Here is a 253,835-nt window from a genome sequence, read left to right as displayed (position 1 = left end):
TTTAAATCCAAACTGGTTTCTAGTAAATTGGTACAAATGTCTCATCCTATGTTCAAGAAGGGCCTTTTTTCCCTTTATTCAGATTACACCTGCCCACTTTCGGTTGTTTGAAAAGGAAATAATCTCCAAAATATCTTTATTTTTTTAAACAAGCCTTAGAAAGTTGGTTGCAATTTCAGTTTAATCCACCTGAAAAGGCAGAACAAATAATACAACAAATATTGTGGTTAAATTCAAATATAGTAATTGATTAAAAAAAATGTATTTTTCGAAGAAATGTTTAAAAAAGTTATAATTTTAGTGAATTATATCATAAATAGGACTGGTGGAGTTATGTCACACATGCAGCTAACACAGACATATGGAAATGTCTGCTCTACCCAAAATTACAACCATTAATTGCAGCATTACCACAAAAAATGGAAGAGGCAAGTAGAAGGGGAAAAAAAGTAAGGAACTTGTATGTCGGTCCTGTATTAAGAACATAAACGGTTAAAGAAAAGTGTGATAAATAAACATATACCAATTTCATTCAAGGACCAAAAAACTGATAGCTGTGCCATATAAATTGCAAAATAGTTGGGAAGAGATTTTCGATGTGCCCATTCCATGGCACATGGTTTATGACTTGATACGCAAAACAACGGCGGATTCAAAACTTAGAATTTTTCTATTTAAATTACTATACAAAATTCTTGCAACTAATAGAATGTTAGTCTTCCCTGTGGCTCAGTTGGTAGAGCATGGTGTTTGCAACGCCAGCATGGTGTGTGCAACGCCAGGGTTGTGGGTTCGATTCCCACGGGGGCCGGTACAAAAAAATATAAAAAATGCATGAAATGTATGCATTCACTACTGTAAGTCGCTCTGGATAAGAGCGTCTGCTAAATGACTTAAATGTAATATATATGGGGGATAAAATCTTCCCAGCTCTGCAGATTCTGCTGTGAGGAGGCAGAGTCATTAGATCATTTATTTTGGTATTGTCCATATGTAGCTCGTTTTTGGTCACAGGTCCAGGAATGGCTGAAGAATTGCAACATTTGCCTAGAACTAACGCTGCAGATAGCAATACTGGGTGATTTGAAAAGCCATAGTCAATCAATCAATAATATAATAATTATTTTAGCAAAAATGTTTATTTTTAATTTACAATCTGTAGAAGCTATAAGAATAGAAAGGTTCAATTGTTTTGTGAAGCATCACAGCACAGTTGAAAAATATGTGGCAAATAGAAATCTGAAATGGATGATGTTGATGGATAGATGGGAGGGGTTGAATGGAGCTGAAGGGTGGGACTAATAACAAGATAAACAATGTAAAACATACGGGGTCTGTAAAATGTATATAGGTTCAGAACTTTTGTGATATAGCACAGTTACAAATAGAAATCAAACTGGATGGACATCAGAAATAGAGGAAGGACTAAAAACAAACAAAAAATAACTATTGTAAAATAGACTGTAAAATGTGTATAAGATGAGACAATTGAAGGTAAAAGCCAAAGTGTTTATTAGTTTACTCCAATTGGGCGATCGGTGGTAGGGTTTGCGATAGGTATATTCTTTAAAAGAAATACATTCTATTATTGTTCTCTTGGTAGCCTATTGGTTCTCGTGGTTGTAAACGGAATTGTACGTATTGGAAACGTTTTCGAATTTGTCACGTCTGCTCCCGCTCTGCACCCCCCCCCCCCCCGCCAGGCTGCCCTGCATCACGCACTTCTTCCATATATTACGCACACCTGCCTTCCCTCGTCACGCACTTCAGCGATATTGGACTCACCTGGACTCACTCATCACCTGTTATTACCTCCCCTATATTTGTCAGTTGCCCAGCTCTGTTCCCTGCTTCTGCATTGATTGTCTTTTGTTTGTGTTACCTGTTTGCTGACACCTGTTCCTGTCTCGATCTATGTCGTTATTTATCAAATGTTTTACTCCCCGTAACCTGCTTCGTCTCGCCAGCGTCATCACATGTGACAGAATTTGATTCAAAACGTGCATTGTGCCATATCACACATGTTGCTGTACTCATGAGCTGCATGGTTTCCCATGTCTGAAGTGGGCCTATTGGCATATTTGTTGGCAAGACAGCAGTGCATGTCTGCATCTCACAGTAATAGCTGTAGGCTGTTTTGGGTTATCTGGCTCTCCATTCACTTTTTCTTACTGTGTTTGTTTACTGTTAATGTAACTAGCCTAATTATAGATTGTGTCATGCCTTTATCCATCTGATATTTTGTTTACTTGGCCTACTTGGTACCCGCTGAGTTGTTCTGTTCCCATTCATTCACATTCGCAGTTTTGTCTGTAATTTGTTTGCATGCATGAATATCTAGCATTTAGTTTGCATTGTTTTGGTAAGACTAGGCTTGGTGTCTATAGGCTGTTTGTAATAGGTGAATTGCCCTATTATCTTGTAGCTTATATTCATCACTAGAACGGCCCTTGCATTAGTGTGTAATGTGCTGTCCAGCAGAGATTGGCACAAAATCTGTAGCCTACCTGTCATGGCATTTGAACTTTATGTTATTGTGGTATAGCATGATATAAGCAGAATTCGATATAATTGCAATGCAAGAACCCCCCAAAATTGTGCCCCCCTCGCTGATTTCAACTGCCCCCTTAGTCACTTTATCCTGGCGCCGGGTCCTGAGTGGATTTGGAGAGGGTGGGGAGGGGGAAGTAAGGGCTGTAGGGGGACTTTAGATCTACGTATATTATATCACTGTGAGACGTGTATTTTGAAAGGTATAAATTCCTTTGTAGATCAACAGTGGCGGGTTCCGATGGTTTACAGTATGTCACGTTCAATGCAACAGCAACCAATGATCTGGAGCCATTAGCTTCCTGGTCTATGGAGTGTCCTTGGGGTTTTGCTGTCAATGATTGACAGTGCATGACATTTCGCCAATTGTCATGTTCACGGTGCCTCTCCTTCTCTTTATAATGTGGAGCCTAACAATGTGCCAAGAGTAAAATAGAGACTAAAATACATCAGCGCAATCCCTTTGTTTCAGCCCATAAGAAGCCGTCTCACGGCGCTTCGCATGAGCTCCTTGTGTCTCCACCGTCTTGAATGACCTCACACTGACCTTGGAGATTATTGCTATACTAGACAGAAAAATGCTATATGTTTGTCAAGAGCTGTCTGTCATCAATGAGCTTTTGTGTTGAGTATCGATCGCCTCCTCGGCAGGACCAGAGGTTGATGGATGCACAGCAAACAGACTCTGCATCGCCAGCAAGCAGCAGCAAGCCTCCCCTCCCTCCCTCCCCTCCCCGGCCGGCCCAGCCAAGGGGTCTCATGATGGGATGTCAAGACAGGGCAACATCCCCCCTCCTCCCCATCCCATACCCCAGACCCCCGTCCCTCCACTCTCTCCCCTGTTCCTGTTTATTCTGGAGCTCTCTCCATCTTCAGTCTCTCCGTGGCATAGCTATAGCCAGGGCACCAAGCCGCGCAGCCGTTCATTAGCAAACATGGAGTGGATTACTGTAGGTTAGCGCCGCTCCTCCCGTGTCGATAAACCCAGCCTGATTGCTTTGTAAACGGCAGAGTCGCTAACAAGAGTTCCACCACTGTATCTGCGGCGCACATATAAAGATAACAATACAATTCCCCTATCAGTTGACCTGGTTTCTCTTCAGTTAGTAAGCTTCTGCCTCTGGAGTGCAGTTGAGCGGGCCATGGTCTTTATAAAGCTGATACTAGACAACATGAATGTGGAACACGATGTGAGAGCCATCATCCCTGGTGATTCTTTTTTATTTTTCAGGAAGGACCGACTGCTGCGGCACTGTAGCATTCACACTTTGTCTTCGGTACAAGTGAAAATGGCAATAATGCTAATTTGGATGAATTTACCCACAAAATAGGTCAAAATATGATTTATTAAGAAAATAATCTATGCCAGAAATCAGAAAAATATCATTGGGCGTGCTTTGTTTTGTCCCTTGACCTGATTTGACCTGTATGGCTCCCTCCCTAGCTGCACAACATGGATATGGTATGAGGTCTGGCTAATCGATCTGCTTTGATATTTTATAGACCCCCCCACCTCCTCCTCCTCCACCTCCCCCACTGTGTGAGCTGCTGCTCGAGTATTTCCTCAGTGCAGGATTACTGATGCTATCCACCTTTTGCCACGAGGGCTCTTAAACAGACACTTGTCATCAGCCCCTGACCAAGGACATAAATAGATCAAATAGGCTGTGTTTACACAGGTAACCCAATTCTGATCTTCTTTTCACTAATTGGTCTTTTGACTAATCAGATCAGCTCTGAAAAATATCTGATGTGAAAGATCTGATGTGATAGGGCAAATGAAAATACATGCATTCATCAATTAATACAGAGCATCTGGGTGAGGAATACATCTGGCATAATATTCACCACAGTTCAAGTCATTCAAACAGCCCTACTGGGCACTTCACCCAGATACTGGATCCAAATTGATAAAACAATGTCAGAGTTTGCAGACTCAATAACACTTAGAGGGATATAGGAAAACAAGCGTTGCCATACATGGCAGAAAAGTCTGGCAGATTACAGGAGATTTTCTGGCCCTCGGGACTTCTCACTCAACTGATGTTGACAAAGCAGAGCCGATGTAGGTTGAGTGGTAGAAAATCTATTGGAAAGAGAAAGCATTCAACTATGCAGGCCTGTATATGATAGCATTTGATATGTGCTCTTTGTGGGGGTTTTCTCGCTCCCCGTGCCAAGGGTTGTGTAGCCATAAATTATTCAAAAGTCAAATCCAAAAATCTACTAAATAAAATCTTTGGTTCCCCAAACTGTACTTCACAAAAAGGTTGTTTATAACGATGGTAAACCACGTCTCTCAGTGCTGCTAGCAATCAATAGTCTGATGCAATCCTAAAGGCCCTTCATCATAACTCCATTCTACTGAGTGGACCAGTCCACCTTAACACAGGCTACAGTGGAGACATAGAGACATGTGCTGCATTTCCATCCACTGTTGTCTCTCCCAGTTCTCTCCAATTGCCAGGACCTCAAGAATTCTCCTGCAGTTTTAAATAAAACATTTTTAAACAGCTCCCAAAAATGTGAATGCTTGTCAAATATTTCATGCTGTATAGTTTCAATTTAATAGCTAATTTATTTATTGATTAATTTATTGTTGGCTGCCAAGTAAATTCTTATCCTCAGATGATGAAGGGTGATGAAGATGATGATGATGACGTCAGTAATAGTTTTGAAGGCTACTAAATCAATAACAGTTCCAGTGCTGATGACACTGATGTCATCCATCGTCACAGGCTCTCTTCCTCCTCCTCGTCCTCCTTCCCAGATCCAGTGCTCTTCATCAGCTGGGTCTGGGTCTGGGTCTGGGTCTGTGTCTGGGTCTGGGTCTGGGTCTGGGGACCAGGCTTGTTATTAGTGCTGTGAGTCCCTTCCTTCCTTCCTGCCTGCAGCCAGATATGGCTGGTGCTGGTGCTATAGCCTTATTCATCTCCATACTGGAAGTCAACAGGCCTCTGCTCTAATGGGGAATGATTAAAGAGTAGAGGAGCCAGTAGAACTCACTCAGCGAAAGTTCAGAAAGTGCAGCCAGTCCATGACTGAACATGGCTCCATTCATAATGCACAAGGACAGGAGAGTAGAAAATTGGAGAGGATGTGAGTGGAAAGGCGAGAAGAGGAGAGGAGAGGAGGGGTGAAAGGAGAGGAGAGGAGAGGAGAGGAGAGGAGGGGAGGGGAGAAGGGGTGAGCAGAGAGGAGAGGACAGGAGAGGAGAGGACGGGAGAGGAGAGGACTGTAGAGAACGGGAGAGGAGGGGATTGTAAAGGACGGGAGAGGAGAGTAGAGGACGGGAGAGGAGAGTAGAGGACGGGAGAAGAGAGGAGAGTAGAGGACGGGAGAGTAGAGGATGGGAGAGGAGAGTAGAGGACTGGAGAGTAGAGGAGGGAAGAGGAGAGTAGAGGAGGGGAGAGGAGAGGAGAGTAGAGGAGGGGAGAGGAGGGGAGGGGAGAGTAGAGTAGAGTAGAGGACGGGAGAGGAGAGGAGAGAACGGGAGAAGAGAGAGAGGAGATTAGAGGAGGGGAGAGCAAAGGGGAAGGAAAAGAAAAGGAGAGGAGATGGCATTTACTGTAGCTGGAGCTATCTAAGGAAAACACGCTACTACTGGAGCCTCCCTCCCTCCGCTGGCCCTACCGCCTCACTATGACACAATAACTACATTAGCTCTGATCAAAGTTCATAAGCGCTATGCAAGCTACAGTATATGCAGCCTATATATCTGCCTTTATTCGTTTTTCTTTTTTATATGTTATGGTATTAAAATAATTGTTCACTTTGAATGTAATGACTCATCTATTAACAGGGCTGGTGTTATGAGAGGAGGGATACCTCAGGGACCTCGTTCTTTCTTCCTACTGCTGGGTTCCTGGAGGAGGGAGGGTGGCGGGAGGGCTGTGGTAGTTCAGTACGTTGGTGGGTTTCACTGTTAGGATCAGACCAGATCAGCCCTACAGCCTCAACATCAGGAGCCAACGTGGCTAATTTACATATCTTTGAAGAAAATGGAACCTCTATGTTGAGCAGCTAAAATGGCAGGCAGAAAGAGATAGAAAGAATCAAACTGGCTGACTGACTGGCTGACTGGCTGGCTATTCCAGCTGCACTGATTTACAAGGGCTATCATCAAACTCTATGTCTATCATAACGCCTCTGTCTTCCATGGGCAGGTTTTTCTTTTCTCCCTGGTTTGCTGCATTTTACATATGTGGCGGCGTATGTTGCACTCTCAGAAAACATTTGTTATGATTTAAGAGGACCCTGCAGCAGTGTATACTGCACCTGTCACTATCTGATTATTTTATAGCCTGTGCATTGTTCTCTGGCATTTAATTAGTAATTACATGGTAGCAATTTGCATTTTGTAATACTTATTTTATGTGATTGACAAGGAAAAAGGAAAACATATTTTGTTTAAAATTCTCCAAAGCATTGCTTTTGATCTGAATCCAACTGTATTATTTTGGAGCAATTGTGTAGTGTACAGAGTAGACAAGCCTATTTATCTCAGCGTCAACCTATTTTAATGTAGAATAGGGAAAGCACATTGGAGCAGGAATCTTCTTTCTTATTAAGTACTATTATCATTCTTTGAACATGTCCAGAGTAATACCATCATACGTCATCAACACAGGAGGACTATTTTATTACTCCAACAGATTCGATGCAGGTTCATTCCCTACATGTTTATGCATCCATGGGCATAGCTCAGGAAGAACATAATCCGGAATGAGAAGGCTCTGTGGACTACAGTTCAAAGAGGATAAAGCAATGACAAATTCTGGACCTGAGGACTCACGGAGAGCACGGAAAAAAGAGATTAAGAGGAACACCATTGTTTACCTCCTCCAAGGTGCAGGGTACTTTGTTGTTTATAAATGTTGCTAGCTTTTATTGGTTACCTTGCAGGCTTTTGGAATGAGGAAGGGGGAAAAGACTTGAGGAAGGACTCAGGAGGGGGTTCGATACAACTTTAATAATGCGTGGCAGGGGCTAAATGAGCCATTCTGCGGTACTCTAAGGCATCTCTCCCCCACCCATCCCCCCTCACGGTATCATGCCCTGAATTATTAAAAGTGTTGTTTGCCCTTATTGCATTGCAGCAATGTGCCTTGTCGCTAGAAACAAGGAGCTCTGAGCTGCATCGCTCTGGAGCTCTGTGCTCCAGCTCCCCACCTTCATCTGCATTGTCAGGGGAGCACATGTGAGAGCAGTGGCCAGGGAAGGACGCACACACACACACACACACTCACTCAAAAGCAAATAAACCCTGCACATTTGGTTCATAAAAAAAAATCTCATCCAACACCTAAGTTATTGCAAGCACTTTTGACAATAATTGACCGATACATTTTTTTTTTTTACTTCATTCAATGCTTTGTATTGTGCTACAAATGACTACCACTATACTGCATGCACTGCTTATGGTTTGCAGTGAGAGGTACACATTTTTAGGGGATTTTGTTTAATGTCCTCATTTGGTGAATGATGTCTTTCTGGTGTGTGTGACTCTGAGATGAAAGGGGGAGTCACATACCGATCCAGAGGAGGGTCACGCCAGGCACACTCAGTCGAAGAGACGGCATCACTCACTTAATAAAACAACACCCACCACCCCATCACCATCACATCACCATCACATGTGCCTTGTGATTTGGCCATTACTCTCTGTTAGAAGCTTCCTGTCAAATGCCCCGTTCTGATATGTAACAAAAACATAAATAAAGATAGTGCTGAAAAATGTAATATGAAGGTCTGGATAATAACATTGTGGAGACCGGCACCAATGATGTAGAAAGGATACAGGCTGCTGCCCAACCCCCCCCCCCCCCCCCCCTCCCTGCCTCTCTCCTACCCCCCCTCTCTGCCTCTCTCCTACCCCCCCTCCCTGCCTCTCTCCTACCCCCCCTCTCTGCCTCTCTCCTACCCCCCCGCCTGCCTCTCTCCTACCCCCCCCCCCCCCCGCCTGCCTCTCTCCTACCCCCCCCCGCCTGCCTCTCTCCTACCCCCCCCCCCCTTCTCTACATTTTAATCACACAATGAATAATTAATCAGAGGTTGGCCTCGATAATGTTGAGTCTGCAGATAAGATAGAAGCACACAACTGCTGAGAGGAACTAACAGAAAAAAGACATGGGCACCAAAAACAGAATATCAACTCTTTAACACAGACGGACCAATAACCACATGTCACCAGATTAAAGAATGAACACATGTTATTTAATGGAAGAAATGCTCCACATGCTCTTTTTAAATAGTGGAACTATGAGCTGAAATCAAATGGTTTTTTTAGCACCTTTACATTCTGGCTGCATCTCAGAGGCAGTTACAGAGAAGAATGTGACAAACAGCCTCGAGCCGTCCTGTTTATGAATATGTAGCTAGAGGGATACTGTATTGATTGCTTGATTGCTTGATTTTCCCTACACTTTAAATTCCTCTGTAGTGAAGTGGTGTCAGAACTGAGGAGAGAGCTAACACTCAGTCACAGGACCACAATGTCGTCTTCTTTCTTCTCAGAGAAGTATTACATCATCTTTCCGTACTCCAAAGGTATTACTGTAACGTGTTGGAGACTGAGGCAGTTTAAGGTTGACTGTAGTAATAAGGGTTACTGTCAGTAACAGTAACCCTTTATCTCATGCTGCACAGTGAAGTGCTATTGCACAGTGAAGTGCTATGTACTTATTTCCAATATGTCCACCCCATCCCCAGCACACTGTATTTAGGAAGAACATGACACTGTATCAGAGGATGATAGAAGCACTTATGCTGCTACTCGCTGGGGAAGGCCCCTCTCTTAATTAGCAGTAGGAGCTCATTGACGCTGCTCCCGGCCTGCAGTGTATCTCTCTCTCTCTCTCTCAATCTCTCTCTCAATCTCTCTCTCTCTCTCTCTCTCTCTCTCTCTCTCTCTCTCTCTCTCTCTCTCTCCCTCTCTTTCTCACTCACTCACTCACAGACACACACTTGCACACACGCTCTTGAAAAAGAATGGGTGAAAAAAATGGTGTGATCCCTGGATGGCAACAGCAAAGCAATCACAGCGTAGCAATGCCCCCCACGCCTGGCCCATTAATAACAGTAATACACACACCGCGCCCTAGCCACCTCCACCGCCAGCCGCCGAGAGCACCACTGACACTTTAATGGCCATTTTTTACTTTTTTTTTTAAATAATGCATGTGTTGCTTGTCAGCACTACTTCCAGTTTCCCCCACCTCCCCTTTGCAGCATTCCTTTGTGCAGAAATTACAATGGGGACCTGCGTTCATCATACTTGGGGATGTGTAGTAGTGTGTGTGTAAATCATATGTTGTGGGGACCTTAGTGTTAGTGTGTGGGCTGGCTCCTCAGCTGCTGCAGGGGCCTAACTAAGAGCGGTTCTCTCCTCTCCAGGCAGAAGCCATTCATACACAGCTGCCGTGTCACTGTGGCCAGGGCTGGAGGAGGAGGGCTGAGGGCTGGGCTTACGTCTCATACAGGGTTGCCAATGTTGTGGTCTGACTGTCCTCACATGGAGAGTGTGCTAATGGGGGTGGTAATGCGACTAAGGGGGGTGGAGGATGGAGGGAACGGGAGTTCGAGGGTCAAGGAGTTTGACTTCCTGTGTTGATGGAACAAGGACTAACCAGAGCTGTATGTAACATACCGTATGAGGCACAGTCATGGGTGGCTTTGTACAGACTTTCTCTGACAGATCTTTCCTTCAGCACACCTCTGATCACTACACACTGATGTTATCACTGTAAGCATCTCATTAGGCTAGCTGGAGGTTCCATCATATGCAGTTGGAACACATGTACTTGTGCTATCGATTTCACAGCAGCTACGTTTCCCTGTTCATCATAAACCTCTGAAATCAATATTCATAACAATCAATGTGGTGCTCTCTATTATATTTCTTATTTCTTTCTTTTATTTCAATTCCTGTGGCTGTGCAATGATTTCCTATGATTTAATTTTCCAATCTTGCTAATAAAGCCTAGTACATTGCTGGAGTATAGTGTAGTCCATTTGAATGACTCTGTGTTTTCTCTCCTCTCTGTTTGTGTCCCTGTAGGAAACACGTTGTGTAAATCAGGAAGCATTGCTGTCTTCGGGAACGTGGTGTACAGCGGGCTGCTCAACGAGCACCTCTGGCATTTAGGAGTTCCCCTCTTCACGAGACTGGTGAGAGCAGCTCTGGCCCCTCATGTCACACTTACTTCTCACACTTACCTCCATTTTGTAGTGAGCGCCTCACGTGGCTCCGTGGTGCAGCGGAGAATTCAGGTGGATGAATCTCTGCCTGCAGTCTCTTGTGGCTGGGTTTGATGCCCCTACTGTTGACATCTTGTTATCTGAAGTTGTTATATGTTCCACGATATGAAAGTCCTGCACAGTAAGTTTTAAGTTTAGGAATCCCCACCACATCTAAGCCATTTGTTGTATTTCATTCTTTTGAAAGGCTTTGGTTCCTCTAAAGGTTTGAGCTGAAGCTAAGAAAGCCCCATGTGGGTACAAGTGAAGACGTCAACAAAGTCTTCTACATTCTTCTCTGGCCCTAGATACAGAGGTGAAGGCATATGTGGTTGTTTTTTCCTCTGCCTTTGAGGTTCTTATAGAGAGACAGTCTAGTTCCCTTTGGGAAAAGAGCATAACCAGCTAAATAATTCATGAAATGTAGTTTCATGCAGACAGCCTAAACGAAAATTACAAGATTATAATTAAGGGCTTGAGAGTACAAGTTGATACTTGGGTTAAGAATGAATGATAAGTATTTACCCTTTCTGTCAAAAGGAAGTTTCATGTTGGTTTAGACTTGGATATAAATCGGCTGATGTCAGTTGGCATACAGGCTTTCAGTAATGTCACACAGGGATAAGAAATGTTGACAAACTCAGGATGGGTAACTTGTTATATGTTATAAGTTAATTGATTTTCTGTTCAGTTTCAACGTTATTATGTATCTTTACATTTGGATAGATCTATCATGCAGTTAAGAACCATGACTGTATATGAATCGGCTTGTTTTTGTTACCAAAATGTCAGGAATCCAAAACTGTGGAAGTGAGGGATTCTAGAGCCATCCTCATGAGAGAACTATGAACCAAATATTGTGTCTCCAGGGCAAACACAATGCTGGAGATCATTTTCTCTCCAAGTGTGTGTTTCCATCAGTTTGCTACACCACGTGTCCAATTGGCATCCTATTGTCTGTATGGGTGTGGTCCTATGTGGTCACCACAACAAGTCAGCATGGTATGTAAAAGTTACAACAAGAAATTAGGGTACATAAAAAGGGATGATGTAGAAAGAAAAGTTTACAGTATAGAAATATGTTTCCTGCAACTTTGCTGATAGGAATATCAAAATATGTCAAAAAAGTGAACTCAACGCACTCACAGACACAAAACACACACAACAATATAAACCAACACACACACACTCACAGACACAAAACACATACACAACAATATAAACCAACACACACACACACTCACAGACACAAAACACATATACAACAATATAAACCAACACACAGACACAAAACATATACACAACAATATAAACCAACACACACACACACACAAACACACACACGCACACAGAGAGAGAGAGAGAGCACAGTAAATGATTCAGAGCATGGTGGCGTGTGCTGAGCTGAAGCCTTTGAAGGAAGAGGAAGTCACAAAGACATCAAACAGCCTACCTGTCAGAGAGGTGGCTTTCACATCCCTTTTAAAAGGGGTTTAATTCACTGAAAAGGTGTCTCTATTGTTCTTGGCTGATGGGGAGAAGAGGACAACACAACAGTTTCTCAGGGTCCACCAGTCACTGACAATATTACTGAGGCTTCAGACTTTCAAATATTACTAACCGGTCAGTATTTATCCTACAAAATCTACACAGTTTCAGAATTTCACTAAGTATACTTATTTTACATGTTTTACAATTGTAGTATTGTTGCATTTACAATATTAGAAACGATTTGGAATGCTTGCTCTCCTCTCTCTCTCTCTCTCTCTCTCTCTCTCTCTCTCTCTTTCTCTCTCTCTCTCTCTCTCTCTCTCTCTCTCTCTCTCTCTCTCTCTCACACTCACTCACTCACTCACTCACTGACTCACTCACACTCACACACACACACACACACACACACACACACACACACACACACACACACACACACACACACACACACACACACACACACACACACACACACACACACACTCATACACTCAAATCAAAGTGTATTTGTCACGTTGGCCGAATACAACAGGTGTAGACCTTACATTGAAATGCTTACTTACATGCACTAACCAACAGTGCAATTTTTAAGTAAAACAAGGTATTAGGTGAACAATAGATAAGTAAAGAAATAAAAACAACAGTAAAAAAGAGAGTGAAAAATAACAGTAGCGAGGCTATATACAGTAGCGAGGCTATAACAGTAGCGAGGCTATATACAGGCACCGGTTAGTCGGGCTAATTGAGGTAGTATGTACATGAATGTATAGTTAAAGTGACTATGCATATATGATAGAGAGTAACAGCAGCGTAAAAGAGGGGTTGGGGGGGGCACACAATGCAAATAGTCCGGGGACCCATTTGATTACCTGTTCGGGAGTCTTATGGCTTGGGGGTAAAAACTGTTGAGAAGCCTTTTTGTCCTAGACTTGGCCCTCCGGTACCGCTTGCCATGCGGTAGTAGAGAGAACAGTCTTTGACTGGGGTGACTGGGGTCTTTGACAAGTTTTAGTGCCTTCCTCTGACACCTGGTGTAGAGGTCCTGGATGGGAAGCAGCTTAGTTCCAGTGATGTACTGGGCCGTATGCACTACCCTCTGTAGTGCCTTGCGGTTGGAGGCCGAGCAGTTGCCATACCAGGCAGTGATGCAACCAGTCCGGATGCTCTCAATGTTGCAGCTGTAGAACCTTTTGGGGATCTGAGGACCCATGCCAAATCTTTTTAGTTTCCTGAGGGGGAATAGGCTTTGTCGTGCCCTCTTCATGACTGTCTTGGTGTGTTTGGAACATTCTAGTTTGTTGGTGATGTGGACACCAAGGAACTTGAAGCTCTCAACCTGTTCCACTACAGCCCCGTCGATGAGAATGGGGGCATGCTCGCACCTCCTTTTCCTGTAGTCCACAATCATCACCTTTGTCTTGGTTACGTTGAGGGATAGGTTGTTATTCTGGCACCACCCGGCCAGGTCTCTGACCTTCTCCCTATAGGCTGTCTCGTCATTGTCGGTGATCAGGCACTGTTGTGTAGTCTGCAAACTTAATGATGGTGTTGGCGTCGTGCCTGGCCACGCAGTCATGGGTGAACAGGGAGTACAGGAGGGGACTGATCACGCACCCCTGAGGGACTCCAGTGTTGAGGATCAGCGTGCCAGATGTGTTGCTGCCCACCCTCACCACCTGGGGGCGGCCCGTCAGGAAGTCCAGGATCCAGTTGCAGAGGGAGGTGTTTAGTCCCAGGATCCTTAGCTTAATGATGCGCTTTGAGGGTACTATGGTGTTGAACGCTGAGCTGTAGTCAATGAATAGCATTCTCATGTAGGTGTTCCTTTTGTCCAGGTGGGAAAGGGCAGTGGGGAGTGCAATAGAGATTGCATCATCTGTGGATCTGTTTGGGTGGAATGCAAATTGGAGTGGGTCTAGGGTTTCTGGCATAATGGTGTTGATGTGAGCAGCCTTTCAAAGCACTTCATCGCTACGGATGTGAGTGCTACAGGTCTGTAGTCCTTTAGGCAGGTTGCCTTAGTTTTCTTGGGCACAGGGACTATGGTGGTCTGCTTGAAACATGTTGGTATTACGGACTTGGTCAGCACATGCCCGGAGCACACGTCCTGGTAATCCGTCAGGCTGTCTGTTTAAAGGTCTTACTCACGTCGGCTACGGAGAGCGTGATCACACAGTCGTCCGGAACAGCTGATGCTCTCATGCATGCCTTAGTGTTGCTTGCCTCGAAGCGAGCATAGAAGTGATTTAGCTCTTCTGTTATGCTCGTGGCTGTGCTTCCCTTTGTAGTCTGTAATAGTTTGCAAGCCCTGCCACATAAGATGAGCGTCAAAGCACAATTCAATCTTAGCCCTGTATTGACACTTTGCCTGGTTCGTCAGAGGGCATAGCAGGTTTTTTTATAAGCTTCCGGGTTAGAGTCCCAGCACCTTGAAAGCGGCAGTTCTACCCTTTTTCTTAGTGCGAATGTTGCCTGTAATCATTTTACATTTTAGTCATTTAGCAGACGCTCTTATCCAGAGCAACTTACAGTAGTGAATACATACATTTCATTTCATGCATTTTTTTTTTGTACTGGCCCCCCATGGGAATCGAATCCACAACCCTGGCGTTGCACACACCATGCTGATGTTGCAAACACCATGCTCTACCAACTGAGCCACAGGCTTCTGGTTGGGGTATGTACATACAGTTACTGTGGGGATGACGTCCTCGATGCACTTATTGATAAAGCCAGTGACTGATGTGGTGTACTCCTCAATGCCATCTGAAGAATCCCGGAAGATGTTCCAGTCTTTGATAGCAAAACAGTCTTGTAGTTTAGCATCTGCTTCATCTGACCACTTTTTTATAGACCGAGTCACTGGTGCTTCCTGCTATAATTTTTGCTTGTAAGCAGGAATCAGGAGGATAGAATTGTGGTCAGATATACCAAAGGGAGGGCGAGGGAGAGCTTTGTACCGTACTGTACACTGCCTGCCACACCTTGCTGTCACAGTGTGAAAGGCAACACAATACAACACAACACACCTTGTAATGGACAAGTCGTCCACACTGTTCCTCTGTCCTTAGAGCAAAGCACTGCAGTCAAGTCAATGCCACAACAAGCAGCACCGGAACAGACAGCAGGAACGACATGGAGAAAAGCTACACGACAGGGTGGCTATTATCTTCATTACCTGTGTGTGGAGTACAGGTGATCTATAATTCTTTTCCCTCTGGTTGCACATTTAATATGTTGATAGAAATGAGGTAGAACTGATTTAAGTTTCCCTGCATTAAAGTCTCCGGCCACTAGGAGCGCCACCTCTGGGTGAACGGTTTCCTGTTTGCTTATACAGCTGACTGAGTGCGGTCTTAGTGCCAGCATCCGTCTGTGGTGGTAAATAAACAGCCACTAAAAGTATAGATGAAAACTCTCTTGGCAAATAGTATGGTTTACAGCTTATCATAAGATTCTCTACTTCAGGCGAGCAAAATCTAGAGACTTCCTTAGATTTCGTGCACCAGCTGTTGTTTACAAATATGCACAGACCGCCCGCCGACCCCCCCCCCCCCCCCCCCCCCCCCCCCTCGTCTTACCGAAGTGTGCTGTTCTATCTAGCCGGTGCAGCATATATCCCGCTAGCTGAATATCCATGTCGTCTTTCAACCACGATTCCGTGAATATTCCTGATATCCAGAAGCTCTTTTTTTCCATAAGATACAGTGGCAGAAACATTATGTACAAAATAAGTTACAAATAATGTGAAAAAACCCACATAATAACACAATTAGTTGGGCGCCCGTAAAACTGCTGCCATTTCTTCTGGTGCCATTTTACACACACACACACACACACACACACACACACACACACACACACACACACACACACACACACACACACAGGTAGGTAGGTAATGAAGATAATAGCCACCCTGTCGTGTAGCTTTTCTCCATGTCGTTCCTGCTGTCTGTTCCGGTGCTGCTTGTTGTGGCATTGACTTGACTGCAGTGCTTTGCTCTAAGGACAGAGGAACAGTGTGGACCACTTGTTCATTACAAGGTGTGTTGTGTTGTATTGTGTTGCCGTTCACACTGTGACAGGCAGGCAGTGTACAGTACGGTACTCACTGTGCCTGCCTCTCACACAGACAGACACACTGGTCTGGCCCCCGAGTGATATCAGCATCACATACAGGGGCCCAGGCCCCTCCTCGGTCTCACACAACCCCTATTACTGTTGGTGAACACTGCCAAGACGCGACGTGAACACCACATTATTAACATCAGACTATACAGTACAGTCTGTGTGTGTTGCTGTGTTTGGTGTACTCAATGTATGTGTACTGTATGTGTTTGTTTGATGTTGGGTATTTTCTTTCTTTCATTTTGAAAGACTAGTTCATATATTGGGATTGACAATATGTTTTGCTGCAATTGGAAAGTAGAGCACCCACTGACGTTTTTCAGATAATTTCAGGTGATGCCACTTTTAAAGTATATTTCCTTCAAATCCTTCTTTCTGCAGTGGCCTATTTCCCCAGCGCTAAAACCTTTGAGGACGTTTCCACCTGTTCAGAAGTCTTAGTTATGAGTCTGATCCTCCTCATATAGAAATATCAATATCTACCTGTGAATAAAGTACATCTGTGGATCCTTACCAGCTGTTCTTGTAACACTTTAAAGTGAAGTGTCATTAGAGACAGTCCTTCTACGAGACACAGGATGGAGAATCCTTTCTTCCTGTCTTTGGGTCAACCAGCACAAAGCCCATTAGCTGAAGCGGCTGAGACCAGCCACCATAGACTAATAGAGAAATGGAGATGGGGCTGGGGTGAGAGAACCATGTCTAGTATATACCAAGACCCTTAAGACCCCGTGCTCAAGGCAGGGGCCTGGGCTGAGTGCTCAGGGGACCATAGCTCAATGCACTCAGTGTAAAGATGATAAGAACAGGGCATGGTCCAACAGCAGATATGGGGATATTCCTGCTAACAAGCACTAGGATTACCATGAAATATTAAAGGAAAACTCCACTCAAAAACTATCTTTTGGTATTTTTTCATTCGTCCGCTGTTGATACAGTCCCACATTATTTTGCATGTCAGCAGTCAAGTGTTCAAGATATTGGACTTTCAAGAAGCAATGTGTCACCTGCCACATCATCATGATGATGCGTTTTTGCATCATCTGTAGCAACAGTGGACTAATGAAAAAAATACCAAAAGTCAATTGGGTGGATTTTTCCTTTAAAAGGGGGGAGATCCTGAGCTGAGCTGAGCTGAGGGTGGCCATTTTAGGGCTGAATAAAGTGCATTTAAGTCCTTTACTTCCTCCTTTCTCTCTGAAAGCTTTAGGCTCTTGGCTCCATAATGGACATCTGAGTCCCCTGGGGGAGTCTAGACGTTGGTGGGAAATCTAAATGGGCGGGAAAGCCACTAGCATCCTGGTAAACACTATATAGGATGGAAAAATGGAGCTGGTGAGAGAATAGAAGTAGGAGAGTAGGAGGAGAAAAACAACATGTCTCGGGCCCAGACGCTCCATCTTCTTCCCAATTCCCTTTCTGTTTCCATTTTCATGAGTAATTGAGGGCTGGAGATCCCTGGAAAGGAGACATGGGGATTATTTGATGCTAAAATGCCTTCAAATTCTCATCTTATTTTCTCCATTCTACCTTTTTTCTAATCCCTAAAACCCCAAGTGCCCCGCGTATTAGCTTCAGTCCGTGATGCGCTCTCTCTCCCCCTCTGCCTGTCTCTTTCCCCCTCCTTCCCTCCATCTTTCTCTCTGTCTCTCCTTTTGCTCCCTCCCTTTCGCTCTTTGCTCCTTCTCTCTCTCTCCTTCCCCTCAGTTATTTATGAGGAGGACTTGAAATAGACTTCAGTATTTGATAAAAGCGTGATCCTTAATCCGAGTTGCCTGAGAAGTGCATTTCATTTTTATTTCCCATCAGAGATTGATGGAGGAGTGGGGGCGCTTACCCACCGTGATTGCTAATGTAAATCCATTGAGTCTGGTGGACATGTAAAAAAGATATGGATGACTTGTATGTTAATGCCCACAATAATAGATTGTGTGTACACAGTGGTGGAGAGGCTCTCTTGTGATCTAGCAATAACAAAAGAACAAAGTAGTGAGAAATGCATTACTTATGCATGAGCTATATTTGACAGAATATTTGGAGTTCCTAAAATAACCGTCTGGTGTTTTACATTTCAACGATCAATTCCTCATTTTAAAAGAAAACAAAAGGGGTAAGAAAAAAAAACTGCTGATAAATTTAAGATGACAGTAACGCCATATGAACGAGGCCCCTTGTGTACGCAATTCGCTCAGAGCCAGCTGCAAACTGCAAATTTAACTCAGCCTCCTTATGTGGCAATTACTGATGGGTAACATAACCTGAATATATCTCTTCTGTTCATTACCACAATGTTCTCTATGGCTGGCAAATGTTCTTTAGGATCCTACAACAAATTAGCTCATCCCCCAGGACGTATTTTATTGGATGATCCAGCAGTGGAGGAAGCCGCAGAAACACTCCAGCTCTCCGCAGTCTGCCCTGGTTGCCACAGGGTTAATATTAAAAGCGTTAGCGTCCAGTCGTGTATTGATGATATGTTTAGAAATTTGCTGAGGCAGGCTCATTGTTACAATGCTGTCTAAAAGATAGGCGAGCCTCCTCCCTCCCTTCCCTCCCCTTAACAGCCGCCAGATGGAGAACACACAAAAGCGTGTCTCTCGGCACCCACACCCACACCCACCGCACAGCAGAGCTTCGTTCTCACCCCTAACCAAACTCTTCTTTCATATGCCATACCTGCTGCATATGACTACCAACTACAATTTGATCCATCTGAACCCCCTTCGGTTTTCTTGACCACTCTATTTCTGGTTGATCCTATAGCTGAAACAAGATACACACACACACACACACACACACACACACACACACACACACACACACACACACACACACACACACACACACACACACACACACACACACACACACACACACACACACACACACACACAACCTTTGCAGAAAAGTAGAAAAGAGTGAGAATAAGCTGGTGCTCCTAGTTCCCCTTGGCATACTTTCAGTACATTCAGTCTTTATTGGTGCTCCCTGCAGTGTTTTCTCTCTGCTCCTCGTACAGCTGAAGCTGCCATAACTTAAGTGCATCATCTCAGTCAGTCAGAAAGTGAAAAGAGGAGAGTGATCTTCTCACTCCCGCCTCAGATAGCCCGCCACCATCAATAGCATCATCATCAACAGAAAACCCTCTTCCCTCCCCACCCTGCCGCTCTCTCAATCACCAGCCCCCCACCAACCCCCACCACCTCCATCCCCCACCCTGGGATGCTGAATTTTACAGTACCGTCTGTGAGATCCCGATTTGTTCGGCGCGCAGCACAGCACTCCTCTATGCAGAGGAACACGGCTCCAGTGGAGGAATGCTGGAGGCAGCTGTCAGGCGCAGGCTGCTCCCGCTGTAGTTGAGCCTCCGCGCTGTACTGACTGATTCCACATTCACCAATAAGAGACAGCACCAGCCAAAGAGTGAGAGAAAATCGAGTGGGAGAGGGAGTAGAGAGAGAGCAAGGGAGAGAGGGAGTGAGAGGGAGCGAGAGAGAGAGAGCAGGATAGAGAGAGAGAGAGAGAGAGAGAGAGAGAGAGAGAGAGAGAAAGTGAGTGGCGTGGAGAGGCAAGAGTATCAAAAGAAAAAGGTTAGAACACCTCCCAAGCTTTCCTCTCTCTCTGTCTGCTTCTTCTCTGTGAGGCTGAAAGAAGAGGAAAAAGGCGGCTTTTGAAAATTGAAGGGCAGAGGAAGAAGAGAAGAGGGGAAAGCTAGTCGAGCCCCATTGAACAGTTGAGAGGGAGGGCTGCCCCAGTGGAAGAGGGACCAGTAAAGCACTTGTTCCAAACGGTCGGACTCGCCTCTCTCCCTGACGCTCAAACTGGCTGGACTTGTCCCACTGCTCAACCCCACACTCTCCGCCGTGCCTGCACCCTCACCTGTCCCACATCCGAAATGATGATGTATTTTTGGGTGAGTACTGTACCACAGAGAGTTGCTCTCGTTTTGTTGACCATTGTGTTGCCTCGAACTGCAGAGGGAGGTAGAGTGTGTGTGTGTGAATGCTTAGAGATGCGTTGGTGTGTGTGTGTGTGTGTGTGTGTGTGTGTGTGTGTGTGTGTGTGTGTGTGTGTGTGTGTGTGTGTGTGTGTGTGTGTGTGTGTGTAGATGTGTTAGGAACATTGCAAAACTACCCGGTCGGTGGTGATTTCATTAGTGCAGTTTTGTCGCAGTTGGTCGCATTGTGTTTGCACACATCTACAATTGTTCCGTTGCACACCTCCCAAACGCATGAACAGAGCTGATGGTTATTCAACTTTCATGTGTTGTTTTATTGATGGGAGAGCACTGGGTTGTTCAACCATATTCTATACAAGCCTGCCACTTCCCTCCCTTTTCAACCTCCTCACCAAAGATTTATTTAACTGGATGTTATTTTCACCTTACCACATTTCTCCCTCCGTTCATATTCTGCAGACATAGTTAACAATTAAACCAACCAGCATGTATGGACCATTTGAAGCTATCTGTTTGTTTTGACCAGTTCCTCAATCTGGTGCGGCTGGCACTTTCAGGGGCCACATTTTGGATTCTTTGAACGTATTTTAAATGGTTTTTATTTCCCATTTTATCACACATAGCTTAGTCCTTTTTATTCCACTCCAAAATATTTGGTCCATAAATAAGTCGTGTAAAACATACAGTAGGAGTGTGTACACTGCTTTATCCAGAGGTGCTAATTCATTGTGTATGAGATCATTGGTAAGTAGTCAGATCAGTTGTGTCTGCTGTGTGGTTCTCCATTCCCTCCCCACCACAACAATCCCCAGTCATTACCCTCTGCTATTCTTCCCTTCTACATTGAGATGTCTACAGTAATGCAGATTGCAGCTCCTTGCAGTCCATATTCATTTACAGACATATATTTTTTTCACTACCATCCGCACCAAGACACAGTAAACTTAAGGATTTGAAAAAAATACTTTCCCTCCAATTTTTGGCATTCTGATCATAAAGCTATTGAACTGTGGTGGAATTTGGGTTGCGTCTGTTGCATAGCAGGAACGCAGGGTGTGCTTGTGGCTATCGATGGTCAGTTTTGGATTTCAGTGAGGGGAGAATCGGCTTTGGAGGAAGCTACTCAACTCTACCAGCCTCCAGTTCAGTCCATTCTGAGCCTCAGAATTATTTGTTATTTTCCATTAAAGCAACAGCCAAGTGTATGAATAATACAGAATGTTATATATCAAAAACATGACATAAAGTGGAGGCCTAGCTGCTCCCCTACTCCCTCTATAGTACTGCAGTTTAGGCAGAGTAAAACTGTCCGACACAGGCCTACCCAGCAGTCAAAGCAATTAAGTGTTCCTGTGAGGTGCTACGTGCTAACAGGGGTTTGATGCTAATTGGGAAAGGCATCTCCATGTCTTTGAGCGAGCAGGCCTCTTTGAAGGTGTGTGTGCCACGGGGCTCCCTCGCTCAATCTCACCTGACTACCCCTCCTCTTTCAACACCACATCTCAGCCATTCCCTTCCTGTGCCACACAGCTGCATGCTGGGAGAAGTTGCGGCTGGGGCATGGACAGTGTGGCACAGAGGGGGCCTGGCGGCACTCCTGGAATCTTTATCTAACCCAGTTAATCTGGGAGAAGATTTACACGATGCTGTGGTGTGTGTTGTTGTCACCCAGCATTTAGTTACTGTGGCAGGGGAGGGAGGGAGCGTCTCTCTCCCATTTGAGGTGCAGGTGTTGAGCATTACCTGTCGTCCCTCTGGAGGACTGTCAGCACTGGATCAGTCTGGGGAACCTGTGAGCTCCCCTCATTAGAATATTTATTCACCAAGCAGATGTTCTTATCCGGGGCAATTACCTTTGGCTTACATTTCCCTGCTGCCCCCTGATATAGATGAATGTGTATCCAAAGACAGGCCCTGGTTATGCAGCATACTCCTGGGTACCACCCACCACCATCTCCTCCTCCTCCCAGAAGTAAATCTCCAAACAGCAACAGACCGTCTGGTCAGTGTTAGTTACTGCCCTCCTCTCCCCAACCAACACCTTTGTCACTAGAGGTGGAGCAAACCGGAATAATCCTGGACATGGACGATTGAGAAATGGAGAGATGGAGGAATGGATGGGTGGCCTGTGTCATTCTCTTCACTCGTTCCTTTGCATTAGAAGAGGAGGCGAGAAAGGGGAGAAAACATGAATGTTTCTGTCTTCCCCTGAATGCCATGAATAATTGAGCAGGGCAGGGTCCTGGCTGCTGAGCAGAGAGCCTGGTAATGGGGGGAGAGCAGAGTGGATATATGGCTGCCTTGGCTGGTGTGGAGCGTTGGTTTACTGTTGACTTCCCAACACACTACCAACACACTCACTCACTCATGCTACGGATGTAGGATCTTAATTTGAGCCAGTTTACTACAGCAGGAAAATAATGGGAATTATTATGTGGCATTTTTGAATAGGTTGATACATTTTTTGTTAGGGAAAATCAAGTCTAAAATGTCAAAGTGACCTCAAATACAATACAAGTTTTACATTTCCTGCATTGCAGGAAAGTTCTACAACAGGATGATCAAATTACTGTAATGGCTGTGCCAGTCCCCGCCACTGAATCCACTGAATCTTTCAGTATGTTTGACCTACTGTATTTGAATGGTTTGTTTGTGTGTTTGAAACAACATGGTGTTCCATGGCTAGACAATGCCTAATGTGTTGGGGTGAGGCATCACGTTACTGAGCCAAGAGGTGATTAGTTGTATTAGATATAAATAAAATAAAAAACTCTGGGAATACTCTGTCCCAATGTTCGTGATTCAGTATTGTAATGGCATCATTATGAAAAGTTAGTGTTACTATGTTTTGTAAGAACGCAAAGAAAAGTCTATCGGGAATCTGAAAAAGAAATCTGAACAAACTACTGTACCTTTTGAATGACTCATATTATCTAGAGAGTCATGAAATTGGATAAAACAGTTACAATACTTAAGTGTAGTGAAACATGTGCATCTACAACATCTTTATCTGTCTGACTAGTGGAGGCTGTTGAGATGCATGGAGGACTGCAGTGTATGGAAGCCGAGCTGATCAGCCATTCAGGACGAGAGGCCGGGCAGCAAGTCCAGGCTGCTGGTTTCATATTGCAAGATGAAGTGTCTCTGATCGTTTGTTAATGTATTAATTGATCTGTGTCCTCAGACAGACGAATTAGGAGTAGTGTCACGTAGACTCTTTAGTACTCCCTGAGACGCTTTCATTAGCTGGTGCTAGCCGCCTCTCCCTCCACCCCCATCCCAGGCCGCTGTCGCTGTCGCCACACACTTACCTGACGGCCCTAATAACTCTGGACTCTTCTATCTCCCTGCCCCGGATAGTCCTCCAACACAGCTGCCAGGGAGAACTTGGGGCTTACATCATCAAACGAGAGGTATTTCCTGTTTAACTTCCTTTCACTTTAGTGAATTTTAGTAGTGCTTCACTTGAAGGGAACTTGTGAAGATGTGAGGTACATAAATCAATATGAAGTTACTCGTAACATGGGATAATGGCGGTTAATAACCATTCATTAACTTTCATAGGCACGTTTTACTACTCACATGACACACAGACACGGGCTAGTGTCATGGCATGCCATAAACGGCATGAACTTTGGTGTGCTATAAAGCTTTGCGGAGAAACTATTATAGTCTACATTCTCATGGTTTTTAGCAGGTTATGTTTTGTCTTATTTAATATCAAGACAATAATGGCTGCGTTAACCCAACAGTTGAACAACTTTCAGCCTCCAAAACTTTGTGAAAACATCGTAAGTGCACCTTCCCTCAGAGCATTTGAAAGGCCTGGAGATCAGCCTTTAGACTTAGAAACAGGAAGAAGAGACGGGGTATATTTCAGAGATCCCCAAATCTGAACCCATTCCTTTAGTCTGTGGGATCATTAGTGATCAGTAGCTTTAATTTTCTGCGCTTTGCACTCTTCCCCCCAGGCCTAATGGGTCTGGAGCCCAGCTAATTGTAATTAGACTCCGACAGCGGGTTTTACTCGCAGGATTTTCACACCGCAGTTCTCTTTGATATTAGCTGTACAGCTGATAAGGAGATTAGATACTGGAGAAGGAAGAGGATGGAGGGAGAGGAGGGGAGGAGGAGGGGGGGCTCTTCTTAAACTACAGAAAGACACCTACATGGGGGAATTCACTGGCAAGTTTAGCTGAGGAAAATATATCTGGACGCAGTAAAAGCCTTGCGCTCGCTTATTGTACCTGCTATCATTAGCACTTTCATACACATGGTCAGCCTCCCAGGGAAAAGTCATTATCCAGCTGTGCTGTTATTTTTCTGCTGTTTTCTCCTAGTGGAGTGTGACTTCAGGGCTAGAGCCAGCGCACTGTTTAATGCCTTCCAACACAATAAAGGACTCTAGCCTTAATGATGTGGGATTGGATGGCCATGCCTCAGGTTGTCCAGGGGCTTGTGAGCCGTTACTGGGACGGCCATTTTGCCTCGGCGCTGTGGAGGCTACACGTCAATTCAGCTCCAGCCATTCCAGAGAGAGGAAAAATAAAATCTGTTTTAGTGATTAAAGGCCAGATCGTTCAAGGGGCTTTTTGTCACGAGGCTGAGATAGAGAAAGACAGAGAGGAACTGCAGCTTTAACAACTGCCTGGAAACAATGAACAGCAGAGGAGCCAGTTCGGTAGTAAAATGGAAACTGGCTAATGCACATACAGGTGAAGTCGTAAGTTTACATACACCTGAACCAAATACATTTCAACTCAGTTTTTCACAATTCCTGACATTTAATTCCAGTACAAATTCCCTGTCTTAGGTCAGTTAGGATCACCACTTTATTTTAAGAATGTGAAATGTCAGAATAATAGTTAAGAGAATGATTTATTTCAGCTTTTATTTCTTTCATCACATTCTCAGTGGGTCAGAAGTTTACATACACTCAATTAGTATTTGGTAGCATTGCCTTTAAATTGTTTAACTTGAGTCAAACTTTTCGAGTAGCCTTACACAAACTTCAACTGTATGTTAGACGCTAGCAAAGACATTAGCATGGTAATATTACATCAGATAAGATGATATACTGTACATTAGTTTCCCGGCCGTGTGTCAGTGAATGAACATGAATGTGTTAGATTGTACCTCGCACCTATTCAGGTGTCACGACTTCCGCCGAAGTCGGCTCCTCTCCTTGTTCGGGCGGCGTTTGGCGATCGACGTCACCGGCTTTCTAACCGTCGCCGCTCCATTTTTCATATTTCCATTTGTTTTGTCTTGTTCCATACACACCTGGTTTTCATTCACTAATCACATTGCATGTATTTAGTCCTCTGTTCCCCTCCATGTCTTTGTGTGAAATTGTTTTATTTTATGTGGGTATTTGTCACGTGCCAGACTGTTGTTCATGTTCCGTGTTTTGGGCAAGTTTATGTACTTATGTGCTTTCGTTTTGGACCGGAATAAAAAGTGTGCCTGTTACTACACTCTGCTCTCCTGCACCTGACTTCGCCTCCCGTACACACCCGTAACATCAGGAGAAGAATACACGGCGCCAAAACCCAGCCCCTATTTCACCTGCAGCCTGGCTCACCCCCCACTGTGCTCAAGGACTAGGAAAATGAAATATTGAGGGAGGCTTATGGCACCAACTTAACAAAAAAAGATGATCTACAGAGAAACTGGAACAAAGGTTCAACCATTTTGCCCTCTTTTATGATGTCTTACACAATATACTTAAGGCTGATCAATAAGATAAGACATCATGGATGATTGAACACTGATTGGAAAGATAACTCATGGGCTTTGGGCTCATAGTGTGTGTCAGCTAGACTTAAGAGTGAGACAGGATTTATTTCCAGGCAATTTAGAGAATTCAGTCATTTAAAACAAGACACAGTCAGAGTCTAAACCCTTTACCTCAGTCTGTCTGATCAGTCTAAACCCTTTACCTCAGTCTGACTGATCAGAGTCTGAACCCTTTACCACAGTCTGTCTGATCAGTCTAACCCTTTTACCTCAGTCTGTCTGATCAGTCTAACCCTTTACCTCAGTCTATCTGATCAGTCTTAACCCTTTATCGCAGTCTGTCTGATCAGAGTCTAAACCCTTTACCGCGGTCTGTCTGATCAGTCTAACCCCTTTACCTCAGTCTGTCTGATCAGAGTCTAAACCCTTTACCGCAGTCTGTCTGGTCAGTCTAACCCCTTTACCTCAGTCTGTCTGATCAGTCTAAACCCTTTACCGCAGTCTGTCTGATCAGAGTCTAAACCCTTTACCGCGGTCTGTCTGATCAGAGTCTGAACCCTTTACCGTGGTCTGTCTGATCAGTCTAACCCCTTTACCTCAGTCTGTCTGATCAGAGTCTAAACCCTTTACCGCGGTTTGTCTGATCAGAGTCTGAACCCTTTACCGCAGTCTGTCTGATCAGTCTAACCCCTTCACCGCAGTCTGTCTCATCAGTCTAACCCCTTTACCTCAGTCTGTCTGATCAGAGTCTAAACCCTTTACCGCAGTCTGTCTGGTCAGTCTAACCCCTTTACCTCAGTCTGTCTGATCAGAGTCTAAACCCTTTACCGCGGTCTGTCTGATCAGAGTCTGAACCCTTTACCTCAGTCTGTCTGATCAGTCTAACCCCTTTACCTCAGTCTGTCTGATCAGAGTCTAACCCCTTTACCGCAGTCTGTCTGATCAGTCTAACCCCTTTACTGCAGTCTGTCTGATCAGTCTAACCCTTTTACCGCAGTCTGTCTGATCAGTCTAACCCCTTTACTGCAGACTGTCTGATCAGTCTAACCCCTTTACCGCAGTCTGTCTGATCAGTCTAACCCCTTTACCGCAGTCTGTCTGATCAGTCTAACCCCTTTACCGCAGTCTGTCTGATCAGTCTAACCCTTTTACCGCAGTCTGTCTGATCAGTCTAACCCTTTTACCGCAGTCTGTCTGATCAGTCTAACCCCTTTACCTCAGTCTGTCTGATCAGTCTAAACCCTTTACCGCAGTCTGTCTGATCATGAAATAACTCATTCCCGGCACATGCGAATGCACGGGTACACCATTAAGCTTATTTTGAAATCCCTTTCCGTTTGTGTTCAGAATGTATATTTTATCCACACAATTCGTTCGCGTAGAGCATGTGCCTCATAAATTCCTCTTGTTTTGCCCTGTTGCACTGTGGGTTATTCCATGAGTATGTCTCATATGGCGATTCTTCATCCTGTCATCAGTGTTGGAACAGAAGGCATGCACATCAGTAACACGTCTGTGGCATGGATATGCCCTGAAGTGTCAGTTCCCACACACAAAAACGATTGGAGGAGAAGCCCCAGTGAGAATGGAAAAAACATATCTACTGGCAACTTGCCACGCATGATAAGGAATTGACTTCCCTTCTCCCCCTTCTCTCGGCCCGAAGAAATAGATCTTATTTGGGTGGTTTTCACTCTTTTATATTTTATTTTTATTTCATTTAACCTTTATTTAACTAGGCAAGTCAGTTAAGAACAATTCTTATTTACAATGACGGCCTACACCAGCCAAACCAGGACGACGCTGGGCCAGTTGTGCATCGCCCTATGGGACTCCCAATCACGGCCGGTTGTGATACAGCCTGGATATACACTTATTCAAATATAATTATCAGGTTATGTACTCATAAAATTCAAACAAAATATTATGCTGTAAGTCAGAGTTGCCAGTTGCTTGGGTGTTATCTTACCTCTGTGATATCCTGCTAACTTAGAGAACGTCCAATAAAACAAGCTAGTGAACAGAATATTCTCCTGTCTTGACCCACTCCATATTCATGTTATTTTATAGAAGCACAAACACACTATATAAAGCTTGTTATATACTCTTCTCAATCAATCGAGGCCAGTATAAAATCCTCTGTCACGTGCAATGGGTTAAGAAATATTGTGGCACCCAGGCAGTAAAATGAATGTCAGGAGAGTGGCATTAGTGTTATAGGTTATTGACCGATTTCAAGGGATTTATGACCCTAATCGAGAGGCGGTGTCAAAGGGAATGAAGCAAATAAAAGACTGCCTTCGACAGCATGACCCGCCAGTGGCCACTACTATTTCAGCATTCCCTGTAAATTGTAGTTGGGACTTTATAAGTCTCAGTGGATGGCTCTTTACTCTCTCAGCCTGCCTCCTCTGGTCATGCCCCAGGCCTACCTCCCCTTACCTCCCCTTACCTCCCCTACCCCTCCTCTCTTCAGGTCAGGCACACACAGGCCTTGGATGATGAGGACAGGTACCTTCATTTCACCCCATGTCAGTATTGGACTCTATACTGTGCGTGTGCGCGCGCGTGCGTGTGTGTGTGTATGTGTGTGTGTGTGTGTGTGTGTGTGTGTGTGTGTGTGTGTGTGTGTGTGTGTGTGTGTGTGTGTGTGTGTGTGTGTGTCTACAGAACACATAAAGACAAACAAACACAAATCAAATTCAAATCACGTGCGCACAATATGTGTGTTTGTCTTTATGTGTTTTGTAAATCACATTAGTCACATGTAATTACATGTGTGGTACGATTGTTATATCATATGTCCATTCTGTCCATGAAGTGACCCAGCAGCCTGCACCAGTGACCAGTGTCTTTTCATATGGCCAACAGCCTTAATGTGTGCTGGCCAAAGCCCCTGTTAAAGTAGACTAGAAAGAGAAATATTCAGCAGTGTGGAGGTGGCTCTCTTCATCTGTGCAGAGGAGCCCATAAATATGACTGAAGTTCAGCTGTTAAATAATTCTCATTGAAATGCTGTATAATCTGACGTGTTGACACAGCAATTTTTTTGCTCCAAAATATGTAAGTGCGTACATGTTTTGGAATAATGTGACGGTAGCCAGTCTAAAGTGTGCTTGTCATTTTTCATTGCACTTCATGGTTCAACTGGCAATCCCAACAAATCACTTTAACGGTTTTGCCAAATATTTGGTTGCAAATTTTTTTTTACTGGGCAGACAAATCACCACTGGCTCTTTCTGAAGAGATAGAGAGAAGCCTAGTCTGAAAGCAGCGTGTTCTTTTTAAACCAATGACTTGCCAGATCTCTATACTGGTTAAATATTTTATGACCCGTACCCAGTGAGACTAGAGACTTGCTCGAAAAATTGATTTTGTTGACAACTAAAGACTTCCAAATGAGCAGTGAATACTGTAGTGGAAGTGTAGTTACCTTGGCCCCTGGGTCGCACGAGGTCCACTCTTTCTGTCTCTCTCATTCAGACCCCATTCTTAATGGCTTTGGTTGTGTACAGAATGCACTAACTTGGTTTAAAAGCCCGTTAGTTTACTGTGGTTCTGACATTGCGTGCTGCTATTGCATTGGGCTGCAGCAAAATGCAGGGGGAAAAACTGAGGCATTGACACGATTTGAAATCAGAATGAGTTATAACTAGCGGTTTACTATTGGTCTCTCAGGGGAGCAGAATTTTTTATACCCATTGATATTCATAGGATATCATGTAGCGCTTATTCTGTACCTCAGAGGAGCATTTGGTCTCTGTTGTTTTAAATTATGCAGCTGTTTTTTATCACTACGATGTAAAGACACTGTCAATGTTGGATGTTTACAGTAAACAAAGACACTTCCTACAATATAACTGCATATTCTATCTTCTTCAACAAATTACAACACCGCGGTCCCATTCTTAATTCTGTTGCAGTAAACAGCCTATGGGCGGTTTGTTGCAAATGTCAACCTCAGACTTTGAGGATTTAAGGACATGCACAAAAACAAAGCAGTTCACCTTAAATGACTTTTTTATACAATATGATTACAGTACATTTAAAAATAATGAAATTAAATTCATTTGCATTGCAAAGCATAATTTGACAATGATTATCTTTTGTTGACGTTATAATAACTCTTAATACCTCTTTGTCGGCCCTTCCCTTAGATGACTTCCTGTTGAGAAAAAAACACTTAGGTTTGGGGAGGCTTTAAATCTAATATGAGTGTTAAATTGTTGATGTGATAAGACAGGACGATGTGTGTTTTTGAGGAGTCTGTGTGGTGCCTTTGTCCTTCAGTGTAGAGGGGGAGAGAACAGAACAGAAATGTGGTTACTGATTGATGTGGTGCTGACACACTGGCCAGTTCTCTTGTTCTTTTTCTCATGCTGTGATGAACACAAATCACTGTACAACCCTCTTCTCATCTAACACTATCGACAGTGGAGCTGTGGAATTTTGACAGTGAGGGCAGGAGTATGGGTTTAATTAAATACAGAATTCAATATTCATATCAACATGCGTCATTTATGGTTGGTGAGGTATCGATTGCCCTCTAGCATTTATGCAGATAGTCCGCTTTCTTCATTTCTGCAAATTTGTCAAGTGGCTATCGATGATTCTCATACTTTCTATAAGAAAATGTCAAATTTCACCTAACCAGTCATATGAAATGTTATTGAAAAACTGTCACATTTGAATGTGACGTAGGCTACATATGATACACTTTTTGACAGGAGTGTTTTATTATTTTATAATATGGAGATGAAACATGTCTTGCATGGTGAGAGTGGTCATCATGGAGTCAGTATAAGATTAGCACACAGCGGTAGGCTAATTGCATATTCACCTCTGTGTGTCTAATTTCTTCCAGTATGTCTGCTAATGGAATCAAAAACATGTTGCCAGGGGTCTTTGCAATTTGGAAAATAAGTCCATTAAGTTCATTAATTTAATAATGGCCAATAATAATGAGTTCAAATTATTGCTCAATTAGGAAGGAGTGTACGGTTGGCTGTTTCACATTCATTTGATATCACCTCAGTGTGCAGTAGTTTAATGAGATTATAATGGAATTGATATCGCACAGGTAGTGAATTAAAGTGTTACAGGAGAACCCATTAGGAGTCAAATTGTAATCCTGAAACACTTGTCACAGTTCAGATAGGTTTCTATTTTTGTTATTGTCATTAGTAGCAATGGTATTAGTGTCAGTAGATGTATTAGTGTTATCGACTGTATTGGAAGTATTGTTAGGGAAGTTTTAATATGAAACACATTTTTAAATAAAGCAGTTATAGGAATGGCGTGTTACAGTATTTGTTAAGTATTGTAATAGTACTGTATCTGTGGTATCTCCCATTGATTAAAACACAGGGGACCTATTCTGGATTCAGAGTCTGTTTTTCTACACCAGGAAACTGAGGACCTCAGTTAAAATGACACAGACAGCACATTCATACTGATCTAAAAAGGTCAGTATAAATTACAGCACTCATTTCAGTGTAAAAGTCAGGTAATGTAATCCTCAGAGAGTAGTTTTTCATAATGCTCCAGTACCTTTCCATTGGCTTCTGCTGCAGCTTTGACTCTTTGACTTTTACACTGATGCTCTGTGTACATCTACAGCCTGTCTTAGACCACCGGAATCCAACGGGGAAATGTACGTTCAAAGGTGCCGTTCATAACATTTTATAGATAACTTAGATATTGAAATGCAGGGGCGCAACTTTGGTTTTAGAAGTGTGGGGACATACCTTTTTTTTGTCATTTATGTTCTTTGTCGTATAAACACTCCAAACAGCATACCCGACTGCTCGGAAGTGTCCGCATGGTCCTAAAGCACACCGTTGCCTCGTTTTGTATCACATTCCAATGATAAAACTGGGGTGGACAAAAATGCAATTTCAGAATGTGGGGGTCATGTCCCCCACGTCACCAGTGAAAATTGCACCCCTGTTGAAATGTACCTTAATTTTTTAACAATAAAACATAAAAGGCCTGAAATAGCTTACTTTAAAAAATTCCTGACGCTGAGGAGACTGTATGCATAAGTTGTATGTTATTGTACCAGTTTAGAATCAATAACAGAAAATCTCCATTAACACATGATGAATTGTCAAGTTCTCATTGATAGACTGTTCTTATTTGCAATTTACTATAGAAGGGGTGTAGTTTGTCTGCTTATCTGGAAAAATGGTTGCTATCATGCACAGAGCATCTTTTCTGTTGAATGCCATTACCTAAGAGCTCTTCCTCACGGTGATTCATGACACAGAGACTCAGTCTTCAAATTATGTTTTGGGACCCAGGAAGAGGAGGAATGACGGTGTGAACCACCCAAAAAAGAATGAAAGGGATTAATCAGTTAGATAGGGTTGTCTGCTGTACTGTATATGAAAACAGGTGTGTGAGTGTGTGTGTGTGAATGGGGCTGTCTGCTGTACTGTATATGAAAACAGGTGTGTGTGCATGTGTGGGGGGAAGAGGGGGGGGGTCTACTGTACTGTATATGAAGACAGGTGTGTGTGTGTGTGTGTGTGTATGGGGGGGGGTCTGCTGTACTGTATATGAAAACAGGTGTGTGTGTATGCATGTGTGGGGGGAAGGGGGGGTCTGTTGTACAGTATATGAAGACATATGTGTGGGGGGTGTGTGTGTGTGGGGGGGGGTCTGCTGTACTGTATATGAACACAGGTGTGTGTGTGTGTGTGTGTGTGTGTGTGTGTGTGTGTGTGTGTGTGTGTGTGTGTGTGTGTGTGTGTGTGTGTGTGTTTGAGGGGAAGGGGGGGTCTGCTGTACTGTATATGAACACAGGTGTGTGTGTGTGTGTGTGTGTGCATGTTTGAGGGGAAGGGGGGGTCTGCTGTACTGTATATGAACACAGGTGTGTGTGTGCATGTTTGAGGGGAAGGGGGGGTCTGCTGAACTGTATATGACGACAGGTGTGTGTGTATGTGTGTATGAGACAGATACAGCATGTGAACCTCCATGTTTGTGTCTGTGTATATATCTGCGTATGTCTGTGTCTGTACAAGCATGCAAGTAGGAGTATGTGCACATATGGGTGCACGTGTGTGTGTGCTTAATTAATATTTAAGCCACCTTCAGCAGGCAAGGAACATCCAGTAAAGAGGACTATGTTCTCATGGATCCTTTAATCCTCTGAATTAGCAGTTTAATAACAAGAAGCCATTTGTAGATTAGTCAGATGCAGCTCCCAGAACGTGCTTGTGTCCAATCTACTAAATGCTTTGATTGTTGATGCTGTAAAAGGCAGTTTATATCCTCTTCTCTATCTCTTCATGTGTAACTTTACCTTGATATATGTGCTAATGCTTCCCCAGGACATTATATCAGACTGTGTGTGTGTCTGTGTATGTGCGTGTGTGTGAGTGCACAGGCGCGTTTGCATGTGTGTGTGTGCGCCTGTGTGCGGGCCTGTGTCTGTGCATGCACAGGCGCGTTTGTGTGTGTGTGTGTGCGCCAGTGTGCGTGCCTGTGTCTGTGCATGCACAGGCGCGTTTGCGTGTGTGTGCGCGCCTGTGTGCGTGCCTGTGTCCGTGCATGCACAGGCGCGTTTGCGTGCAGGTGTCTGTGTTTACCATAGTTACAACATGACTGGATATGTCCTTACGACACGCTAGTAAAGAGAAGCATGAATGAGCCTTCTGATAGATGGTCTATATCAGTGGCTCAGTTTCAGATCAGATGCCAGTGAAGACAGAAGGCCCTGTTTGAAACCCAGAGATCAGTGTGTTTGAATCATCCTGCTTGTTCACTGGTAGTGTCTCTTCTCCCTCCCTCTCTCCCACAATGTGAATATCATGCATTGATTACTCTGTCTTGTTATCACAGAGGATCAGGTGAGATTGACATGTGCTGGGGGGGATCAAGAGTCCAGGATTATGATAAATATTAAGGCTTTTACATAGGCATTTTGCCAAAACATGGCCATGCTTCATATACGTACAGTATGCATGGATTACCAGCATAACATATATACGAGGGATAATCAGCAGCATTAGGGAACTGCTGACTGTAAAAACTCTATGTATGTTTCTAAATAAATCATCAAAGCAAGATGCAGGCATTAGTTATTCCTGAAATGTACAGATCAACAAATATGAAAGGCAAGCCAAGTTTGTTGTTTTAATGTTGGGCATTTCAGGTTAATTCACCTATATAATTGTTTATGTGTAAAGGTAAAGACCTTTGGAAAAGAACAGCCTGTGATTTGAAAATCTGTATGAGAATTTGAAATAGTGGATTTTGACAACTTTGGTTAGGTCAGTTGGATTTTCTAAACAAAGGCCCCAACAAAATGATGTGAAAGGCAAATCTCTGCAAGATTGCAAGAAAGGATTTCTAGAAGAGAATAGTAGTACTGTATACTCCTTGTATACTCCTGGTCACTCGTGACTGGTGTTGCTGGGTGGGATGACTTTATTATGCGAACACTAGCCACACATCCTAAATAATTCACACTCTACTTGAGCATTCTCCAACAGACTCAGTGCCGTCATTGGACTGTCTCTCGCTGCCAGTTCCTATTCTCTTTTTTGACTCGGTTTTTTTCGCTCTCATTTTTAACCATAAATGCAAACATTACAAGCAGCAAATGAAAAAGAAAAGCATTGAAAAACGACTAATATCTCTCCGGTCGATGAGAGTTCACGGCAATTGACTATATTAAAGGGAGTTTACATACATAGCACTTCAACGTTAGGGGATTTTTCACAGAGTTCAGCGTATTTTCTGGAACTCTCCCTCTACCCTGTTTTTAATCCGAGATGCCTCTTTGACAATGTCTCCCTCATACAAAATGCATGAGCGCAGTGCGGATCGATACGGACCCTTTAATCTCGCTACACAGACAGCTACTGCAGTCACGCGGTGAACCAGCACCCGCGCTGGCTGCCACTGCTGCAAGCCAGATCAGAGGCGGGAGAGAGAGATCAGCCGAGGTGACAAGGGTCGCTGCATGGGGTCTCCACACCAAGCTGAGGCAGGCTGCCTGGAAGCACAGTCTAGAAAATTCCTTGACCAAATCAAACTACTCAAACAACCCTTTTTTATCAGATAGCACTCTATCTTGATTTTGATCTCATATTTGATGGAATATCTGATGTTTTTAGAGGTTCTTATTCAAGAGTGAGTTATTTCGTCAGTCATGTAGTTATTTTGTGAAACATAGTTTTGTGCAGGGCTTTGGCTTTGATCCTGGTGTATACAAACAGATGGCCTGTAAAATTGGAAAGGTTGTTTGGAAGTGTTTGAAAAGATTAAAAGGAAAAGGAAACATTGATACATCTTACAGTACATAAATATTATTCGAATAAAACGAAATCCCCTTACAGAGGGAGTTAAACAAACATTAAAGGTTGAAATATCAACTTTTAAGCAAAGCTGTGTTTTGGTCAAATATCCCTTCAACTATGAGATTTGTGTAAAGCTGACATATACTGTCATATAATCAGTGTCATATACAGAACCAAATCCCTTTAGTTGAAAACAGTAGCAAGTAAAGCATATTTTAGAGGGAGTCAGTGTGTGTGTCGCCGGGCAGGGCAGGGGAATAATCCACTAGGTGGAGGAGAAATCAGAGAAGGCCACCTCCATATAATTGATGTGTGTTGCTGGAGGGATAATATAGGGTACCCAGAATGCACTGCTCCATGGACTCTGTCTCTCTCTGTCTCTCCTCCGCTGCTGTCACGATCGTCGTTTAAATAACTAGACCAAGGCGCAGCGTGAGTACAGTTCCACATCTTTTATTACACGTGAAACTTCAAAAAAACACAACGTGGCGCACATAAGCACTCACACAAAACAATATCCCACATCGCAGGTGGGAAATTGGACACACTAAGTATGATCCCCAAATAGAGTTAACGATTATCAGCTGCCTCTAATTGGGAACCATACACATACACCAACATAGAAATAAACTCACTAGAAATCCCCCTATTCACGCCCTGACCTAAAACACCATCGAGAAGCCCGAGGGCTCTCTATTGTCAGGGCATGATAGTACCCCCCCTAAAGGTGCAGACTCCGACCGTGAAACCTGAAACTAGATGGGGAGGGTTAGGGTGGGCTGAACGCCGTGCCCGGACTGGGCACCGGCGCAGAGGAAGGCTCCGGCCATGGAGCGGGACTGGACGCCGTGCCTGGACTGAGCACCGGCACAGAGGAAGGCGCAGGAAGCTCCGGGCCGTGGACCGTCACTGGAGGCGCCGCACCGTGGACCGTCACTGGAGGCTCTAAACTGTGAACCATCGCTAGAAGCTCTGGACTGTGAACCGTCGCTGGAAGCTCTGGACTACGATTATCAGCTGTCTCTAATTGGGAACCATACACATACGCCAACATAGAAATAAACTCACTAGAAATCCCCCTAGTCACGCCCTGACCTAAAACACCATAGAGAACCCAGAGGGCTCTCTATGGTCAGGGCGTGACAGCTGCCTACCTCCACATTGTCTCCCCCTCTCATTTCCCTCCCTCCATCCCTCCCTCCCTCCCCACGCAATGCAGCTTTTGTTCACTCATTCTTTTAACCGTTTCTTTCGCTCCAAGGTGTCAAGGCAGAAAAATTAAGGGAGCGGTAATAGGGTTATGTCAAGTAGACGGAGGTGTTGTCTCTGTGTGGATGCCTCCCTCCCTCCGTCTCAATGAAAGGTTACTCCAGTTGGTGGGCTCGGCACTGCCTCTGCCGCCGCGTTCTCCCCTGCTGTAATGAGAATGGCAACAGACAACTCTCTATCAGTCCTGCTACAGCAGGTGACTGATAGCATTAGCACGGGGGAAAAAAACAGAAACAAGAGTCACTCTGCACGAGCAATATGGATACATGACCAAGACTGATCACAGTGGACACAGATGATTCCCTGTCTCAGGTGGTATTGTGTTCACATTTACCTATTTGGAGCATTAATTCTTCTATTTTTCTTCTTTTTCCTGAATTTGACATTCTGAAAATCTCTGTTGGAATATCCTCTGCATCGTGCCCTCAACAGTTTGGCGCGGAGGCAGAACGTTTGTGAAATATTGAACAGATATACCTCAGCATTTGGGTTTAGTGGAAAAGAGGCATGACTTCCACACAGAGATATTACACTCTCTTTTGAATGGAACCTCTGAAACCTATTGGCTTTCTCCTCCTCCTGTGGTTCCACCAAAGTCCACAGTAAATCTGTGTCTGTGCATATGTCCCCAAAGCTATGTTTAATGGCAGTGAAGTGGAGAGAATTTAAAAGGTGGCAGCGTGTGTGTGTGAGTGTGTGTGTGAGTGTGTGTGTGCGTGCGTGCGTGTGTGTGCGTGCGTGCGTGTGTGCGGCGTGGGTGCCTCTCCGGTAACAACAGCAGGAGCTCTGGGCACCCTCGGCCAGACAGAGGCTGGCAGCCTGGCAGGCACTCTGTATTTACACCTCACACAATCACACCTCCGGTTTCATTTACTCTGTTATGATATGTGCATCTGAAGCGGAGTGGAGGAGAGGCGGTATTGATGTATCAGCCGTCTCCCTGTGATCCTCTGAGGAAGACGTTGAGGAAGACGTGGTGGCCATGGTTTGAACACCTGACCCCTGAGGGAGGGAGAGACGGTGGCACGGCGGAGATGGAAACCCATCTGGAGTTTCTCTCTCTGCTGTCGGTTAAAGAGTGATGGTGAGAGGTATGCCTGCTGGATAGAGGACATTACTGGGCATGACCAATCTGTTCCAAATGGAATGCACTTGGAGTCAGCGCACCAATCGCTGTAATTGACCTTGCCTCGGGCCTTCGGCCGCTATGGTAACAGTTGCTACAGTAGCGTTGTCGAGGCAGGTCAGGAAGTTTGAGAATAATGCTCTGAATAATTTGACGTTTCATTGCTCAACGCATTCCTTGTGTAATGACGCTATTTGTATTACTTGTTATTTGCTTTCAATCAAAAGTACCCTACTGAAATACCTCCTCACTTATGACATTTCAGTTAGGCGTGCGTTAGATTGTTTTGTCAAATAGTGACCCCTTGGTACTGCAGGACATGGTTGTCATACTAAGCAGTGAAACCAAGGCATGCACTACGTGACAACATCCCCTAGAGCGTCTCTCTGAGGGACAGTAAATATTTCATCATCGATCTGATGTGATTCCCTTGCATGGCAGTCCCTTTGCCCTGTCAGCTCTCTCTCTCTCTCCATCTCTCTCTCTCCGGTTCACCGGGCCCTGCAGGGCTAACAGAGCCTGACCCTTTCCTGTTTGCTGACCCCTCCTGTGCCTGAGCAAAACCCTCGCTTGTGTTCCTCCCACCTTTAACCCTCCCACTGTTTTGACCTGGGCTATCACCCGCTCCTAGCTGGGGCACTTCCTAGCCCGGAGGCAGAGAGGAGAGGAGGAGAAGCCAGTAAACGCTTCCTAGTATTGACGTTGACTGTCCGCCGTGAGCCTTCGTCTCTCTCTCTCTCTCTCTCTCTCTCTCTCTCTCTTTCATTTTCTCTGAGAGCCAGAGGGGTGGTGGTGGTGAGGGGGGAGGGCGAGGTGATATACGGCAGCTCTGTGTGGGAAGCATGGTGAGTCCTCAGGCTTTCTGCAGTGTCGCAGTAAGACGGAAGAGTGCTCAAAAGTCCAAAAGGCCTGACCTCTCCCAGGCTGGTGAGTGATGGCCGGACGCAACCTGCTGATCCCAGCACTGGGTGCATTAGTTTGCAATAAAGAAAGCCGTGATTGTGAAACGCGCCGGGCGAAAACATATGAGGATGAATGACATCATATAAAAGCCAAGCACTGTTTCAGAATCCATTTACAGTGGTGGTTACCAGAGCCTGAAGTCTGTAGCGAGGGTCTACAGCAACAGCATATCCTAGTGGCTTAGATCTGACAGACAAACTCACCCACCCCTTCCCTAACCCATAACTATCCTTTCATCAATGTTATTAGGACTTGACAGCTTTGGGGAGCCTAAACCAATACTTTAACTGTAGCCGGCTATTGACATTTAAAAGACAAGTGAGAGACAAACGCGGCTAATTTGGTGCAAGAAAGACTAGCAAATCCTGTTCCTTCATAACTCCGTGTTCTGTCTCTGTGATCACACCAGCAGCCCCCCGTGGCACAGCCTTCCTAATGACTCCGATCTGCACACAAAGTGAAGAAATAATGAGCGGGAGAGCGGGTACCTTGTTGCCTTAATTATGAGCCCAGACAAAGGAGCGCTGACTCTTCCACAAAGAGCCTGGCACGGTGAGACGGGTGAGAGGCAGGTTAAACACTCGCCCGCCTTGTCCTCCTGGCGCCCCGTTCCCGTCCTGAACCAACTGGCGTAAGACTCTGACAGGGATGCCAGGGAAAATGAGAGGGGTGGGGCAGGGAGAGTGGCCGGGAAGTCTGTAAAATGTCCTTGTTATGATAAACCAGAGGGAGCAGCAGTCAGAAGTTTGTTATGTTAGGCTGCTATGACACAACCTTTAATTAGTGGGGATCCCAGGCGCTCTGGGCCTGAGGTTTAATCAGTGGACCTTTAGCGAGAGCACCACCCTCGCCTCGCTGCACGCCCTGAGGACACACTGATCATGGCGTGTGTGTGCCCCCTCATCTACTGAGGGGTTCCGAGGCGCCATGGCGATGCCAGATAATGAGGAAGGCTTGTCAGAGGGGCACTCCAAGGGTCCCCCTTCCAAAGGCCCCCGCTGCCTCTCCAGTAATCTACCCAGCACAAAACACTGCTGCTGCTTTGTTTTCATTTCAAAGGATCTCCAGAGGTCTCCTCGGAGAGAGGAGGGGGAGTGAGGGGGTGTTGGGTCACTGAGAGACTACTCTAGACCAAATAACATCTGGACCAAATAACATACTCTGAGATCAGTGATCTTTTTGGAACATCAGTTAACTGATTATATCAATATGTTCACTAACAAGTGACAGCGAGTGATAAAATATCATTGAATATGTATCAACATGTCTACATTTGGTCATATCATGTTGCTATTATGCGTTGTACACATGTGTTTCCTGTCTGTTTCTCTCTGTCCTCCTGATGGGGGAGCTGTGTCCATAGTGAAACCCTGCAGTAGACTGACAGAGAGAGCAGAGGTAAGGATATAAACAGTCATCTCTTATGATGATTATTGCTAGTAGTCAGTATTGATCATGGCAATATGGTAAAACAGTGGGAAACAGGCATGTGCCTCCAATTGTTTGGGCTGCATTAGCCACTGCCTCTATTGCCTCTGATTATTGCTGACTGGGCTCGGAGCTCAGGGGATGGCGTCTTAACGGTATCACTGCTGCTTTCCGCCTTTACAGACTGCATTACAGACTACATTACAGACTACATTACAGACTACATTACAACCACACCGGCCTCTAAGACCCACAGGAAAATCACCATATTTGTAACATATTTCCTGTTTGTATTTGATCTATTACCTTGTGTTTCACTGTTATATTTTGAAGGGATATTATCACCTGCTTTAAAAACAGTAATGTCTGAAATCAGCTGATTGCATCTCTTGTGCCTCTCATCTCCCCCACCTCTGTGTGAGTCCTGTCTCAGAGGAGGAATCACATAGCTGGGCCAACTAGAAACACACTGGAGAAACACATGACAAGGGGATGGGGATAATAATCATTATTATGATTATTATCAGGTTGCCACAGTGGAGATGGTGATGAGGAGGTGATAGAAGACAGTGATGATGGTGATGAGGAGGAGGAGGTGATAGAAGACAGTGATGATGGTGATGAGGAGGAGGAGGAGGTGATAGAAGACAGTGATGATGGTGATCAGGGTGATGAGGAGGAGGTGATAGAAGACAGTGATGATGGTGGTCATGGTGATGAGGAGGAGGTGATAGAAGACAGTGATGATGGTGGTCATGGTGATGAGGAGGAGGAGGAGGAGGTGATAGAAGACAGTGATGATGGTGATCATGGTGATGAGGAGGAGGAGGAGGTGATAGAAGACAGTGATGATGGTGATGATGGTGATGAGGAGGAGGAGGAGGTGATAGAAGACAGTGATGATGGTGGTCATTGTGTGTTGGATGTTGGAAGTCAGCTCCTGTATTCCATCAATAGTCTACAGTAATGGTTTATCTTCTTTTTTTCATTCGAAGAATAGGTCTGGAGGTTACTGGAGTTAACTGAGGATCTCCAGCACATTTTGATAGCTTTGATTCCACATAACTCAAAGAAAGGCACAGTGGAGAACATTCCAGCAATTCTCTCTTTGAAGGGAGTGATCTGACACAGCTAATTTGAATTATAAACAGGGAGGGAGAGAGAGGGAGGGAGAGGGGGAGAGAGAGAGAGAGAGAGAGGAAGAGAGAGGGAGGAAGCGAAAGGGAGAGAGAGAGGAAGAGAGAGGAAGAGGGAGGGAGAGAGAGAGAGAGAGAGGGAGAGAGAGAGAGAGAGGAAGAGAGAGGGAGGAAGTGATAGGGAGAGAGAGAGAGGAAGAGAGAGGAAGAGAGAGGGAGAGAGAGAGGGAGGGAGAGAGAGAGGGAGAGAGGGAGGGAGAGAGAGAGAGAGAGAGAGGGAGAGAGAGAGAGAGGGAGGGAGAGAGAGAGAGGGAGAGAGAGGAAGAGAGAGGGAGGAAGCGATAAGGAGAGAGAGAGGAAGAGAGAGGAAGAGAGAGGGAGAGAGAGGGAGAGAGAGGGAGGGAGAGAGAGAGGGAGAGGGAGAGAGAGAGAGAGAGAAGCTATCTGTCTCTCTGCAGCAGTAGCAGCACCTGCTGGCTCTAGCCAAGTCATCTGATCAGAGAGTGTTCTACAGTACAGTGACATACAGCGGTAATACTGGCCGACTGCTTGTACTTAACACAGGCTCTTGGACCTGAACAAGACGTGTGCAGACATGCAGTCATACCACTGGAGTTCCAGTTAACACAGCCTCAGCCTTATCCAAGTCTCAATTAAGATCATGCTGATTGGTCATTTAGCAGAGGACCAACTTCTCCCTCCATTCTGTTCAGCTCAACAATTAGATGTACAAAACATATCAGCCAACAATTACATCATGTTATTACAGTATTACACATTGTGCTGTGCCACTTATTGGTATTCCCTAATCTGCAATCTGTGCTCTGTCCCAGTGTCTGGGGCTAATGAATAGGAAGTAGGGGTTGGTTGAACTCCTTCCTGGTGTAATTTCCCCCCTGCATACTATCTGAATGGGGCTGATTGAATCTGAATGGAGTGTCCCAGAGTGAGTTAATTCGGCACAGTGGACATGCGTCATCTCCCACAGCAGGGCGTGATTATGATGGTCTGTCTGTGTCTGGTTGGGAAAGTGACCAAATTCACAACGATATTATTGTAGCTACCCGTGTCATAAATGGAGGCTAACATCACACAGCCTTTGTGTGAGCTCCATTGCATTTTATATCAAGCCCCTTGTTGTTTCTACAGAAGGAAAAAAGATTAAAAAGGGACTTTACATTTGTAGCGTAAATCTTTTATGGATAGACTCTCTCTCTGTCAGGGCGGATGTATATTTACTGCTCACAGATGAAGAGAGATGTCACGGCCGAAGCTAAAGCGAATAACGGGGCTTTGTGAATACATTTACCAGACTTCTATGGATGCTGTGAATTAATATTTGCCAAACATGTTGTATGTGTCCTTGAGTGCAGCTCTTGCATAGACGGAGGGAGACCGTGGACAGCATTTGGCTCTGAGGGGGGAGCCTGCAATTAAAAGGCTGTACGCAGCATCCCACGAGGTGCTAATGCCCAGGATCAGCGACTGTTCTGATGTCATTTCATCCCCTCTGTTATTCACACGGCCTGTTTGATGTAGGAATACATCACCTCTTTTATCACCCCAACTCCCACCCCCGTCGACTCTACAACCCCCCTTCCCTCCCTTTCCCCGGTTTGCACAGAACCTCCCCTTCTGTGTCTGAATGCTTATGTTGGCTTTTATCGCTTCCAAAGTAAACAGAGCCGCGCCGGGGACAAGCGAGAGAGAGAGAGATAGGGAAGGAAAGAGAGAGAGAGAGATAGATAGGGAAGGAAAGAGAGAGAGAGGGAGAGGGATAGGGAAGGAGAGAGAGAGAGATAGGGAAGGAAAAAGAGAGAGAGAGAGAGAGAGAGAGAGAGAGAGGTGGCACATGCACATTGTCAGTGTGCGGCTGGCTACCGTGGTTACCTACTGCAAAAGCTGAAAGAGAAATTCTCTGGAGGGAATAAAAGACCACAACAAGAGAGAAGGAAGACCAGGGCAGGAGAGAGAAAAAACAGAGTGGTACGCTGTGCCAGAAGGAGAGAGAGAGAGAGAGAGAGCGGGAACGAGAGAGCGAGCAAGAGAGAGCAAGAGACAGAGTAGCGAGGAAAGAGAGCGAAGGATCTTCCTGCTAAATGCGCAAAGCATCCCGTTACCACACGCTGAGCTCCATGGCCAACTCAGGCTGTCTGCTTCTCTCCGGCTCCGGGATGCTACCTCACTCCCTCCACTGTCCCCCTGCCTTCCTCTACCTACACCAGGTACGTCTCTCCATCCCTTCCTCTCTTTTTCTGTCTCCTCCTCTCCCTCCCTCTCTCTTTCTCTTTCTGTCGCTCTCTCTCTCCGTCTCTTTCATTCCTCCGTTTGCTCGGCAGCACGTGATAGCATTGTGTTTCCCCAAGTACTTCCCCAACCCCGACCCTGACCCTTCCAACACAGACGGGGGGGGGTCATCTCCTTTATTTTCTCCTTTTCAGCCTTTATTTCCTCCTTTTATTTTCCTCTAATCCACCCCGTGCTGTTTTGAACGAGGGAATTCATGAATTAGTGACGTGAGACCGGGATACGACATGTTTGTTTAGATCTCGGCTTCATGACTCATTTTGCTGTGATTGTAACACTGCATATTTTACTGCTCATTTTATGGCCATACTGTCCTGTCACTTTCCATTGTGTGTCAACACTTTTCACTGAGAAATTCAGATTTAAAAAATTACGCTCAGTCACTTATGTGCATTTTGTGAGAGGGGGACATTGAGCGACTCTTTCGCTTTTCTGTCATGATCATCTACATTGATATTTGTTTGAGTAATTATATGAAGCTTAGATTTTTGGTTTTAATTGATTCCTTGTCACTGGTCCCTCTTGCTTTGTGAAATCTTAAGATTCACTCTGTAGAGGAAAACAACTATCCAACAAGGTGACTGTTAAGAGCGGGCCCGTATGCATCTCTTAAATTATTCAAAACATTTTAATTCAGCGAGGGGGGGTGGGCGCCTGTTCAATTGTGTTTTTACTACCACTAGGATGTGTTGCAGTAAACAGTGTGTTACTGCAGTGATTGAAGCAAATAATGGTAAGGCTGGCAGGATGGAGCCTCCTGCTTCCCCCTTTAAATCCTGCTCCCCATCAGGGTAATGGCCCTCTCCCCTCCTCCCCATCTGTCCAGCGCGGGCCCACGACGGCTAGGCCATCAGAGGGGGACAGGCATGTGGAGGACCAGGTGCCGCTAGCACACACTTCATGTGGAGAAGCCAGGGCTAGGATTCCCCAAGGAAACACTGCTTTTATTCATGGCCTCGGAAATGTGTGTGTGTGTGTGTGTGTGTGTGTGTGTGTGTGTGTGTGTGTGTGTGTGTGTGTGTGTGTGTGTGTGTGTGTGTGTCCATATTTTTGCATGGGTGTGTATGGGGGTTGGGGTCTATATTTGTGTATGAAACAAAGGGTGATATGTATGACAATTGGGAATTTCTTCAACTTTACCTCTGCTGTAACTGACTTATGGAAATAGAGAGGCTGGTCTACAAAGACAACATTATTTTCTGAAACACAAGAATACTGTACTGTATTTATCCATATGATTTGTGGCTGACTCTAGTAAAAAATAATATATTACTTTTTGTATGTCACATATGGGGCATATAATGTTAGTCCCTGCTTCAAACAAATACATGTTTTGCTCTGTTCAATCCATATCCTTATTAAGTGGAGTAACACCTCAGAATTCATAGAAAATTCAAAAAGGATGTTTTCACAAAATATCAAAGCATTTTACATGAATCAATGATTCACATTCCCTTGTTATGGGGGCCCACCGGGCCTATCCTACTCCTGCAGTGTTATTTGGGAAATTACTCATTCATTGAATCAAGATTCAGCCTCTAGCCCCCTTTCTCTGTGCTGACCCCTCTTTTGTATCGTGGCCATCGCTCCTTTTCAGACGGTCACTGCATCCTCTGCACCTCTCTTTCTCTCTGCACCTCGGCCGAGACGCACCAGCCGCCTGTGTGAGGGAAGAGACACACAGAGACTAAAAGGAGAATAGATTGAGGTGAAAGCCTTTTCCCTGGCAGTTTGTTTGAATTCAAAAAAGGGGAGACCGCATTAAAATTACTCTGAGTGCTTTGGGTATTATGTTGGAACATGAAGCTGTATGATATCACAGGTGTACAGAGTTTTATTACATAAAAGATTACTGAACCAATAGTTTTTCCTGTTTTGCGTAGCGGCAGTTTCACTGTTTTGATGTACCACGGCAGGCGGATTTGATGCTCTTTGTAGTGGGTTGTTGTGTATATGAATCTTGGCTAAATGTTTGTTTTCATTAACACAAGAAGAGACTCCTCGTTGTGTAATGAGAGAAATGCGGCTATTCTGATTCCAAAATGGCAGTATCATGCTACCTCTCGCTGCTGTAATTCAGAGGGTATTTTGGGACTCTCTACTACACGTGAAAAGCTGCCTGTCTGTCTGCGGAGATGATGTCATCTTTTTCCTCCGTCGATCAGGATTTAACGGAAGCATATTCCATGACTTATGTTGTCTGATATTGACATCACTGATGAATTACAGTACGGGTGTTTACTTCACTGCTGTATATGAAAGTAGAAATATATTTCTGAAACAAATGTTGGGGTAGGATACGTAAATCCACAGTATTTAGTTGTGGCTTGTACAGTTGCTGGGCCTCAGTTTGTATCCCATGGATTTTCTATTTAGCAGGCTTTGGGTAGGCATCTGGCTGTGGTCGTAAATGCAGCTATATTATCTAAGTAGGAAGCAGTTCAATTAAAACGAGGGAGTTTCTTAAGGCATGTCTTACATGTCTCTCTGTTTGAGCCTGCTACCATATCTGGAGATCTCACATTTCTGAAATTGCTTTCTTTGATTTGTAATTGGATTTTGTATCATTACATTCTGCTGTGTTGATATTGACCCTTATTGTTATATCTATTGATTGTTTCTGTGGTTGTTTTGCGTTATTCATTTCCCCTCACCCGTTTTTTGAATAGCATCTTATATGATTAGTCAACCTTTAAAGGGAGCTTTCATGCGTGTGTAGATGGGGAGGGATCGTCTGGTTTCTGGTTTCACCTGTTCCTCTGTCAGTGGTGTACCAGGCAGGCAGCCCAGGGGAGGTCTGCCTCCTCCTCCACAGCAGCGGCCACTGATCTCTCTTCTCTCAGTGTAACCGACTCCTGCCTGCGTCGACACTGTGATCCCTTCTACACAGCCGGGAGTGGAGGGAAGACAGGGGCCGTGGAGGAAGGGAAGTGGAGAGAACTGGGAATACACCACTTTATCTATCTTTGCATCCCTCTATCCCTCCCCCTCGGTTCAGGCCTTCATCCTCTACTGCCTACCCAGTGAGAGGCTGTTTTGCCTGGGGGGGGGGGGGGGGGGGGGTATCTGACAGTATGGGGGATTCAGGTTCCAGGTCTCCAAGGATAGGGTTAATTCTAACGGTGAAGAGACAGGGCCTTTCTAGGGGATAATTATTGTAGGCCAAGCTGTACTATTGACAGCTGTAAATGGAGACGCTGTCTGAAACTGGGGGCCAATAGGTTTCTGTTCCTACATGGACTGTGTGGGTGCCTGGGAGATGGGTTTGAGAAATGAGCCACAGCCTCTTTGGGCTTTGGAATGAGAGCGTGGAGGAGGCAGGAGGGCTGGGTTCTCCCCCTCCACTGACCTCATGGGGAAAGGTTAACTGAGAATGGTTGTCTGTTTTTGCGCGAAGCTGAATGAGACCCTCACTGTACATGGCCTTTATCGTTAAATGGTTACTGTTAAAGCTGGACCCGGTATTCTTTGAAGATTACGAGAGGGCCTGGAGAAGTGAAGGCTGTTTACGACACCTTTCCCCTTTTTTTATATCCATTGACAAGTTATTTTATATTTCCATCTTCTGTTTCATAAATTCGAAATGCATTCATAGCATTTTAAATAATTTCATTTTGTCACCAAGAAAGCTGGGCTTGACTCCTTAATGCAGTCAATTTGATGCAACGCAATTCACTTTGATTCAATCAAACTCAATTCAAAAACTTCAAACCCTATTTCATTGGCAGGGAATACGTTTCATTGTGTATTTTGCCTAGGATTATTCCTATGGAGGCCCTCTCTCTCTCTCTCTCTCTCTCTCTCTCTCTCTCTCTCTCTCTCTCTCTCTCTCTCTCTCTCTCTCTCTCTCTCTCTCTCTCTCTCTCTCTCTCTCTGCCATTCAGCTGTTTTGTCCCTTAAACAGCAAATTCATAACAGCAGAACAAAAGCGGAGGGGACTGATTGAAATGTTTTCTCACCTTTCCTCGCCGCTCTGGAGGAGAATTGTAAATCACAGCTCAGTCGTTTATGTTGAAATTTCATTTGGTGTGTGAGCTGAGCAGAGTGAGGGCTGCCTAGTTCTTCAGAGGGGATGTGAGTCACGCCACACTCCCTCCCTGTGACTCGTAGTTCTCTTAAGGCTACCTACCGACTGACTCTGTTAGACCGCTGTAAATGGAACCAAATTACATTTCCTCCCCACAAAGAAGAATGTCACAAACAGTTCAATAGATTTACACATGCATGAAGCCGTATTGTGGGAGCTTGAGGGTTCTGTCTCTTTGGAGGGGAAGGATTTGTGTTGATTCACAATGTTTCACAGGAGAATGCGTACTTAACATTAGAGTGGGGTGCAGTGCATTAATAAATGTATATTTACATTTTGCCAATAATGCTAAACATCTCCAGTCATTAATGGTACGCATTAGCCTGGAGTTGACCAAGCTTTCTATATGCATAGCCTACAGTGTCATGCGATTAGCATGCACAGTGCTTCTGATGCTAATATACTCCACTTCCTGAAAACAAAGTGCTGTTGTGGATATCTTCAACCTCCAGTATTCATCCAGATTTTTTTTATAGCATGACCATCATTTAATTGAGCTTGTAATCACTATTCATGTCAAATATTTACTGTCTCAGGAAAACTGATCCCAGATCCCGGAATCATAACATCATTTTTCTCCTCATTTAAAGAAAGTGTAATGCAGTATTTGAGTGTTTTATTGGGGGCAACACCAATACATGCCACCATGTGCATTTTACAACTATTATCATAGGACTATTATAGGAGCAGCCTGTGATCAAAAAGGGAAGTGAACTTGAGTGTCGTCAACCCTGTATCTCGGTGGCCTCATTCTCTATGCAGAGATTTAATACAGCTCAAGAGTATTCGCTTGGTTTTGCAATTGCCACCATTACGTCCGCTTGAGCGCTCCTTTAGCTAAAGAGAGACCGCGAGCGGAGCAGGCTGAGGGGGCAGCGAGAGGGGAAAGAGACGAAAGACGCGACACAATGCCTCCTTGTCTTTACACTGCGGGAGCTCTCTCTATCGCCCTCTCTTTCACACACACAGACACACACAGACACACACACACAGGGATAAAACATGGAGGATGATAACCCCACTGTGAAAATCCATTAGAACTATGTTTGTATGGGTGACTGTTTTTACTGAAATATAATCTATCCTGAGGTTTTCTGTTTCTCTGAATGGCTCAGTAAAACGCTTAAGCAGCCCGAACAGCTTGACTCCAATTATTTCTTTACTGCAGTAACTTAGCCAGCTGTGATTATTATGTTTATAATGTAGAGTCACTCTCATACTGTCCTTCAAGCCTCCTCCTCTCAGCAGGATCCTCTCAAATGAGACATAATATCTTGTGTGCTGAGTTAACAGAGTGACCATAGAAGTGAAACAGCCATCACCTGCTATTAAAGCCACAACCTTTTTATCACCACACTGCTTAATGGCAGTAGTGAACAGCAAAGCATTATTACCGGTTTCTCCGTTCCTCCTTGTGCTCCTTCCCTTCCGGCCAAGCTGTTTTTCCTCTGTCAGTTAGACGGGGCTCGTGAAAAATAGTTCTCTAGGTAAACATTGAAATTTAGTTTTTCAAAAGGTCATTATCAGCACCAGTGTGTGCTGTGCGACTGCAGCGTGAGGAAATCATTTATCATATCAGAGACACTTTTTAGTGATTTTCTTATATTTATTTCTGCCTCGACTTGCAATATTGCCGTGGCTAGCTTCTCATTTGGAAGCCGGTAACGGTATATATTACTATTAAAAGGCACCAGGGGTCATCCTCTAAAGAAGATCAATATTTGAACTGTAATGTTGTGGTTCAACATGTACTGGTGTATAAAAATAAATGGGGCTTGAAATTGATTTTAAGTTCCCTGTGAAAAAGTCCAAAGGTATTTGGAAATGAAAGTGAGGGGGAGGAGTGTGCCACCCGGCACACACCAAATAGATGACCTCTACCAGGCACATTTATAATTGCTTTTGTTTCTTCAAATCAAATGATCCCTTTTATTGTCATTTTTTTTCTATTTCAGAGGTGGGACTGAATTGTCAGTTACGCCACATTCTTTTTTAACGCCTAAAGTTAATATGAAGTAATACCTTTAATTCCCATCACATCTCTGCCTCTCCTGTCAACACTCGCATACAGAACAAATCACCATTAGATGGTTATTAGAATAACAAGTGGGCCGTTATACACCTTCCTGCTATGTGTTGAATAAACAAAACAAACGCTCACACTCTTCTTCTTTCCTGGCGGGCAACTGAACAGGAATGAGGTTCATTACTCTCCACTAGTTGGATAATCACCTCAAAAGGTGTGAAGAAGCTTATGTAATTTCCCCCAAATCAGTGGCCTCCTTCCCCGTCTGTCTCCATTTCGTTGAGAGCCTAAATCTGGTTGTTTTGTCTTGCAGCAGTTTGTTAGTGGAGCACGCCTCTGTGTTTCTCTCCAATCATCTATCAAGGTGAGCTGTGTGGGAAAGAGCATCGCCTCGGGGTTCCTCCCCATGTGCTTAGGAGGTTTTATTAGGTCCCACAGGACCACTGCTGTGGTGCCTTAAAAAATGGAACTTACAAATTACTGCCTCCATGTGCCCTGTGTGTGTGTGTGTGTGTGTGTGTGTGTGTGTGTGTGTGTGTGTGTGTGTGTGTGTGTGTGTGTGTGTGTGTGTGTGTGTGTGTGTGTGTGTGTGTGTGTAGGACTACGTGCATATGCTCTATAGGTTTTTGCACATGCATTTATGCATGGATAAATGCACCCATGTGTGTGTTCATATGCGATTCAGATGAATGTAAATCAGTGTGTGAGTGAGAGAGTCTGAGTGTATCTGAGTGCCATATTAGTACAGCATGTCCTTGGGAGACTATAGGAGTGATCATGTGCTGCATGTCTCCAGGGGGACTGTTGGAGGTGGGGTCAGTACCAGCTGTCCCCTCCCTCACGGCTACTCTCTGCTTTATGCTATTCATGTTAGGAGAGATGAGCTACTATGGAGTCACTCTCTCTGAACAAGCAGATATTTCCCATTTCTCACCACTGTTCAAACCTTTGCTTCTAATTTAATGAATCGGAATTGTAACTCCACATTGTTAGCTTTTAGCAGTAGCAAGTAATGAGTAGTAATTAACGTTTTCAAAGAGGGTCGTAAAGGCTGAAAGACACCGCTTTGACCAAGAAAACGTCGAAGCAGCGCAGTCAGAGGAGATATTGTCATGCGGAGAAAGGCCTAATTTACCAAGCCAACTGTTTTTGTAATGTAAATAACTTTATTTTGTCAGGCAGACCACTATCAGTGCTAACGTGAGTAATCAGTCTGATATCCTCGGCATTCTGGCTCCCTCAATGAACTGTAATAAACTGTAATAAATGACTCTGCTCATTTTTTCCAATGATTGCTCTTTCTGGTGCTTGGAGAGGAAGTGCTAATTAACTGAATGTGAATGAAATTCTAGGGCAGAGTGGTATCAATGCGAGGGAGACAAATGCGATTTAGCTCTGTCGAGAGCGAGTGGAAAATTGCTGCGTAAATTGGAGGTTGTTGCTGCCGAGAGTTTTCTGTGTGCTTACATTTCATGGGTGAGAATCCAATCTGCAGGGCAGCACTGCCCTCTCTAATACACTCTAGTGTACTCACCTACTCTATGATAGCGCTCTATAAACACCCCAAATCTCCTCTGTAACACACACACACACACACATCTCAAAGGTAAAAGACATTGTGAATCCGAGGAGTTGTGCTGGTAGTGGGGGATAGATGGGGACTTCTTATGCTGTGCAAACAGCAATTTGCCTCATCTTCCAATTGACCAAAATTCCTCACATTCCTTGACTGTAAGCAAAATAGACAAGACCTTTTCTAGTATTCACAACTCTCCGCTTGTTTATGGAGCTGGTGTGTTTTTCTGTAATTTCCAACCTGTCAGAGAGTAGGTGCTACAGATAGATAAGGCAGCCCTAACCTCTCTCTCTCTCTCTCCTCTCTTCCTTTTTCTCCTTTTTCCTCTCTCTTTCGTCTCTGACTGCGATGGCCATTTTTATCTATGGGTTTGGGCAGTTTTGGAGAGAATTACGGTGACAGTGTCATGGAAATGATAGGCCGGCAGTGAGATATCTGAGCCTCATAAATTCTCCATTCCTCAACACACTTTACGAGGGAGGTTTCTGTGCGTAAGACAGCCAGTGTGCCACCGTATCCATCTCCACCTGCTCTTCCACTTCAGAGCCTAGCTCCCTCCATCCACTTTAAGACAGCAGCCCAGCTTCTGCTGGATTTATAGACGGCTGCACTAGCAACACTCATTTGAGAATTTATTTTCACTTTCATTTGGTCTGTAAACAATGCTTCTGATGATTTTGCGATACATTTTTTTCCCTCTGGTGCTAGATTAAGTTTCAGGCTCTTTATTGGGGGGTCCAGGCAGTACCATTAGGCAGAGATGAAGAGAAGGAGATGAAGAGATAGAAACTACATTACATCAAGCTGATGCACTGCTGTGTGTGAAACTGTACTACTAAACCCCCATAAGGCCTTGTTGTAGTGAAGTATTGTACTACTGTATCAGCAAAGGCCATGGGCTCCTCTGATGATACTGTATGAAGGCAGATCAAAGGCTGCAGGATTTTAGATTTATATATCTGTGTGATTTGTGTGAAGGGGCTTTTCCCTCAGAGAGCTATGCCCACCACGATATAGGGAAAAAGACAATCTAAGTTACAGTATAGAGTAAGTTAGCTGAGGGCCTGGCTGCTGCTGTTATTTTGGTCGATGTTTCACATGTATTATTCTACGCTCAAAGTGTGATGTTGGCTGGCAAATTGCAGCTTCACATTTCAAACACATTGATATTGCCCAGGAGTGGTAGAATAGGGAAAACATGATTTATTCACTTTTTCATTTATTTAATTATCCCTGTTGTTTTGAACACGCTATATACACCAGCCCTCTGTTTTCGTTTTTCAATGAAGGTCTGAATTCACTTCCCTAAGTTGTGGGGTGATTCGATGGGGAGAGTTTGAGTGGGTTTCCAGCGTTGTGGCACTTCCCAACTCAGTTAAAGTAGTGAGCTCCTCTCCTTTATTGGGTAAGCTTTGGCCTCTTGTTTGGGCTGGAGAACCAGTGGCTGGAACCAGTGAGGTCCGCTCCATCTTCAGTCACATCTTCACTCTCTCTCTCCCACTACCATTCTGTTCACACAAAGACAGAACATCCCATAGGGGACTGCGCACCAAGCCTGGTACTGTATGTAGAACCAGTGGACCTGAAGATTGCAGTCATCACTCACTTGATCTTCCTGTAAGACTTTACCCACGGATACCCCGTGATAGCTGTAAGTCAGTCAAATAGGGTTTGTGTTTGAAGAATACTCTATGGGTTTTTACAATCAGCTCCGGTATTCCCAACACGCCTCTGATGTCAGCACACCTGCTTATTGGCCAGGCATACCTGTTTATTTAACGAGACAGGATGCTCAATGGAAGCAGACAAGGCTGTTTCACAGGGGACTTGATCTAATCTACTCCCCCTCAACATGGACATTCACTGTCACTGACACACACACGTCATCTCCAATAAACCTGGGGGAGGCCGAGCATGTCGAAGCCAGCCTCTCTGGTAACTGGAGCTGGCACTCGGTTAAGCTTTCATGTTACACGCCGCACACGCCATTGTTTGCGCGTTCATCAAATGATTTAGGTCCAGCGTTTATTTTTTATCTGTACCTGTCTTTTTGATTTTGTTTACCGGAGAGCCCCTCGAACAGAAGCTGTAAACTGTACAATCTGAATCTTCTAAGAGTTTTATCTGGAGAAAGAAATCACTCTTTGTTGCTCTTTCTCTTTTTGCTCGATCTCTCTCCCACCTCTCCTCTCGTTCCCCCTCTCCTCTCGTTTCCCCTCTCCTCTCGTTCCCCCTCTCCTCTCGTTCCCCCTCTCCTCTCATTCCCCCTCTCCTCTCGTTCCCCCTCTCCTCTCATTCCCCCTCTCCTCTCGTTCCCCCTCTCCTCTCGTTCCCCCTCTCCTCTCGTTCCCCCACTCCTCTCGTTCCCCCTCTCCTCTCATTCCCCCTCTCCTCTCGTTCCCCCTCTCCTCTCATTCCCCCTCTCCTCTCATTCCCCCTCTCCTCTCGTTCCCCCTCTCCTCTCATTCCCCCTCTCCCTCTCTCTGTGTGTCTGCGTCAGTGTAAGTGCTCACCAGCAGGTTATTCCCTCTGAACTGGGGCTCTTATTTAATGCTAATTGCAACAATTAGTATGTGAATGTGGAGGAAATTACATAATAGGAGTAAGATAAATATTGATGTTAATTCATATTCGAGGAAGAGGGGACCCTGCACCGGGTTCCTGTAAATGTAGCCCCAACCCTAATTTGCATACATACATCTGGGCCAATTAGAAGCAAACATGATTGCTGTTGAGGTTAAAAATAAATCATTTAACTCCTAGAAGGCGACGTGTCACCGGCATGGAGAGAGAAGAGAAAATGGGAGTTGGGGCATGATGGGAATTTATTTTCAACTTTCCTCTGTGGTGTATTTACTGGTGTCTAAAGCTGGAAGCAGCTGCAATTGAAGGTTAAATGACATCCATCAGACTGTTAGACAGCTGACCAAGGAATGAGTCTTTTCATTGTGACTTTGTAATAACTGCAACTCGGCGCCGCACAATGAGCCAGAGTGAGACGGATGACCTTGCGTGGTCCGTTCCGACGGTCTCCCAAAGCTCTCATCACATGGGAGGAACTGTAAATACCAGGTGATGTCTTGTTGTTGTAGGGAGAAGGCAGGGAGAGGCTCTTCACTGGGGGGGACAGAGGTACAGTCCAGTATGGGGTGTTTGGGTACTGGTGGCACAGAGGGGGCAGTGACCCAGGACAGATAGCCCTGGCCCCTGGGCGCTATGCGCTAGGCGAGGGGGATGCTGGGGTCTCAGCAGGCTGCCGTGACTGAGCAGTCGTCGGGGTGGAAGTAAAAACGTCCCCTAGAAGGCAGGCGCCCACCATCTGGACAATGGCCCACGTCTGCAAATCAGCAATGTGCAGCCGACGGGCCATCAAACACACACACACACACACACACACACACACACACACACACACACACACACAAACAATATACACTCATACACACACTCGAATCTACACACGCACCTTCCCCCAACACGGTCTGCGTTTTCTTTTTTTTATGCGAAAGAAAGAAAGAAAGCGGGGGAAGGAGAAGGAGAGCAGTGCCAGGGGCGGGCGGGCGGTGGAGAAACCTCATTTCTTCCGGCATGCTGCAGCGAGTGGGTTATTGAGGTGGCTGTAATTTGATAAGGAGAGGAAACTCAATGGACTGTGAGCAAGTCAGCAGTTTGAGGCCAGTCACATTTCTGATGTGATGTGGAGGTGGTGGTGGTGGTGGTAGTGGGAGGCAGGGGGGAGACAGGAGGACGGGGGAGGGAGGGAGTGGGGCTCCCTGACATTGGCAATCTCACTTCCATGGGAACAGAGAGAGGATGGGAGGAGCAGCTCTGATCCGCTTGAGGTCCGATATGTTCTCGGACGGAGGGCGGGCGGTGTTCCCAGGCGGATGGCCCACATACCCCGGTCTGATCAATCCTAATCTGGGGATCTCCTCCTGAGCCCCTTCCATCCTCCTCTGCTGTTTCAAACATTCGCTCACTCCTTCCTTTATCCCTACCTTTTTACACACGCTCGTTATTATGCTTTCCTCCCAGTCACTTTTTGTTGTTGTGGCTGCTTCTTCTTTGCCAGATAAGAGACACAAGTGTGATCAGTGCAGGCCTTTGATGTTCCCATAAATAATGGGCCAGCGCGGCCCACTCCAGAGCCCTCCGCTTCCTAGCTCAGATCAAAGATTAGCTCCACGTCGGCCCCAGCCTAGCCCTGGAATAAAGAACTTTATTAGATTCCAGGAGCCCCGCACAGTGCACTAGGCCCTGCCTCTCCAGCACAGTCCCTCGTCAGACGCTGGCGGCGAAACACTTTCACACGCAGTCTATTGAACTGTTTGTACTCCCAGGATCTACAAAAAAGAGATAACAAGAAAGGCTGAACAATGCTGACTTTTTAATCAACACCACGTTCAGAGGCAATCAACAACAGAATCCAGACAGTTAAAAAATCTCTCGGAGAGAACGGTGGGACAGGGGGAATGTTGTGAAGCTACTGTTAAACAGGCTGTAGAATGCTCGCTCGGACCTCTAAGGCATTGGGATCTGGTGAACCGATGCAGGAAGTTAGGCTGGTTTACGCATGAGCAGCCGCTCATGTGACTGAGGGCATAGTCCATCTGGTGCCTGGTGTTTTACAATGGCAGCGTACCATTCTAAAGGTCGGCGCCGCAGACTCATGGACTTGCAGGTGGGGTCGATAACTGGACGTTGAGTTAGAATGCAGGCCTATGGCTGAGCATTAAACAGATAGAGAGGCTTCCCCCTTGGTCAAGACTAAACAGGAATCCTCCAGCAGCATTTACAAGCATGGAGAACCAAGATTGGCATGGCCCATTGTTAACCTTTTAAAGAGACCACTCTCTAAGCCTTTTGTGAAGGAAAAAAAACTAGCCCACTCCATGCTAGACCGCTCTCAGTAAGACCTGCAATGAGGAAGAGAAAGGGGAGGGAGAGACGGACCGCTCTGCTAACACCAATATGAATGGAATCATTTCTGTTTCTATAACCCCACCCACCTCTACTTTACTAGCCATTGCACCATGCTGAGGTATTGTTGACAGTGTGTAGGTACAGTAGAGCGCAACAACAACGTAGAGCAGGGGTGTCAAACTCATTTTTACGGGGGGGGGGCAATCGCTCTTTTGCATGGTCCTGAGGGCCGGACGGAAAATGTGTTATATGTTCTCGCTGGCAAAATTGGCAACAGATAGTCCTCTATCCATCGTTTTTGGAATTTTGGATGCTTCCTGACTGTCTAGCTTTTGGTTTTGATGATTTTATGAACACAGTCAAGAAACTGTATGAATGTAGGGTCATTATCATTTCTACACAGTTTTATTTTGGTTTTAGTCATTTTTAAGTATATTGAGTTCGTTTTCCCCCCACAACATTTTTTCTACAAAAAACCCTCAGTGCACTTTTTGACAGTAGGTTTCATATCCAATTGTAAAAATCCCAAACCAAAATCCCTGTATAAACACATCTCATCTTGGCAGCTGTATTCTCTGGGGATTTGATGTTCGTGTCCCAGGCATGAATAGCCATACTGAGCAAGCATACCGTGGTGCCCACGCACAGATTAGGTTCTCCCTTCAATTTCTATGTACATCTTCGGAATAAGACTTGGTAAACAGCTGTGGATTGAACCAAGAGTAGGGATATTCAGAGCTTGGCAGTATGAAAACCTCCACCAAGGCTCTAAGATGGAGATTTCCCCTAGGACATTTAACACACTCAATCTGACATGTGGAGAAAGACTTCCACCAGCACAAACACACACACACACACACACACTCCCTACATCACCCCTTGGACTCCTATTTGAAATATAGCATCCATTAATTTCATCAAGGTCAGCGTACAATTAAAACATTCATCTGTCATGCGATGAATTGTGGCCCAAATTACAGAGGGTTGACAGTCAGGCAGGCTTTGGATATCACACAGACACAGTAGACTGAGTAGCTATGGCCGTCCAGAATGACACTTGTCCTGCTGCGGAGTGTGTACTTCATTTTGTGGAGGTGATGAGGGATTAGACACACAGAGGATACATCTCTATCGCATCGCTGACACACAATCTATACTTCAATATATGCTAATGTTTGTGTTTCCGAGTATTGAAATCCTTTACGATTTATGTCTCACTGTAACCGTGGACAAGACCAGATCATGTTAATGCTGTATTATGAGCCTATCCAGTTTCCTGCTTGACTTACTAATGATAGTTGAGTTTCTCCTAATAGTAACAATATCTTATACTGGACTTCCTGTTGTTCTCCATCTGAACAGTGTAGATCACACCACAGTCCCACTAGTATTACCATCACACCACAGTCCCACTAGTATTACCATCACACTGAACAGTGTAGATCACACCACAGTCCCACTAGTATTACCACCACACCACAGTCCCACTAGTATTACCATCACACTGAACAGTGTAGATCACACCACAGTCCCACTAGTATTACCATCACACCACAGTCCCACTAGTATTACCATCACACCACAGTCCCACTAGTATTACCATCACACTGAACAGTGTAGATCACACCACAGTCCCACTAGTATTACCATCACACCACAGTCCCACTAGTATTACCATCACACTGAACAGTGTAGATCACACCACAGTCCCACTAGTATTACCATCACACTGAACGGTGTAGATCACACCACAGTCCCACTAGTATTACCATCACACCATAGTCCCACTAGTATTACCATCACACTGAACAGTGTAGATCACACCACAGTCCCACTAGTATTACCATCACACTGAACAGTGTAGATCACACCACAGTCCCACTAGTATTGCCATCACACCACAGTCCCACTAGTATTACCATCACACCACAGTCCCACTAGTATTACCATCACACTGAACAGTGTAGATCACACCACAGTCCCACTAGTATTACCACCACACCACAGTCCCACTAGTATTACCATCACACCACAGTCCCACTAGTATTACCATCACACTGAACAGTGTAGATCACACCACAGTCCCACTAGTATTACCATCACACCACAGTCCCACTAGTATTACCATCACACTGAACAGTGTAGATCACACCACAGTCCCACTAGTATTACCATCACACCACAGTCCCACTAGTATTACCATCACACCACAGTCCCACTAGTATTACCATCACACTGAACAGTGTAGATCACACCACAGTCCCACTAGTATTACCATCACACCACAGTCCCACTAGTATTACCATCACACTGAACAGTGTAGATCACACCACAGTCCCACTAGTATTACCATCACACCACAGTCCCACTAGTATTACCATCACACCACAGTCCCACTAGTATTACCATCACACTGAACAGTGTAGATCACACCACAGTCCCACTAGTATTACCATCACACCACAGTCCCACTAGTATTACCATCACACCACAGTCCCACTAGTATTACCACCACACCACAGTCCCACTAGTATTACCATCACACTGAACAGTGTAGATCACACCACAGTCCCACTAGTATTACCATCACACTGAACAGTGTAGATCACACCACAGTCCCACTAGTATTACCATCACACCACAGTCCCACTAGTATTACCATCACACTGAACAGTGTAGATCACACCACAGTCCCACTAGTATTACCATCACACCACAGTCCCACTAGTATTGCCATCACACTGAACAGTGTAGATCACACCACAGTCCCACTAGTATTACCATCACACTGAACAGTGTAGATCACACCACAGTCCCACTAGTATTACCATCACACCACAGTCCCACTAGTATTACCATCACACCACAGTCCCACTAGTATTACCATCACACTGAACTCTGAAACATTCATGAACAGTAATGTGTTTTATTGTAGTGTATATAATATACAGTACATCAATATGGTGTATGATATTGTGTGTTACGTTTGACCTGGATATGGAGAATTATTTCACGCCCTGTCTCGTGTACACTTTTGGGTGGATTTGCACTTTCAGAAACTGCAGTACCTTTACATATCAATTTTAAAATGGTTATTACAAAGTCTCGTTTTTGATGTCTGAGTGATAAATAATATATGTAAGATTTTACAAGATATGCTCTTTCAAGTGCTGGTTGCAGATCTTTCTTTAATATATGCACTACATTACTGTGCATGCTGCATACCCTTTGGTGCACATCCCCCTGCATACATCCCCCTGCATACTTTAGATATATGTTAATGACTTTAATAGGCTCTTCTATTTCTAATTAATCAGAATCAAAGTTCTGGGAAACAGCTGTGCTCAGTGGTGTCGGGGCGGCGTGTTCCGTGTTCAGGCCCATAGCCACGTCCTGTGTAGAACCTGCGTGCTGCGGGCAGGTTCCCCCCTGATCGACAGAGATGTCTGCGTGATTGCAGGGGAGGTGAGGTGAACATACATTTTTATATTCTGGAGAGATCTCTGTGTGAAAGTGTAAGATATGAGAAGTGTTGTTGACGGCTGTGGTCTCATAGCACAGACACCTCACTCCTCCTCTCAGGCTTAGTGAAGACTGGCTAATGGGCTTACAGTGGCTCTTTAGCTTTCTTCCATCCAGGTGTAGCTAGTTTTATATCCCAACTCTACAGGCAGAGGAATGGATTTGATAGGGTTGATTTACATTTTTTTTATGAACTTCTTCACATTTCATCAGATGTCTGCCTTCTCTCTTCTTCCTTCTTCTGTCTTCTATTTTCTCCCTCCAGCTCTCTCTCCTCCCACCATCCTCCCTGCGGTGGTTTTGTTCCCACCCTCCACTCCAGAGGAGCCCATCTAACTGAACCTGATCCTCTGATTTGCGCGGCTAATTCCCTGCACTCACACTGCTCAGTGTGGTGTCATAATTGGCATGCCATTGATTTATGTCTCCTCTTACAGAGCCCTGAATGGCTGATGAGTGGAACTTCCTGTCATAATAGGCCTCGTTCAGGCCTCTCGTCGCTCCGCTGCTCCCCTCGCCACGCTGCGATCCTTCCTGTCCTCCATTTGTTGTGGCTGAAACCCACCAGATTGTATTTATTTCCTTTTACATGGAGGATGACAAGGGATGAGTGGACATACTTTACCTTGTCCATTAATGGCTCAGTCTGCGGTTTCACAGTCATTATGGCTCTGAACCAGACTTTACATCTCGTCTCGTCTCCCCAGTGTCCAGAGATGTTGCTGGTCATCACGGGCAATTTTCCATTCAAACCCAGAGCCACTTGGTCAGGGTTAATCGTTTGAGTCGCTGTTGTGATCATTTTTAAAAGCACGGCAAATGCTGGATCAGAGCCCCCCAATGTTAGAAGCAGCAAGACATTTTGAAGTGCGTCTCTTGTTCAGGCGAACAGCAGGGTACCCTGATGCACGCTGGGAGATGGGCTCTCCCTGGGGGCCTCTGTAATCTTGTTCCCCTGCAATAGAGAGGGAAGGGAGGGGGAGAAGAGGGGTGCAGCCCTGGGGAGTTCAGAGCTCCATGGAGAGCACTAGCACATGCTGCATCTCCCCAGCCCACCTCACCCTCCCCTCACGATCAGAATCACCGAGCTAAGCAGTATAGAGGCCTTCGCCATTACTAGGACTCCCTCACTAACGCTCCCACAGAATTGATTAGTTGTTTGTTAGTGCTGGTGTGTGTGGTAGATGGGGGAGGGGTATATGCATGTATCATTTAGTTCTGATTCAGCTGGCGATAGGCTCTAAAAATGGTTTATTACTGCCTCTTTGTTACTGTGCTGCCCACCAACAGTGCCGGTTTCTACCATACACACACCATATTCACAGTCTTCTGAAAACTGTATTTTGATCTGTGTTATATATACAGATGAATAAGGAGCTGCTGTCTTCATGGTTTTTTTCTGTTTTTTTTTGTGGCATTTCATAAAAATTTCAGTTGGGGGGCTTTGCAAGATCAAATACTATCACAAAGGTATTAGACATGCGAGATCAGACTGAAAGAGACAGGGCTATGCCAGTGAGGGTGGGTAGGGTCGGCTGGGTTAGCGCGGGGAGCGATGGAGAGAGCAAAAGCAGAGATCAGTTGACTGCTGCAGCCCCAGGCAGGGCCCTGCCTTTTCAAACTCCCAGCATCAGAGTAAAGGAGCTTGGGATCGGACAGGCAGGGCCCAACCTCGACGAGCTGTCAGGGAAGAGTTACTGTAAGGCGGGTTGTGATGGAGATGGGAGCCAGTCAGGCAGTGTTCGAGCCGGAGCACGTGGCAAGGAACAGCACTGTGTTAGTGGATGGGAGGGAAAGAAGGAAGAGGTGCTAGGGGAAGAACAAGGAGGCAGAAAAATCCCAGACCTTGTGCTTCTAAATCCCAGCTCATACATTGCTAATGCCCGGAGTAATATGGGTCTCATTCATAATGGATAAACCCTTGGCCCCCGCTTGCAAAGTATATCATGCGCACTGTAACGAGGTTAAAGATTGGGCTGTGTTTGCCGGGAATGCTGTGACTACTGCTGGCCCAGGCATTAGTGTGGGTTGTGGCCGGGAGCATGAGAGGGAGGGAAGTGATACTGCATCATATTAGTAGTAGGGGACTGGGAGTTTGAAGAATGTGACACCTCCACCATGTCTTATCCAGAATGTCACAGGGCTCGACCAGAGCTGCCATTCTCCAAGCCTCGTGCCAGTCCTCTAGGGTCTTGCTTTCAGCTTGATTTGTCTTGCAACCATCAGCCCACGGTCAATTGGCAGTAATTTAGCACTTGCTGATATGGTCCGAGCCCTAGGGTAAATTAGCCAGAAGTTATTTTCAATTAGTTGAAAATTAATGCCCATTATTCGTACGGATAGATAAATGCAGTCCCTTTCATTTGATATAGCCCTGATGTGGTATCGTGTGGCAGAATTGAGACAGTGGCTTTCATTAGCTGAGCCCAAACTACAGTATTGTACAATGTTTTTCCTGATGGACCATTGTGACTGGCCTACTTCACCTATTAGGATATTAATAACTCACCGCCCCCTCTCACCACCACCACTACTCACCACCCCCTCCCACCACCACTACTCACCGCCCCCTCTCACCACCACCACTACTCACCGCCCCCTCCCACCACCACCACTACTCACCGCCCCCTCCCACCACCCACCCCACCCACTACCCACCTCCTCCTCTCACCACCACCACTACCCACCTCCTCCTCTCACCACCACCACTACCCACCTCCTCCTCTCACCACCACCACTACTCCCTCCTCCTCTCACCACCACCACTACTCACCTCCTCCTCTCACCACCACCACTACCCACCTCCTCCTCTCACCACCACCACCACTACTCACCTCCTCCTCTCACCACCACCACTACTCACCGCCTCCTCTCACCACCACCACTACTCACCTCCTCCTCTCACCACCACCACTACCCACCTCCTCCTCTCACCACCACCACTACTCACCTCCTCCTCTCACCACCACCACTACCCACCTCCTCCTCTCACCACCACCACCACTACTCACCTCCTCCTCTCACCACCACCACTACTCACCTCCTCCTCTCACCACCACCACTACTCACCTCCTCCTCTCACCACCACCACTACTCACCTCCTCCTCTCACCACCACCACTACTCACCTCCTCCTCTCACCACCACCACTACCTCACCTCCGCCTCTCACCACCACCACTACTCACCTCCTCCTCTCACCACCACCACTACTCACCTCCTCCTCTCACCACCACCACTACTCACCTCCTCCTCTCACCACCACCACTACTCACCTCCTCCTCTCACCACCACCACTACCCACCTCCTCTCTCACCACCACCACTACTCACCTCCTCCTCTCACCACCACCACTACTCACCTCCTCCTCTCACCACCACCACTACTCACCTCCTCCTCTCACCACCACCACTACTCACCTCCTCCTCTCACCACCACCACTACTCACCTCCTCCTCTCACCACCACCACTACTCACCTCCTCCTCTCACCACCACCACTACCCACCTCCTCCTCTCACCACCACCACTACCTCACCTCCTCCCCACCACCACCACTACTCACCTCCTCCTCTCACCACCACCACTACCCACCTCCTCCTCTCACCACCACCACTACTCACCTCCTCCTCTCACCACCACCACTACTCACCTCCTCCTCTCACCACCACCACCACTACTCACCTCCTCCTCTCACCACCACCACTACTCACCGCCTCCTCTCACCACCACCACTACTCACCTCCTCCTCTCACCACCACCACTACCCACCTCCTCCTCTCACCACCACCACTACTCACCTCCTCCTCTCACCACCACCACTACTCACCTCCTCCTCTCACCACCACCACTACCCACCTCCTCCTCTCACCACCACCACTACTCACCTCCTCCTCTCACCACCACCACTACTCACCTCCTCCTCTCACCACCACCACTACTCACCTCCTCCTCTCACCACCACCACTACTCACCTCCTCCTCTCACCACCACCACTACTCACCCTCCTCCTCTCACCACCACCACTACTCACCTCCTCCTCTCACCACCACCACTACCCACCTCCTCCTCTCACCACCACCACTACTCACCTCCTCCTCTCACCACCACCACTACTCACCTCCTCCTCTCACCACCACCACTACTCACCTCCTCCTCTCACCACCACACTACACCTCCTCCTCTCACCACCACCACTACTCACCTCCTCCTCTCACCACCACCACTACTCCACCATCCTCCTCTCACCACCACCACTACTCACCTCCTCCTCTCACCACCACCACTACCCACCTCCTCCTCTCACCACCACCACTACTCACCTCCTCCTCTCACCACCACCACTACCCCCTCCTCCTCTCAACCACCACACTACTCACCTCCTCCTCTCACCACCACCACTACTCACCCTCCTCCTCTCACCACCACCACCACTACTCACCTCCTCCTCTCACCACCACCACTACTCACCGCCTCCTCTCACCACCACCACTACTACTCACCTCCTCCTCTCACCACCACCACTACCCACCTCCTCCTCTCACCACCACCACTACTCCCTCCTCCTCTCACCACCACCACTACTCACCTCCTCCTCTCACCACCACCACTACTCACCTCCTCCTCTCACCACCACCACTACTCACTCCTCCTCTCCCACCACCACTACCCACCTCCTCCTCTCACCACCACCACTACTCACCTCCTCCTCTCACCACCACCACTACTCACCTCCTCCTCTCACCACCACCACTACTCACCTCCTCCTCTCACCACCAACCACTACTCACCTCCTCCTCTCACCACCACCACTACTCACCTCCTCCTCTCACCACCACCACTACTCACCCTCCTCCTCTCACCACCACCACTACTCACCTCCTCCTCTCACCACCACCACTACTCACCTCCTCCTCTCACCACCACACACTACATCACCTCCTCCTCTCACCACCACCACTACTCACCTCCTCCTCTCACCACCACCACACTACTCACCTCCTCCTCTCACCACCACCACTACTCCCTCCTCCTCTCACCACCACCACTACTCACCTCCGCCTCCACCACCACCACGACTCCCCACTCCCTCTCACCACCACCACTACCCACCTCCTCCTCTCACCACCACCACCACTACCCACCTCCTCCTCTCACCACCACCACTACTCACCTCCTCCTCTCACCACCACCACTACTCACCTCCTCCTCTCACCACCACCACTACTCACCTCCTCCTCCTCACCACCACCACTACTCACCTCCTCCTCTCACCACCACCACCTCCTCCTCTCACTACTCTCCTCCTCCTCCACCACCACCACTACTCTACTCACCTCCTCCCTCACCACCACCACTACTCACCTCCTCCCACCACCACCACTACTCACCTCCTCCTCTCACCACCACCACTACTACTCACCTCCTCCTCTCACCACCACCACTACTCACCTCCTCCTCTCACCACCACCACTACTCCCCTCCTCCTCTCACCACCACCACTACTCACCCCCTCCTCCTCTCACCACCACCACCTACCCACCTCCTCCTCTCACCACCACCACTACTCACCTCCTCCTCTCACCACCACCACTACTCACCTCCTCCTCTCACCACCACCACTACTCACCTCCTCCTCTCACCACCACCACTACTCACCTCCTCCTCTCACCACCACCACTACTCCCTCCTCCTCTCACCACCACCACTACCCCCCTCCTCCTCTCACCACCACCACCACTCACCCCACCTCCTCCTCTCACCACCACCACTACCCCCTCCTCCTCTCACCACCACCACTACCCACCTCCTCCTCTCACCACCACCACTACTCACCCCTCCTCCTCTCACCACCACCACTACTCCACCTCCTCCTCTCACCACCACCACTACTCACCTCCTCCTCTCACCACCACCACTACCCACCTCCTCCTCTCACCACCACCACTACTCACCTCCTCCTCTCACCACCACCACTACCCCCCTCCTCCTCTCACCACCACCACTACCCACCTCCTCCTCTCACCACCCACCACTAAACCCACCTCCTCCTCTCACCCCCCACCACTACTCACCTCCTCCTCTCACCCACCACCACTACTCACCTCCTCCTCTCACCACCACCACCTACTCACCTCCTCCTCTCACCACCACCACTACTCACCTCCTCCTCTCACCACCACCACTACTCACCTCCTCCTCTCACCACCACCACTACTCACCTCCTCCTCTCCCACCACCACTACCCACCTCCTCCTCTCACCACCACCACTACTCACCTCCTCCTCTCACCACCACCACTACCCACCTCCTCCTCTCACCACCACCACTACCCACCTCCTCCTCTCACCACCACCACTACCCACCTCCTCCTCTCACCACCACCACTACCCACCTCCTCCTCTCACCACCACCACTACTCACCTCCTCCTCACCACCACCACTACTACCTCACCGCCTCCTCTCACCACCACCACTACCCACCTCCTCCTCTCACCACCACCACCACTACTCACCTCCTCCTCTCACCACCACCACTACTCACCTCCTCCTCTCACCACCACCACTACTCACCTCCTCCTCTCACCACCACCACTACCCACCTCCTCCTCTCACCACCCCACTCTCACCACCCCTCCCTCACTCACCACCACCACTACCCCACCTCCCCTCTCACCACCACCACCACTACTCACCTCCTCCTCTCACCACCACCACTACTCACCTCCTCCTCTCACCACCACCACTACTCACCTCCTCCTCTCACCACCACCACTACTCACCTCTCCTCTCACCACCACCACTACCCACCTCCTCCTCCTCCTCACCACACCACTACCCACCTCCTCCTCTCACCACCACCACTACCCACCTCCTCCTCTCACCACCACCACTACCCACCTCCTCCTCTCACCACCACCACCACTCCTCACCTCCTCCTCTCACCACCACCACTACTCCCACCGCCTCCTCTCACCACCACCACTACCCACCTCCTCCTCTCACCCACCACCACCACTACTCACCTCCTCCTCTCACCACCACCACTACTCCCCTCCTCCTCTCACCACCACCACTACCTCACCTCCTCCTCTCAACCACCACCACTACTCACCTCCTCCTCTCACCACCACCACTACCCACCTCCTCCTCTCACCACCACCACTACTCACCTCCTCCTCTCACCACCACCACTACCACCCCTCTCTCCCACCACCAATACCACCTCCTCTCTCACCACCACCACTACCCACCTCCTCCTCTCACCACCACCACTACTCACCTCCTCCTCTCACCACCACCACTACTCACCTCCTCCTCTCACCACCACCACTACTCACCCTCCTACTCTCACCACCACCACTACTCACCTCCTCCTCTCACCACCACCACTACTCACCTCCTCCTCTCACCACCCACCACTACCTCACCTCCTCCTCTCACCACCACCACTACCCACCTCCTCCTCTCACCACCACCACTACTCACCTCCTCCTCTCACCACCACCACTACCCACCTCCTCCTCTCACCACCACCACTACTCACCTCCTCCTCTCACCACCACCACTACCACCTCCTCCTCCACCACCACCACTACCACCTCCTCCTCTCACCACCACCACTTACTCACCTCCTCCTCTCACCACCACCACTACTCCCTCCTCCTCTCACCACCACCACTACTCACCTCCTCCTCATCACCACCACCACTACCCACCTCCTCCTCTCACCACCACCACTACTCACCTCCTCCTCTCACCACCACCACTACTCCACCTCCTCCTCTCACCACCACCCACTACTCACCTCCTCCTCGTCCACCACCACCACTACTCACCGCCTCCTCTCACCACCACCACTACTCACCTCCTCCCTCTCACCACCACCACTACCCACCTCCTCCTCTCACCACCACCACTACCCACCTCCTCCTCTCACCACCACCACTACTCCACCTCCTCCTCTCACAACCACCACTACCACCTCCTAACACCACACTACCTCACCTCCTCCCTCTCACCACACCACCACTACTCACCTCCCTCCTCTCACCACCACCAACTTACTCACCTCCTCCTCTCACCACCACCACTACTCACCTCCTCCTCTCACCACCACCACTACTCACCTCCTCCGCTCACCACCACCACTACCCACCTCCTCCTCTCACCACCACCACTACCCACCTCCTCCTCTCACCACCACCACTACCCACCTCCTCCTCTCACCACCACCACCACTACTCACCTCCTCCTCTCACCACCACCACTACTCACCGCCTCCTCTCACCACCACCACTACCCACCTCCTCCTCTCACACCACCACCACTACTCACTCCTCCTCTCACCACCACCACATACTCACCCTCCTCCTCTCACCACCACCACTACTCACCTCCTCCTCTCACCACCACCACTACCCACCTCCTCCTCTCACCACCACTACTACCCACCTCCTCCTCTCACCACCACCACTACTCACCTCCTCCTCTCGGCAGCCTAAACAATGCATGAGCCTCTCAAAGGGCAAAAGGCTGTACCACTTAGCAAATTAATATTTTATAGTGTGTTAAACTATGCAGAGCCTGTCTGTTGACTGATGAGGCATCCTCAACACGGATGCGCCTCCTGTCCATCGCAGGGCTCCAGTGAGTTCAGGGGTCGTTCTCAAGTCTTCTGTTTATAACACACCTGTTTATAACACCTTTTTATATAGATTGTGTTTGACAATTTCCTTGTGATAAGGGAGAGTGTTTCTGCACATCTGGACTGTGATAATTCCATCATGTTTATCGTCAAATTGAACTCGTTGTCAGATTACATGGTTGGTTCCAAATGGGGGCCAAGACTGTAAACAGTCTTGTGTACCAATAAAAGAGCCAGCGAAGTTAAGAGAATAATGTCTTCTCACAGAGCTGTGGCTCTGAATTCATTTACGCCAACAGCTCTGCCTGTGCCTGTCCGTGTACTGTAGTCCCATAACTCTAAAGCAATCATCTAGAAGCCCTTTAATGCACCATGTTTCAGTGAGGGATCAGTGAGCATCCTCCCTAGGTCAATGGTCTTTGGCTTAAATGATCTTTTGTACCATGGCTTTCACTGTCAACTGTCTGTTCTCAGGGAGGAGAAATAAGGCATGATCTCTCTTTTTCTCTCTCCCGTTCTACCTCCCTTTCTCAAACGCATGTTTTGACCACTTTAGTTGTGTCAGACCTTGGTTATGTGAGTGGAATACACTTGTAATTTTACCTTTTTTGCAACTTAACTACATACAGTATCTTACCTCGTTGGCTTCTATTTCCTACCTTCACCCCATCGTCCCTCCTTTTTCTCTCTCTCTCTCTCTGTCTCTCTCTCTCTCCCTCCTCTCTCTCTACCCGTTTCTCTCTCTCTCTCTCTCTCTCTCTCTCTCTCTCTCCCCCTCCTCTCTCCCTCCTCTCTCTCTACCCGTTTCTCTCTCTCTCTCTCATTTTGACTGGGCATTGTCTGCTTGCTGATATTTGGGGCTGAATTAGCTGAAAGGGGAAAAGAGGCCTGTAAAAGTGAGGAGACAGCCTTTTGGAGGGCAGCCAGCCTATCTCCCTGGCTTGTTTATGCTTCAGGAATGATTCCCGATACCAGATAACCTGCAGGAACGTCAGCATGTGTCTGCCCTGAGGGATGGCAATGGATCCACCAATCTCTAATTATCAGCCTGCAGTCCCACTGCATTATTATAATTGGGATTTTTTTTAAACTATTTAATATTGTAACATTATTAAGATCTTAATTGGCTGGGTAAATTGCAACCCTTTCCATCTCCTGTATCGTATTGTGCTAAAAAATAAACAGGTTGGGCAATTTTTCTTTGTGTTGTAGATTTAAAGTAAGACTGAGGTAAGATGTTCAGGTCAGTCTCTGGAAGGTTGGGTCCAGTGTGTGTCAGCCTGCTGCAAGCCCCTCTGGGGGTTAGTGTTTCTGCATTAGTGTTTGTTAGTGGATTTTTTTTAGGAAAACATGCACTGCATCACTTTGACATTGATTAAAAATACATGGCTCTATTCTCGGGGACAGTGCACAAATCAGCACAGTGTCCAGTCAGTCTGGGCGGTGTGGTGTGGTCTGGCTGGCTGGATGTCTGTCTGAGTCTCAGTCCAGTCAGTCCCCTGATTTAATTGCTGCTTTCACTGCTCTGCTCTGGGCGGTATGTTATGTTGGTAGCTCAAAGAACCGCGGGCACAGACCCATCCGTCAGCGTGCTCCGCCACGGCCCCACCGCTCACACCGCACTCCATGTAATCAACTTTAAGGCAACACTCAATGTGATCCTCATCTTGAAGGTACAATATGCAGAAATCGCTCCGCCATTTCCTGGTTGCAAAAATTCGAATAGTTCACTTAGTTTCAGTTTATGTGGCAAAAAAAGCAAGTATAGTGTAGAAAATCATTGTACCATCTAAACCGCTGTGAAATATATTTTCCATAACCACATTTTTTTTCAGCTGTTTGAAGCTGGTGTATGAAACCGAAAGTAACAGACGCAAAAACGAAACTTAAGAACGGAAAGCATAGAAATAGCACACATAGAACAAAATCTACTACTTCTTAGACTTTCTTTCAATGAGAATGACAGATCTATATTTCATAATTCTACATGAATTTGGTCGGGTTCCCAAAAAGTTACATTCCAGCTTAAAGGGGAGATGGAGAAACCTGCCTGCCCTCATTTCCCCTTTCTGTCTCTCCTCCCCCTCCCCTCCCCTCCTCTCCCTACCTCTCCCAACCCCAGCCACCACACCTTCTATGTCGGCATCACTAACAATGCAACTCCTGCTAGAACGGTTTCACTTTGCTGCTTTGTCTTTACCTCCCCTCCCTCTCTCTCTCCCTCTGTCTCTCTCCATCTTTCTATAGCTGCTATCCTCTCTACTCCATCCCTGAGTGGCTCTCTTGTTTCCTCTGGCTCATCTGTTAAGTGGGAGATAAACCTCAGTTAGGGTGTGTGGAAGTCACTTCTGTGGGGACAATGTTATCTGAGACCTAGCGCTACTCTGAGAGGAGTGTGTGTGTTAAAGTCCCACCGCCTTGGTGGTTTGTTCATTGTCGCGGTTTAGGGAGATGAGTGTGCCCACTTCCTTCTTTAGCTAATGCCTACTACCCACGCTGCTGTTGTGGCCTGGCCTGGCCTTCTCTCTCTGACAGCTCTGTGTGGTCATCTGTGCCTAATGGCCTTAAATCACAGACCATTTCCATGCTCTGCCAGCAGAACTGTGGGTCCATCAGTGTGGGGCCATTTTGCTTGGACAGCTGGGGGGGTGGTAACCAAGACAGGGCAATTAGAGCCAATATAGGCTGGGCCAGGCTGGGCCAGGCTGGGCCAGGCTGGTAGAGCTGCCTGCCGATTGATGGCCAAACCTGGAGGGGAGTTGGACTACTACTGATTAGAGAGGCCTAGCAGCCTGCCACTTCACCCCTCCCCTGTTTCTGTTTCTCTTTCTCTCTCACTTATCTCCACTACTCATTCTGCTTTTGGTCCGTCCTCAGACTGTGAGTGCATGCATGCGCGTGTGTGCGTGTGTGTATGTGTGTGCGCGTGTGCCTGCTCCCTTTACCCTGACATCAATGTGACATGGCACTTAATGGACTCTGCCATGTGAAACAAGCACCCTGGGTTAATTACCTTGCCAAGGCCCTGGCCTTTGTAGAGCAGTTCATTCCCACTCGGCAACCACTGCGAGAAAGAGTGTGTGTCTCGGCGCATGTGAGAGACTGCTGAGATCCCCGTTGTGACTGTAATCCTCTCAGATTCAGGCTTTTCCCCAACGCCCAAGAAACAAGTGTTTTGTTGTCCCTTTTGCAAAAATACAGAAGGCTGAAGCTACAGGCAAGCACTCACGAAGCAGCTGAAGATAAAGCTGGGGGCTATTCTGAGAGTGGAGGGGTTACAGTGAGGAGAGCAATACACTCGCTGAATCCACTTCCCTCCCTCGCCTCATTCACATGTCGATTAGCATTGCCAATGCAGCAGCAGTCTCAGCGTTGAATGAGGCCGATAAGCACTGCATCAAAACAATCTCACAAATGGAATGTCGTCCTTTTTATCCGCTGGCGTATTCTGGTGAGTTTTGGTTGAGTTATTCAGTGAAATGACAATCAAGATTGCCAGTGTAGAAGTATGTATTTGTTTACCTTTTCCGTTTCACCCAAAATAAATCATTTGAGACGTTCTGAAAATACAGTCCATTCAGAAAGTATTCATACCCCTTTACTTATTCCACATTTTGTTGTGTTACAGCCTGAATTCAAAATGGATTAAATATGATTTTTTTTCTCACCCATCTACACACAATACCCCATGATGACAAAGTGAAAACATGTTTTTCGAAATTTTAGCAAGTGTATTGAAATTTAAAATTAAATACACACCCCTACATCAATACTTTGCAGAAGCACCTTTGGCAGCGATTGCATCTGTGAGTCTTTCTGGGTAAGTCTCTAAGAGCTTTGCACACCTGGATTGTACAATATTTGTCCATTATTATTGAAAAAATTCTTCAAGCTCCGTCAAGTTGATTGTTGATCATGGCTAGACAGCCATTTTCAGGTCTTGCCATAGATTTTCAAGATGATTTTAGTCAAAACTGTAACTAGGCTACTCATGGTAAGCAACACAGTGTATATTTGGCCTTGTGTTTTAGGTTATTTTCCTGCTGAAAGGTGAATTCCATACATCCCTAGTCCTTGCCGATGACAAGCATACCCATTACATGATGCAGCCACCACCATGCTTGACAATATGAAGAGTAGTACTCAGTGATGTGTTGGATTTGCCCCGGACATAACACTTTGTATTCAGGACAAAACGTTAATTTCTTTGCCACATTTTTTTGCGGTATTACTTAATTTCCTTGTTGCAAACAGGATGCATGTTTTTTATATATTTTTATCTTGTACAGGCTTCCTTCTTTTCACTCTGTCATTTAGGTTAGTATTGTGGAGCAACTACAATGTTGTTAATAAATCCTCAGTTGTCTCATATCACAACCATTAAACTCTGTAACTGTTTTAAAATCACCATTGGCCTCATGGTGAAATCCCTGATCAGTTTTCTTCCTCTCCGGCAAGGAGTTAGGAGGTATGAAGGACACCTGTATCTTTTTAGTGACTCTGTGTATTGATACACCATCCAAAACCTAATTAATAACTTATATTCAGCATCTGTTATTTTTGTAATTTTTATTTACACATCTACCAATCGGTGCCCTTCTTTGCGAGGCATTGAAAAACCTCCCTGGTCTTTGTGGTTGAATCTGTGTTTGAAATTCATTCCTCGATTGATGGACCTTACAGATAATTGTATGTGTGGGGTACAGAGATGGGGTAGTTATTCAAAAATCATGTTAATCATGTTAACCATTGAACACGGAATCCATGCAATTTATTATGCGATTTGTTATGCAATTTTTACTCCTGAACTTATGTAGGCTTGCCATAACAAAGGGCTGAATACTTATTGACTCAAGACATTTCAACTTTACGTTTTCATTCATTTCTAAAATGTTCTACAAACAAAATTCCACTTTGACATTATAGGGTAATGTGTGTATATCAGCGCACAAAATCTCAATGTAATCAATTTTAACTTCAGGCAGTAACACAACAAAATGTAAAGTAATGGGGTGTGAATACTGTCTTAATGTTCTTATATAAGAATATATCAAATGAGTTGTTCCCTTTCAAATGCAACATTTTAGTTCTAAAATACACAAAACTTGTTGGCATACACAATGAACGTTAATTGGTAACGAACACCCCACGTTAACCCCATTCCACCAAAGTATCTATTCACAATACAAGGGGTTAAATAGTTTTCTGTTTTCTTGTCATCTGACTGTTATGGTGTTTAGAGATGTGTCATTTTCAGCTGAAATCAAAGAGAAGTATTGATTTCATCAACGGAGAGTTCAACCAGTAGACTGAAGTATGAGTGTGATTTGAGTGTCTGGGAACTGAGCGACTTTGATCAGGAAATGTGAGCAGACAACAATAGTGACATTCTTGTCGTTATGCTAGATGAAAGAGAAGCAGCGCTGGTTTTATCTACAGGTGCACATTATATATAAACAGTCCTTGACAGATAATGGTGCCTCACTTTCAGATAGGTGTCGTAAAAGAGTGAAGCTTTTTCCCTACACAAACTTAGGGGTTCAATCAAACCTGCACAAGGGGAAAATCACATTGTTTCTGCACTGCATAAATGTAACATTTGCTTTGCTTTGTTTCACCCAGTTAAATTGGTTTGATTAATTGCGGTACTTGAAATGTGCATTTTATATGGCACAGGTTTGATGATAATTTACTGCAGTGCATGTTTGATTTAATGTAGGTCTAATACACCGAAACACATTTAGAGCTTTGGGTCTATGCAACTCTTAGTCCTGGCATTGGAATCTAATGTGTTCCATCCTAAAGTGAGAAGAGCTCCTTCCTCCTTAGAGAGGATTATTCATCAATGCTGTTCATAGGATATGATCGACAGCCTTACTGGAGGGTGGGCCTCCTCCATTATCATATTGGGCTGCAGCTTAGCTTTCCTCCCAAACTTTCTGGGCAGCGGGAAGCAGAGGAGCACTTGGCCGGCAGGCACATCTGCATGGGGCATAGACCGACTCCATGAATGATTCAACATCCAGTACCCAGCCTTTGTGCCAAGACGGAGCCGGGCCCCAGTACTGTCCTGTGGGTTTGCCTCTAACAATGTCCCCCGTCTACATATACTAAAACCCCCAATACCCCTTTCCACTCCATCTCCATCCCATCCTGTACTGACTGTGGCCGGTTTGAGTTGGAGAAACTGAGCCTTCCCAGAGCAGCAGAGGGATGGGGGTGGGGGAGGGGGGTGAAAGCTGAGAGGCGCAGGAGGGACAACCAGATAGTGGTTATGGAAGCTGACCGGAGCCTCAACCACATTTTAGCTCTAGAGATAAGGGACATCCTGCTCGCTGGGAGGAACCAACAGGCCAGGATCACTCGTATTGTACACAGGCAGAGTTAGCCGTTCTGGCTTTACCCACTTTACCCACAAACCATGTGGCTTCTTCAGAAGTATTTAGACAGATAACATTGACTGTACAGCACCGTAAGTGCCTTAAATATCCCACAGTTGTCATGACAGCTCTGTGTTACATTGCATTTTTCACATCATACTTAAAACTGCTGAGGTGTTAGAAGCACCAAATCCATTGCAGCCTTTTTTTTCAGTGCAACATTTGTTTGTGAAACGTGTTCTAAAGCTCACATCTATTCCCACAGAGATGAATGCTGTTACATTAACTGTGTTTCAAAATGATACTGGTCACAGTAACTGGCTGCACCGGTTCATGCTGTATCAGCAGGTGTTCTTCTCCTGTCCTCCGATTATGGAGCAACACGTTTGATTTGGTGGAACAAGCTTTCTCCCTAATGTCAGGTCAGCGGAGTCCCTGCCCATCTCCCGAACATTTCTGAAACCTTACCTCTTTAAAGAGATCCTTGCTAACCTTACCTCTTTAAAGAGTATCTGAAATACCCCCCCCACACACACACACACACACACACACCCACACACACCCACACACACCCACACACACACATACACACACACACACCCACACACACACACATACACACACACACACACACACACACACACACACACACACACACACACACACACACACACACACACACACACACACACATACACACATACACACACACACACACACACACACACACACACACACACACACACATACATACACACATACACACACATACACACACACACACACACACACACACACACACACACACATACATACACACACACACATACAAACACACCCACACACACACACACACGCACATACACACACACACACACAAAAGGGGGGGAAAAGAAGAATTACCTGTACTTGTCTTTTCCTAAACCATTGACTTTGCTGATAACTACTTTATTGAAAACGTACTTAATATGACTGTGATATGTGGTTGTTCCACCTAGCTATCTTAAGATAAGTGCACTAACTGTAAGTTGCTCTGGATAAGAACATCTGCTGAATGACTAAAATGTAAATGTAATTTTTATCAAACAGCTTTTGAAGCCTCGGTTTAGCCCAAAATGTGATCCGTTTTTATGTTCTAGAAACTAAACAGCAGTTCTGGATAGAAGCAACAAGTCGTTTAAAAATGCTATCTTAAAACCCTTTTTGGTTCCAGGTATAACTCTTGGGTTTCATGTAGAACCCTTAACACAAAGGGTTCTACATAGAACCCTAAACGGTTCTACCTGGAACCAAAAAGGGTTGTCCTATGGGGAAGAACCCTTTTAGAACCCTTTTTTCTAGGAGTGTCATATGTCCATGGCAGCCACTTTAAATGACTGTGGTTTGCAAAATGTCAGCCGAGCACATTTAAATGTTCACAAGCCGCGGCGGTAGTGGTATAGCTGCAGCAGCAGCGTGCCTGCCTGTGTGGATGAGGGGAGAGGGAGGTGTGGGAGATTCACTAGCAACAGTACCAGATCCCCGCTACATCACCATGATTATTTGGCGAGGCTGAAAACGATATCCCACTTAGGCCAAGTTTTGTTGCACTCAGCACATAGACTGTAATGGCTTGTAATATATGGCAGCATGATTGAAAGCTGCAGTGTCCTTATGAGACAGTGTTTTACCATGCAAACTATTCCTCACGCACATCTCCTCCTTGCCTCCCCTCCGCTTCTAGCAAAGTGGCATTTCCATTTTAAGATTGCCTCCCTGGCCCTTTGTGAATAGAATCGAATTACGCTGAGAAGCACTGATTGATTCCTTCTGAGCACAACAGTTTTCCCCTTTCTTAAAGAACCTATTGAATCCAGTCCTAGAAGTCATTGTGGCCATGATAGTTGTTTCAGAGTGGGAGAATGGCTGGGGATGAGGACATGGAACTGAGAGAGACGTGTTGGAGGGGGAGAGTGGGGAACATGTAGATGGGATGGGGGTTAAGAGTTCACATGGTGCACGGCACAAAGCTACGGTGTGGATAGCACTACGTCTCACACAGACTCACACAGACTACGGAGGACCCTTTCTAATGGCCGTAGTCAAGACTATATTCCAGTTCATTACATGTCACACTAATTTGTCACGAGGACTGTGCACCAGGATCCATCGATGCATTCTCAAAGAGAGTCTCACTGAGGAGGCAGGAGAAGGATGTTGTTAGGTGGTGGGGGTGCGGTACCCTATCCTGGAGGTGTTTGATAAATGAGACATTACCACGCAACCCCTCCCAACCTCCAACCACCATCCCTATCCCCTATTCTACCCGTGGTGAGATTCTGATTATCCTTTAAGGACACTGTAATATAGCCTTCATAGTTAAGGCTGTGTGCCTACACGGCACAGCAGAGAGGGGAAGGCTCTCCCCCCTGCCACTGATGAAAGGCAGAGAGGGTGAAAGGTTCACATCTGCACCAGTGCTTTAATCAACTTTACTGCAGACATGCAATAATGTAGAGCAGAGGATGAGAGACGTACTGTATCCCACCGCTGCCACCAACGCACCACACCCCTCCCCCACCCCATACCTCGTCTCTCTCACTGTAAGAGGGGGGAAATACCTCATGTAACCCACTCTGGGGCCAGAGTAAACAACGGCCAAGTATACAGCAGGGGCCTCAGTGGAGAAGTTCTGGAACAGAGACAGGCTCTGTGTTTTGACTAGTTACTCATGGCGATGTACCGAACGGAAGGGCCTCCCTGGGTAGTCAACAAAGGGGTTGAGTTGGATTTGATTTCACTAGCTGGTGCAAGTGATGTTCAGCCAATGAAATATGGATCGCATCCATGTGCCCTGTCACACCAGCCCTGGTGCCACATCAATGGGCCACTCCAGTTCTCATTTGGAGAAGTGCCAGTCTGATGTGCTGGAGCATACAAAGTTTCTCTTTCTTTATTCATTTGTCACTGTCACGCTGTAAAATCCTTCAGGATCATTGGGGCTTTCATTTTAAACTAGATATGAGACAGGAATCGGAGACGCCTTTTTGTTGCATTAGAGAGTTGAAGCGCAGATCAGTGCAAATGTCACCAACAGTCACGGTCACGCTCTTCCTCCTGCTTAATACATTAATACAGGGCTGAATTTCCATCCACACTAAAGGTAACGTCCACTCTATGCCACCCAGCATATTTGAGTGATTTAGCTAAAGGAAAAAGAATGATTATGTGACAGCTCTCTGTGATGGTATTTATTGAGAATTTTGAGCTGAGAATTTTCCACATTGTGTGTTTGTGTGTGTGTGTCTTAAAGAGGGTTTTTGTGTGTGCACCGGAGAATATGTGTGTTTGTGTGGAGAATGTTTTATTACAGGTGTCTATTTATTGTATTTTAGAGGGTGTCTGGTTGCCCTACACTACACGACCAAGCGCTGCTGAAATATTTACCCAGCGGCGAAATTGTTACTTTGTCCAATGTCCCTGGATCAGTCATCTGACCCTCTGTGACCCTCCATTACTTCCTGTCAGCCCGATGTGATCAGGCCCTGGTGGCTCCTTTTGTCCTTTCCTTCTTCTTCTGTAGTATTTCTATCTGTCTTGACATATATACCTACCTTGGTGAATGTGGAGTTTCTTTCATTACAGCAGGTAAAAATAGATGTTGTACAATCAGTCCATTTGACTCTTTTCTTGGTAGACTTGAGAATGAAGGATGAAGTTGGTTAGTATATTTTAGATGTATTTCAATGTACATTTTGAGGGCAGCTGTGAGTAGAACATTGTGAATTGATGGGAAGTATAATTTATAAGTGATTCACACGGATATGTACATTTTCAATACGTAAAGTCTGATGAAGAGCATAAATGTATGTGTAACACTAGGACCTGGATTGGAATCACAAGCACGCCTCTTTCCTAAGACCTTTTGATAAATAGAGAACATCTATAGTTCTCTCCTTAACACAAACCATAACACAAACCAAAACACAAACCATAACTCAAACCATAACACAAACCATAACTCAAACCATAACACAAACCATAACACAAACCATAACACAAACCATAACACAAACCATAACTCAAACCATAACACAAACCATAACTCAAACCATAACACAAACCATAACACAAACCAAAACACAAACCATAACTCAAACCATAACACAAACCATAACTCAAACCATAACACAAACCATAACACAAACCATAACTCAAACCATAACTCAAACCATAACACAAACCATAACTCAAACCATAACACAAACCATAACACAAACCATAACACAAACCATAACACCAACCATAACTCAAACCGTAACACAAACCGTAACATAAACCGTAACACAAACCATAGCACAAACCAAAACACAAACCATAACATAAACCAAAACACAAACCATAACACAAACCCTAAACTTTCTCTGAGGACACAGATCCTTGCTAAGGATTATGGTGAACTTAATTGACTCAATTATCCAGCCAAGTCAAAGTTTGTAAAGAAAAGTGTGGGCTGCCTGGATTTCTGTTGCATTAAGTGGTCATTGAGGGGGCAAACGGGCCCAGTGTATTTACTGCCAGAGCTGTGTTTATCCGACCTGATGCCTCTAATGCGGGTATCAATCTCCACAATGCATTCTCCCTCCAATATGGGTCGTGTCGTCTCTGGTTAGTGGAGTCTCCTGATGAAATTGTCTAAAACTCCACCGATCAATCAAGCTAGTGCTGGATTGATTTTCTTTCATATTTTCTCATCTTCTCTTTTCTTCCTGCCCCTCTCCATTCGAAGGCCTCTGATGTTCCCTCAATGTAAGATGAATGTCGCACAGAGGGCAAAAGAACGTCTGGGTTAGACCTGTTGACATCTATGAGACTGTCTCTCTACCCCTCATCTCTCTCTCTCTCTCTCTCTCTCTCTCTCTCTCTCTCTCTCTCTCTCTCTCTCTCTCTCTCTACCTCTCTCTCTCTCTCTCTCTCTACCTCTCTCTCTCTCTCTCTCTCTCTCTACCTCTCTCTCTCTCTCTCCCCTCTCAAAGACAAGCAAATATCACCTCAGTAGACACAGTACCTGTATTATCCTAACACATCCAATCTCCTATTATAACACAACACCAACTATTGAAACTGTAACTATGGCCTGTAACTATCTGTGTAAATGTATTCCCCCTGACTTTGTATTGAAATAAGTGCTTTGTAGTGGTAATAAAAAGACTACCAGGCAGGCAGGCAGAAACAGACCAGCGTGGCCCCAGGTTCCCCCTCCATTGCCTGGTCTCAGCCAGGGGACGGCAGGGCCATCCACATCCCCGGGCCCCCGGACCCATTTGTATGGGCCGCACGACTTTCCCCATAATGAAATATTCACAGGTCACTGGTTCCCTGAGAAATGATGGCGGTCAGTCAATTGCTTTTCAGCGAGTAATTTTCTCCCCCTTCAGACTGCCCTGCTTGTCATGTTGACAGTCATTAGCGCAGGAGGAAGGCTGGATCGAAGCGCAAGTGTGACACTTGTCAGACAGGAGCAGTGTTTATCTCCTCTACTGCTTTATTTCCCTTCAATCTTTTCTTCTTTTTCTTTCTATCTCTTCTCCTCTCCTCGCCTCTTTTTATCTTTTTTGTTATCGCTTGTGTCAAATTGTTGTTTTTTCCAGTCTGTCCTAGATTCTACCCTATCTATTACCATGTTGGGCTCTGTTCTTATTTTACACCATTTTGTCATGTATTTTTCTTACACCTGAAAGTCAGCAATAATCTGTTATTTGAGACGTTGCATTAAGCCCTAAATCTTCAGTACAGACCAGGCAGAATGTAATCCCTTATAAGGTAATCAATCACGTTGAAAGAAACCCATCACAAGCCAATCAAAAGAGACACTTCAGATTTGGTGATTAGACCCTCAAAAAATCCACAGGAAAGTTTAGCCAAGGCTCTTTTTTCTTAATGACTCAGTCTGACCTTTGAAGATATTACCATCTGACGTGATGAATGGTCCAGGGAGGAGACACAGACCTTTCTTATTAACCAGCTATGGTGGTGGTGGTGGTGGAGGGAGATCGGCTAGCACTCCTTCCCTAATCCCCTTCTTCTTTAAGGAGGAGAGGAGAGGGGGTAAAAAGGACATCAGGAATGACATAGTGTTAGAAATAATATGGGGCCCTCCACGTCGGAGGCACTACAGTGAGCTCGGCTGACCCAGAGGGAAACTCCAATTAGCAGGGAGTAATGGATAGCCCCTGTGGCTGGTGTCTGCAGGCGGGTAGAGCGCTGACCCTCGGCCTCGCCTCGCCGCAGCTACACTCTTTCCCCAGCATCACGCTCTCTCTCTCTCACCCTGTGATAGATCTCAGAGCAGGCCTGGCGACACACACACAAACACCCTCACATACACAACCCCCCCCCCCCCCCCCACACACACACACACACACACACACACACACACACACACACACACACACACACACACACACACACACACACACACACAAACAAAAACACCCACCCACATACACATCCAGTGCCTTCAGAAAGTATTCATACCCCTTGATGTATTCTACATTTTGTTGTGTTACAGCCTGAATTCAAAATGGATTCAATATTTTTTTTCTTACCCATCTACACACATACCACTTAATAATGACAAAGTGTTTTTAGACATTTTTGCAAATAAATTTAAAATGAAATACACACCCCTGAGTCAAAACTTTGTCGAAGCACCTTTGGCAGCGATTACAGCTGTGAGTCTGTGAGTCTTTCACGGTCAGTCTCTAAGAGCATTCCACACGTGGATTGTGCAACATTTTCCCATGATTATTTTTTCAAAATTCTTCAAGCTTTGTCAAATTGGTTGTTGATCATTGCTAGACAACCACTTTCAGGTCTTGCCATAAATTTTCAAGTAGATTTCAGTCAAAACAGTAACTCGGCCACGCAGGAACATTCACGGTCTTCTTTGTATGCAACTCCAGTGTAGATTTGACCCTGTATTTTAGGTTATTGTCCTGCTGAAAGGTGAATTCATCTCCCAGTGTCTGGTGGAAAGCAGACTGAACCAGGTTTTCCTCTAGGATTTTGCCTGTGCTTAGCTCTATTCCATTTCTTTTGTATCCTGAAAAACTCTCCAGTCCTTAACTATTACAAGCATATCCATAACATGATGCAGCCACCACTATTTTAGAAAATATGGAGAGAGGTACTCAGTAATGTGTTGTATTGGATTTGCCCCAAACATAACACTTTGTATTCAGGACAAAAAGTTAATTGCTTTGCCACATTTTTTGCAGTATTACTTTAGTGCTTTGTTGCAAACAGGATTCATGTTTTTGAATATTCTGTACAGGCTTCCTTCTTTTGACTCTGTCAGTTAGGTTAGTATTGCAGAGTAACTACAATGTTGTTGATCCATCCTCAGTTTTCTCATATCACAGCCATTCAACTCTGAAACTGTTTTACTTACTTACTTACTGACTTTATTGTCCCCATGGGGAAATTGTGTTGCAGTGTCATATACATGTTTAAAGTGGCATTTAAATACAAAACAAATTGACAATACAACTTTCATAATAGTTACATACCAATAAAACATACAAAATAAAAATCAAGAAATAATATTAATAATAAAGACTAGCCGTTAAAAACATAAAAGGACGCCACACCAAACGCCACACACTCTGTTGCTCTCCCGAGCTTCAACGCCATACCATGGTGAAATCCGTGAGCGATTTTCTTCCTCTCTGGAGTTAGAAAGGATGCCTGTATATTTGTAGTGACTGGGTGTATTGATAAACAATCAACATTTTAATGAATAACTTCACCATGCTCAAAGGGTTATTCAGTGTCTGCTTTTTATTTGACCCATCTAATGGACCAATCAGCGCCCTTCTTTGTGAGGCATTGGAAAACCTCCCTAGTCTTTGGGAATTAGTCTGTGTTTGAAATTCACTACTCGACTGAGGGACCTTACAGATATGAGGTAGTCATCCAACAATCATGTTAACACTATTATTGCACACACAGTGAGTCCCTGCAACTTATTATGTGACTTGTTAAGCACATTTTTATTCCTGAACTTATTTAGGCTTGCCATAACAAAGGGGTTGAATACTTATTGACTAAAGACATGTCAGCTTTTGATTTTTAATTAATTTGTAACAATTTCGAAAAGCATAATTCCACTTTGACATTATGGGGTATTGTGTGTTGGCCAGTGGCTGTAACACAACAACATGTGAATAAAGGGGTGTGAATACTTCTGAAGGCACTGTACACACATACACATAGACACAGTGTGTTAGTGTGTGTACTGGTCCACTAAGCTGTTTGCGTGGAACTGGGAGGGTATTAGGCAGTGTTTCCTCCAGGGAAGGAGAGTGAGCCTCATCTATGTGCCTCCTCAGGTCTGTGCCAATCAGCCCTGCGCCAATCAGCCCTGGGCCATGGCATGCTGATAAGAGCAGACGACGCTCTGGATCCCCAATGGAAGAGAGGGGAGAGGGGACTGTGTCTGTGCTGTGGCATCCTCCCCCACTCCGTCTGATAAGCCTCTTCTCAAAACACAGTCGGGAGAAAGCAGTGGGATCTGTTCGAGGATGGCTCTAAGAGAACCAGACTAGTATCTTTACATTAAAGGGAGAACATCAGGGAAAATCTTATAAAAAATGTGGAGCAATTAAATGTTGGTTGTGATGGATGTTATTCATCTTGGTGTTGAATCGTCACACCTTGCTGTAATGGTATGGTATTGAGGAGAAGGTGTTGGTACTAAATGGCATATGGTTAACCATGCCAGTGTCAATATGTCTGCAACATCAAATCAAAATCAAATCAAGTTGTATTTGCCACATGCTTCTTAAACAACAGGGATAGACTAACAATGAAATACTTACTTACGGGTCCTTTTACAACAATGCAGAGTTAAAGATAAGATAAAACGTAATAAACAACAGAAATAGTGGGGCGAGGAATGAATACGCAGTGAATAACAAATAACAATAATGAGTCAAATCAGTATGGCTATATACTGGGAACACCATTACCAGGATGATGTACAGGGGTACGAGGTCATTGAGGTAGCTATGTAAATATACAGAGCCTTCAGAAGCATTCCCCTTGACTTATTCCACATTTTGTTGTGTTTAAGCCTGAATTCAAAATGGATACAACATGTTTTTTCTCACCCATCTACACACAATATCCAATAATGACAACATGAAAACATGTTTTTAGACATTTTTGCACATTTATTGAAAATACAGAAATATCTCATTTACATAAGTATTCACACGCCTGAGTCAATACATGTTAGAATCACTTTTTGCAGAGATTACAGCTGTGGGTCTTTCTGGGTAAGTCTCTAAGAGCTTTGCACACCTGGATTGTCCAATATTTGCCCTTTTCTTCAAGGAATTGGAAAGCCTCCCTGGTCTTTGTGTTTGAATCTGTGTTTGAAATTCATTGCTCGACTGAGGGACCTTACAGATAATTGTATATGTGGGGTACAGAGATGAGGTAGTCATTCAAAAGTCATGTTAAACACTATTATTGCACACAGAATTCGTGCAACTTATTATGTGACTTGTTAAGCACAATTTTACTCCAGAAATATTTAGGCTTGCCATAACAATGTTTTTTTTAAATGTCTAAAAACATAATTCATCTTTGAGATTATGAGGTATTGTGTGTAGATCAGTGACACAAAATCTATATTTGAACCGTTTTAAATTCAGGCTGTAACACAGGGTTTCCCTCGGTCCTCGGCACCCCAAGGGGTGCATGTTTGTTTGTTTGCTCTAGCACTACACAGCTGATTCAAATAATCAACTAATCATCAAGCTTTGATCATTTGAATCAGCTGTGTAGTGTTAGGGCAAAAACCAAAACCCCTTGGGGTCCTGAGGACCGAGTTTGGGGAAACACTGCTCTAACACAACAAAATGTGAAAAAGTCAAGGGGTGTGAACACTTTCTGAAGGCACTGTATGTACAGGTAAAGTGACTGGGCAACAGGATAGATAATATAATAGACAGAAGCAGTGTGTGTGTGTGTGTGTGTGTGTGTGTGTGTGTGTGTGTGTGTGTGTGTGTGTGTGTGTGTGTGTGTGTGTGCAGTGATGTAAAGTACTTAAGTAAAAATACTTTAAAGTACTACTTAAGTAGTTTTTTGGATATCTGTACTTTACTTTACTCTTTCTATTTCTGCCAACTTTACTTTACTTCACTACATTCCTAAAGAAAATAATGTACTTTTTACACCATTCATTTTCCCTGACACTCAAAAGTGCTTGTTCACTTTTGACAGGAAAATGGTCCAATTCACACACTTATCAAGAGAACATCCCTGGTCATCTCTACTGTATCTGATCTGACGGACTCACTAAACACAAATGTAAAATATGTGTTGGAGTGTGCCCCTGGCTAGCCATCAATAAAAATAAATTAAAAAACGGTGCTGTCTGGTTTGCTTAATATAAGGAATTTGAAATTATTTATACTTTTACTTTTGATACTTAAGTATATTTGAGCAATTCCATTTACTTTTGATACTCAAGTATATTTAAAACCAAATACTTTTAGACTTTTACTCAAGTAGTATTTTACTGGGTGACTTTCACTTTTATTTGAGTTTACTTTTACTCAAGTATTGAGTACTTTTTCCACCACTGTATATGTGTGTGTATATGTGTGTTGCAGTGTCAGTGTAAGAATGTGTGAGTGTGAGGGTAGAGTCCAGTGTGTGTGCATAGAGTCAGTGCAAGAGAGTTGGTGCAAAAAAGGGTCAATGCAGGTAGTCCTGGTAGACATTTGATTAGCTATTTAGTGGTCTTGTTTAGCAGTCTTGTTTAGCAGTCTTGTTTAGCAGTCTTATGGCTTGGGGGTAGAAGCTGGTCAGGGTCCTTTTGGTTCCAGACTTGGGGCACTGGTACCACTTGTCATACAGTAGCAGAGAGAACAGTCTATGGCTTGGGTGGTTGGAGTCTTTGACAATTCTTTGGGCCTTCCTCTGACACCGCCTGGTGAGAGGTCCTGGATGGCAGGGAGCTCGGTCCCAGTGATGTACTGGGCCATACTCACCACCCTCTGTATCGCTTTGCTGTCTGGTGCCTTGCAGTTGCCGTACTAAGCGGTGATGTAACCAGTCAATATGCTCTTAAAGCATTGGAGGATCTGAGGGTCCTTGCCAGATTTTGTCGTGCCCTCTTCACAACTGTGTGGGTGTGTGTGGACAATGTTAATTCCTTAGTGATGTGGACACCGAGAAACTTGAAGCTCTTGACCCGCTCCACTACAGCCCAAATTATGTGGATGGGGTGTGCTCGTCCCTCCGTTTCCTGTGAGCCACGATCAGCTCCTTTGTCTTGCTGACGTTGAGGGAGATGGTGTTGTCCTGGCACCACACTGCCAGCTCTCTGATCTCCTCCCTATGGGTTTTTATATTTATTTTATTTTTATTTAACCTTTATGTAACTAGGCAAGTCAGTTATGAACAAATTCTTATTTACAATGACGGCCTACACTGGCCAAACCCGGACGACGCTGGGCCAATTGTGTGCCGCTCTATGGGACTCCCAATCATGGCCGGTTGTGATACAGCCTGGAATCAAACCAGGTTGTCTGTAGTGACGCCTCAAGCACTGAGATGCAGTGCCTTAGACCGCTGCGCCACTCGGGAGCCCGAATGACTGCCTCATCACTTACTGGAATGAGAATGTCCCACAATTCACCTCTTATGGAGAGGCTCTCTCTTCCTCCTGTGGCCGCATTACCCATGATGCCCCACAGCGGATGAGGGAGGGATATGCTGGAGGCATCGCTGCTCTGCTAACCACTCTGCCAGAACACTGCACTAATTGATGAATAGAGATTGCATTCTCTCTCCTGCCCTCCATCAAACTTTTTTTAAGGCACCGTTGGGCACTTCTTTATAAAGTCGATACGTTTTAAATGTAGCAAAACCAAAAAATCACCCTTAATCAGTGAGCAATGTTGTTTGAAAGAGAGTTTTGATCTGTCTGGGTGTAATTTGGAAAAATATACACTTATCGTATCAAGAATCTAAGCCATTTCACTATTTTTACCATAATGGGCTTTTTATCAGATTTGTTCCCTGGTTCTGTTACTGAGAAACTTGGGGCCAGCTGTATATCACCATTACAGCTTGTGTCTACATGTAAACCTTGCATTACATCAATCTTGCACTCAGCAGGAGCGGACAGAGCTATTATGTTAAAAGCCCATTTGCCTGACATATTCTTACTGAAGATGGCCTCTCGCAGGGGAGGGGTCTGATCCGGTGAATATTGATAGGTTCATTGATTGATTGATGGTCTCGGGTGATTTATTGATTGATTTTGCTTCCAAATGAGCTGCGAGAGAGAGGTGAGCCCAGAGGAAAACAAACCACATTCTCCTTCAAGCTCTGGCTTTCCATAATGACACAACACTGATTTATTTTGGGTACTGCTGCTGTTTTCATTAGGTTTTGGTGTGTAGTTGTTTTTGGAGTCCATTTTCAACTGAAATATACAAGAAGTGTTATAGACTGAAATCACGGGAAACAAAACACATGCTTAAATGATGTTTTCCCCTCACCTGACTGAACAAAATACATCACCTATCTACTGGTTTTAGGAAGACTTGCGGGGCGTTGTTGGGTAGTTAGGAGTGCATGGACTGTGGATGGGGGAGTGGGATGTGTAGATTAATGCAGTGGAAAGCCATCCTTCAAAGTGCTTAGAATAATTTGAGCCAGGCCTCCAACAGAATGGGCATGTCACTGGAGGAAATGGTCTTTTTATTTACTGTGGCGGCTCTTCTCTCGACCTCTTTCTCTCTCACTTTCACTCCCTCTCTCTCCCGTTCTCCCTCTCTCTCTTTCTTCCTGGAATCCATATACTTGTAGAGTTATAATTCAGGGACGGCGAGATTCAGAGTGTCTTTAAAGGTGCTGTCACTGCGCAGGATGCATTTCTCAGATTTGTACCTCTGTACGATTGTGTGTGTGTGTGGTGTGTGGGCACGTGCATTTGTATTCACAACGGGCATTTGTATTCACAGCGGGCATTTGTATTCACAGCGGGCATTTGTATTCACAGCGGGCATTTGTATTCAGGAGATGATCTGAGTTTGTGTAGGTGTGCATGTACTATATGTTAATGTACTTTATTATCATGTGTGTGAGGGTTAATGTGCGGGTGTGTGTACATGCACAGTGTGGGTGTGAATGTGTGTGCAATGCAATTGTGTGTGTGAACGCATAATTGTCTGTGTGTCTGTGTGCATGTGTGTGTGAAGGCATTTCCCATCTTAGAGGTGGTGAAAGGGGGAGAAAAGCCATTGATAAATTGATCACAGTAAAATTGTGGAGTATTGAGACATGTTCTAAATCCCACCCCCTTCGGTCGGCCTCCCTCCCACACACACAATGCACCACGCTACGGCTCTGCTCTGCTCTGCTCTGCTCCAGCATCAATTACTGTGGATTGCGTGGTTGACAGAGTGTAAACCAGGTGCCAGCCCTCAATCCAATTAAAGAGATTTAATTGGGGAAAATAAATGGAGTGTGTCTGGGAAGTGCTGGGTTACCCACACTAAGTAGATTCTTTCCTTCTTTTTGAAAAGTAAGGTATTGTTTATGAAAGACTGAATTGAATCTAATAAAAGCTAGGGGCAATTGGGCTATTGCTTTTCTCCACACTGACTCGACTTCCTCCACAGGTCACTAATGCAAACAATCCCATCTCCCCTCTCTGAAAGGTGTACTGGGCTCTCTAAACAAGATTATTATCTAAAATGGCCCATCAGGTGATTCGGCCACACTGCCAGGTTTTAGATGGGGATTGTAATTCCCCTTTGCCAGCCTTTTAGGGATGGATCACTTTAGGAGTGTTTGCAACTTTAAAACATCACCCGACAGATGAGGAAGGCCAACAGGCCCCTTGTCTGTTTTAAATCGCATTATTACTCTGACTACTTCTGTAACCATTGAAGTGTACCATTACGAATGGGGGTGTTTTTTCTCTGTATAACATGAGACTCCTCTGTGGTTACCAGTGTAGTAGTGGGTGTAGTTGTAGCTTGACACTGTGAGTGTGAAGGATTCTGACGCTCCAGCAGCAGCCACAGCTCCATGCAGGAGTTAGCCCAGATAAAGAGAGGTGTTTAAAGCGGTCAGGGAGCACCACACCGTGCAAGTGGTCTCTGCTCCTCCTCCGTGTCTCTCTCCCCCAATCTGTCCCAGGGGAGGGGGGAGTGAGAGGAGGAGCAGCAGAGAGGCAGAGCCTCATTCTAGTCTTGGTCTTCTCTTCACGGGACAGGGATGAATAATTCAGGATTGTTAGCTGTCTGCTGCTAACCCATCTACAATGAAACAGTCTTACTGCACATCAATGATTTAGCAGACACCCCGGTTCCCTCCCCCTTTAGAGGGAATCATATGGAGCTGACTCCTTCTCTTCACCAGCTCCCTCCACTACTTCCCTATAATTGGAAAGAGAAAAAGCTGGAATGCTGTATCAGGGATCTGGCAGAGCGGTATAGGCGTTTAAACAGCCATTCAGCAATGTCAACCTGCAGACGTGTGTCTGGGGAGTGCACCCACTAGTTAGCCCCGAAGAGGGGAGAGAATTTGGGACAAAAGACGTGACAGAGTTTTCAGCAGACACATTTCCTGAGTTGGAAAAACTGTCTCTATCTGCGGCCTATTAAAGAGTGAAATACATATGTATCTGGAGTGGAAGAGCGTCTTAGATGTGTCTGAGTCTGTAATAGGACCATCCTCGATTTCCCTGATTTGAACCCCTCTTAAAATCCCTTCCAGCCTCTGCATCTCCATCTCCGTTCTCTCCTTCCCTCGCTCCTCCCCTCCCCGCTGTATCACACACTACTTCTGCACCACGCTCACCTCTTCCCTTTTTCAACATCAGACGAGCAAATCAGCAGACAAGCGATAGTACAAGTTTTCCCAAGCTTTCAAGAATTACCACCATTTCATCACATATAATCACAGTTAATAACCCTTCTCATTAAGGAGACGAGGATCACGGGTCATTAATATTGTTAATATCTTCTCTCCTTTTCTCCCATCGCCGAGTGCCAGAGGGGCTGGAAACAAAAGGAGGACTAAAAAAGAGCTTAGGACGACAGTGATTAACCGATTGGGGTAGATGGACTGTGATGAATCAAAGTTATCTCTCAAATCTTAATAACTGGAATTAGCTGCTGATTAGATGAGCTTGGGCTACAGCAGGGAGTAGTAGGCATGTTCACTTCAAAGAATATGGCCCATGTAAATCTGTCCCTCCCCTCCCCGTGCCCTCCTCCGCAGAGCAAAGAGAAACCCACCGAGGCAAAGGGAAACCAAAGAGAAGGATTACAAAGGCAGGAAGAATAGAGCTGAGAAAAGGAAGACAAGAGTTAGACAGTGTAAATGGTGCCTTTTACCTGTTTGCTCCCTGGTATTAGGATCTTTTCATTTCTGCGTTTGCTCTCCCCCCTCTCTCTCTATCTCTACAGTAGGAGGGGTCAGTGTCTCAGTGACAGGGTCATGATGAGAGCGACACTCTGTCTCATTTGCATATGTTTGCCATTGTCACAGCGGTCAACGAATGTCATGTTAAGATTCCTGCATGTTTAAGCGCTGGCATTTGTCCCTCATGAGGCAGTCTGGCCTCTTATCATAACCCTCAATGAGAGTCCACATCACAATGGCACACAGCTAGTTCCTAACCAAATGTTGGTGTCACTTCAACAGTGTTGAATTACAGTAGAAAAATACTCATTTGCCAGCTAAATTAGATCTGGTGTAGATCAGTGGATCGACACGGTACGAGAATTGATTCATACGTGTATCACCGGAATCAAAAGAATGTCCCTGATCAACTGTTCAGTCATCAATTTTCATTTCAGATAGGTCTTTATCTCCGTGACCAATAGCAATTTCTAGAAATTTAGAACATGTGTAATAAAAGTATACTAATATCAATCTGTTCATATCATTTGATACATGAGAAGGAGGATCGAGGAGGGGAAAAGACTACTGTGTATCGGGCTGAGATTTACTGTGGTACATTTGATCAGGTCAAAAGCAACGCCTGCGGGCTTAGTTGATGTTAAAAACGACACACAGCCCACATGTCTATTTGAATTCCGACAACAAGTCTGGAATAATTAGTCCCTGATGTAAATGTCTGTTACGCAACAAAAAGGCAACAACATTGAAAGAGGCAATTATCTGCTTTTATGGTGTGGGGAAAACATGGCGGCTCTGATCATCTGTAAATGATAGTTGTTTTTAAAGATCCTGCTGGTTTATTAGGAGCTTTTTAATGCGCCGTTCTCCAGCCTCCGACAGATCAGATCCATGCATGGCTGCTACAGCGGGCGGGCGGCTGAGGAGGAGACGGACAGGTTCATTACATGTCACAGGAGTTCAAAGTGATCCTCTGTCTGCTCTGTTTATTAAGTGGCGCTCCAGTCGTCTCTAAGGTATAGTAACACTTGCTAGTCGTAGCACAGCAGACGCTAAGAGCAGTCCCATCTCGATCAGCACAGGCTGAGGCTCGGTGTGTGGTGTTGTGCAGTGCGGCAGCAATGTAATAAAGAAATCAACAAGGGATAGAGGGAAATTAACTCTCTAATACCCTGTCCAAGGATGAAGCCCCGTTCACATGCCAATTGGAACTAGGAAACTCTGAAATTCCCGACTTGCTAACTGGTTGTAAGTTCTACACCTGCTGCGTTCAATTTCTGAGTTGCCTAGTTCCGTCTAGTGCGTGAACACGCCATGAATCACAAATAAATGCTCCAAAATAATAAGGAAAAATCATGTTAGAAGGAATGAAACATATTTGACATGTGTAAACGATTAAGGCTCCTGAAGAAAAAAGAAATAGAAAAGAGTGCAAAAAATCTCAATTCACTCTGTGTAGATGCAGTATTTAACTTCATGGACAGATTCTTCCACAAATGAGGTGGAAAAACTGAGAGATTAGATTTGGCAAGAGAGGAAATGTGAAGGAAAATAATAATGCTGTGCCTAGCCTATTTGGAAGAACACTGGTATGGAAGAACACTGGGGGTAGCTAGGGGGATGCAAAAGCTTTTCTCAGGTGCTTCAAATCTGCATTAAATTGGGCCGCTGCATTTCAACCTCTCCATGCTCTCTCCCCTCTGTCTCTCCCAAAGTTTCACTGTAATTGGAAGACAATGAGGGGGAAAAGCCAGCCGGTGCGCCCGGAAATCTGCTTCATCATGAGAAACCCAACTGGAGGATTTGTTTTGTTGTTGTTGTTTACCTCTGCCTCCGAGTTGGGCTTTTCAGACTCACCTTGAATGGTTTGGCAGGTGGTTGTAATTAACAGGCTCTCCCTGGCTGGCTGCAGCCTCTGGTGAGATGCTAGCGCTGCTAACACTGCTAACGCTAACGCAGTGTTGGAGCACGATCATATGGCTTGCCTAATTAAAATGGACCTAGCTAGACTCAAGCTTTATTTATGTGTGCCTGTTAAGACAAAACTAATGCCAGTTGCTGGATGTTGAAAATCATCCCACTGCCTGCTTTTTCTGCATGTCTGTTTGTTGGGGTTCAATTAGCTGGGCGTCAGTAGCGGGGGTGAAAACAACAAGGGGCTTTTATGTGCCTGGCTGGCTGAAATCCTTGCTGTGTTTCGTGTGTTGCATGCTCTACGTTGGCCACTGTTGAGCTACGTGACACTCTCCGGTTGTCCCCACTCTGTTTTCTGCTGCAATGGCCCAACGGGATTTGTCACAAGTTTGCCTTCCTCTCAGTGAGGGAGTCATTAAAGTGAGATGAGTGCTTCTCTTCTTTGCTGTCGCTAGAAAAACACTCCACACTCTTTCCCTTCCTCTCCTTTGGACTCACTGCACTGGATAGGTTCTGTAAACTTGAGCCATTTTAAAGGGTTCCTGTCAACATGCCAGTTCAGTAACTAATGTAGACTACAGTACACACATATATGCTGAATTACCCAGAAATGAACACATTCTCAATATTCACCTGGTATTCTTGTAGCTCAGCATCTCAAACGGATCATCTAATATTGTAACAGGTCTGATGTTGGATCTGGTGACAGATGAACCTGTGTGGTAGAGACCTTTCAAGGTCTTCCAGTCCCTAACAAATGAGTCTTTATTAGTTTACTCTAATTGGGGGAGGGGTGGTAGGGTTTGTGGGGAATAATACAAGTATATTTTTTAAAAAGTGTGTATGTATGTATGTATGTATGTATGTATGTATGTATGTATGTATGTATGTATGTATGTATGTATGTATGTATATATAGTTGAAGTCGGAAGTTTACATACACCTTAGCCAAATACATTTAAACTCAGTTTTTCATAATTCCTGACATTTAATCCTAGTAAAAATGCCCTGTTAGGTCAGTTAGGATCACCAAATGTCAGAATAATAGTAGAGAGAATTATTTATTTCAGCTTTTATTTCTTTCATCACATTCCCAGTGGGTCAGAAGTTTACATACACTCAATTAGTATTTGGTAGCATTGCCTTAGAATTGTTTAACTTGGGTCAAACGTTTCGGGTAGCCTTCCACAAGCTTCCCACAATAAGTTGGGTGAATTTTGACCCATTCCTCCTGACAGAGCTGGTGTAACTGAGTCAGGTTTATAGGCCTCCATGCTCGCACACGCTTTTTCAGTTCTGCCCACAAATTGTCTATAGGATTGAGGTCAGGGCTTTGTGATGGCCACTCCAATACCTTGACTTTGTTGTCCTTAAGCCATTTTGACACAACTTTGGAAGTATACTTGGGGTCATTGTCCATTTGGAAGACCCATGTGCCACCAAGCTTTATCTTCCTGACTGATGTCTTGAGATGTTGCTTCAATATATCCACATAATTTTCCTACCTCATGATGCCATCTATTTTGTGAAGTGCACCAGTCTCTCCTGCAGCAAAGCACCCACACAACATGATGCTGCCACCCTCGTGCTTCACGGTTGGGATGGTGTTCTTCGGCTTGCAAGCCTCCCCCTTTTTCCTCCAATCATAACGATGGTCATTATGGCCAAACTGTTCTATTTTTGTTTCATCAGACCAGAGGACATTTCTCCGAAAGTACAATCTTTGTTCCCATGTGCAGTTGCAAACCGTAGTCTGGCTTTGTATGGTAGTTTTGGAGCAGTGGCTTCTTCCTTGCTGAGCGGCCTTTCAGGTTATGTTGATATAGGACTCGTTTTACTGTGGATATAGATACTTTTGAACCTGTTTCCTCCAGCATCTTCACAAGATCCTTTGCTGTTGTTCTGGGATTGATTTGCATTTTTCGCACCAAAGTACGCTCATCTCTAGGAGACAGAATGCGTCTCCTTCCTGAACGGTATGACGGCTGCGTGGTCCCATGGTGTTTATACTTGCGTACTATTGTTTGTACAGATGAATGTGGTACCTTCAGGCGTTTCGAAATTGCTCCCAAGGATGAACCAGACTTGTGGAGGTCTACAATTTTTTTTCTGAGGTCTTGGCTGATTTCTTTTGATTTTGACTCAGTGTGTCTAAGTAAAAGCCATAACGCTGCCCACTCCATCACACGTCCATAGCTAATATCATCAATGGCTCCCATTTGAGTGATTTCCCCCTGGATTCAATGCAACACAATTAGTCACCTACTGTCTTTAGCCTTAGCTTTACCCTCTGACCTCCCATGCACAGTACAGGAACTGACACCACTCTGCTGATATGAGTTCTACCCAGCTACTGTATGTGCTCAGCCCATCTCTGCCTGGCCTACCTCAGAGAGCAAGCCCCTAGCAGCTTTGCTGAAGAGGATCAGAGATTGTTGGCCACTGGCCAAGAACTCTACCCACGGTATCCATGGAGATGAAATGGAGCTTCCATCATCAAAAGAGCTAACACCAGTTAGCAGTTACAGTAGCATCACTCTCCACCTGTCCATTGCCCTGTGTTTCTCTCTCGACGAGCAGGTCTGGAAGTCAAAGCCATTTGGGCCTGCCCAAACTCCTCGCCCCCCTGCACCTTAGACAGGGCTGCCTAATGCTGACTGTAAAAACAAAAACTCTGCTACCAAAAGTGATTTCGTTAAGTAAGGGTTTCAATCCAATTTTACACTGGGAGAGTGCTTAACATTAAAGAGAGTGTTTTTTATTGTGCTCTTCTGTAGTAGGGGTTGAGGGGTAAAGGAGAGAGAGATGGAGAGAGAGAGAGAGGTGGGAGTAAGAGATAGCGTGAGCGAGAGAGAGAGAGATAGGAGATCGATACAGACTGGGCGTTCTGTCTGGATTCCTGTATTCCCCCTGGTCCTGTCGATGGAGGAGGGGTTTAGCTAACTCCCACCGTCTGGCCTTGTGCGGGGGCGCTGAATTACCATGCTGGGACCTGCTCGTCCATCGTTAACACGCCTGCAGGTGGACGAACGCCGCCTGCCGCCCGGGGTCTCATAACACCACACAAACGACTAGGAGCAGTTTCTCTCCGGCCATAACTTAACGTCTCCCCGTCAGAGTCGTGAGAGATGGGAGAGATGGGAACTGCAACCTGCGCCTGAGAGCTTTATGGTTGATATGGTGTTGGGGTTTTCATCAGGCACTGTGGATTATCACCAGCTAAAAGGATGTGCGGTCACAGAGGGACCAACGCTGCTGATTTGCATGGGCCCTTTTTTCTCTTCTAGTTCATTTCCAGTTGAATAACTTGTTTGTCACATACATCAGAGAGAAGGGGAAGATCATACAAGAGCCAGTGTTACTTTGTGTTTCACTAATGAGCCCCGTTCTCTACTCACACCCATAGACCCCCACTCCTTGCTTTTGGTTTGCTGCCCTTTGAAACAGTGCTGTATAGTGCAGTACACTTTGTTGCTGCATCTCTCTCTGTCTCGCTCTCTCTCTCTCTCTCTCTCTCTCTCTCTCTCTCTCTCTCTCTCTCTCTCCCCCTCCCAGCTCCAGGCTGTTACCCAGTGTTGTGTGTCACATGGCTTTATTTCAGTCCCATGCCCTTGTTTTATGCTCCAAGAACAATAGGCGTGACACAAGTACACTGGTGCTCTGTGCCTCGCCATGTCTAACAGAATCCTCTAATGTAGCCTTGATCTCCCATATGGTGTGAAAACAGTTTCTCATACATGCCTTGTTGTCATCTGGACTCAAGCTTTCTTTCCTAACTGATTTGTTGATGTTAGACCACTTGAACCGGTTCATGAGGAAACTATGTGAAAGGTCCCAGCTGCTGCTGTTCCATGAGAAGCTTCCGTTTTTAGGTAGCTAACCAGCCCCCTTCCTTCAAGTGGGTGCTTAAAAGTTTCAAATTGCCGACATCAAGAGTCGACTTGAATAAGGATGCCCTGCAATGCAAGTGGGTTATATAACGCCATGACTAGAGGGAGATGAAAAGTAGAGCACAGGGGGAGAGATTAAAAAAGTTTCAGCACGAAGAGGGAGGGAAGAAAGAGACGGGGGAACGAGAGGTGAGGTAAGGAGAGAGAGATGGAGGGAGGCAGGGTAGGTGAGGTCACGGAGGTGTTGAGAGCCCAGGCCTTGAGACTCTGTGGCCTCTCTTGAAGCTGGTCAATCCTCCTCATCTCTCAAGGCTGAAGGGACTTTATTTTTTCATTTAGATAATGGAGGCATTTCTTTAATTGGCCAAGTGGTTTGGACTGTGGTTTGTTTGGCAACACGTCAGTGTATCATTGTTTCCAAAACATTTACAGCGCTGGGCGCTATGCTGCACGGCTCCGCTCCCTCATTAAAGCACAGGCCTCCTCTCTTCTCCTCCAGCCCAACTAGCTACGGCTGTCTGTGGAAGCCTGCAACATAGAGCCCAAACAGCAATGCACACAAGTGAGAAAAAATGAATAAAAAGCATTTATCTCTCCTTTCTCCGTCCCTAGCCAGTTAAGGCTTGGAAGAGACAAAAACTTCTCTATCTGTTTACTGTTATTGTTTTTCCCCTTACCCATAAGCCTCTTTGTCTTCTCTTATCGGAGGAGTTATGCATTCAGCTCTTGTGATCTGTATCTCCAAATTTGATTGGGGATATTTGGTGGGAATGTGTTATTGGATTCTGCCGTTATTGTCTCACCTTTTTTAAAACCCAGTTGTTGGGGTTTTAATGTAGAGGTGTGGTATCTGTTCCAGCAGGGATCAGTGTGTAGAACAATAAGACATGCCCGCCTCTAGTCCTACCATTGCTTTGCTGAACAATGCGCACCAGCCAGAAAAGTCCATTAATTCAACAGCTCATCATCTTAAGCGCCCACACGAGAGAAAGGGTTTGCAAAGCGCCTGCCACGTCTCTACCAGCCATCTATCACTTAAGTCACTCAGAGACAGAACAAGACGAGTAGGACAGAATGAAAGAGAGATATGAGTGAGGGAGGGGGTGAGAAAGAAGAGCCAAGGACAGGACAGATATATCAAGTAAGATGCAGGTAGTAGGTGTTCAAAGCAGAAAAGTGGAACACAGAAAGGAATCGGCTGCTCCTATAACCGACCTGTCATTTGAATCAAAGGCTCTAATCAAAATTGTATCAATTAATTGATCTTTCCGCTTGCGCTTTGCCATGAGTGCAATTGAGTTTCCTCCTCGCTCCTGCCCCACCACCAGAGAGCCGTGCTCTACACACCATAAACTATGTTCATTAATAATGATCAAGGAATCCTCTAATCTGGGGTGAAATATGATATGATAGCTATTTCCCTGAGATCCTTAGTTTGCAGGACAACTCTTCATCTCCCCAGCTACTTCCAAAGCACAGGGGAAACCAGCATGTCTTTCATGCTGCGTTGTTCTTTAGTACTACTAACAACGTACTCCACTGTTCTAACAATGTAACTTTAATCACAAGTGATGTGGAACAAGGAATGTAACACTGTCTTCTCCTCTTTGTCTTAATAGGGTAACCAAGAGGCCACCAACCCCCCAGAAGCCATGGCCCAGCCGTACACGCCTGCCCAATACCCGCCACCCCCACAGAATGGCATCCCGGCCGAGTTTGCGGCACCCCACCCCCTCCCCACGCAGGACTACACCGGGCAGAACAGGGTTCCCGAGCACGCCATGACCCTCTACACCCCCACACAGACGCACAGTGAGCCGCCGGGCACCGACAACAACACGCCCGCCATCACCGCCAACACGACTGTACCGGTCAGTACCGCTCAACAACACAACACACACCTGGCATTATCTTAAATTAGGTTGATGACCGGAGGTGTTTAAGGAACCTTAGCCTTAAGACCATTACCAGTAGGATTGTTAATAAATGCTTGGAAGCAGGAAGTGATGGAATATTACATATGGCGGTCATAAGGTTGTGCAGCGGCTCATTCGGTTAGGTAACGTTAACGTTACACAACTACCCAGAGTGTACAAGGGTGCAGGAGTAGACTTTGATGTCAGAAAATACATAAAGATGTCAAAGCGTGGAGCTGATTCTGCGTGATTTGGAGTTGATTGAACTTAATTGGAAACGTTGTGGCGAAATCAAAGTGCATTTTTGAGAAGCCGGGCTCTCTGGAAAACGTGGAAACCTGAAGGGTTTTATTTATTTCCGCCAGTGAGATTCAACATGCTGTACACATGAATCATTTAGGCTCTGTGAAAGGGGGACAAGCCCTCCCCCTGATCCATTTGGTTGTGGAGTTAGTGGAAAGGAGAGGAGGGAAAGTTGCACTCCATGCCTGCAGGGGCCTGGGCTAGGCCAGCCAAAAAACCCTGCCTAATTGGTCAAATTAGCTAATTAGCTGTAAATGTATATAAACCTCAGAGAATGTCCCTCAACATATTGCACTGCCTCCTGAGGAGCAGCCGCTAAGCCAGGATTATCCACAAACACTTTCTCTGAGTTAAATATGGGGAATTCAGCAAACAGCTATTATTCCATAGTAAGATATGTCAAATTCACCATACTGACAGCTATTTTACCATAGTAGAATATGTCAAATTCACCATACTGACAGCTATTTTACCATAGTAGAATATGTCAAATTCACCATACTGACAGCTATTTTACCATAGTAGAATATGTCAAATTCAACATACTATGCAGCTATTCCTCCACAGTAAAATATGTTGAATTCAGCATATTACATCACAATTTTTCCATATAGTTAAAACAGCTTGAATTCACCATGTTGTTATTTTTTCATAATTTGATATGTCAAATACCGAATATTACACAGCTACTTTCCGTAGTTAAATATATAAAATCCTACATATAACAGCTAGTTTTTGTCATGGTTAAATATGTTGAGTTCAGCATATTCAGCAGCCTATACTTTGGACTGATTGGACAGAGCAAACACTATAGCGATGTGAGCCCACCAGGTAGGCGTTGACATGTGGTTTAAATTAAGTGAAAGTATACATAATATATTTTATATCTAAAATATGCCATAACCTGGGATTCACCCTTTCTGGAGGTGGTTGAGGATCAGAGAGGAGGATTCAGCAGAAGTCTCCCCCTCTCTAACTCCTGATAATACCAGCGGGAGAAAATGTGACTTCAGTCCGTCCTTTCTTCCTTTCCTCCCTCTCTTCCTCTCCTCCTCTCACATGAAAACACTTGCTGGGAGAGGTCAGCTGGGGGTCAAGGCTGCTCCCCTGAGGGATTCAAGTCACCCATGAAAAACATCATTAACAACTCCATTTTCCTAACCATAGAAGCACTGAAGCACCATGGATAATGGGTGGAGAAATCAGCTGTGAATTACAGGTACAGATATAGCAAGGCCATGTGTATAACTGTAGCATTGCTCTGTAATGGAATCATGTTTGATTGGAAGATGTGTGTGACTCCGTTATCATGGCTGACTCTTAATGGCAGCTACACAGATACACTGTGTTCAGTGAGTAAGGAGAGACTTAGCAGGAGGTTCCACTCCCCTGCTCAGAACCCTGCTGTGTCGCTGCCTCTCATTCCCCTACGCCACTCACTTCTCCTCTCGCCATTTTATATTTCATTTCATCTTTCCACCCGCTGTGAAGAAAGCCAAGTGACGTGGCCATGGAGAGATGAGAGACGGCCCTACTTTCCTTCACGGCTCCCTCCCTCCCTCTCTCTCACTATCTTTCTTCCTCTCCCTTTCCCTCCCTTTCTTTCCCCCACTCTCTCTTTCTCTCTCTACCCCTCTCTCTCCATCTCTCCCAGCCAGTGAGGAGAGAGGGATCAGATTAGTGGGCTGTAAACAGAGTGGCTGGCTAATCCCTGGGGCCGCTGGTGTAGGGGAGCACTCCCCACCACCACTGCTGCTCCGCGCTGCGCTCCCCTGCTTTAATGACCCAGCCTGTTTGCTTTGGGTGCCACAGAAGGGCGCGGGTGTCTTTGATTAGGACACCCTGCAGAAACACAGATTGGGGAGCAGATCAGCACTCACTGGGCTCCCACTCCTCAGTGCTTTACTCTGGCCGTCTCGGAAAACTTATAGACTTTAAAAGAGTCATGACGAAAAGAGAATGAAATGTATGGATTCTGTGTGAATTCCCAGCAGAGGGTTGGCAGTGTGTGTTTAATGAGGGATTGCCTCTCCTCTCTCCTCATCTCTCCAGTCAGTCAGTCCTCCTCTACTCCAGGGAGGTGCTGTTGTCCAGACTCAGACCTCTGGGGCCTGCTGTGTGACTCCCATGTTCAAACAACACTCACATGAAAGCGGGTGACTTGAGGATAGAAAGAGGCAGTCAAACTTTCTCCAAATCCTCAGAGAGAGAGAGAATGGGACTGTAGAAAGGGGATGCCAGCAAGTTCTGTTTAAAAAAAGCGTAGCTCGTTATCTAGCAAGCGCCATTCAAATAGTCCAAGGTTGGGTTTGGATTTCATGAGTTATCATTCTTTTTATTCAGATAACAAATTAAGGCAGTGTCGTTAGGACTGCACTCAATTCCAGATTTCTCAAAGTCTGTGTCAGCTGCATGAGGACTATCCAAAGTGGATTCTGGGAGCTTGTGATAACACAGACACATGGGCTATACATATGCAGACACACATACAGTTCAAGCACATGGAAGAGCATGCACACTCACTCAGACGATCTCTCTTAGAGAGAGTTTGCGATTCGCAAGAGATTCTAGCAGCCTATGACTCTTAGGGCCTGGATGATGAGTGTATATATGACCCAGTTAAAGGGGATGTCTGTGTTATCTATATGAATAGCAGGCCAGGGGGAGGGAGGGAGGGGGGTCTCTACTCTACCTCTCTCTCACCCCCTGCTATTTTAGGTGACAGAAGAAGGGATTTGTTTACAGCTTCTTTAGAGAAGAAGAGACAAACAATGGAGGATTAGATGGGGGGGGTGCATTAAAGGAAGGCATTATAATTCTTGTGAGCGACGACTCGGTATCCCCCCCACTTAATCGGATGTAATCTACCTGCTTGGCGGCGTTCCAATCAGATAGTTTCAATTATGTGCTTGTAATGCCACTGAGAGGAGGGGGAATGTGCTGAGCACAGCACTTTGAAAGCGATTTGCAAATAACGGCGAGGGAGTCTGTTAGAGGAATGAATGAACAGGAAGCAGGGTGGGTGACTCGCCGCCCGAGATGACAGCTACGCTTGGCGGGGACAGTAGCGGCGGGTGGCGGGTGACGCCTGGGGTTGCATCAGCCTCCCTCGCTCGTCATGACTGTGACAGCAGCTGCCAGGTCGGTAAAGTGCCACTGAACGGGGTCTCCTATGGCTGGATTATTCAACCAGGGGTCGTGGAAATATATATTTTTTAATTAAGTGGATTTCCCCCCCCCCATTGTTTTTATGAATATTGCTAGTAACCGCAGAGTAAACACATTTTGTATTATATACATACTGTAGAACAGACGAGAATATCATATTTCTAATGATGTCAATATTATTCTTCAACTCTTAATATTGAGCCAATTACACTCATTGGAGTATCTGACATAGGCTTTGAAACAGCACCTGTGAAAAGGCTACCAGTGTGGCAAGTGCCGCTGGCTGCTGGAAAGCTTTCTTGACTTGGACATTCATTTTTACCAACACATGGCTAACCTTTGTTTAACCAGATAAACAGCTGCTCTAGGCGAAAATGAGTTTGGAGTTACCTTTCTAACTAATAGACTATGTTAGTTATTGATTTGATTTATTAGGATCCCCATTAGCCGACGTTAACAGCGACAGCTAGTCTTACCGGGGTAACATAACAAAAAAGACATTACAGACAAAAGACTTGACAAGTTATATATATTTAAAAACATGAACGTGTAGTGTGTGTGTAAAAACATGAACGTGTAGTGTGTGTGTGTAAAAACATGAACGTGTAGTGTGTGTGTGTGTAAAAACATGAACGTGTAGTGTGTGTGTAAAAACATGAACATGTAGTGTGTGTGTAAAAACATGAACGTGTAGTGTGTGTGTGTAAAAACATGAACGTGTAGTGTGTGTGTGTAAAAACATGAACGTGTAGTGTGTGTGTGTAAAAACATGAACGTGTAGTGTGTGTGTAAAAACATGAACGTGTAGTGTGTGTGTGTGTGTGTAAAAACATGAACATGTAGTGTGTGTGTAAAAACATGAACGTGTAGTGTGTGTGTGTGCATCTATCAGTTACACATACAGTACATGTTAGTACATACACACACCAAGTTTACACACAAGAGTTTACCCTTCCTCTTCCAATTATAATGTGAGGAGGTCAAAATATTTACCAAATGTATTCATTTTAAAATGTTGATAACTTTTCCTTTACATTAACATTCACCAGATGATAAGACAAGATGTCTTTGCTAACGTATGATGGGTATTGCCGGTTGCCTGGGAGGGGGTCCCTGGGCAAGAAAAGGTTGAAGACCCCTGTCATATGGTAATGCACATGTAATTATTTTACACTGTAACCATCTCACCTTCTCCCAACCAGCCTGGATCCAGATGATCCCTCAGGAGGAGCCATGGAGAGACAAGGGCACTAAACTCACTGACAGAAACACAGAGATCCACAGATGGAGTCTGGGTTAAATAGCTATAGCTGTATGAGTGCCAGTCGTATTTACCTCTAGTCAGTATGGAAGAAGTGTGTGAAGTAAAAGTGAATCTGAAGGTTTGCTAACACACAGCTAGAGGACCCCATGATGAGAAGCCAGTGGCCAAGCTGGAGGACAGGACAGTGAGTCAGTCGTGGTGCAGTCTGGTAACATACGGTAAAGGTTGATAGAGTCATGTGTGACCGATGAAACAGATTGACCCGCGGTCCCCTGTGCCTTGTCACCCTCCACAGTAGTCGGGCATCTGTCTGCCGTGTGTCACCCTGGGACCCGACATGGCAACTCAGGCTATTAACCTCTAGTACAGGAGGACATGGCACACTGATGACCCCTTCCTCCCTTTTCACTCTGTCACCAGCCACTCCACCCCTCCGCTACTCTACCAGTCTGATACTGGAGCTAGCTAGCCCAGCTCACCCCTCCACTACTCTACCAGTCTGATACCGGAGCTAGCTAGCCCAGCTCACCCCTCCACTACTCTACCAGTCTGATACCGGAGCTAGCTAGCCCAGCTCACCCCTCCACTACTCTACCAGTCTGATACTGGAGCTAGCTAGCCCAGCTCACCCCTCCACTACTCTACCAGTCTGATACCGGAGCTAGCTAGCCCAGCTCACCCCTCCACTACTCTACCAGTCTGATACCGGAGCTAGCTAGCCCAGCTCACCCTCCACTACTCTACCAGTCTGATACCGGAGCTAGCTAGCCCAGCTCACCCCTCCACTACTCTACCAGTCTGATACCGGAGCTAGCTAGCCCAGCTCACCCCTCCACTACTCTACCAGTCTGATACCGGAGCTAGCTAGCCCAGCTCACCCCTCCACTACTCTACCAGTCTGATACCGGAGCTAGCTAGCCCAGCTCACCCCTCCACTACTCTACCAGTCTGATACCGGAGCTAGCTAGCCCAGCTCACCCCTCCACTACTCTACCAGTCTGATACCGGAGCTAGCTAGCCCAGCTCACCCCTCCACTACTCTACCAGTCTGATACCGGAGCTAGCTAGCCCAGCTCACCCCTCCACTACTCTACCAGTCTGATACCGGAACTAGCTAGCCCAGCTCACCCCTCCACTACTCTACCAGTCTGATACCGGAGCTAGCTAGCCCAGCTCACCCCTCCACTACTCTACCAGTCTGATACTGGAGCTAGCTAGCCCAGCTCACCCCTCCACTACTCTACCAGTCTGATACCGGAGCTAGCTAGCCCAGCTCACCCCTCCACTACTCTACCAGTCTGATACTGGAGCTAGCTAGCCCAGCTCACCCCTCCACTACTCTACCAGTCTGATACCGGAGCTAGCTAGCCCAGCTCACCCCTCCACTACTCTACCAGTCTGATACTGGAGCTAGCTAGCCCAGCTCACCCCTCCACTACTCTACCAGTCTGATACTGGAGCTAGCTAGCCCAGCTCACCCCTCCACTACTCTACCAGTCTGATACCGGAGCTAGCTAGCCCAGCTCACCCCTCCACTACTCTACCAGTCTGATACTGGAGCTAGCTAGCCCAGCTCACCCCTACACTGGCTCCTGTGCCCTTCTCCACACGATAACCTCCGAACATGACTAAACATCACTGAACATCACTGAACACAGGGCTTTCAGACCTGCCATCACCAATGTGCCCTACCTGGATGGCTGGAGGGGAGACTAAGTGGGACCTTGAATCAAACAACTGTCAGTGTTAACAATGTATGTCACCATCTCCGAATGGGCCATAAAAGCAAATAAATGAGGGCCATTACAGTGGAGATTGTGATTATGATAATGAGAATAATAAAGGCGATCATCATTACGATCATGATGATAATGATAATACTGTGATGATGAATTATAATGAATAAATCCCTAGCCCATTTCCTAAATGGTGGGATATGTATCACCCAGGGGCCTGCAGCCACCCGACGGCCTTGGAGCAGGGAGCGGGTTGTTGGAGGGTGGAGAGAGGTCTGTGTGTGTGTGTGTGTGTGTGTGTGTGTGTGTGTGTGTGTGTGTGTGTGTGTGTGTGTGTGTGTGTGTGTGTGTGTGTGTGTGTGTGTGTGTGTGTGTGTGTGTGTGTGTTCGTGTGTGTGTACGTGTGCTTGTCTGTACATGTGTTTGTCTGTATGTGCACATCTGTCAGTCTTTTTTGTTCTCGATCTAAGGTTCCTCTCCCTCTTTTCACTCTGTCGTCCTTCACTATCTTATTTCCCCTTCTCTCGCTCTCTCTCTCTCTCTCTCTCCGTCTGTGTGTGTGTGCGTGTGTGTGTGTGTGTACTCGCGGGGTGTCTGTGTATGTGACTCCAGCCAGCCCGTGTAATATGGAGTGTTTGCCATTGCTCAAGGAGCACATCCCTGGGGACCTTGGAGTTTACATATCATATTCAAACAGCTTTTGTACTCCCTCTCAATCTAACCAGGCCTTGCTCCCTATTTCACTCCCCTCTCTTTTTCTTTCTCTCTCTTTTTCCCCCCACCTCTCATATTTTTTTTCCATTTATTTCATAACGCCAGAAGTGTCTACAAGAGGTCTGGGTTTTAATCTTGGTAACCACATTTAAATGATGCAATCTGTTGTTATGCAGACAGAGTTGGTCCCTAATGATCCTTCCATGGAGAGGGTAAATGGTTCTGATGACCAGTGAAGGTTTTTACAGGAAACAAATCTTGTGAAACCCTCTCCCTCTAAAACTGGGTCGGTTTGAGTAAACAAGCCAGCAGCCATGTTGAAATTCATCACTCTTGTCTGAGAGAGAACTAAGTGGGATTTGTCATAGACATCAGACATGTCATTTATATCACAATGTCAGCACTGCATTCGCATAATGATGGAGTCGACAACGAAAGGAGCTCTGGGCCTCTGCACTCCTACGGCAATGTGCAAACAACACCAATAATGTGTCTCAAGTCTAGATGTGTCAGAAGCGCTAGGATGTATATCCATGCCTTTCTGTCAAACCCCTCATTCTTTCTTTCTTGTGGCTCCAGAAGCTAAGTGCAAGAGATTAATAAGTGGATTTGTAATGCATGACCTCAGGTTTTAAACCATAATTCATCAGCTGTTTAGCGTTTTCTGCTTCTCGACAGATTGAAAAATAGCAGACGCTAAGTAAGTTAGTTAGCCGGTCCCCCTCTGTCTCTCTTCCCCATCACCATGTGACCCGAAGGTACAGTAGTAGGATCTAATGAGCTGCTTGTGTCTTTCTGCTGTTGTTTCCCTCTGGCAGACAGATGACGTGACGCAATCAGAGGTCTCCCTGCAGCTGCAGCTCTCGGACTCCTCGGAGAAGCAGCAGCCCAAGAGGTTACATGTCTCCAACATCCCCTTCCGCTTCCGTGACCCCGACCTGCGGCAAATGTTTGGGGTGAGATCCCTTCCCTCTCCCTGAACTCACTGGGGGAAACCATTCTTTACCCACCCACACATATCATGGTACCTGCCTGGAGTGTGTATTGTCGCTTTCTCTCTCTCTCTCTCTCTGTCTAGAAAGTCCAGACACACATTCATCCTGATCCCAGAACAGGTTTACTCTCTTTTCCCTGAAAGTGTAACCTCTCTGTCTCACATTTCACACCAGTCCTTAAAATTAACACAACAAAAAAAGTATATAATTATAATGGATCCGAATCGGGAACATTGCCAAAAATCTAATTTGAATGTTGCACGCTAATTTAGGTCATTATAAGCTACAGGCGTTAATTTTCATCGTTATGGAGACGACGTCAAACTGATGATGTTAATTACAGGAGAGCCCTGGCTACGACGTAATAAATTACTGGACAACACGGCTGCTGTCTCCCTCTCTCTCTCTCTCTCTCTCTCTCTCCATCTCCTCTCTCTCTCTCTCTCTCTTCTCTCTCTCTCTCTTCCTCTCTCCTCTCTCTCTCTCTCTCTCTGTCTCTCTCTCTCTCCCTCTCTCCTCTCCTCTCCTCATCTCTCTGTCCCTCTCTCTCTCTCTCTCGCTCTCATCTCTCTCTCTCTCCTTCCTGTGCTGTCTGATTGTTGGGTTTATTGTTTCCAGCTCTGGAGCAGGTCCTGTGGAATCCAAATTGCCTCAGTAATTAGCTTGGAGGCTTTGTGCGCCTGGCCGACGTGTGTGTGCAGCTTATGGATATGTGATGCAAATGTAATAGTGGCCCTCCCAGCAGCCCTCCCCTCCCTAACTTTCCGGGCAGTCGGTGGCTGGGTCCTGGGATTGATGGTTGTGGGCAGAGCTGGTTGCTGGTTGGGAGAGGAGATATCCTGTCTGTGCTGTATTAACGTGCCGGCTCAGCTCCGGCTCCACCCCTGGATATGGCCTCCACAATGACCCTGTGTCTGTGTGTATGTGATCAGTGGTGTGCAGCCCCATCCCTCTGGCTCTAATGGCTGCCCTGCCGCCAGGGGCTCAATACACCATTACCGTTACACACGAGCAGAGCCCGCAGACATACAGGCAGGCAGAGGAGCGAAAGGGAAAGGCAGCGGTGAGATGGTGCATGTGTCAATGGTGGAGCAGTGGAACCCAGCGCAGCGCAGCCGAACCCAGCGCTGCTGCCAAGCCCCCAGGACCTCCATCTGCTCCCACAAGTTGTGAAGAGCCCCTCTCTCCAGCCCTCTAGTGACATGCACACTTAGCTGGGACCCTCCATCAGCCACCAGCAGAGAGCTAAAACAGAGACTAGCTAGCACCTGCTAAACAAGGAGGGAGAGTTTGAGAGTTACCCTACCCCTCCGTAGGGGTTAAGGGTGCGGAGGATGACCCTCTGAGTCACTAACGAGGCGCAGAATGAAAGCCTCATTAAGGCGACTGCTGCAGACCTTAATCAATGATTAGAAAAGTGTGATATTTGAGAGAGCGGGCGATTAGAGGAGTGAAAGGAAAACACTCCAAGCTAGCGTTAGCTTGGGTAGCGCGGCACACCATGCTGTGCTGCTTGAGGGCGTCCCCCTCATTCTGCTCCAGGGTTCTTCAACAGTACTCCTCTTCGGCTGCTGGACGAGGGATCTCAGTGAACGAACATCTCTGGGCAATCAGACCTCTGGCCCCCATGCTTTCACACTGAGCTCCAGTCTATCTCACCAGCCACTTCTCTGCTACTCTCAGACAGTAGCAGCACTCTAACATACTACACCATGCAGTATTATGCTAATGATAGCTAGCCTCCTCACAGCATTCAGGTGGTTTAGCCTAGCAGAAGCAGTGATACATACGGTGACCTATCCGTGGTTGGTAGCTCTGCATTCCAGTTGATCACAGTGTAGAAATGCATTTGCATCTCAGATAGGAAGTGGAGCGAATGAGCGAGGCCTCATAAAAAAGTGTTCTCGAGGTAGGAATATTAACTAGTGCCTATGATTTTTCCCCAACGGACGCTTTTTCTCATTTCCTTATTGATATGTTGATTGTTTACTATGGCTGATCTGGGGGTGCGGAAGGAAGGAGGTGTCATCAGTCCCCCAGCTCTGTCTCTGTCTCCTGAGACCCCTCCAATTGATGCCATTGTTTATTGGCTTTGGTGCTGATGCAGCTGTTTGCGCTGGGCTGGGGCTGAGCTGGGGCGTAGAGGGCTGTAGGGAGGGAGGAGAGTGTGGGAGCGGAGCGGCTGAGATCCCCAGTGCCATGTGGGAATCCACTAAGATGACTTCCCCAGAAACTAATTAATCGACGCCACAAGCCCATTACTCTTGGTTAAAACAATTAGCATCTGCACATTGCATGGGGAAGCATTGTCATCTCATGCGAAGAGGGGCATCACACTGGGATGTAAATGCCTCTGTGTGTGATGGAGCTGGGTACGGTAAAGCGCTACAATTGGAATCAATGGAGCTGAGCACCATACGAGGCAGATGTGGAGAGGGGGCCTATGTAGAATTGAAATCCCAGATGAACAAGATGTACTTGAGTTTGTGGCCTGGGCTGGGCCTACCCTGGCGTTGCCTGTTGGGAAGGTCATAAATAACTCCAACTTTTTTTCTCAGGTGTTGTGGGGGTCAGCACTTGACCCTGGGGGATGAAGGATGTGTTTTAGCAGCCCATAAACCCAGCTCCTCCACCAGACCCACTCCCCTCATCATTCTCATCACTCTCCTATGGCCGGAGCAGGCAGATAATAGCCGGTTCTTCCTAACCCCTATTAGTGGCTCAGTCAAACGATCCATCCATTCCCATTGAGCGCCAACCACATGGAAGGCCTATTTCTTCCCTGTTGTGCCCAAATGAAGGCGATGCGGACTGCTTGACAGGGTAATTACTTTTAATGAAATAATACGGCCATTGTAGACAGCAATTAAAAGTGGCTCTCACTCCACTCATTAGGGGGAACTTACGATTGGCTTTCATTCCTCTGTTTTCTAATGATCCAAAGTCGAGCCTGTTAAATCAAAAGGCTTGAGCACGTTAACCCCTTGGGACCATCCCTCGAGTCCTGTTCACTGAGAAAACAACACACACTCACACCAACAAAGAGCGAGAAAAGGAGAGGAGGAGAAAGAGAGAGAAAATGGTAGGTACCTATGTAGAAAGAGAGACAGCTCAGCCACCTGTTTGTTGGGCAGGCAGAAGCCTGCTGGTCTGTCTCTCTTTATGTCAAAGCCTAGTTAACTCACTCTCTATCGGTTATCTCTCTCTCTCTATCGGTTATCTCTCTGTCTCTATCAGTTATCTCTCTCTATCGGTTCAGGGATTTGAGAAAAGGAGTTTTCCTCAGGAGCTGCTTCACATCACAACACAACCTTACAAACAACCACCTTGCCATATGTTGATGTAGCTTTTCTCTGTGTGAAATATCTTCTGTTACTCTAACTGTACTGTGTTTACAATGTTTGTTTTCACAGTTTTTTACATCATTGATTTCATGACATTGAAATAACACAGATAAAACAGTAACTTTATTTTGCATAAAAAAAAGATAATTTGATCAGATCGCAATATATATTTGAAATCATTGCATAACAATTGTAACATTTTGGCATGGCAACAATAACCGTTTTCTTACTCTTTTCATAACTTAATCTCTCCTCTCTTGTCTCCTTTCTCGCCACAGCAATTTGGAAAGATTCTAGATGTGGAGATTATCTTTAATGAGCGAGGATCCAAGGTAAGTGAACTAGAACCCCAGCTGCTTCATTACCATGTACTTCTTCTGTTTAGTAATGATGGCATTAGTGCCATGTGTACATTGGCTCAGACTACTGCTCTCTAAGCCTGGTCCTGGTGAGCTGGAGAACTGCGTTCAGACATTCACTCCTCTCTCTGCTGCCTCTTTAGTTGTTGTTCTAGCTTTGTGCTCCAGTTGGGGAATCATTACCCCTGTCAATCAATCAATCAATCTGTGATTGAGCTGTTTCAAAATGCACTTAGTCCAGTACTGTAGCTCTCTGGACCAGGAATACAGACCTCTAGTTTAGAGACTAATAGTCAACCCAGATCAAATATCAAGTGCTATAGCAAATATAGAACCATCACCGCCAAAACTGACTCAGTGTCTATACATGTACAGTAGCTCTATACCAAGTCCTATATAACATAAACAGGACAGTGCTGTTTATTATACAGTGGATGACTGTTTAACATAAACAGTCATCCACTGTTTATTTAATCGTCTGTGCCAAGCTCCAGAGCATTCCATTCATAAATTAGACAGCCTCCTCTAGCTGGGTGTTCAACCATGAATGGGATCGATTCCCACTCTTACCTGGTAGTTTGGGGTCTGTATAAGGTATGCAGCCAGCCTCCATCTGGGAACCTATACTCTGCTCCAACTCAGCCCCCACAGCCAGACAAGATTGAGCACCGGATAAAGCTGCCTCCTCTGCTGTAACAAGCATTTATTGTTTGTGCCCTACAAAGCCATTACCCATGATGCCTCTCTCCTGCACCCTGCGCGCTATATAATGAACCTAGCAGGCCATTAATAAACAATCTATTTTCTATGAAGCTTTGGCAATTTGCATTCAATATGTTTGTCTCCTTTGAAAAATGGTGGCTCCACTCTCCCTCCGTGTAAGCTAATTATTTGTGCATGATAAAAAAAGATAGAGGGGCCAACCATAGTCGGGCAAAATGTCCAAAGGATTAATTTTGCCCTCAATTCCTTTTGAATTTATTTCTTTATCTCCCTCTCCCCAAGGACAGCTACCGTGTTATTTATGCCAGGAATAGGAGCTCAGAGATCCTGTGTATGCATACAAGATCACAATGCTCTCCATCTCTCACATGTATTATATATCTTCAAGCAATTATCAGCCTGGCCGTGGTTCCCTCTCCCTCCCATCCCTCTATATGTATATATAGAAACCAAAGGACTGGGACTTGTTGGGCCAGCATATCTGAAGGCTGGTGATGGATCTCAGGCCCAGTCTCCCAGTCCCCATAACTCAAGCTGGTGACAAAGGCCTCATGGGAGGGGGCATGTGGGGGTGGAAGATGGGGGATGGGGAGGAGGGTATTTTGGTGTGAGTTTAAAGGCGACATCCCTATTGTAAAGCCAGTGTTTTTTTCTTCCACCTCCTTAGAGGTAGCATGTGATTTATTAATGTACATATGTTGTTGGTGATATGTATGTACCTTTACTACCAACCCATGCCTTGATAGCATGGTAAATGCCCCATCACATTTTAGACACAGCTAATACAATGATGAATACTAATATAATGATATGTCTAAGAAAAAGAGACAACATATGGCTTAATTTAATTGCTACAGTGCATACTTTGGCTATTGTAATGGATTAGAAATGGTTGATGATGGAATTAAACTAAATTGCTCGAAGAATTTATGAATATTCCTTCCTTGCTCAACTTCATCTCATTCCAATGGGGGTTGGGGGTTGTTTTTCATAAGGCTACTGTTGAAGTCTTCACAATAATGATTAGACTATAATGTTGCGTAACAGAGTGTAATGCCTGCGATGCTCAGAGACATTCTCCAGAGGTGGTTTGTGGTGTTTAATTGGGTAAAACAGGCAGGTTTGTTAGTGTGTGTGAGGCTGTCATCCTTATCTCTCCTTGGATCTCTCTTTGCTGTTCCTGACGTCTCACTAACAACCACACAATTAATAACACCGCTTATATACATCTCTACTTCCTGCTGCTCAGCTAGTCCTCTCCTTCTTCTCTCCTTCTTTCCTTCCTCCTCTCTAATCCCCCTCCTACCCAATCTTTTACCCACCCTGTCCACCTTCCTGTCCCTGTCTGTCTTACTGGCCTGGTGACACACGTGGCTCTCTCTTAGGGCTTCGGGTTTGTAACTTTTGAAACGAGCACAGATGCCGACCGTGCGCGGGAGAAACTAAACGGTACAATCGTAGAGGGACGCAAAATAGAGGTGCTTTTCCTTATTTCCTGTTTCTTCTTCTTCTTCCTCCTGCCTGCTGACCTCTCCCATGCCCCTGCTCTCACCTTTGTCCCACAAGAGACCTGCACATAAGCATGTGCCCGCTGTGTGTGTGTGTGCGTGCGTGCATGCATAATGGTACGTGTCAGAAGCATTCAGTGGAACTAGGAAACCATACATGTCAAGATGGACGTGCAAGTTGTTCATCATTATGACTGGAGAGGGAATGCATGCTCTCATCATCCCATAAGGACCTCACTGTCACGTCTGGATAAAGAAGACCTGTCTACTTACCTACCAACACACCCTGTTGACATAATGTTGTCTTGCCCATTTTTTTTATTTTTTCCCTTCATTTTGGTCTTGTTTACTATAAATGAAGGCCCCTATTCAGACATTCCCATCAGGCCAATATGGAGGAAATCTAAGGGGTCTGTCTTCTTGTTTTTGTTTTGAATCCATTTGTTTATCCAACCAATTACCTGTGTTGCTTTTGGCTTTTTCTCTTTCATATCCGTAGGTAATTGGTGCATGCTTTCCCACTTGCTACAGTAACTGAATCATCTCAAAAGAAAATGTAAATGAGGAATAAATTCATGTAAAGGTGATTCAAGGCCATTGTCTCCTCTGGCTATTTTAACCTCTCCAGTCTTGTGAACCTCTATGGTAATTTGCATAATTCTGACACATTTTACTGAATCTGTGTGGTATTTCTCTGCCAGTCATTTGGTCTGCCTTTTGGAAGGGTATGTTATAACTGTGGCACCATTTTGTTTTGGGGGGGAACAGGTGAATAATGCAACAGCAAGAGTGATGACAAACAAAAAAGTTGCCAACCCGTACACAAATGGTAAGATCTGCCTCATGTCTAAGCTACAACTTTGTTCAGATACTGTACATGAAGGACAATATTTACTAGTTTGGGCTTCTCTCCCTCTCTCTCTCTCCCTCCATAGGCTGGAAGCTGAACCCTGTGGTGGGAGCTGTCTATGGTCCTGAACTGTATGCTGGTAGGAGATCCTTCTCTACTACACTCCTCTAGTCTAGCACCACTCTAACTCTACTACACACCTCTAGTCTAGCACCACTCTAACTCTACTACACTCCTCTAGTCTAGCACCACTCTAACTCCACTACACTCCTCTAGTCTAGCACCAATCTAACTGTACTACACTCCTCTAATCTAGCACCACTCTAACTCTTCTACACTCCTCTAGTCTAGCACCACTCTAACTCTACTACACTCCTCTAGTCTAGCACCACTCTAACTCTTCTACACTCCTCTAGTCTAGCACCACTCTAACTCTACTACACTCCTCTAGTCTAGCACCAATCTAACTCTACTACAGTCCTCTAGTCTAGCACCACTCTTACTCTACTACACTCCTCTAGTCTAGCACCAATCTAACTCTACTACACTCTTCTAGTCTAGCACCACTCTAACTCTACTACACTCCTCTAGTCTAGCACCACTCTAACTCTACTACACTCCTCTAGTCTAGCACCACTCTAACTCTTCTACACTCCTCTAGTCTAGCACCACTCTAACTCCACTACACTCCTCTAGTCTAGCACCAATCTAACTCTACTACACTCTTCTAGTCTAGCACCACTCTAACTCTACTACACTCCTCTAGTCTAGCACCACTCTAACTCTACTACACTCCTCTAATCTAGCACCACTCTAACTCTACTACACTCCTCTAGTCTAGCACCACTCTTACTCTACTACACTCCTCTAGTCTAGCACCACTCTAACTCTACTACACTCCTCTAGTCTAGCACCACTCTAACTCTACTACACTCCTCTAGTCTAGCACCACTCTAACTCTACTACACTCCTCTAGTCTAGCACCACTCTAACTCTACTACACTCCTCTAGTCTAGCACCACTCTAACTCTACTACACTTCTCTAGTCTAGCACCACTCTAACTCTACTACACTCCTCTAGTCTAGCACCACTCTAACTCTACTACACTCCTCTAGTCTAGCACCACTCTAACTCTACTACACTCCTCTAGTCTAGCACCACTCTAACTCTACTACACTCCTCTAGTCTAGCACCACTCTAACTCTACTACACTCCTCTAGTCTAGCACCACTCTAACTCTACTACACTTCTCTAGTCTAGCACCACTCTAACTCTACTACACTCCTCTAGTCTAGCACCACTCTAACTCTACTACACTCCTCTAGTCTAGCACCACTCTAACTCTACTACACTTCTCTAGTCTAGCACCACTCTAACTCTACTACACTCCTCTAGTCTAGCACCAATCTAACTCTACTACACTCTTCTAGTCTAGCACCACTCTAACTCTACTACACTCCTCTAGTCTAGCACCACTCTAACTCTACTACACTTCTCTAGTCTAGCACCACTCTAACTCTACTACACTCCTCTAGTCTAGCACCACTCTAACTCTACTACACTTCTCTAGTCTAGCACCACTCTAACTCTACTACACTCCTCTAGTCTAGCACCACTCTAACTCTACTACACTCCTCTAGTCTAGCACCACTCTAACTCTTCTACACTCCTCTAGTCTAGCACCACTCTAACTCTACTACACTCTAGCAGTGTTTCTATCACACAGACCCAATTCACATCTACCCACTGGTTTTATTAGAATCTGGCTCAGTCTCAACCTGCTTCTAACACACAATTCTCTGTAGATCAAAGTGGATCTGGAATAGAATTGTGGGCCAGATAAGAAGTGGATGATCCAAGCCTCACAGAGAGAGTGGAGGCAGCCTGAGCAATTGTTTGTGGGGTGTGCACTGTAAAGCCGGAAAAATATTTTAAGACCAAGCCGCCCCAGCAACTGTTATCAGATTGGGGAGGCTGCTGCCGTGGATGGATTTGCCAAGTGCGCCAGATTGACTTTTACAGAGCTAACCGAATAAGGGAGATTGAGTGAGCGATATTGTTGGCACCTTCCCTGTCGAAGGCTGGTATTCCTCATGGTCAGGGTAATGGAGGGATGAGACAAGCTCAGTGGGGTTTTCCCTATCTCTCTCCCTCTACATGCCACTTTTATTGCTGTATGTTATATGAACCCTTTGCATTTTAATGAGGGGGAAATGGTACTATTTCATTTGGAAGAAGTGCTGAGCACATCGCGCCACTTTAACGGCTTTCCTTTCTGCTCATTAGACTAAAATCTGTTCATTCCCCGGACAGCTTTACGGCGAACCTCTAAATAACTGTCCATGACAGAAAGCAGTCATCTATCATTTTTATTTCATCTCCAGACCCCCTCACCCTCCTCCTCAACCCCCTCACCCTCCTCCCACCGCTCCCCCGGTTCCAACGCCATCTTCCCTTGACAATTACACCCCCAAACACACACACACACACACACACACACACAACCATCCCTTTCCCAATACACACACACAAACACACTCCTCATGAAATTCTCAGATGCATTCAAAGTCATGCAGATCACATACAAATGAATACAAGATATGTTTATATATATCCACAACACTCACATTTTTTCATAGATTCTCACATTCCTATACAGACATATTCTGACCTATGCAGCACATATACACACACACACACACACACACACACACACACACACACACACACACACACATGCACACACAAACACTCACACACACGGATACACACACTCACGGATACACACACATACAAGCACACTAGCCCAAATCATGTAATAAATCAGAGGGAATGTGGACCACCATTCCAGGCAGGGGGAAGCGGAGGGGCGATGGTGATTTATTGGCTGCTAATTTTTCAAGACGTCTTGACATAGCACTGAAGTTTGCCAAGCCTAAACGACAACATATGCTTGCCAGCTGGGGAGATGGGAAACATAAATAAGAGATACATTTCTGTAACAAAAAACCTAACTAGGAGCCAACAGGTCAGCCTTTAAAAAACAGCTGACCATGTTTTGGATATTTTTGTTATGACCCCAAAAGAAGAAACACATTTTAGTGGTTTCATCCATGGAGTTATTCTTGAATAATCATGGCTACATTTAATATACTTTGGGTGGGAGTGAAATGGGATGTAAAGGTGATTAATCACTGTTTATCAGTCCTCATTTCTGTGCGGGAGATCAGTGAAATTGGGAGCCATAAATCGTGGCGTGGTGACAGCGCACTCCGTCTCCATTCGTCCTGGCGCTACAGGTTTATTGTCCTCAAAACCCATTCAGGAGAATGACGGATGAGAGCTTCACGCAGGCTCCCCGCTCTTAACCTCTTGCAGGGTACACTGGCTCCTCCTACTGATGGGAGGCTGCGTGGCGGGGACTGGGGTAGTGGCGGCGCCAGCCCTGTGGTGTGTACCCCCGGACCCGTGTCCTCGGCTGCCTCCTGCCTCCTCTCCCCTGCAACCCAAACCTTCCCTGGAGCCCTCAGTAAGGGGGCTGTGGAGGGGGTCCTGTGAACAGCAGGCGCATTAGGTTCCCACTCAAATGGACTGGGGGTGGGGGGATGTTAGGGCAGAGACAGATAGCATTGTCTGGTATGGGGGATATTTCCGTAGAGAGAAATGTATATTACTATGAAAATATGAATATTATGTAATACCTCAACCCATGAATGATGGTAGGATGTATTTCAATGGTGTATTTCCTAGTCTTTTCTATAGCATGGTGTGTCAATTTCAGGACCATGGACAGCTACCAAGCAGCTCTGCCTGCCTACACGAATCAGGGAATCCATTTCAAACAAGCACTGTACGAGTCAGAGAGAGCCCCTCTTCTCTCTCTGCTACTAATTCCTAAGGGGATAGAAGGAGATGAGTAGAGCTCTTGATGTTTTCACTTCCAAAGGTGAAGTTTGGTGTGGACCGTCTGAAATCCACCAGCTGAGTAAATGACAGAATAGAAAGGCTAATTGTCATCTTAATATGTCTGGACAGATCCTCTCATTGTTGAGGGGATAATTAAGCTCCTGTGGCTTGATTAGATTAAGCTATTTTGGGTCCCCAGTGCTTAGATTAAGTGCTCAATCCACAGATTTATTTGAACAAGATGCATTACAGAGATCAACATTGTGAAAAATGTGGCGTTTTTTTTACAAGGCTGGTTTTGACCCCATCATTTGCACAGAGCAGGATTAGGAGAGGTTTGGTCCGACTGGCTGGCTTGCTGTGTAAAGGTATTGAGCTCCCCTCAACTTGACACATTTGACATATGAGGTGCGGTGTGACCCTGTCGCCCTCCAGCACATTACTCCGGTTTTCCCCCAGCCATCCATCCTCTCTCTCAGAAAGGTGTTTGACTTTGGTGGCTAGACCAGGTTTGTGCCTCCATACGCCGCTGTAGCTGTTGTTGCTTTTCATGGGTTCACCAAAGTGTGACAACAGCTTTTGATTTATGGGTTATTATTGAAGCAGTGTAGCCTATCGCCAACTCATTATGAGTTTACATTCACATATATCATAGCACGCAGATTGAATACACCCCCCCCCCCATACCTAAAAGAAGGAAATAGAAGATTTGGAGCCCCAGAAATGCTAGCGATTTGTACATGGGAGAAGAAAACCACCCCTGAAAATATGAAAGAGGATTGTTTTTGCCCTTTAGCAGCTGAGCCTATATGTCAGACTCCCAAAAAGAGACTCATTTAAATGTCAAGGTCAGCATTATAAATCACCAAAGCGAAAGGGCCACCTTGTGATTCTTACCAGTCTATTGCTGCTGCGTCGGCAGCAAACAAAGTGCCCCGGCTGCTCGGGAGGAAATAGGGGCGTTTCCCGCCCAAATGAGATGCAGGCATTGAATATGTGTGGAGCCCCTAATGGAGGGAGATGTTAGTGGCGTCAGACATTAAAACTGGCTGTTCGTGTTTTTAAAAGCACCACTAATCTGTCTCCCTGTCAGCAGGGTTGCTGGTGTGTACCGTTCATTAGGACACTTCCCAATCCCATCCACCTGCAGGGTTAACACCAAATTACACTACATACAGCCAGCCGTAATGGCCATTGTCCTCCAGGCGAAATCCTATACCAGTCCATAGCAGTGCTTCTATATGAGGTATCATATAACTCCATTGCAGACTTACTGTAAAATCACTAGGTGTGATTCCGCTGTGTCTAGTTTTGCTCCTGTGAGTCCATTGGAAGATCATTTGATAGTGTTATGAATGTGTTGTGTATCTGATCTCCTGCTCCTCCCTATATACCCCCCACCCCTCCTCCTTTTCATACACATTTACACTCCAGCCTCACTGCAAAAATGAATTCATCACAGGCTGGAGGCCTATGATGAATTCACCCAAAACATGTCACGGTAATGAATGAATCAGTCCAGGGGAGATGAGGAGGATGAAGAATAATAGAAGTGATGGGGTAGCAGTGTTGTGATGGAGTGGAGGAGGAGAGGAGAGGGGGAGACTAGGGCGAGAGCAGGAGGAGCCTTTAACGCAGGACCAGGTTAATCATGAGAGAGAGAGAGAGAGAGAGAGAGAGAGAGAGAGAGAGAGAGAGAGAGAGATGTTTGTATGCAGTGCTGCAGCTCGTAATCAGACAGTGACTGGACTGATTGAAGGTTAAGGAGGGATCTGGGGATCTCCCAGCCCAGAGGCTTGTCCTCTAATCTGTAACCATGGAACTCCCCCAACACCCTCCACCCATCACCATTGGCTGTTAAGCGCTGCTGGAGGACAAGCGTGGGGCTGTGATAGGCTGGGAGGAGTCACAGATGGGATGTGGGATTTGGTCAGCCGGATGTTTGGGTCTCAGTGGTCCCGCCATCCAGCCCATCTGCTCCGTGCTCCCCCAGGGCCTACACATCCAGTATGGCTACACAGCAACCTTCACCTGCCGCCTGTCTCTGTCTGGACTACAGCACCACACAACACTGCTCCTTACCTACCTACAACAACCTAGAACTATCGTCCCCCTCAGCTAGCATACTGTTGCCTCAACCAGGTGAAAGCCACAGTGTGGAACTAGTGGGATTGCATCCATTACCAGGCTGTGTTTCAAGGCTAGCCCTGGGTGGCGAGGGAGGCAGTGGCAGGCGGCGTCAGGAAGGATGCGTACAGCAAATGTGGATCCTTGCTGAGTATGGCACAAAGCAGTGGGTTGGGGAAGGGAAGAGTGCTCGATGAGGCACACCCAGAAAAGATTACATCTAATGTTTCCTTGTCTTTCCCTAATATATTCTGTCATAGGAGAAACCACTACCACATGTCTTTATATAATGTGTTCTGTCAGTAAGGTAAGCAATGCCAACATTCCATCTCTCTAAAGTCCTCCTTCCTATGTGTTTCTCCACAGTAACAGGTTTCCCTTACCCAGCCACAGGGGCTACGGTGGCCTATAGGGGTGCCCACTTGCGAGGCCGGGGGCGGGCTGTGTACAACACCTTCCGCACAGCACCTCCACCACCACCTATTCCAGCCTATGGAGCGTGAGTATCTGTGGACCTGTAGTACACTATACTGACAACATCAACAATCAACCATTACAACAGTTTCACTCTCAAATGTTTGGTTGCTGCATTCGCAAACAATTGTGTTATTTCATTTATGTGCATTTGTGCATGAGTGCAGCATGTGTATGTCTGTCTGTCTGTCTGTCTGTCTATCTGTTTGTGTGTGTGTTTGTGTGTGTGCGTGTGCGTGTGCGTGTGCGTGTGTGTGTGTGTGTGTGTACATGTATATGTGTGTTCCAAAGGATGAATATCAAGGCCATAGGGAGTTATAGAAAGCAGAGATAGCATGTTACTGGGCAGGTCTCACTGGACTGTGATGATCTCCTGGTTGATGTGAAGCATTCAGCCTCACACTCCTCTCTTATATCTGCACAATGCCTGCCTGGCTGCCTGGGTGTCTAGGTGTCTGGGTGGCAATGGGAGTGTAGGGGAGAGGAGAGGTCTAGCTAACCGTGGGCCTAGCCTGGCTGCCTGGCTATCTGTGATTAGATCAGGGCCTGTCTGTGGCGATGAGTGGAGAGGAGAGGGGAAGAGAGGAGAGGGGAGGGGAGGGCTCCAGTGATGAAGACGGGTCCTAGGACTCTGGGTCCCCTACACCGCCTACCCACTCTGGGGTTCTAAGTTCCCCTCCCCGCCTCCCCTCTCCACTCCTCTCCCCAACTCCTTGCTTCTCCTTTCTTCTCCCCACCTCCTCTCCCCGCCTCCTCTCCCCAACTCCTCTCCTCTCCCCACCTCCTCTACCCACCTCCTCTCCTCTCCCCACCTCCTCTACCCACCTCCTCTCCTCTCTCCACCTCCTCTCTCTACCTCCTCTACCCACCTCCTCTACCCACCTCCTCTCCTCTCCCCACCTCCTCTCCCCACCTCCTCTTCCCACCTCCTCTCCCCACCTCCTCTCCTCTCCCCACCTCCTCTCCTCTCCCCACCTCCTCTCCCCACCTCCTCTCCCCACCTCCTCTTCCCACCTCCTCTCCCCACCTCCTCTCCTCTCCCCACCTCCTCTCCTCTCCCCACCTCCTCTCCTCTACCCACCTCCTCTCCCCACCTCCTCTCCTCTCCCCACCTCCTCTCCTCTACCCACCTCCTCTCCTCTCCCCACCTCCTCTCCTCTCCCCACCTCCTCTCCTCTCCCCACCTCCTCTCCCCACCTCCTCTTCCCACCTCCTCTCCCCACCTCCTCTCCTCTCCCCACCTCCTCTCCTCTCCCCACCTCCTCTCCTCTACCCACCTCCTCTCCTCTCCTCTCCCCACCTCCTCTCCTCTCCCCACCTCCTCTCCTCTACCCACCTCCTCTCCTCTCCCCACCTCCTCTCCCCACCTCGTCTCCTCTCCTGACTTCCCAGTGATTTATATGTTAGCATCATGTGACTGAGCTCCTTCCCTGCTGATCTCCCTCTTTTCATCCCCCCTTCCCTTTCTCTTCCTCCTTTACCTCCTCCCCTCCACCGTAGCCTCCTGACAACACTGCAGTGACTGGAGCAGAACATTTCATGGGAATTGTGAAATGGCTGCATTTCCCCCCTTAATATGTCATTCATTATTTGTGGTGCGCAGCAGCCGGTAAGAGCTGACCCTGTAGACGTGCAGAGCCACTTCCATCACTCTTGTTTTCTGCCATGCAAATGTCTGCTTGACTTGCTCTCATTGGAAATAGGCTAGGTTCTAAACATCAGTGTGCTGATCCAATCTGTCTGCATATAAAACCGCCCAGTACCCAGATGAACTAAGGCGTCTCTGCCATTGCTCTCTCATTTCACAGAGTGGTGTACCAGGATGGCTTCTACGGAGCAGAAATCTATGTAAGTACCGTTGTCTCTTTCTCTCTGCGTGCTCAGATGAAACAGAAGTAAAGCAGACAAAAGCAGCCAGCCCTGGAGACTAAAACACCATCTCTCCAGCCCCCAGCGTTCCCCCTGCCTCTCTGCCAAACCCGCGTCGATTAGGCATCTCTCTGCCGTGCCAAGAAACCCGACAACAAAATGTAAAACCCCCTCAGCTCCTCCCTCCTCTCCCTCTCTCTCCTATGATGTCAGACTTTGGCAAACAGACAGACCCCAGCTCAGTGTCCCGTGTCAAGTCGGGTCGTCTCTCCCCTTAAAATGGCTTTTGGAGGTGGCTTGTCTCCGCCCTGTGTGTGTGTGTGTGTGTGTGTGTGTGTGTGTGTGTGTGTGTGTGTGTGTGTGTGTGTGTGTGTGTGTGTGTGTGTGTATGTTTGCGAGCATGCATGCATTCCTGCCTGTCTCTGTGTGTCTGGGTGGGGACAACCCTCTCTCTCTTTCTGGCCCAGGGGGCCTGCGTGGGGCCTTGGTGGGACAGCATGGGACCTTAGTGGGCCTGTGTGGGGCCTTAGTGGGCCTGTGTGGGGCCTTAGTGGGCCTGTGTGGGGCCTTAGTGGGCCTGTGTGCCTCCAAGCCATCACGGTGTGCGAGATAAGAGGAGCGGAGGCAGATAAAGGGATTAAGCTTCCCTCTGGGGCTGTAGATGCAGGCAGGGGCCACAGCACACACAGCGTCAGTGCACGCTGCCCTTCACAGAGAAAAGCGGGACGCTGTGGAGATAATGCTGAAATTACCAGGCTGCCCCAGTTTGACAGCAGTCCAAGCGTTTGGGGGGGATGTTATTTGTCGTTTGAATCTGTATTTTTTTTTGTTCCTCTCTGTCCTCAGCAATAGGGAGATGACAGCAGGCGCAGACAACAGTGCTACTGATTGCTTCTTACTTTCACCCTGTCTGCATACGAGCAAAGGGCCGGTGTCTAGGAACAAAAGTGCTGGACTCCACAATGATGTATGGCTTGAACACAGCCCCATGTCGTAGCACTGTTTGTGAGTGGCTGTTAGCGACACCAGCGGAGTGAACAGTGTAGAGGAAAAGTGGCTTAATGCGGTCCTGTCGGCGTTTGGCCCCCCCCTCTCCCTCCCTCCTCTCCTCACCTCCAGCTAAGCCCTGGGTCTCAGTGCCCTCTGACCAGTCCTGGGGTATCTCGCCCCATCACTCAAGCCGTCAGCCTTTCCCCCTGTGCTTTACTGCCGTTAGTTTTGGCAGTGGCCACTACACGGACACTGAACGGCTTCAGACTGCCGGAGTGCGCCAAGAGGTCTCCTGTGACAACAACAGCAAGTCCCACAAGCCTCTCTGTCCTCCACTATCATTCAGAAGACAGTAGCCATGTCTGTCACTGTCATGACCTAGTCAAATTCCATTCATTTCAACAGTCCTGAAGCACTTGCCATTAAAAACAGCATCCAGGATGATACCACAGCATGAGACCCTGCTTCACAGGGAGTATATTAGGAATGGATGTATTCATATTCATACACACAGTCAGGCACACACGTGACGTGCACACGCATGCACACACACTGGGGCGAGACACAATAACAAATGTGTTGCACTGTTGTGGGCAGGATTTGACATGTGTGCAAGTGATTTATTGTGGCTGTGTGTTGTTGGGTTTTGTTGCTGTAATCAGCAGCACTGTCCCAGGGCATGGCCATCCCACAGGAACTCCTCTGCCTGGCCTTAGCCATGACTTCCTGCCTCCATGGGCAGGGAGGATGACTCAAATACAGAGCCTGGTCCATCTGGCCTCTGACCTGATTCCCCAAAGAGCCCTGGCCACAGTCTTTAGACGTTCCATCTCCACGGTAGTGTAGCTCGCCTTTGGACTAATAGAACACATGTATTATTAACAGCCACCTATTAGTGCTGAGCGATTAACTGAAAGGTTGGTTATTTTTTCCCCTTTTTATTTCTGTGAGCTCAATGCACACTTTGCGCAGTTTCTCTATAGAGGAATCAGATCAAGCCCGAACTGTGCGGTGTAGGAGGGAGTTGTAGTTTTCAACAGGCCAACATTCTACATAGTTTAGAGCCGAAAACGTGGGTAATTAACTACCTACTTGTCCGGTCTGTGTGGGGCACACTGAGAGGGACTAGAAGAGACAGAAGACGTGCGATCGAGAAGGAGAGAGAGCAGTTGCTTCGGGAGGTATCTCTACCTGAAAATACATGATCTAAGTGATTGATAGTTGGTATTCAGCAGTTGTAAAAGTATTCCTTATTTACTTAAGAACTATTAAAATTGTGATTTTGGCAGGCAGCTGCTCTATAGAAATGATGACTTGGAATGAAATAGAAAAGTTATAAAATAAAACAAATGTAATATACACAACAACTAAAATATATTATTAAAGTAAAGTCATGTGAATAAAACATTAATAAGTGATAAGCAGTTACTACCATCATGGGACTTTTATTCATTGTTTTATTCTGTGTTGTTACACAATTCAACCGACACAATAAATAGCACATTTAATGTAAAACAAAATCGTCATCGAAAACCGTGATTATTTTTTAATAATCAAACCGAATCCGAACCGACCTCAAAAAGCACTCTCAGCACTACCACCTGTATACCCACCGTAGGATATAGGATGGAGATGGGCCAATGCTCCATTGGTGCTAATAGAAAAACAGTAGGTGAACAGCTTAATTTTTCAGTTGGAGTAATGACTGCTCTCCCCAATGAAGTTTTTAATTCCTTCTCCCACTCTGGCAAATTAATACACAGGTCCTGACTTCCCAAACACTAAGCCCCAGTTACAGTGCCTTCAGAAAGTATTCATACACCTTGACCTATTCCATATTTTGTTGTGTTACAGCCTGAATTCAAAATGGATTAAATATATATATTTTTCCCCATAATGACAAAGTGAAAACATGTTTTTAGAAATGTTTGCTAATTTATTGAAAATGAAATATAGAAATATCTATTTACATAAGTATTCACACATGTTCGAATCACCTTTGGTCTTTCTGGGTCTCTAAGAGCTTTGCGCATCTGGATTGTACAATATTTGCACATAATTACTTTTAACATGATTCAAGATCTGTCAAGTTGGTTGTTGACCATTGATAGACAGCCATTTTCAAGTCTTGCCATAGATTTTCAAGCTGATTTAAGTCAAAACTGTATCTGGGCAACTCAGGAACATTCAATGTCATCTTGGTAAGCAGCTTTTAGGTTATTGTCCTGCTGAAAGGTGAATGTGTCTCCCAGTGTCTGTTGGAAAGCAGACTGAACCAGGTTTTCCTCAAGAATTTTGCCTGTACTTAGCTCAATTCCGTTTATTTTTATCTTAAAAACAAGCATGCCCATAACATGATGCAGCCACCACCATGCTTGAAAATATAAGGAGAGGTACTCAGTGATGTGTTGTGTTGGATTTGCCCAAAACGTAACGCTTTGAATTCAGGACATCAAGTTAATTTCTTTACTTTAACATTTTTTTTACTTTAGTGCCTTATTGCAAACAGGATACATGTTTTGCAATATTTTTATTCTGTACAGGCTTCCTTCTTTTCACTCTGTCAATTAGGTTAGTATTGTAGAGTAACTACAATGTTGTTGATCCATCCTCAGTTTTCTCATATCACAGCCAATAAACTCAAAACTTTTGGCATCGTGGTGAAATCCCTGAGAGGCTACCTTCCTCTCCGGTAACTGAGTTATGAAGGATGCCGGTATCTTTGTAGTGACTGGGTGTGTTGATACACCATCTATAGTGTAATTAATAACTTCACCATGCTCAAAGGGTTATTCAATGCCTGCTTTTTGATTTTTACCAATCTACCAATAGGTTCTGTTCTTTGCAAGGCATTTGAAAACCTCCCTGGTCTTTGTGGTTGAATCTGTGCTTGATATTCACTACTAGACTGAGGGAATTTACAGATGATTATATGTGTGGGGTACAGAGATGAGGTAGTCAAACACTATTATTGCACACAGAGTGAGTCCATGCAACTTATGTGACCTGTTAAGCACATTTTTACTCCTGAACTTATTTAGGCTTGCCATAACAATGTGGTTGAATTCTTATTGACTCAAGGCATTTCAGCTTTTTATTTTTTATTAAATTGTAAACATTTCTAAACTTCCACTTTGACATCATGGGGTATTGTGTGTAGGCCAGTGACACAACATCTCCATTCAATCCATTTTAAATTCCGGCTGTAACATATCAACATGTGGAAATCGTCCAGGGGTGTGAATAGTTTCTGGAAGCGCTGTACATCTTGGTTTGCTCCTGTGCAACACAGTACGTGTAAAGAAAAAGGGGTCTCTTCAATAATGCAGCAGGCCATTGCTGCTTCCCCATTCTGAATGTGGGATGAATTTGGGGAGCGTTATCACACCACTGTTCTGTTCTTTCTCATGTGGACCATGTTGTGCACCTACTGTCACGCAAGGTGCCACAGAGGGAACACATGGCTCTCCTCCCCAGTCTCACAGGGGATCATTCATTCTCCGCTGCCTCAGCTACCAAGTATTAAACAGCTCCCTCTGGCTGTGTTCTGGGCGTCTTGCACCTTGCGTTGCCTCAGTGCGTACTCTTCGATTAGACTTTTTGAATGATTTCATATGAATACTTGGAAAATGAATAGAATATGCAGTTTTGATATGTTCCCAACAATGGACAATGTTGCAAACCCGATGTTGGATCTTTTAGTAAATGCTTGCTATTATTTGTTTGAGAATACTGGTAATATACATGCTGTTGTGGGTGGTTGTCTAACTGTCTGAGTCCAACAGGGGGGCTACGCTGCGTACAGATACGCCCAGCCCACCACCGCTGCTGCCTACAGTGACAGGTGAGTGCATTCCACGTGCTGCATAAAATAAAATAACTAATATTACTTGAAAAAATAAAAGACCATTGATATTGTGATGGATTAAATTAGAAGTTGTGACAAGGTCTGACAAGTGATTTCAACCTTTCCCCACTCTTCAAAGTATCTCCCACATAGGAGGGTGAAGATAAACTCTCTCTGGAGTTGTGACCCTCCCTCAGATTGAACTGTCCATTAGGAGATCCACTATGGCCTCAGGCTAAAGCACACAAAAAAGTAACCTTGTTGGACAAGATGATCTATCCCATGCCTCTCTGCCTTTGACGGGCGAGAGGGTATATCAACTGTATTTATGAATGGCCTGCGGTCTGCGGGAGGAAGGGAGAGAGGGAGGGATGGATGGGCAGGGACTCTATCACTTCTGACTGATGTCATTCGGATTCAGGTGTGCTCCGTTTGAGGAGGCGTGGCTGATTCATTCGGGCCTTCAAAGCCGCTGTCAGGCTGGATGTGGGCTGGTTTGGGAATCTAATCTGGGAGGGATTGAGCATGTCACTTGTGATAACATACACCCTGCCTGAGAGCCTGAAGATCATATCGATAATGCAAGATTTATCTGGCCTCGCCGCACTGCGAATTATGAGCAGCCGTGCTCGGAGGGAGAAGAAATTGGACAGCGGCTTTTTCCTCTGGGAGTGATTTAATTCCTGTTTCTCTTGCCTATATTTTCCTCCTGAGATTTAATGTAATTCGCCCGAGTTGTTTGTTTTGCTTTGTTTTGCTTCCCTTGTCTGTTTGTTTCTTTTTGAATAAGCGGTCATGCCCATTGGATCAATAGGGGTTTGTCTCAGCAATACCTTATCAGACTTACCAGCGGAGCAATCAGCCAATCATGAAAGGAGGTCACAGGGATCATAAGAGGCTTGTAAAATCCCCATTAAATATGAAACATTCATTTTTCAAAAAGCTTGTGCCCACAGGCCTGCTTTGTATTACAGAGGCCCTGCCAGGGGCCAATCAGCGTAGTGAAGCCGCGTGACGTACGTTCTGAGGGGCCGTTTGACCTCGAGGTGGTTAGCAATGCCACACTGGTGAGAGCCCATTTTGTAGATAGATTAGCCTTAGTGGGCCTCTGGGGTTTGGTGCTCACAGTAGATAAGAGTATTACAGAGACCACCCCTGACCATGTCATGGTACAGCCCATCCTCTCCCCCTGGAGCCTTCTCATCCAGCTCCTTCCCCCTCCACGTCCTGCTCACTGACCTTGGGTGTTGGACTCCAATGGGACACACCATATTTAGATCTTATATAACTCAATGTCCTCCTCGCCCCGCTCCAGCCTTGTAGGCTGGATGTCTTGTCTCCTTAAGGAAAATGACATTTCTCCTTCTCTCCTCTTGGTTTTTATTCCTGGTTGATTTGGTGCCCTCAGTGCTTGGCTGGGAGTGCCTTATCTGCTCCGTACAGACCCTCATTTGCAAGCGAGCATTGAAGGGAAAAAAAGTAAATAAAGGAATATGTGAAGTCGTGTAAATAAATAAATAAATAAGGCACACATCTTGTCCTGTCTCAGAAGGAAATTGGAAGGATTAGTTCCAAACCAGCAACAATGAAAAGACAGTGGTGTGAGCCCACTGTTCAGCTTGGGTAAACAACAGCAGGGTGAGAGAGCGTACACAGACTGGGCCCAAGCCCTCCAGTACCTCTATCTTTCTCTGTTTTCTCTTTCTTTCTCTCTTTCTCTCTCTCTGCCAACTAATCGAGGTGACAGTGAAAAGGACAATGTGTATTCACAGAGAATGATCCAACCACCTTTGAACTCCTTTTCTACTCAGCCTTGTATCATTTTCTAAACCAGGGGGTAGAAAGAGGGAAATAATTGTTTTACAGACTTGAAAGTGTTGACTTTAGGGCCAAGTATCAAACAAGCATTGAAAATATACTCTACGTCAATGACCCTAATCTCCTGGCCTTTTCCATTGCAGCTATGGCAGAGTCTATGCAACAGCAGACCCCTACCACCACACAATCGGCCCTGCCGCTACATACAGTGTGGGGACCATGGTAAGTCCACTCTCGCTTTCCTCTGCACCCGGTTGTTGGCTAACCACACGAACACAGAGCAGAGGCCGCCAGCCGCAGTACTCTGTCGCTCCAGGAGCACTCGGAGATAAAGACCATTGAACTAAGCCAAGTCAGTGGGCTTTATTTCCTCTTTGTCATGCTGTTTGGCACAACCTAGTGGAGTGCAGGAGAATTCCCTAGCATGTGGTCATTGTGAATTCAGTGAAATGGATTTGTTTCATGTTATGTCACACAAGCTCACCTCAATATTAATTTGATTCAGGATTTTTACTGCTAAAATGGGATTGATCACTACAACTAATTCAATCCAAACACATGGGCATCTTCAACACTAGTATAATCATTCTATTCCTGACACTATTCAATCCAAATGAGTTGTTCCATTCTTCCTTTCAGCCGAACTCTAAACTTTAAGGGGTGAAGTTGAATGGTTAATGTCTGTTTTTAGCTAGCTTTTGCAGCTAACATCAAAGATGAAAATACTATCAGTAAAAGACCATCCTATAATGGGGAGATAGTTTCTCAATGTTTTGTTTTACAATGAGGGCATGGGACTGGGCTCATAGACTAATTTGAAAGATGAACGACCATCAAACGCATGCAGCAGTGTGCCGTGGGACATGGAAGAGAAAGAGAGGGAGGGAGGGAGTTCTCTCACTCACCCCTCCAGTCCACAAGGTTGATGGGACGAGCTCTCTGCCAGACAAATGACTTAAATGTACCATTCCGGCATGCATGCGATTTTTCAACAACATAAAAAACAGCGTACAGTTCCCCGGTGCAGCTGCTAGCTAAAAGCTTTCATTAATTAAGACATTTATTTTTTTCCTCTTCATTTACTTAATTAAAAACTGTGCTTCTTTTCCTCCAAATTTCCTTCCCTTCTCTGCCGCTCTTAGTCACCCTTTCTTAGCCAGGCTGAATTTGGCCCTTCATGTCTGAGCTTGGGTTGTGTGTGTGGGGCAAGTTGAGGGGATCACTGTGGTGGGGTGGAAGTTGAGGGGATCACTGTGGTGGGGTGGAAGTTGAGGGGATCACTGTGGTGGGGTGGAAGTTGATGAGGTGTGAGACCCTGGTAGTGAATAAACCATCTTGACACAATAGGAGTTCAGATCTTACAGTGCAGAGACACACCATGAAATAGATGACTAATTATTTAGACCTCTTTGATTAATGGTTCCAAAGGAGAGAGCAGACATTTTTGCATTTAGAAACCTTTCAATAATTAGTTCCTCCGAGGTTCCTTAAAATTCTCTTTGCTGATTTCCAGCGTGCAAAAAAATTGCAAATGCTTTTTTATACTGATGAAAATTTTATACAAGCAAGAGGGTTCCTTTAAATTACCCTTTGAAGGTTTGGGGCTTGCTCAGAGTACATGGGATATTGTGTGTGTGTGTGTGTGTGTGTGTGTGTGTGTGTGTGTGTGTGTGTGTGTGTGTGTGTGTGTGTGTGTGTGTGTGTGTGTGTGTGTGTGTGTGTGTGTGTGTGTGTGTGTGTGTGTGTGTGTGTGTGTTTGCCCTGGTTAACCAGAGCATGGCAGTAAACCTAGGGAGCAATGTCCTGTGGTGCAATACACATCCAGAAAGGTGTGGGCACCACGGTTGGACTTGAAAGAGAATTACAATTAAACTCCTTTGAACTTAATTCGCTTTGGTTGGATCTATGACATTGTTGTAGCCTGGAAAGCCATTCCGTGAGGAATGTTTTCCTACAGTCAAAAGCATGAAACAAGCACAGTATTTTCCAATTTGTTGCTTAATGTAATTAATGCATGGAAACTGCATTTGAGGGCGGGGCCCACTTCTCCATGCAGCAAGCCAAAAGAAGAATATTGATATCTAGGAAAGGGTTTTCTCTCTGGTACAAATAGTGAAATTATTTCAGACTAATTTCATACTTTATCACTACCAGGTTCTTTATCCTCCAGCTCCAGCTCCAACACCTGGACCGCCCCTCCTCAGAACACACACATACCCAACTTATGCATACTCTAATGAACAAGAACTATTATTACTTTCATTAAACCAGCTCAATTAAATGCTATTTACTCCCATGTCCTTCAAACACAGACGTTTTAACAAAACCAATAAAGGAAGGAAATTTGTGGAAAAAACAGAACTCAACAACCAAGCTGTCACCACCTTAATACTGATTGGTCCTTTTTCATCTTTGATGTTGCAGGCTAGCCTATACAGAGGAGGGTACAGTCGCTTCACTCCCTACTAACAGAAAGAAAAAGAGAGAAAGACAGAGACATTACCCCCCAACAAACAAAAATCAAACAAATTAACAAACAAGCAAACACCTCATCCTTCGTGGAGCGCTAAATCAAACTAAAAGCTTCCAGGTCCCAATGCTGACCCCTCCCCCTGACACCCGCCCTCCCGCTACAGACGATTTCTACAACCTTTTTGATGTCATCATTGGTCTGCTCCTATGATTTGTTTTGTATTCATTTTGTGCTTTGGATTGATTTCGGAGAAGTTATGTTCTGCACATGTGACTGCTGTAGATGGGTGCTGTGTCACCATAACCAATGTGAGCCTACTGTAGTACGCATGATGCATGATCAGAGGGGTGTGTTTCTGCGGTGACCGTCAGATGGATGACAATCTAGTGGGGCATTAGATACACTGTTATTTAGCCTATTCTTGAATTGGAATTCAATTAAATTAAAGCAGGAAACAAAATATTGTATTCCAATTAGCATTAGAAATACATAATTATAATAATAACAAAGACGATGCACATGCCCTGCTAATTCTTATTTCACAAGACGCCACTGTCAACTGTATGATTGCTCTGTAATGTTGGAGTGTCCTAATGCACTTGAATTGGAGTCCTAACAGTGATGTGGTGTGACAGCATGCAGAGTGAGGGACATTGCACCACAGTGAGGGGTCAGAGTTCACCTGGGGTTGAGACTGGGCTAGCTCTCGCTAATGTAATGGCACTCTATGCGAAATTACTTAGGATTGTTAAGGATTCAATGTCTTTGTTTATTTCAGGCAGATTTTTCTACACTAATTTGCATGTTCACATATTATTAACTGAGGTGTACAGTGCATTCAGAAAATATTCAGACCCCTTCACTTTTTCCACATTTTGTTACGTTACAGCCTTATTCTAAAATTGATGACATTGTCTCCCCCATCAGTCTACGCACAGTACCCCATAATGACAAAGCAAAAACAATTTTTTAGTTTTTTTTAAAAATGTATATAAAATAAAACAGAAATATCACATTTACATAAGTATTCAGACCCTTTACAAAGTACTTTGTTGAAGCACCTTTGGTAGCAATTACAGCCTCGAGTCTTCTTGGTTATGACGCTGTAAGCTTGGCACACCTGTATTTAGGGAGTTTCTCCCATTCCTCTCTGCAGATCCTCTCAAGCTCTGTCAGGTTAGATATGGAGCGTTGCTGCACAGCTATTTTCAGATCTCTCCAGAGATGTTTGATCGGGTTCAAGTCCGGTCTCTGGCTGGGCCACTTAAGGAGATTCAGAGACTTGTCCCGAAGCCACTTCTGGGTTGTCTTGGCTGTGTGCTTAGGGTTGTTGTCCTGTTGGAAGGTGAACCTTCACCCCAGTCTGAGGTCCTGAGCGCTCTGGAGCAGGTTTTCATCAAGGATCTCTCTGTACTTTGCTCCGTTTATATTTGCCTCGATCCTGACTAGTCTCCCAGTCCCTGCCGCTTAAAAACATCCCCACAGCCTGATGCTGCCACCACCATGCTTCACCGTACGGATGGTGCCAGGCTTCCTTCTGGTCACTACCATAAAGGCCTGATTGGTGGAGTGCTGCAGAGATGGTTGTCGTTCTGGGAGATTCTCCCATCTCCACAGAGGAACTCTAGAGCTCTGTCAGAGTGACCATCGGGTTCTTGGTCACCTCCCTGACCAAGGCCCTTCTCCCCCAATTGCTCATTTTGGCTGGGCGGCCAGCTCTAGGAAGGGTCTTGGTGGTTCCAAACTTCTTCCATTTAAGAATGGTGGAGACCACTGTGTTCTTGGGTACCTTCAATGCTGCAGAAATGTTTTGGTACCCTTCCCCAGATCTGTGCCTCGACACAATCCTGGCTCTACAGACAATTCCTTCGACCTCATGGCTTGGTTTTTGCTCTGACATGCTGTGGGACCTTATAATGACAGGTGTGCCTTTCCAAATCATGTCCAATCAATTGAATTTACCATAGGTGGACTCCAATCAAGTTGTATAAACATCTCATGGATGTTCAATGGAAACAGGATGCACCTGAGCTCAATTTCGAGTCTCATAGCAAAGGGTCTGAATACTTATTTATTTCAGTTTTTTATTTTTAATAAATTTGCAAACATTTCTAAAAACCTCTTCACTTTGTCATTATGGGGTATTGGGTGTAGATTGCTGAAGAATTTTTTTTTATTTAATAATTTATAGAATAAGTCTGTAACATAACATTTTCAAAAAGTCAAGTTGTCTGAATACTTCCCGCAGGCACTATATGTGACGTTTATAGGTGGCTAATTATTATTTTTAGTAGGCTACACTGTCGACTCATCTATGAAGTACTGTAGTGCAATTCCTGATAACTATTCACTTTTCAGTATTGCACAAAACATTCTGTACCTCAGGATAAACCACTACAAGTGATTTGATCTGACAACTAATTGTATCAGTAGAATGCTTGTCTGTTTATTTTCTTGACATAATCAGTGCTTGACTTGGGCAGGAGCTTACCAGAGCTGAGCACCGGGACCTCAGATTTTCTACTGCTTGAGCTCCTGCACCTAAATATAAACAGTACCAGCACCCAAAATGAGTACCGGCACCTATTTCAGTCCAAGTCAAGCATACCCACCAAACACTACCAGTGGGTTCCCCCACTTTACAATGATAGGCCATTGTCTTATTGGTTTATTTTGCCCAAATCTCTCTGGAAGAGCTGAATTACTAGAGCAGGTACAGAGAGATTATAGACTTCGATTATGAGGAGAGAAATGGACTGTGAACATGATTGCATCATATTCCACTTTCAGGAGAAAATACCTTGTTCCATACAGCTCTAGGAAGAGTCTTGGTGGTTCCAAACTTCTTCCATTTATGTATTATAACACGTGCGTGTTGTCATACCATATTAATGTACTCGAATACCCGTCTTCAACTCAGTAGTTAACCCATATGAACTCTTGAGAAAATGGGAACATTTCAAATCAACTATTTTGTAAGTAGATCAGGCCAAGAGACAGGATATAAAGATCCGAATATAACTATGGAAATCTATAATTACTCAACTATTCGTATAATGATATAATTTACGAATGTATCCTCTGAAGTGTTTTCTGTTTGTTAGACTTTATTTGTGTATTTTGATCATTTTGAAGATGTGACATGTTTATAAAGACATCTTATACAAGCAGTTATGTTTAGTCAACATGTTGAACATGATATAGATTAATGTTGTATACCAAAATAATATATCATCACTTGATCAAAGAAAAGCATAAAACATTGTTCTTCCTTTTATATCCCAGTATTTAGGGTTCTACCATGGGGGCTTTTATAGGATTCAAAAAAGCTTCAGACATAGTTATGAATGTATTTGTAGCTGTTTCTGATTAAATTACTCTGTGTGTGTGTGTGTGTGTGTGTGTGTGTGTGTGTGTGTGTGTGTGTGTGTGTGTGTGTGTGTGTGTGTGTGTGTGTGTGTGTGTGTGTGTGTGTGTGTGTGTGTGTGAATAGTAGGGTTGACACACCCCATTTTAAATGACTTTCCTCCTCATCCACTTTCATTGCGCCAGTATAAAACGGAGGGCTGCTCTGAGCGCCAGTGGAACTAACACAGAGAATCCCCCAAGAACAACGGCTCACTGAAGCCAAGTTCCACTGTTTCTTCAACTCAATTAGCGTCTACTTTTTAAGCTGAATTTACAACAGTAGAAGTCTGCTGTTTGAACACATAGGCTTGAGACAGCTCCACACAAAATATATATATTATAAAAGAGACAGCTCCACACGCATACACTGAACGGCAAGTAAAATACTCCCCTCTGCCTTGGTCAAAGAGAACCTCGTAGCTTTGAATTCTCCCTCTCACTGCCTACCAATTCCTAATGATGCCCGTCATTACAGCTGTTGTTTCAGAATCCTATTTTGCAGACGGCTACTTCTACACTGAACTTAATTGGAGAGAGAAACTTAGTAATTACTATAGTACCAGTTGATCCGCTTGAAAGGAAATCGGCTATTTGAATCCCCCTGTTCAGTTTGGGTGCAGATAAGTCATAAATGAGTTGAGTAGAAAAGCCACAGTGTCAGAGACTGAGAGCAGACATCTTAATGAATGCTGCTCTTCTGAAGCTATCGTTTAGCAAATACACTGGAGGCCATAGTGTGACGAATAGTAATTCATGTTTTTCACTGGCTGTGTGTTTTTGAGGTTTGCCAACTTCTTTCCTCTAGTCTAGACATCCTGAAATCTCTCTCCATGACAACTCTTTGCCTCAATAAATCATTTTATAACTCCTAACTCATTGATAACCTAACCTTGATACAGTAAAACAGAATCTTCCACTTTAAGCAGCCACTCATTTCCTGTCTGCACGTGAACCAGCCTGATAAGATGCTAGCTCCTATGAGAGGAACATCAATGCCCAGGAGGGGTGTTAGCCGCCATGCCTCACCACCACAAATTAGAGCAGGCTAATTAGCCACTATCAATCACTGTATCGCTAGCTTCACTTACAGGCCATTCCTACACTACATCTTCACTATAGCAATGTGCAGATCTCAGTCTACCAGCAGCTACATTTCACAGTTAAAAAAGAAAGTCGGCCTAGAACACGTCTTTTCATTTACATCCTCTAATTTCAGGGTTACTCGTGGTCAGTTTCATTCATGAGGACATTGCAGTGATGTCATGTTTTTACTTGGATGGGTTTGAGTGTTGTCAGTTAAAGTTGTAATGTGTCCGTACAACTCTTCCTCCCTTTATAATCAATGTCTTCATTGTTACACTGTTCAAATGGCAAATTATCAAGGCTTCATATAACATGTAAATAGCTAATATATATTGTGTCTTATTATATTTTGCTAAATATTAAAAAATGTGTATCTATAGTGTAGAGGCTGAAAGGTTTTCCAGTTTTATAATATCCTCTATCCCATATACATGTGTTTTTCATAGCTAGCTATATTATTAAAAACACTCAGTGAAGGTGTTAAACCACATGTCCAGTCATATACAGTTTGCTCACATTTAAACATGTTTATTTGTGTAAATTGAATGCACAGTTTGTTAATTCATGATGATGTATTTACTATTATAGTCAGTAAGCCTTGATAAGCTGACCGTTTAATTTCTTTGTCCATCCAAAAGATTTGTAGAAAAAAAGGGAAATAAGCAAAAAAGTTACACTTACTGTAAAATATATACATGTATATATACATATATTACCAATTCTCTGATTATCTGGTTTCTATGTATTCATATATATAGTGGTTTTATCTGTGTATTTTCAATTCAGCTGAACTTGTTCTATGAATTGTACAGTATGTCATTTCTAAAAAAGTATATATTGTCTGAAAGGTGTAAGTAATTGGCTTTTGATTTATTGGTACAGTATATTACATTTCCTTTGTCTTCTTTCATCATTGACTTAGTTGTTAGTATATGTGACATATCTAAGCAACCTCTGATTGTTTTGAGTGTCAGAATAAAGCGGTCCTGAGAGCATTTTGTTTGTCATTAGAGCTCTATGTTTAATCTGTTGCCAGCTTGTTGATTGTAATCCTGATCAGGCACAGTAAAATGAAATCTTCTACAATTCCTGTTCACGCTTAATGAAACCCAATATTTCTACAGATTTAAACCAGCATTGTATAGATAAGTAGATGTTCAATTTAGGTACAGTGCAATGCATTGAACTTCCTCAGTGACAGTGGCCACTTGCTACAGCACCGGCCCAACCCTCCCCTGAGTTGACTTGTCCATGAGTGATTAATATATTTGTCACTGCAGCTCCTCCAATGCTGGTCTGCCTGTCAGTGAGGAGCACTATATGTAGTGCAGGTGCTATTGTGTTCCCACTCTGCTCTGCTATATAGTGATACAGTGATGGGGGATATTTTAGTATAGAGAGTCCCCAGTGAGACCTCCGTAGGACTGAAGATGAGGCAGGCTGCTCCATGGATGGAGAGACAGAGGGAGATGGAGAGAGATGGAGGGAGAGACAGAGGGAGATGGAGGGAGAGACAGAGGGAGTATGGAGGGAGAGACAGAGGGAGATGGAGGGAGATAGAGGGAGAGACAGAGGGAGATGGAGGGAGAGACAGAGGGAGATGGAGGGAGAGACAGAGGTAGATGGAGGGAGAGACAGAGGGAGATGGAGGGAGAGACGGAGGGAGATGGAGGGAGAGACAGAGGGAGATGGAGGGAGAGACAGAGGGAGATGGAGGGAGAGACAGAGGGAGATGGAGGGAGATGGAGGGAGAGACAGAGGTAGATGGAGGGAGAGACAGAGGGAGATGGAGGGAGAGACAGAGGGAGATGGAGGGAGATAGAGGGAGAGACAGAGGGAGATGGAGGGAGAGACAGAGGGAGTATGGAGGGAGAGACAGAGGGAGATGGAGGGAGAGACGGAGGGAGATGGAGGGAGAGACAGAGGGAGATGGAGGGAGAGACAGAGGGAGATGGAGGGAGATGGAGGGAGAGACAGAGGGAGATGGAGGAAGATGGAGGGAGAAACAGAGGGAGATGGAGGGAGAGACAGAGGGAGATGGAGGGAGAGACAGAGGGAGATGGAGGGAGATGGAGGGAGAAACAGAGGGAGATGGAGGGAGAGACAGAGGGAGATGGAGGGAGAGACAGAGGGAGATGGAGGGAGATAGAGGGAGAGACAGAGGGAGATGGAGGGAGAGACAGAGGGAGATGGAGGGAGAGACAGAGGGAGATGGAGGGAGATGGAGGGAGAGACAGAGGGAGATGGAGGGAGATGGAGGGAGAAACAGAGGGAGATGGAGGGAGAGACAGAGGGAGATGGAGGGAGATAGAGGGAGAGACAGAGGGAGTATGGAGGGAGAGACAGAGGGAGTATGGAGGGAGAGACAGAGGGAGATGGAGGGAGAGACAGAGGTAGATGGAGGGAGATGGATGGAGAGACAGAGGGAGTATGGAGGGAGAGACAGAGGGAGTATGGAGGGAGAGACAGAGGGAGATGGAGGGAGAGACAGAGGGAGAGACAGGGAGAGACGGAGGGAGAGACAGAGGGAGATGGAGGGAGAGACAGGGAGATGGAGGAAGAGACAAAGAGTCATTCTGGGCTGAGATTAGCATGCCACGCGTTCAATTGTTACTTCTCCAGAGGAGGTGTGAAAAAGCACTACAAAGCCATGTCAAAATGAAAGCCTCGCCTCGTTTTCCTCTACAGCTCGGCGCGCTGCTGAATTAGGGAGAGACTGTCATGACAAGAGTCCCAGGACTCCTCTCTCTCTTCCCTCTCTCTCCTCCCTCTCTCCCTCTCTCTCCTCCCTCTCTCCCTCTCTTCTCCGTCTTTCTATCTCTCTCTCCTCCCTCTCTTCTCACTCTCTCCCTTTCTCTCTCTCCTCCCTCTCTCTCCTCTCTCTCTCCTCCCTCTCTCCCTCTCTCTCCTCCCTCTCTTCCTCTCTCTCCTCCCTCTCCCCCTCTCTCCCACTCTCCACTACTGCGATAGGCCTCAGTGTAACTCTTTTCACTGTAAACTGCTGAACTCCAGTAGAGTGATAATGGCCCTCTGTTCTGTGGAGAAAAGTAGCATTTGCTTTGGCCTACACTCTTTAAAGCGCACTTTTGTGCTGTATGACTTTAAGACTGGCATGAAAAAAGAATGCTCTCTTTTTTTCCCTCAAAAGATTTTTTAAGCATGCTTCTCAATCGGGTGGTTTGACATCAATCCGTCAGCCCGTCTTAACCTGACATTGTGTACCTTTCCCCCTCCCTGGGGTGCAGTGCTTTAACAAAGATGGAGGGGAACTTTTGTGAGAGTAGTGTACTTTTTTATTCTATACATTTTCTCAATGTTTATATATTAAAAAATGACTTTCTGGTTTCTGGTATGGAATCATCATATTGAATAGGTTTTTTGGAATAGGAAACACAGCAAACTTAACACGACAAACTTTATGATTAAAAGTAGTGAAATGCACAAGTAGGTTGTCTGTCTATATGTGTCAATCAGAGATGCGACGTTCTGCATACTTACCCATGTCTCCCTGCTCTTCTTCCTATTCACCTCCAGTAAATAACAAAGGCAACGCTGTGCTCAGTATTGATGGACATCACAGATGAAAACAACGAGAAGAGGAGAACTAGCTTTAAGAAAACAACAAGAGAAGGAGTCCCTCTACTGAGGCGGGTGAGGAAAGACGGGAGGCGTGCGTGTGGAGTGGTGCCGCGGCGGTGTCAAAACCAGCCACAAGCGCTACAGACGGAGTGAGACAGTTTCCACCAGGGACCACCTTTGCCGAGTAGAAGAGAAAGACAACGAGAGAAAAAAAGAGAGAAAGCATCCTGTTATTATAACACATTTTATTTTTCTATACTTTTGTGATTTACAGCTTGTGATTTACAAGTAAAAAGTGTGTATAAAACAGTATATATGTACAAATATGTTTTTATGTTTTTGGTAAGGAAGACGAACAGTTGGCCCTCGATGCTGATTCTGTGGTGGAGAGGGAGAGTCCTGCTCTTCTCTCTCTGGCACACCACTCCTGTCACTGACAGACAAGAGGAGGTGATATATATATATGTATATATATATATATATACACACAGTAATGTTACAGTGGCAGGTTTGGAGGGTTCAGCATCCGGGCAGAAGCATTGTATTACAGGTCCACTTTCTGTGGGTCGGAGTCAATGGTTAACTTCCAGCTGGATGTCTCTATGGTTACACTTCCTGTGTGCGGTCTTTTCGTGGTCTCACTGGTCCGCTTCCTTCCTTGCGCTGGTGCCACTGTTCCACTGTTCCACTTCCTGTTGCAGTGTCACTGGCCAGCTTCCTATGGGTAGTCACTGCTGTTCTCTACTTCCCTGTGGATACTGTCGTCATGACTCCACTTCCTCCTGGCAGCACCACTGGTCCACTCTCCATGGGCAGTACTGTCACTGGTCTACTTGTCTGTGGGTAGGCTAGTCGAGAAATGAGATATGTTCCTCCCCCAGTTCCCTTTCCTCTCCAAGCCCCAGCAGAGGTCTCTGATTCACCACGAGAGAAAGAGAGAGAGAGAGTTTGATGCGTTAGTCCCTGACTTTCCTCACCTGCCAGGGTCAAAGCCCAAGCCTTTGTGTCTCTATCTGCACCAGTGGACAAAGTATCTCAAACAGACAGACCAACAAGCCAGGGTGCATTTAACTAACGATGCACGTTTCCAGAGAAGAGAAATACTCATCAATGTCCATGTAACAATTGAATTATAATCGAATAATCTAATTGTAATACATCAGCAGGTGCATAACCAAAACACAAGCCTAAGGCATATGGACTATGTCGCTTGATAAACATTATAGAACTAGTGCCCATCCAATGGTAATAAAGGAATGAGGGCTGAAACATGTCAATTACAATGTTGTTTTGTCAATGTATTCTGAGAATATTTATTTGTGTGATTTGCAGCACTGAAAACTTTTAAAGAAGAAAAAAACGTTTTAATTTGTTGAAGCAACCTTACTTTATATCAGGAGTCACTGTAAACATGTGTTTAAACAAGAATGTTGGTTCAGTTCTTGAATGTATTTTAATGTCTAGGGTGTCCAACAAGTATGTATTCTTTTTCTGTATATATATATATATATATATATATACATATCTATTATATGGGCTGTGGTGGTGTCAGGGAGTAGAGGGGGTAGATAAGGGGCACCCTCCTACAAGCTAAACCCCTGATATACTGTAACATGTGATCATGTGTTATATGACTGAAAGCGTGATGGTGATTGTGTGAACTGATCTTCCCCTCCCCCTGCACTTAAAGAGATTGGACAGGATCTTAAGCACTTACAAATTCGTAACATGCTGTATGAATTGGAATTCGTAACATATCATGCACATTCATTTTGCAAGACAAAATGGATGACGTTGTACACAACTGTGCACAGTTTTCGGGGACCGAAAAACTACTGGCTTAAATTAAATGAAACCTTCATAATGCATCTTTAAACAAACACACATGAACACACACTCAAATACAGAGAATCACAGACACACGTTTTGGCCTAGAAATATGCTACAGAACTGCTTAACAACTTGCTGATTGCCAACAGATAGCTAGTGCTCCAGATAGTCATACACAACTACTCTGGCCCTGCAGGGCCCCAGCTACTCTGGCCCTGCAGGGCCCCAGCTACTTTCTCTCAGCTATATTACAGACACCCCTATGGAAATAACATGTATATTCATCATCACATTAAGTAACAGGTCCTGTTGAGGAAGGCAATGAGCAGGTTTAGTGTACAGATGTAGATTTGATTGTGAGAGTTACATAGTGTATGTGGCTAACTAACTCCCAGTCAGTTTCAGGTGAAATGTGAGTGTGAAGAAACAGCAGGTGTGGTGTCAGGCAGGCAGGCAGTAGGCCACCCTCCTGATCTCTGTGTAGACTGCAAGTACCAGTCCTTATCTTCCTGAGCCCTGAGCACAATGGCTTGAGCTGTGACATGAGCAGGATATCCCTCTGAGAGAGAGTTACTACTGTACCACCCCCTCCCGTTCTACTGTGTGAGTCTACCGCCCCTTTTGTATTCCTGACCCTTCTGTACATAATATCCCCCCTCGCGATACCCCCTCCCCTCTGACTCCCAAAATCTTGTATTTTGTTCTATAATGACACATTTATTTATAAGAATTTTTTAAATATATCTCTTTCTCCTTTTTGTAAATGTTCCAGTTAAATAAAGTTAAAAAATGTTAAAAAATTCAATGGATATATTGAAAGGTAAAAGTCTCTAAAAGTCCCCTCTCCTCTGGCTCTGTATTCTAAACTTTGTTTCTTTTTTTCTCTTTCTGTATGCTTCTCTTATGTGCTTCAGATTAAGAGTTCTATTTATTATGACATTAACGTTATTATAATTATGACTAATTATTAATATTATCATCATCCTCATCATCATCATTATTATCATTAATAAACTTGTCTACTTCAACCAAAAGGTAGTGTATTTTTGGCCTGAGTGATACAGTGTAGAGGAAGATGAGTTACTGTAGCAGTGTGTGTAGACTCAAAGGAAAGAACATCCCTTGATGTGACATCACAATGACAATGACACTGAGAGCTGGGGGAGATGTGCCAGGTGGAAGGGGGGTGGGGCACAACTCCTAAGCCCATTTGTTTTACCCCGGGGGTGGACCTGGCTCCCGAGTGGGTGGGCCTATGCCCATGGCAGCGTCCCTGCCCAGTCATGTGAAATCCATAGATTATGGCCTAATTCATTTATTTCAATTGACTGATTTCTTTATATGATCTGTTACTCAGTAAAATCGCTGAAATTATTGCATGTTGCCTTCATATTTTTGTTCAGTATAGTTATACACGTGCTACATTCAGCCAGTTAGCAAGTCGAACATTTCTGAGTTTTCCTAGTTTTGACTAGCATGTGAACGCCGCATATATGCTTCCATTTATTATGGTAAGGGGATCTACAAGTAACTGCCAACATAAAGAAAGCACTTGAGTTAATGAAGGGTGCAGCGAATATTGAAAGCAGCTGCTTCCCAACAGGTGTGGTTCCTCAGTTAATTAAGCAATTAAAACATCCTATTATGCTTATGGTCATGTATAAAAATGCCCAGTTGCCCATTATTTTGGCTACCATGGCTAGAAATAGTGTGTGTGTGTGCGTGTGTGTATGTGTGTGTGTGTGTGTGTGTGTGTGTGTGTGTGTGTGTGTGTGTGTGTGTGTGTGTGTGTGTGTGTGTGTGTGTGTGTGTGGGTGTGTGGGTGTGTGTGTGTGTGTGTGTGTGTGTGTGTGTGTGTGTGTGTGTGTGTGTGTGTATCTGTGCCTCAGTCACCAGATCTCAACCCAGTTGAACACTTTTAGGAGATTCTGGAGTGGTGCCTGAGACAGTGTTTTCCACCACCATCAACAAAACACCAAATAATGTGTCACATCCCTCCAATAGAGTTTCAGAATCTATGTCAAGGTGCATTGAAGCTGTTCTGGTGGCTTGTGGTGGCCCAACACCCTATTAAGACACTTTATGTTGGTGTTTCCTTTATTTTGGCAGTTACTTGTGTATATCATGAATAAGGGGTTTAGAAGAACAGGAAGGGGAAACGCTTATTAGGTGAAGTTTGGATGACATCATCAAATTGGATTTATATTGTATTCATTTAGCAGTATCTTTAGATTTAATTGGTTTGTAAAATGGGGATCAGAAAGCATCAGAGCCTTGTTTTGTGACGGTAAATGTGATGTAATGGTTTGTGCATCCGCTTTACAGATTGTAATATCAAGGTTCCCCCACTTGGTGGCACCATAGCCTCGTACAGATCACATTACCTTAACCTACAAGAGCCACTACGTGTTAGTATTACTTAGCTATATAACGTCATTACATGTTTCATCACTTGTTTCCAATTAGGCCATACGTCCTTTAATACAATAGGCTCCCCCATCACCAATTGTGTGATCTGACCACGCACACCTTTTATCTGAAATATTGTCTTTGGGCTTTGTTCAAACATCCCGTGGTTGATTAAGGTCAAGCGAGAAGATAAAAAATGATAAAAGCCTCTGTTGGACTAAATTATATTCTATCACCTCGACCACAGGAAATGACCATAATCACACAATTATGAAGCTATGAGGCACTTTGGGGTGGGTGCTTTGCTAAAATGGCCCACGTAAAAGCCCATCTGTACAAATGGGCCCTCGGATTTGAGCCAAACCGGGGGCTAAAAGACCCTATACATCAAGCCATGGCATATAGAACAAAGAGCAGCAGCCTCCAGTGCCTGATAGAAGGGAAAAGCTGCCTGAGGTGCTGCGTGCTGGAGAAATGGAACACAGTAGGATTAGATATGAAGATCTGCTGAAAAGATTCCAATACCTCAGGACTTTCCAACCTGTCCCTTCTTATTTAGGACCCTTGAGATTCTAGAACATTTTAAACAGTTAACTTTTTAATAAACATGTAGGTAACAAGTAGGTAACTAATTATGCCTATATTTACTGTAATATTAACAAAGGTATTAACAAACTCTTTATCAAAGAGGTACAATTTTAAGTCTTTAAATAAAAATATAATAAGCCATATAAAACATCTACAAATACTTACAATTGTACCTCTTTAATAAAGAGTTATAATCAACTTTGATATAAAAAATAGATATTATCTAATGAACAACAAATCTTTAACTTTAATAGAGTTTAAATGAAAGCGGTTAGATTTCTCTGGTAATCGTGCTTTCAGTATGCTGTTGCATTTTGTAGTACTGAATGACCACATGATACTTTTGATTGGACCGTGACACTCAACGTGAAATATCAGGTTTGTATCTATTCAAAGCTCTTTATTGTAAACCATAGACCATATCACATTTTAGTAGAGCCTGCGTAACACTCCATCAAATATGAATGGACCACTGCATTTAGGCTTACACCATCGCTCCAATCCCATGGAGCGATGACGAATATATGTATTGATCTGCCTTAAACCCAGTTGATGTGAACATGGCGTGAACAGAGACAACGATGAAACACTATTAATATATTAATTGATCATTCACATATCAGTGTGCAGTGTGTGGCTGATGTCAACAGGATTTCATAGACCGAGCCTTGTTACAACCTTTTTGTTGCTTTAACTGACGTGTGAATACTAGCCAGCCTTGCACAGCTATACTTGTAGTCAGTGTTTTTGTGGACAGATAAGTTGCGTTGCTCTATACTGTACCTGTGGTCCTGTATCCCTGTGTCCAGTGCTCAGAGAGAGAGAGAGAGAGAGGAGGGCGGGACCATCAGGCTGGGTGTCTGGAACAGTCGATACTTCATCCATCAGACCACCACTCAGCCATCTGGTCTAGACACTGCTGCTGCTGCTGCTGCTGCTGCTGCTACAGTATGGATGTAGCTTCTCATTGTTACCTGGCTGGAAGTCCTTTTGAGATTAGCACAGGATGTAATGATGTATAGCACACAACTTTCTATACCTACCACATAGGGACGAGTGGTGAAAAACAAGGATATTGAAACTAAATGTAATGTGTGAATGGTCTAGCTATTTGATCAATGCGGTTATGTATTATCAATGCAGTTATGTAATCAATGTTATGCTGTTATGTGTTATCTCACATCACCTCACCCATGTTGTATGTTTGGCTCTGTGCACTATGCTTTGAGACTACTTGTCCAGGAGAGGGCATCCTATCCCTCTCTAAACTCACCTCATCAGCAGTTGTTGCTCTAGGTCACGGGTATTCAACTCTTACCGTACGAGGTCTGGAGCCTGCCGGTTTTCTATTCTACCTGAAAAATAATTGCACCTACCTGGTGTCCCAGGTATAAATCAGTCCCTGATTAGAGGGGAACAATGAAAAAACACAATGGCACTGGCTTCGAGGTCCAGAGTTGAGTTTGATGGCTCTTGGTGAATGACTAGCACACAATCAGGAAAGAAGAGGTATCGGGAGAATAGTTTTTGCAACTTACACAGAAGAGCAGCATTTGCAGCCACTGTGATGTCAGCAGATTTGCCAAGTACCAATACTCAGCACTTTACCCACTCTTATCTCACTGCTCTGTCCATGCTGCTCTGTAGCAAGAAATTCCTCTGCTTCTCTCTGACTATAATTTCATGCTTTGCGGTTTTAATCTACTGAGGCTGTGATCCAATCATGCATACACAATGAAACACCAAGCCAAACCAACACGACCACCTTCAGGCTTCTATGAAGTAACATATTTGTCATTGTGTGATGTTAACATACTGTACCAGTCAAAAGCTTTACCATTTTTTTACATTGTAGAATAATACTGAAGACATCAAAACTATTAAATAACACATATGGAATCATGTAGGAACCAAAAAAGTGTTAAACAATTATTCTTCAAAGTAGCCACCCTTTGCCTTGATGACAGCTTTGCACACTCTTGGCATTCTCTCAACTAGCTTCATGAGGTAGTCTCCTGTAATGCATTTCAATTAACAGGTGTGCCTTCTAAAAAGTTCATTTGTGTCACGCCCTGACCTGAGAGAGACGGTTTATTTCTCTATTTTGTTAGGTCAGGGTGTGGGCTGGGCATTCTATGTTTGTATTTCTTTGTTTTGGGCCGAGTATGGTTCCTAATCAGAGGCAGCTGTCTATCGTTGTCTCTGATTAGGAATCATACTTAGGCAGCCTTTACCTGTGTTTGTGGGTAGTTGTTTTCTGTTTAGTTTTCTGTACCTGACAGAACTGTTGGCTTGTTTTTGTTTTGTTATTTTGTTAGAGTGTTTCATAGTGAAATAAAATCATGGACACTCACCATGCTGCGCTTTGGTCCCCTCTCTACGACAGCCGTTACAATTTGTGGAATTTCTTTCCTTCTTAATGCGTTTAGGTCAATCAGTTGTGTTGTGATAAGGTAGGGTGGTATACAGAAGATAGCCCTATTTGGTAAAAGACCAAGTCCATATTATGACAAGAACAGCTCAAATAAGCAAAGAGAAACGACAGTCCATCATTACTTTAAAACATGAAAGTCAGTCAATCCGGGAAATGTCAAGAACTTTGAAAGTTTCTTCAAATGCAGTCGCAAAAACCATCAAGCGCTATGATGAAACTAGCTCTCATGAGGACTGCCACAGGAATGGAAGACCCAGAGTTACCTCTGCTGCAGGGGATAAGTTCATTAGAGTTACCAGCCAAAGAAATTGCAGCCCAAAAAAATGCATCACAGAGTTCAAGTAACAAACACATCTCAACATCAACTGTTCAGAGAAGACTGTGAATCAGGCCTTGATTGTCAAATTGCTGAAAAGAAACCACTACCGAATGACACCAATAAGAAGAAGAGACTTGCTTGGGCCAAGAAACACAATCAATGGACATTAGTCCGGTGGAAATCTGTCCTTTGGTCTAGAGTCCAAATTGGAGATTTTTGGTTCCATCCGCCATGTCTTTGTGAGACGCAGAGTAGGTGAACGGATGATTTCTACATGTGTGGTTCCCACCATGAAGCATGGAGGAGGACGTGTGATGGTGTGGGGGTGCTTTGCTGGTGACACTGTCTGTGATTTATTTAGAATTTAAGGCACAATTAACCAGCATGGCTACCACATCATTATTCAGTGATACGCCATCCCATCTGGTTTGCGCTTAGTGGGACTATAATTTATTTTTCAACAGGACAATGACCCAACACACCTCCATGCTGTGTAAGGGCTATTTGACCAAGAAGGAGAGTGATGGAGAGATGCATCAGACGACCTGGCCTCCACAATCACCAGACCTCAACCCAATTGAGATGGTTTGGGATGAGTTGGACCGCAGAGTGAAGAAAAAGCAGCCAACAAGTGCTCAGTACAGTATATGTGGGAACTTCTTCAAGATTGTTGGAAAAGCATTCCAGGTGATGCTGGTTGAGAGAATGCCAAGAGTGTACAAACCTGTCATCAAGACAAAGGGTGGCTACTTTGAAGAATCTTAAATATGAAATATATTTTGATTTGTTTAACACTTTTCTGGTTACTACATGATTCCATATGTGTTATTTCATAGTTCTGATGTCTTCACTATTATTCTACAATGTAGAAAATAGTAAAAATAAAGCAAAACCCTTGAATGAGTAGGTGTGTCCAAACTTTTGACTGGTACTGTAAGTGAAATACATATATGTGCCAAGAGACTCTGCAGGCCCTTTGCCAAATGTATCCACAGCGAGCCTGGGTGTGAGCTCCAACAGGGAGGTATAGAGCCAGTGAGAGATAAAGATGGCTTTAAGGGATGCTTGATTGAATTTGACCCACAGAGGGCATAAAAAGGACATGACTGAATGTCATGCGCCACTCTTTAACACACAGGGCTGCAAACGACATGACTGAATGTCCTGCGCCACTCTTTAACACACAGGGCTGCAAACGACATGACTGAATGTCCTGCGCCACTCTTTAACACACAGGGCTGCAAACGACATGACTGAATGTCCTGCGCCACTCTTTAACACACAGGGCTGCAAACGACATGACTGAATGTCCTGCGCCATTCATTGCGACACACAGGGCTGCAAACGACATGACTGAATGTCCTGCGCCACTCTTTAACACACAGGGCTGCAAACGGCATGACTGAATGTCCTGCGCCACTCTTTAACACACAGGGCTGCAAACGGCATGACTGAATGTCCTGCGCCACTCTTTAACACACAGGGCTGCAAACGACATGACTGAATGTCCTGCGCCACTCTTTAACACACAGGGCTGCAAACGACATGACTGAATGTCCTGCGCCACTCTTTAACACACAGGGCTGCAAACGACATGACTGAATGTCCTGCGCCACTCTTTAACACACAGGGCTGCAAACGACATGACTGAATGTCCTGCGCCACTCTTTAACACACAGGGCTGCAAACGACATGACTGAATGTCCTGCGCCATTCATTGCGACACACAGGGCTGCAAACGACATGACTGAATGTCCTGCGCCACTCTTTAACACACAGGGCTGCAAACGGCATGACTGAATGTCCTGCGCCACTCTTTAACACACAGGGCTGCAAACGGCATGACTGAATGTCCTGCGCCACTCTTTAACACACAGGGCTGCAAACGACATGACTGAATGTCCTGCGCCACTCTTTAACACACAGGGCTGCAAACGACATGACTGAATGTCCTGCGCCACTCTTTAACACACAGGGCTGCAAACGACATGACTGAATGTCCTGCGCCTCTCTTTAACACACAGGGCTGCAAACGACATGACTGAATGTCCTGCGCCACTCTTTAACACACAGGGCTGCAAACGACATGACTGAATGTCCTGCGCCACTCTTTAACACACAGGGCTGCAAACGGCATGACTGAATGTCCTGCGCCACTCTTTAACACACAGGGCTGCAAACGGCATGACTGAATGTCCTGCGCCACTCTTTAACGCACAGGGCTGCAAACGACATGACTGAATGTCCTGCGCCACTCTTTAACGCACAGGGCTGCAAACGACATGACTGAATGTCCTGCGCCACTCTTTAACGCACAGGGCTGCAAACGACATGACTGAATGTCCTGCGCCACTCTTTAACGCACAGGGCTGCAAACGACATGACTGAATGTCCTGCGCCACTCTTTAACGCACAGGGCTGCAAACGACATGACTGAATGTCCTGCGCCACTCTTTAACACACAGGGCTGCAAACGGCATGACTGAATGTCCTGCACCACTCTTTAACACACATGGCTGCAAACCAGGATGAAACACTATGTATATTTTGTTGTCTCTGTTTCAGCCATGTCAGAAAAGTGTGCACCCTTCAGACGTGAACTATAAAGGCAAGAGGAAAGAGTGGCCGAGCCAAACTCCAGCTGAACGACTTAATATGATTTGGGCTTAATAACAATTACAACATTTTAAAGGTGCTGTCGTTAGCACCGGGATTCAGCGTCATTGAAATCCACCCTCCATCTACCTATTAGGGGAAATAATGATAAGGATCGCTGAAAAGACTCCCGCTATAAATGGAAACAAAAGTGCTGGGCTGGACAGAAAAGGACCCTGGTGCCCTGTGCTGACACAATTTGTGTGATGAGGTGAGTGGGCGGCTGGTGGACCAGTGCTTTATGGGTAGTGGCGGGGTCAGGTGGGAAATTAGGTGCTCCGAAAGGCATGCATTAGAACACTGCCTGCCTTGGCACAGCACAGAAGGAATGAGAGAGAGAGAGAGAGACAGCGAGAAAGAGAGAGAGGAGGAAGAGGAAGTGTGCTGATGTTAAAGAAAATCGTACGCAATGTCAATGTGACTGAGTGCGAGGAGTATAGTGGCATGTCTCTGGCATGGTGCCCCTCGTTCATGAGTAGCTGATGAGGGATTGAACAGGAGAACGTGTTGCTGGGAGTGATGGAGGGCTCTGTGATAACCCCCGTCCTCTCTCCTCCTTTCCTCCTCTTCTGGGCTGCAGAACAGACAGGACAGGGTCACTCCATTGAAGGAGAGGGAATTGCAGACTTTGAAGCGAATGGAAAAGAGAGTTTACCAGACGTTTAGTGTTTTGGCCACGTAATCAAGGGTCGGAAAATAATAAAATCCAAGCAATCTGCTAGCGTCAGTCTGGATGCTGCCTGGGCTCAGTACAGGGAGCTATAGGGCCCAGCTGCTTATGCTGCTAACAGAATGAGGGTGAGGGAACAGATTCAATTTGCACCACCTAACCAAATGTCCAGTACTGTTTCCTTCTTCCCAACACCCCCCACTCCCACTCTCTCTCTCTCCCTCTCTCTCTCTCTCTCTCTCTCTCTCTCTCTCTCTCTCTCTCTACCCCCAGTGCCAAGCGGCTCAGGATTAGATCTGGCACTGGTGTCCATCTGCACACCGGATTTGGAGTGTGGCTTCGCTGCGACCGTCTGTTGGAGGACAGGAGAGAGAGCGGCCGGAGAGAGAGAGAGCTTGGCGCCAGGAAAAAGGCTCTCCAAAATCATTGTGTCCAAAGCTTATCTTACCATATTATCTTCCAGTCTAGAGTTATAATGTAGACCTATATCTGTGCTGAAATCAGAATATGAATATGTTGTGCATAGACTGATTTGTGGTACAGACATTGTTAGTTACCGCTCCAGTCTATTTACTGTATATCTGGATGTACAGTATATGTAATGACTGAGGTTGACTGAGGTGATTAATATGTACGATTCTGTCTCTGAGCTGTAGTCAGTTTAAAGGCCCTCGGTTCCAGCTAAATCCATTTTTATTCACCCTGTGGATTACAGCACTGACTTGGCACTTCCTCCTGCATGTCATCTGAGCCAAGCACTGGCCAGGTGGAGCGCTAGGGCCACACTTATAGGAGTCTGAAGGGATACCTTTTGACTTGAGCTTTTTGTTTTTAGACTACTTTATATACTGTGTCCACTCCATTTTATATCATGTGTAAACAAATTTGTTCAGTTGTTAGAGGAAAACTTCAGTGTTGCATTCTCCATGCTGGCCTTTAGAGGGCGCTGACACGTTGGTGTTGAGACGAGGCACCCAGACTGGTGCTGAGGACACACTTCTCAGTCTCGGCATGTGTGTGAAGTCATAGGGACACCACAGCACTCATACACAGTCAGTGTGACAGGCAGGTGCTAACAAGTGACGGTCCCCTACAGAGAGTGTCCTCAATGAGATCCATACACCTTCATAATACTGTACATGGTGCTGGGTTGGAATTCTAACAGTGTCATGTTGTTCTTCACTGCATTTACTATAGTAACAACATTGTAACACATTTGTATTAAGATTGGATGCATATATCTAGATCATACCAATACACTATCATTATCTTTGTTCCCCAGGAATGCATGCTACCAATGAATATATAGTAGTTTTTTTATTTCACCTTTATTTAACCAGGTAGGCCAGTTGAGAACAAGTTCTCATTTACAACTGCGACCTGGCCAAGATGAAGCAAAGCAGTGCGACAAAAACAACAACACAGAGTTTCACATGGGATAAACAAATGTACAGTCAATAACACAATAGAAAAATCTGTATACAGTGTGTGCAAATGAAGTAAGGAGGTAAGGCAATAAATAGGCCATAGTGGCAAAGTAATTACAATTGAGCAATTAACACTGGAGTGATAGATGTTCAGAAGAGGATGTGCAAGTAGAAATACTGGTGTGCAAAACAGCAGAAAAACTAAATCAAATATGGGATGAGGTAAGTAGTTGGTTGGATGGGCTATTTACAGATGGGCTATGTACAGCTGCAGCGATCGGTAAGCTGCTCTGACAGCTAATGCTTAAAGTTAGTGAGGGAGATACAAGTCTCCAACTTCAGTGATTTTTGCAATTTGTTCCAGCAAATTGCAAATTCCTTCCAGTAGAGAACAGGAAGGAAAGGCGGCCAAAGGGGGTGTTGGCTTTGGGGATGACCCGTGAACTATACCTGCTGGAGCGCTTGCTAGATGTGGGTGTTGCTATGGTGACCAATGAACTGAGATAAGGCAGAGCTTTACCTAGCAAAGACTTATAGATGACCTGGAGCCAGTGGGGTTGGCGACAAATATGTAGCGAGGACCAGCCAACGAGAGCATACAGGTCGCAGTGGTGTGTAGTATATGGGGCTTTGGTGACAAAATGGATGGCACTGTGATAGACTGCATCCAATTTGCTGAGTAGAGTGTTGGAGGCTATTTTGTAAATGACATCGCCGAAGTCAAGGATCGGTAGGACAGTCAGTTTTACGAGGACATGTTTGGCAGCATGAGTGAAAGAGGCTTTGTTGCGAAAGAAGAAGCCGATTATAGATTTATTTTTGGATTGGAGATGCTTAAAATGAGTCTGGAAGGAGAGTTTACAGTCTAGCCAGAAACCTAGGTATTTGTAGTTGTCCACGTATTCTAAGTCAGAACCATCCAGAGTAGTGCTAGTCGGGCGAGCAGGTGCGGGCAGCGATCGGTTGAAGTGCATGCATTTAGTTTCACTAGCATTTAAGAGCAGTTGGAGGCCACGGAAGGAGTGTTGTATGGCATTGAAGCTTGTTTGGAGGTTTGTTAACACAGTGTCCAAAGAAGGGCCAGATGTATACAGAATGGTGTCGTCTGCGTAAAGGTGGATCAAAGAATCGCCCGCAGCAAGAGCGACATCATTGATATATACAGAGGAAAGAGTCGGCCCGAGAATTGAACCCTGTGGCACCCCCGTAGAGACTGCCAGAGGTCCCGACAACAGGCCCTCCGATTTGACACACTGAACTCTATCTGAGAAGCAGTTGGTGAATCAGGCAAGGCAGTCATTAGAGAAACCAAGGCTGTTGAGTCTGCCGATAAGAATACGGTGATTGACAGAGTCAAAAGCCTTGGCCAGGTCGATGAAGACGGCTGCACAGTACTGTCTTTTATCGATGGCGGTTATGATATCGTTTAGTACCTTGAGCGTGGCTGAGGTGCACCCGTGACCAGCTCGGAAACCGGATTGCATAGCGGAGAAGGTACGGTGAGATTCGAAATGGTCAATGATCTGTTTGTTCACTTGGCTTTCGAAGACTTTAGAAAGGCAGGGTAGGATGGATTTAGGTCTGAAACAGTTTGGGTCTAGAGTGTCTCCCCCTTTGAAGAGGGGGATGACCGCGGCCGCTTTCCAATCTTTAGGAATCTCAGACGATACGAAAGAGAGGTTGAACAGGCTAGTAATAGGGCGTCTGGACATTCATATGGGTTTAAGAGTTAATAACGCTCTCTAGCTCTCCTACTGGTTCTCTGCTATTCTCTGCTGTCCCTATAGAAAATAGTCATGGAGGGAGAACAGTTGGATTTCTAGCATGAGAATTCCATGTGTGCTTGTTACCCAGGGACATATTCTGGATGCACACGTAGATAGTCCAACTAGAGCTAACATCCATTTGCACATGAGGCTGCTATGCAAAGAGGTAAGCTTCTGCTGGAAGTGTAATGGTGGGTTGGATGAATAGTGAACTGAATTCTGGAATGGGGTATTGAGATTTGGCACTTTACTCAGCATTGATCAGTCTGTCTGGACTATCCCCAGCATATGCCATGTACATCATCTCACAGGTATGTGTAACTAATGCCTTGGCTTGAGTCCAAATATCAACAACAAAACCACAAGTAACCGCCATTAGAATGATTACGATGCAAGTAGTCCCTTTATAGTTGTGTTGTTATCATTGTTGCTTTGATTGTTAAAGGATCGTACATTCACCAGCACAGTATATATTTATTGGTTAAAAGGGAACAGTGGCTGGTGGGGTTTTGTGCTGTTGTTTACAGTGATTGGATCATCCATCAGTTCAACAGACCTGGACTTGGCTTAGGCCCCTGAGTGCACAGATGCTTAATGACATGACAGGTTATGTCCAGACCCCCAGGACTCTCGGCCCTGGCTGGTAGAGGGAGATGCCAGCAGTGCCAACCTTACCTGTCTCATGAAATCTGCTGGGCAGTACAATGGATACGCCACCAGACATTTCCTCTGCAGCACTGGACTCAGCTGCAGTACAGCTGCAGGCCCTTCCTTATGATGTAGTGGAACAATGCCCTGTAGTCCCTGGATCTATTGCCTCTCAATGCCATGACACACCATAGCCCTGTGCCCTGAATAATCACCTGTCTGCAGCGCTCCCTTTCAGAGAGATGAATGGAAAACAGCAGAGAGCTGTGCCTGGAGCATCATCCAAGCAGAGTCTGTGTCTCTGTGTCAAGATTTACTGTTTGGATGGGATGTTTCTTGTTAATGAGAGTTAATCATCTATCAACATTCACAGCACAAACAAATGTGCAGACACAGAATTCAGGTGGAAGGGGACGGAATATCCAAATTGCACAATTAGATTAATGCAAGGGGAAAAGTGTTATGGAAAAGATTAGGGGCTTGATTCAATCCGTATCGCTGAAGTTTACAGTATCTCCGTTTACTATGAATGCGGTCTCCACTAACGCAGGAACATTGTCTTTAAATTTCTATCGCGCTGTAGCATAGATATTCAGCACTACGGATTGAATCAAGCCCTGGGGTTAGGGTTGAACTGGCATGTAAACATGAAGCTCGAGTCAGGGTTATGGTTGAGGCTATGGTTAGGATTGAGCTGGAATGTGGACATGATGCTAGGGTTAGTGTTAGGGGACAGATCATTGGATATATTCAGTATGAATACAGTGAAACAATGAAACAATTAGACAGTGTGAATACAATGAAACAATTATACCAACACTGTAATGGAGGGATGTCAAGATGATCAATTTGCTTATCATTTTCATCATAGTGTGTGTGTGTGTGTGTGTGTGTGTGTGTGTGTGTGTGTGTGTGTGTGTGTGTGTGTGTGTGTGTGTGTGTGTGTGTGTTGGAGAGAGAGAGAGGGGGAGAGAGAGAAAGACAGAGACAGAAACGGAGAGAAAGAGGGAGGGAGGGACGGAGGGTGCGAAAGAGAGAGAGAAAGAGAGCGATAGATATACAGTGAGACAGAGAGAGACAGAGAGGGTTTAGAAAGGGTGAGTGTCAGTGAGAGCTCAGTGTACAGGGGGGTGATGCAGGTTTCAGGATGTAAGTGGAGCTTTCGTTGGTCAATACTCAGAGACGGCAGGATATATGTGGCCTCTCCCCTGGGCTCTGTGACGCCAAGTGTGGCCTTTTCCCTCCAGTTTTCCCTGATCCTGTCACAGGAACGTGGCTTAAAATAGCCCCAAAATCGGGGGTAGAAAAAAAAGAGTAATGCCAGGGTTTCAAGCATGGCTGTTTGTGATGCCGTTTGAGTTTTATTGAGTTTTATTTTGGGTCAGAGGTGCCCCACCGCCATATTGCCTGTTAAAGCAGCACAGGCAGGTCATGGAGAGAGCGCATATGCCTCTCTTTCCCACTGCTCCTGCCCCTGACATGTGTGACCAGACCAGCCCAGACACACCCAGACCCACCTGTTCCACATCTAATCCTCAGCATCGCCACTCACCCCCTGGTGATGATCTAACAGCTACAATCACTGTGTCCAAACAGTACACTCCCAAACAAGGGTGAGGGCTGCTCTAATGACACAGGAAGGTGAGGAACAATGGAGGGATGGATGGTAGCTGTTTTGAGGGAGCTATGTAGGGATGGATGGAAGCTGTTTTGAGGGAGCTATGTAGGGAGGGATGGTAGCTGTTTTGAGGGAGCTATGTAGGGAGGGATGGTAGCTGTTTGAGGGAGCTACGTAGGGAGAGATGGATGGTAGCTGTTTTGAGGGAGCTACGTAGGGAGGGATGGATGGTAGCTGTTTTGAGGGAGCTATGTAGGGAGGGATGGTAGCTGTTTTGAGGGAGCTATGTAGGGAGGGATGGATGGTAGCTGTTTTGAGGGAGCTATGTAGGGAGGGATGGATGGTAGCTGTTTTGAGGGAGCTATGTAGGGAGGGATGGATGGATGGTAGCTGTTTTGAGGGAGCTATGTAGGGAGGGATGGATGGATGGTAGCTGTTTTGAGGGAGCTATGTAGGGAGGGATGGATGGTAGCTGTTTTGAGGGAGCTATGTAGGGAGGGATGGATGGTAGCTGTTTTGAGGGAGCTATGTAGGGAGGGATGGATGTTAGCTGTTTTGAGGGAGCTATGTAGGGAGGGATGGATGGTAGCTGTTTTGAGGGAGCTATGTAGGGAGGGATGGATGGTAGCTGTTTGAGGGAGCTATGTAGGGAGAGATGGATGGTAGCTGTTTGAGGGAGCTATGTAGGGAGGGATGGATGGATGGTAGCTGTTTGAGGGAGCTATGTAGGGAGGGATGGATGGTAGCTGTTTGAGGGAGCTATGTAGGGATGGATGGTAGCTGTTTGAGGGAGCTATGTAGGGAGAGATGGATGGTAGCTGTTTGAGGGAGCTATGTAGGGAGGGATGGATGGATGGTAGCTGTTTGAGGGAGCTATGTAGGGAGGGATGGATGGTAGCTGTTTGAGGGAGCTATGTAGGGATGGATGGTAGCTGTTTTGAGGGAGCTATGTAGGGAGGGATGGATGGTAGCTGTTTGAGGGAGCTATGTAGGGATGGATGGTAGTTGTTTTGAGGGAGGAGCTAACAACCTATAATGATCAATATCAGGTTTTCTAGAACAATATATCTGACTCTGTAATCTGTGCTGTTTTACATTCCCAACATCCCCTAAAGCTTCAATATAATCAGGAAGAAACACTGACGATGACATTAAGACCCTGGCACTCAAGTAAACCCCAATTACTGTAAGTACGTATAATGGAGTGGAGAAAATATGGTGAGCCAATGAGATATGAGGCATCAGCTGTAATGACGTTAATACTGGGACCACATGGAGGGTCTACCAAATGCTTCTATTCAAAATGGCACAGGGAGGAAGGACCAACCTTCAGAAGCAGACACATTACTGTACGTATCCATTAGAGCCGCTCCCTACATTCTCCTTATCTCTTGCTTTACATCTCTCCCATCTGTTTGCCTTATTGATTAGTTATCGATCAGGGAATGCCATCTTTATAAACTGTTGATCAAGAGCAGAGAATCGATAGATATTTATTATATGGGGAAATCGATGGGGTCATACAGCAACAGCCCCCGGGCCTCTCCAAACAGCTACAGAGGAACATATCACAGCCCCTGGGCCTCTCCAAACAGCTAAAGAGGAACATATCACAGCCCCTGGGCCTCTCCAAACAGCTAAAGAGGAACATATCACAGCCCCTGGGCCTCTCCAAACAGCTAAAGAGGAACATATCACAGCCCCCGGGCCTCTCCCAACAGCTAAAGAGGAACATATCACAGCCCCTGGGCCTCTAAACAGCTAAAGAGGAACATATCACAGCCACCGGGCCTCTCCCAACAGCTAAAGAGGAACATATCACAGCCCCTGGGCCTCTCCCAACAGCTAAAGAGGTACATATCACAGCCCCCAGGCCTCTAAACAGCTACAGAGGAACATATCACAGCCCCTGGGCCTCTCCCAACAGCTAAAGAGGAACATATCACAGACCCTGGGCCTCTAAACAGTTAAAGAGGAACATATCACAGCCCCTGGCCCTCTAAACAGCTAAAGAGGAACATATCACAGCCCCTGGGCCTCTAAACAGTTAAAGAGGAACATATCACAGCCCCTGGTCCTCTAAACAGCTACAGAGGAACATATCACAGCCCCTGGGCCTCTAAACAGTTAAAGAGGAACATATCACAGTCCCCGGGCCTCTCCCAACAGCTAAAGAGGAACATATCACAGTAGCGACACATCTCTTAGCTCTGCCATGACAGGCTCATAAAATGCCACTGATGTTCCCCTGCCTGGAAACGAGATACATTTTTGGTGAGATACATTGAGAGAGAAAAAAATATAGATTTTTACAGTTATTTTCTTTACGAGATAGTTTAATGTGTTGTTTGGCAGTCCCTTGTCTCGAACAGAAGTGGGAGAGTGTTTTAAAACTGTTGTTGTTTTACAATAGGAAGTAAACTCCCATGTCATTCTTCAAAAACTCTTTGAACCCATGCCTTGCTTCTGTGGATATTATGATGAGGAGATGACAGTATGAAAATGCCACCTGATGAGGGGTGTTCATTCCTGTGTGCGTAAGCATGCATGTATTCATGTGCATGTGTGCTTGCGTGTGGTGGCGTAGTCAAATAATTTGCAGGCTACTCAAGATGTTTATATCACTGCACAACACCAACCAGACTGCAAGACAAACATCTTCTGTACAGATTCACTTCATTGCTGCTTTACTGAGAAGAGAGGAAGCACAGTACAAAACATGATTTAAAGTATCCCTGACATTTTTTCACAGCAATTTCAATCTTCTATCCAGCACTGTATTTCTCTCCAAAATATCATTTTGGCTCTCTTTTTATGATTGCCTCTTCCTTCCTTCGAAATTGCTAGTTTCCCTGTTTTATGATAGTATTTGTTGGGACAAGCAGGTCAAAACATGGGACTATTTTTCAAGCCAGAAATGCAATATAAATAAGAGATGAGAGAGAACATGTAAATCAGAGTCCCTGGAAACCAATTAAAATTGAGATAACTAGAACCATTGTTATGGTTACCACAGATTGGCACATTCACAGTCGCTATGCTACAGTATAAGAAAGAGGAAACAGATGATGGATGATCAAATGCAGACTCTCCAAATTATGTAAACAACGCTTACACTTGTAAGCATAAGTTCACTTCACAGCTCACTCCTTGTCCAGACTGAGGATTCTGACGCTGACTCAATGGAGAGGCAGCATCTGGAAATCCACCAAATTCAGGTATTTGGCTCCTGCTCTGGAGCTCTTCGCCAAGTAGCTTATTCACTCCCAGTGAGCTGAATCAATCACTATGTTACATAAATGAGACAAGAGAGGGAATCAGTCCCTTCTAAAAGAGAGTTAAAGAGTAAACAAGCCATTGAGTCTGTACTGATGTGTACCTGGGGGATGATTGTGAATGGTGCCCTACTTATTTTGTTGTCATTGGTTCCTTTCCTCAAAACCTACAGTATTTGCATTCACTTATAATAGTGTCTCCCAAAAGTACTGGAGTGCACTTCAGTCTCAGATAACGGACAGACAGAGGGCAGACTAAAAGAGAGAGAGAGACAGAGATTTGGAGCGACACAGAGGGAAAGAGAAAATAATTATAGACAGAGAAACAATGGGGAATTAAAAAAGAGAGAGGGGAGAGAGAGAGAGAGAGAGAGAAAGAGTGAGAAATACTTTTGTAAGTGTAATATTTACTGTTCATTTTTATTGTTTATTTCACTTTTGTTTACTATTTATTTAACTTGCTTTGGCAATGTAAACATACATTTCCTATGCCAATAAAGCCCTTCAATTTAAAATGTAAATTGAGAGAGAGAGAGGGAGAGAGAGAGAGAGAGAGAAAGAGAGAAAGAGAGAGGGGGGAGAGAAAGAGAGCACGAGAGAGAGAGAGAGAGAGAGAGAGAGAGAGAGAGAGAGAGAACAGATAAATATATAGGAGAGAGGAGTGGGAGAAATTAAAATAGAGAGGAGAAAGCATAGGAGAGACATGAGAGAGTTTAAGTGAGGGAGAGAGAGGAGAGGTAGAGAGAAGGTAAGGCATACCATGTTTTCCAGGTGAGCATTTAAATGCTAGACCTGTTGATGTGATGGAGTCAGCAGGAGAAAGACAGACAGAGCTCAATGAATGAATGAATGAATCAGTGTGAAGGGGCACTTGAGAGAGAAAGATACATTGCACTGTGGGACTAGAGAGAGAGAGAGAGAGAGAGAGAGAGAGAGAGAGAGAGAGAGAGAGAGAGAGAGAGAGAGAGAGACAGAAAGGATATGGAGTCACATTGAATGAGTTGCAGATAGCGGGCAGTGTCGTGCAGTAGGGAGGGAGAGACCGAGAGGAGGGGTGGAGAAATAGTAAGCAGGGAGGGAAAGTGAGTGAGAGAGAGAGAGAGAGAGAGAGAGAATCAAAGGATATATCCTTACTACATAATGATTTGGACTCACAAGCCCTTCCTGTGACATGGAGTGTAGAAGCCAGGATTACAACGGGACAGAGTAAAGAGGCTGCAGGCAACACAGGGGGAAGGAGGGACACAGGTGCAAGAAGAGGAAGGGGCACACGGGAACAACAAGTGCATTGAACACGGCCACTAAAGGTTTCAGGGATCCATGCAACAGCCTGCATCAAGAGCGATTTGGAACCTCACCGGCTGACCTGCTGCTGCTGTCCTCTGCCTGGGCCATCTGTCTGTGGGCGTTGGAGCTAGCAGACCCAAGCCCAGCATCTGGACAGCACTGTGTCTTACTTAATGGAGGGGCCAGCGTGCTGCTGGAGAGCAGGGGGAGCAACCGGAGGCTCAGGTTATCCTGCAGACGTGAATTCGATGAGAAATTGACATATAGTCGATGAGTGTGTCGTCAAAAAGATGGAGTACATCTGTTTATTTCACCTGGGCGAGACAGCAGTGGACAGTGAGAGAAGGAAGAGGGCGTCGGGCGCAGAGTCTTGACTGTCGGAAGACGTGAAGAATTTCACTGAATCGACCACTTGTTTTCGGTGGTTTTTTTATGGCTCTAACTCTGCGTTATTGGGCCACTTCTGAGATATTTTCTCTTGGCCAGGAAGTGGATACAGATTAGATGTGTTATCAGAGGTGAGAGGCTGCTGAAGACCAGCCAAGACACAGAAATTGTACACACACACACACACACACACACACACACACACACACACACACACACACACACACACACACACACACACACACACACACACACACACACACACACACACACGCACCTATTTGGTATGCTTCATAATAATGAGTATATATATACACTCTCTGCCCTATTGAGCACAAACATACTCACATACACACATACAGACACAGCCCATCTCGCACAACGCTCGGGGACTTGTTACCGTAACAAACCTCTCTGGGGTTAGCTGTTCCAACTTCTATCCTCACGCCTTACACTGGAAATTAGCCTGTCACTACGGCCGTGGACTGCTTCAGTCTGTTTATTAGTTGTTCCTTCTTTCCTCTGGCACCTGCTTTCTTCAATCCCCCTCTATCACTTTATCCATACCCCCCTCCCCCCCCCCACCTCCCTTACCAGCAAGAGATAATGTGACCTTCTGCCAAAGTGCTGGAAACCATGCCACGGTCGCAGCGGGCTCCTCTGTTGCTACTGAAATAGACTCAAACAAGTGCCGAAAGGAAGGGAGCGGGGGAGTGAGGGAAGGGAGAAAAGGGAAAAAAGAGAAGCAGGACAGCTGAAGCCACGGACACGGAATGAGCCGGTGGGAGCCAGGGCTGGATGCGGATTGCCAACGCAGGTAATGAATCACCTTCCCTTTCCCTTCCCCTACCACTGCCTAGCCTAGCGCTGTACCCAGACCCACCACACTTTACTGTCTCAGACTGCCTGTTATACCGGACAGAGAGGGAGGGTCGGCTGGATTGGAATAATTCCATATGACAAATGTGATTGCAATGGGCTGCTGTTAATATTGTAATGTATCTCAGAAGTGACGAGGCTGCTGCTTTGTCACAGGTGCTACATGTGTTTGTTTTGCTCTTCGAAAGTAAAGAGACGGTGTAGATAGCAGACCCATCCTCCTCCCACTCAAGTCAGATGAAATGGAATGTATGCTTGGAAGTTGGAACTAAATAAACAGTTTACTGTGAACTGTGGGAACAAGATCACAGGACCTGTGTAAGGCATCAAAGGACTGGCTGTTGGCTGTGTGACTGTGTGGCAGTATGACTGTGCCTGTGTGTCTGTGGCTGTGCTTTACTTCACAGTGTCACAGAGGATTTGGCAAAGTTGATCGATTCATCCTTATAAACAGGAAAAACAGAACAGCTGAGAAGGACTGCAGTTGTACACTGCATGCTGAAACTGCCAGAGAAATTGAATTGCCACTGAGGAGTGACTTTGGTCCTTTGGGACAGGAGAGTGAATGAGACTTCTGTAATTATACTAGCATCCATCCCAGTGCTTTAGTTTCATGAATACAGAGCAGTTCCTTGATGTTCTGTAGACACACTCTACCTGTCAATGGGCTTCTGTTATGGCACTCTCATCCTGCGTTTGTATTTCTATTTCAACTGAAGGAAGAAAGAGAAAGATGAAGAATGAAATAATGAATGAATGAAAGAGAGAGAGAGAGAGAGAGAGAGAGAGAGAGAGAGAGAAGGAAAGAGAAAGACAGAGAGGGAGAGAGAGAGAAATATTTATTAGAAAGTACCTTGATGGCATAGTTTGTGAGGACAGTGGCTGTCACTCAGCCTTGTCTTGAAGGGCATTTCAAAAGTGTATTCCGGTGTGGACACAGTTATCAATCCCAAATGTTCTATCTCTGTTTCTCAACCGACTACACAGGACATGTTCAGTCACTTCAATTTGAGAAACATGTCAAATTGTTCACAATTTGCTTGTTAAATTGATTGTTGAAATGGGATTGTTTAACTGTACACGTTATTCAAACTACAATGACTGTATCCACAACAACGTTCAAGGTCAGATACCGGTGAGAGAACCCCAAGCAGGAGAACTTGTCAACTTGGATATCCATATACACTGTATGAACCCCTTTAGGGTTTCCTGTAAGACAGTGTCACTGCTCTGAAAAAAGACCGTTAAGAAAAAAAGATCAAGCACCCGGTTTTATAATTTTTTGGGGGGGGGCGGCATTTCACCTGAGTGCTTCCGAGACCATTTCCTAACACCTGTGGTATTTTTAGAAGAGCTGAAGCGTGTGTGAGCCTGGTTCTAACCAAGGCAGATTGTCTAGCTCCATGCATGGCCAAGCATTACCTGCCTAACAGGTTGGATATTTGTATGCCAATACAGTACATTGGCATTATGCATTACTGTGTCTGTGTGTTTCACTTGGGAGAGAATAATGTGTGAGCAGAATGAAATAATGTATTATAAACAGTAGACAGCTTAGCACCGCTTGTTCTAGTGAAAAATGGCTGTTCATTATGTTATTCCTTCCGTATCGTGGTTTCCCTGATGAGATGTATAGTGTATAAGGGTGTGTGTGTGTGTGTGTGTGTGTGTGTGTGTGTGTGTGTGTGTGTGTGTGTGTGTGTGTGTGTGTGTGTGTGTGTGTGTGTGTGTGTGTGTGTGTGTGTGTGTGTGTGTGTGTACGTGCATGTGTTGGGGGGGAAAGGGTTAACAGATGAGACCGTCCCATCGTTGGTAACAAGGCTCTGTGTGACAGGGGAACAGATGCATTGATCCCTGGGTATGCTGGCTCCCCTCTTCTAGAACTGGTCCATCACACAGCATGGAATACACACACACACAGATGCACACACAAGCACTCACACACTGATGCTAAAACACACACACTATTGCAAAAGCACACACACACACTATTGCAAAAGCACAAGCACCCACAAGCACCGACACGCACACGCACATGCACACATACATACACACACACACACATTCGGACTCACCAACGAACAGAGGCACACACACTCATTCGATCCATCCTACCATGGGAGACCAAAATGTACAATATCTCACCTGTCTACTTGTACATTGTTTTTGGAGTGCTTTTTTAAAAGAGGCTTTAAGGGTTGAAAATATCCAGACGTCCCCAACCTTGAGTGACACTATAGAACAGGGCAACAGAGGGTTAAACCCTGAAGGACACGGGACTGGGGGAGGGGGAGGGGCGTACAGTAGGTCACCTAGAGAATAAATCAAATCAGCAATCAAGCCGAGATGTTTTTTAACAGATGCTGGGCTTAATCCAGCCTTCCTCCACTACATCACACAGTCACACTCAAACACTATTACACACACAGCACTGCACACAGAAAGGGTTAGCCAATGTTTACACTTAGCTTTCTCTTTAGCTGTGTAGTTTAGTCTCATAGAGCACAAACATGAGGATAATCACAGCATTCTCCACTGGGTGTTTGTCCTGCTTTAATGGTGCGTGCATGTGCACATAATCTGTGCATATGAAACAGTATAGCTTCTGTCCCTCTCCTCGCCCCTACCTGGGCTCGAACCAGGGACCCTTCCGTCCCTCTCCTCGCCCCTACCTGGGCTCGAACCAGGGACCCACATAGACAACAGCCACCCTCGAAGCATCGTTACCCATCGCTCCACAAAAGCCGCAGCCCTTGCAGAACAAGGGGAACAACTACTTCAAGGTCTCAGAGCGAGTGACGTCACAGATTGAAACACTATTAGCGCGCACCACCGCTAACTAGCTAGCCATTTCACATCGGTTACACATACATGCTGCCAAGGTGAGTCTGTGGGGAGAAAGAAAAAGTTGGTTCCAGTCTAAAACAACTGTCCTCATTGTTGTGAAATTTGCACTCTGTCTTGTCTGAGCCAAACTAGGAGACCCCGCACCAAGTCCCATTAGCTGGCTGTTTGTTCCCTCCCATCCCAGTGTGTCTCCAATGACCTCCAGAGATCTTGTCTCAGGGTTAGCTGCTGCTTCGTCAGCTGTCCAGCCTGCCCCATGACACTCAGAGCTGATCAACTTAATGAAATGGTAAAGCTATCAGTCCTCACCCTATCCTCACCCAGTCTCCCCCCGTCCCCCCGTCCCTCCACACAGCAACACATCCCTCAACTCTGAGTGGCGAAAGGGCATGGAGAAGGGGGATAGGAGGGAGGTGGAGACAGGAGGCTGGTAAAATGACAAGGGGCTTTTACACCTGAACAAACAAACAAGACACACATGCATGAGATGCAAATTGATCAAGCCACAGGGACCAGCCAGACAAGCACACACTGAGCAGTAAACAATTTACTGCAGGGGGAAGGTGGCTTCACACCAGAGCAATCGAGCCAACGTCAAAGAAGTAGTAAATTCCACCCAGAACCAACGACGCTGCGTCGTCACGTAATCCTTTTCCAGTGATATATGGCCCCCATAAAGTAGGGAATAATTGACAGGGCATCATACATGTTGAGAAACACATGAACTGTAACAGTTATACGTGTTTGCTGCCTGGTGTGTATGTTACAGTATGCCCCTGTAGCACTCACATAGCAGGGGATAGAGGTCTCTGGTGAGATTTTAAAGGGGAATTTAGAGGCTGGCTTCAGTCAGTGTCGTTCTTCTCCAGACGTTTATTGCCGCTGTACTGCTTCACGGGCAGCAGAGACTCCGGTCCCCATTTGTATTCAGGGTGCAGTGCTGTGTGCACCTTGTCTAACGTCCTGTCGCTGTTGAAAAGGAAAACTGACACAATGTTGCCTGGCTGGGGGAGCAGAGCAGCGTCTTCTCATCCGTCTCTCTCTCTCTCTCTCTCTCTCTCTCTCTCGGACACTGACACCCACCTTAGATCGTATGCGTGTACATCTGTGAGAATGTGTGTGTGTGTGTGTGTGTGCGCGTGTGTGATTTGTAATGGAAAGAAATGTGGTAGCCTAATTGCCATCTATTCACGCTTGTTTGTTTCGTACATAATATTTCACAATTACAACTACAACCTTAGAACCCATTCCTGAGAATTGATGTGCTGCTTATTGCAATTAGATATCGATGCCATGGCTGTCCACTTCAAAATATAAAGAACGTCTCTAATTCCATTTGAATAGCTTGGAGTGGACATGATTCATTTATATGAATCATTTTTGGGGTTCTGTGATGCAGCCTTGAAAAAGTGATAAAACCACAAAGTTGGAGTTTTGGGCAAATAAGTCCATCAGGACTCATTTAAAGAACTTAATAAGGGTACATTCAGTTTATCAATACCTTCAGTTTGTTTTGCACCAACACTGTCACTTCAATCAATACTTTAGCTCCACTGAAAACATATAAAAGTCAGATGCTTTACGACTATAGCTTTCATGGGTTTCCGTAGAACAGCGTTTGTAACCATGCGTATGAGAAGAATCTGATAGCTTTGACATGTATTTGGCCCAGTTTTGGCATGTTAGTGAGATGTCAGGGAGAGAGGCGGAACTTAGTGTTGTCGCTGGTCTCAGCACATGGCAACACAATGTTTAAAGCAGAAAACACTCGATGGGATGGTTACCGTATAGTATACTGTATCCCAGAGGTTGATTATAAAACAAAGTGGTGTGTTCATACGTGGGTTAGTGCTTGTGTGAGGGGTCTGTCAGGGCGGATGGGTGGGCAGCAGCCAGCAAGTCAGCTGTCAGAGCAGGATGGTGACATCTGGACCGGGAGGGGATTCTACCATCTCCATCGTCAGCCATGGACCTCGGCTTAACCAGGGTTTTATCCTGATCTCTGCTCCACATACCATACGGACACACATGAGGACCACAGACAGCACGGTCAAAGGCCAGGACTACAACCCAAAGCTTACACCGCCATGACCATGTCGACCCAACCGTTTCTTACCTGACACTGTGATTTACAGTGCCTTCAGAAAGCATTCACATCCCCTTGACCTTTTCCACATTTTGCTGTGTTACAAAGTGGGATTCAAATAGATTTCATTGTGATTTTATTGACAAAGATCTTCACAAAATACTCTGCTATGTCAAAGTGGAAGAACATTTTAAAGTTTTTTTTATGAATGGAAAATAAAGCACTAATATATCTTGATTCGAAAATTATTCAACCCCCTGAGTCAATACCGGTTAGAATCACCTTTGGCAGCAATTACAGCTCTGGACACCTGGATTGTACAATATTTCCCATTATTCTTTAAGGAATTCTTCAAGCTCTGTCAAGTTGGTTTTTGATCATTGCTAGACAGCCATTTTCAGGTCTTGCCATAGATTTTCAAGACAATTTAATTCAAAACTGTAACTACGCCACTCAGGAAAATTCAATGCCGTCTTGGTAAGCAACTCCAGTGTATATTTGGCCTTGTGTTTTAGGTAATGCTGAAGGGTGAATTTGTCTCCCAGTGTCTGTTGGAAAGCAGACTGAACCAAGTTCTCCTCTAAAATTTTGCCTGTGCTTAGCTCTATTCCGTTTATTTATCCTAAAATACTAGTCCTTTCCAATGACAAGCATACACCTAACATTATGCAGCCACCACCATGCTTGAACATATGAAGAGTAGTACTCAGTGATGTGTTGGATTTGCCCCAAACATTACTCTTCGTGTTCAGGACAAAAAGTAAATTTCTTTGCCACATTTTTTGCAGTATTATTTAGTACCTTATTGCAAACAGGATGCATGGAACCTTGAGGAACACCGACATTTACAGTTGATTTGTCAGAGGACAAACCATCCACAGAGACAAACATATCTTTCCGACAGATAAAATCTAAACCAGGTCAGAACTTGTCCGTGTAGACCAATTTGGGTTTCCAATCTCTCCAAAAGAATGTGGTGATCGATGGTATCAAAAGCAGCATTAAGGTCTAGGAGCACGAGGACAGATGCAGAGCCTCGGTCTGACGCCATTAAAATGTCATTTATCACCTTCACAAGTGCTATGATGGGGTCTAAAACCAGACTGAAGCGTTTCGTATACATTGTTTGTCTTCAGGAAGGCAGTGAGTTGCTGTGCAACAGCTTTTTCAAATTCTTTTGAGAGGAATGGGAGATTCGATATAGGCCAATAGTTTTTTATATTTTCTGGGTCAAGGTTTGGCTTTTACAAGAGAGGCTTTATTACTGCCACTTTTAGTGAGTTTGGTACACATCCGGTGGATCGATAGCCGTTTATTATGTTCAACATAGTAGTTTAGTTGGAATAGGGTCCAGTATGCAGCTTGAAGGTTTAGAGGCCATGATTATTTTCATAATTGTGTCAAGAGATATAGTACTAAAACACTTGAGTGTCTCCCTTGATCCTAGGCCCTGGCAGAGTTGTGCAGACTCAGGACAACTGAGGTTTGGAGGAATACGCAGATTTAAAGAGGAGTCCGTAATTTGCTTTCTAATGATCATGATCTTTTCCTCAAAGAAGTTCATTAATTTATCACTGCTGAAGTGAAAGCCATCCTCTCATGGGGAATGCTGCTTTTTAGTTAGCTTTGCGACAGTATCAAAAATACATTTTGGATTATTCTTATTTTCCTCAATTAAGTTGGAAAAATAGGATGATCGAGCAGCAGTGAGGGCTCTTCGATACTGCACGGTACTGTCTTTCCAAGCTAGTCGGAAGATTTCCAGTTTGGTGTGGCGCCATTTCCATTCCAATTTTCAGAGCTCGGGTATTTTCTGTATAAAAGGGAGCTAGTTTCTTATGACAAATGTTTTTTGTTTTTATGGGTGCGACTGCATCTAGGGTATTGCGCAAGGTTAAATTGAGTTCCTCAGTTAGATGGTTAACTGATTTTTGTACTCTGACGTCCTTGGGTAGGTGGAGGGAGTCTGGAAGGGCATCTAGAAATCTTTGGGTTTATAGCATGGCTTTTGATGATCCTTGGTTGGGGTCTGAGCAGATTATTTGTTGCAATTGCAAACGTAATAAAATGGTGGTCCAACAGTCCAGGATTATGAGAAAAAAAAATAAGATCCACAACATTTATTCCACGGAACAAAACTAGGTCCAGAGTATGACTGTGGCAGTGAGTAGCTCCGGAGAAATGTTGGACAAAACCCACTGAGTCGATGATGGTTCCGAAAGCCTTTTGGAGGGGGTCTGTGGACTTTTCCATGTGAATATTAAAGTCACCAAAAATGTGAATATTATCTGCCATGACTACAAGGTCCGATGGGAATTCAGGGAACTCAGTGAGGAACACTGTATATGGCCCAGGAGGCCTGTAAACAGTAGCTATAAAAAGTGATTGAGTAGGCTGCATAGATTTCATGACTAGAAGCTCAAAAGACGAAAACGTCATTTTTTTTGTAAATTGAAATTTGCTATCATAAATGTTATCAACACCTCCGCCTTTGCGGGATGTGAGGGGGATATGGTCACTAGTGTAACCAGGAGGTGAGGCCTCATTTACACAGTAAATTCAACAGGCTTAAGCCATGTTTCAGTCAGGCCAATCACATCAAGATTATGATCAGTGATTAGTTCATTGACTATAACTGCCTTGGAAGTGAGGGATCTAACATTAAGTAGCCCTATTTTGAGATGTCTCTTTCAATAATGGCAGGAATGGAGGAGGTCTTTATTCCAGTGAGATTACTAAGGCAAACACCGCCATGTTTAGTTTTGCCCATCCTAGGTCGAGGCACAGACACGGTCTCAATGCGGATAGCTGAGCTGACTACACTGACTGTGCTAGTGGCAGACTCCGCTAAGCTGGCAGGCTGGCTAACAGCCTGCTGCCTGGCCTGCACCCTATCTCATTGTGGAGCTAGGGGAGTTAGAGCCCTGTCTATGTTCGTAGATAAGATGAGAGCACCCCTCCAGCTAGGATAGAGTCCGTCACTCCTCAACAGGCCAGGCTTGGTCCTGTTCGTGGGTGAGTCCCAGAAAGAGGGCCAATTATCTACAAATTCTATCTTTTGGGATGGGCAGAAAACAGTTTTCAACCAGCGATTGAGTTGTGAGACTCTGCTGTAGACCTCATCACTCCCCCTAACTGCCGACACATCTTTCTAGCTGATTTACATGCTGAAGCTATGTTGCGCTTGGTGACCTCTGACTGTTTCATCCTAACATCGTTGGTGCCGACGTGGATAACAATATCCCTATACTCTCTACACTCGCCAGTTTTAGCTTTAGCTAGCACCATCTTCAGATTAGCCTTAACGTCGGTAGCCCTGCCCCCTGGTAAACAGTGTATGATCGCTGGATGATTCGTTTTAAGTCTAATACTGAGGGTAATGGAGTCGCCAATGACTAGGGTTTTTAATTTGTCAGAGTTAATGGTGGGAGCCTTCGGCATCTCAGACCCCGTAATGGGAGGAGTAGAGACCAGAGAAGACTCGGCCTCTGACTCCGACTCGCTGCTTAATGGGGATAACCGGTTGAAAGTTTCTGTCGGCTGAATAAGCGTGTAACGTTTGTCGTCGGGAGACGAGGAAGCGGACCAAAACGCAGCTGGGAGCGAATACATGTTAATTTAACACACTAGAATTAAACATGTACACAAACTCAAGTAAGAACTGCCAATACGTTACGTGCTCAAATAAGGAGACAACAACCCACAAACATCGTGGGGGAAAAGGAACTTAAATGTGATTCCCAATCAGACTTCACAAGCGACAGCTGTCTGATTGGGAAATCACCCCCGAGCCCACCATAGAAATAAAACACAAAGAAAGGCTATAACCAAAACATAGAAAATAAAGCATAGAAATGCCACACCCTGACCAAAATAGCAGAGTTCACCTGGTCAGGGCGTGACAGTACCCCCCCTCCAACGGTGCGTACTCCCGGCGCACCAAACTAAAGTCTATTAGGGGGGGGACCCGGGTGGGCGCCTCACCCTCGGTGGAGGCTCTGGCCCCGGGCGTGTTTCTCCCCCTGCCTCCACCCTAGCCCTACCCCTCTGGCCCGGACTGGACCACTGTGGAGCGGCATGCTCAGGCTCCGGAGCGGAGCCGTCGACCGGAACATGATTGGGCACCGGTGGACCAGACACGGGCCGTGCCGGACTGTGGACACGCACCGTGGGCTTGGTGCGGGGAACAGGAACGGGCCGGACAGGACTGTGGACACGCACCGTGGGCTTGGTGCGGGGAACAGGGACGGGCCGGACAGGACTGTGGACACGCACCGTGGGCTTGGTGCGGGGAACAGGGACGGGCCGGACAGGACTGTGGACACGCACAGTGGGCTTGGTGCGGGGAACAGGGACGGGCCGGACAGGACTGGGGACACGCACCACTAACCTGGTGCGGGGAGCAGGGACGGGCCGGACAGGACTGGGGACACGCACCACTAAACTGGTGCGGGGAGCAGGGACGGGCCGGGCCGGACTGGGGACACGCACCACTAACCTGGTGCGGGGAGCAGGGACGGGCCGGACAGGACTGGGGACACGCACCACTAACCTGGTGCGGGGAGCAGGGACGGGCCGGACAGGACTGGGGACACGCACCACTAACCTGGTGCGGGGAGCAGGGACGGGCCGGACAGGACTGGGGACACGAACCACTGACTTGGTGCGGGGAGCAGGGACGGGCCAGACAGGACTGGGGACACGCACCACTGACTTGGTGCGGGGAGCAGGGACGGGCCGGACAGGACTGGGGACACGCACCACTAACCTGGTGCGGGGAGCAGGGACGGGCCGGACAGGACTGGGGACACGCACCACTAACCTGGTGCGGGGAGCAGGGACGGGCCGGACAGGACTGGGGACACGCACCACTAACCTGGTGCGGGGAGCAGGGACGGGCCGGACAGGACTGGGGACACGCACCACTAACCTGGTGCGGGGAGCAGGGACGGGCCAGACAGGACTGTGAACACGTACTGGTGACCTGAAGCGTGGAGCCGGTTTAGCCACTCGTCCTGGCTGGATGCCCATCCTAGCACGGCATGTGCTGGGCATGTCCACCGGACGCACTGGGCTGTGCGGGCGCACTGGCGACACAGCGCGCAACTCTGCATACCATGGCTTGGTGCGGGGAGCAGGGACGGGCCGGACAGGACTGGGGACACGCACCACTAACCTGGTGCGGGGAGCAGGGACGGGCCAGACAGGACTGTGAACACGTACTGGTGACCTGAAGCGTGGAGCCGGTTTAGCCACTCGTCCTGGCTGGATGCCCATCCTAGCACGGCATGTGCTGGGCATGTCCACCGGACGCACTGGGCTGTGCGGGCGCACTGGCGACACAGCGCGCAACTCTGCATACCATGGCTTGGTGCGGGGAGCAGGGACGGGCCGGACAGGACTGGGGACACGCACCGTGGGCTTGGTGCGGGGAACAGGAACGGGCCAGACAGGACTGTGAACACGCACTGGTGACCTGAAGCGTGGAGCCGGTTTAGCCACTCGTCCTGGCTGGATGCCCATCCTAGCACGGCATGTGCTGGGCATGTCCACCGGACGCACCGGGCTGTGCGGGCGCACTGGCGACACAGCGCGCAACTCTGCATACCATGGCTTGGTGCGGGGAGCAGGGACGGGCCGGACAGGACTGGGGACACGCACCACTAACCTGGTGCGGGGAGCAGGGACGGGCCAGACAGGACTGTGAACACGTACTGGTGACCTGAAGCGTGGAGCCGGTTTAGCCACTCGTCCTGGCTGGATGCCCATCCTAGCACGGCATGTGCTGGGCATGTCCACCGGACGCACTGGGCTGTGCGGGCGCACTGGCGACACAGCGCGCAACTCTGCATACCATGGCTTGGTGCGGGGAGCAGGGACGGGCCGGACAGGACTGGGGACACGCACCGTGGGCTTGGTGCGGGGAACAGGAACGGGCCAGACAGGACTGTGAACACGCACTGGTGACCTGAAGCGTGGAGCCGGTTTAGCCACTCGTCCTGGCTGGATGCCCATCCTAGCACGGCATGTGCTGGGCATGTCCACCGGACGCACCGGGCTGTGCGGGCGCACTGGCGACACAGCGCGCAACTCAGCATACCATGGCTCCTCCTCCAGATCTTCCCTCTGCAGGTCCTCAATCAAACGCCTCATCTCCTTCTCTTCCTCCGCCGTCATCCCCCACGAGAGCAGTGGTCTGGGCTCTTCCTCTGCCCTTCCGGACCACCCCATTAGCCCCCCCAAAAAAATTTCTTGGGGCTGTTTTCCGGGCCTCCTCGACCGCCGCCTGCGACTCCGTCTACCGGCTGGCTTTACCTCCTCGACCTGGGAATCCTTCCGCCAGGGTCCTTTCCCCGACATGATCTCCTCCCAGGTCCAGAACTCCTTTCCCTCGCGAGCCCATCTCTCGCGCTCCTTTGCCTCCCGCTGCTTGGTCCTGGTTCGGTGGGTTGTTCTGTAACGTTTGTCGTCGGGAGACGAGGAAGCGGACCAAAACGCAGCTGGGAGCGAATACATGTTTATTTAACACACTAGAATTAAACATGTACACAAACTCAAGTAAGAACTGCCAATACGTTACGTGCTCAAATAAGGAGACAACAACCCACAAACATCGTGGGGGAAAAGGAACTTAAATGTGATTCCCAATCAGACTTCACAAGCGACAGCTGTCTGATTGGGAAATCACCCCCGAGCCCAACATAGAAATAAAACACAAAGAAAGGCTATAACCAAAACATAGAAAATAAAGCATAGAAATGCCACACCCTGACCAAAATAGCAGAGTTCACCTGGTCAGGGCGTGACAAAGCGACACCGGTTGAGCATTCCTACAGCATTTCCCTCCAGAAGCCATGAGAAAGTTGTCCGGCTGCGGGGACTGTGCGAGGGGATTTATACTACTATCTGTACTTACTGGTGGCACAGACGCTGTTTCATCCTTCCCTACACTGAAATGACCCTTGCCTAACGATTGCGTCTGAAGCTGGGCTTGCAGCACAGCTATTCTCGCCGTAAGGCGATTGTTCTCCTGTATATTATGAGTACAGCGACTGCAATTAGAAGGCATCACGTTAATGTTACTACTTAGCTTCGGCTGTTGGAGGTCCTGACGAACCACGTCCAGATAAAGCGTCCGGAGTGAAAAGGTTGAATGAAAAAAAGTCGAGCGAGGGAAAAACAAAAAATATGAACGTAATTAAAAAGTAAAAACCGTAAAGTTGTCAGGTAGCAAAGTAAGGTTAGCAACAAAACGCACAGCAGCACGTAAACAAGTCTGCAAGTCTACAGGTAATTTTATGTATGGTGTACAAAGATAGGGTAGTCATTTAAAAATCATATTAAACACTATTATTGCCCACAACTTATTATGTGACTTGTTAAGCACATTTTTATTCCTGAACTTATTTAGGCTTGCCATAACAAAAGGGTTGAATACGTATTGACTCAAGACATTTCAGCTTTACGTTTTTTATTCATTTGTAAACATTTCTAAAAACATAATTCCACTTTGACATTATGCGGTATTGTGTGTAGATCAGTGACACACAATTGAAATGGAATCCATTTTAAATTCAGGCTGTAACACAACAACATGTGGAAAAAGTCAAGCGGTGTGAATACTTTCTGAAGGCACTGTACATCTGTGTTAGCATGACCAGGGTGAGAAGGACATGACTGATGAATCCTGCCAGGCCAGTGCTGAGAAAGGCTCAAGTAAACACGTGTTAGGTAAAATAGATTACACCCCGGATACCACTGTAATCTGCTACAGCCTCTCAAAGATTATTACCCTCACGCTCTTCCACATACAATCTGTTCAATCTCGCTACAGAGAGTGCTGACACAGCAAATGCAGAGGATGGAGTTTGGTACTATAAATGTGATAAGGGTGTGTAGGGATATACAGTGTATATCAAAAGGGTGTGTAGGGATATACAGTGTATATCAACATTTGTCAAATGACAGGACAACACGTTCCTGTATTCTTGGATTTGAAAAATGAGTTGTATACCCTTGTGCCTTTGATGTATTGTCCTTCAAATAATTGATCAAACAGAAAATGTGATTAATGATCAAATGTTGGCTGATGACACAGTATATAGTCTTTCATTGGGTTTCCTTCCTAATGGGTCTGGCAATGATGACAAATTGGTTTTATATGACCTGTCTGTTTGTGAGGGCAACAAATGTGTTCTGTGCACTTTCAATATAGTATGAGACGTTATCACCTAACTCCTGTGCTGCAGCTGCATGAAGATGACATGAAAATGTAGTAGTCCTGCATTATTACCCATCTGCTAAGTTATTAACAACCTGCCTGTCATTGTACCACTGACACACAGAGACAGGACATAACCTGCTGGCCTTTGCCCTACTAACACCACAGAGACAGGACACACTGTAAACCCCCAAACTCATTCTACCTTACACACCCTCAAATCCAAAAGCATAATCTTAAATGAGAAATCGGCAGGTTGTGTGTGACCCAATGCTCCACACTTCTTTTGTTGTGTTTTCACTTTGAATGAAAACAAGGGGGTTGAGCCCTGAGCCGCCTTGGGCTGGCCTTCTGGGCAAGGAGTGTCTTTGTGTTAATCCCGCCAACTCGAATGACCCTGCTGCCCCAGAGCTGGTCACTTGCAACCTAACATTACAGCCGCCAGAAACAAACCGAGCAGGTGAAGCAAACAAGCATCATTCTCGGTTCTTGGATCTGAATCAACTCGACCGCAAAAGAGACAAAGAAGCGAGAAAAAGAAGGCTCATGACCAATCCATAAACTCCAGAAAAATGTGAATACATTTTGAAAGGTGGAAGAGTGACTCCCAGATGGCCACCGTTGTCATGGACTGGTAATGTTAGGTGAGTGTTGGATTACATGTTGAGAGAGAGGATATAGGTAATAATATACTGGCCATAGTCTCACCTGAGAGAGAGGATGTAGGTAGTAATATACTGGCCATGTTCTCACCTGAGAGAGAGGATATAGGTAATAATATACTGGCCATGGTCTCACCTGAGAGAGAGGATGTAGGTAATAATGTACTGACCATGGTCTCACCTGACAAAGAGGATATAGGTAATAATATACTGGCCATGTCCTCACCTGAGAGAGAGGATATAGGTAATAATATACTGGCCATGTCCTCACCTGAGAGAGAGGATGTAGGTAATAATATACTGGCCATGTCCTCACCTGAGAGAGAGGATGTAGGTAGTAATGTACTGGCCATGGTTTCACCTGAGAGAGAGGATGTAGGTAATAACATACTGGCCATGGTCTCACCTGAGAGAGAGGATGTAGGTAATAATATACTGACCATGGTCTCACCTGAGAGAGAGGATGTAGGTAATAATATACTGACCATGGTCTCACCTGAGAGAGAGGATGTAGGTAATAATATACTGGCCATGGTCTCACCTGAGAGAGGATGTAGGTAATAACATACTGGCCATGGTCTCACCTGAGAGAGAGGATGTAGGTAATAACATACTGGCCATGTTCTCACCTGAGAGAGAGGATGTAGGTAATGATATACTGGCCATAGTCTCACATGAGAGAGAGGATGTAGGAAATACTGGACATGTTCTCACCTGAAAGAGAGGATGTAGGTAATAACATACTGGCCATAGTCTCACCTGAGAGAGAGGATGTAGGTAATGATATACTGGCCATAGTCTCACCTGGGAAAGAGGATGTAGGTAATAATATACTGGCCATGGTCTCACCTGAGAGAGAGGATGTAGGTAATAATATACTGGCCATGTTCTCACCTGAGAGAGAGGATGTAGGTAATAATATACTGACCATGTCCTCACCTGAGAGAGAGGATGTAGGTAATAACATACTGGCCATGGTTTCACCTGAGAGAGAGGATGTAGGTAATGATATACTGGCCATAGTCTCACCTGGGAAAGAGGATGTAGGTAATAATAGAGAGGATGTAGGTAATAATATACTGACCATGGTCTCACCTGAGAGAGAGGATGTAGGTAATAATATACTGACCATGGTCTCACCTGAGAGAGAGGATGTAGGTAATAATATACTGACCATAGTATCACCTGAGAGAGGATGTAGGTAATAATATACTGACCATGTTCTCACCTTAGAGAGAGGATGTAGGTAGTAATGTACTGACCATGGTTTGACCTGAGAGAGAGGATGTAGGTAGTAATGCACTGACCATGGTTTCACCTGAGAGAGTGGATGTAGGTAATAATATACTGGCCATGGTCTCACCTGAGAGAGAGGATGTAGGTAATAATATACTGGCCATGGTCTCACCTGAGAGAGAGGATGTAGGTAATGATATACAGCATTTCTTACCTCTCTTTCAGTGTTGGGGTTTACACAACCACAATTTAAACAGCCTCAGATTCCCTCAAAATCAGACCGTCTCCACCAGTATCTCCCTGTGTGAGGTTTGTGTGATGTTACTTTACCAAATGTTATGCATAGATGCATTCTTTGGGGTGTACGTTGGCCGAAAATGCTGTTGACCACCTAGCTAGCTAGCTAGTTATCTAGAAATGAAACACTATCATGTCAACGATCTGCATATCTAGCTTTTGCTAGCTAATGTTAGTTAGTTGAAATAAAGGCATTGGGGGGTTTGTGCAGTGTAGATTTATGATGCCATTGTTAGATTCCTTTGAGTACAAAACAGACCGAATACAGAAGATGTTAGCTAGCTAGCTAAGTAGCCTTGTTAGCTAGCTTGAACATTGAACACACTAAGGTTAGCAGCTAATGTAGCTAGCAAGCTAAACACACAACCTAACACTTACTGACTGGTAAGTCAGTGGAGGCTGCTGAGGGGAGGACTGCTCATAATAATGGCTGGAACGGTGCAAATGAAATGGCATGTGTATGATGTATTTGATACCATTCCACCTATTCCGCTCCAGCAATTACCACGAGCCGGTCCTCCCCAATTAAGGTGCCACCAACCTCCTGTGTTACCAGTCCATGAGAACGGTGACCATTTCAGTGTCACTGTTCCACCTTTGAAAATGTATTCAATTCAAATCAAATTGTATTGGTCACATACACATATTTAGCAGATCTTATTGCGGGTGTAACGAAATGCTTGTGTTCCTAGCTCCAACAGTGCAGTAGTATCTAACAGTGCAGTAGTATCTAAAAACGATTCACAACAATACACACAAATCTATAAGTAAAAGAATGGAATTAAGAAATATATAAATATTAGATTGAGCATTGTCGGAGTGGCATTGACTAAAATACAGTAAAATAGAATACAGTATATACATATGAGATGAGTAAAGCAGTATGTAAACATTATTTAAACATTATCAAAGTGACTTGTGTTCCCTTCTTGGCCAGTGATTCCAAGTCTATGTATATAGGGCAGCACCCTCTAAGGTGCAGTGTTGCGTAACCGGGTGGAAGCCGGCTAGTGATGGCTATCTAACAGTCTGATGGCCTTAAGATAGAAGTTGTTTTTCCAGTCTCTCGGTCCCAGCTTTGATGCACCTGTACAGACCTCGCCTTCTGGATGATAGAGGGGTGAACAGGCCATGGCTGGGGTGGTAAATGTCCTTGATGATCTTTTTGGCCTTCCTGTGACATCGGGTGCTGTAGGTGTCCTGGAGGGCAGGTAGTTTGCCCCCGGTGATGCGTTGGGTAGACCTCACCACCATCTGGAGAGCCCTGAGGTTGATGGCGGTGCAGTTGCTGTACCAAGCGGCGATACAGCCCGACAGGATGCTCTCAATTGGACAGGATGCTCTCATCTGTAAAAGTTTGTTTTAGAGGTCAAGCCAAATTTCTTCAGCCTCCTGAGGTTGAAGAGGCACTGTTGTGCCTTCTTCACCACACTGTCTGTGTGGGTGGACCATTTCAGATCGTCAGTGATGTGTACGCCAAGGAATCACCTTCTCCACTGCAGTCCCGTCGATGTGGACAGGGGTGTGCTCCCTCTGCTGTTTCCCGAAGTCCACAATCAACTCCTTTGTTTTGTTGATGTTGAGTGAGAGGTTATGTTCCTGGCACCACTCTCCCAGGTCCCTCACCTCCCTGCTGGCTGTCTCGTCATTGTTGGTAATCAGGCCTACTACTGTTGTGTCGTCTGAAAACTTGATGATTGAGCTGGAGGCGTGCGTGGCCATGCAGTCATGGGTGAACAGGGAGTACAGGAGGGGGCTGAGCACTCACCCTTGTGGGGCCCCTGTGCTGAGAATCAGCGAAGTGGAGGTGTTGTTTCCTACCTTCACCACCTGGGGGCAGCCCGTCAGGAAGTCCAGGACCCAGTTGCACAAGGCGGGGTTCAGACCCTAGGGCCCCAAGCTTAATGATGAGCTTAGAGGGTGCTATGGTGTTGAATGCTGAACTACAGTCAATGAACATTATGAACAGGTATTCCTCTTGTCCAGATGGGATAGGGCAGTTTTATCGGGTTTATCGGGTTTTCATTCCAAGGCGGATCAATCACTTGTCATGTACACTTAATGCAACAGCATGTCTGAAATATGTCCAGCACGCTCGTGGCTTAGGACAGCAAAGCAGAGCAGGGATCTCAATTTGGATGATGACATAAACTAATATCATTGAGTGTATCCGTTTGTGATTTTCTTCCCTGGGGTCATGGGGTGGGAGATAAATCAGAGGCTGCTGGGATTGGAAACATGCAGACTGGGAGATCCCTGTATGGAAGCAGTTAGGGTAGAGAGAACATGGGGCTGAATATTGGACAGTAGGATACATTTTTACTATGACAGCCTATAGCCCCAGTTTATTATGAGGCCATGATATGGAGAATAATTTCATCAGGACTAAAGAAGTAAATCTATAGGGAGGTGTCAGGGATATGACAGGTTGACATGCCCTGTCCGCGCTCCGCTAGGGCCCACGATTATCAAATCACCAGACGACGGACATAGAGTCACAGCTGAGAGGGACTCACCTTGCACTGCATCCAATATTGTGGTGACACCTGGCATCGGGATATAAAATTGAGTTGAATATTGACCTAGATAAAATGTGACAACAATACAAGACATTACGTCTTGGTGGAGGGGACAAGCAGGTGCATGTGTCTGATTTGAGACATGGCAGATATGTCAAAGTCACATCCTTCCAGATGAGGCAGTGTGTCTAAAGGCTAAGTTGTCTTTAAGAGAAAATATTAACTGTCAAACTACCATGTTGTTCTGTTAGTGGAAATAGTACATAAACACTCTGAGTGTGGCTACTCTAGTAGTCTGTTTTTAATCAGTGTGCAGTATTGTCACAAAGCTGCTTCCCCAACTTGTTCTATTTTGGTCACCATCTGAAAAGGCAGGAAACAAATGTCACTTAACAGTAATAATTCTGTGAACTATTGACTATACCAAGTCAAAATATTCTCAGAGTGCTTTGTTTTATCCTTGTATAGCTGGCAGTAGTACCAGGAATGTAGGTAATATTATTTGATGTGCAATAGAACATTTATTGAATGTTGTCTAAAGTAGAGAAAAAAAGAGGCAGAGGCTTTTGGCACTAAGGATCATAGATGCAGCTTGATATGACATTATTTTACATCACAATGAGGGAGCCATGTTATTGGCGATTGACTAGTTAAGTGTTCCCCAGATGGTGGATCAGGACCCAGGCTGGGTCGCAGCTACAGTATATCCCCCTGGGTTGCAGCTATATCCTCCTGGGTCGCAGCTAAAGCCTGGGTTCTGTCTACAAGTATTGTTTATCAGATGGTCCACAAAGCTCTTTAGATAGATCCAAGCTAAACAAAGTCTGGAAACCACGGTAGCAGTGAGGGCCAATGAATGGGAGTTGAGAGGATACTCAGTGGTTAACAGTAAAAGCCTAATTGATTCTAATTTACTTGACAGTGCATGACTGGAAGAAGCCGATTCACTGTATTCAGAAAAGCATTTTATTATTCTGTAATGCTTTCGTTAGAAGAAGTATCGGAGTCAGGTGCAGGACACAGGGATGAGTGCAAACAAAAACGTGTTTACTCAAAATCATAATAAAACTTCTTCCACAGCAAAAATACAGGGTTTGGAGAAACACCAACAACCACAAAACAGGAAACAATCACGGACAAGACAAACAGGGAAGCCAGAGGGTTAAATAATGAACATAATCAGGGAATCATAAACAGGTATGTATAATTAAGACAAAAGCAAACGAACAGGGAAACATAGATCGGTGGTAACTAGTAAGCCGGTGACGTTGACCGCCGAACAAGGAGAGGGGCCGACTTCGGCGGAAGTCGTGACAGTACCCCCCCCCCGACGCGCTGCTTCAGCAGCGTGCCGACACCGGCCTCGGGGACGACCCAGAGGACGGGGAGCAGGGCGATCCGGACGGAAGTGGTGAAACTCCTGGATTAACGATGGGTCCAGGATGTCCTCCGCCGGTACCCAGCTTCGCTCCTCCAGGCCGTACCCCTCCCACTCCACGAGGTACTGAAGGCCCCTCGCCCGATGTCTGGAGTCCATAATGGCTCGCACTGTATACGCCGGGGCCCCCTCGATGTCCAGAGGGGGCGGAGGATCCTCCCGCACCTCAGACTGCTGGAGCGGACCAGCCACCACCGGCCTGAGGAGAGACACATGGAACGAGGGGTTAATATGATAATCAGGGGGGAGGTGTAACCTATAACAAACCTCGTTCAATCTCCTCAGGACTTTGAATGGCCCCACAAACCGCGGACCCAGCTTCCGGCAGGGCAGGTGAAGGGGCAGGCTTCGGGTCGAGAGCCAGACCCAATCGCCCGGTGCATAAACCGGGGCCTCACTGCGGTGGCTGCCGGCACTCGCCTTTTGCCGCCTGATGGCTCGTTGTAGTCGTACATGAGCAGCGTTCCATGTCTCCTCCGAGTGCCGAAACCATTCATCCACCGCAGGAGCCTCGATCTGGCTCTGATGCCATGGTGCCAGGACCGGCTGATAACCTAGCACACACTGAAAAGGGATAAGATTAGTAATAGGACCGGAGAAACCTACCCACCTCTTGGTTGACTCTTTCCACCTGCCCGTTACTTTCGGGGTGGAAACCTGAGGTAAGACTGACCGAGACCCCCAGGCGTTCCATAAACGCCCTCCAGACTCTAGACGTAAATTGGGGACCCCGATCAGACACTATGTCTTCAGGCACCCCGTAGTGCCGGAATACATAGGTGAACAGGGCCTCCGCAGTTTGTAGAGCCATAGGGAGACCAGGCAAAGGAAGGAGACGGCAGGACTTAGAAAACCGATCCACAACGACCAGGATCGTGGTGTTACCCCGTGATGGGGGAAAATCTGTCACAAAATCCATCGATAGGTGTGACCACGGTCGTTGAGGAATGGGAAGGGGTTGTAATTTCCCTCTGGGCAGATGTCTAGGTGCCTTGCACTGTGCGCATACCAAACAGGAGGAGACATAAACCCTCACGTCCTTAGCTAACGTGGGCCACCAGTACTTCCCCGCAAGGCAGCGCACCATCCAACCGATACCAGGATGACCAGAGGGTGATGTGTGAGCCCAACAGATCAAACGATCGCGAACATCAAACGGAACGTACATGCGCCCAACAGGACACTGGGGGGGGAGTGGGTTCTGCATGTGACGCCCGTTCAATGTCCGCGTCCACCTCCCATACCACCGGTGCCACCAGGCAAGAAGCTGGAATTATGGGAGTGGGCTCCGTGGACCGCTCCTCTGTATCATACAGCCGGGACAGTGCATCTGCCTTCACGTTCTGGGAACCTGGTTTGTAGGAAAGGGTGAAAACAAAGCGTGTGAAAAACATAGCCCACCTAGCCTGGCGAGGGTTCAGTCTCCTCGCTGCCCGAATGTACTCCAGATTTCGGTGGTCAGTCCAAATGAGGAAAGGGTGTCTAGCCCCCTCAAGCCAATGTCTCCACGCTTTCAGAGCCCCCACAACAGCCAACAACTCCCTATCCCCCACATCATAGTTTCGCTCTGCCGGGCTGAGCTTCTTCAATAAGAAAGCACAGGGGCGGAGTTTTGGTGGCTTACCCGAGCGCTGAGATAGCACAGCCCCTATTCCAGCCTCGGATGCGTCCGCCTCAACTATGAACGCTAAGGAGGGATCAGGATGTGCCAGCACTGGAGCCGTGGTAAACAAAGCCTTCAGGTTACCAAAAGCTCTGTCCGCCTCAGCCGACCACCGCAGTCGCAGCGGTCCCCCCCCTTCAGTAAGGAGGTAATGGGAGCCACCACCTGGCCAAAACCCTGGTTAAACCTCCCGTAGTAGTTGGCAAACCCTAAAAACCGCTGCACCTCCTTTACCGTGGTTGGAGTCGGTCAATTATGCACGGCTGAAATGCGGTCAGTCTCCATCTCCACCCCTGACGCGGACAAACGGTACCCAAGGAAGGAGACGGACTGTTGAAAGAACAGACATTTCTCCGCCTTGACGTAAAGGTCATGCTCCAACAGTCGGCCAAGCACCAGGCGTACAAGGGACACATGCTCAGCGCGGGTAGTGGAGTATATTAGAATGTCATCTATATACACCACTACACCCCGCCCGTGCAGGTCCCTGAAGATCTCATCCACAAATGATTGGAAGACGGATGGAGCATTCATTAACCCATACGGCATGACGAGGTACTCATAGTGCCCAGAAGTGGTGCTAAATGCCGTCTTCCACTCATCCCCTCCCCGGATACGCACCAGGTTGTACGCACTCCTGACGTCCAATTTTGTGAAGAAGCGCACCCCATGCAATGACTCTGTCATACTAGCGATAAGAGGCAGCGGGTAACTGTTTTACAGTAATCTGGTTCAAACCTCGATAGTCAATGCACGGGCGTAAACCTCCATCCTTCTTCACAAAAAAGAACCTTGAGGAGACAGGTGAAATGGAGGGCCGAATGTATCCTTGTCCCAGAGATTCGATGACATATGTCTCCATAGCCTCCGTCTCCTGCTGTGACAGAGGATACACGTGACTCCTGGGAAGTGCAGCGCCCTCCCGGAGATTTATCGCACAATCCCCCGGCCGATGGGGTGGTAATTGAGTCGCCTTCTTTTTACAGAAGGCGATTGCCAAATTGGCATATTCGGGGGGAATGTGCATGGTGGAAACCTGGTTTGGACTTTCCACCGTAGTGGCACCTAAGGAAACACCTAAACACCTCCCTGAACACTGACCGGACCATCCCTTGAGAACCCTCTGTTGCCACGAAATAATAGGATCATGAGAAGCCAACCAGGGAAGACCCAACACAACAGGAAACGCAGGAGAGTCAATCAGAAAGAGACTAATTCTCTCCTCATGACACCCCTGTGTTACCATAGCAATGGGAGCTGTGACCTCCCTAATCACCCCCGACCCCAAAGGACGACTATCTAGGGCATGTACAGGGAAGGGAACATCAACGGGAACAATAGGAATCCCTAATCTATGGGCCAAGGACCGATCAATAAAGTTCCCAGCTGCGCCTGAATCTACTAGCGCCTTATGCTGGGAATGCGGGGAAAACCCCAGAAATCCTACAGATAACCACATGTGAGCAACAGGGGGGTCTGGGTGAGTCGTGTGCCTACTCACCTGAGATGAACCACCAGTGTTCCGCCTACCACCTCGACTTCCTGGAGAACCTCCCCAGCACCGACCAGCAGTGTGCCCTCTGCGGTCACCGCTAGTGCATGGAATGGTTCCCCCTCCGGTCTCCCTCGTACCAGCCCCTCCCAACTCGATAGGTGTTGGGTCTAAGGGGCTGGGGGATGGAACCAACGGACCCCGATCCGGACATCCGCGGGAGGCCAACAGGTTATCCAGCCGGATCGATAAGTCCACCAGCTGGTCCAGGTGGAGGGTGGTGTTCCTGCAGGCTATCTCCCTACGAACGTCCTCTCGCAAACTACACTTGTAGTGGTCGGTCAGGGCCCGCTCATTCCATCCCGCACCCGCCGCCAGAGTTCTAAAGTCCAGCGCAAACTCCTGAGCGCTCCTCATCCCCTGTCTTAAATGCAACAAGTGCTCTCCCGCCGCTCTCCCTTCTGGTGGATGATCAAATACTGGGAGAAGTCCTCGTAATTATCCAGAGTCGGGCCTTCCTCTCCCCAGATGGCATTGGCCCAATCCAGGGCTTTACCAGCCAGACAGGAGATGAGGGCATTCACTCTCTCGCGTCCCGAAGGTGCCGGCTGGACAGCCGCCAGGTAGAGCTCCAGCTAGAGTAGGAACCCCTGGCACCCGGCAGCTGTTCCATCATACGCTCCCGGGAGCGAGAGCCGAATCCCACCGGATACTGACGACGGATGGGTGGGCATGGGTGTATGATGAGGTGCTGGTGGAATGGCTAGGTTGAAGGGAAATCCTCTTCTCTCAACTCTCTCCATAGTCTGCAGCACGCGATCCATGGCTGTCCCGAGACTCTGTAACATTATCGCGTGCTGCTGGATGCGCTCCTTTACTGGAATAGGAGGGGGCTGGCTGCTCCTGCTGACTCCATATTAATGGTCCGTGATTCTGTAATGCTTTCGTTAGAAGAAGTATCGGAGTCAGGCGCAGGACACAGGGATGAGTGCAAACAAAAACGTGTTTACTCAAAATCATAATAAAACTTCTTCCACAGCAAAAATACAGGGTTTGGAGAAACACCTCCAACAACCACAAAACAGGAAACAATCACGGACAAGACAAACAGGGAAGCCAGAGGGTTAAATAATGAACATAATCAGGGAATCATAAACAGGTGTGTATAATTAAGACAAAAGCAAACGAACAGGGAAACATAGATCGGTGGTAACTAGTAAGCCGGTGACGTCGACTGCCGAACGCCGCCCGAACAAGGAGAGGGACCGACTTCGGCGGAAATCGTGACATATTCCTGTTTAAATATACTCAAAATGCTCATGAATTACCAGATTAGTTGAAAGGTAATGGATTTTTGGGGATTAGAATGACAGTATTTTATCTTCATGGCTTAGCTAAACCCATAATCACAGGTGAATGGGAAATGAACTGTGACCACAATGATCGGATGAAATAGTTGGCGGTCTTTGCATTAGTGAAGGTCAAATTGTCAATTACACTGTGTAGGGTTAAACTAATCCTTTATACTGAACACATGCATAATATATGGGAATGAAAAGGAGATTTATACTGATTAGACTTGAAAGGGTTTTTTATAAAGGAATTCTAATAGGATTTAATGTAAGTATGTCTTTTTCATGTTAACCCATTGTTGAGTACCTGCAAATTATAAGGTTTCCTTACTCAAGTCTAAAATGTGATAGGTATTAAACATTGGGCTCGTCAGCTGATGTTTCATTGATGAAAAGCAAGAGAAGAGGTAAAGTTACCAGCAGAGAGCCACGAGGCACCAGCATGCCTATCCAAGGCTTGGAGCATATTGACCAAACTGTGCCCAGGATGAGACAGGTGTAAGTCTTAGCAGCAGTTTCATGCTCTGAATACGAATTGAACCATTACGTCAGCAGTGACGAGCACAACAACCCCCCCACAACAAGATGTACTTACTGTACCACTGTGGTCTTAAGATACTGAGCAGGGCTAGGAATTGGGCATGAGGAGAGTACAGTCAAATGTCTGTGCAGTGGCTCCTGAACAGATGTGATAATTGTAACACTGTAAGTAAATAAATGTGTCATCTCAGCTGACTTTCAACCAATCACCTTTAGGACAAAGGGATAGCTGAAAAGGTGTCAAACTAAAATCATTTCATTTCTCAGGCCAGTCCAGAAAAAACAAAATACATCTGGCAGGTGTTATTACAATAACAAATGTAAATGTAACCCCTTGACCCTTGCTATTTAATCAAATGTGTTACAGTAGAGACAGTTCTCCCAAAGATTACATACGTGAAGTGGTACAGAGACAGAAATAATCAGCTTCTCTGGTTTCATAAGGAAACAGCAGAGGACAACTGATATTCTAAGGGAAATGCTTTTACCAACTCACCCACTAGAGGGGGATAAGCAATTCCTCATTGTAAACCCATCGGGTCTGAAAGCCAAGGTAAAGATCTTGAAGGATTCTGTTAGGACTGTGTGCCATTAAACAGAGATAGAATATCAACTGTCACATAGTTAGATCTGGTATCTGTTTTACTCTGTCATCTCCCTCTTCCTAACACTTTTAGCTGGATGCCAGTTCTAAAAAGGCATGGCATAATCTTTGCGGTCGCACCAGGGATTTGCTCAGTAGTAACGGTGCATGGGGAAACGGTCTGAGCCCTTCTAAGTGCCAGACTGGAACAGTGGCAGAAGCTTTGATCTAATCTGGTCTGTGGGCCCTCGCGCCAGCCAGCGGAGACTTGGGCAGAGTCAAGTGAGAGAGAGAGGTCGCTAAACTGAACACATCCCACTGATAGGAGGCTGGGAGCTGGAGCTGTGAAAACTCGAGCAGACAACTAACACATATCAAATCCAGGCGCTGAAAATTGGGGACTTGCAGATTCACAGAGTGGATTACATCTCTAGAGTGCAAAGAATTTGACATGGTAATGCATTCCAAAATCCAACCCCAGATTACAGAGGTCATAGCGATGAAGACAAATTATTGGTCCCATGGTCCCAAACTACAGTATTTACCACTCATCTCTGGCAACCAGGCTTAAGAACCAAATAAACTGTGATCTGAAAATAAATCAACATATAATAAGAACAGTGTCAATTATGTACCCAGACGTGCATTTTCTATTACAATATCCCTGACTAAAATAAATATCCACAGTGAATTTTGATCCCTTACATTGGAATAAAGCCTCAAGCCAATGTACGAGTTTGGGGGTGGATTTAGCTCCATGTAGCACAGTAATAAAAGCCTCTTTCCTGTGTTTTGGAGACTTTGGGTTGTGACCAAGCTACAGAACGACTGCAATGTTCAACAACTTTGAACAGGTTTCATGACTATATTGCCCAGCGTTATTGCAAATCACAGTGGTGGGAGTTCCACTTTTGTTGTCAGCAAGGTCAAATTGGGCTAGATGGTCAAATCAATGTTTCCACTGTGCTTTAATTACCTCCCGATAGCTGTTCTGTGTCTCTGTTTGGAATACACCTTGGTAATAGGGGGCATATCGACAAACATAAGTCATCTGATTAAGTCGATGATGACTCATTGGCTGTTGTGTTTAATTCCACATCCCCATTTTACCACAGTAATCCCCCATGTAGGTGACCTTCAGACAACCACCTCAGCTGTTTCACTGCCTTGATTAAACATGTGGAAGGTCAAGCTCTTTTAATGAGATCCTCCTCAAAGACATTAACCCTAACGTGTTCCATCATACAATGGCCGGATAAGACATGGATAATGTCATTGAAGGAAAGCAATACATTCCTGCTCTGTGTTCTTAACAATTTAAGGGATTATCAATCAGCCTGCATGATCAATGACAGAAATATGGCCTATTTTTATGACAGAGGAAACTCAGCAATGATGTCATAAAAGGAAAATATGTATGTCAATCAGCACAACAAATCCATCATGTTTTTGACATGGTCAATATCTAGCAACTTTCATAATGCCTTTCCATTCTCAGCAGCCTACCATCATTGGTATTCTAGGCTGCTCCGCTACTAATGACAATCTATAATGGTCCTTTCTCAGCCATGTGCTGCTGATAAGGTCCCTGACCAGCAGTGTGATGCAGAAATCCCTACGGTCCTCTGGGAGGCAGCTTTTCAGAGTGGAGACTATATTATCACGTAGTCCAACCAATTACCCCGTGAGAACGTCACCGCCACTTTACTGGTACACTCCATCTACGCTAACACAAGCCCCTCGTCCCATTCCCTCGATCAGGCAGGGGTTGAGGAATGGGGGACTGCAGTGGGTCCCCCGCTATCCTACATGTCTTGATAGGGAGACACAATCATGCTGTGGGCCATGACACCCGCCAAGGAATACTGAGGATTACATTGTATTCACCCCACTGTGATTCAAACGCATGCTAAATCAGGTCCCCTTGACAGGATACCACACACACACGCACACACTCACACACACCACACAGAGTCAGGCCCGCAGGCAGCAGTGTGACAGATAAGTCATAGAGGATGACTCTGTCTGACAGAGGGACACAGTATCTGACCAGACATTAAATGGATTGGTGAATGTAATGCTGTAGGATCTAACTCCATTCAACTCTATTGTGAAATACATCATTTTTTCTACTCTGCCCTACAGCTATACATATCTGGAAGATCAAAACAAGCTAAAGAGTTTTTGGTCGATTTGATCATTTATTCATTACCTGGAACATGAATGTAGGATTTATGATTTCAAACTAAAAGTGAATCCCTTAACAAACTTTGTTACTGTCACTGTGTCACTGTACTTTGGGAAAATTGCATTGAAGTATATTAGCAATGCAGTGTTTTTAAACACTGATCTTATCAATTCATTTCAAAGGCTCATCTAAGGGAAAACTGTCATCCAAGTTAAGTTGCATTAGGTTTTTTCCGTAAGCAATGCCTTAGAAATACAGCATGTAGCTGCTGTTAAAAATAGCCTCCATGGCCAAAACCAGGTTTCCACCTATTCACATCACATAATACCCATGCATTCAGATGTTTTGCAGATTAAGTTGGAATAGCTCTGCAGCATTATTTCAGAGGGGGAAAAAATGTCACGAGAGATAAATGGTAAATCCTTGTTCTCCATTTGTTGCATTAAACAGTAGGCACCATCTGCTGTATTCGACTGCAGAGTACAACAGTAGTGGGGCCGCAGCTGCCATCCGCAGGCACAGCAACCTGCTCACTGCCTTGTGTTGCACGCCAAACACTCACACAGGAAATAGTACCTGGGTCTCTCATCATCCACCTGACCCAACCCACCACTCATGGCCGCTTACATAGAGACACACCTGCACATGAAGCACATGACTCACAGATGAAGCTAGAATGTCTCTAAACTACAGGCAGTTGGTTTGGTAAGCTTGCCTGGAGGGATTACTAAGCATTATCACAACATTGCACAAATTACACTAAACGGTCCCATGTATCTAATACAAATGTCTTTACTCATCTCTCTTCTCTCCTCCTCTCATCCCCACCCTCGTCCCCTCTCTCAGGCAGTAGGTGACTGAGATGGGCGTTCGTTTAGGCCGCTTGAGTGACTCCCCGTGGTGGTGGCCGCTGCTGCTGTTGCTGCTCTGCACTGCCCCCTGGTGCCAAGGTCGGCCTTTCGCAACGCCCTTGCCAGCAGTCAACGTGGCGGTGGTGTTCAGTGGCTCGGCCTACCAGCAGGAGATCAAGGGGCGTCTCAGCAGGGAGAACTTCATGGACCTGCCCTTGGAGGTGAATCCCATCACAGTGCTGGTAAACAACACCAACCCTCGGGCCCTGCTCACACGCATCTGTGACACACTGGCGGCCAACCGCGTACATGGTGTGGTGTTTGAAGACAACATCGGCTCGGAAGCCGTGGCACAGATCCTGGACTTCATTGCCCTGCAGACGGCAGTGCCCATCGTGGGCATCAGCGGGGGCTCCGCCATGGTCCTGCCACACAAGGTCAGTGACCAGGATTGGGCTGGGGGACACTTGGCTCCTAGTGTCTAGGCTGCCTGAGGAACATGCTTAAGTTCATCTTCTTTTTATTTTTGAAATAACCTTGAAGGCCACATTATTTGTTTCCCCAAACTGCTGTAGGACGTAGCAGCTTAACTGATGTGTGGTTTATGACTACACAGTCATATTACATCAGAGGTTTTAAACCCTTTATATTGTAGTGACCGGGAAATAAAGAACCGGTAAAGACCCCTGGCACAACTCACAGCACAAATAATAAAACCAAAACAACAATATCAACAACACAGGTCCCCCAAGGTGAGCAAAGCACTCAGATCTTGAAAGCGCTCTACCACACACACACACTGGCCAACAGTCATTAGTCTGGTGATTATCAGTCATAATGAACATTAGCAGACACACATTGCCATTTCCAGGTGACTTACAGCACATGATTATAAACTTACTGAATGTTAACGCTGCCCATACAGACACTGTTGTTTTTTTGTATCTGGCGGTTCTAGGCCAGAAAGACTGAAACAACAAGATACGGTGTTAAACCAGGAAGCAGAGGTCCAAATACTGCATCTAGTACACTCATTAAAATATGATGGTCAAAATCAAAACCTGTTAGCCTCTGCCACTTCATCCTTGTTCTATTTTTAAACTTCTGGTCCCACCAGACACAAAGATGTTAAACTAGAGAAATCTATTTGTATTCGCTGGTAACACATTTACAGTTTACAGTTGGACCCCTCATGTCAATAGAGTTATGCAATGATTTGAAATGTTGTATTACCCGGCATCATGCACTGGAGTTTGGCACCAGTAAATTGTCAGAGGGATGTTTGTGATACAGATTAGACTGCCGTTAAATTGCTTTTAGAGTAAAGCCTCATAGGTTTAGGAGCAATGATCCCTCTCCCAGAGTGTTACACAAAGGGCTCAGCCACAGAGAGAAACTTTAATTAGACTGAAATGGCTGTATTCTCTAACTATATCACCATCAATCTTCCCATAGGACAAACACAGCTCTGCGTTTTGCAGAGAATCACATACTACTCACAGAGACAGAGAATGCAGATTATGAGCATCACAATACCACTCACAGAGACAGAGAATGCAGATTATGAGCATCACAATACTACTCACAGAGACAGAGAATGCACATTATGAGCATCACAATACTACTCACAGAGACAGAGAATGCAGATTATGAGCATCACAATACTACTCACAGAGACAGAGAATGCAGATTATGAGCATCACAATACTACTCACAGAGACAGAGAATGAAGATTATGAGCATCACAATACTACTCACAGAGACAGAGAATGCACGTTATCAGCATCATAATACTACTCACAGAGACAGAGAATGTAGATTATGAGCATCACAATACCACTCACAGAGACAGAGAATGTAGATTATGAGCATCACAATACCACTCACAGGGACAGAGAATGCACGTTATGAGCATCACATCTTTATTGGTTCTATGCAAATTGATGTAGGCTGAGGATACAGAGGACTGCTGGGGCATAGCTCGCCAATCCACCGACCATAAACAAAGAGTTTATTCAGCGGGGGAAAATGGAGGGTGATAAAGCAGGCTGGCTGACCTCGGCCGGTCAGAGCAAGAAGAGAATACTGCTGCATTGTAATGTCTAATCAATTCTAGGAATTTCAGCTCCGGTAACTGTCTGTTTGAGTATGCGGCACACAGGGAACTGAGTAACGGAAAATATGAGGTCTGCCCGCCACCCTCGATTTCCATCAGTTAATCCACAGCTCAAATAGGATTTTCTCTCCCTCATGTTTGTGAGATTTTCATAATAAACGTGAGAAACGTGTTCCTCCACAACAGGAGACGACCAGGGCCATGGACTCGCAGTACCTTGATTATGCATTCACATTCATACAGATCCTCAGGGGGTTGCAGTTCAATAGAGAGCTGGTTAAAATGGATGCATTCCAACTCAATTGAATTTAAATACTTTTTTCTAAACAAAAAATGGATTCATTGATTCAATCTTTACTTTGTGTGTGGCCGAGATGATTGAGAGGGAAAGTGTATTTGTTAGAAGTAACCCGGGGTCCATCAACAAAACAGTAATCAATATAGGGCCCAACAGACTGGCTGGTGTATTAGACACTGTGCTTTGTTACATCCAGCAACTTCGTCTCCCAACAGCTGTCGTTGTAATTGGAATTTCCTTATTCCAGTCCACACATTACTGGACTGCTCCCTTGTCAAATAGCCACATTAAGTCAAGGAAACATGTTGGGCAATCAGGGCATGGGCATTGCTTCTTATGGGCAATAAAGGCAGTGTCACAGGCTAGCTAATACCTCCACTAGGTAATTTACACATTTAATTACGCCAAGTTGGGGAACACAACAGCTAATCATTCATGATAAAATCCAACATAAATAAAATAGGAAAAATGCAATTATCTAAAGGTTGGCAGCAGTTTAATTGATAGTGTGTGGTAATTACTATGTGTACTACAGTTGAAGTCAGAAGTTTACATACACTTAGGTTGGAGTCATTAAAAATAGTTTTTCAACCACTCCACAAATTTCTTGTTAACAAACTATAGTTTTGGCAAGTCGGTTAGGACATCTACTTTGTGCATGACACAAGTAATTTTTCCAACAATTGTTTACAGACAGATTATTTCACTTATAATTCACTGTATCACAATTCCAGTGGGTCAGAAGTTTACATACACTAAGTTGACTGTGCCTTTAAACAGCTTGGAAAATTCCAGAAAATTATGTCATGGCTTTAGAAGCTTCTGATAGGCTAATTGACATAATTTGAGTCAATTGGAGGTGTACCTGTGGATGTATTTCAAGGCCTACCTTCAAACTCAGTGCCTCTTTGCTTGACATCATGGGAAAATCTAAAGAAATCAGCCAAGACCTCCACAAGTCTGGTTCATCCTTGGGAGCAATTTCCAAACGCCTGCAGGTACCATGTTCATCTGTACAAACAATAGTACACAAGTATAAACACCATGGGACCATGCAGCCGTCATACCGCTCAGGAAGGAGACGTGTTCTGTCTCCTAGAGATGAACGTACTTTGGTGCGAAAAGTGCAAATCAATCCCAGAACAACAGCAAAGGACCTTGTGAAGATGCTGGAGGAAACAGGTACAAAAGTATCTATATCCACAGCAAAACGAGTCCTATATCGACATAACCTGAAAGGACGCTCAGCAAGGAAGAAGCCACTGCTCCAAAACCTCCATAAAAAATGCCAGACTACGGTTTGGAAAATCTGGTGGATTTATTGAAGCGACATCTCAAGACATCAGTCAGGAAGTTAAAGCTTGGTCGCAAATGGGTCTTCCAAATGGACAATGACCCCAAGCATACTTCCAAAGTTGTGGCAAAATGGCTTAAGTACAACAAAGTCAAGGTATTGGAGTGGCCATCACAAAGCCCCGACCTCAATCCTATAGACAATTTGTGGGCAGAACTGAAAAAGTGTGTGCGAGCAAGGAGGCCTACAAACCAGCTCTACACCAGCTCTGTCAGGAGGAATGGGACAAAATTCACCCAATTTATTGTGGGAAGCTTGTGGAAGGCTACCCGAAATGTTTGACCCAAGTTAAACAATTTAAAGGCAATGCTACCAAATACTAATTGAGTGTATGTAAACTTCTGACCCACTGGGAATGTGATGAAATAAATAAAAGCTGAAATAAATCATTCTCTCTACTATTATTCTGACATTTCACATTCTTAAAATAAAGTGGTGATCCTAACTGACCTAAGACGGAATTGTTGCTATGAATAAATGTCAGGAATTATGAAATGTAAATGTATTTGACTAAGGTGTATGTAAACTTCCGACTTCAACTGTATGTACAATACTGTGAAGGCTAGTTCGTAATGACAAATGGACCATGGGACTTGGCTTATAATCAGTTATACGAACGTTAGATCATTCAATAACAATGTAATAACAATAGTACGATACAAAACACAGAGCAGAGCAGAGAACACTTAATGTTGTTGGATCCAGAGTTGATGGCAGAGAGAGAAACTGAAGTGGCACAGACCTCATTAGAGGCTGGCATAGAGCCTTGCCCACAGCATGGTGGCACTCACGGGCTCAGACTGATTAGAAGAGCTCTATCTTCATAAAAACCAAGGCCATCAACAGCCTCTGCCAGAGCAGGTGGAGACAAGTATGACGGGATGTGATGTTCATCAGCACGTCTGTTTCGTGTCCCTGAGCCTGAACATAAATGGTACCTTTCCACAGGAAACAGAGTTAGTTTGCAGCTAGTGCAGCCTTGTGTAGTGATGTCATCCTTCCTATGGCTTAAGTCAACTAAACTGTCTGCACTGGAACAATTAGTGTTACATAGAATTAACTAACTGTTGGTGGAACCATGGACTCAAATCCAGGCTTGGGCTGGTCTATATTCTACTTACACGATGTGTGCCAGTACCAAACAGAGTGATATAAATGTTCAAAGATACAATCCTATGGAAACGTGAGTTAATTTACAGAATATGGAAATTAACGCTCACAAAATGTGTTTGTGTGCTTACGCACTAGAAATGAATATTCATGACTTCATTTAAAATGTGATGGCACTTAAATGTCACCACAGATGTAGCCATTTATGTGAACCTTTAAGATACCTTTAAATTAGCTTTTCAATGAGGCTGAGCGATTGCTCACCATTGATTGATTAGTGGGACGCCGTCCAAGTGTCACATCCTGACCAGTAATAGGGGTTATTTGTTATTGTAGTTTGGTCAGGACATGGCAGGGGGTATTTGTTTTATGTGGTTCGGGGGTTATGTGTATGTAGAGGGGTGTTGTATTTATGTGTTCCGGAGTTTTTGGTGTATGTTCTTGCTTTGGTATTCTAGGTTGTGTATTTCTTTGTTGGCCTGGTGTGGCTCTCAATCAGGAACAGCTGTACATCGTTGTTTCTGATTGAGAGTCATACTTAGGGAGATTGTTTTCACCTGTCCCTTTGTGGGTAGTTGTTTTGTGTTTTTCACCTGACGGAACTGTCAGTGTCGTTTTCATATTGTATACGTGTTTTTTTGTTTCACCTTCTTCAATAATTAAAAAGATGAGTATACATTTTCCTGTTGCGTCTTGGTCCTCCACACACGACACTCGTTACACCAAGGTGGTCGACAAGCCAACTCAATCACTTAAAATGTTGTCTCTGAGAAAGCATGGAGTTTGATCTTGCACGAAGAGGAAGGCGAAAATTAACAGAGAACAGATTCCTATCCTGAGGAGATTTTGCTCAATTAGCATGTTGATTAGCTAAATTACAATAACCCATTAGAAACCTATTATTCCCTTTTTTTCTCGCAATTAGAAAAAGTTAAAACAATCATTGGATAATCAGTAGCCTGGCAGACACAAAGAATCCAATCAATGGAATGTATATGGGTGAGGACAAACAGGGTTTTACAAGAAGTATAGGACAAATTCAGACAAACCCAACTGAATGTGCTTGTCTGTTGTCTGTCTGTTGTCTGTCTGCAGTCGTTGAACTGAGAGAGAACTTCCTTAATAGAGGATTCTAATCTAGCTGTGAGGCATGCAGCCATATATCACCTTCTGATGGAATTTAAGTAAAATCTGCTTCACTATTGCCAATCAATCATGGCTAACACACATGCCTGGAATGTTAAAATGCAAGGGGGGCTTTGGTGCATTCCCACTGGGGATTTACAACCAGGGGTGACTGGTGGCTGCTATGTACGACATGGCGGTAGAGATGCTTCAGCCTTATCATCCTCTTCCTTCTCAGGATGAAATACATTTGTAGGATCATCATTTGACCAATTTCTCACAGCTGGAAAATAATCCTGCAGCAACAGGAAATTATTCTTATTTTGTGTATTATAATTAATGGACATTTTTGTAGGGGTTGATACATTTTTTGTTAGGGCAAATCAAGTCTGACATTTTTAAGTGGTAATTACAAACTTTAGAAGCATTTTTAAACATTGAATACACTACACGTTTGCATTTCCTGCTATACAGGACATTTCCTGCACCAACAGGGTGATCAAATTAAGATCCTACATATGTAGGACAAAACACAGAATCACATGCATACCGGGGAAATGTACTTACAAACCAGTGGATGCTGCTGAGGGGAGGACGGCTCATAATAATGTCTGGAACGGAGCAAATGGAATGGCATCATACACATGGAAACTGTCAGGACCGACCCTGGGAGACGAGAATCAAGTACAGGGAGTGAAAATGTAATGGATAATAGACAAGAAACAAACAAGGACAGCGTCTTGACAGGGGAAAACGTAACGACATCAATGCTGACACAGGGAACAAACTGAGGAGCAGACAGATTTAGAGGGACAATCAACAAAGTAATGGAGTCCGGGTGAGTCCAATATTGCGCAGATGCATGTAATGATGGTGACAGGTGTGCGTAATGATGGGCCGCCTGGCACCCTTGAGCTCCAGAGAGGGGGAGCGGGGGCAGGCGTGACAGGAAACCATGTGTTTATTGTATTTGATACCATTCCACCCATTACGCTCCAGCCATTACCACAAGCCCATCCTCCCCAAAGAAGGTGTCACCAACCTCCTGTGATACAAACAACGGAACCCAAATTGTGATTTGATATGTACTATATTACATGACTAAGCCATGTTTAACATGATTCACAAGGGGAATAACAGGGTACAGTCATGTATGAAATGTTTAACCACAACACACTTGCAGCAAAGCCCAATAGACGGAGACGTAGTAGTCCCAGATAGACAAGACAACCTTCAGACTGTGTCTGTCCAGCCGTCTCGCTTCACACACCTTCTATAATTGGGGACCGCATCCTAACTTGAGATTTATGGATGTAACCCAATTTTTTTATTACATCTTAAATCTCCCATTGACATTAACGCATAATTTATGCATACGTTTAAATGTATCTTAAGTTAGGATTGGGTCCAGAGTCTCTTTGTTTCAGTTGTCTGGAGAGGTGTTGGGAAGCAGGGTGAGCAGCAGCAGCAGCAGACCTCGTTTCTCAAAGCAGGAAGGGGAGCCTGAGGCCCATCCCTAAAGTAGAGAAACCTTTTTCTCCCTTCCTTTCTTCACATCCTAAACCTACTTGTGTCCCTCTCTACCTCGTTGCTTTGCATCCTGGGGCCAGTGACACAGATACAGTATGAACTGTCTAGACAGGGCTAAATAGGCTGGGATGGTATTCAGAGGAACTGTATGGGAATCTGCAATCTCAGTAGGGATGCATGAATACATTAAAAAATCACCTAATATATGTTTGTCCTGGTTTTCTGCAAGTCAAAGGCATATAATAAACATTGTTTATAGCGCATAATAATAGATCATTTAGAACGAGAATTGCAGAGTACAATACAATTCAGACAGACTAATGAATTTGTGCTCACTTTAGTGTTACAATGTAATATAAATGCATTCAAAATTGATATAATAACACTCAAAATTACAATATGATTGTAATTCAGTGCTATGTGTTACTGCATTTGGATCTCCTCTATCGTTGTGAGGAAGGACAAATGACTACGGCGGTGCACGTCTGTTCCTTGGCCCTGCGCAGGGTCCCTGTGACGTCAGCACATAGGACGAGCACATGACGACAGTGCCAGGGCACATCACGCTGGGAGTTGCAGGCGGACATATGCCGCAGCAAAGATCCATGTCCAGAAGTTACTCAACATCGGAGAGAGAGAGAGGGGGGAGGGGGAGAGAGAGAGAGACAGAGAAAGAGACAGAGCGAGAAAGAGAGCAGGTTGCCATGTGCTGCTCTTGCACTAAGGGAGGAAGAATAGAGAAAGAGAGAACTAGAGAGAGAACAAGGGAGAGCACGTCGGCCTTCTTCTCTCCACCGGCCCTTCTGGAAGGGCTACTCGCTGCCGGCCTCCCTCCCTCCCTCCCTCAGATTTATTTAGCAACTTCTGAATCATTTACAACACAGTACAGACCCCTGCTCTAATCTCTCAAGCCCCTAGGACCACAATTTCAGGTGTCCTTGCAGTTGCAACTTTGTGTTTTATTGAAAGCCTCAATTCTTTTCCTTAGTTTTTAAAAAAATCATTCCATCTCCATCAATAATTAGCGACCGCTCTTTGTTTCTGTGAGAGTCCTTCAAATGCCCACCATTGGTCCAGATTAAAAAGAAAAATCAGTAGCCTAAACTTTGTGTGTAGAGAGCATTGTATTCTGAAAAGAAAATCTGTTGTATTGGGGTTCTTGACCACTGACCAGGGGTCCTATAAAAGTATCTGTGCCGTGATATATATGGCTTTAATCTCTCATCTGACCCCGATTCAACCCATTTGAAAAGCATTCAGCTGCTAGTCTGTTACCCACAAAGCACTCAAGCAAAGAGCCATTTGGCTAATATAAAACATAAAATTAGAGAGAAGACATGAGATATGTGTTTTTGTTACAGTATATAAAGACACATCACTCTATCTTGTTGTTTGTAAGCAGATTACAGAAGACATATCATTCTTGTTAAACTGACCACTGACCAGACTCCACAGCTTGGGACTAAGGTTCTATCTGCATTTCTGCAGATAGTACTCTAAATACCCCAATTCATGGTGTTCAGTTCAAAAGAATACTATACAAAAATTGCTGGCACCATTCAAACCAATAACGGGATGGAACTTTAAAGCCAGTTATCTCAGAATCATATTTTTTTGCAGATAGAACCTTGCAGTCCTAAACTCTCACAGTGCCAGTGGAAGCTAAGCTGTTAACTAGATGCCTTTTAATCTTCTTTCTGAAATGTACACACTTACAGTACAGAGGCACAATGGGACGTCAGTCTATAGTCACAACCCTTTCATGGAAACAACAACACCATATACTAATCACCATCAACATAAAGAAACAAACATCTGGCCCTACACCTATAGGAGAACGTAGTATTGGTAATGGACACCTGTTTCCAACCAGATTCTCTTAAATCCCCCCAAGCCATGTGATTCGGACAGTATTGTCCATGTCCAACAGAATGTATCATCAGATATGGGTTGTGTCCTGATGCATCATGGTTAAGAGCTCCTGAGTGGTGCAGCAGTCTAAGGCACTGTATATCAGTGCTAGAGGTTTCACTACAGACCCTGGTTCGATTCCAGGCTGTATCACAACTGGCTGTGATTGGGAGTCCCATAGGGCGGTGCACAATTGGCCCAGCGTTGTCCGGGGTAGGCTGTCATTGTAAATAAGAATTTGTTCTTAACTGACTTGCCTAGTTAAATAAATAAAAAGAGCTTTAGCATGCTGGGTATGGCTGTAGCTGAGCCTATTGCTGTCCATGCTCAGGGCTCATTTGGACTACAGTACAGTTGTAATTGAGTGGTTGCTACCACACTTCTCTAGATAGAACCTTAGGGTGTTTTTGGCTGAGAGTCACAGTGTGATCGTGTACACATACTACACACAGGCACATACACACACAAACACACACACATGCCCTGGAGCAAATTGATTTTACACTCTGCCACACGCACAGAAAGAAGGCAGTAACTTAAACAGATTTGCTGCGGGACACTGAGAGGAGTTAGAACATTTGTAGATTTATGTCATATTCGCAACCTGCTCCTTTACTAACCTGCATAACACCCTTGCTCTTGCTAAGCTAATGTTGCAAGATGTTTTATTGTCCCTTCTACTGTATCACATCTACAGTACCTCCAAGGTAATATAGGAGGAGGTATTTTGTATATGGAAAAGGGTAGAACACAAATTGCTAAATGTTCAATGTTACTAATTGAAATAGAAACAGAGAGGATGTGATATTCAGAGCAATAAGAACGGTCAGTGGAGACACTCAGAGGAATAGACCAGTATGATGTCTGACATCTGGAGACACACAGATGGTTCTAACCTACTTTAGACTTCTCTGAAGGACAACAAGGAGACAGAATGAAACAGCAGAACAAGAGAACAGAGTAGTCCTGGTCTCTGGATACCTGGCTTTCTGTAACCCCAAACCTCAGCAAGCTTGATGACCATGACAGAGACAGAGCACAGTCCCCTAGAGAAGGAAAGGGACAGGGAAGGTCCAGCTTGAGTGAAGCAGTGACTTCTGGGTACTGTTCTGATAGCATCAAGGAAAAATGGCATACGGTGCCTTCAGAAAGTATTCACACCTCTTGACTTTTTTCCATATTTTGTGGTGTTACAAAGTGGGATTAAAATGGATTTAACTGTAATTTTTTTGTCAACAATCTTCACAAAAAACTAAACAAAAATATATATATATCTTGATTAGATAAGTATGTTAGAATCACCTTTGACAGCGATTACAGCTGTGAGTCTTTCTGGGTAAGTCTCTAAAAGTGTTCCACACCTGGATTGGGCAACATTTTGCATTATTCTTAAAAAAATTCTTCAAGCTCTGTCAAGTTGATGGTTGATCATTGCTAGACAACCATTTTCAGGTCTTGTCATAAATGTTCAAGTAGATTTAAGTCAAAACTGTAACTCGGCCACTCAGGAACATTCACTGCCGTCTTGGTTAGCAACTCCAGTGTATTTTTGGCCTTATGTGTAAGGTTATTGTCCTGCTGAAAGGTGAATTAATCTCCCAGTGTCTGGTGGAAAGCAGACTGCACCATGTCTTCCTCTAGGATTTTGCCTGTGCTTAGCTCCATTCAGCTTCTTTTTTATCCTGAAACTATTTCAAGCATACCCATAACATGATGCAGCCACCACTATGCTTGAAAATATGGAGAGTGGTACTCAGTAATGTGTTATATTGGATTTGCCCCAAACATAACACTTTGTATTCAGGACAAAAGTTAATTGCTTTGCCACACTTTCTTGAAGTATTATTTTAGTGCCTTGTTGCAAACAAGATGCATGTTTTGGAATATTTTTATTCGGTAAAGACGTACTTTTTTTCACTCTGTCAATTAGGTTAGTAATGTGGAGTAACTAAAATTACTAATACTGAAGGTTTTCTCCTATCACAGGCATTAAACTCTGTAAATGTTTTTCTTTCCTTCCTTCTTTTCTTTCCAAAACACTTGAGAGTGCTGTCTCTGATCAACTTTCTCGTTATCTCTATCAAAATAATCTTCTAGACCCTAACCAGTCAGGCTTCAAGACGGATCACTCAACCGAGACTGCTCTTCTCTGTGTCACGGAGACTCTCCGCACTGCCAAAGCTGACTCTGTCCCCTCTGTTCTGTTCTGTCTTTGACACCGTGAACCATCAGATCCTCCTCTCCACCCTCTCAGGGCTGGGCGTCTCAAGCTCTGCATATTCTTGGATTGCATCCTTCCTGGCAGGCTGCTCCTACCAGGTGACGTGGAGAGGATCTGTCTGCACAACTTACTCTCACTACTGGTGTCCCCCAGGGCTCGGTTCTAGGCCCTCTCCTCTTCTCTCTATACAGCAAGTCACTCGGCTCCATCATATCCTCACATGGTCTCTCCTATCATTGCTATGCAGACGACACTCAACTACTTTTCTCCTTCCCCCTTCTGACACCCAGGTGGCGACACGCATCTCTGCGTGCCTGGCAAATATCTGAACTTGGAAGTCGGCTCACCACCTCAAGCTTAACCTCGACAAGACGGAGCTGCTCTTCCTTCCGGGGAAGACCTCTCCATCACGGTTGACAACTCTAGTGTTGCCCTCCCAGAGCGCAACGAACCTTGGCGTGACCCTGGACAACACCCTGTCGTTCTCTGCAAACATCAAAGCAGCGACTCACTCCTGCAGGTCTACAACATCCATAGAGTACGACCCTACCTCACGCAGGAAGCGCTGCAGGTCCTAATCCAGGCACATGGCAACTCTCTGTGGCTGGGCTTCCCGCTTGTGCCATCAAACCCCTGCAACTTATCCAAAACGCTGCAGCCCGCCTGGTTTTCAACCTTCCCAAGTTCTCTCATGTCCCCCCGCTCCTCCGCACACTACACTGGCTTCCAGTTGAAGCTCTCATCCACTACAAGACCATGGTGCTTACCAAGGGGAACTGCAACTCCCTACCTTCAGGCTATGCTCAAACCCTACACCCCAACCCGAGCACTCCGTTCTGCCACCTCAGGTCTCTTGGCCCACCCACCCCACCCCACCCCTGCCCAGTCCAAGTTCTTCTCTGTCCTGGCACCCCAATGGTGGAATCTGCTTCCCCCTGAGTCCCTGCCCATCTTCCAAAAACTCTGAAACCCTATCTCTTCAAACAGTATCTTTAATAATCCTCCTCCTCAAATCAAATCAAAGTTACTTGTCACGTGCGCACAACAGGTGTAGACCTTACAGTGAAATGCTTACTTACAGGCTCTAACAATAGTGCGAAAAAAAGGTATGTGTGTGTGTGTGTGTGTGTGTGTGTGTGTGTGTGTGTGTGTGTGTGTGTGTGTGTGTGTGTGTGTGTGTGTGTGTGTAGGTAAGTAAAGAAAAAAAACAACAGTAAAAACACATTTGAAAATAACTGTAGCAAGGCTATATACAGACACCGGTTAGTCAGGCTTATTGAGGTACATGTAGGTATGGTTAAAGTGACTATGCATATATGATAAACAAAGAGTAGCAGCAGCGTAAAAGAGAGGTTGGGGGGGGCACACAATGCAAATAGTCTGGGTAACCATTTGGTTACCTGTTCAGCAGTCTTATGGCTTGGGGGTAAAAACTGTTGAGAAGCCTTTTTGTCCTAGACTTGGCCCTCCGGTACCGCTTGCCATGCGGTAGTAGAGAGAACAGTCTATGACTGGGGTGGCTGGGGTCTTTGACAATTTTTAGGGCCTTCCTCTGACACCGCCTGTTGTAGAGGTCCAGGATGGCAGGCAGCTTTGCCCCATTGATGTACTGGGCCATACGCACTACCCCTCCTTTTACCCACTTACCAATAGGTGCCCTTCTTTGCGAGGCATTGGAAAACCTCCCTGGTCTTTGTGGTTGAATCTGTGTTTGAAATTCACTGCTCGGCTGAGGAACCTTAAAGATAATTGTATGTGTGGGGTACAGAAAGTCATTCAAAGTCATGTTAAACACCATTATTGAACACAAAGTGAATCCATGAAACTTATTATGTGACTTGTTAAGCACATTTTTACTCCTGAATTTATTTAGGCTTGCCATAACAAAGGGGTTGAATAATTGTCTCAAGACATTTCAACTTCATTTTTTATTAATTTGTAAACATTTCAAAAAACATAATTCCACTTTGACATTATGGGGTATTGTGTATAGATCAGTGACCAAAAAAACTAAATTTAATCCATTTTAAATTCAAGCTCAAACACAACAAAATGTGGAAAAAGTAAAACGATGTGAACACATTCTGAAGGAACTGTATGTGTAAATGGCATAATATCAAGAAACTGAGCCTCACCAAAACCATTCACACTTAGGAGGGGCAAAAGTAATTTTTTTTATCATCAAATCTACTTTATAGATTTATTTGGGGTGATAAAGAAAATTATACGCTTTTTATTTATTATAAAGTTGCCGTTTATGCAAAGTAATTTAAAAAGCGAAAGTCTTAATGATCAACCCAGATATGCAACCAGTGAAACAGTAAAATCTCTGTAATTGATGTAACTTTTTATTACACTTTGTTAATCATTACAATTCACTGGGGTTGCAAATGATTTACGATGCTAATTGTTTTACAAAGCAATTATGGTGCAATGATTTCTATGAGCAGCGTGCTTAATTCAAAACCAATAAACAATCATTAACTTCTCTTAGAGTCAAGACATATCAATGGCATCCAACCCGAAAATGTACTGTATGGGTCATAAGCAGTTTTAAAAACAATGATGGATTCTGTTATTTTCTAGTAAGAAACACAAAAATAAAACCCTGCCCTGTGTCAGCCCATAGCCTTCTCAGGTTGCAGAAACATGTTTATGCCAAGACCATTACTGATATGAATATTCCAACAAGATTGATGGAAAAAACATATATTATTCTGTTCCCTGAACATAAAACAAGACAAACGCTCTTACAAACACACACAGACAAGAAACAGCTCTGATCTTCCTCAAAATTCCTGGATCACTTTAGTTAACACAACACAGCATTTTCATACTCCTCTCTCCAAGGTCAAAGAGGAGAGACATCTTGAGAAAAGTCAGAGATAAAAAGAGAAAACAGGGGCTGGGCTCAGTGACAGTGGGCTCAGTGATAGTGCCAAGTATGTATGAGGGCCAATGTTGCTGTGGCAAGTGGGAGACACATGGGTTAAAGTGATGAATGGTGCCTGGGCTACAGGGAAAGCAACACCAAACAGAATCACTTACTGTAGAGTACTGCCTCTCAGCCCGGAGACTTCACACCACTTCTGGGTGGGCTGGCTGGTGGTCAGGAGCTGGACGAACTGGACGGAGCACACAGACACACTGTCAAGCTACCCTCAGGATTCTACTGTCATTTCTTGATTATTATTTTCTTTTTTACATATGACTGGCTGAATTACATAAAACACAATCATATAATTCCCACTAAGCAGGCTATTAAGAAAGTCACTGCATTAGGTCATTAGAAGGTTTTAATTGTGCTTGTTAGATAAATTTAGCAAATTGATTGAGCTTAAATTAACTATCCATTAAGGGCTGTTATCTGTGCTCACTCTGCTGTCTGTCTCTCTGCAGGGCGACGGCTCCACGTTCCTCCAGCTGGGCTCCTCCATCGAGCAACAGATAAACGGCATGTTCAAGGTGATGGAGGAGTATAACTGGGACAGCTTCGTGGTCATCACCAGCCTGTACCCGGGCTACGAGGTCTACGTGGACTATGTCAAGACCTTCACTGACACCAGCTACTTCATGTGGGAACTGCAGGACGTGCTGACCTTCGACATGTCTGCCGACGGCATGAACGACATCCGGGCACGGCGCCTGCTGCAGCAGATCGACGCCCAGGTACTGCTGGTATACTGCTCCCACGAGGAGGCCCAGTACCTGTTCAGTATGGCCGGAGAGGCCGGCCTGCTGGGGCCTGGCTACATCTGGATCCTCCCCAGCCTTGCCGTGGGGAACCCAGATATGCCCCCACCAAACAGCTTCCCTGTGGGCCTCATCAGCATCATCACCGACCGCTGGCGGATGAGCTTGAGGAAGAGGGTGCGCGATGGGGTGGCCATCGTGGTCAAAGGGGTGCAGAGCTTCCGCAAACAGAGGGGCTTCATCCCCGAGGGCCACAACGACTGCCACAGCCCGGTTAGGGCATCTTCTAATGATACACTGTTCAGGTGAGTGGAGGTGGGGGGATGGAAGGGAGGCATACTGACATACTGTATGTTGTAGATTGTTCATTGCAATAAGAGAATGGAGAGATTAAGTGATACAGTTGAAGTCAGAAGTTCACATACAACTTAGCCAAATACATTTAAACTCAGTTTTTCACAATTACTGACATTTAATCCTAGTAAAAAATTCCCTGTCTTAGGTCACCACTTTATTTTAAGAATGTGAAGAAGGATTTATTTCAGCTTTTATTTCTTTCATCACATTCCTAGTGAGTCAGAAGTTTACATACACTCAATTAGTATTTGGTAGCATTTGCCTTAGAATTGTTTAACTTGGGTCAAACATTTCGGGTAGCCTTCCACAAGCTTCCCACAATAAATTGGGTGAATTTTGGCCCATTCCTCCTGACAGAGCTGGTGTAACTGAGTCAGGTTTGTAGGCCTCCTTGCTCACACATGCTTTTTCAGTTCTGCCCACACATTATCTATAGGGTTGAGGTCAGGGCTTTGTGATGGCCACTCCAATACCTTGACTTTGTTGTCCTTAAGCCATTTTGACACAACTTTGGAAGTATGCTTGGGGTCATTGTCCATTTGGAAGACCCATTTGCGACCAAGCTTTAAGTTCCTGACTGATGTCTTGAGATGTTGCTTCAATATATCCACATAATTGTCCCGCCTCATGATGCCATCTATTTTGTGAAGTGCACCAGTCCCTCCTGCAGCAAAGCACCCCCACAACATTATGCTGCCACCCCCGTGCTTCACGGTTGGGATGGTGTTCTTTGGCTTGCAAGTCTCCCCCTTTTTCCTCCAAACATGACGATGGTCATTATGGCCAATCAGTTCTATATTTGTTTCATCCGACCAGAGGACATTTCTCCAAAAAGTACGATCTTTGTCACCATGTGCAGTTGCAAACCGTAGTCTGGCATTTTTATGGTGGTTATGGAGCAGTGGCTTCTTCCTTGCTGAGCGTCCTTTCAGGTTATGTCGATATAGGACTCGTTTTACTGTGGATATAGATACTTTTGTACCTGTTTCCTACAGCATCTTCACAAGGTCCTTTGCTGTTGTTCTGGGATTGATTTTCACTTTTCTCACCAAAGTACGTTCATCTCTAGGAGACAGAACACATTTCCTTCCTGAGCAGTATGACGGCTGCATGGTCCCATGGTGTTTATACTTGCGTATATTGTTTGTACAGATGAATGTGGTACCTTCAGGCGTTTGGAAATTGCTCCCAAGGATGAACCAGACTTGTAGAGGTCTGCCATTTTTTTCTGAGGTCTTGGCTGATTTCTTTAGATTTTCCCATGATGTCAAGCAAAGAGGCACTCAGTTTGAAGGTAGGTCTTGAAATACATCCACAGGTACACCTCCAATTGACTCAAATTATGTCAATTAGCCTATCAGAAGATTCTAAAGCCATGACATCATTTTCTGGAATTTTCCAAGCTGTTTAAAGGCACAGTCAACGTAGTGTATGTAAACTTCTGACCCACTGGAATTGTGATACAGTGAATTATAAGTGAAATAATCTGTCTGTAAACAATTGTTGGAAAAATTACTTGTGTCATGCACAAAGTAGATGTCCTAACCGACTTGCCAAAACTATAGTTTGTTAACAAGAAATTTGTGGAGTGTTTGAAAAATGAGTTTTAATGACTCCAACCTAAGTGTTTGTAAACTTCCAACTTCAACTGTAACTGTAGGAGATTGAGAAGGACTGACTTGAAACAGAGAGAGAGAGTTGGCAACATCAGTTAACAGTTGCTCAACAGTCATTTAGCTGTGGCTTTCCATCTGCTTAATGTTGTGGTGGGGGGCAACATGGTACTCTCCCTGTCACTCCCTTAACCCCTGCCTGCCAACTCATCCATCCTACCTCTGTCCCATCACCTCACTGTTGGAAGCACTGGCATCACAGAGAGATGATGTGGCCTGTCATACCTGCCCAGCCCAGCCCAAAAGAGCAATCTGGCGCCATCTGTGCCAGGGAACATGGAGCAAATCCTATTTGGTTCTAAAACATTTTTAATCAGTCAAAGGGAGGCTCGGCTTCTGTAGGGAAAACAGATTCAGCGTCAGCATTTGGCACTAGCCAAGGTCATTGAGACTGGACTGGGAGGATTGGAGAGTTTCCAGGCAGGGTACAAGGAGGTATTCTTTATACATTTTTGTGGACCAGGATCGTAATATGAAATCTGACACAGTTCAGTGGTATTAAAACATCACTTTCTCCTCAGAAGTAATTTTCCCTTTTCTGAAAGTGGCTAGCCTGAGGGAAAGATAACTTCTCTTTTTGTAAATCGAAATCCTTCATGAAAAAGGAGAACCGTCTGGGCAGCTGTATTTCAGCCTTTGATTTGAGTCATGCTGCTGTTTCCAACCCCTACGATTTTCCACTTTAAAGACCAAAAAATCCTGAGTGGAATAGCAATGACCAAAGTTAGTAATATGAGGGTCCGGCAGGCAGGACAAAGCCTGGTATAGCACTCTTCGTCTGCTGTCCACTCTTTTATTTCCCTCCCTGGTACAATGTTGTTCTTTCTGACAGACCTCCCTATTCAAAGGGAGGCACTTCAAACGGTGCAGTGCCTCGCTCTCTCCTCGGCGGTCAATAGACTCAACACCTCATTTAATTAGGTCTCTTTTTAATGAGCTTTTGATTATAAATCACTCCGCCTGTTAATAAGATTATCACAGATTACCAGATTAAACGAGCCTTTCACATGGACTAGACAGAGGGCCCGTTCATTACCCAGCATGCTTTCATCACCTCTGCTTACTGAGAGAGAGAGGGAGGAGAGGTGAGAGAGCAGCCTCGCAGTGTGTGATGACAGGGAGTTCACAACATGTCGATAGCTATGTGCACAACAAGCAGCAGGTAGTGCTTTAGAAATAGGATGAAACCATTGGAAGATTGGATTAATGGACAGTAACGACTATTAGTATAATGTTGTAATAGTATTTAACTCTTTGATTGATTTCCTTTGTTTTCAGGCACATGTTAAACGTAACATGGGAACACAATGACTTCTCGTTCAACCCTGAAGGGTACCTGATCAACCCAGCTATGGTCATCATCACCTTAGATCGAGAGAGACAGTGGGATAAGGTGAGACATTACACTTCATTATATTCCTCCCAATCAGTAAAACCAGGGTTGGGCATATTGTGGGCTGTTACGTTTCCTTTGCATCACCTGTTACAAAATACAGACTGTCCACCTAATAGGCTAGCATTTTGCTCTAACTGCCTCCTACCAATCACAGTGTCCTAACCGGCCACTATACCCAGTGTCTCTCCATACCACAGGACTAGTGTGATTACACGTCTGACTGATCTCTCTACAAACACCAGCTATTCAAATGAGCCTGCCTAGCGTTTCACTACCTCAGAGCCACCGACTCTTAGCGAACGGAACCTTGTCTCACATATTCATCCCACCTTCACAACACACCTTCCCTCTACCTGTAACGCCCTTCTTATTGACGGTTGATATTGTCAGGAGGTTCCCAGTAGGGAGTAGACACTGAAGGGAGGTGGAGGTTAGTTTTCTTCCTTAAATGCAGTCAGTGGTTGAATGGAGGTTGATGTGTGTCAGAGCATGTTGTGCCAAACCACATCTCTGGGTAAACAGCTCCAGGCCTTCTCCAGCTTTTTACATGCCATCGATGTTCTCTCAAGGTTGGTTCCTATTAATTTCAGGTATGTTATTGTAACTGAGGCCTATGCCTCTGTAATTTGGAGGGTCTGACAGCAGGCTGTACTGAAGGCTATCAGACGTGTGGTTGGTCAGAGAGAGAGAGAGAGTATTAGCCTATTGACAGCTTGTGCCAATGGAAAGGTTGCAATTAAAAATACAACAGAAAATGAACGTAGCTGTTGTAGTGTAGTGAGTCCACTTTGAGGTTGAGAAGTCAACAAACTTACTGCTGGACGTGATCTAAAAGACTCCTCTTTAAACTCTGTTACTGGAAATATCTGAGCTACTCAAAAAATTACCTGAAGTGTTACTTCAAAAGAATAACAAGAAAACATGCTCATTCATTGCAGATCAATGAGGCAAACTTACACTGAGTGTACAAAACATTAGGAACACCTGCTCTTTCCATGACATAGACTGACCAGGTGAATCCGGGTGAAAGCTATCATCCCTTATTAATGTCACTTATTTATCCACTTCAATCAGTGTAGATGAAGGGGAGGAGACAGGTTAAATAATACTTTTTTACCCTTGAGACAATTGAGACATGGATTGTGTATGTGTGCCATTCAGAGGGTGAATGGACAAGACAAAATATTGAAGTGCCTTTGAACAGGGTATGGTAGTAGGTGCCAGGCGCACTGGTTTGAGTGTGTCAAGAACTGCAACACTGCTGGGTTTTTCACGCTCAACAGTTTCCCATGTGTATCAGGAATGATCCACCACCGAAAGGACATCCAGCTAACTTGACACAACTGTGGGACGCATTGGAGTCAACATGGGCCAGAATCCCTATGGAACGCTTTCGACACCTTGTAGAGTCCATGCCCCAACGAATTGAGGCTCAAAGAAGAAGAGAAGGAAAAGAAGAGAAAGAAAAGAAGAGAAGGTGAAGAAGAGAAGAGGAAGAGGTGGAGAAGAGAAGAAGAGAAGAAGAAGACAAGGAGAAGAAGTCTTTATCTTTCCTTAATTTTAGCCAGTCTGAGCCTTAAAGTATGTTTCTGGATTTGACAACAGCTAATGGGGATCATAATAAAATACCAAAAATACCAAATCATTAGGAACATTGCTCACTCCAAGTACTATCCAAGCTCAGGCTATAGGTATTTGAGATCTTGGCTTCCTCTCTCATCTCCAATATGTTACAAAGGCAAACTGACAAGTCTGTTCTTTGACACAAACAAAGAGGTTTGGCTCTGTAAAGCCAGTAAAAAGAGTGAGGGGACACTCTTACGCTCTCTTTTCCTCTTACAGCTGATAAACTACTTGTGTCTTTTCACCAAGAGCTTAGAATCAATCTCTCCTTCTGATTGCTTTTGTCATTTCTACTAGAAGTCCCAGCCACTCATCGCATTATGTTCAGCCATCTCGGAAACAACCCCCCACAGCTCAGCTCATTGCAGATCAATTGCAGATCAATGAGGCAAACTTACACTGAGTGTATAAAACATTAGGAACACCTGCTCTTTCCATGACATAGACCAACCAGGTGAATCCAGGTGAAAGATATGATCCCTTATTGATGTCACTTGTTAAATCCACTTCAATCAGTGTAGATGAAGGGGAGGAGACAGGTTAAATAATACTTTTTTACCCTTGAGACAATTGAGACATGGATTGTGTATGTGTGCCATTCAGAGGGTGAATGGACAAGACAAAATATTGAAGAGCCTTTGACAGGGTATGGTAGTAGGTGCCAGGCGCAGCAGGTATGTATCAAGAACTGCAACGCTGCTGGGTTTTTCACGCTCAACAGTTTCCCATGTGTATCAGGAATGATCCACCACCGAAAGGACATCAAGCTAACTAAGCATTGGAGTCAACATGGGCAAGAATCCCTATGGAACGCTTTCGACACCTTGTAGAGTCCATGCCCCAACGAATTGAGGCTCAAAGAAGAAGAGAAGGAGAATAAGAAAAGAGGAGAAGAGGAGGAGAATAAGAAAAGAAGATAAGAGGAAGAGGAAGAGAAGGAGAAGGGAAGAGAAGAAGAAGAAGGAGAAGAAGAGAAGAAGAAGAGAAGGAGAAGAAGAGAAGGAGAAGAAGAGAAGAAGAAGAAAAGGAGAAGACAAGGAGAAGACAAGGAAAAGAAAAGAAGAAGAAGAAGAAGAAGTGAAGGAGAAGAGAAGGGGAAGAAGAGAAGGAGAAGAAGAGAAGAAGAAGAAGAAGAGAAGGAGAAGAAGAGAAGAAGAAGAGAAGGAGAAGAAGAGGAGGAGATGAAGAAGAAGAAGACGAAGAGAAGGAGATGAAGAAGAGAAGAAGAAGAGAAGGAGATGGAGAAGAGGAGAAGAAGAGAAGAAGAAGAGAAGGAGATGGAGAAGAGGAGAAGAAGAGAAGAAGAAGAGAAGGAGAAGAGAAGGAGATGGAGAAGAGGAGAAGAAGAGAAGGAGATGAAGAAGAGAAGACGAAGAGAAGGAGATGGAGAAGAGGAGAAGAAGAGAAGAAGAAGAGAAGGAGAAGAAGAGGAGAAGAAGAAAAAGAGCAGAAGAAGAAGAGATGAAGAGAAGAAGAAGAAGACGAAGGGAAGGAGGAGGAGAAGAGGAGAAGAAGAAGAAAAGGAGAAGAAGAAGAAGAAGAGATGAGAGAAGAAGAAGAAGACGAAGAGAAGGAGAGGAGGAGAAGAAGAGAAGGAGAAGAGAAGGAGAAGAATAGGAGGAGAAGAAGAGAAGAAGAAGAAGAGAAGAAGAAGAAGAGAATGAGAAAATAAGGAGAAGAAGAGAAGGAGAAGAAAAGAAGAAGAAGAAGAAGAAGAGAAGGAGAAGAAGAGGAGGAGAAGAAGAGAAGAAGAAGGAGAAGCGGAAAAGAAGAGGAGAGGAGAAGAAGAGGAGAAGAAGAGAAGGAGAAGAAGAGAAGGAGAAGAAGAGGAGAAGAAGAAGAAGAAGAAGGGGAGGAGAAGAGAAGGAGAAGAAGAAGAAGAGGAGCAGGAGGAGAAGAGAAGGAGAAGGAGAAGCGGAAAAGAACAGGAGAAAAGAAGGAGAAGAAGAGGAGGAGAAGAAGAGAAGAAGAAGAAGAAGAGAAGGATAAGAAGAAAAGAACAAGAAGAAGAAGAAGAGGAGGAGAAGAAGTCTGGGGATCCAGACAGGCTATAGGTATTTGAGATCTTGGTTTCCTCTCTCATCTCCAATATGTTACAAAGGCAAACTGACAAGTATGTTCTTTAACACAAACAAAGAGGTTTGGCTCTGTAAAGCCAGTAAAAAGAGTGAGGGGACACTCTTACGCTCTCGTTTACCATTGTGATCCATTGACAAGGCCCATAAACTGTGAGAAAGGAAAACAAGAGGATTAATCAATAGTCCGGCAGGAGAGACAGGAATAACTAAGCATACCAGTAAAACAGAGGATATTCTAATGGTTGTATTTTGTTGTCCTTAGTGACATCTGACAATAATGACTGCAATAATCAGATACCTTCCAGTATTAGTAGGAGAGATTATTATGAAGCAAAGGCATTTGTCAGTGGTACAGGTTGACCTCCTGATAAAACGTTTAGGACAGCCAATCATTTTCCAAAGTAAGCAGAATTATGCAGTCTTTGACTGCTGTAAAATAATGTATTTTTTTGTTAAATGTAACCTTTATTTAACTAGGCAAGTCAGTTAAGAACAAAATCTTATTTTCAATGGCGGCCTACACTGACCAAATCTGGACAATGCTGGGCCAATTGTGCGCCATCCTATGGGACTACCAAGCACAGCCGGTTGTGATACAGCCTGGATTTGAACCAGGGTGTCTGTAGTGACGCCTCTAGCACTGAGATGCAGTGCCTTAGACCGCTGTGATACAATCTGGATTCGAACCAGGGTGTCTGCAGTGACTCCTCTAGCACTGAGATGCAGTGCCTTAGACGGCTGTGATACAGCCTGGATTCGAACCAGGGTGTCTGTAGTGACTCCTCCAAGCATCCTTTCAGTGACCCCTGACATGAATTAAAGATGGCAATGCAATCCATACATTCTAAAAAGTTATTGACCAGTATTCTGCCATTGTAGAGGTAGTTGATTGAACACAAACATGTTGTTAATGTGATTTTACCCTGTAGCCTTTTGTTGCTGATACATGTGACAATCCACCAGTATATTGACAGTAACCTAAAAGTTGATCATTATGCTCTATGTGCAAACACAGAAACAATGAATACAATTATCAACACAGTTCACGATCCATTTTAATGTAGCTCCGTAATAATTAGGAGGCATAAAAAACAATTAACACCAAAACAGTCTGGAGAGAATACTTATTCGACTCTTTGTTTAACCTTAAACAACTCTTAATTATGGAACTTCACTGATTAAAGGCACAATATGTGTGCCATTAAGAACGGTTAAATCATCATCACTATGTAAAAGTTTACAACCTCATTCTCAACACATAAAACCATAGAGAACAATAATAGAAGTGTTATTGCTTTGGGCTCTGTGAAAGCCACAGTTTAATTACTGCGTGTGATCACTTTTTTTCTGAGTCACTGCAATGAAGCAGAGAAGTGCTGTTCAGCATACTGAACTACTTCATCACCACTGAGATGGACAACTGGGTTTGGTAATGGAGGAAACAACAGATAAAGAGTTTGGTCCTCTGTGACCGGCTGATCCTCACAGCTTAAGTACAGATGTTCAGAGTGAGACTAGACAAACTTCTCTAACTTAGTGCAAGGAGACGTCGCAGGTGGTGCAACTCCTCTGTGTGTGCCTCAGGATTGTTGAGGTCTATTTAAAATGGGCAAAGATCTTGTCTTTCTGCATCCTGATATATATTTGATCGACTGTATGTTTTCCTTGTGGAAATGAGAGAATCCATCACTTAGCATTCAACAGTAAAATGTATTTAGTTTTTTTCTATAATAAAATACACAGGAAAATTGATAACAAAAAATGCAGACCTGGAAATAACATTTCCTCGACATAATCTATCCTGGCATTTCCCACACGGCTGCATGAAAATCAGACACAAATCTCTGAGGAGTAGTTTGAGATGTGATTGTATTGCAGGTTTGAATACCGATAAGCTAAAGTATGACTCATGCCTGTTATTTTCTCTTCTCTCTCTCCTCTTCCAGGTGGGGAACTATGAGATGGGGATCCTGCAGATGAGATACCCGGTGTGGCCTCGCTATGGCACCTATCTGGAGCCCGTATCAGATAACAGACACTTGACTGTGGCCACACTGGAGGAACGTCCCTTTGTCATAGTGGAGGCTGTCGACCCCATGACTGGGACCTGTGTCAGCAACACTGTGCCCTGCCGCCGCCAGTCCAACAAGACAGAGACGTGAGTGGAACAATATTCCTTGAAACCTTTTGGTCTTCTCTGATATTAATGACGCCAAACGTTTTCTGATGAGAAGGATGAAACAGAGCATAAAAGTGTTGTGTACTACTATGGTCATGTACATCCATTATCCTGTTTCACTAACCATTACCTGTTGTCAGTGACGATTTTAGCATGTATATCTTGGTGGGGCAAACTCCGAAAAACATTTTTAGATGCATGCCAGCAAAGCCACTACACAACACAAAACAACACTAAATAATACATTAATTGCACTATAACGGTGACAAACAGTGCCCCAAATCTGTTCAAATCAAATCAAATGTTATTGGTCACATACACATGGTTAGCAGATGTTAATGCGAGTGTAGCAAAATACTTGTGCTTCTAGTTCCAACAGTGCAGTAATATCTAACATGTAATCTAATAATTCCCCAACAACTACCTAATACACATAAATCTAAAGGGGTGAATGAGAATATATACATATACATATATGGATGAGCGATGGCCGAGCAGCGTAGGCAAGGTGCAGTAGATGATATAAAATACAGTATATACATGTGATATGAGTAATGTAAGATATGTAAACATTATTAGTGGCATTATTTAAAGTGACATTATTTAAAGTGACTAGTGATCCATTTATTAAAGTGTCCAGTGATTGGGTCTCAATACAGTATATACATGTGATATGAGTAATGTAAGATATGTAGACATTATTAAAGTGCCATTATTTAGAGTGGCATTAGGGCTTGCATAAAGCTGTTCAGCACCATGCAGTGAATCCTTACCACCGCTACACCTGGCTATCAGCGGAGCCTTGTCTGGCAGCGAAACAGTTCATTCAGCCTCGTTTACTGCCTTTTAAAAAAAACATAACTGATATGGCTGACTTGCTTAAACAAATGTGGTTTCTACTGACAATTGAGATGTACAAACTATGGCACAAGCTGATAAGAGGCAATTGGTAATTTCGATTAAGACAACAATGAGCGATCTAGGATGGACATAGTCAATATAACTATTTGTTCACCACTTTTGAAATGTACAGTGACAGAATTCAGAACATGGGTCGTTCTTACAGTATTCTCCCTGTATACCAAGTCAGAACCATAGGATAAATAAAGGGGGCATATAAGCAGACAATGAAAGCTCTTACAATATTCAATTATTACATTTCTCTAAAACAGGCTATAGGCTACATGTGCATCACTAAGTCAGAACAGTTGGCTAAGTTATGATGGGGAAAGGGGCCAAATTATTAGGGTGAGGCACATGGGCTACTAACAGATTACTTCACAACATACACTTAGTATTACTTTCTTAGCTACATAATACATATCTCCCTGGCATATTACAGCATTTATGCAGCAGCATACAATACATTTTAGACTCAACTTGTGCTGTGCTCACTTGAACAGGAATCTTTGTGGGCAAATTTTGTAATCAAACTTTGTCATCAAAGTCTGGCATTCTCTGGATTTATGGTCCTTTCAAGACAATTGGGAACTCGGAAATAAATAAGGTCAAATCATGAAGTCAGTGATCTTCAGGTCAGAGCTCTAGAAAGAGGCCGGAGTTCCGAGTTGGATGACCGTTCAAAACGTATTTTCCCAGTCGGAGCTCGGTTTTTTCAGAGTTCCCAGCATGACCAATGTATTCAGCCTTTTCTGGCTCATGGCATGTGAGTGTTTATCCTTTTAAGCTTGGAAAAGAGACCCTTAAACTCAGACTTGGACCACACACCCACTCCACTGAATAGCAGGCTAGTGATTGCTTTGCAATGCTTGCAGTTATCCACTGATTTCTTCCAAACCACTCATTGTTGAATTTGCGATTTCCAACTTGTTGTGTAACGTTTATGTCCAATGGCCGATCAGCACCGATACGTTTTATCTATAATTTTTCTTCATATGACAAGGAATGAAAATAATTTGCCAGTAGATTGTTGACGTAATTCATGATGATGACTGCTTGGCTAGCTTGCTAGCTAAGATTTTGAAAGTATGATGTTGACATGATGAGTCCAATCAAAGCTATTGTAGATATAATGTGATTTGACATAATTTTATCTGTGGCCAATGACCTTGAGCCTTCTTGGATGGGCACTTCTAATATTACAGCACCCAATGGGGTTTGAATTTTCGATCTCTCCCTGTAGATTTTGCAGTAACATAGTGTCCCGTAGTGACACATATTGATCCCAAAATAACATGCAAAACAGGCAACACATTATTTAGCTGAACAGGTGGGGCTCAAATCAGGTGGGGCTCTCCCCCACCTTCCCTGAATGACGGGTCACCACTACTTGTTGAACGTAAACTGAGCTAAGAACTACTACAGACACCATATTAATACCACCATACTAACCCATTGGTGTTACAATCCCACATACGCTCCAACATGTAGAACATGCTGTGGTTGATTCATTTGGACTGTAACTTGGACAGTGCCATTAGGTGTGAAGAGGATGAACAGTGTCTTCCCCTACCATTAGCCCAGCCATGAGTCCTTATCATACAATGGGGTGAGATCTTCATTAAAGCAGACAGCCAGAGTGCGACATCACAGTAATCACAGTGTGACCCAATAAGGGAAATATATGTGCTGCTTGCTGGGATATCAATTAGATGGGCCGATTAGGCCGCCTCATCAATCCTGGACACCTAGAGACTGATAGTGATGTTCATTAGTGAATGGATATGGGGAAAGGAAACATTATCCATTACTGACAATGGTTGTTAATGAGAAGACGGGATGAGCTCAATTCAGTGAAAATCTGCTTGGGAAGCAGACCAGATCTTTTTTTAGCTTGCACTGACCAAAACACCCCATTATTATAATCTGCATAGTTCTAGTGTGTTTTGTGTTGACTTAGATTGCAGTTTGCCATGTTGAACAAGGAAACATTTTCCTTGAGTTCATATTGGAGAAATTGGCTAACCCAAGTAAGCAACTAAATGATGCAGTTAGTGGGTTGAGATAGAGGTCCAATGATTGATAATGTTAAAACACCAACAGCCATGCCACTAAAGACCAGCCCTGGGGGCTGATGCTAATAATGGACCCCAGGGCTGTGGTGTTTTTTTTATCTTGGCCGCCAGTCATATTTCCTGGCCGGCAGGACAGGGAGCAAGAAGACCTGGCATTCTCATTTATTAAGGGCCATCAGCGGCCTCTCTCAGAAACCGCTTCCATGCCCCAAGACTCCCGCCGAGGCACGTACCGCCCATAACTCACACCTACTCGACTCGTCCGAGCTGGGTGCTAGCGCCACGATCCATCCGTCAGGCGGGAGTATTTCTGGGCCCTCTGTTCCAAGACGAGAGAAACGAGGAAGCCTGCGTACCGGACCATCTGTGCGGCTTTGCATAGAGACACGCTTATTCCTCCTTGAAGAGACAAAACAAACAGTCACTCTGTTCACTCTGCTCCACTGTGGTCAGACTGATATAACTCCTCCTTATGTGTCAGGTTGTCCAGAGAGACAAGTCCTATTCTTCTGTAAAGCTCTTTGTAACGTTTTTCACTTCACTAGCTTGTTACAGACCCTTACAGTGACCACACGTTAGCGCATTAGCCTCTTGCCATTGCTGGTGATCCCTAGGTGAACAGTAGCGTTGACGTTAGACGATGATGTAATCATATAACAACTTTGCCTAATGAGAGCGAGATGATAATAGGTTGATTTGATTAAAACTGAGACTGGGTTCAGCAATGGGTGAGCCCCCTCCGAGCCACACATTGGCAGGAACAATGCACAGCACCGTAGTCCAATTAAGTTTGTTTCAAAGGTGAATGTTTCAAGGGATTCCTGCTGGATATAGGGACCCAAAACAACAGTGCCTTTGGATTTCCTTCAGACAACAAGCAGATACCTATTTACACAAATAATTGTTTATGTGGTGACAACAACACACAAACATTTGTATCAAACACACAAACACGTGAACACACATGCGCACACACACACACACACACACACACACACACACACACACACACACACACACACACACACACATTCTCTTATATTCCCAAACCTGTTTGGATGCAGTCAGAAGCCCACTTAACCTCCCAGCGGTGATCCCTAGCAGCTGGTGAGACAGGGGATGTTGGGACCTGTCTGTTTACTCTGCGATGTCTCACACCACCCGCTCGTTTCCTCCAAACACTTCATTTGTTTCCTTTTGTTGCGGCTGCAGCTCTGCGCCTCCATCGGCTGTCTGCGCGTCTCATTGCCCCTCGCCCTCCTCCTCTTCCCTGTGTCTGAGGGCTGAGGGCACACTCCATTAGTCTGAAGGTCTGAGGGAGGTTAAGGGTGATGTGTCATTAGTGCTCTCTGCATCTCATCATGGTTCACTTGGTCCCCCACACCGCCCCTCCCTATGTGCCACTGTCAGTGAGCTATGGAATGAGCCCCTCCTCTTTCTGACTGTCTGTTTTCTCCTTCGCTCTATACTGGAGGTTTCTAACATCCTCGAACTGCTGCAATATCAATGTGGTCCCTTGAAAAAAGTCAAATATGTCAACGTTGTGTGCCTCCTAGAGACATTGTGTGCCCCTAAGAGACGTTTGGCACCCCCAAGAGTCAATGTTTAATTTGAACCCTGTTGAAGTCTCCAACTTGATAATGACGTCACTATGTTTTCCCACATATTCCAACGACGCTCCCATAATCCAGTTAGCGTGAAACTGGAGGACATTTTCCTAATCACGTTCTTGGTAATCCTGTTGATAATTTAGAGGAATAGATTATACCAGCGTCAGCTTCCTCCACTTGATATGCACAGCTAGTGCTGCCCATTTAGTTCCCTTGGATTCTCTCTCTCTCTCTCTCTCTCTCTCTCTCTCTCTCTCTCTCTATCTCTGTAGATCATTACAGTGGTTGTGTATACAGGTAAAGCTACTTTGTCAGGGTCATTCCAGCCGCTCCACATGTAGTGGGCCCCATGCTGGTGTACACTTCGTTACCATGGTTTAGCATAAGGATGTGTGTGTTGCATTGAGGTTTAGGTCAAATCGTTTCGCCCAGGGCAGGGAAGGGGGGGGGGGGTCGAGATAAAGAGACAGAGCAATGCCTGAGCCCCAAAGACATTGGTAATGGTGCAAGGTCTACAGGATTGAGTATGTAGGCTGGTTATCTGCCATGGATGAGCCCGCCATTAGCCAGGCAGCAAATAATCCAGCATTGTGTTTCACTCCTGCCTTTGTTTGTTTGTGATTAATTTGTGTCAGATTTGTTTTGGTCAGCCCCAGCTGTCCGTCCATCTGTCGCAGCCATGACATAATGTGCAGGCCTGTGGAGCCGCCCAGTCCCAGTCCCTCCAGTTCTCCCCGCAACCCCACTCCTGACATCAGCTCCTGGGCACACATCAAGGAGGCCTTTTTATACCATTCTGTTTCTCTCTGTCACTCTCCCTCCTCCACCTTCTTCTGGTATGTTTCTTCCTCCTACATCTCCTTTAGGAAATCATGCTAATGAGATGTTTGCCATATAAGCTGGAGCCTCTTGCTCTATTGCTCCAGGAGCATGAAGTTAACGATGGGCCTTTATGAAACGAGAATAGATGTTATTACTGTTTGTAACCTGATGGGGGGAATTGGTGCATCGACTACCTTGATTGAAAATGGCCACATTAGCTGAGTTCCTAATTCATCCCCATGCATTATCGAATCATTATGACATGCCATTGGTCACTCATCTCTTCCATTCACAGCCAATCCATGTACAGGAGCTCTGTAGTCGCTATTCAATAAGAATATGAATCAGGTGAAGACTTGTGAATATCCCCAAAAACTCTCAGCCAATAACATTTCTCCACCGATTAATAACCCTGGATGAGCGACAAATGGCCACCTTTATATTAATCAACTCACACCTGTCTGTCTCAATCAATAACAAGCTGCAATGGTAACAGATTAATTACATTTCACAACAATATTTTTGTTGTCTGCATTCTTGATTCAATCATAGCTGTTCCTTTCAGATCTAGGAAATAATTAGACTGCCTTTGTATTGGCCTTAACACTAGAAACCTTGGCCTAGAGGGAACCCATTCAAGCCAAACCTAGTCATTTTGACTCCAACATTCTAACGGTCCAATAAATATCAAATCAAATCAAATCTTTGACATTTTTGTTGTAGACCTTACAATGAAATTTTTACTTACAAGCCCTTAACCAACAATGCAGTTTTAAGAAAAATAAGTGTTAAAACTTCTTCGGGATCGGTGTCACGTCCACGGGACGGTTGAGCTAACGTTGGCTAATTCGATTAGCATGAGGTTGTATATAACAAGAACATTTCCCAGGTAGAAAGCTTAAATTCCTGTTAACCTCTCTAGGGCAGGTGGCACCAAATCGTCCCACCTACGTAACAGCCAGTTGAATCCTGTGGCGCGATTTTCAAATACCTTAGAAATGCTATTACTTCAATTTCTCAAACATAAGACTATTTTACAGCTATTTAAAGACAAGACTCTCGTTAATCTAACCACACTGTCCGATTTCAAAAAGGCTTTACAACGAAAGCAAAACATTAGATTATGTCAGCAGAGTACCCAGCCAGAAATAATCAGACACCCATTTTTCAAGCTAGCATATAATGTCACAAAAACCCAGAAGACAGCTAAATGCAGCATTAACCTTTGATGATCTTCATCAGATGACACACCTAGGACATTATGTTATACAATACATGCATGTTTTGTTCAATCAAGTTCATATTTATATCAAAAACCAGCTTTTTACATTAGCATGTGACATTCAGAACTAGCATACCCCCCGCAAACTTCCGGGGAATTTACTAACAATTTACTAAATTACTCACGATAAACGTTCACAAACAGCATATCAATTATTTTAAGAATTATAGATACAGAACTCCTCTATGCACTCGATATGTCCGATTTTAAAATAGCTTTTTGGTGAAAGCACATTTTGCAATATTCTAAGTACATAGCCCAGCCATCACGGGCTAGCTATTTAGACATCCAGCAAGTTTAGCCTTCACCAAAATCAGATTTACTATAACAAAAATGTTATTACCTTTCCTGTTCTTCTTCAGAATGCACTCCCAGGACTTCTACTTCAATAACAAATGTTGGCTTGGTCCCAAATAATCCATCGTTATATCCAAACAGCGGCGTTTTGTTCGTGCGTTCACGACACTATCCGAAATGGTAAATAAGGGTCACGAGCATGGCGCATTTCGTGACAAAAAATGTCAAAATATTCCATTACCGTACTTCGAAGCATGTCAACCGCTGTTTAAAATCAATTTTTATGCAATTTATCTCGTAAAAAAGCGATAATATTCCGACCGGGAATATGCGTTTAGCTAAATAGAGGAAAAAAAAGAAAGACGGGGGCGACCAGTGCACGCGCCTAATGCCCATTGTCTACTGATCGGCCACTTGACAAAGGCGATAATGTGTTTCAGCCTGGGGCTGGAATGACGACATTCAGCTTTTTCCCGGGCTCTGAGAGCCTATTGGAGCCGTGGGAAGTGTCACGTTACCGCAGAGATCCTTTGTTTTGGAAAGAGATGTCAAAGAAAGCCAATAAATGGTCAGACAGGCCACTTCCTGTAAAGGAATCTCTCAGGTTTTTGCCTGCCATATGAGTTCTGTTATACTCACAGACACCATTCAAACAGTTTTAGAAACTTTAGGGTGTTTTCTATCCATATCTAATAAGTATATGCATATTCTAGTTTCTGGGCAGGAGTAATAACCAGATTAAATCGGGTACGTTTTTTATCCGGCCGTGAAAATATGCCCCCTATCCTAAGCAGGTTAAACATTTTATGCATGTTATCACAACTGAGCATATTTTGTATTTTTTTTATCCTAAAAGAAACACAGAATTATCTGCACAACTGGACAGATTTTGTGTTTTGGGAACATATCTTTTCTTATGGCCCCACAATGTTCTCACCAGATTGTTCCCACAACCTAAAAAACATTCTGAGAACCTTTAAAGAAGAGATTAAATGCGTTCTAGGAATGTTCTTGCAACATCGGGCAAATGTTTTATACAAACATTCTTGAATCATCAGCACGACTGGACAGTTTTTGTTTTATGAGAACAGTTGCCGCAACCTAATGAATGTTCTGGTAACTTTCACAGAACCAATTTTGGTTTGCTGGGTTAGCTCTTCTAGTGTTAACCCAGGTCACAGTAGAAGTGATAAATTGCTACTGTTGAAGGCTTTGTATTATTTTGTCCTCTGTCTCCCCAGTATTGTAGGTCATACTGAGCCCTACACCAAACTGTGCTGTAAGGGTTTCTGCATAGACATCCTGAAGAAGCTGTCCCGCACCACCAAATTCTCATACGACCTCTACCTGGTCACCAACGGGAAGCACGGCAAGCTGGTCAGAGGCAGTTGGAACGGCATGATCGGAGAGGTAAGGAGATGATGGTTATTCTAACAAGCATTATAATTAGCCACCTGCTAAAAAGTTAGCATATTAAATACATTAGATTTAGCCAATTAAATTGAAGGATAATACAAAACTTTTATTTCCATTTATATAGACATACCCAAAAGTAATTATTTCTCATGAGATGGCCATAAACAATAACTAGTAATGCTGCATAGTTCTAGAATGGTCTGGCACTCACCTTTTTGGTAAAAAGGTAATATAAATTGCTGAGGTGTACTGGATTTTGAGGACAAGCTCAAGTATATAGTACAAATATTATTAAAATATTAAAAACCATATATGATTTTTTCCCTATTCATCAAAAGTGTGGGAATAGGGCTTGAAATGACTGAAATGCTTTCTAAATATAGTAACAATCAAATTATAAATGACTTACTATAATTTCCTATAACTGTAAAATAAATATGATACATTTAGCTCCATTTCATATAACTGATGACAGAGCATTTTCTGCCTCCTCTGAGCTCAGAGACACCATTCAAAAGTGGTCGTGTTTCAATTCTTGACATGATTTAGGTTTATGTTTATCAGACCTCATGATAAGACCCAGATGCAGACAGTTCAAGTAACAAACATTTATTACAAAAACAGGGGGCAGGCAAACGATAGGTCAAGGGCAGGCAGAGGTCAGTAATCTAGAGCAGAGTCCGAAAGGTACAGAACGGCAGGCAGGCTCAGGGTCAGGGCAGGCAGAATGGTCAAAACCGGGGAAAAAAGAAAACATGGACTAGAGAGAAAACAGGAGTACGGGAAACCGCTGGTAGGCTTGACGAGACAAGACAAACTGGCAACAGACAAACAGAGAACACAGGTATAAATACACATAATGGGGAAAATGGGCAACACCTGGAGGGGGTGGATACAAGCACAAAGACAGGTGAAACAGATCAGGGTGTGACAATGTTGGCGCTGAGTTCAGATAAACATTAAAAAGAAAAAGTAATGAATAACAATGAATTAATTGCCCTTAATAAAAACAAATAGGTATTATGGTCCAAATCCAAATAAAGGGAAACTAGACTAGAGTGTAGGGTTGCAACATTCAATAAATTCCCTGGTTTTCCCAAAATCCCATTGGTGTATTCTCAGAATCAGGAGGGCATAAGCAGGAGATTATTAAGAGGAGATATCGTACTGCGGGGAAGGGAGGGAGGGGTAGAACAACAGGACTGACTCTGATTAGACTAGCAACGACCTTTATATAGTGTTATCAGCTTCACAACCACTGGCATGCCGCAGTTTCTCTGGATCTCCGCAAGGTCTATGTAGCTGCATGCCTATCAAATCAATGACAGGCTTAACATTTCACAAAGCTATACTCTGTAATATTTAGACTGCTGGCTCGTGGCAATAATGTAATTACAGTAATTACAGTTGGAAATTCAACCATTGCAGATTGTAAAATAAATATTAGATGCAACAGCATACTAATCAGCTACCAATAGATTTTTTTGAAATATACATCTGTCTTGTATAGGCTACCTTAACCTGCATGACATGAGACGTCCTCGCGCTCTCTCCCAGATTGGATAGAAAGTTGTGCACAAAACCAGACTAATAATGCCAAATAATACAGTCAGTCCACACTGAAAACACTAGCTTACTAGGGATTGTTTCATTATGCAGTGTACTATCTATAACTATATACCGTATTTAGCTGCTATTTATAAACTTTAAAAAAATGTCACATCAAATAGCCTAACTATAGGTAAAAACAGTTATCGGCTTGAGGATAAATTCAGTTACTCTTTATTGTTGAACTCAGCGGGTTTTGTCTGGCTAATAGCCTACACAAATGGGCTGCAATATTCAAGGTAAATTTCATTAAATCAATTAAATTTACCTTAATTTGATCCTGAACCTGGTGTCCTGATGTCCTCCTTTTTTGTCTGTAAATGTTTTCACCACAGCCTGTAGGTCCAGGTTGCGGGCCCGACTGTTTTTCTGTACTGAGTATTGCCAACCCAGACAGTCTTTCCTGAGACTGTCTGGAAAGACAGCTGCACACAATTTAAACTTAGTCTTGAATGATGCAGGCCAAGATATATCCGAGATAAGGGACTCTTGATATTGTAGCCACACAAGTCAAACGCTGATTCACAAGTATGAACGAAGTTGCAAACTATTTTTTTTGTTCAAGCCCTCAAGAACTGTTGTCTGCTAAAGATGATAATCTGTTTGCATCTGCCAATTTTTTGACCATCCTGTATCCAGACGACCTGTCCCCATAGCTTCCTATACAGTTCATCTCTTTCCGTAACATCTTGAGGCCGGCAATTAAGGAGAATGAGAGGCTCAATTAAAGATGTTACAAAACTGGCACAACTCCCTTCTGCCCAGTTTCCTTGATGTTGCTATGGCAACGAAGCTGTTTTTACCATCTCTGTAACTGTCGCTTCTGCAGAGAGATTGTTTTATAAACTAAAACTGATGAAGAACGACCTAATAAGCATTAGGCTCTCGGTCTGATATGTGCTTTTGAACACCTGAGTAAGGGCCACTCGTTGCACTGGCGCCGTCGTAGCCTTGACCACAGCATTTGTTCACTGTAATCCCATTATACCTTTAATCAGTTTATTTTTAAAAAATCACTTTTTCAGTCACATTCCTGAAAAATGTAAAAGGTTTATGAATTACTTTTTGGAGGGTTACTGTCAAAAGGATGACATCAATGGCAGGCGCATGGACCCCAAGAGCTCGTGGGGCCCCCATGGTTCGTGGGCCCCCTGCCTTGCGGGGGGTGTCTGGTATGCCAGTGTTTACAATGCCCAATTTGTCAGCCAGAGTCAGGGACTAATGTAACAGGTATTAGGTCGATGCTATATGCAACAATATCTAATGGATTAGGAATTAGGATTGATATTGCATGATGGATGACATTGCATGAATGGGTGGGTAGATGCCATGGGTTGTTATCTGCATCTGTCTGGATGGGTTGTGTAGTATATCAGGGATAACACTGTACACACTGTATATCACCTACAGGGATTTAAGTCTTGCATATCAGTGTTGATAGATAAAATGAATCAAACCGGTCAACAGGGGGCATCCCTAATCCCACCTACTACAGTGTTCAATTTATTACAGATCATGGAACATATAGACTGTAGACTTTCTATGTCATAAAAAAGTCCTCTTCCGTTCTCCCTAGGTGGTATACAAGCGGGCGGACATGGCCATTGGCTCGCTGACCATAAACGAAGAGCGCTCAGAAATTATCGACTTCTCCGTGCCGTTCGTGGAGACGGGGATCAGTGTGATGGTCGCCAGGAGCAATGGGACCGTCTCTCCCTCTGCCTTTCTTGGTGAGCATGTTAAACCTGCTCATGTAAACAAACAAAACGTTTCTCTACAGAGATAAGAAATGACTTGGCTTAAAAAAGCTTGTTTTACCATCTGAAAACAGAGATGGCAAATGGTACTTTCTCTGGACAGAGTTTAGAACTCAAACTAAATTTATCGTACAACAAGCTGCCTCACGCTACAGAAACAGGAGATAGGCTTCTTCTCCTATGAGTGGTTCCGACTCGCAAAAGCTCAAGGCTCGTTCAAGGCTACGCTACTTACTTTAATACTTCTTAAAGAGCATCCCTTTCAGAAGCTGCTGACAGTGTGCTACTATGGTAAAACAATACCACGTTGTCCTTGCCATTATCTAGCAAGCAGCTGTCAGAGCACATGGTTTCAACGATTGCCAGAAAGATGTTCTGATTCTTCTATAGGTGTTCTGATTCCTCTCTCCCTCCTCCTCTATAGAGCCCTACAGTCCGGCGGTGTGGGTGATGATGTTTGTGATGTGCTTAACGGTGGTAGCTGTCACAGTGTTTATCTTTGAGTACTGCAGCCCTGTGGGCTACAACCGGAGTCTGGTGAGCGCCAAGGGTGAGTGTCAGCTCCGACCACCTTTCCCTCTACCTCTACCCTCCCGTATCAGCAAAGGTAGAAAGTCACGGAAAAGTAGGTTGAAAGAACTCTATATTATATCACAGAAAATATTAAATGACATTGAAATGGAATGCAAACGCATGTTATATACGCCCTCTCTGAATCCCTTCTGTCTTTACCACAACCACCATCCTGTCTTCTCCAGATCCCGGAGGCCCCACCTTCACTATTGGGAAGTCTGTGTGGCTGCTGTGGGGCATCGTCTTCAACAACTCTGTTCCAATTGAGAACCCCAAGGGCACCACCAGCAAGGTCATGGTCCTGGTATGGGCCTTCTTCGCTGTCATCTTCCTGGCCTCCTACACTGCCAACCTGGCAGCCTTCATGATCCAGGAGCAATACACTGACACAGTCTCTGGACTGAGTGACAAAAAGGTAGGAGGATTCATCAGTCATTGGTGATTCTGTCTGTGTTCAGTCTTTGAAAGGGGAAAATAATTATGGACATACTGTAGTGTTTGATGTTAGGCTTAGGCAAAATATAGAGTGGCCTATTTCTGATGAGCAAACAGTGCCTGGCTGCGAACGGTTTGAGAGAATACAAATAACCACGGGCAGAGCCTCAATGTCATGACTGTGACTTTTTCCACTCATACTAAAAACATAATAGGATTCCCAGCGTCTGTGGTGAAATTAAATTAGATCCCTGAAGTCTTTAGGTATGATGTCTGTGAAAATCCCCTGGATTGTATTACACCAGTGGATTTGCCAAGCTGCCAGTGATTATATATTCTAGTATTAACTTATGCATATTTGTGTGGCCTGTGGAGGTGCTCTACACCAGTATTGACAAGGAAATCCATGTTAAACCTTCAGTGTTAGAAATGATTTGTAGACTCTCTGCTTTAAGGCACTGAGGGATTAGAGAGGCATTTGAGGGAAAAGACCAAGCTGTCCACTGCTCATTATAATTCCGGGAACTCATTTAATATTCTTCCCACATAATCCATTAGCTCTACTTTGTGAAAAAAAGACAAGAACCCATAAAGTGTCTTTTGACAGTGAGTCTACAGATCAAAACCAGGGCAGATTCCACAGAAGTTCAGAGAGAATAGACAGACTGGACACTGCAGGTGGAACATTTAAATTGAGGTGTATGATCTCTAAAAAGGGACGTTCTCTGAAAGTGTTTCAAACAAGAGGCTTGTGCGGAATACAAACTGGTTAAAGGACAGTAACTGGTGTTTATGTAGTGACAGATGATCGTTTCTCCTCCTGGGACTGTTCACTTCAGAGGCATGGAGTCATGCATGGACAAGACCTTGCCATTTCCTCAGAGTGACATCATGTACAGACAGGCACCTCCCTCTTTAGACCCTGTCTGTGCTAGTCTCTCCTTTCTGTACAAGCTGTCAGATGTTAACAGATTTTTGTAAGAATCCTATACACAACTTTGGCCAGCTAGACTCAAGCTCTATGGGTCAACCGTCATCCATGCTTTTAGTCAGGGTTTTCACTGCTTCCCAACAGGCATTTACAACACAGAGCACTGTATGACATCCTGTGCCCTGGGGGCACTATCACACTGCTACAGCATTCCCTCATTCACATAGCAGCAGTGTAACCTTGGTCTGTTGGGTGAGATGAGGAACACAGGCTGAGTGTCCTAATGCAGCCAGCGTACAGGATACAGGACAAATGGGAACGAGGACAACACTCTGTCATCTCTCCAGCTCCTCCACCAGACAGCAGTGAGACGTGGGATGCATAAGACTGGCACCAAGGGTCTCATTAATTCATGTGAAATGGCTCAGAGGACATTTCTCTCATTCTGACAAGCCAAGGTTACTAGGAATTATCGCTCACTGAAGTATTTGCGTTAATGAACAAGTACAATTTATTTCCAGTATATTGCACAGTCAGGGTATTTAAATGAACATGGTCCACTCTGTGTCAAAGGGGCATGGCAAAATAAGGAGAAATTAGGAGTTTTTATTACAGTCAAGGGGGAAGAAGTAATTTTCTAATTCTCTGGAAAGTATGGCCTGGACTTCATTTCTGTTCATTGTGCCCTCTAATTGTCGAATTGAGAGAGGAATTATAGAGAGGGTAACCTTAGCTGACCACTTAATTGAGTGAACAGCACTTGAGGGTACAGGCAGATATCAAAGAGACAGTGGTCTAGTGTAGTCAAGGACAAGGTCATCAGTGTCGGTGTGTTCGTTTCTTTGAGGTTTATATTCACACCTCTGGGTTTGCTTGGCATATCATACACTCTTAGAAATAAAGTGCTATCTTGAACCTAAAAGGGTTGAGACATCAGATCTTAGGAGAGGGTGGAAGAAAACAAAATGGTATTACTTAATATGCAAGTATGTGTCACGGTTGTCGTCGGTGAAGGAGGACCAATACGCAGCAGGTACGTGTATGCTCATTTTGCTGTTTATTTATATTCTATCCACAATGAACGTACAAAATAACAAACAAACGAAACCACGAACGAACGAACAGTCTGGTAAAGCATAAGGCTGAACACAGAACAATCACCCACAAAATCCAAACACAAACACATCCTACTATATGGGACTCTCAATCAAAGGCAGATAGACAACACCTGCCTTCAACTGAGAGTCCCAACCCCAATTAACCTAACATAGAAACACACTCACCAGACTACACATAGAAATACATAAACAGACTATAAACCAAAACCCCGGAAATACTACATCAAACCCCCTTTAAACAAACACACCACCCTGAACCACATAAAACAAATACCCTCTGCCACGCCCTGACCAAACTACAAAACAATTAACCTTATATACTGGTCAGGACGTGACAGTATGTCAATGTATTTGATATTTAAAAAATATATAAAAATGATGAATAGTGCATATATTCTTCCTAGACATGTTGGGTATCCTGTTCAAAATGTTTCTTGTTCATGCATTTATAATTCAAACTTCTACATTTCCCAAACAGTTCCAGAAGCCACAGGAGCAGTATCCACCGTTTCGTTTTGGTACGGTCCCAAATGGAAGCACAGAGAGGAACATCCGGAGCAACTACCCTGAGATGCATGCCCACATGGTCAAATACAACCAGAAGGGTGTGGAGGACGCCCTCAACAGCCTCAAATCAGGGTAACACTCTGTAAATAATCATTATACACAGTCAGTGACAGAAAACAGACATCAGCGTAACACATTCTGAAATGTCTAAGTAAATATTTTATGTTTGATGAAATTATAATTCATTAGATAAGTTATTACATGGTAATTAAATAGTAATTAAAAATACATTTGTCTATCATTGCATTTTCCCACAAGATAAATCCCTATTGTTATTATCTATAGGAAACTGGATGCCTTCATCTATGACGCTGCTGTGCTGAACTACATGGCAGGTAAAGACGAGGGCTGTAAGCTGGTGACCATCGGCAGTGGGAAGGTCTTTGCCACCACTGGCTACGGCATCGCCTTGCAGAAGGAGTCCCGATGGAAACGTCCTATAGACCTGGCCCTGCTCCAGTTTCTAGCTGATGGTAAATTACAATTAACCTCGTGTGGAGTGGGATGGGCGGCTAATTGTAAATCTTAGCTGTACTTATCCTTTTAGTTCCCAAATACTCACAAATTTGCTAAACTGGTAAACTGCCCATTAATGATAAAAATGCGTAACTCACACAAGTAAGCTAGTATAGGCCCACAGAGCCTCAAGATTAGAAAAAACTCAACTTTAATGAAAATACTGGCGTACATTGCACCATGGATCACTCAGAGGTACTGTAACATAGAGTTTTGACTGTGATCCAGGGAACAACAAGTGTAAAATGCTGAGTCAGGGTGTGTCGAGGGGAGTGATGAGGGTGTGAGATTGTCATTGACACACAATGACAACAACCGGCGCAAGAGTGTTTTAATGAACACCTTCAAGCCTCTCTGTGTTCTGTTCTTCCCACTCGCTGCAGGTGACACACAGAAGCTGCAGACGGTGTGGCTCACAGGGATCTGTCGTAACGAGAAGAAGGAAGTGATGAGCAGTAAGCTGGACATAGATAACATGGCGGGCGTCTTCTACATGCTGCTGGTGGCCATGGGGCTCAGTCTCCTGGTGTTCAGCTGGGAACATCTGCTCTACTGGAAGCTGAGACACTCAGTACGCAAGTCTGAACGCCTCGACTTCCTGCTCGCCATCAGCAGGGTAGGTGTGGCTGATCCTTCTTCCGAGGGACAGGGGTGTACATAGGCCTAATGGGATGTACACACTGAGGCATGTCTTAGATTGCGAAGGCCTTGGGTTCTGCAGAGAGAATGTGGTCCAATCACCATGGGAAAGTTGATCTGTTAATCTAAGGTACAAACCCTTTTTTTATAGTAATGAATTCCATAAAGAAATGACATAGAGTGTAAGCAACAATTCAATGAAAGCAGCAACAACGGCATAATTTTGCAATGTCTAAGAAACAACAAAATGTGTTGTTTCTCTTTTCACAAACACAGCAGAAAAAAATCTTCTACTTCCTGACCATAAAGTTCTCAGTCTTTCTTAGATTTTTGCCTCACAGTAAATGCTTGGGACTAAGTGCACTAAGTCAAAGGTGTACATGATCAGGATATTTCAAGGGCACTAAAATAAAATTGATGCAAAAATAAAATGAGTAAAAAGCCATAAAATGAATTTATGGAGACCGTGCAATACTGTTACGGTCCTGATCCATCTGAAATTGAATTTAAATAGGCCCATTAACAATCCATCTCAGTGTTGACAGTGGTGAGGTGAGATTAAGCATTCTAGACTGAGACCCAATTTGAAAGTAAAATAAAGCCGTCCGAATAAAAACTGGAAAACTAATTTAGCAAGTGCATGGTCAGCTCCTGCTTTTTCATTTACTGTCTTGCACAGTTTTTTGTGTGTTTAACACCGACCTGAATGCATACAAGCTTTCAAAACAAAACAAATTGTCTATAAACTATTTTGGACAATCCTGAATCTAATTTGGCTTTCACACTTCTCTGTGTAATTGTCTTCACTTCATTGGTCAGACAGGTTAATAGAAATTGCATTTGCTCAAAGTGAATGTTATCAACACAAGCAATAATGTTTTCTAAAGTCATGATTAGAAACAATGGCCAAAGATAATTAACACCTGTGGGATTTAATCTTGTCAAACTTTGTGTAGGGTGAGAGATTTGGATCTGTTCCAACACCTGACAAGGCTTTTTGATGGATGCTAATCTCCTCCTCCTTCGCTGTCTCTGCAGGGAATCTACAGCTGCTTCAACGGTGTGGAGGACTCTGACCGCAACGGAAACCTGCAGAACCCTGACGTCACCACCAACTACACCCAGGCCAACATGCTGAAGATGCTGCAGACAGCCAAGGACATCGTGACCTCGACCAGAGTGGAGAACTCCCTGGACAATGCCACCAAGACCATAGAGAACTGGAGCCGGCGAGGAGCCGACAATGTGCGGGTTGGCCTGCCGCCTCGGGTGGCAACCACTATAGACATGGGCCACAGCCGCCTGCCCTACATCTCCAGCATCACGGACAACCACTCGCCCTACCCCCAGAGGGCGCTCGCTTCCACCTTCCCCATCCACTACTCGGACAGCGCCACCCAGCCCCTGCTGGACAAATCCAGGGTCGTGACACGGCCTACCCCGCTCCGCTACACCCTTCCGGCCCGTGGCAGCCACCACTTCTACGAGAGGACCCTACCCATCTCCAGCCTCAGCAGCCCTCACATCGCCATGAGGGACCCTGCTCCTCCCAGCACCTCCAGTCACAACCCACACCCCCACCACAGCAGCAGGCTGTACGTGGAGAGCCAGCCCCGGCACCCCACCTCCCCGTTTGTCCCCTACAGAGAGTTCCAGGTGCCTGACATCTATGTGGAACACCACAAGCGGCCCCTGGGACGGAAGTTCAGCTACCCCCCTGACCACATGGGCAGGAAGAAGAAGTCCCACAGCTACGTGTTTTCTGAGGCCCAAGACACCAGGGGGAGGAACGACTATGATGAGCCAACCTCCTGTCTGGCTGAGCTGAGGGCCAACCACCTCCTGAACAACCATGCCCCTTCTGCATCAACATTGGCCTGCATGGGGGGCCACTACCCCAGCGGCAGCGGCAGCTGCAACTCCTGCATGAAGCCCTACCTGGAGCCTGAAATGGAGGATGTGCCCTTGCTGGGGAAGGACAAGGTTAACCGCCAGGCTTCTTTTCTCAAGGCCACCTGGAGCAGTGACAGGATCCGCCAGCTGGGCGAGAAGCCCTCCACCTCCACTATGCCTGACCTGTTCCCCCGCGTAGTGGTGGCCAACCCCAAGCCCCACAAGCTGTACGGCAGCCAGGGGAACAACCTGTGCTACCCCCTGGCCGCTGAGCCTGCCTACCTAGACCCGGCCCATATGCGTTCCTACCCCTACAAGCAGCAGAAGCTCAAGTGCTCCCAGTCCACCCGGTTACCATCCTACAGGGAGGCTATCCTGCAGAACGCAGCCGCATTGCGGCGCTCCTCCTCCACTGTGGTGCACAGACACTACTCCACCTACCTGAACTCCTACACAGACCTGCCTGTATACTTGGGGCCGCTGCCCCAGGGGCCCGGGCCGTTCTACGACAAGGACATGTGCCACTTGTTCCCCTGTGCAAGCCACTGCCCTAACAACAATGCCCTGGTGCCCCGTATGGGGGACCGGCAGGTAGTGTACCAGAACAATATGTTTGGGGGCTACGAGGGTGCGGTGGGGCGGTCACGGGAGGAGCCCCCCCTACCCGGATCTGGAAGCAGGGAACGAAGAGAGGTCCTGGTGGCCAGAAGAGTCAACAGTCCCTATGTGCCAAAGACCTGGGGCAGGGTATCCAGTCTGGAGTCTGAGGTCTGAGCCCCAAGCCCCTCCCCCTCCATACCTTCAGGCTGATGGACTATCCCTCCCTCTGGGGAGGGGAAAGCCTACCTGGGGCCTCCCCCTCAGCCTTTGGTTTAGGCAAAAACGAATGAATTAGCTATGAATATGGATGACTTGAGAGTGTTTACTCAGTGCAATAATATCCTTGGCTGACGGAAGGAAGTAGAGGACATTGAAAGGCTGTTACTGCTGGGACATTGTCAAGTAAACATTAAGCGATACGAAAAGAAAAGACAATGTTGAATAGCATTTAATACCTTCAAATTTAACCTGCTGATTGTTATTTAAAATATTTTTAAATGCTGTCTTGCTGTGAGAGAGAGAGACCTGGATGACAATACACTGTAGCCGCTCACTCAGTTTAGACACATTTTACTTTTCTCTTCAATCATTTCGGTATCCTTCCATTTAAATTTAGACACATATAAAAATAAAATAATACTTCTGTTATCAAACCACATAAATGTCTTCCACAACTTTTGTAAGTCCAGGAGCTCTAGGGAAAGCTGTCTGTTTAAGGCTTTTTGGCTCCCGTGGTCACTGATGTAATTTGACTTGGATTTTAAAAGGGAACATTTTTAATTATCATCTGTATTTCCATTGTTACTCTACACTTTAATAAATGACAAGGCCACCTCAAGGCCCTTTTGGAATTGTCTATATTTTCCTTTTCTGAGTAAAACTCCACATATGGTCTGTAATGCCAGCAGAATGGAATAGCAGGTCAGGTCCCAGCACTCTAGATGTTTGTGTCTGCTTCAGTTCATTAAGTGGGCCACCTCTGTTGACTCATCCAGAAAGGTCACTGGATATCAGATCCACTAGACAGCGCTGTGTTCAGTTCACATGCCAACAATAGGGCAGACAAGTAAACTACAGCTCCTTAAAAGACAAGAACACATTTGTATTTTACTAACACCCCACATAATCTGTTCAGAAACTGTGATATGTCATCAATCTATCAAACCACTGTATGAGTATTCTGCTGAACATCGTAAATACATTTTAAAAAGATGAAGTGGAATAGAAACATGTTCAGTTAGGTAACAAATCCAAACAGAGGCTTTGAATTGTCTATATGACCAGGATGGCCATGCTATTGTCTGAGCAGTGATACCTGTGACAGTAAATCTTCACTTAGGGCTCATCATGGGATTCCAATGTCATTAGCCTATCAGTGATTCTGCCAAGACGCACGCACGCATGCACACACACACACACACACACACACACACACACACACACACACACACACACACACACACACACACACACACACACACACACACACACACACACACACACACACACACACACACACACACACACACACACATTCACACTGGCTTCAAAGGGTGGTGTTCATCAACACCTCACTTTACTTATTTACCAATGACTAGGGGGAGCTTTGGCACACCACATCCATCATTGTCCACACTGGGCCTTACCTGAAAACAGACTAAGGCAGGGATGGGCAAAGGGCCCCCGGATCAACTTCCAAAAAATATACTGAGTGTACAAAACATTAAGAGCACCTTCCTAATATTGAGTTTCCCTCGGAACAGCCTGAATTTGTCGGGGCATGGACTCTACAAGATGTCGAAAGAGTTCCACAGGGATGCTGGCCCATGTTGACTCCAATGCTTACCACAGTTGTGTCAAGTTGGCTGGATGTCCTTTGGGTGGTGGACTATTCTTGATACACACGGGAAACTGTTGAGCGTGAAAAACCCAGAAGCGTTGCAGTTCTTGACACACCCAAACCAGTGTGCCTGGCACCTACTACCATACCCCGTTCAAGGGCACTTCAATCCTTTGTCTTGCCCATTCATTTATACATTTTGAAGTGGATTTAACAAGGGACATCAATAAGGGATCATAGCTTTCAGCTGGATTCACCTGGTCAGTCTACGCCATCGAAAGAGCAGGTGTTATTAATGTTTTGCACACTCAGTGTATATAACATTTTTGCTTGTGTATTCTACTATTCTAACCCTCAACATTAAGTTGAGACCCCGACTGAGTCCCCACCCATATAAACTCAGCAAAAAAAGAAACAGCCCTTTTTCAGTACCCTGTCTTTCAAAGATAATTCGTAAATATCCAAATAACTTCACAGATCTTCATTGTTAAGGGTTTAAACACTGTTTCCCATGCTTGTTCAATGAACCATAAACAATTAATGAACATGCACCTGTGGAACTTTCGTTAAGACACTAACATCTTACAGACAGTAGGCAATTGGGAGTGGCAGGTAGCCTAGCAGTTAGAGCTTTGGACTTGTAACCGAAAGGTTGCAAGATCGAATAGCCGAGCTGACAAGGTAAAAATCTGTGATTCTACCCCTGAACAAGGCAGTTAACCCACTGTTTCTAGGCCGTCATTGAAAATAAGAATGTGTTCTTAATTGAGTTGATTAGTTAAATAAAGGTTAAAAAAAAATAAGTTAAGTTCACAGTTATGAAAACTTAGAACACTAATGAGGCCTTTCTACTGACTCTGAAAGATGCCCAGGGTCCCTGCACATCTGTTTGAATGTGCCTTAGGCATGCTGCAAGGAGGCATGAGGACTGCAGATGTGGCCAGGGCAATAAATTGCAATGTCTGTACTGTGAGACACCTAAAACAGCACTACAGGGAGACAGGACAGACAGCTGATCGTCCTCACAGTGGCAAACCACCTGTAACAACACCTGCACAGGATCGGTACATCCGAACATCACACCTGTGGGACAGGTACAGGATGGCAACAACAACTGCCTGAGTTACACCAAGAAACACACAATCCCTCCATCAGTGCTCAGACTGTCTGCAATAGGCTGAGAGAGGCTGGACCGAGGGCTTGTAGGCCTGTTGTAAGGCAGGTCCTCACCTGGCAACAACATCGCCTATGGGCACAAACCCACCGTTGCTGGACCAGACAGGACTGGCAAAAAGTGCTCTTCACTGACAAATTATGGTTTTGTCTCACCAGGAGTGATGGTCGGATTCGCGTTTATCATTGAAGGAATGAGCATTACACCGAGGCCTTGGAGGATTTGGAGGTGGAGGGTCCATCATGGTCTGGGGCGGTGTGTCACAGCATCATCGGACTGAGCTTGTTGTCATTGCAGCAAATCTCAACGCTGTGCGTTACACGGAAGACATCCTCCTCCCTCATGTGTTACCTTCCTGCAGGCTCATCCTGACATGGCCCTCCAGCATGACAATACCATCAGCCATACTGCTCGTTCTGTGTGTGATTTCCTGCAAGACAGGAATGTCAGTGTTCTCAATCCCAATCCCATTGAGCACGTCTGGGACCTGTTGGATCGGAGGGTGAGGGCTAACATCTCACAGCAAGAACTGGCAAATCTGGTGCAGTCCATGAGGAGGAGATGCACTGCAGTACTTAATGCAGCTGGTGGCCACACCAGACACTGACTGTTACTTTTGATTTTGAACCCCCCCGCCCCTTTGTTCAGGGACACATTATTCCATTTCTGTTAGTCACATATCTGTGGAACTTGTTCAGTTCATGTCTCAGTTGTTGAATTTTGTTATGTTCATACTAGAGGTCGACCGATTAATCAGAATGGCCGATTAATTAGGGCCGATTTCAAGTTTTCATAACAATCGGTAATCGGTATTTTTGGCCACCGATTTGCCGATATTTTTTTTGTTTTTTACACCTTTATTTAACTAGGCAAATCAGATTAAGAACACATTCTTATTTTCAATGACGGCCTAGGAACGGGGGTTAACTGCCTTGTTCAGGGGGGATTCGGGGATTTGTTTTTGCAACCTTCTGGTTACTAGTCCAACGCTCTAACCACCTGCCTTACATTGCACTCCATGAGGAGCCTGCATGGCAGGCTGACTACCTGTTACGCGAGGGCAGCAAGAAGCCAAGGTAAGTTGCTAGCTAGCATTAAACTTATCTTATAAAAACAATCAATCTTAACATAATCACTAGTTAACTACACATGGTTGATGATATTATCCGTTTATCTAACGTGTCCTGCGTTGCATATAATCGATGCGGTGGCTGTTAATTTCTCATCGAATCACAGCCTACTTCGACAAACGGGTGATGATTTAACAAGCGCATTTGCGAAAAAGCACTGTCGTTGCATCAATGTCCCTAACCATAAACATCAATGCCTTTCTTTAAAATCAATACACAAGTATATATTTTTAAACCTGCATATTTAGTTAATATTGCCTGCTAATATGAAATTGTGTCACTGCTCTTGCGTTCATTGCCTGGCTCGTTGCGAACTAATTTGCCAGAATTTTACATAATTATGACATACCATTGAAGGTTGTGCAATGTAACAGGAATATTTAGATTTGGGGATGCCACCCGTTAGATAAAATACAGACCGGTTCCGTATTTCACTGAAAGAAAAAAACGTTTTGTTTTCGAGATGAAAGTTTCCGGATTCGACCATATTAATGACCTAAGGCTCGTATTTCTGTGTGTTTATTATATTATAATTAAGTCTATGATTTGATAGAGCAGTCTGACTGAGCGGTGGTAGGCACCAGCAGGCTCGTAAGCATTCTTTGAAACAGCACTTTTGTGCGTTTTGCCAGCAGCTCTTCGCAATGCATTGCGCTGTTTATGACTTCAAGCCTGTCAACTCCCAAGATTAGGCTGGTGTAACCGATGTGAAATGGCTAGCTAGTTAGCGGGTGCGCGTTAATAGCGTTTCAAACGTCACTCGCTTTGAGACTTGGAGTAGTTGTTCCCCTTGCTCTACATGGGTGACGCTGCTTCGAGGGTGGCTGTTGTCGATGTGTTCCTGGTTCGAGCCCAGGTAGGAGTGAGGAGAGGGACAGAAGCTATACTGTTACACTGGCAATACTAAAGTGCCTATAAGAACATCCAATAGTCAAAGGTATATGAAATACAAATCATATAGAGAGAAATAGTCCTATAATTCCTGTAATAACTACAACCTAAAACTTCTTACCTGGGAATATTGAAGACTTATGTTAAAAGGAACCACCAGCTTTCATATGTTCCCATGTTCTGAGCAAGGCACTTAAACGTTAGCTTTCTTACATGGCACATATTGCACTTTTACTTTCTTCTCCAACACTTTGTTTTTGCATTATTTAAACCAAATTGAACATGTTTCATTATTTATTTGAGGCTAAATTGATTTTATTGATGTATTATATTAAGTTAAAATAAGTGTTCATTCAGTATTGTTGTAATTGTCATTATTACAAATAAATAAAATAAATGTAAAAAATGTAATTGTCCCATTAATCGGTATCGGCTTGTTTTGGTCCTCCAATAATCGGTATCGGTATCGGCATGGAAAAATCATAATCGGTCGACCTCTAGTTCATACAAATATTTACACATGTTAAGTTTGCTGAAAATAAACGCAGTTGACAGTGAGAGGACGTTTCTTTTTTTGCTGAGTTTATATAGTACCAGCCAAAAGGGTTTTTCTTTATTTTTACTATTTTCTACATTGTAGAATAATAGTGAAGACATCAAAACTATGAAATAACACATATGGAATCATGTAGTAACCAAAAATTGTTAAACAAATCAACATCTATTTTAGATTTTAGATTCTTCAAAGTAGCCACCCTTTGCCTTGATGACAGCTTTGCACACTATGGAAAGATGATTATTTCTCTGCTAGTTCAACTAAGTCACAGGTGTTTTTATAATACGTGAGAGTGAATGCCACTTGTCTAGTAAAAAACATTATTATTCAACAATAGGTATTATGTATTCAAGATACTGTATGAAAGATTGCACTCTATGCAGTACAATACAAAGAGGGAAAATCAAGATGTGCTATTGAGGTAATATTTCTGAAGGTCTTCATTTGAACATCTTATGCTCCAGCTCTTGGGATCCCTTCACTGATATCACTGAGCGATGAGTGCTTCTCAGCTAAGCCAAATATCATTGAAACGTGATTTCTAATTCAACAAAGAGAGATTAATGCCTTTAGCACTTAATAAGTGTGAGAAACACATCGTGGCTGAATAAAACCCTTTCAAGTTCCCCAAAATGAACCTTTTCAGAGCAATATAGGCACTCTTTCAGTATGCTCACTGCTCAGAACAATCTTTTTCATTTCACACAGTAATTAATGACTAATTCTGTGATCTGCGTGCTTTGTAATGTAACAAATGTGCTCCCTCTCGCGCTCCTTCTTGAAATGTTGAAATTCACGAGGGGTAGGCCTACAAAGGCGGTCAATGCCCGCCAATTCACTTCTCAGAATTACCACATAAATATAGGACAAGATTATATCCAACCTGAGGGAATATTTTATGAATACAATTTCACTCTTGATTCCCTCAGCATGGTGCTACATATTTTACTGTTCATTCAGGCCCAGATCACAAAAAAAAGATGATGCCTGAAGCCCTCCTGATGTACAGCTGTATTCAGAGAAACCCAAGGTCTATATATCTATCTGTTCTTCATGCACAGTTACTTTAGAGGGCATTCAAAACAGGATTTTCATTCTGTGAGAGCTGCAGCAAACCTTAACCCCCTTATCCTGTGGCAAATAGGTTTAATTCTGCCTTAGTATTACCCCTCACCCCATCCTATCCCAGCCACACTGACTGCTGCTTCCTCCGTGGTTCTGGTTCTGTTGGCCCTACGTGTGCTGGGCTGGAGTGTACAAAACATACAGGTTGGTCAGCCCCAAATGTATAATCCCACCCAGGCAGGCCCAGAGCAGGGATCTGAGAACACAGGGGTCAATGAGGCATGGCTGGATGAATAGACTGATTAACCCTGGGACAGGGTTAGTGGTATGTTTAATCAACATGTTCAGACCTGTGCAGCCCTCCCTCATTAGCCCAGCCATGATGTGTGGACCCAAACTAACCAACAGGGCAGGTCACCATGGAGACCAAAACCAGGCCCTGCTGGGAGTTTATCTAACGAATCCTTGAACTCTCCTTCCACCACACTGATGACAGCTAGCTACATATACATGTACATGGATAGGTGGGAAAGATAATAGCTGTTCATGCTATACACTCCTACGACTACTACTACTACTACTGCTACTACTGCTGCTGCTGCTACTACTACTACTACTACTACTACTGCTACTACTGCTACTACTGCTGCTGCTGCTACTACTACTACTACAACTGCTACTACTACTACTGCTACTCCTACTGCTACTGCTACTGCTACTACTACTGCTACTGCTACTACTACTATTGCTACAGCTGCTACTACTACTGCTACTACTGCTACTGCTGCTACAACTGCTATTGCTACTACTACTGCTACTACTACTACTGCTGCTGCTACTACTACTACTGCTACTACTGCTGCTGCTGCTACTACTACTACTACTACTACTACTGCTACTACTGCTACTACTGCTGCTGCTGCTACTTCTACTACTACAACTGCTACTACTACTACTGCTACTGCTACTGCTACTGCTACTACTACTGCTACTGCTACTGCTACTACTACTACTGCTACAGCTGCTACTACTACTGCTACTGCTACTACTGCTACTGCTGCTACAACTGCTATTGCTACTACTACTGCTACTACTACTACTGCTGCTGCTACTACTACTACTGCTACTACTGCTACTGCTGCTACAACTGCTACTACTACTACTGCTACTACTACTGCTGCTACAGCTGCTACTGCTACTACTACTGCTACTACTACTACTGCTGCTACTGCTACTGATCCTACTGCTACTACTGCTAGTACTGCTACTACTGCTACTGCTACTTCTACTACTGTAGTCACTGCACCACCACCTCCATACAAATGTGATGACACATCAGAGAACATCCAAACAGACACAGATACTCATTAGATTATATCTTCCTCTGGAACGTAACTATGAAATTAATTTCCATAGAATTTTATAATTGATACTTTCTCCTGATATATTGTCTCATCTTGAAGATAAATATCATCATAGTGGGGGAAAAGCTATCTAGATCCCATGTGAATACCCATTCCCTTTATTTTCTATTTCGCTCCAACAATTATCATCAAAATTGTATTCTCATGATGGAATGTATCTTTCATGCAACATAAATCATGTGGTAATGACAGGCGAGGCTAAGTGAAGGGATAAACAGTTACATGACTAAGTGTGGTGGTGTAGAGGACACCATGTGGATGGATGGATCTATTTCACCTGGCTCTATACAGGGCTCTAGCAGAAACATACTGCTGGTGAGGTGCAGGGAGGATGAAGGGGTTGAAGGTCAAGAGTTACAAAGGGGGAAAAGATGTTGGGAAAGGGAGCGTATATGATTTTAACCTGTCTGGGCTAGGGGGCAGTATTTTCACGGCTGGATAAAAAACATACCCGATTTAAACTGATTACTACTCTTGCCCAGAAATGACAATATGCATATTATTAGTAGATTTGGATAGAAAACACTCTGAAGTTTCTAAAACTGTTTGAATGGTGTCTGTGAGTATAACAGAACTCATGTGGCAGGCAAAAACCTGAGAAAATTCCAAGCAGGAAGTGGCCTGTCTGAGAATTTGTAGTTCTTCTCTTGATTCCCTATCAAAAACTACAGTATCTGTGGGGTTACGTTGCACTTTCTAAGGCTTCCATTGGCTCTCTAAAGCCTTCAGAAAGCGGATTGAGGCGTCTTCTGTCTCTGGGCAGAGTATAGTAGCTCAGTTTCTCAGTGGTCTGCCTGGTGACAAAGAGATTGGATATGCGCTTTCACACGAGCACGCTGTTTTTCTTTTCCTCTTTGAATGAATACACTATTGTCCGGTTGGAATATTATCGCTATTTTACAAGAAAAATACCATAAAAATTGATTTTAAACAGCGTTTGACATGCTTCTAAGTATGGTAATGGAACATTTTGAATTTTTTGTCTCGAAATGCGCTCGCGCATTACCCTTTGGATAGTGACCTGAACGCACGAACAAATCGGAGGTATTTGGACATAACTATGGATTATTTGGAACAAAAACAACATTTCTTGTGGAAGTAGCAGTCCTGGGAGTGCATTCTGACGAAGGTCAGCTAAGGTAATACAATATTTCGAATACTAATTCTGAGTTTAGTGTGCCTCGAACTTGACGGGTGTCAAAATAGCTAGCCGTGATGGCTGAGCTATGTACTCAGAATATTGAAAAATGTGCTTTCGCCGAAAAGTTATTTTAAAATCTGACATAGCGATTGCATAAAGGAGTTCTGTATCTATAATTCTTAAAATAATTGTTATGTATTTTGTCAACGTTTATGATGAGTAATTTAGTAAATTCACCGGAAGTTTTTGGTGGGAATGCATGTTCTGAACATCACACGCCAATGTAAAAAGCTGTTTTTGGATATAAATATGAACTTGATTGAACAAAACATACATGTATTGTATAATATAATGTCCTAGGAGTGTCATCTGATGAAGATCATCAAAGGTTAGTTCTTCATTCAGCTGTGTTTTGGGTTTTTGTGACATATATGCTTGCTTGGAAAATGGCTGTGTGATTATTTTGGTCTACTCTCCTAACATAATCTAATGTTTTGCTTTAGCTGTAAAGCCTTTTTGAAATCGGACAATGTGGTTAGATTAACGAGAGTCTTATCTTTAAAATGGTGTAAAATAGTCGTATGTTTGAAAAATTGAAATTATTGCATTTTTGAGGTTTTTGTATTTCGCGCCACGCTGTTCCTCTGGCTGTTGAATAGAGTGGGACGTCACCTAGCCTATAGAGGTTAACCACCAAATCAGCCCCTGTTCATCATACCTCAGGTTTAAAGTAATGTGTGGACGGAACTGCTCAGTGGAGAAAATATCAATACAAAATATCTACAGTATATGAATTATCATTTTTCATAGCTGGGTTGCATTTTGGCTCAGATTAAAAATTCTCGCTTAGCTCTGTTGGCTAATGCATTTCCGACAAGTGGGCATAACATGGACATTTCTTAAATATAGAAGACATACATCCACGTGAGAGACTGATCCTTGTTGCACCCACAACACATACTGAAACTGTTGATTCTTGGCTCACAGTCCCAGAGGCAAACAGTGACAGGAGGTGCCAGTGTTGAGTGGCAGTTGAATGGCAGGGCCAGGGCCAGAAGGGAATCAGGTTTATGGGGCATTACTAGGCTTTAGTGGACATTAAAAGGCTTTCAGGGTGATGAGATCTGAGACGCTGCCAGTGTTAGCCCGATCTTGTTGGGTATGTGTGGAACAGGGTGGCACAACATACAGAGGACACCTGTAGATTAGTGAGGCGTGTAGTAAAAAACCTTGATGATTCACACATTGACTTTGAAATTGACACTGAAGATTTTATCACGTCTATTGGACAGTTGCCCTTGAGGAGACAAATACTAACCAAAACAGATTGTACTCTTTCTGAGACTATTCAACTGAAATTCCTTATAATGAAATGTGATCCTCATGGTCCATCTCGTCATGTCTCATCTCTTGCCCAAGTTGAAAGGAGTCTGGATGGAACACATACTGTCGTGAACACATATTAGCCTCTCTTGTACTGCCGACCCATAACCCCATCAGACCATGGGACTGTCTCTGGGCCGACCAGCCGGACGGTGGCCTCTCATGATCAGTCCCCCAGTCCAGGCTGTCCACATTGAGCTGGTCCCCCAGGGTATGAGCATTACTCTGGGTTTGTGAGGGGCAGATGCCCTGACATCTTGTCCCAGGGTTAGTGCGAGCCCATCAGGGTGTGCTGGTGCTGGAGGTGCGTTGGCATGCAGTCTTCCCTGTAGCAGATTGAGGGTCCTGATGGAGGCTGATTGTGATCATTCATTACCCAGGCCCTGCACATGGGTCCCTCTACTCCCACAGGGGCGTAAGTGGAACCACTTACTGAGGACAACAGCCAAAGGGACACACAGGAAAGGACACAACATGAGCATGGGAAGAATGAGAAGAAGAAGAAGAATGTTGATGATGATGATGATGATAATGGTGATAATGGTGAGGATGATACTTGCATATTATTTCCTAAGGCAAAGTCAGGTTGACTTATTGACCCTGTGACTCCATGGCTATTTATTCTCCAGTGAAGTGGCATGCCATCAATTAACTACCAGTTTCATCCATTAATCCGTATTAGAGGTCGACCGATTATGATTATATATATATAGAGGTCGGCCGATTTTTATATATACATTTGTAATAATGACAATTACAACAATACTGAATGAACAATGAACACTTTTATTTTAACTTAATATAAAACATCAATAAAATTAATTTAGTCTCAAATAAATAATGAAACATGTTCAATTTGGTTTAAATAATGCAAAAATAAAGTGTTCGAGAAGAAAGTAAAAGTGCAATATGTAAGAAAGCTAACGTTTAAGTTCCTTGCTCAGAACATGAGAACATATGAAAGCTGGTGGTTCCTTTTAACATGAGTCTTCAATATTCCCAGGTAAGAAGTTTTAGGTTGTAGTTATTATAGGACTATTTCTCTCTATACCATTTGTATATCATATACCTTTGACTATTGGATGTTCTAATAGGTACTTTAGTATTGCCAGCCTAATCTCGGGAGTTGACAGGCTTGAAGTCATAAACAGCGCAATGTTTGAAGCATTACGAAGAGCTGCTGGCAAACGCAGGAAAGTGCTGTTTGAATGAACGCTTACGAGCCTGCTGCTGCCTACCACCGCTCAGTCAGACTGCGCTATCAAATCATAGACTTAATTCTAATATAATAACACACAGAAATATGAGCCATAGGTCATTAATATGGTAAAATCAGGAAACTATCATCTCGAAAAGAAAACGTTTATTCTTTCAGTGAAATACGGAACCGGTCCGTATTTTATCTAACGGGTGGCATCCCTAAGTCTAAATATTGCTGTTACATTGCACAACTTTCAATGCTATGTCATAATTATGTAAAATTCTGGCAAATTAGTTCGCAACAAGCCAGGCGGCCCAAACTGTTGCATATACCCTGACTCTGCGTGCAATGAACGCAAGAGAAGTGACACAATTTGCCTAGTTAATATTGCCTGCTAACATGAATTTCTTTTAACTAAATATGCAGGTTTAAAAATATATACTTCTGTGTATTGATTTTAAGAAAGGCATTGATGTTTATGATTAGGTACATTCGTGCAACGATTGTGCTTTTTTCGCCAATGTGCTTTTGTTAAATCATCCCCCGTTTGGCTGTCTTTGTTAGGAAGAAATGTTCTTCACACAGTTCGCAATGAGCCAGGCGGCCCAAACTGCTGCATATACCCTGACTCTGTTGCACAGAATGCAAGAGAAGTGACACAATTTCCCTAGTTAAAAAAAATTCATGTTAGCAGGCAAAATTAACAAAATATGCAGGTTTAAAAATATATACTTGTGTATTGATTTTAAGAAAGGCGTTGATGTTTATGGTTAGGTACACATTGGTGCAACGACAGTGCTTTTTTTCGCGAATGCGCTTGTTAAATCACCCGCTTGGTGAAGTAGGCTGTGATTCAATGATAAATTAACAGGCACCGCATCGATTATATGCAACGCAGGACAAGCTAGATAAACTAGTAATATCATCAACCATGTGTAGTTAACTAGTGATTATGTTAAGATTGATTGTTTTTTATAAGATAAGTTTAATGCTAGCTAGCACCTTACCTTGGCTCCTTGCTGCACTCGCATAACAGGTAGTCAGCCTGCCATGCAGTCTCCTCGTGGAGTGCAATGTAATCGGCCATAATCGGTGTCCAAAAATGCCGATTACCGATTGTTAACTTGAAATCGGCCCTAATTAATCGGCCATTCCGATTAATCGGTCGACCTCTAATCCGTATGGCAGTCAGACTGTTTCAAAACGCATTTCATTGTATTACTCTTCTGCTCCGCTCCCTTCCCCCTCTCACAGTGCTCATGTCATGTTACTTATCTCTGATGTGGATCAGTGAGCTGTAAACATGTATACTAACACACTCAAAAACACGCACACACACACACACACACACACACACACACACACACACACACACACACACACACACACACACACACACACACACACACACACACACACACTGCTGGCTAATACGTTCCCACACTCCAGGCTGAGTCCTGCGCCATCTACAGAAGGGCTGTGTAATGGCATTCTCAGCACATCCGTGCTTTGAATTAATTACAGTACCTCACACTCCATACATTTTCCCAGACACTAAGTCACCTTGAGTATAGGGCTTAGGATCCTATCAGTTGTGGTGGCGGGGGGGGGGGAAGGGATGAGGGCAGGGGAGGGGGAGAGCCAGAGAGAGAGTCCAGCTAACATGAGCAGCTGAAAATGGCTGTCAAATGTTTGCAAATGAAAAATACACACACATAAACTTTGTATCCAGGAGGGTTAAAAAAAACACATGACTGTGTGCACAATCTGCACTTATCCCTCAAACATATACAACAGGACGCTACAGAATAAATCTTTCTTTCTCTGTGTTTGTAGTGGAGCATTTTAATAAAATAGCCATAAAATTCTGTATAACTCCTCTAATGGCAAGGGCACAGTAGATTTGTGTCCGTCTGTGTAGGCTACAGAAAATATCCTCTAGGCTGACCATTACAATATAATCCTGTGAAGTAGCATTCAAGTAGTGAGAAAAAAAATCATCCACAAAATATTTTACTATTCAAACTGAATAGTAAATTATCTTAAAGTCGATCAAATTGTAACATTTCGCCAATATTTGATGAAATACTAATCTATCACACAGTAAACAAATGCATTAAAACGACAGGATCCTCCTCAGACCGTAGTCTGGGCTGTAATGGGCTAATGATTCATGGGGCATTTAAAAGGCCTCTGGGTGGAGGACTGCTCTAAATCTAATCAGGGCCATTGCTTATGCCAGCAGGGCATAGTAATACAGTTGGCAACACTTGGTTACTGCTTTGTGTTCCTCCTCATTTCTCATCACAGCCCAGACACCACAGTGGGGGGCAACACACACCGTAGCAGCCTATCTGCTGTAGCAGTAATTGGAAGATGTAATTCGATTATCCTGATACTACCTGGGGTCAACCATCGCCTATGGTAAAAGTATTTTATTATTATCATGAATTTGACATCCTATTTACAGGGCTAATGGTAACAACTTCTAAACATCCCATAATCCAATCAACCATGGATGAATGATAGTATATCTAGCTACACGTTGAAATGATGGTGTCCTTTGTTGGGCAAATCAGATGTCAATGTAGCCGACATAAACCCAACCTCACTCTGAATTTACTTCCACATACAGCTTGGGTATGAAAAGTTAGAGTTACTTTCAACTATTCTATGTTATTTAGGTAGTCTACACAAAGGAGTATGAAAGCTGATCAATGTCTAAATGTGTTGACATGATAGTTCAGCTGAAACAAACACAGCTTGTTTGCTTAGCAGGGTATATAGAGGTAGGCATCTGGATGGTGGACTTGTTCTCACTGAAATGCATTACTCCTCCTATACCAGTAGGAGTCCCTGATCAGGCAGAAATCATTGGACTGTGAGGGATGTTGATTCAAGCATAACATTTTACTATCAACCTTGAAACAAGGTCAAATAAAATGTATAATCAAATTTAAAATTCTACGTAATTTCAACCACCCAATATATATATTGAATATAGGATGAAAAATATGTTTAACATTTCTATGTGGAATTTTCAATGCAATTTCAATGTATACCTGTTTCTGATGACGACAGCCTGTTAGTCAGGTCAAGTCAATGTATTTCATTTCAATGTTTACAACACTGGTTGGAATGAGATGACAACAGTACTGAAAACCCTCCAACTTGCTAGGCAATAGATTTTCTGAAGGAGTTTTCATTCAATAGGGTTTTCAGTACATTTATCTAAAGCCATCCCTTTATATTTGGTGTACCTTTAATTTGACATTTCTGGACAGACTCACTGCTCCTAGAGCACTGCCTGATTGTAATAATTAGCTGGTTGATAAACTGAATCAGGTTAGCTATAAATGGGGTTGGAGTGAAAACCTACAGGAAGGTAGCTCTCCAGGAACAGGGTTGGAGAGCCCTGCACTAGAATATATGAAGAGAACGTTCAGAATATTTGGCATCAATGAAAGAAAGCCATATAAATACACACATATTAGTCTCCTTTACAGTACTTTACTCTGATCTTGTATATTATTTAGGGTTAGGAAAGTATTTATTAATAAAAAAAACAGGGTTGGAGAGCCTTTATGCACTAAATATATTGGTGAATAAAACATACAGTGGTTTGATTAATCCTGAAAGTTACCATATTCAATTATTCAAACCATTAAATATTGGAAGGTGAGAAAAGTGTACAATAGGTGTTGAACAGTAGTCTTATAAATCTACCCTAATAACCATCACTAATCAAGGAACTGTGATGACAACGGTCCAGTCGTAAACAGTGCGCCATGCTCCAGGTTTAAACTGCTACATATGGTCTACATTCCATAATGATTCAGACAGGCTACATGTCCGGAATTATTACACAACTTGTAATACGTTAGCCTAATATTATCCGCTATTGCTAACGATCCTCAGGAACAACCACGCAAACCTGACAGAGGAAAAACTAACGATGTAATGGAATGATGCAAAATGTAAGGAAACTAACAGTAAAGTCAGTGACAGATATAAATGTATGTGGGTATAACTGACGGTGGATATTAGCTAATATAAAAAAAAACAGTGAAAAGTCTGGGCATATAATTAAAACATTCCATGAATCATAAATCAACTCCGTAGGTTTACTGTATTTGCGCATGACTACAGAAGCCTATAGCTTAGGTCTCCAAATTGCACCCGTGGCCTGCAAATGCAAGTTATAAGGCCAACATATCATAAACTTCACAGTGGAAAAGATGTTGATATACTTCAGTTTGCTGCCATATGACTGGTTTCACATTTGTCTCCAGCAACCATAAGGTAAAATATATCTAAAACAATTGTCATTTATATTTACAATCCCCTTATCCTAACGGCTTACTCATTTACCTAGCTCTTATCCGAAGCTCTTAGAGTAGCAATTTGCAAATGACCGTGCATCGAAAATTATGTTATTTCTATCCAACCTGATGGTTCCACTTGACAATAACGAGGCTATATACAGGTGGTATCAGTACCTAGTCAATGTGCAGCGGTACAGGTTAGTCAAAGTAATTTGTAAAGTGACTATGCATAGATAATAGACAGCAAGTAGCAGCAGTGTAAAAACAAAGGGGGGGGGGTCAATGTACATGGTCCGGGTGGCCATTTGATTCAATTGTTCAGCAGTCTTATGGCTTGGGGGTAGAAGCTGTAATTGTTCAGCAGTCTTATGGCTTGGGGGTAGAAGCTGTTAAGGAGCCTTTTGGTCCTAGACTTGGCGCTCCGGCACTGCTTGCCGTGCGGTAGCAGAGAAAACAGTCTATGACTTGGGTGACTGGAGTCTTTAACAATATTTTGGGCCTTCCTCTGATACCGCCTAGTATATAGGTCCTGGATTCCAGGAAGCTTGGCCCCAGTGATGTACTGAGCCGTACGCACTACCCTCTGTAGCGCCTTACGGTCAGATGCCGAGCAGTGGCCATACCAGGCAGTGACACAAACGGTCAGGATGCTCTCGATGGTGCCTCTGTAGAAGTTTTGAGGATCTGGGGACCCATACCAAATCTTTTCAGTCTCCTGAGGGGGAAATGGTGTTGTTGTGCCCTCTTCACAACTGTCTTGTTGTGTTTGGACCATGATAGTTTGTTGGTGATGTGGACAACAAGGAACTTGAAACTCTTGACCCGCTCCACTTCAATGTTAATGGGGGCCTGTTCGGCACTCCTTTTCCTATAATCCACGATCAGCTCCTTTGTCTTGCTCACATTGAGGGAGAGGTTGTTGTCCTGGCACCACACTGCCAGGTCTCTGACCTCCTCCCTATAGGCTGTCTCATTGTTGTTGGTGATCAGGCCTACAACTGTTGTGTTGTCAGCAAACTTAATGATGATGTTGGAGTCATGCTTGGCCACGCAGTCCTGTGTGAACAGGGAGTACAGGAGGGGACTGAGCAAGCACTCCTGAGCCCCCAGTGTTGAGGATCAGCGTGGCAGGTGTGTTGATGCCTACCCTTACCACCTGGGAGCGGCCCATCAGGAAGTCCAGGATCCAGTTGCAGAGGAAGGTGTTTAGTCCCAGGGTCCTTACCTTAGTGATGAGCTTTGTGGGCACTATGGTGTTGAACGCTGAGCTGTAGTCAATGAACAGCATTCTCACATAGGTGTTCCTTTTGTCCAGGTGGGAAAGGGCGGTGTGGAGTGCGATTGAGAATGTGTCATTTGTGGATCTGTTGGGGCTGTATGCGAATTGGAGTGGGTCTAGGGTTTACGGCATGATGGTGCTGACGTGAGCCATGACCAGCCTTTCAAAGCACTTCATGGCTACCGACATGAGTGCTACGGGGCGGTAATCATTTAGGCAGGTTACCTTCACTTTCTTGGGCACAGGGTCTATGGTGGTCTGTTTGAAACATATAGGTATTACAGACTCGGTCAGGGAGAGGTTGAAATGTCAGTGAAGACACTTGCCAGTTGGTCCACGCATGCTTTGACTACACATCCTGGTAATCCGTCTGGCCCCGTGGCTTTGTGAATGTTGACCTGTTTAAAGGTCTGGCTCACATCAGCTACGGAGAGCATGATCACACAGTCATCCGGAACAGCTGATGCAATCATGCATGCTTCAGTGTTGCTTCAGTGTCTACAGCTTATCATGAGGAGACTTCTTTAATATTAGACATCGCGCACCAGCAGTTATTGACAAATAGACACACACCCCCGCCCCTCGTCTTACCAGACGTAGCTGCTCTGTCCTGCCTGCCAATGCACGGAGAAGCCAGTCAGCTCTATATTATCCGTGTCGTCGTTCAGCCACATCCCGTTGGTAGGACAGTCTTAATGTCACGCCCTGACCTTAGAGAGACGTTTATTTTCCTCTAGTTTGGTTAGGTCAGGGTGTGATGTGGGGTGGGCAATCTAGTTGGTCTATTTCTTTGTGTTGAGCCGAGTATGGTTCCTAATCAGAGGCAGCTGTCTATCGTTGTCTCTGATTAGGAATCATACTTAGGCAGCCCTTTTTTCCACCTTTAGTTGTGGCATCTTGTTTTTGTGTTGTGCCTGTGAGCACACCATTACTTCATGTTTCATTTGCTGCTGTATTTGTTTTGGTGAGTTTCATTTATTAAAACATGTGGAACTCTACGCACGCTGCACCTTGGTCTACTCATTACAACGACGATCGTGACACTTAATCGTAGATCGTCCAGTTTATTTTCCAATCATTGCACGTTGGCCAATAATACGGAGGGTAGTGGGGGTTTACATACTCTTCGGCAAATTCTTACAAGGCACCCCACCCTCCTCCCTCTTTTTCTCCGTCTTTTCTTCACGTTGATGACAGGGATTTGGGCCTTGTCTTGATAAAGCAGTATATCCTTTGCATTGGACTCATTAAAGAAAAAATGATCGTCCAGTTTGACAGCAACATCATGTACAAAATGAGTTACAAACAATGCGAAAAAACTAACAAAATAACACAGTTGGTTAGGAGCCCGTAAAATGGCAGCCATCCCCTCAGGCGCCATCTCCACTGCTGGCTCTACTGCTGGCTGCTAGTTTTACTGCTGGCTGCTAGCTCTACGGCTGGCTGGCTCTACTGCTGGCTGGCTCTACGGTTGGCCGCTGGCTCCACTGCTGGCTCTACGGCTGGCTCTACTGCTGGCTGGCTCTACTGCTGGCTGGCTATACGGCTGGCTGCTGGCTCCACTGCTGGTTGGCTCTACTGCTAGCTGCTAGCTCTACGGCTGCCTGCTGGCTCTACTGCTGGCTGGCTCTACTGCTGTCTGGCTCTAAAGCTGGCTGCTGGCTCCACTGCTGGCTGGCTCTACTGCTAGCTGCTACCTCTACGGCTGCCTGCTGGCTCTACTGCTGGCTGGCTCTACTGCTGTCTGGCTCTACGGCTGGCTGCTGGCTCCACTGCTGGCTCTACTGCTGGCTAGCTCTACTGCTGTCTGGCTCTACGGCTGGCTGCTGGCTCCTTTGCTGGCTGGCTCTACTGCTAGCTACTAGCTTTACGGCTGCCTGCTGGCTCTACTGCTGGCTGGCTCTACTGCTGTCTGGCTCTACGACTGGCTGCTGGCTCCACTGCTGGCTCTACTGCTGGCTGCTAGCTTTACTGCTGGCTGCTAGCTCTACGGCTGGCTGGCTCTACTGCTGGCTGGCTCTATGGCTGGCTTCTGGCTCCACTGCTGGCTCTACTGCTGGCTGGTTCTACTGCTGTCTGGCTCTACGGCTGGCTGCTGGCTCCACTGCTGGCTGGCTCTACTGCTAGCTGCTAGCTCTACGGCTGCCTGCTGGCTCTACTGCTGGCTGGTTCTAAAGCTGGCCGCTGGCTCCACTGCTGGCTGGTTCTACTGCTAGCTGCTAGCTCCAAGCTCTACGGCTGCCTGCTGGCTCTACTGCTGTCTGGCTCTACGGCTGGCTGCTGGCTCCATTGCTGGCTCTACTGCTAGCTGCTAGCTCTACGGCTGCCTGCTGGCTCTACTGCTGGCTGGCTCTACTGCTGGCTGGCTCTAAAGCTGCTGGCTCCACTGCTGGCTGGTTCTACTGCAAGCTGCTAGCTCCAAGCTCTACGGCTGCCTGCTGGCTCTACTGCTGTCTGGCTCTACGGCTGGCTGCTGGCTCCATTGCTGGCTCTACTGCTGGCTGGCTCTACTGCTGTCTGGCTCTACGGCTGGCTGCTGGCTCCCCTGCTGGCTGGCTCTACTGCTAGCTGCTAGCTCTATGGCTGCCTGCTGGCTCTACTGCTGGCTGGCTCTACTGCTGGCTGGCTCTAAAGCTGGCCACTGGCTCCACTGCTGGCTGGTTCTACTGCTAGCTGCTAGCTCCAAGCTCTACGGCTGCCTGCTGGCTCTACTGCTGGCTGGCTCTACTGCTGGCTGGCTCTAAGGCTGGCTGCTGGCTCCACTGCTGGCTCTACCACTGGCTGCTAGCTTTACTACTGACTGTAATCCCCTGTCGAGCATGCCTTTGGCAGTGCCCAAGACAAGGGCAATGGGAGTGCCCTAATGGGACTTGGACCCTCCTTCCCCTCCCTCCCTCACTCCATTCCTACTTTCCCCCTGACTTTTCAACTTACATGCATAGCAGAGAGACATGGAGGGCCCATCATTACCTAATGCTATTGCCTTTCTCATAATGAGAGTGCCTGTGTCAAGGTTAGGAGAATAGGAGAACATTCCCTTTCCCTCGTTCATTCACCTTTTCACTTTTCATTTGTGAAAGCAGAGTTGATTATGGTGGACTGTGTTCAGTGTTTGTATGCATGCCAGAGATTGTGTTGGTAATACCAAGTCAAAGAGATCAAAGTGGAACCAATGGCATCTGAATGATCCATATCAGTGGATGAATGTCCCACTTCTCAACATGTCAATCAATCTGGTCTGATAAAGAATAGAGACAACTTAGAAAATAATAAATGTTATCAAATATTTATTTCCTATTTGAATATGGATTCATCACAACCTTACTATTCACAATTGTGGCAGACTAGTCTAGATAAACAAAATGCAATGTGAAATGATAACAGCAGCCCTGAATTATCAATCTTCAATTAACAACTGTTGATCCATAATTGTCAATTTTTCCCATTCCAACACTGTGTCACGACTTCCGCCGAAGTTGGTCCCTCTCCTTGTTCGGGCGGCGTTCGGCGGTCGACGTCACCGGTCTTCTAGCCATCGCCACTCTACCTTTCATTTTCCATTTGTTTTGTCTTGTTTTCCCGCACACCTGGTTTACATCTCCTCATGATTACTATGTGTATTTAGCCCTCTGTTCCCTCCATGTCTGTGTGGGGTATTGTTTATTGTCTAGGTTGGCTGGTTTGCGCCGGGTTTATTTTGTACCCGTGATTTGTGGCAGCCGGTACTTTGTACTAGGTTGTTGTACTTTGTGCTGCCTCACTTGTTCTTTGGGCATTTGTTTTTGTGATGCGGTTGCGTTCTGTTCTTACAATTGCCTCAGTAAAGTGCTTCTTTGTTCACTCATCTCTGCTCTCCTGCGCCTGACTTCCATGCACCAGCTACACCCACCGGTGACACACTGGTTTTAAAATCTCAAATCCCTTCCGCAAAGAGGGAAATGCAGTTAGCCGTGTCATCGAGAACACATTCCAAGTTCCCTTTCTCTCTGTAGGCAGCACGATCCATCAGCGCTGGTTGATACATTTATTGTTTTCTGCCCTGCAGTCAATGA

The 253,835-nt window shown here is 45.1% G+C and overlaps 3 protein-coding genes across 9 annotated transcripts; 2 read left to right on the top strand and 1 right to left on the bottom strand.

Annotated features, from left to right (window-relative positions):
- Positions 1-10,590: 10,590 nt before the first annotated feature.
- Positions 10,591-141,117, top strand: LOC115202501 (RNA binding protein fox-1 homolog 3-like). Of its 5 annotated transcripts, none has more exons than XM_029766663.1 (12): positions 10,591-10,719; positions 97,669-97,920; positions 105,969-106,106; positions 109,768-109,821; positions 111,957-112,049; positions 112,848-112,908; positions 113,015-113,068; positions 119,330-119,462; positions 121,246-121,285; positions 126,082-126,140; positions 128,105-128,183; positions 130,386-130,924. In XM_029766663.1, exons 2-12 carry the CDS (start codon positions 97,702-97,704, stop codon positions 130,428-130,430), a joined length of 975 nt encoding a protein of 324 aa, XP_029622523.1. In that variant the 5' UTR covers positions 10,591-10,719; positions 97,669-97,701; the 3' UTR covers positions 130,431-130,924. The 5 variants fall into 5 exon arrangements, with proteins under 5 accessions (XP_029622523.1, XP_029622516.1, XP_029622513.1 ...); XM_029766656.1 differs by lacking the exon at positions 10,591-10,719 and adding an exon at positions 19,954-20,323; XM_029766651.1 differs by lacking the exon at positions 10,591-10,719 and adding an exon at positions 43,169-43,565.
- An 18,118-nt stretch (positions 141,118-159,235) lies between these two features.
- LOC115202479 (glutamate receptor ionotropic, NMDA 2C) lies at positions 159,236-233,230 on the top strand. Of its 3 annotated transcripts, XM_029766643.1 has the most exons (14): positions 159,236-159,948; positions 160,415-160,634; positions 188,667-189,108; positions 203,736-204,334; positions 207,338-207,452; positions 213,103-213,314; positions 221,563-221,731; positions 224,922-225,075; positions 225,527-225,727; positions 225,861-226,090; positions 228,638-228,798; positions 229,012-229,199; positions 229,626-229,858; positions 230,920-233,230. In XM_029766643.1, exons 3-14 carry the CDS (start codon positions 188,683-188,685, stop codon positions 232,546-232,548), a joined length of 4,317 nt encoding a protein of 1,438 aa, XP_029622503.1. In that variant the 5' UTR covers positions 159,236-159,948; positions 160,415-160,634; positions 188,667-188,682; the 3' UTR covers positions 232,549-233,230. The 3 variants fall into 3 exon arrangements, with proteins under 3 accessions (XP_029622503.1, XP_029622510.1, XP_029622494.1); XM_029766650.1 differs by having other exon boundaries at positions 159,236-160,634; positions 225,527-225,652; XM_029766634.1 differs by having other exon boundaries at positions 159,236-160,634.
- A 6,203-nt stretch (positions 233,231-239,433) lies between these two features.
- Positions 239,434-240,281, bottom strand: LOC115204436 (uncharacterized protein DDB_G0271670-like; the record flags this gene model as incomplete). The annotated part of the gene is made up of 1 exon (XM_029770047.1): positions 239,434-240,281. A coding segment is annotated over one exon (702 nt), but the record flags the coding sequence as incomplete, so codon positions are not given.
- Between the last annotated feature and the right edge of the window lie 13,554 nt (positions 240,282-253,835).

The sequence above is a fragment of the Salmo trutta genome, chromosome 1 (genome assembly GCF_901001165.1).
Source record: "Salmo trutta chromosome 1, fSalTru1.1, whole genome shotgun sequence".
Taxonomy (NCBI): domain Eukaryota; kingdom Metazoa; phylum Chordata; class Actinopteri; order Salmoniformes; family Salmonidae; genus Salmo; species Salmo trutta.
The sequence above is the reverse complement of the archived record's forward strand: the minus strand, read 5'-3'. Positions and strand labels throughout refer to the sequence as shown.

Bases quoted from the DNA above. Each gene is read 5' to 3' on its own strand.
- LOC115202501 (XM_029766651.1), top strand. From the start codon at position 43,440: ATGCGCAAAGCATCCCGTTACCACACGCTGAGCTCCATGGCCAACTCA. The intron at 109,822-111,956 runs GTAAGTGAACTA...GCTCTCTCTTAG, and splicing joins TTAATGAGCGAGGATCCAAG to GGCTTCGGGTTTGTAACTTT. The intron at 121,286-126,081 runs GTAAGTACCGTT...TGAGTCCAACAG, and splicing joins TCTACGGAGCAGAAATCTAT to GGGGGCTACGCTGCGTACAG.
- LOC115202479 (XM_029766643.1), top strand. From the start codon at position 188,683: ATGGGCGTTCGTTTAGGCCGCTTGAGTGACTCCCCGTGGTGGTGGCCG. The intron at 225,076-225,526 runs GTGAGCATGTTA...CCTCCTCTATAG, and splicing joins CTCTCCCTCTGCCTTTCTTG to AGCCCTACAGTCCGGCGGTG. The intron at 225,728-225,860 runs GTAGGTTGAAAG...TGTCTTCTCCAG, and splicing joins AGGTAGAAAGTCACGGAAAA to ATCCCGGAGGCCCCACCTTC.